The sequence below is a fragment of the Tachypleus tridentatus genome, chromosome 7, assembly GCF_004210375.1.
Source record: "Tachypleus tridentatus isolate NWPU-2018 chromosome 7, ASM421037v1, whole genome shotgun sequence".
NCBI classification, from domain to species: Eukaryota; Metazoa; Arthropoda; class Merostomata; order Xiphosura; family Limulidae; genus Tachypleus; species Tachypleus tridentatus.
The window spans coordinates 26,569,387-26,857,744 of NC_134831.1; the positions used below are offsets into that span (position 1 = coordinate 26,569,387).

Consider the following 288,358-nt stretch of genomic DNA (forward strand, 5'->3'; position numbering starts at 1 on the left):
TATCCATCCAGCAAGTTTACAGTAGACTGGCTAAATTTAATTTTTCTAGCATTATGCCCTTTCAAAAATCCTTCTTTGTTCAAAGAGACAATGACTACTTTTTTTTCCGTAGAGTTAATTAACTCGTAGTCTCATGTCGTGGGAACATCGAAAGTACGTATGTAGCAGATAAGCAGGATCTTTATTTATATGAAAAAAATATCTGATGCGGTATCCAGGCAGTTTATAAAGCTGTTTATGTAGTGATTAGATAGCCATCCATGAAAAAACATTTGCGCCTACGTTTATTACGATTTCAAAAGAGACAATGATTTTGAAGACAAATATGAAAAATTGGGTGATGCAATAAACACATCTTTCTACCACTATATTACGCAACACAATAAATACTACTACCTGGAAATGCGACACAAGTTACTTACACGATATATCTGTTTTAATTATTGTAACTGGGTGTTAACGTCATTTCAAACAAAAAGTTATGATGCAATTCACCTGTAGCGATCGGACTATTGAAAAGGTCGTTGTGAGAAAGTGTGTGTTTTCTTATAGCAAAGCCAGATCTGGCTATCTGCTGAGTCCACCGCGGGGAATCGAGCCCCTGATTTTAGCGGAGGACTGAGAGAGGGTCCTGTAAACATGACAGATTTAATACAGAGCCTTCTGCATTAAAACTACTTTGCAGGAGTATTAAGAAGATGCATTGTTGACAGACAGAACGTGATCAGACATAACTATTTGAACTTTAACAACACGAAGAGCTTCCAAATATTATTTGTATAAAGTGCACTCAACCTTTGTTTAAGCGTCATTCTAAAGCTTACTTTTCTGGATATTCAAATATATATCTATGCAAATATATCGATATCACACGTACGCAAGCATGCGGAGGTATACATTTATCAGACATTATAAATAAATTTGAAATAACCCCGATCCTTTATAAAGTGAATGAGCTTTCTTGGTGACCTTGAAGAGCGCAATTATTAGTCGCATCTTTAACGTGATAAAGATCACATTAATTAATAAGTTATTAACTTGCTGATGTCTAAAAGTTGCATATTTCAGAAACTTAAGTTTTATTGTATTTCATTGTAGTAGCAAAAACTCAGTAAGAATCACTTTAAATGTACCATCCTGTACCAGATTTGGAACTCAGCAATTTATTAATAATAATAATTTGTTGTGGGACTTATAACAACTTATTTCATTGCCTTGTTATACAAGTTAACCACTATTTTTCTATGATTTGTTCTCAAAATCTCTAAGCTATACGTATTTCGTAGTTTATTATAGTATTATATATGCCACATGTATGTATACATAATATTGAAATGTATAATGCATAAAATAATTCCTACTTGAAACGTCCGCAGTATACGAATTCTCCATCCATTTCATTTTGATAACAAGTAGCCTCTGCCTTTAAAAATATTTAATCTATGAACGAGAAACAACATACAAGAAAAATAGGGTAACAGTCAACTACTATGTTTTTTTTTTTATCGTAAAGTGAAGTTGGCATGTTGTTTCTTTCTGTGCTGCTGTGAGCAAGTTATGTATTTTGATTTTCTCATTCGACAGGGTTAAACACGTAAGAAGCAATGTGAAAAAACAAACAAAATATGCGTAAACTTATGAACTGAATAAAATGTCTACTATAGTTTCCTTGACAAAAATAGTAGTGAAACTCACATACGAACATGACAGCGCTACTTAGGCTTTACTTGATTTTAACATTAATTTAATGTATAGTGCGGAATTCATAAAAATATCACGCATTTGTTTTTATTTTTTGACTAGTCACATGCATTAAATTAATGAAAAGTTTTGAACAATAAATTACAGACATTCATTATTAAACAACAAAATGAAATTATTTCAATAACCAGAAATTTACACAAAATAAAACAATTTTGTTTCATCCACTAGGTTTATAAAGCGAATGATTTTTTAAAATATTGGGTTGAGGAATAATTCGTGAGCGTTTTTTCAAGTTAAAAAAATATATTCATAAATGAAACGCTTTCGCAAAATATTTCATGTCATTTGGTAGATAATTTTTTGCTCTAATAGATGGTGTGTTTGATTTTCATATGTCTTTAATGTTTGCTTTCATTTTCAGCTCATTAAATGGAATGTCAAGTGGACAAAATCGAGCGTTTTCGACACCATCTGCTTTTCGCAGATTTAATTTAATTTCTTGCAATTTCGTTTACAACAATGCATACTATATACCTAGGTATTACATGAAATAAAGTATCATAATAAATGTTTTGGGTGTAATGTGTTCATGCATTGAAGTATTGTATAGTCTTGCATGTAATGCTTGAATGAAATTATTTAAAAACGCTCACGAATTATTCCTCAACCTAATAAAATACACGGAGTAAGAAACATTTTTAAAAACTGGTAATAATTCTACTCTTAATATTTATTGACACCTAGCATGGCCAGGTGGTTAAGACACTCGACTCGTTATTCGCGGGTTCGAATCCTCGTCACACTAAACATGCTCGCCCTTGCAACTGTGGGGTGTTATAATGTGACGCTCAATCTCACTTTTTGTTTTGTAAAAGAGTAGCACAATAGTTGACGGTAGGTGGTGAAGACTAGCTGCCTTTCCTCTAGTCTTACACTGCTAAATTGGGGACGGCTAGCGCAGATAGCCCTCGAGTAGCTTTGGGCGAAATTCAAAACACACGAAACTTAACGTTTCTTGTTGTGTTTTTTTTTAACTTTGTGGGTACTCCCAAAAACTCCAGTAGAAAAGTTAGAAATAAATTCATCAGATTTATTAGTAAATAAATTTTTATGTTGTGTAGATGGAAATTATTTTAATTTGTATATTTGCTAAAATTGCATTGGTTTAACATTTTGCGGCATATCCAAGTTAGAAACGAATTTATTTATAATATTATATTTAATGTATTATAATTATCGCTTGTGAGTTTGCACTTTCACATTCTTCACAAAACCAAGTTAAACAAAATTTATAGTCCAGACTTTTTAATAATCATCTTTATGAACAATATAAAGGAAAGGTTTATTACTCTCTCTTATTCATGTTTTGTTTTATACTAGAATCAGTCACAAAGTTTCAAACGGCGTTCACATTGTTTAAAACTGCTCTTTGGAATGAGGCCTTTTAAAGGCTAATAAAGAATGGCATGATGGAGTGTCTAAGACGCAGTTTCTTAGTATACTTTATAATAGCCTACATGTTGCTGTACTGTTAGTTTGTTTTTAATTTTACAAGATATATAAATTATTTTCTATTAAGATATTCAAATATCCTTTAACATATACGTTTATTTAAATTTGAGACCTGAAATGGTAACTTAACTCATGAATTTTAATATGGAAAATGCTAGACTGGAGTCTGTGTTTTTTTCTTGAAGATAAGCAGTCTACATAGATGTAACGAGAAATTTCATCTAATTACTAGGGAGGACTGATATTTAAACTGGCAGCATTACACTGATTTTGAAGGATGTGTCAGTAATGCATCGGGTTTACTGTTATACGTTTATTTTAATATCTACGCTTGTTTCAGTATAGTTTTCTCTTTTTTGCATGTGACGTATATTCTTGATTGGGTATTGTCTAAGTCCTGCCTTTTCTCGAAACTTGTAGAAGATTCTTGAGAGTAGGAATTAACAATATTTGTTTTATAAAAACACTGGCACGTTTTCGAACATTGTTTAAATTTTGAAAAATCGTGTGATTCATATAAAAGCAAGTTAGTAGCCAAGAGACAGTAGAAGAAGAATATTATTATTAATCAATTACAGTCAGTGTGTATCGGAAGCTATAATTGTGATTGACGCCAGGAACGTTTAAAGATTTCGAATATTACACATCGTTCAACTTCATTGAAGTAACTTTGAACGTTAGTAGTTCTACGAGGACATTAGATACTGTTGCCAGGGGATACTTACGGGTCTTTAAAGCTTGACCAGCCGTCAAAAGAAGTGTATAGATGTATCAATAAAGAATTAATTTGCGCTCAGTGAACGTCGATAAAAGATTCAGTTTCAGACCAGATACAAGGCTGAGTACTGTTTGTAAGTTTGTAAAACTCTTGCATATAAACCATAATATGAAATAGCCGTTATTATAAAATGTATTACCTTCTTTGTTTGTTTGCATATTTAACTATATTTGCGTTAAAAAAGTAAATTGTTTGTAACAAATATCATAAATTTGATAACATATTAACATTTAACTAAATTCCAAATTCAAATTTCATGTTATTTAGATAGTAATATATTAACATATGAGAAAGAGTAAATCGGAGACTCGTCCGAAATATATTACAATACCTAGCAAGAAAAAAAAATATTTCTTAAAAAAACGAATAAACTTCGCCTAAAGCATGCATTGTCTAAATATGTATTTTTCATTTTGAAATTAAACCTGATAAAATTCCATAAAATACTTTCTAATTAGCTGATGATGGATGTGTTTTCTTAAAGTAAAGCCACATCATCCGACTGTTCAGCCTACTAAGGGGAATCGAATCCCTGATTTTAGTGTTGCAAATCCGTAGACTTACCGCTGTACTAGTGGGTGGATTAATTGATGATAAAAAAAATACAACAATACTAGATACAAGCAAAGCAATTCTTTATTTTGTTCATCTTCAAACCTGTATTTGTCTTCTGATGTTTAATAAATACATTAAATAATACTTTTTGGATGTTGAGTAATTTGAAGTTTCAAACATCATTACAATTCGGCACATTTACAATAGAAATTATAATATTAAGTAACAATTGAAAACAAACATCTGTTGCTTTTTCGAACTAAATTTCCGTTTATCACCCGATTTCGTTTTTGCAAACAAATTCATACGAGGAATGTTTTGAAAGATCTGAAATAAAGCAAATGAAGCACAACAGTAAAGCATTAACTGAGAGATCACAGTTAAACAAGATGGTGCCATAACAAATTCTGAAAACTGAGGTAGAGCGTATAAGTCACATTTTTCAGATTCTTTGGGCACTTCTCTTGTTTTTAATAATAAATGATAGAAAATAAAACTCAGGAATACATTGAAATCATTTAACAACTCCATATAGAATATGATTTTGACATCAACCACTTTTTTGTGGAGGCATCTAAACATCAACATATCACTAACTGAAAAAGTTAATTCATTTCTTTCCTTTTAGTTTTAACAGACTTGTTAAAAAAAATCTTCTTTGATATATAACAATGATGTAGTCACACGTTACTATTTTCATGAACTGATTCTTCATGACGCCTCCCTGGTGGAGGAGTTGGTAATACCTTTACTCGTTTTTGACCACTTGTGTGAGAGAATTTCTGCAGAGGTTGAGGATAAGGTTCTTGTTGTGGATTGTTGTACTGCGGATTAGAAGCGGTTGAATTCGTCTCCTATGATTGTTAGAATAGAAATTAAAGACTATAGAACACAATATATATCATATGTTAAATTAAAAATGTTCGTTTACTTGGTCTTTCATATCATAAAATACATTTATTGAAGAGTACATGCAAGTTACAAATGATTATGACAATGATCCATTAGATAAAAGAGAAGTTTAGAAAATAATTTTAATATCAAACATACATTCATTTGTTGAATTTCGAACACAGCAACTTAAGTTTACTTGCGATAGTAGTCTCTAATTTCAGACTATAGGGAAGATAGCTAGTTAACCCTACCAACCGCCAACTCTTAGGCTACTCGTTACACATTATAACGATTTAATAATTAAAGACAAGAACTTGTTCGGTCATGAGATTCAAACCCCCACCCCAGGATTGCTAGTCGAATGCTCTGACGATCACGTAATGACAAGCCAACATCAAACGTTACTGACCCATATCGTATATATCTGAAACGAAGAATATATATTTTAAAACATAAAAGCGAGCTATTATTCTCAAAATATAATAAATATGGTTATTAAACTTAAAGTTATTGAAAATATTCCCAAATAACCACTCGAAAATTCATAACCCAACAATCTAGCATTTTGACAGAAAATAGGCTTTGTTAAAATAACTCTCACCCTCGTGATTCAACAATAAGTGTGGAGATTTATAATATAGCTTTGAAATTAATAACCGAAAAAAGTTAAAATATTTCTTAAGCAGTACAACAATACTCTTTGCAATACCGTAAATTAACTGGAAAAAATCTCTAGCTCAGCAGCTTATAACACTAAAAACTGGATTTCAATACTCGTGGTGGGCACACCTTAACAACAAAACAAACCTCGTGTAGCTTTGCGCGAAATTCAAAACAATCCAAAGCAAACCTATAGATCTAAGGTAAAAATATGCTGTAATTAGTCATCCTAGAAAATCCATTTATAAAACAAATTACACAGGAACAGTTACTTCTCTTGTCTATTTGTTATAAGTCTTCACATTCTAAATTAATTTATTAAAATCTGTAAACAGTTTTCTGTAGAACATTTAAAAACCACATGATCACCAAATTTTCGTTACCAAAATATATTCAAATGTTTGGTAAAAACGAATTATTGCTGAATGCACAAAATTTAAGTTTTTAGGAAGCGATTATAGTATTATGACACAAATAAATAAATTATAATAAAAAATACTAATATCTTTAAGTAACACTAAAGTTGAGTGAAAGAATTTAGGGGAGATTTGACTGTGGTAGATCGAGTAGAAGGAAGAATACAGTTATAGAACGTTATCGGATGCTTTAAGAAAATAATTATTTAAATACGTACTTGGAATTTCTAGGATACAGCAGTATTCTTGGTTTAAACGGGATTGTATAAAATCTATCCATTTTGGTTATATGAAAATACTCTTTTCAGTAAATGATATTATGTATCCTTTGATCTCAGTGTAACAATCAACAACATATACATGCCTGCGAATATTACGTTCCAACTTACGCTCATGTACAAATATCATATTCCAATAAATATTAGAAAACCAAGTTTCAGAAAGAACTATTTAAAGTTCTCTTTTGTTGTTGTTGTTCTCAGTCGACGTTTAAGTATCATATTTCAGTGAGTATTAAAGAGTAAGTAATTCTGGTAAAAAAAATAAATTTATCTTTTTTACACTTCCTACGTGAACGAATGCTGGAACAATTCGATTTTACAAATGCTCTTTCCCATAGTTGTACTTCAGGGAACCAAAGTAATAAAAATGTAATAATAGATCAGCGTACAAAGTGTCTGGCTGAATACCACTCTATAAACTAGCACGAAATAGCTCTGAATTTGGTGCATGTCGAACTAAAGTACATAGAAAGAAATATACTGTACTACAACGGAACTATTTTGCTACTAGTAGCAGGTTGGGGCAATCGATGTGTATTGATGTTTTCTCTCGTCTTAATTAGGTAACTATCTACACCTCGTTTCTTTGTTACTGCGAAAATAATGCCCCTTTTCTCCTAAAGACAATCTTCCGAGCGTTTTTTATTAATTACTCAATGGATATTCTATAGCAACTCAACGTGAGTTTCGAGTACATCTTGATATCGTTAGATTAACTATGATAGAATCGAATAAAATGACATCATTTCCTTTAATAATCTTTTCTTTCCACTTTTAAATGACTCTTACCCTCATGAGATACTAATACGCTCAATAATATACCATTGTTTGTTTTAAACTCTAAAGAAATAATCAGGATTCCTTTGATTTTGTTATCATTTGATGTTCTAATAACTAATAATTTAGTTATCCTTTTCCAACACAATAGTGAAAGCCTTCGTTAGGGCGTATGGATACTTTTTTGTAATTTGAGACAATCACAAAAAGTGATACTAACTGGGGAACTGCAACTCACACTGACCAACACAAAATGTTTAAATTCATTAGAATCAAAGTCTCAGTTCGGACGTTCTGAAGAAAATATATGACACTTAGTATTATTCTATTGGATGAGTTTAATAATAATAAAAACATGTTTAAGAAGTTATAACATTGCATTTTTTCTTTTTAGTTGTTATTGTAACGAGGAATTTACTTACATGTACGTAGCTTTGTATGTTATAGAAATATGAGAATCCGTTCCAAATATATAGTTAATACGGAGTATTAGAACGCACTAGATGAAAACTTGCAATTCAACAATTTTTATATTGCTATATTCTTTGGTCCTAGAATTTAAAACAATATTATACCTAATAAATACTTTCTCAAATTAGCACATAACACTGTTGTGAGAAGAATATATTAAGTCAAAAATTAACTTTAAAAATACCTTTTTATGTGAACTTATTGGTAATAAACTTGAATTGATCTCTATTTAACACACAAAAAAGCATATCTTTGTTTCAATTTCAATGCTCGCAAAGATATGGAATTATAACTAATTCGCGTTTCTTTAAGATTAAAATAATATTGGGAACTTTATAAAATAAGGCTGTCATTTTACGTCAGTTGCTTAAAGTTAAGCAGGTCTCTTTCCATCAAAATTATTTCTGTCAACGAAAATACATTTTCAAAGTACAATTCTGAAATAGCTTTGATGACAACTGCAGCAAAAGGCGGTCCTTACCAAGCTATTTCATTCCATTTCTAATTTCAGAAACTTAGAAAAATAACTCAATAGTAAATAGACAAGCAGAAGTTCATCTTCAGGAGGATAACTGATGTAAGATGACAGTGACAATGACTCAAGAGATAAACTGAGCTTACTTTTGTTTAAAATGCTCGAACTCCTCGGTGAAAAACAGTGCTCCATTTAGTTTAAACATCTGAGGATGTTATTACCATAAACGATGAATGGAATAGTATCCCACATAATGACGTCATAAATATATCCCGTAGAGATAAAGTGTTTTTCAATTATAGTATAAAGGAATATGCGTGTACACTCGTTACTCTGTATATCTTTTTATCTATCGCAACTCTTTTACAGAAGTTGATTCAGCCAATCTCTATTTTTAACTAATCTGAATTTGAAACAATGCATGTTCAACACTTTGTAATACAATAGGTAGCGTACGCTGTGTTAAAACAGTCTTCAATATACCACACGGCAAGTCATGTGACAACTATAGCCGTTTTGTCGCAAGGGAATAACATATAACTACATTCTGATATTATCGTTTCGTAGATGGTATTATGCTATAAAAATTTATTCATTTTTGGCCAGATATGTAACAATTCTTTCTGAATGAAAAAAAAAATACTAATAAAGTTAAGTGAAAAAAAAACAATTTCATGAATTTTATAGAATTAAAATGTGATTTAACGAATTCTATAGAATTAAAAACAATTTAATGAATTATATACCATTAAAACATTTCAGGATTCACCTCTGTTAAAAAACTATATTAGAAATTGTTAATGAAGACACAAATAGACTTCAACAAGAAAACTTCTATATTTTGGAACTAAGAACATTATATTGTTATGGATTAAACCAAGATTTTAATAATTCAATGATTTGTAGATTTGTAAAATTATTCATCAATTTATAAAAAATAATGTTTTTCCTTGTAAAAACTTATAGCCTATCGTCAGTTATAAATAAGAAGCTCAATTGGTCCATTACTATGTAATTACAAAAGTTTTTCAACTAATCTAAATGTAGATGAGGCTAATAACTTGTCTTGTGAGTGTAAAAATATTTTATTTTTTTATACTTTTCATAAACAGATTTTTACTGGTAACTTGAAAATTACAATAAATAAAATGTTACATGAAATACTCAAAAAAGATCTAAATACAGAATAGCCACAAAATGTAATAAGAATAATATTCTAAAATATATCGAAAACAATATTGATAAATATACACTGCATGACCAAAAGTATGTGGACACCCCTTTTAATTAGTGGGTTAGGCTATTTCAGCCACACCCATTGCTAACAGGTGCATAAAGTCAAGTATACAGCCATGCAATCTCAATAGACAAACATTGGTAGTAGAATGGGTCGTACCAAAAAACTCAGTAACTTTAAATATGGCATTGTCACAAGATATCACCTTTGCAACAAGTCAGTTTGTCAAATTTCAGTCCTGCTAGAGCTGCCTTAACTGTAAGTGTTATTGTTGTGAAGTGGAAACGTCTAGAAGCAACAACAGCTCAGTCACGAAGCGGTAGACCACACAAGCTCACACAAAAAGACTGCTGAGTGCTGAAGGGCTTAAAATGGTCTGCCCACAGTTGCAACACTCACTACCGAGTTACAAGCTGTCTATGGAAGCAACGTCAGCACAAGAACTGTTCGTTGGGAGCTTCAGGAAATGGGTTTATATGGCCGAGCAGCTGCACAAAAGCCTAAGATCACCATGCGTAATGCTAAGCATTGGCTGGAGTGGTGTAAAGTACGCTACCATTGGACTCTAGAGCAGTGTAAACGCGTTTTCTGAAGTGGTGAATCACGCTTCACTATCTGACAGTCTTGCGGACGAATCTGGGTTTGGCGGATGCCAAGAGAACGTTACCTGCCTGAATGCATAGTGCCAAATGTAAAGTTTTGTGGAGGAGGAATAATAGTCTGGGGCCGTTTTTCATGGTTTGGGCTCGGCTCTTTAGTTCCAGTGAAGGAAAATCTTAATACTACAGCATACAATGATATTCTAGAGAATTGTGTGCTTCCAACTTTGTGGCAACAGTTTGAAGAAGGCCTTTTTTGTTTCAGCATGACAACGTTCCCGTGCACAAAGCGAGGTCCATAAAGAGATGGTTTGCCGAGGGTGATGTGGAAGAACTTGACTGACCAGCACAGATCCCTGACTTCAACCTCATTGGACACTTTTGGGATGAATTGGAACGCCGACTGCGAGCCAGACCGTCTCGCTCGACATCAGTGCCCGACCTCAGTAATGTTCTTGTGACTGAATAGGACCAAATCCCACAGCTATGTTCCAAAATCCAGTGAAAAGCCTTCTCAGAAGAGTGTAGGCTGTTGTAATAGCAAAGCGGCGACCAATTTCATATCAGTGGCCATGGTTTTGGAATGAGATGTTCAACAAGCACGTATGGGTGTGATGGTCAGGTGTCCACATACTTTTAGCCATGTAGTATATTTTAATATTTGACTATATTACATCTTATCCACTTAGATGGCTTCTGGAATGGAAGTTGTATGCTTAAAAAATTAAATTATCCAGCATAAAATTAAAGAAATACCATATAGATTTATTGTTCCATCAATTAAAAAATAAGATTAAAGAATTGCAAGAAAAATATGTTATAGTTCCCATTGATAAGGTTAACTGTAATATTGGTATCATTTGTAAAACGTTTTATACATTAATTTAATTATGATAAAATAAAACAATGGTACACAAATATTTAAACTTATTAGCCGATCCAATCCCATGATACAGTAATTAATAATTTCATTAAAGCTTATAATAACTTTTATTCTAAGCAAAATCTTTATGTTGATTTACTTTTCTTTATGTTATTCCTAAACTCCATAAATCTCCAATTAGATTTAAATTTATTTCTAATTCTTTAAGAATAACTATTAAACAACTGGCTATATTATTAAACAAATTATTTACTAGTTTACTTGATAAAATTAGAAATGTATGTGTTAATAATAAAAAACATACGTGTTGTATAATAAAAAATAGTCAACCTATTTGAAAATATCCAAACAATTGTGAACAATTAAATAATATTCAAACATTTGATCCCACCAGATTGTACACCACAATTCAATTAAAAGATTTAAAATTTGTTTTAAATTCATTAATAAAACAGTTCTGTTATCCTTTTATAGAACTGGAAGAAAGAAAAGGTAGCTCCAGAGACTTAAAAGAATTATTAAGTTTCCGTATCTGCAACAATTAAATATTTTTTTAATAACCAGGTATTTGAACAAGTAATAGGAGTTCCAATGGAAGCTAACTCTTTTACTTGTATAGGAAATTTATGTCTTTACGACAATGAGAATACATTTATTGAAAACTAAACAAATCCTGATATTTTTACCTTAACTTACAGATATATAGATGATTTAATTAGTATGAATAACCCTGAAATTAAATAATGTTATTAACAATATTTGTTTAGCAGAATTAGAAATTGAAAGTACTTCAATATCTTATACAGAAGCACATTATTTAGATTTAGAAATGAAAATAATTGATAAGGATATCAATTAAAATATTTTGTCTTTCCAATTTATGCTTTACTATCTTTTAATAGTAATGTACCATACCCTTCTGCTTTAAGCATTAGAGCTTCGCAATTATTCAAATAGTGTAAACTTCGTAATAAATTATAATATTTTATCAGTAATGGTGAAATACTGATACAAACGTTAATAGTTACTGGATTTAAAAAAGAAACTTTAAATAAAATTATTAAACAGTTCTGTAACAAATATAACAACGTACTGAATTAATATAACGAAATGGAAATTAAAGAACTTTTAATAAAATTTCTAATAACTATATTTATTTATGAATAAGGTCATTTAACAACTTGGCACAACTTTATGTGGATGTACTCCTTGCCGCATATAAAGGCCCGTTTAGACTATCATGATAGCCACAGTCGACTTAATAAATGGGTGGTGGTTGGAAGCTATATTATTAATAGTTTATTTATATATCTGGATGGAACTCTTCATAATTCGTTTACTGGGCTACCAATTAGTGCTTTACTACCATAATTGAGGCTGGAGTGCTAACTTCAAGATTTAAGTTTTTTAACTTACTTATTCCCAAATATTAGTAGCTTATTTTTCTTATTTTGTCTGCAGGTAGTGAAGGGTGATATAGATGTGGGATACTGTGGGATTGAGCACCAACATCTCGCTCTCCTAATTTCTATTTTTATAACTATTGCTACTCCTTTATTTTATTTCTTTAAGTGAGACTGGTGAATGGAGGTTAAGACTGATAGATGGCGTATTCCCATCGCAATGTGGGTTCTCTTCAGCAGCCACTTTCAAAATTTAGGGTACATTTATATCCCATATTGTAGCTTATACCTTGGGAATATTTTAATGAGCGCGGCGTTTTTTGTGTATAACTTTTAAATTTATTTTTGTTTAGGCTTGTTTCAGGTTATAACAAACAATTATATATATATATAGATTAAGATAATAAAAATGTGTTCATATCAAGAACCTATGATTTCCAACATATGGATATCCCCTGTGCTTAATGTCATTAGAAAACAATGAAATATGTATAAACAACTGGTAAGCAAAGTAAGAAGTTTCATAACAGGTGAAAATCCACAAATACAGAAGTCAATGGCAAAAGCCTTCCATGTGCTCCAAGCAATAGTAGCAGTATAAGTAAGAAGAATCGCTATCATAAAAGCGACACAAGTCAGATTAAACAAGTTCTTTTCACAAAATATTTATTCAACGTTTACGTATTTTAAATGGTTAGAAAATAAGATTATCGCTCATAATATTCTATATGAAGATACAGCACTTATAATTTTTTGTGCTATTCAGCTGTTCAAATAAGCGCTTGAGAAACGTCGTCCTTGTACATTAAATGACTTATGGAAAGCTTTCACGTAGTAGTTGTGCGTGTTTGTCTTAAATGATAGTCTTATGACAGAGCCTTTTGAAATGGAAACTGCGCCGCAAACTATTATCCAAGTGTACGTTTATCAGAAAGAACATCCCTGAAAGTGATGACTTTGACTGTAACTACGTGTAAGTTTCCAAAATCGTTTAATTATAACTTATTAAACTATAGTGGTGTTTTCTCAATGAAACCAATTGAATTAATACATTCTGTTGAAAAACACTTTTCTTGTCTCGTTAACGTTGTAGTTAGGTATATTACCCTTTCAATAACTATATAAAATACATTTAGGAAGACATCTATATGCCCCCGCCCGTACAGCGGTAAGTCTACGTATTTACAACGCTAAATTCAGAGGTTTGGTTCCCTTCGGTGGGCTAAGCAGATAGCCCAAGTTGGCTTTGTTATGAGAAAACACATGCAGACACCTATAACTGAGTACACGTACTGGATGAGAAAGCAAATCCTCGAATTTTTTTTAGTATTTTCATCTACTAAAAGTTATTTAAAATTATTTTAGAATGCCGATGACAATTAATTGTAATATTTCAACTGTGATTCTGTAAGTGGGTTAAATAGAAACCAATTGACACTCTTTAAATAATTCTAGTATAATCACTTAGTAGAAGACAGTAAAAATATCTTAATTATGTACCCACTATAGCCCATCAAGGATCTCTTAAGATTTTATTGAATTATGATGTACGAATTGGCCAGATTAGAGTTGAAAAATTAAGCTGAAACAACACGTCGTATTCTGATGTTTTCATATTGTGAAAAGCAAATGATACCTAAAACATACGTCAGGTATAGTTTAGGACTGTGATCTTCATTCACTTGTAAACAGTATGACATGAATGTTTTGAAATAGTTAATTTTATTATTAGAATGATTTAATTAATGTTTCCATCTTGAGGTTAGTTCATGAAGATTGAGCATGTGTTTTCAAAAAGTATAAATCAAAGAAATAATAATTATTTAAAAAAGGCTTAGAATATAAGACAAATAAAAATTCTTATAATTAAAAAAAATAATCAAATAATTTTAAGATTTTAATGAACCAATTGATATCTAACAACTCAAATATCAATAAATGGCTTATGAATACAAATTTGTCCCAGTGAGGGGCGGCGTCAACGCTTTTTTGATGGTTTTTATGAGTTTTAAGTTAATGCTTCTGTTAAATAAATGTAACCTAGCACGATCATTTATCTAGCACAACTTTGCTTGAACGAATTAAAGTATTTACTTATTTTCTTACATTATCATAGCGCAGTTACATTTGTTTGTTATTCAATCACCTTACTCTATTTGTACATTTATTTTACTTACACTTTTGGCAGGCTTACACATCGATTGAGAACTTTCGGGTGTCTTTGTTTTACATTTCTCGATTTCGAAATCTTCATAAGCAGCTGAAATTGCTGTCTTCATTTTGACGTTATTTCCTGGAATTTGGCAACGTGTGAAAACAAATACTGAAGTTTAAATGGAAACTTTTTATTGCCAAAATATGTACTAGCGTTAACCTAATTTGCGAGAATAAGTAAAACCAATAATTATTTGTTTCACAGTTATTTGAAGGCAAAGACACGATTGCTCAAATATTGGAGCCCTTAGAATAAAATCCATAGACTATTTGAAAAAAAGATACACGAAACAGATTTCGCAGTTAACTAAATTATCTACGTAAATAAGCCTATCTATTTATTTGCCTATTTATCGAGTTAACAACGCGATATTTGTGTTGACCCGTTGAGAGATCCTTTTTATTTGTGTTGTTGTACAGAGCGGTTTGTTGTAATCTTTGTTTGCTGTATTATTCTTTGTTACAAGTTGAGCTCGGAGTCGTCAAGCTAGTCTTACTCTCTTCTCATTTCCTCTAAGATTTACAATCATCCCAGATAGTATATTAAACCTTTGATACAGAATTCAGAACTGTATTTTACAAAAAAGTTCTATGATTTATTTGTGAATCATTTCATACATGTTTGTAACCAAATTACATTCTATAATAAAAAATCAATAATGATTAAGTTACTAATACAATACAGATGAAAGCCAATAAAGTGACTCAACAATGAAGGAAGTACAACTTATTGTGAGTTAAGTGCGTTGGATTGAAGTAAAAATATACTTATATATAGGGATATAGTACCAACACGTGGAACCTATTTTTAATATAAAATCATCGTATGCTTCTCAGTAGCTTTTCAAAAACAACTTAGTAGCGTGTTACGCTAAAATTCGGGATTCGATCTCCATAGCGAACAAAGCGCATATAGATCATTGTGTAGTAAGTTCTCAACGATTTAAAAATAATAAAATTACGTATCCATATAATTAACCTTTTGTGGACTGGATTGTAGATTTTCTGTATCCTCAGGTAAATACACCGTACTGTAACTTTATTGTAACAAACGCTCAATTCAACTTTTGCATCATTAACCATTGAAGGTGTTTTGGTTATTGGTAGCTTGGAAATTTGAAACGTACATTACTATTGAGTGAAGAAAGCCAAGGTTCTCTTTTTGAGGTGTTATCTTCTTTGTATTCGTTGTGTGAGTTTAAATACATGCAGCCCATAAAGTTATATTTCGAATAGTTTTATACTTTAAACTATTAAAGCTAATAAAATAAAGTTATTAAACTATTTTATAATATCCAAAAATAGTGATGTAAAATTTTATACCAGGAATAACGTCAGGACATTTCTCTTCGGACACTGTTGTCTTCTGTACTAGTGGTGAATCGTACTTTTCTATTCTACAATACAAATATAAAAACAGTGCATTCATGCAATAGAACTATTAACCTTCGAAGGAACAACAAAAATAAAACATATCAAAAGATGCATTAACAAAATTTGCTTATTATTAAAAATCTGAGCCTCATTCCCAGGTTCTGCACAAAGTCAGTCAGAGATAAATAAAAATATCTTACATAGTTTTATGTGAATTAACAAAAATAATAATACAAGACCTCGATTATTTGCACCTTTCGCCTATATTTAAAATTATGCTGATATTGATTTTATATTTGTTCGATATCCAGTCTTTAATCTCTTAATACAAATCAAACAACTACTTAAAAGAGTATACAGATAGCTGCTATTATTTTATTGTAATAAATATTAAATTCAAAACAAGTATAAAATATGCCAGAAATGCTTATACAGCCATTTAGAACAACGTAATTTATTACTTCGTAAAGAGGATTATTGTATAAGATTCGAAGAAAAACTGTGTTAACAATAGCTTATCTAGATGTTGTGGTTGTAGAGTTCCTTCCTTTAAAGAAACATGATTTTTGTATATTTAAAGTACTATGCACATATATATCTAAAGTGTCACATGTTACAATACGCAATAATGTGAAAAACTGAAATTCTTTAATGAAACTTTTTTATTTGTAAACAAGTAACGAAAAATACACTTGTTGAAATATAAGTAACATGTTTATGAGGATGTTTAAATGTATTTTTGATTTTTTGATTAATTTTCTAGATAATGAGAAAGAGATGTTCCCCATTACGTAACAGACATTATTATGCAAGTATACTTATAAATGATCCACTTTAATACTAGTGTAGGTTTCAGTGTTAGGCTCTGTGATAAATTTCTTTCAAATTTTACATTTTGACAAGCGTACACCAAGTTATCCATTTTCTGATTACACATGCATAGAGAGATCTGTAAGACAATCTATTTATTTTTTTATTTAAAATCATGCGCAAGCCTACCGCTCATACCTTAGCTACAAAGAAAATAAATTATACTTTGTACATGGATTTCCATCATAACAAAGATTAGATAGAGAGAAGTTTATAAATACATATAGATATAAATTACAAAAGATAGATATATATATAATATACAATCACACACATACTAATAAAGTGTTTACTTGGGAATTTATACGACCCATCGTAATTAGGTTTGTCATTTAAAATATTGAGCTTTCTACTAGCATATAATGTATTACTTTTCGATCTCGTGTCCAGGCTTTTACTTCAGGAGTATTTCACACAAATCCTAGTCGATTTATCCGCTTATAGTAAACATGTTTCAGAGAAGCTATTAGGCTTTCACCATCGGAATCAGAAAACGATTTATGTATTTCAGTTCTTTTACTGTCAGAGTATTTTCAATGTGCAGAATAGTATCAGATCACTGTTCCACACTTTTTTCTATACATTTGAAAATTGTACTTAAAAATATTTCGATGGTATAAGGTATTTAGGCTTATGGTATAAACCACTTTTGCTTATGATATAAAGCACACGCATTTGTGAAAGCAAATGATTCAAAACATAACTTAGTAACTAATTTTATAAGTATTCAACGCCCTTCTGTAAATCAAAACATTTATAAATTTACTTACTTTTCTGTGAGTTCAGATTTCTGTGTTCGGCCTGAAAAACAATTGTCAAAATAAGATTCACAAAATTATCATTTATAACCTGATAGTATTTGGCATCGTGCTGATTTGTTTATAACCTAATAGTATTTAACATCATGCTAGTTATTTCTGCATAAACTACGAAATGTATTCAAATTCTTTAAAGAATATACAAACATGGCAAATTATATTGACATTTCAACCAAACAGATTCCACTCTAATCGTGATATTTAAGGTCTCATCTCCAGAATTTTAGATCACTCTTCCATTTCTACTTTCGACCACCTTCCAGTTACACTTGCTTAGCTATTATAGTAATCTCTATCTTCTTTTAGAGCACAAATATTTTCATATAATAAGCATTTCAAACAAAAGAATATTGCTGAATCATGCACCTGATTTTTTAAAAGCACTGAAACCAGTTTTGTACTTAATAATTGATATACTACTGTTCATTTCACTACTTTATTGTACCAAAAGACGGTTACGTGAGGTTTTTGTGATTTTAGAACTATATAATTTTAACATTTAAACTGAATATATTGTTCAAGGTATATATTTGTACTTCATAACAGAGCTGCAAATATTTCAAAGCAGGTTATTTTCTTTATTTTTTTTATTTCTTGATAGAATTTCAACTTTTTATAACAAAAAATAGAGAACGCACTACGATAACGATATTAATCCGTAGAAAAATATTTCCGGGCCATTATGTTCTATTTTCAATAAAGTCTGACTTATAACTAAACGAGATATACTTGTCTAGTAGAATTATTGTTGAAGGTTAAAGATACATTATAATGTGAAAAGAAGATAATAACTTAATTTAGCGAAACTGTTCAAGTTTGCGGTGCTACTGTATATCTTGTTAGTGTTAACAACCAAACGAAAATAATTACATTATTGAAGATCAGTTAAAATCGGCTGGCTAAATTTTAAGCGATATTTTTTAAACTGGCTTGAACTTACATTAACTGTCACTACAGCTTATTTTAATGATACGCATGAACAAAAAGAAACGCATGTGTTTATCATGGTCATGTTAAAAAGTGATACACTATGACACAATTGTTTACATAATTTTGTGTTTAATAATTAAGGTAGACTAATAGTTTTTAACACCTGTTAAAATATATTAAAGAGATGCTAGGCTTTTCAACCAGATAAGTTGGCCTTTCCTGATTTGTTTATTAATAAGTTCAGTACATGAAGAAGGTTTGAACATTAAAAGCGACGTAAAATCGAATCCCTTGTAAAAATAAAGAACTCTTGAATAGTACTTGAAGTATAGTTTTACAAGATACTGATAACTCTTTCAAAGATCTTTGTTCTACAAGTCCAAGAGAATCAATAATGGCCTGAAACTGTCTATCTAAAAAGAAAGGAAGAGAAACAGTGAGTATTATTTGAAAACGTTTTATTATCGAGACATTTTTCTTCATTCTGGTCAACTAGGTTCTGGAGTGGCACTTGTGTTTCACTTTAACTAATACAAAGTGGTGACATTCCGACGTCTCACAGCAACTCTACTGTATTCAGCATCAATACAATGACACCATCAGTCCGAGACGTGATATTCAATATTGATGGTCTAGTTGAAGCACTTACTGTCATTACGATGTCAACAGAACTGTCTCCGTTTTAGTTGTAATAACGAGTTTTTCGATAAAAGACCCGTTGACACACAAAACTACATCATACAGTTGTCACATTTGTAACAAGCTTATCTTACAATGCAGTTGCTATTAGAAAATCAGTCGAGAAACCGTTAAAAATCAAAATAGTGAAAACAAAAACTACGGATGCTCTTAAATGATAGTAAAAATCACTATCATGCGTACGTAGTCTCTGTACGAACTGCCAGAGCTACTATGGGATATGACTTTCACACTTAATTTTAGAATTTTATAGCTATAAGTATTTATATATATATAATAGAGTTTGTTTTGTCTGTTGTATGTGCATTTAACTACTTCGCAGGATGTGGATCAATCTTCACCAAAACTGATAAGGAGGTTCATTAAATATTTGCGGGAATACATAAAGTTTTCAGTTTTGCATTTTGCGGTTTTGTGGGCGTTTTTGCATCTTTACCACAATTTTACCCACTGGGTCTTCATCAGATTTGGCATGAAGATTTGTTGAACCCATAAGGAAATACATCTACATTTGTGGTTTCACATTTCATGCCTTACACTTTCAAGGGACACTTTTGTGTTTTTTACAATTGTTTATAAGTTAAGCAACTTACATAACTTCCATCCAGGTAACGGTTACTCCATCAATACATGGTCCTTATATTTATACACATTCTCAACTCATGAAAAGAATTATAACTAAAAATATAATGAATTCCTGTTAGCCGAAGACACAAATCAATAAACTTGTTAGTAAAATATGTTTTTTAAATGTCACCTCGATGTTTTATTTCAGAAACAATTAGGAAACAAACTTTGAATCTATATTTATGCATATTCTAATAAAGTAATAAACTGTATGTTCAAACATTATAATATTGTTACATATTATAATTAATGCCAGACGAGATTCTGATTTATTATGGTTCATATTACGATTTTAAATAGCCTGAAATTTTAATTTTAAAGTTTATTGAATGTATATATTTATCAAATTTATGATATTTGCCAACAAAATTGATACACACAATTTTCTTTCTTAATACAAATATAAGTTAATATACAAACAACAACACGATTTATAAAAACAGTTATTACAAATAATTCTTTATATAAACGTTTTACAAACTTACAAAAAACATTAAATCTTCTATCTAGTATGGACCTGAATATTTTATCGACGGCCCACGATGAACGAATTCTTTCGAGTTGATTAAGTACAGTTTTCTTAATTAAACGAGTTGTAATGTTCGAAATATATATAAACTGTCCTGGTTAAATATCTGCAGTTTTTGATTAATAAGCGTTAATCAGAGTTATAAATTTAATAATATACTAACTGTAGCAAACTAACAATATAAAACTGTCTCTCGGTGTGTCAGTTTATGAACGTTAAGACAAGGTTCTGAAAATTTCAGTTGTCAATAGCGTGGAACATATACTTTTGATTATTACACTCGAAAATCTACAAATTTAGAGTATAAACGGGAATTTTGCAATATATATTTCACATTATAAGTTACATGCGTTTCGAAATGTATATTTGGCTAAAACAAACATCAATATTAAAGTAAATACATAAGAGTAAATCGTTATAATATACATAAATACAGAATTCAAATTGGATTCACAATTTTTTCTACAATAACAAATCAAGGTGACATTGAAAAAATATTTTACTGTTATCTGTCTGAAAACAATAAGAACTTATATAAAATTTAAATCATCAGATAATGTTTTTTTTTTAAAAACACTCACTAATTTGTGTCCTTGTCTAACAGTGTTAGATATACATGTCTGTGAATTTTAAGTCTAATATTAAAATTGTATTTAGTGCAAACACCTGTGGTGTGTGTGTGTTTCCTTACAACAAAGCCACATCGGGCAATTTGCCGAGTCCACCGAGGGAAATCGAACCCCTGATTTTAGCACAAACATTAGAATAAGTTATTAAAAGCGAAAGCAAATTGGGTTACTAAGAAATATAGTCAAATAGATATAGAATAATTGTCAGTTTAGTAATAAAAAGCCTATATTGGCGATTTCTAAAGTGAAAATATCACGGAATATACTGCACTAACAGAGTAGAGAAGAATAATTCGTCTTGTGAATTGGGTTCTAAAATAACTTAATCACTCTGTGTAGACATTTACTGAATAGAGAACTATTTAAAGCTCTGAATATAACCGTTGTAAGCAACAGTCTAACATAAATGAGTTTATTACTGATTGTATTTAACCAACAGAGCAGAGGATAATAATTTTTCTTCTCAATTGTGTTCTAAACTTACTGAACCAGCCTGCAAGAACATTGACAAAAATAGAACATTATTTAAAGCTGTAGATTTTTTGTGTAATTATTGTTGACAGGTATCAAACACACCTATTAAAAGAATCCCAACTCGAGAAAAACCTGACAAACAAAAATTGACAATATTAGCAGTTATAACTTTTTATGAGCTAAGAATAAGTTTGTCTGTTGTTGTTTCTTAATTTCGCGCAAAATTATACAAGGACTACCAGCGCTATCCGTCCCTAATATATCAGTGTAAAACTAGAGGAAAGGCAGCTAGCTAATCATCAACACCCACAGCCAAATCTTGGGCTACTCTTTTACTAACGAATACAGAGTTTACCAGTTTCAAATTTCAGATAAGAAATGAAATATTAGAACATCCGTCTTATCATTTTAAATTGTGTATCTATAACTAAATCTGGCATTGGGAGAGTGTTTGCTTATAAATGTGGTTGTGAAAGAGTTAAAGAAGAAACGCATTTATAAGTCATACTTGCAAGCTTTGAAATAAGGACGTGTGGGATTCCACTCCACTTCTTGTGAAAAATCTGTACGGTACAGCCCTTAAAAACTAGTTGTTCAGGATAAAGAATGGTAAAAGATGAGCCTTGTATGCTTGATATTTTTCATAGTTTCCAATTAGCCTGGACACGGGAAAATGGTAATGCCGTAGGTTAACTTTGATTCGGTTTCATGATTCTCGAATTTTTAGAATACGTGAAGTGTAAAAATGATTTAGAATTAACTATGATTCAAGCATGTTATGGAATCTGTAGCGGCATTCCATTTTATGACACATGCAAATCGTTTATATAAAGTACAAGTAACTCTCTGTGTAAATAACGAGACCAACCACATTTGTGTGAGAGAATGTATAATGCTAAAAAGTGAATGAACAAGTTGCGTTGCAGGGTCGCATGCGATCTACTGCATAAGATCATTAAACTGGATAGAAGCTTGATAACTTTAAAATACATATATAGCAAACAGTATGATGTTGAGCTGAAACGTATACAGTATATATCATTTACTTAGCAAGTGTTTAATCTGTAAACTGATTAGTTTTTAGACATATTTTGTTTTAAATTCTTATAGTGCATGTTATGCAGTAATATGGCAGCGTTATGCAACATATAATTGTAGAATGTGTACAGATATTAATGGCATAATTTTACAAGAGTTATACTACCAATATGTTAAATAGTTTATATTACTTATCAGCGTCGAGAAAGTTTGAAGGTTTATAAATTTAACATTAATTTACTTTTGTTCTTATCTCAGAGTTATTTTTTTCTAAGTGAATCTCCAACTTCTTATCTTTGTTTTGAACGAATGAGAGATATCATTATAGTTTTCTCTGTGCTTTGTACTCTTTGTAGACTGCATTGATTTCAGACAGTGGTTAGAGAAAATATACTTTCCGCACATGTAAAACGTCTCAAAGGATCGTCAATTTCATCTTTTTTTTTTTTTACTCTAAAAGCTTGTTTTTGGCAAACTAAAATTGTAAGATGTTTTTCTGTTTATGGTATATCTTTCATATCAGATAAAAATAGGGTCTTGGATATTTGATGTTTATTAGTAGGTTAAGTCGTAGTAGTGTTTCATGTGCTTCACAACATTTCAGGAGGAAAAATAAACATTTTCTTTCTGTTATTAGTACTTGACTTTGGGAGACTGAACAAGGATCTTCATCTATAGTTCTTCCATTTTTATTAGTTTTGATGACGTTGTCGAAGTCATTAGTGAAAACTGTTTCTGTGTTGGTCGAAAAAATCTCTAGCTAACTTGGCAATATAAAGATCATAACCTAGTCTTCCTTAAACTCAATCATAGTCACATAAGTCTTTCAGTCATAGTCACATAAGTCTTTCAGTCATAATCATATAAGTCTTTCAGTCATAGTCACATACAACTTAGGTCTTGCAAAGATTAATTCAAAACAACAATAAATATGTTCAACACATTTAATGCTTTCTCAAGTTGATATTTCTTTTAAATTTATTATGACATAAATGACATGAGTTTTGTACCGTTTTACCTCTTATGAACCCAAGTTACAATTGATACTAACACTATGCATTCATTAACAAAATATCTATATCTATGCGTTTATGATCTATCTTTCAATCATATTTACTTATGGATGAAATTTGACGGTTCAATGATGTTTTTTTCCAGAACTTAAATCATTTTTTTATAAATTATGTTTATAGTTATGTTGATTTTTTTCCCTTGATACTGTTTTTCTTTTTTATGTACAAGTACAATATGCGGGAGTAAGTTCGTCGCAAGCTTTACGTTTTAGCCAGAATGCAAAATGATGTTGAATTGAATACAAGAAAATGCGGTCACTTTAGGCTGGCTAATTGTTGGAATATCATGAACTCACGATCAGTTAAAATGCTAAAAAAACGGAATAAACTATTCATACAGAATTTTAGCCACAGGAAAACTATTTAATTCATCTGGAATTTACTTGAATAAAGCTATTCCTTTAGCCATAATGATATTTATAACATAGTGGAATTAATTAGTGGGCGTGATAGTATTGGTGAAAGCAATCGGTAATAGTATTGGTAAAAATTATCGGTTGAGTTTATCATAAGAGCTCAACGTTATGTTGATTCAAGTCTTTTCAACTAAATCAAACTATTGAGGTGGATGCTTTAGATATATATTATTAAAAATTGCTGAGGTGGATATTTTATCTTTATATTATTAAAAAAAAACTATTTAGGCGAACGTTTTAGTTTGTTTCGGAATTTTGAGCAAAGCTACACGAAGGCCCACAGTCAACTCTTAAGCTACTCTGTTACCAACGAATAGTAGGATTCACTGTAACTTTATAACACCCACACAGCTAAAATGGCGAGCATGTTTGGTGTGATGAGGATTTGAGCCCGCGACCCTCATATTACAAGTGAAGCGTGTTAATCACCTGGCATAATATTTAAAAATTAATCGTGTTTAAGAAATTTAGGATAATTGTATGACTGAGAAAATATTAGTATCATAACATACTTATTGACCCATCATTTTAAGCAACAGCACCCACATAAGTTGTAATTAATAGAAATAGTATTCGACTCTCTTAGTGTAAAATATGTACGAAATTCTAAAAATAAAACAAAAGTGAATATTTCAAAAATATGATAATCATGTATGAAACTGGTAGCGATTTTTTATGTTTCTAACAAGTAATGTTCACAAAGGAGTACTAAGACTTTACAGATGTATTTATATTTGCATATTCTCACTATTTCCTCTGCAATTCGCATTTACAGTACTCAAATACCATATTGTGTTAAAATGTGACAGTTATTCCCGTTATTTGTTGATGGTGGGTGGTGTTGTCCAGTTGCTTTTTTTTTAAGTTATCATGTAAAAATCATGGAGAAATAGTGCTAATAGCTCTTTAGAAGCTTTACAGAAAATTCAATAAAAGAAAAAGCTTGTTTGTTTTTAAATTTCGCGCAAAGCTACATGAGAGCCATCTGCGCTAGCCGTCCCTAATTTAGCAGTGTAAGACTAAGGAGAAGGCAGTTAGTCATCATCACCCACCACCGACTCTTGGGCTACTCTTTACCAACGAATAATGGGATAGACCGTAACATTATAACGCCCCCACGGCTGAAAGGGCGAGCATGTTTGGCGGGACCGGGATGCGAACCTGCGACCCTCAGATTACGAGTCGCACGCCTTAACACGCTTGGCCATGCCGGGCCATTTTCCAGATTCACTGAAAGACTTCACAAAATTATATATCGAGGTACTTTGAAAATTGGTTTCGTTTGTTTTGAATTTCGCGCAAAGCTACATGAGGGCTATTTGCTCTACACGTCTCTAATTTAGCAGTGTAAAACTTGATGGAAGGCAGCTAGTCATCACTACCCATCGCCAACTCTTGGGGCTACTTTTTAACCGACGAATAGTGGGATTGATCGTTACATTGTATCGTCCTGCGGTTAAAAGGACTAGTATGTTTGGTGTGTCGGGGATTCGAATCCGCGATTCTCGGATTACGAGTCGAGTGCCTTAACCACTTGGTCATGCCGGACCCGTTGAAAACTGAAACGAGACCCACTGAGAACGATGTAATCTGTATTTTTCAATGAATAAAATATTAAAAAAATATGTAAAAAAGAGTGATTTTATTTTGGTCGTAATTATTAATTTAAAAAAAATGCTAAAACAACACATAAAGTTTTTCAACTTATATTTCGCTGAAAACTTGTTGAAATAATGTTTACCACATTATTTCGTTCATGTAAATTATTTTCTGTCGTACATCGAGATGTCCTATTTCGAGGTTAAGCACAATGCTTCACAATGGGCTATCTGTGATTTATATATCCCGGGTATCAAAACCCGGTTTATGGTGTTTTAAGCCTGCAGACATGCCGATTTGTCAATGTAGGTGTAGAAAGAAAAAACAAATCACAGTTTGAAATATTCTATTTCAAGCAAAAATTCTGAAAATACTGAGAGATGTTACAAGAATTTTTTTCTTTGTTTTGAATTTCACGCAAAACTACCAAGGGCTTCCTGGACTAGCCGTCCCTAATTTAGCAGTGTAAGACTAGAGGAAGTTAAATAGTCATCACCATCTACCGCCAACTCTTGTCTTTCTCCAACGAATAGTGGGCTCACCGCCAACTCTTGGGCTACTCTATTACCAACGAATAGTTGGATTAACCGTCACTTTATAACGCACCATAGGTTGACACGGTGAGCATGTTTGGCGTGACGGCGGTTCGATTCCACGATCCTCAGACTACGAGTCGAGCGCCCTGACCACTTGTTCATGCCGGGCCTCGTCACAAAAATTGGAGTTCAAAAATAAATCCAATTAGATAAACCTCTCGATAGCTCAATAACAGTTTTAACATGTGTTCTAACCAAATATGGCGTTCTACATACCACTGGAATTTAAGTTTAAAGAGAAAATTTCAAGGCTTTATGCTCCTACATAATTTAAAACTGTAAATATTGCAAGTGTTATAAACCAGATAACATTCACTCAAACGTTTTAGGAAGTATTTATTTTTCTTCTGTGTTATTTTAAAAATATGTATATTTACCCTTACTAAAAGCAAAATAAAAATGTATTAAAGGCAGGTAGTTCATTGCAGACGTAATAAGAGTGACAGTGAAATTTTACTATCCATTCTGACAATAGGAGCAGAAGAGTTGGCTATGGGTGGAGTCGATTTTGTTGTAGTCCGTCACCTTGTGTAATCCAATAATGAAACAATCAAGCTTCAGTAAGAGAAATAAACAATGAAAGGAAAAAGAAGTTTAATCTCTCACATCTCAGGTAAAAAGAGATTTATAAGGTGTGCCAAACTATAAATATTAAAACTGGGGTCTTATATAACTAAAATAATATCACAATAAGAGCTTACTTTTTCTTTGTCTGCATCGGATTACCAAAACAACTGTTATGACTATGATGATTAGCCCTACTGCCAGAGAAATCAACATCATCAACACAGGACTAAAGACAAGCTTCCCTTTGATGTTTTCTAAAAAAAAAAAAAAACTGTTTATCTAAAATTAAACTATATATTTAACATTCACAAGAAGATAACATTTTTGTAAATACTTTTGTTAGAATGGATAGTGAATATTTATTGTGCTTCTTTTTCCCTTTAGCTCCCTATTCTATTAATTCTCTAAAAATAACATATAAAAACACGAGTATTATATACCTTCTATAATAATGCTAACCTAGATTCAAGTACTAAAGATTTTTAAATTTGTCTTTCCTTGTCTGTTGTCAAGCACAAAGCTATACAATATGCTAACTGTGATGTGCAAACCACAGATACAGAAACCCAATTTTTAACGTTTTAGCCCTCAGACTTACAACTGAACCGCTAGCAAAAAATAAAGGTTTCTGAACACATGGATTATAGAAATAAAAAAAGGATTGCTTGAAAATAGATATTACGATTCAGAATATTTCCATAGGCTTAAAAATATTTGCTTGTGGTTAGAATATGGATCGAAAACAAAGTCATTTCTCAGTTGTAGAATTATTATAATAAAAAGTAAGCACTGAAACTACAGAAATCAGACTGATTAGCCACTTGGAATATATTACAAAATACTACCTTTAAACATATCTTATAACAACATTTCCGTATAGACATGCATTTGTTTGATACTGTTTGTAATACTCACAAAAGGGTAAACCTGCAGATACTTACTAAAAAATAGGAAGCTTTCATAGTGTTTAAAAAGTTCGCAAACTTATTACAATCGTTAAAATTCTAATTGGATTCTACCTGCTAATCATTACACGATTTTGACAGGTCATATCGGATTTTATCTTTTGTACCGGATTTCAAATAAATCCTTGCTGCGATAAATGTGTACGGCTAGTATAGTTATTTCGAATTTTTATCAAATGTATTTGTACATTAAAATAAAACATAAACACATAAATTTCAACTAAAAATAATTAACTTTGTTTTTGCAGTATTTTTGCTACAGATACTAAGATATTACATACAAGAAGTAATGAAATAAACTTAAATAGATTAACATTTATAAAAATTAAACCAAATGTTGTAAATATTAAACTCTTCTGTTATGAGTGACGTAAACGTTATCTTTAAAAATATTATTATCAGTTTTAACTAGCATTAAAAAGAAGTGTCATCTTGTGAGTGAATTGTGTTATAAATGAATGTACGTATGTATATATTAGAAAACTGCTCTGAATATCTCTTATTTTACACATAAATACTAACTTACATATATGTGTGTGTAGGATATAGGGATTGGTATTTCAATAACGTTGATAGTTTTACATTTATTTCCGGTCTTAGCTTTGGATAGTGATAGTTATTCAGCTCTGCACTCATCATCTTACCGTTATGGGCTTGAGTCTCTGGGTTAAGAATGGTTTTGGCTGTGAGCACCTTAGTCTGACTTCTTCCTTTGGAGTTCACAGAATACACAACTACCAGAAAGCTAGCCGAGGAAGGAAGATTACGAGCAAGGAAAACTGGTATTGGAGAAGTCATATTGGCTCGGAGCCGTTGATAAGCGGTATCATGCACTTCCATAACAAAGTGTTGTTGGAGGCCACCGTCATAACCTGGCTTACATTGAACTCGAAAAGTGTGATCCGTTTGATTAAAAACAGAACAGTTGGCCACAGGGTCTGGTACTCCTAAAGCAGATGAATAGCGTCAAAGGTAAACAAACACGTAGACTGAGCTGAGCTTTCTTCGGCGTGCAACATTTTTTAAATTTCAATAACTTTTTGAAAAGCCCCCTTCTTACCATAGTTTATCATCGCTTCAATCTGTAACAGGTACATAAGAAATTAAAATGTAGCATATGCTTTTGCATTTTTGTCGAGGTAGTTTCCTACGTATTTGTAGTTCTACTTATCATTTTGTATATATATAGAGGCTACTTTGAAGATAAAAACGACAACTGAGAAACTTCTACAAACAATGAATTATTTTGTTGTGTAATAATTGCACGGGAGCATTATTCTTGTACATTGGTAGCAGATAATCCCAACGTGTTGTTATTTATTTCAAAACAAATAAAAACTTAAACTGTCGAAATTACACATTCTGGGAAAATAACGATAATTAGTTCTGAAAGACCTCAGATCAGAATAAATTACTGAAATACTGGACTACGTTATATAGGCCTGATAATTATCAAAAGTGTAGATCATATACTTCTACGTGTACATACAGTCGTATGTTTAAATGAAAAATTGCTTCCAGTAAAAAGAACGCTATAATAGTTTATTGTGTATATTTGAAAAGTCTTCCTGAGTGTTTGTTTCAATCATGTTGGAAATAGGAATAACAGCTTACGTTATGGAACACCTATTTTTATAATATGTACAGAAATGGGAAGATGCGTTTACTTATATTCTTGCAGAATTCTATATATCAAAAGCCAAAAACTGGATACTATTAAACTAAACATTTGATAAACGTTCGACCTATAATGAAGTTCCTGAGAAACAAAACTGGTTATAATAGGTAAGTTTTCACAACTGTAAAAAGAAAGACCCGGATGAGAATAAGAACTAACTGGTGTTTTTCCTATGTAAACTGACCATAAAGTTCTATCAGAGCAATCTTTTAGCGGATGAAGAGAAGAAGTAAACATTTTTATCTAACGTAAATATTATAGTTTGTTCATATATTAAGCGTGTTACAACCAAAAAAGAATTATACAAGTAGCTAAAATGATCTATCTACATTCTCTACACAAAGATATTGACAAATTTCAGGATATCTATTTGAATAAAAAAAAATATCTGGACACATTCCAAGAAAGATATGTTTATTCTAGTTATGCAAAAGTAAAGCGTTGCTGTTTTCTCATAATTTGTAAGGTATATTTCGATGAAATTTCGTCATTTTTAAAATAATGTTTGATTTTTTTTATATGCTTTCGGTTTGTTGTGGTTATGGAGTTCCTACTATTGATCTAGCAAACAGAAACGGAATACTATGCACAATGGCGTGGTAAAGGAAAACTGATCGTGAAACAAATGTGAACATTCTTATTTCTTAATAGTCAAACACTGACAGAAATGAATAATGACCCTCAGGATCTCTTTGTACATTATGCGGATTTGTTTTAGCTGTCATTCTCCGAGTTACTTATAAATATAACAAGATGCTATCAGAAATAGCAGCATACAATCACAGTAACTTGGTATCGTTGATTCGATTCAGTGTAAGTCAATAGGAAGTTTTGTAAACTTTGTTTTTGTATCAGTTAATTTTTACATTATATGGGCTTCAAAACACGAACAATTCGAAGCTCATTTGAAGTACGTCTAGCATAATTTTTCTACACCTTAAGTAGTCAGTTCTATCTGTTATTCTCTTTTTTATATAGGATTTTAATTAGTTATACACAGTCTAAAGAAATTATTTAGGTATACAAAGAACAAGTGCCATGTAACGAAATAACACGGTTTTGGAGCATCTCCAAGTGGCATGTTTACAACAACGCTGCCAATCAAGAGAAACGCTTACATACTATAGACTTATTACAGAAATATACAGTTGAAGTTTTCCACGATTTAATAAAGTTCCTTAAATAAGCTAATCTGCGACAGTTGAATCCAAAAGAAACCGTTTGGTATTATATAAATACTACAGTTTTTTTCATCTATCAAGCTTGATGAAACCTCAAAAAATAATTATGCAAATAGCTAAATAGATAGAATTTGGAATTGTTAAGCTGTATTCCGTTAAGAAACTCGAAATTATAAGCTTAGATCCCCACATAAAATTTAAGCAGAAGCTAAAATTTTCAAGAACAATTCTATAAAGATTTTGACAATATGACCTCGAAATTACTGTTGATTACACCTATGTTGAAATGGTAAGCGTAATATTTGGGAGAAACAAATAACCTAATGTTATGTACGGAAAGCACGGGTAACATTTTGTGCAAAAATAGTTTTAACAACCATTATTAAAACCTTAAATTTTGTTTTGGAGCTTTATTTATTTGAATTAGGATACACAGCTTTAAACTGTTATGCTTAGGAAAAAACAGAGGGGCATAATAGCAGGAATAATAGAAGAAAATAGGTGCGCAATAAGCATAAAAGCTCACCTTGAAATACTTAAAAACAGGAAAATAAAGACACAAATAGCTATATTGGTGTATTTTCTCAATAGTCTTGATGTTACTGAAACCAAACTGAATGCCATATGAAATCTCTCATTGTTGATACAAACATAAAAACAATTTTCTACATTATATATAAAATAACTGCAGTACCTCATCCGTATGTAAAGTATGTATACTCTATTTAAATAATTAGAAACCTACTGTAAGGTACCATTGGTGTTATCGATTGAATCTTATTAAATCAAGCATCGTTAGATGATCGCAACAATAGAAACGAAAAGTTCCAAACTTCTGAAATGAATCTTACCAAATGAACTTGTCTCAAATGTTTTTTCCTTCTTCAGAACTACCTTTGTATGAAAAAAAAATGTATTTGATATTCGTGTGTGTGTGTGAAAAACACAACATATTTCAGTATTTGTAAAATAACATGACAATCTGTAACGCCCATAGTCCCAGCTATTTTGGAATTCAAGAATTTATACACCTAGGTAAGCGTCTCAAACAGAAATCGTATAGAACGAGCATGTTCGAGAACGAAAATTCGAACTCGCGACCCTCAGATTGCGAGTCAAACACCCTAGCCTTCAGGACTAACAGTGTGAAAAAAACTCTTAAAACAGAATTAAAGTAGACAGATATTAATGAAAGGAAGGAACTGTTGTAATAACATATTTATACTTTTTATATATCCACTGATGTTGCTAAATATGTATGCAAATTCTAATGGCAAACAACATGCACAATATTTATTGTCTCGTTTAACTCTTCCATATTATAACCTTACTGAATTCCAGATTTAAATCACAAGAACAATATCAAATCCGCAACAGTAATACTGGTATACGGATTTTTAATATCGGCCGCACATTTGGTTAGAAATGCACTAACAGATGTTCTGAAATACGTATGAAAGCTAATGATTTCAGTTTCATAATAAAACTCGATGTGATTAAATTACCCGTTCCTTTATCTGCTGTTTTCAAATTGTTGCACGAGTCCCCAGCTAATGAAAATGAAAGTTTTAGTTAACTACCATTTAGGGTGGAGCACTTTATACTTTCCTATGCCAATAATTTTAATTTACATGTCCAAAGAACACGTGTATACCTGTTTACACTTTCATTTAAATAATACATTGGAGACTGAATGGCTTTCTAGATAACGAACGCAATTTTCCAAGAAAATTGGCAACTCGTTTTGAACTTTTTTTCAAATATTGTTGTAAATGATCTGAAGTTGAAATGAAGAAAACGAATATTATCTACTTAATTTATATTTGAATTTTCTTAAAACTTTAAAGCCTTCATATTTAATAATGTTATAACGAAAGAGTGTTTCTTCTATAATTTGACGTAAAGTAGAACGAAAAGAAATAGTGTTACTTTTAAATGCAAACAGTATCCAATGAAATAAATTCGCATTAAATTGCATTATAAAAATACGCCCTGATATGAGTCGTCTGTTACAATAATTCTCATACGCGAATTAACAAAATAAATGCTGATTTGTAACTTATTTATATGGATGTTGAGTATGCATCAATAAATAATACATTTTATCAAAAACTTTTGGTCTGTGAATTACTATTTCGACTAAATAAAGGGAAAAAAGATTTTGAAAAAATAAAACATTTTTTTTTCTACTGTAACATATAAAATGGTATTTGTTATATATTCTTATCAATCTGTTTATGCCAGTTCTTCTTAATGCAGTACAGGAACATTACAATTAAATAAATGTTCTAAAAGATCAAATAACTGTATGACCAATATTATTATTAAATATTGAGCTATTAGCAAGATAAAATAAACGTGCGAGAACATTTTTGTTTACTTTTGTGACAACATAATTTATATATCATACATAAACACGAAGCAAGGTCTGTAGAATAGAAGACAACACTGAAAATACTATAATTACATTTAAGCTGATTCTTAAAAATGTTTAGATGTTTTCTTAGCTGTATTGAATGATGAAATTGCATTTCTGTATATATATTTTATATAGGTAAATGTGTCGATAAGTTTGTGACAATAACTACTCAAAATGTTTATATAAATAATTAAAACGATGTAGAATTTTTAAAAAAATTGAAGAAATGTTCATTCACTCTTTGTTGTCAAGTTATAGATAAAGATAATTAAATAACTTGTCTCCAGTTGAAATAGATGATATTATTTCATGTGTATTATTGTTTATATTTAATTATACATATTTGAAGTATCAGTATAAGCTGCTTGAAAGCATGGAAATACGATTTGTTTTTGTTTTGTTTTGCATAACTTCAGGTTATCTCACCTGCAGGGATTATTGCGTAGACACAAGGTTCTCTCTGCATCCCTACGTTATTGGCTGCCCAGCAAAGCAGCGAGCCGAAGTCCTGATTGTTTCTAGGAACAAATCTGGTCACGCTTTCGGTGCCGCTTGTTTCAAAGTTCACGATCTCCCGTCGTTCTAAGGAGTTATTGAAATTCCAGCGAAACTTCACTTCCGGTGGGTCGGCCTCTACCTGACAGCGAACCTCAACACCATCATACTGAGGAACCCCGTAAGTTAACTGCTGACCAGGTTTGCAGACTGGCGCATCTAGAGAAAAAGAACGTAACAAAGAAAGAAAAGAATGATCTATTTATCCATCTGATCTTCCTTTTTTGCTAATGAAGTGTTCAAGTTATAGTTTAAAATATAGTAAATACTAAGTCCAATATGGTGCACAAACACATATAATTCAACGTTTACAGGTTTCAAGTACTGTTATTTTACTTTTCACTACTAGTTTGGTTTCGGTTTGTTTTGAATTTTCGCTCCAAGCTATACGAGGATTATCTGTCCTAGCCGTCCCTAATTTAGCAGTTTAAGACTAGAGAAGAGGTAACTAGTCATCACCATCCACCGTCAATTCTTGGGCTATTTTTTTACCAACGAATAGTGGGATTGACAGTAACTTTATAACCCCCCCCCAAGGCTGAAAGGGTAAGCATGGTTAGTGCGAATGGGATTCGAACTTGCGACCCGTTGTACAACAGCTAAAAGAGAGTCAAAAATGGAGGTTACGTGAGCTGTCATCTTGAATTTTGGTTGTCCAATTGCATGGGATGGGTAAACACTTTTTCCTGAAATTCGTTTTTCATGTAACGTAGAACTTTGTTATGCAAGTTGACGCAAAAAGAAAATAAATTATTCTGGACGTGGATGGCGCTCTTCTTGTATTTTTACTGTAATAAAAATATCTTTTTATGTTGAGAGAACTATGCTCAACCAAAAAAGGTGATGTGTAAAAGTGTTTTCGTTTGGTAACCGCAGAGTCAGCGCTTGCAAAAGCTATTTAGTGTTTAGATTTACACTTTGTCTTCTAATTGAACAATCCCTTTGATTTTGTATTTTTAAGTTATTGTCACATCTAAACGTGATTTGTTGTAATTTTCAAACGGCTGACGCTTTATCATAGATCACCATTCTTAGATAATCATTCAGTTAACAAAGTGAAGGTATGTTACGTAAAAGATAATTTGTTTTATTCATTATTTATACTACTCTAACTAAAACGAAACCACCAAATTTTCGGTTGTGAGGAGCTAGTTTCGACTGATTTAAGCCCTTGGACCTCACCAATAAAATATAATAGAATGTAATGTAATAGATACATACTTACTATTGAATGTGAAAATTACACTGATGTAGGAATAAAGGAGAAAATATTCTTATAATTTTTTGCAGACTGCTTTTCTTTGTTTTTGAAATTTGCGCGAAGCTACACGAGGGCTATCTGCGCTAGGCATCCCTAGATGGAAGGCAGCAAATCATCACCACCCACCGCCAACTCTTGGGCTACTCTTTTACCAACGAATAATGGGATTGACTTAACATTATGACGCCCCTACGGCTGAAAGGGCGAGCATGTTTGGTGCTAGGTGCATTCGAACCCACGACTTTCAGATTACGAGTCGAACGCCATAACACACCTGGCTAATTATAATAAGCATGATATGTGAAAGTGTAATTTTAATATATTAGAATAATAGAAAAAAAATAAGACTAAAATGTGAAAGGTTATAATTTAGAAGTAGGATAATGATAGTCTGCGTTTTTATTATTATAAGAATAACTTTATCACTTTTTTATATTATAAAATTATTATCTCCAAATAGCATTTCACTTGCCTTTTGGTATAATTAGAAATTGAATTTTAAACATTGAAATGTTACACGTTTGGAAACATTGTTCTATAAAATGGTATTGTTATTCAGTATAGAAAGCATGAAAAAAGTTTATATTTATAAAAAGAACAAAATAATCCTTACATTGTATTCGCAGGAAAACAACATTACTTTCTCCGTAACCTTGAGGGTTTTTGGCAGAACAGAGATAACGCCCTCTGCTGGAACGTTTCACCTTCTGCAACACCAATGACTGATTACTGACTATGATTCCGATAGAAGTATTAGTTACTAAGTCACGTCCTTCCAATTTCCAGGTAACCTCTGTAACCCAGGGATTGGCCCGGATGTTACATTCTAGATATACATCATTTCCTTCTTGTAAATGAGTGTGACGTAACTTGCTGCCTAACCTTAGAATGAGTTGTGGTGGATCTGAAAAAACACCAATACATTCTGAGAGTGTCATTTTATCTCCCCAAAAATGAAAACATAAATATTTAATTCGAAAGACTAAATAAAGTTATACATTTTGAGCTTTACTGAAAAACAATTTTCTCAAGGAGCATAATTTTAATGTTCTTTGTCGACATTCTCAGCCCGGATTATATATATATGAAGATAAAACCTCTACATATGTTATCACTAAATAGTGAAAAATAGATAGATCAGAACGCTCCTGCTTCCAAAGTTCTTAATTACGGACAAAGCACTTGAGACGTTTGTATAAGAAGTTTTTTTTTTTCTATTAAGTACAATGAAGAAATCTATACTGCTCATTTCAGATAGGGCAGGTATTCCCTGAAGTTTCCCTCTCCCAGCAAAAATCAAACGATCTTACTAACAAGGAGCAGCCTATGTGTTAGACAGGAAATGTGAGGATTACGACGACTTAAAGTACTTAACGATCTAGCCAATCAGATAAAGGAATGAATTAATACTATGCAAGACTAAGTTTTGTATCCTGTTGTGTTATTTGAGTCACGTACACATTCATTATAAACACTTACGAATAGCTTTGCACAATTTAGTAATTATATCAAAATTTAAATGTCACAATATGTCATTAAAAAGTCTAAGTTTGTCTCAACTTATGTTTTTCAGAGTAACTTAGATCCGCTATAGTAGTCTTATAATCTTATTATTATTTGTCTTAAAACATCAATAATGTAATTACAAAATTGCGGCAAAAAATGAAAAATATGCGTAAAAAACATAATTTGATAACCAGAATTTTTTTCAAAGTACTTATTTTCATTTAAAGTGGAAAACAAATTTCGAAGAGGACAGCAAACAAAATATGCATAAAATAAAATAATTTTCAGAAATCATGCAATTTCTTGCAATATGTCATTACAAAACTTTAAAGACATGTGATCCTCTATGTAGCAGTTAGGTCCTAAAAGCAAGGAATCCCGTCTTAAAATTATGTAACCCAATCAACAGCGCGAGTGAAGGTATATATTTAACATATTACCCGTATGACACAGCCAATGTTACGTTGCCTTTCGTCTTACTAGAAATATTCTTAAATCGAATTCTAATACAATCATGTCAAAAATACAATTCTTTCCTTTCAGACTATTGTGAAAAATAACAGTTAATGCGTGAAAGTATGCATACAATCAAAAGCTTAATGTTGGTTGTTTTAATTTCTTAAAGATGCTCTTATTTATCTTGTGCTACTCCAAAACAAAGGTTATCGCTAGTCCTTGAAGGAAGATTTCTCTCTTTGATGATAAAACTATTTTTTCATGTATGTACTTTAAGAATCTACAGCCAATGAGTACACTTCACAATAACGAACTTTCTAAACGATAGTTTAAATTTAACATATTTTTTTCATAAATATGTTATTAAATTTTAATCCAGAAATCAAAAGTAAACAAATAGTTAATGCTAAGTTTTCTCGTCTTCTTGGCTAATAATTTCTGAAATATATAACTGAAAGTTTTCTCTTCCTTTATTTCTTTTACGAGACGTTTTTCTGCTTTGGGGACTTCATCAAAGAAATCATAATAACAGCCTACACGATCCACTGAGTTTCTGAGAGCCAGCTGACGGGAAAAAGTGATAAAGCTGAGTAGCCGCTAGTATCCTGGTGACAGTCCTAATATTATCCTTTTATTTAATCAAATAAACATAGTAGGCAGATATTCATCCCAATAAAATTTCAAGCCCTTCAGAATTTCATATTGAAGGGAAGAGTTGACCATTTGACCTTTTCTGAGTTTTAGGACGTGTTAATTTCATTTATTAAGTTCTTAAGTTTTCTGAGATACTATAAAATATAACAGCAAGTAATTGTATTTGTTCATTTCTATCAGAAACCGCGTTTTTAATTCTTAGATTATACTTAAAAAAGAATAATGTTTGATAACAGCTGCATAATACATAAGTAAATATATTAATAAATTTTAAATTACATGCATTTTACGTACTTACAAAACACTTCCAGTCTCAAGCTATATTCAACTATGCTGTCTAGCATCAAAGGATTCAGAGCCCTGCAGGTCAAGAATTTTCCATTATCATCGCTAGAGGGCTTGATGGTGAGCACACTGGAAGTGTAATTACCATTTCCAAAAGACTTGCTCTTCGTACTCCGTAGTTCGGTGTTTCCTTTCCACCATGTGATCTCTGCAGGAGGTCGCGAACCCATCGTCACGCATTGTAGTTCAACCGTGTCTCCAGAAGAGAGAGGTTTTCTATTGCCTAGTATCTTAGCAGTCAAGGGTCTGACTAGAAATGGCATAAATCTACGTTGTAGTTCGACAATTGTTAAGAAAGTTCGTTTGAATTTAGAAGGATGAAGCATTTTATATTTATTCATAAACAGAAATATTTTAATTCTTTTTTCTGCCTGAAAGATTGTAAACATTACATAGAATCAAAAACAGATTTTTTTTCTCTTAAGTAAAAGATGCTAGCATTATTGTATTAGGCAAATTAAGTACTTATATGAATCTTATTATCGCATGTATATATATAATATTCCATGGATTAAAAAACGTACTTTATGTATTGTATGAAAAATATAGTCACTATGTAGAGACATAGAAAGCACATACCAACTGATTAATTTTTTCGAGTTTTGATATCTTCTACAGCACATCCTTGTCACTATAAATTTAATTAGACCTTATTGTTAGATCCTTTTCAAGTTGAGGAGCGTAAACAGCATCTATACTACTGTAATTTATAAGGAAAAAATATATTTCCTTAATAAGAATCAAATCGTAGGAATAAAAGGTTTCTGAGCAAGAATCACAAACACAGCCTTCACATTTCCTCTACATACTAGTATTCTAAGTTGGAACTAAGTGTTAGGCTGGAGCTCAGCCAGATAAGAGTCATTACTTGTCGTAAGTTGGCTTTAGAGAGAAATAAAGCTGGAAAGGCTTAAATGTTTCATATCATTAGTGCCCAAGTATTTCATCTTTCTCTCTCCACATTAGCCTGATCAGATTTAAAATACTAAGCCAACACATTTTTTTCTAAGATCTTAACGTACATTAGATCCTAAAAATATTTATTGAACAGCGACTGTGTATTAGCTACATTATAATTGATTACAACAGAAACAATCAAATTCAGTTTACACAATAGCCTTTGGCCAGTTGCATTATATTCAGTTTTTTGCACTATGGCATATAGTATTATAGAAGTTTGTAGCCATAGACAATGAAGAAAATATCGATTTTTGTTTTATTAGCGCTTGTTTGTCTTCGATTTTAAACAAAGAAAAGGCACGTCACTTGTGATTATTGATTATTTATATAGAATACTATGTAGGATTCCGATAAGAAACATGTTAACCAGAATTATGTTTCAAACGATATGTGTAGCATCTAGTTGTTTTTATTTTATGACTTAACTGAATATCCTTCATAAAAGTTTATGATTGAAAGATTTAGGGCACATATTTAATATTGTATCGAATCTGAATTCCCGTCGCCAAATATTCTCGTCCTGTATGACCCAGATGCAAACTTTCTTGTCACATAAAAATACCAGTCGACCCCAAACTGGTTAGGATTAAGGTAGTAACAAAAAAACCAAAAAGAGAGGACAAATATGTATCATATAATATTAAAATTTCTGAATGTTGGTAATATCTCCAATTACGCCTTCGGTATGAAAGACTACGCAATTTAAGATAGTTATTATTGGAACGTATAAAACTCACATGTATAAAAATTTCTTTCATCGATCTAGCTGGGATGGTAAAAGCTGGTATAACCCGAAGTTTCAATACTCATCTGACCATAAATATCCGAGTAGGTATGTCTCACATATAATGGGTCGAATCCATTCCTTGAGGATGCATGTTAGTAAATCACATTTATTTTATTTGTTTTTGAATTTTGCGCAACGCTACACAAGGGCTATTTGCTCTATCCATCTCAAATTTAGATAAAGGGAAGGCAACTAGTTATCATCACCCACCACATGTTCTTGGGCTTCTCTTTTACCAATGAATGATGACATTGGTCGTCATATTATAAAGCGCTTAAGGTTGAAAGGGCAAGCATGTGGGACAGGGACTCGAGCCCATGACTCTCATATTAAAGTCGAGCGCCCTAATCACCTGGCCAAGTAAATTAATGTATTCTCTACTTCAATAGATTTCACAATACATTTCACGGTTATTTTAATTATTAACATTATTAATTGATGCTTTTGAATCTGATATTATGCAAATTCAGTGAAAGAAAGAACTCAGCTGTCTTCAAACCTATATTTCTCTTGAAATAATTTCCAACAAAAACGTATTAACAACCCATGTTTGCCAAACTAGTTTCTGAAATTAAGCGTCTGTATCAAGGCAACAGCGTTCTTGTAAACGTAAGTATTTTAGATTTAATGACTATAATTAACAAATTTTAGCCAAAGGTGATATTCAGATAGAATAAATTCATATCTTTTGAAGCTTATATCACATAAAATGCAGGTAATTTGTCTTTGTCTCAACATTCATGGATTCAAAAATGCATAAAATTAGATTCATATCAACACAGATTGAAAACACACCTACCTGATGATTGTTAACCATAACACCGTATGAATATTTTATATACTTAATGCATTATATCAAATAATGTGGTCTTATACACTAATGATGGATATGGTCATTATTTTAGTTTGGACAAAATACAGTGAAATAGTCATTTCATTTGTTCATAGAACACTAACAATTGCTAAACTGTTACTTTGTTTCTTGTTCACAGAAGAACATAAAGTGGATAATACTCTAAGTTGTTTGTTTATAAGAATTTTATGAGACACTTTGTCGCGGTTAATAACATGTTGGTAAAAGACAACTATTTATTTATATAAAACACGACGCTATACAACGTCGTTTCATTCTTATAATATGACTGGCAGTATGCTTTAAAAATGTGGTATGCATGATCGTATGTTTATTGAACCCATACACTTATTTTTCATAATATACATTTATTGTTTATTAGAGTGTGTATTTGTTTAAAGTTGTTGATGTTTTATTGTTTTGAATTAAGCACAAAGTTACACAATGAGCTATCTGTGCTCTGCCTACCACGGGTAGCGAAACCCGGTGTTTAGCGTTGTAAGTCCGCAGACATACCGCTGAGCTACTGGAAGGCTTGTTTAAAGTATAACCCATATACTGACGAGTTCACTCTCTCTGGATAATCTTAAGACTGAACTAATTACATCCATGTAATTTCAAGAAATCATTGCAAGACATTCCACTTACTATCTGAGTTGTTAGGTCACTAGGTCACGAAATGTTTCATCAACAGGAAAACACTATAAGATTTTTTAAGATCTTAGCTCGTCTCATTGGTTATTTACCAACTAAAATCCCAATATTTACATTCAAACAGCAGATTGTCAACTTTTACAAGTAAAGAGAGCAAATCTTTCAGAGATATACTGTGAACTATGAGGAATTATCAAAAAGCGACTAGGATAGAAAAAAACAGTCATGTTATTCGACGTTTCCTGAGAAACTCCTTTCCCTAATCAAGCATGTTGCATGATTCTGCAAGTTTAATGAAAAACCTGATGGAAAACTTATTTCAAATTGAAATTTTTGTTATATTTGGTCGATCCATTATTCGTTATTATATAAGTTATGTTATTTTAAAATTACAATCAATGTAAAAAAAAATAAGTGAATAATTAACGTATGCAAACAATGTATTTTAATGTCTAATTGTTTCAGATATAGTGGAACAATTCTCATTGAATATTGTAAAATATTATAATAAATGACATTGAATGAATATGTGTTTCATCTAAACTTACTTCTTGTTTAAGTTAATCCTATTATTCGTTGGTTAAAAGCGTAGCTCAAGAGTTGGCAGTAGATGGTAATAATTAGTTGTCTTTCCTCTACTCTTACGCTGCCAAATTAGGAACGGCTATCGCAGATAGCCCTCTTGTAGGTTTGTGCGAAATTCCATAAACAAACAAACGATTGTTTTATGTTTTGTTTTTTTTCATCCTTAGAAAACATAAAATTCTTGGAGGTATTTCTAGATTGGTTAAAAGAAAGAACCATTAAGGTTGGAACTCAAATTAAAATAAATGAGATATTCATCTGAATATATATATATATATACATTTTTTTATGTAAGTCTAAGATTAGATACAATAAGCCTCGTGTGAAGTTCTGTATAAATTGTTGTACTACCACAGTAAGTTTCGAACAGAAACAAGTATATGTGTTTTTGTTTTATGTTGTTGTTGAAGAAGTATTCTAGTGTTAGGAAAACATTTAGTTTTTCTGACTCTTTAGTTTTTTAAATGATGTGACTTCGAGGAAACAAATATCTAAATAAATCTTGGCACGTTTGTTTGGTGCTGAGCACAAAGCTACAAAATGGGCTATCTGTGCCTACCACGAGCATTGAATCCCGAATTTTAGCAATATAAACTCTTAGATGTACAACTTAGCCAGTACTGATACGTGAAATCTGAAACAATTCTTAAGCGGTTTTCCAAATATTAAAGTAAACTAATCAAAATTAATTTAACCATTAAATGTTCTATTTTATATACATTATGAAATACAAGTTTGGTTCTATGACTTAGGATTGGTTTGAATTTTGTGCAAAGCGACACGAGGGCTATCTGGTTAGCCGTCCCTAATTTAGCAGTGTAAGACTAGAGAGAAGGCAGCTAGTCATCACCAGCTACCGCCAAATCTTGGGTTACTCTTTTACCAACGAATATTAGGATTGACCGTACTTTATAACGCCCCCACAGCTGAAAGGGTGAGTATGTTTGGAGTGACGAGAATTCGAACCCGCGACTCTCGGATTACGAGTCGGGTGCTTTAACCACCTGGCCATGCCAGGCTATTACGATTTAGGAAAACATAGATTATGTTATTTTAAAAAAATAGTGAATGTGTAGTTTTCAAGCGAATCGTACTGTTGAGAAATATTTCTAACTAATATTCGTTTATTTTGTATAATTTATTTAGGTTAATATTAATTAAGTTATACTTATTTTCGTAAATGTGAACAGAGTTATGCAAAAATAAAATAATGTATGTTAACCATGTACTAAAAAATCCATTGCAAGTGAAAAAGATTCATATCAGTCAGTAACAATCCGCTTACCGAGACAAAGATAGAAATAACATGTATTCTTAGTACTAAACAATATGCATTGTTAGTGCTAACTAATATTTACCTTCAGTGTTAAACAACATATATCCTCAGTAATAATATGTATCGTTATTACTAAGTAATATGCATGTGTAGTGCTAAATAATATATACCCATAGTTCTGAATAATATGCATCATTAGTACTAAATAATACTATATAATAAGAACCCTTATTCCTAAATAATATGAATATTTAGTACTAAATGATATATGTCCTTAGTACGAAATAGCTCTTTGAATAAACTGAATTAAGAACGTTGAAAAAGATCCAACTAAGAAATACAAGAGTATGCAAGATAATTAAAATAGTACAGATGAAGAAATTAGTAAACAGAAGTGCTATGAAAACCATCACTCTATGTGTGAGGTTATAATTAGTAGATAAATAAAGGACATGAGTTAACTATGATTAATCACTGTATAATGTACGGTATTAAGGAACAAATACAAGCAAACATTCCACCAAATATATTCACCTTGAGTTCAAGATAGTTTACCGAAGAAAGAAAGTGCCACTTCATCTTGTTTAATTATTTTGAAAAACAAGAAATGCCACTACATTTAATTAAACAGTGTCCAAAGCTGGTAACCTGGTAATAAATTGACATAAAACTTGATTAACGTAAAAGTAAATATCGAAGAATAATAGAAATAAGTTGCGCTGTTTTTATATTGTGAGGTTACTGGGATGATTATATTTCTGCTACAGGAGCTGTAGAAATTAACAATTAATTCGTGTAACGATCTTACTGTCCTTAAAAATGAAAAATTAGGTTGTTGCTTTATTAAGCACTTGGGCCTGGCATGGCCAAGCGCGTAAGGCGTGCGACTCGTAATCCGAGGGTCGCGGGTTCGTGCCCGCGTCGCGCTAAACATGCTCGCCCTCCCAGCCGTGGGGGCGTTATAGTGTGACGGTCAATCCCACTTTTCGTTGGTAAAAGAGTAGCCCAAGAGTTGGCGGTGGGTGGTGATGACTAGCTGCCTCCCCTCTAGTCTTACACTGCTAAATTAGGGACGGCTCGGTGCAGTGGGCGAACAACCTACTCACTTAAATACTTGTTGAAGAATCCGCAAGCGATTGCGGCCCTATGTTCCTTGATGGAATCTAATGGTGATAACTAACTTTATTAATCACTTGGGTTATTCGTGATTTTCCCACCAGGGGTATCGAAACCTGTGTCGTAAAATTGCACGAAAAGTCGGTAAACTAAGAATAAAAGATTAATCCATCAAATGTAATTATTTGAAATGACATATCGATAGATACAAAATATAAGTACCACTTTAAAGAGTACCTTGTTTAAAATGTGCGAAAGTGTTGTAAGAAATCATACCAATTATCGTTAATTTTCGTGAAATATCCACTAAGAAAAAGGAAAAAATAGTTGTAATGTCAAAACGAGATCTGAAAGAGCAACATAAACAAATATACGCATTTACTAAAAGATCAAAAGTAAAAAATATAATTAAAATACTGTTAAGTTATATGACGGTATATTGTTTATGAATATGTTAAATAATATTATATACTTTATTTAGTGCAAAACTCGGTATTAGAGATTTTATAAAATTACCACAAATAGATTATTTAAAGTAATGTCAACAAATGTAGAAAGATTCTTATGAATGAAAAATGGAGTTATCCCGTTGCTGGCAAAGATATTAAACAAAAGCTAATGTTAAACAGTAAGTACCATTAATAACGGTGAGTTTATCAAAGAAAGAAGACTTTGATAATCTGTTTATTTAAAGACGGAATTAACAAATAGCTAAGCTTCTTTAAATGTACGTGCATGAAAAGGTTGCTATTTACCAGCTTATTTGAAGGAACAGAAGAAAGTATCATTTATTTATTAACAGACTGAGTATGCAGAAATGACTAGATTTAATTCAGTTTATTTTGAGTTTATGTGAAGTAAAAATAACACTGAAAGCAAAACATAACTTCATTTTTGTTTCTTCAAGGTAAGGAAATTACCGTAATTTTTTTAAAAAGCTGATTCCTTGAAAGCTTTAAGGTTTTAGCTGTGTAAGAGTTGTTATACTCACAGTTCATGTCAATTGTAACGGTGGACGTCATTGGTACAGAGAGATTAGTGTTTGATGCTTGACACAAAAACGTTGCCATTAGGTCATGCCTACGTAGCTGATCAATTTGAAGCTTGTTCCGAACATTACCAAAAACGGTGATGTCGAAGGTGTCATCCAGGAGTACTGACTCCCGCCACCAAGTGACAGATGGCGTGGGCTTACCTGGCAAAAAATACTATTTCCGAGTTAGTGAGAGCTTACCGAAAGACAAATCTTTTCTACTAAAAAAATTAATTAATGCTGTCTGAAACCTTGGGTGATATAAACAAAGATATATGAAAAACGAAGAATAGTACTGATTAATAGATAGGTCATCAAAATTATTACCTAAAACTACGATTATCTAAGTGTTAGAAATACAGAGTGTTGAGTCCGTTGTATCAAAATTATTTTGAACATGCAAACTAGTAAACCACGTGACAATCTAAATCAATATAAAATCGATGTGGAAAGGAATGTATCAGAACAACATTATAACATTATTTAATGCCATGTAGGTAGTGTGATGTAACCAAAAATCAGTTGTTTGGTGGAAAAAGCACAATTAACAGTTTTTTACCATGGTTCCTCGCTGAAATAGCGGTATATCTTCGGACTTACAACGTTAAAATCAGGGGTTCCATTCGCCTCGGTGGACTAAGCAGATAGTTCAATGTGGCTTTACTATAAGAAAAACAGTCTTTCCCATGCACAATACTTATACTCTCAAATTCTAAATATGCTATTAGATCGTGGTTTTTAGAATCTTTAGAACGAAGATATCAATTGTGCTTAATGACATTGGAAAGTAAAGAAGTATGGACAGAATTTGACAACAGAATGATGCAGAAAGAGGCCTGGAACCAGTCATTCCCCAGCTATGGTGAGTAAAGTGGGTGTTTTGTAAGACATGATAGTCCGCGAACATAAGGCCAATGGTAAAAGCTATGTAAGTGCTCCAACATAATCAAAAAGGGTCTTCGTCCATAAAACGACACAAGTCGTGTACATAAATTGCTTCCACGACACTTCCCTTCAACCTAAGACTCCTTCAAGCAGCTGGAGAAGAGAATAAAACGGGTATTCATGCTAATTCGTAGAAAGACAGATTTATCAGACAACCAGATGCAGCATAGTCAAATTTCTGTGCACGAGATATCCTTCGTCCCTCGGACATTAGATTAAATATGGAAAGCCGACAGGGAAGAGTGACGTGCTTCTAACAAAAAAAAAAAAATGCGACTAAGTCTCTTGCAATGGAAACTAGGCTTCAGGGATATTAACAAGATGCATAGTTTCCAGATATTGCACGACCTGACGTGGTAATACGTTCTGTAACGACGCGGTATGGCTCCAAATTTCTTTTACTGTAAAGTAGTCGATCTCCATTATTTAAGAATAACAACAACAGTGTTATGAAAGTCACGAATATAGAAGTTATCAGTTATATAAACGCATTATTTATGAAAACTACAAATGCATTTTAGTCGTACTTCGTTAACTCATTTAAAATGTTATGGTCATCATATGTCAAATGGAACAATATACGTGTTTAGTTGAAATATTCTAACTACTTAAAGAAGCAGTTTGATTTTTTTATTAATATTTTAATGATTCAATGCTTATAAAACTATCAATTTAAAATATATATTTGGTTTTATTGTTCAGGAAATGTCACTGATTTATAAAAGACCGAAAAACACCTGTGTACCGTTCGTACAAACGTGTAGAAAACAAACTGTTAAACTTCAGAAACCATTGTTAGAGAAAATTGGCTTTAAGTTAAATATAAACATTAGAATTTTGAATATACGTATATATGCAACAGGAAATAGATACATTACAAATATAAATAGTAAGAATAAAATTCAATTCTTGAAAGGTGTTTTTTTTCACCAGTTTATTATTGAATAACACTTCATATCTAGAATATTATTAATCATGTAATGTGTCTTGGCTAATATAACAGGTTATTAGGTCGAATCTAGTTGCCAAATTTTACTTCATCCACATCTTATGTACAAAAAAACCGAAATCAACACATTTTCAAGCTTTAAACACATTTGAAAGGTTTTTCTTTTTTTTTAGTCTAAGAGTTCTGAATTTTGTTGCAGGAAGAAAAAGCATTTTCGTTTGTTTATTTTCGAAGAAATTATCAACTTAAAGATCATGTTGATTTTTTGCTTGTATTATATAAAGATTAAAAATAAGGTAATATTATAAGAGAATAGAATGTTTATTCTATGATAAAAGTGTTGAGACCGTGGGAAGCATTTTTCTGCACATTTCGTAAAGTAAAATACACGCTATCACAAATAAAACGATTGACTGCGGTTTATTGTTGTTGTAATTGAAGTCTCTTCTTATCGTATAACCACAGCTGTAGCAAAGTAGAACAATAGAAAGTCGAAATAATACTAAAAATAAAAATATCATATCATTAGAAGGTTGTTTGTGTCTCTGTCATAAGGACCAATAAAACGAGTAAACAAAAATAAAAAGAGAAATGAAGAAAAAAAAACGTGTATCGGACTATAGGTTTACCAAGGAAAGCGTAACTCTTCATTTATATCTTCTATGAACATAGACATGTTATTCAAGTATATTAATGATTCAACATCATTCTACTAACGCATATGTCATTTATGTTGATTCAGCATTCAGCTTCATGAATGCATGAGAACTATATGAAAACAGACTAAATAAAAAGGTTTAATTTAACTAAGTCTCCATATATTTAACAGATACAACAAAAACTTATTTGCAGGAACAATAAATAGTATTTTACATCAGTTACTACATAAATATAATTTTCCATGTTTAAATTAATCGTGTGAGAATTCAATCTTATGTACTTTATCACTAATCCGTTTTTGTGTTTTTGCTAACTCGGTTCTTGCGGACATTTAAGAGTGGTCATTTGTCTACTGACGTTTGTCATTCGTGATTTACCTTTCTCTCAAGATCACCAAAATCTTTAGTGTTCTTATTCAGGGTTTGTAATTTTTCTTGCATATATTTGCGGTATTTCAGTAGCATGTTATTTACTTTAAGAAAAGTCAGCTATAAGTTGATTAAAGTACGGAACAAGTGATCTTTTTTTTTTATATTTCTTTGCTCTATTGTGAACTTGAATAATTAGCTCATGGGGTCCATTTGAACATGACCTGGTAGTTAGCGCACTTTACCTGCAATCTGTGAGTCGCAAAATCGTAAACTACCACCGAATTTTCTGTCCCTAAGGTGGCGGTCAGTAGCAATATTCATTGATACAAAGTAGCTCAAGATTTAGTGATGGGTGATGTTGACTTCAAAACCAGAGATGGCGAAAATCAAGAAAAATAAAATGAACTACGTAAGCAAAAAAATGATAAAACTGAATGTTAGTGACATACAAGTTACAGGTAATGCGTCAAAGAAGTCAATATTTAGACCTTAACATACGTACAACGTATATTTTCTGTTAGTGTTATAAACTTGTAATAAGTAATTTGATGGTTAGGTGGGTTTAATAAATTTAACATACTAGAATATGTATTTATCTAAAAATAGCTACAACTAGCTTAGGCTGATTATCTCTGTGGCATTTGGGAAAGGGAAGGATGATATTAGTGAATCAGTATGTGTAATGTTGGATGTTGTTGAAACACGAATTTCAATCCGAATGGTTCTACTTCCATGTTAGGGTCTCTTACGTTTCAGGTACAACCATTTAAAATGTTGAACAAGTGACCAGAGGAAAGGTTATCATCTATGAACACGCGCCGTCCCAAGGTCTTTGTATAGATCTTTAAACCGAAAAGAGGGAGTAATGAATCTTTATAAACCTTCCCAACACACTAGTCTTAGGCCATGCTCTGCCTTTTGGTGGTCCTACAGTGAAACTTTAGCAAAAGTAAGGTTTTGAGACCATGCTGGTTATGTTCGTGGAATACGTCTTCTAATTGCTCGATCACCGAAGTTATGTCCTAGCAATGTCTTGACAATCCGTTCAAAGTTATATAAAAAAACTGCCATTCTCTAAATATAACATGTTTTAATACTGATTTGCAGTGTTCACCGCAAACTATCACTTTGTGAACTCTGAACTTTTGTTGGCTCCTCAGTAAACTGAGGCCTAATGGCAAACTTCATTGTTAATCTAGCTCACGTTGTAATATTATCTTCGTGAAAGGGCCGCTGCACAAAGACGCGTGGTTGTTTTCCAACACGCTGACACTTACGATTAGCAAAATAATCTGCATAACGACAAAGTTGATATTTTGTAAGACATATATATCTATGGAATAAATAATTCAATAATTATCTTACTTGCTACTTGATTTCGCTTACGTTATTTTTTTTTGTAATTAAGCACAAAGCTGCACAAGGGCACATCTGTGTTACGCTTACCACAGGTATCAAAACCCGGTTTCTAGAGGTGCGAGTCCGTAGACATACTGTTGTTCCACAACAGGGCGGTAATCAAATAACAAAACTAGCAAATAACGTCATGTGATGAAAAATGTTAAATAAAACTTAAGGAATGATACAGATTAATATAATAATTACTGCGGAAATATCAATCAACATCATAGTCAAAACATGTTTCATATCGTTAAATAGTAGTACATAAAATACTACGTAATCATTCCATTATATTAGCCCTTCTTCTAGTGACATCACATGAAATTATCATCATACGTTCTTGTGGCATCAAAAGGAACAAACAACTTCTCTGTTGCATCTCTTTGTGAACTCAGAGAAAATTACTAATACATATTTCATTGTACAATATGGAACTATGAAACGGTATGAAAGCAGTTTCATACCTTTGGTATCACCAGACTCCTGATGTCACACATCTAATTAAAACTCTTCCTTTTTAAAGGCCGAAGTTATACTTCTGTTTTCAGTTTGATGAATACTAAGTATCTTTCAATAGGCTTTTGCTTTTGACTCCAAAACATAGTATCAAATGAACTCAGAAGCACTTTAAGTTTCTTTTTTTCTTGCTTGGGTTTATGTAAAATCGCATGCTATTGTGAGTGGAACATAGCATCGCTAGCACTTATTATATGTGACGTTAGTGATTTCCGGGAATTTCAAGTAAATATAAAATTTAGTTTTTATACATATGTTTTACTTTGAGACAACAGAATGGAAGGTAGAGAGACTTGTACAATTTAATCAACAACTTTTCTCCTAGATTGCCATATTATTGACAACAACTCAGATTGTATTGTATTTAAAAGTAATACTTAAAAATCAGTGCATGAGCACTGCACTGCCATACCAGTGAGATCAATTCCTTTCTCTAGAGAACCAGTGATCAAAAATCGGTATAATTCTTTGTTTAGGCTGATAGTTCATACTATTTTTCACGAATTTTTTTCCTTTATGATAACTTTTATGTTGTAGATGTGAAGTTGTGCAAGTAAATGAATATTTATATTTAGTGTTTTATGTTATAGTAAGCCGTTTAGTTCTGAAAGCTAAACAACCAGTATTCGTGTTTTGTAAGTAATAAAAGGCTTCACGCATAGTATTTATTTCAGTTCTGATCTATACATAGCTTTCTTCTGATGAGAAGCTACCATTAATAACTGTTGGATTTTGGTAGAATTTTGGTGCAGAGCTGGATTAAAATTCACACTTTAAGCTTTGGGTTCTTTATAAGTCACAGTGAATATATAAGTGAGAAAAGTAGGAGTTTGGGTACTGACAGGGTTGACTTTCCTCTGGCCATAGCTCAGGATCCGGGACATAGCCAATACCATTTATATCTTTACCATAAATACAGTAAAAGTACTGATGATAAAGTCCTAGAAAAATATCGAAGATTATAAATTTATCTGAATCTTTATTGTTATATTTTCTTTTAATAAAAATTACTGACTAGTAGCTGTAATCTGTTAATTTATTAGTTGTTTGTAATTAGAATTATTTATCTTCTTGAAAAATACAAAACATATTCGTTCCCAATAAATTCAAAGCTTACCAGTTTCGTCTTTAAAAAACTTAACACAGACTGTAAATACTTTGTAGCAACAAAACAAGCTAAAATGAAATATTATTCTAATATACATAAATGTAGATAAATCATAAAAATTCCCAGTTAAGATCTGTGCCATTATTTACTAGGCAACCGTTTACAACTTTTTTTAAAATATGTTCTAATGCAATTTAAATGTTAAGCATGCGATACTGGTCATTTAATTAAGTGTTTAAATATCAAGCCTGTTTGATGAGCTCTGTTCTAATTGAGCGAAACACGTCGTTGCCAATGAATATCGCGAAGTGGTATATTCAGTTGAACTAAATTAACGTAGGATGTTCTACTAAATGTGGTATTAAGGGACAGTGCTGAATGCATAATGGTTGAGCTTAAGTTTAAGAAAAATGGACTTCAAACAAAGTGTAAGACAATACGAACACAGTCTTGAATAAAACATAGACTAAAGACTTCCAACAGTTGTCCTTACTACAATGTGCCAAGACTATAAACACATATTTAGCTTTGTTTCGCTCAAGATTAATCTTTGCAGAGCCAGTCACGATGAAACTAACTAAATATTGATTTCAAGCTCACAGAAAATTTGGTTTATTTGTCAGTGGATGCCTTACCACTTGACAGATCACCCTTTCACAACATTCATCGACTAGAATTTAGACATTACCCAAGTAAACAGTGGACACTAAAGTGTAGTTCCTGATATAAAAGAGTAACAAAGTCACAAGATAACGTCGTTTCTGAGAAACCTTTTTTTCTCAGTCATTTTTCTGAGTCACGTGTTTTATGCAAAGAAACCGGTCGATATTAAGAATTAATAATAAATTGAGAAGAAATTTTAATTCCATTGGGAAACAAAAACACCAAAAATCCTCCGGTATATTTCTGTACCACAGTGGATACAATGTGGTTGAAATACAATTATTTGTTTTACGTATTCTTTAAATGTCACCGATACATTCATTTATGGGCTTGCAAAGCTAAAATTCTGAGTTTGATTTCCAGTGGTTGACAGAGCGCAACAAGTCCTTTGAAATGGTTTGCCTTAAAACCAACAACAATCTTACCGTAAAACCATAAGAAATAGGACAAAAAGTGCAGTGTTAGCAATATAATAGGACTATTATTAAAGTATTGCAAAAATTATGTTTAATAGTAAATATATTCATTATTTTTCAGTTGTCGTGATACTGTGTTATAAATCACATATCCAGTTGTATAGAGAAAACAGATATCTGAGTCTGAAAATAATGATTCATTCTATTAAGATATTCATGCTCTATGTCAGTTACAAAATTGAGTGTACCTAGAACTTAAATGATGTGGCCATAGTATCCTGTAGTATAATAATGATTTTAGCTTAACGACTCGAGAAACAATGCGTTTTCTGAGTATGAGAAGCGTATCACGCGTACATTTGTTAACCATGAGGCCTATAGAACTTTGGAATGAATATTTTATAGAATGAATAGCCGTATTCTCCTTCATATTAATGATTGGCTTTACCTTACCTCCCTCTACTTCGCATGTTAACAGAAGGCTGTCTCCCTCGTTGTAAGGTCCTATTAGGCTTTGGACAACTTCTCCTCGCTCATCTGTTATGAAAAGACTTCTCGGAGGCACTAAAAATATTTCGGTAGTAAGCAATAAACTTGTATTATATACTTTGTTCATATCTCATTGAGTTTAAAACAAATGATCAATCATTCTGCGAATAAAGACATTATTACTCTGTAAAATGCGAAACTGCCTGTTGTAGTTAGAGTGAATAAATTGTTAAATAAAGGTGTTTCATCTCGACACATATAACAAATGCTCAAAATTGACAAAAGTATTATATATGTTACAAATCCAGTTGGAAATTATATGGGTTTTCGTAAAAACGTATTTACGTTTGGTAAATACGTATATATATATGATGTTTAATTAATTAACAAGACCTATTCATATACAGTTTCAAAATGCATAAGATATTCCATATTTAAAAGAACTATCATAACTATTGTATTTTAAAACTGTCCTTAATTTATCAGGAACAAAATTATATTACCTAACCACCTCAGTATATAAGAATAATAGATTCAAATGAAGTTTTATTCACCATTTTGCTTTGTTTTTGTTAATTTTGCGTAAAGCTACACAAGGACTCTCAGCGATAGTCGACCCTAGGTTAGTAGTATAAGACTAGATGGAAGGCAGCTAGTTATCACCATCCACTATCAACTATTGGGCTATTCTTTTACAAATCAATAGTAGGATTAACTGTCAATTATAACGCCCCCACGGCTAAAAGGGCAAACATGTTAGGTGTGACGGGGATTCGAACCCGCAACTCCCAAATTACGAGTCAAGTGCCTTAACCACGTGGCCATGCCGGTAAATACAACTAACCCCATAAAAAAACCTAGAACGGTTATTATATAGGTCAGAATCAAATTAGCATAGGTAAATTAAAGTATCTGCTGATTACAGAAAGTTATTTTCCTCTCTTATTAAAAGACATCATTATTATTTAGTTTTCTAACTGCTTTAAACATTTCGCTACTAATTGAATATTTGGTATGATAATATATCAGTGTCGAGGAACGAACGAAACTGTCAGCGAGGAATTAAAATTAAAATATAGGCATTTGTGTTTCTAGTTAATTCACTAGAAATTATAACATGAGTTATATTCCTTAACCAGTTCCATTTGGGATAAATTACATAACATGTACATTACTCGTTCTTACGCATTTTACTTAAGGATCTTCTGTGTTAGTTAAACTAGAAATCAGAAAATGGCACAATTTCTCAAGGTTGTGAGAAACATAGAATGAGCAGGACATTTCACTGAGTTAAGCCACCGGTGGCTCAGTAGTAAGTCTGAAGGATTATAATGATAGAAATATGGTTTCAATATCTGCAGTGGGTAGAGAACAAATGACCCATTAAGTAGCTTTGTGGTTAATAACAAATAAATAAACCCTGACTTAAATAATTCCTCTTTACACTTAAAAAACGTTAGTTAATGACGTTATACTGAGTTAGCTCATCGTTTTCAAATCCTAAGGAGACTTTTCAACTCAGTGTATCATAGCGTTCCTTCAGTACTCATCAAATACTTAAAAATATGTTGCTATTTTCTAACTTCCGGTTTTTATCATTTCTTTCACGACAGACTTATAAAATTTACGTCTCACTTTCACCTTCTACTTTATTTCGAAACTAAAATTCCCCGGTGGGACAGCGATAAAATTGGGGATTCGATTCCTCCCTGGTAGATACAGCAGATAGCTAGAAGTGGCTTTGTTATGAGAAAACAAACATACATGCTTAAGACTAAAACTTGTAAAATAATCATTTTACTTATTTTACTAAAGCCGGACTATTAAGGCATATGATAACTGTTTTCATCTCTTGTAATATAGACTGAAGAGTCTTTAGAATGAAATTTTTCTGTCTATCCGACTGATTTTAAGTTATTAATTGTGCAATTTTACTGTCTCTAGTTATTGTATTGGAGCATGACCAACTCAAAAGTAATCTAAGTTTCTTTAGCTTTCTGTTAGTACATACAGTTAAGTTTATTTTTTCGCCCTTATTGATAAAAGATCTTTCTTCTCATATATACTATGCTTGTTCTTCTTAATGGTCGTAATTTGAGGTTTATAACATTTTATGTTTTTGATGACCTATCTGCCTGCAGTTTTGATTTCAATTAAACATTCCTTTTCACCTAACACAAACATTAAGTAGCTTCTTACATGTATTAAATGAGCCATTTGCATAAGATAAAAGAAAAGATTAGTCTAATTAAATACATATATAGTTAGCAGCAAAATAAATGCGTAACTTAACAGTCCTTAATAAGAAAGTATCGATTATATTCTATCAAATGCGAAAATAAACACACTTAATACACGAAGAACAAAACATACAAGAATAGACAATGAAACATAGTTTAAACTGAAAATGAACTGTCTCCTTTCACATCACTTCTTTTTACACGTTTAGTTAGTCTACCATGTTGAAGAATATTGTTAAAATACTATTCTAATTACAACTTTAAGTTGAATGAATAATAAGCTCGTTTATCCCAGTTGAGAACATGTATTTCCATACTTAAATAGCAAGTTAATCTAAGATGGTAAATATTTTGTAGTAACTAACCAACCACCATAAGGTAAGTTTCGTCGTGCCTTGTTCTTTCTCGTTCGAAGTCCACTCTACATCTGAAACGTCCCTCATCCTCTGGCAGTAAAGGGTCCAATACGAGAACCGCTGGTCTGTCGACCGTACTAAAATAGGCCCTTCCTGTAAATGGATCACTTGTAGCATGGCGTCCCTGAGCAATGCCTCCTTTTCTAGAATCTAAAGTGTAAACTGGCTTCGAAAAGTCATCTTTGTACCAAAGAACTAAAACTACTCTATCATCCTTCAATGACGGCGTTATATTGCAGGGTAAAGTAATCTTCCCACCAGCTATTGCAACATTTTCTGAAAAATAAATAATAGCAAATACATAGATACGGACACTGTAAGCCTCCTTCTGTAGAACACGTGTGCAGACAGAAAAATAGTAGGAGATAGTTAATGTCTGGAGCACAGAAGTTTCGGGTTGTGATTCTATTTTTCAAGCTTAAGCTAAATAAAAAATCAAGAAAAATCTTTATTTACATTTAGGCAAATCAAATAAGTAGTTATTTGGAATTCATAAGCTAGTGCATGAGGGAATTTTTTTCACGGCAAATTATATATGTATGTTGCTTTTATGTTTTAATTTCAAGAAAACACATTTTCAGAAATAACGTTGAGAAAATAAAATTAACAACACATTTTTGACTTACTAATATTTCAAGAAACATATCTGTTTTTTCTGTTCATTTAGTACCTTAAACTGCGATAAGTGTATGTAGCAGTTTCACTTTTTACTTTATGTAAGATCCATTGCTCAAGTTTTGAACACTGAAATCGATCGACTGGAAATTTGAATAATAGAAATAAGCATATTATTTTATACGTCCTTTTTGAGAAAATAATAATATTGGTCTGATATGTTGTGCTTTTTGTTTCAGAATGCAAGAAGTCAAACTTAAAGTGGGTTTATGTAAAAAAACAAACTGATATTTTTTAGCATGCATGTCTTACGCTATTATTTCTGTTTTTATCATTTTCTATAAATTTATTAATAAACACACACAAACATATTCAAGGAATTATACAGAGTGGCGCGAGATAAAAGTAAATGTTTACGAATTATAGGGACGATTTATTGTTCATATTTGTTCGTAGATTTTTGGAAATGGTCATTTATATTGGTAAATAAGGAATTCACACACACAAACAAGTCCCCCGCCGGTTCAGCGGTAAGTCTACGCATTTACAACATTGAAATCTGGGGTTTGATTTCCCTCGATAGACTCAGCAGATAGCCCGATGTGGCTTTGCTCTAAGAAATCACACACACAAAAGCAAATACATGGCCAAAAACTTTGTACCTTATAAATAATATATTCAAACTGTTCTACTAATACTTTTAAAGTATACTGCTTTTTTATAATTTTTTCTCATCAGAGAACAACACCTTCTTCCATTTTTCTACGTCACATGTTTAGTTCTTTTCAGCAAAGTTTAACCGAGCTGTTTCGTGGTGTTGAAGAAGGCGTGGCCTTTAAAGACGTTTACGGTTTTTAAAGTCGTTTTCTCGTAGATGCCGTCTTATTGTTCTTGAGCTGCATTCTGCGTCCGTAAGGTCTTTAATCTGGTTCGACGATCGGTTGGTGTCTTGACGGACAACCCATCGAATCGTCTTGCTCAACGCCGGCGAAATTTTCTTCGGCCGACCACTTGAAATTCTCGTTCCGTATCCGTCTTTTAACAAATTTGCAACAGCAGTTTTACTACGCCCAATCTCACCAGTAATGGCACGTTGAGAGAGACCTTGCTTTTGCAGCTTGACAATTTTGCTATGTTCAAATTCTGTCAACATTTTAGCTTTTGCCATGTTTTTACCCAATGTAACATAGGAGATGTCATTGGGAGATGTTGACAACGCTATTGTTTGAACACAAACGACTAAATTTCGTGACGTGTTTACCAATTATCGCTTCGTTTGAGTATGGTCTTAAACTTTTGACCAGCTAGTATTCAGGCTAATTTCTCAGCATTCACATTTTCCATATTAAACGCTAAATGTTTTTTTTTATTTTTATTTTCCCTTTTCTTATTTTCATCTTTAGAAGATCTACTCAAATAAGTGGTTGAGTCTAACAACGCAAAATGCTTATTTTTTCTTTATGTTCATTGGCCTTAAGATTTTGACCAGCAGTGTATATCCACAACCACATATTCATATTTTTAAGTCTTTATTACTTTACGCAAAATATATTTTTATCTTTTCAATTCAAATAATGAAATACATATCTGAAATCTGCAGTTTACCTATTTCTTTTACCACAAATGTCAGATTATGTTTATAACTCTTCCCTAGTGTTTGGTACTTAAACAGTAACTTTTAAAAAAAAGCATGGACTAACGAATTTAAGTATATCGTAATCTGTCTATTTTTTGTATCATCACAAAATTAGTAAACAATTTTTTTAGATATAAGCCTTTATTCGATGTTCAATGGTACAAACATATGAACAGCTAGAAAATAGTTGAACGGATGCTTCAAAATACTATATTCCTTTTTTGAAATTATATAATTAAAAATAGTTAAATATAGAAACACACCAGTATCAACAAAACTGCATCAGTGATGTTTTTACTGCTATTTTTCATTTTGTTTATTTGTAGTTTAAGTACAAAGCCAAAGAATGGGCTCTCTATGTTACGTCCATCACGGTTATCGAATCCCGGTTTCTAGCATTGTAAATCCGCAAACATACCGTTGTGCCACTGTTGGATATTCTTCATTTAACTAGATTATTTAATATGTTTGTCTTTGTTTCACACTTGAAGCTAAACTGTATGGAGAGTCGCGATTGTAATAAGACTAATTTGTTGATTCAGTATATCTTTTGAAGGACAATGAAGTATACTGAAATTAAATAACAATAATTAGTAAAAACAAATTTAATAATAAATAAATAATATTGTAAAATTAATCCTTAAGTTAAAAATCTTAAAAATCTGATTTGTAAACTGACTTCAATAAAGTGATAACGAGTGAAATTCATTTGATTTACTTTACCCCATAACAGTGATTGTTTATTTATAATAATGGATTTTATAAAAGACCGTTATTATGTCTTTCGTATTTTAGCCCTGTAACTGAACGAAAGGTCGAATCGGCGCTGGATATGACTGACGTAGTGTGGTTGACTTATTATAATACATTTGTTTTTGCTTTAACTCATAAGTTCTCATAATTAGGTTTAAACATGAATATCTATGGGTCTGTCCCTTTATTTCTGCTATCAACAAAACCACTCAATTATACGTGCATGTTCGAAGTTCGCTGAAGAACAAAATACAAATAGCTCTTCTAACATCATTAAATATGCTGAAAATTTCTTAACGTTTTTAAACCAAACTTATTACGTGTTATTCCTAGCTATATGATCAGTTTTAAACTAAAGTGACCAACGATTATACACTTTTATAATTAATTGAATGACTATACTTGCATATATCTGTTTACTAAAAATGAAGTAATAATTTGTAAAGTTTTTACAGCTTTAATAATCTCTAGAGAGTAGAAGTATTATTAGTTACGTATTTCTGCATCTCAAACTTTACAAGCAACACGACTGATAGATGTTTGTTTGTTTTTTAATTTCGCGCAAAGCTACTGGAGGGCTATCTGCGCTAGCCGTCCCTAATTTAGCAGTGTAAGACTAGAGGGAAGAGAGCTAGTCATCACCACCCACGCCAAATCTTGGGCTACTCTTTCACCAACGAATAGTGGAATTGACCGTCACATTATAACGCCCCTACGGCTGAAAAGGCGAGCATGTTTGGTGCGACGAGGATGCGAATCCGCGACCCTCGGATTACGAGTCGCACGCCTTAACCCACCTGGCTATGCCGGGCCGACTGATAGATACGGAAGAACTGGGTTTGTGGTATTGGTTCTGCTAGCAAATAAGTATAAGCATATCTGTTTTGTTTGTTTGGTTTGAATTTTGTGCATAGCTACGTGATGGCTGTCTGCGCTAGCCGTCCTTAATTTAGCAGCAAAAGTTAGAGAAAAAGCAGCTAGTCATCACCACATACCGCCAAATCTTGGTCCTTTTTATCAACTAATAGTGGGATTGACCATAACATTATAACGTCCCTATAGCTGAAAGGGGATGTATGTTTGGTATGACTGGGATTCGAACCAGAAACCCTCAGATTACGAGTCGAGTGCCCTAACAATCTGGTCATGTCGAAGTAGAAACACAGTCTATTAAAATTTGAGATAAACTGTCACGCTAATATACAATGGTGAAAATGTAGTTAGTACCTGAAACGCAAAGAAGGAGCAATAAATGGGGACAATATATACATATAACTAATACTGTGTTGAACACTTAAATAACTCTTTCGACAAATACTTGTCACAGAATTTTTTCTTTTCTTTTCCTATGAAGCCATGTGCTTCTAGGAAAGACATTTATGTTGCAGTTTTCGTGTTATGGGACATGAAAGAGAATAAGATTAATTAAGAAACAAAAAACATAAATAGATAAAACTACACGTGGCTTTAATTTTAAGCGATAGCTGTCTGTGTTTCAGAGACAGGAATTGTGAAAGCTAGTTAAACAAAATAAGACACTCTGTAAACAAAGTGTTTATTGCTCAACATATTTTACGTATTCAGTTATTATGTATAAGTGAGGTTGACTCTAAATATTGTTAATGTCTACTCGTACAATCTGTTACTCCACATGGAATATAAATAGAGATAGCACAAGTGCGTACACGCTACTTCTACAGTAATTCACTGAGCTGTGGCTTTTAAAGTCAGTAACTGAGAAAGCAGAACTAGTTGAGTCAGAGTTTTCGTGATAATGATACGATAATCGTGTAAGATGTTAGTAAAAATTTGGACAAACATTTAGTAAATTAAAACGAAACAATTATGACAGAACGAGTACCGTTTTAGTTCCTTCACTTCCATGTATCGTATGACTAGCTCCTGTTTGCTAGAAGTTCTTGACAATCCGCAAAAACTGTGATGTGACTTTGTTATCCAAACAGCGACGTTATCCTAGAACTTCCTTTCTTTCTTATTGGAGTTACTGATTTTTGCAGTAAGGCTTCTTGATCCTGTGGAATAGCTGAGTCATTTTAACTTCCACATTTTAACTGCAGGTAATAGATGTTCATGCTGTCCGATATTTCCTATTATTTACGTTCCAATAGATTCATTTGTCGTGTATTTAGTGTCGGGAATCGTTAATAATCACTAGAAACATATTATTTTAACTCAATCTTCCTTTTTGTCTCTGCTGTTAAAGTTCAGATTTTATGTTCGTATCCAGTTGTGGGGTTTTATCTCTCTTGTTACCTTTAGTTTACTTGTTTATTTCGTTCACAAAGAGTCTCTCTCAAAGATATAATCATTCAATGGTGTCACTCTAGTCTTCAGGTGGATTTTTAAATTGTAGGTACAATTCTAGACTGATTGTCTATAAAGTCTAATGAATTAAGTCTATCCAACTATTCACCCGATGTATAGGTAGATCATGACTAAAAGTTTTTGGAGTTCATGTTACGATGAGGGAAGCCTAATAAAATTCAGTACGCAGTCACGGAACACTTACGTACCTATCTTCCGGTTTCATCTTTATAGACTAGTCAGCTCTAGAAGTTTCAAAGCAGACAATTTAACAAAATGCAAGTACAGCTACACCACACAGTCATTTACACCGTAATTGTACTTATTATCCATACACGAAAGTCCTTGCAATGTGACTTCAACCCTTCGTAATCGTAATAAGATTATGTTTTCATGATTAAAGAAAAAACTTGTTACAGATGTCAGAGTTTTTATTAAGAAACGTTGTTGTATTTAGGAAACCTAATGAATGTGAACCTATACGTTTGAGATTCAATTATTTCAAGAATTTGGTGAATATTAGCTCAGTATACTTATATATATATATGTATATCTATCTATATATTTATAAAGTTATAAATTACGAAATTTATATCTTTTCAAGACCAGTAAGATAACAATAGTATATAACAGTATTAATGAGTTCCATGAAGGGTACTAACTTTATACGATCATTGTTGTCGAAATGAATAAACCAAAATCGCAACTTTGTATGAGTGGTGGAGGTAAAAGTAAAATATATTTTTTAAAATAAAATTAATATGTAGTCTAGTTTATATATATTTTAACTTTCAATTTTATCAACAAACATCCTTCTACCAGTAATATAGTATCATAATTACTTTTTGCATTTCAGATATTCGCTCCAGCTGTTTCTAAAACTTTTAAACTGATAACGAAAACAGCTAATCAACTGGACCCACCGCAGGCTACCATTATCTGTCTAAATAGTGGAGTTTGATCATTATTTTCACAACTTACCATGGCTTTAAAGTGAAGCAACAGTACGCAAACCTTGGACTCTCGAATTCACAATTCAGTATATTAATCAACAAACCACTTTTCTGCCATGTAATTCTAATTATTCAGAATTAGGATACTAACAATTATTGAAATAAGTTTATAAATATTAAAACCCGAAGATATGCAATAAGTAAAAGCAAACATGTTAATTCCACCATTAAATGACACATATATCTTATACCACAAGAAAACGATAACCAAAATTACGTATAAAGTGAATACGTACAAAGAAAACTAAGTAGACTGTAGGAAAAAGGGTCAGTGGAACAAGAGAAGCAAGCTGAACATTAACTAAAAATGGATTTCTTAGCTGAGAAAGATAAGAAGAATTAATAGTTAATGAAGTGAATGTATAAAGGTAGAAAATGATTTTGGTTTGGAAAATCTTTTTCATATTGGTTATCCTGGTCTGTAGAGAATGTAGGGCATTTGGAGTATTCTAACTTATTCTTTTAGGATGTGAAGGTGTCGTTAAATATACGTCTCTGACGTGCTTATTTCAGATATATCAGATCTATTCTTGTATTTACTATGTAAGTTTAACACAAAGCACTTAAATGTCATGATACAAAGCGTAGTTTGACGTGTATAGAAATTAGTATTTTGTATATCCGACAAAATTAATTCCTGTATGAATTTCTGGTAGCACTTATTATCCGCGATATCATATTTATTACAAACTTAATTACTACACGTGATGACCTACTAAATGAATCTACTTCTGTTTCATTCGAGCACGCTCAAGACGTGCATTTCGATTTATTTTACACTTACCTTTCACTAGTGATGATCTATCTATCAAATGTAAGTGTTGAAATGCCATCTGTATTGAACGTAATGTCTACCATAAATGTAATGTTATAAACATCGTAACAAAACTAATTGGTGGACAGAGTAGTAGATAAAGATAACACTGAAACCTGTGACTCTCATTCATATTAATCCTGTTCTATAATACAAGTGTTACTTCACGGTTAGATATACATCATGGTCTACAGCTGTGTGGATAATTATACTTAATATATATAGACGGATAAATATGTCTCCCGCTGGTGCAGCGGTAAGTTTATGGATTTACAACACTAAAGTCTGGGATGCGATTCCTCGCGGTGGAAAGTCAGCATATAACCCAATGTGGCTTTGCTGTTAGAAAACACCCGTATAAATATTTCCTGTATATGTTATATTTTAATTCTATTTCTGTTCATATATATAAATAGAGAGTATTATTTTCAACGTTTTATTCTCTTTTTGGTTTTAACAATTAATTTTGAATATATATATCTTGATTGTGTTTTAGAGAAAACAAAACCATGTACATTTCAATTGCCATGGAAATGCAGTAATAATTTTATATAAAATATCTATTGCGAATGATAAGAGAATATAATAATTTTTCAAACAATGCCAATTAAGATCGTTGGAAAAACTCCATATGTATAATTGTGAAGAAGGAAGATAGCACTATGTAACATAAATTTTGTTCCTAGATAGTATGTGTTATTTCTTAATTACTTATGTTGTAAAGGTACAGAACATGAACTTTATTCCCTTCAACTTTGCTCTTGTGACCGAGATAATGAAATTTAGAAAGTAACCTATTTCCTAAAAACGGGCAAATTTGCACATTTTCACTTACATAAGGTCTGAATAAAACAACATATGAATCACGAGTTACATGTATTTGTTTGTTTTGGAATTTCGCACAAAGCTACTCGAGGGCTATCTGTGCTAGCCGTCCCTAATTTAGCAGTGTAAGACTAGAGGGAAGGCAGCTAGTCATCACCACCAACCGCCAACTCTTGGGCTACTTTACCAGCTTTTACTTTTTCTTTACTTTTACCAACGAATAGTGGGATTGACCGTCACAGTATACGCCCCCACGGCTGGGAGGGCGAGCATGTTTAGTGCGACGCGGGCACGCACCCGCGACCCTCGGACTACGAGTCTTACGCCTTACGCGCTTGGCCATGCCAGGCCACATGTATTTGTACTAAAGTTATACAAAAATGAACAAAAATGTTTAGAAGTAAGTAGTTTTTCGAGATTTGCGACTGTAATGTAAATCACTTTTACGAATCAACCCCCAAATATAGTCTACCATCATGTTTCGTTATATGCTTTTTGGTGGCGGCGTTCAAAGTCCAGTATATCTTGGTAGAAACGCTCGCCTTGCTTCTCTGAGTATGCTCCCATGTTCTTCTTGAATTTATCAAAATGAGCATCAAGTGTTTGAACTTTCAGAGACATCCCGCAGCCCATTTTGCCATAGTTCTTTACCAGAGTCTCAACCATTTCCATATAATTTTCGGCCTTGTGAGTGCCAAAGAAGTCCAGAACCAATGCGACAAAGCTGCTTCAAACTTTTTCTCCTTCCTACTGAGCTTCTTGAGGAATTCTGTGCACTCCAGGACCTTATTTATTTGTGGTCTAACGAAGACACCAGCTTTGACCTTTGCCTCAGACAGCTTAGGGAAGAAGTCTCGAAGGTACTTGAAGGATGCAGACTCCTTACGAAGAGCTGTGACAAATTGTTGCGTAAGACTTAATTTTATTTGCAATGGTGGGAACAACACCTTGTGGAGGTTCACTAGTGGCTCACACTTGACATTGTGCCTCCCCACAGAGAACTCGGTCTTTTGAGGCCAGTGCTTCCTGTTGGAGTGCACTGCGATGTCCCTGCTGTCCGAAAGGCAAAGATAACATGGAAACTTGGTAAAGCCTCCTTGGAGACCCATCAGGAATGCCATCATTTTTAAGTTTCCGATACCCTCCCAGCCACACTTATCATACTCCAAGGCTTCTAGCAAGGTCTTGACGCTGTTGTATTTCTCTTTGAGGTACACCGAATGAATCAGATACTTATTCCCGTAATGGAGCAGCACAAAAATTCTAGAAAATTTTTGTAACTTCTACAATATTCTAGACATTTCTTGAAAATTCTTGTAAGTTCGAGAAAATTCTCTATCAGCAACTCAGCACTGAACCTACCTGGAATGTTTTGAAAAATGGGTAAATTTGAGAGGTAAAAGTAAAGTTTAAAGAGAAAAATAAGTCTTTTCCATCCACTTTAGGACAAAGCAATTGAGAAATAACACTTTCTGCCCAGAAACAAGAAAAAGTAAAAATTTTGTTACATAGTGTAATTGTACTTTTCAGAAATAAATCATTTGGTTTTACTAGTAATTGCATTATCAGGTTCAGATTGAAATGTTTTGGTTTATGTTTAAACAGAGAAAAAGAAGTGTAATTGACATTCATCAGGAGACAAGTGAAGTAGGAAGTGGGGAGGAGCTTAAGTTGATTTGGTTGTTTGGAACTTTCTTTGTTTTTATACTTCTATTTATTCCTAAAATTACAAGACTGTCTACTTTTTAATTCTTTTCGCATGTGTAAAATATTACAGTTTTTTATGGATCAAATTGATGTTTAGTTTCAGTAAAGTAGGATTCAACGGTTAAATCCATTTTCCTTAATTTTTAACATTTAGTTTGTTTTGTATGTTCAGAATTAAGTACAAAGCTACACAATGGGCTGCTCACGGGTATAGAAAACCGGTTTTTCGCGGTGTGAGTCCACTGGGGGTATTAAGCTTTAATATTCGTTTCCATGGAAAGTCTCCTTTGATCTATGTATATATATATATGCATACATACGAGTGTTGACACCTTAATTCGTAAACACCAATGTTGCTGTACTTTTCGATTCTGTCTTGGCTGTTGCACAACGCTTTTTTTCGGTTGTTTCATAAAAGAAGGTCGATCTGTAGATGTACTTTGTTCAGTGTCTTATATATTTTTTGAGAAGGTTTTCCAATGTATCTCATTTTAAACCATTTTTGTTGTTGTTATCGTTTTGTACTGTATTTGGAAATATTGATTTAAAATTTGTGGCTTTCAATCTTTTAAACAATAGTGTGTTAATTAACATTGTTTTATGACTATTACTAACAGCAGTTTGTTTTATAGTTTGTTTTTTAATTCAATTTCATAATCTTTAGATAACATTGGTACGGTTATAAGTCTGTGTAACAAACTGTGGAACATAAGTTTATGAAATATTGGATGTATTGAAGAAGTATATATGATTCTGTCACTGTTTTCTGAAAATATTAACGGAATGTAAACTATTACTTATGTCATTAATTAAGTCCAAAATTCCGTGTTTCCATTTTCACCAAATTCCATAGTAAATTTAATAAGTGTGTTCTGTGATTTAAGAAAGTTAAAAAAATTGTTGAGATAACGGTTGGATCCTTTCCAGAGACAAATAATCTCAATAATAAATCTATATTTAATACGTTCTGTATTATGCTTACTACTAAGCAATTGTTTACTCTAAATTATCTTTGAACAGGTCTGCAGGCAAAAAGAGTGGAGAAACCAGCAGCTAATCCCTTGTTATATATTGGTCATTAAATTTTAAGTATGTCTAATCTAGAAAAGTGTTTGTTACATTTTCTTCAATTACTTGGAATAAACAAGGTTTATTTTTTTCTTTATCCATTAAATCACTAATATTTACTAACAGGTATACTGCGAACAGACCACAAACATCGAAAGAGACTATTTTGGCGTTATTCGGTGTCTCTACATATTTTAATTTTTTCTACAAAGAGTTTTTTTTTATACCAAACTTAGGTTTAAATATTTTGGGCTTTCTGCACTAATTTTTCAACGGGAGCATAAATATAGGAGATAATAGGTCTGATAGAGATATTCGTTTTGTGTAGTTTAGGAAATCCATACCGACGTTGGGGGCGAGCATTCATAATATTTAACGACTTAATTTGGAGTTTGTAAGTTGGCTTTTGCTGCTGCTTAGTAAAGATTTAACATCATTGTTGAATGTAAAATTGTTAGCATCAAGAAACTCACTCGTTGATTCTTCCGTAATAAGCTTGTTTCTCGAGTAAACTGTTGTACTACCTTTGTCCGCTTTTATTACTTCTAAACTATAATTCTAAAGTTAATTGATTTAATCAGTTTGGATTCCTCATTTTTATTTTTAGCACAATTCACTAAAGAAATTTGAATAATTTTAGAGCAATAAACTTATATTAATAATATATTTCTTTAAATGGATGATAGATAATTAATAAATCCACCAAGACCTAAAGGTCATGGAAGAACGCTACCAAGGGCGCTGGGACAAAAGTATGATGGCTGACTACTGCTTTATTGTCCAGATTTTTAACAAGTTTTGACCTTTGTTATCGTTTTTACCACCGACTTAACACCTTTTCAATCTTAGTACCACCGACTTAACACCTTTTCAATCTTAGTACTTTTTTTTTCAACTCTAAACCTCGTATTCTTAATACACCTGGATGTCTTATGTCAAGTAAGAAGCAGAGATACAGAAACCCATTAAACTCTAAACATGTAATTACAGTAATACTTGAACATCATCGGAATAAACGTGCAAGATAATAACATATATCACGTCTTTTTATTTTACTTAACGATGTTTCCTTAATAGTAAGATGTTATTTATTTATTTTGTTTTGTTTTATATTTTACTCTCAAGAAAATATGGATGGTGAGAAGACAGAATTTAACGTCGAAAAACTGCAAGTATGAATACAGAATACATAAACGTTGTTAACATTTAAAGTGATCCTAACACTCAAAAATCATGGGAGCAGATGATTACAAGAGTATTGAAAAAAATGGAAACAGCGCCTAAAGCAATTATGTTGCATTTTTTACCTCTTATTACACATAAACATCTGTAAAACTTACATGACATGGTCTCTGGTAAGGTGCAGAATAAAAGTGTGTGTACAGAGAGATTCTAAATTTATGTTATACCGACTTAAGTACATTATATTGCAACGAATTTGAATATACAAATCAGCATATCAGCTAACAACTAAGACCAATTATAAGTCGCGGTGGTAGAATGTACATCAGAATAACCTTTTGAAAATTTCTGACGTTATGTAGTTGCGACACCACCAAAAATTGATCACTTTTTGGAACGGTATGTAACATCTTTTTCCAATGCAAAATATTTCTACACTCGAATCGTAAAGATGCGTTCGGGTTGGAAATTTGGAATTTTCGAGACAGGGCTATCACCCTATGCACTTAAAGAATTGGAAAACAAAGAAATATGGCACAATTTGAGGAAATCAGGAATATTCAATCGTATTCAAACGTGAACCGTTTAACTTTGTTCACACCGAGTAAAGGAGACGTGGTAAATAACACAGAAATAGCTATTATTCCTATTAAGAAACTGTATTAACCTCATCTATTATGTAGAAATGATTCTCAAATTAATAAGTGGATTAAAATTAGAAAATTCTGAAATGTTTGTCTGACATCTCAGCAATGTTGGTGTTTTTTTCAAATTTACATTATCATAGGCTTGGAAAAGTATGGCTACTTTACGACTTGTAGTGACATTAAATAAAGTTTAAAGTGACAAGGCTGGGTAGACATCAAGTATTGAAAAAAGTAGATGTAGAAAAACGTCTTGGGTGACGTCACATTAGTAAGTTTGATCATGCTACAAATCATTTCAGGTTATTTAAATACTAAAGTCAGAGTAAGTGTATCAATAGAGAAGTAGTAGTATGAAAGAAATCAGTGTCAAAACATACACAATTCATTCGAATTTTATATTTTTAACATATTACGAGAGTCAAGTAAGATTATCATAGATTGGAATGATAAACTGCAAAAAATGATCGATATGAAAAATAAAGTGCGAAAAAATGTCTTACAGAAATTAAAAATAAGTCTCAAGTAAAAGTATCAAAGGGTGAATGTCAAAAAAGTACCATTTCTTTTGTTATTTCAAATCAATTGTACATGCGAAGTTCTCAGATTATTTTAAAATGTACGTTTAAAACGATTTTGATTGTACAACCTACTTCCAGAAGTAAAATCACAGCAAAACTATGAAAAACAAAACAATTTCATAAAAAATAGTTTGTTTTTTTCAAATTAGTAGTGACTCAGTATACATAAAAGAAGATGACATAATATCACACATTCAGTTGTTCTGGAAGAAATGTTTGTATTGTAAATACATTTTGTCAAAGTAGTTGTTGAGAAGTATAAAATATGTATGTTTAACAAAAACTGTGCTGATAAATAAATCATACAACTAGATTTGATTTTAGTAAAACTGGTATGGGACTACATTTCTGAAATAAGACATTTGTTGATAAATAATCATCCGATCTAATCCTTGACATCTTCCTAAAACTAAAAAAAAATATAAAGCATGCTTGTCTAACCTTTAACTCCAACAAGAATTCGTTCCATGTATATCTATTTATTTGGACGAAGAAGAAACAACAAATAATGGTCACGCACTTGAGTAAAATTGAGAGCTTGTGTCAAGACTTAAGCCGTGGTGTGATGAGTTCTGTTTTGGGGTATTTGTTGTATCAAGAAAACATGAATTCCAGTAAACATACTGCTGCAGTCACAAAGAACTAGCAGTGTAGATGCCAAAAACTAGGTGAAATAACGTATAGTTCCAAGAATAATGTAAACACAAACTTTCGAGCTGACTTTCATATTAAAATTTAGTATTAAATGCTCCTGGTTATTAATTTAAATGAAGCGTACTCTTCTAATAGTATCCTTATTAAAGTATCACTATTCTAATAGTGTTGCTCATCGTGTACTAATATGTTAGAACTGTAAATGATGACTAGCATAAAATATTAAACCTGATAAAAGTAACCAACTCACAAAAGAATGTCGAAAACTTGACAAAAGTAACAAGCTCACATAAGAGTGTAGAAAACCTTATAAATTTGTTCGTTTTGTTTTAAATTAAGCGCAAAGCGACTCGAAGGCTATATGTGCTAGCCGTTCCTACTTTAGCAGTGTAAGACTAGAGGGAACTCAGCTAGTCATCATCACCTACTGCTAATTCTTGGACTACTCTTTTACCAACGAATAGTGGGTTTGAGCGTCATATTATAACGCCCTCACGGTTGAAAGAACGAGCATATTTGATGTGACAGGGATTCGAACCCGCGACTTTTGAATTATGAGTCGAGCGCCTTAACCAACTGGTTATGCTGGGCCAAACACCTGACAAAACTAACAAATTCAGGCCCGGCATGGCCAAGCTTGTTAAGGCGTGCGATTCGTAATCTGAGGGTCGCGGGTTCGCATCCCCGTCGCGCCAAACATGCTTGCCCTTTCAGCCGGGGGGGCGTTATAATGTGATGGTCAATCCCACTATTCGTTGGTAAAAGAGTAGCCCAAGAGTTGGCGGTGGGTGGTAATGACTAGCTTCCTTCCCTCTAGTTTTACACTACTAAATTAGGGACAGCTAGCACAGATAGCCCTCGAGTAGCTTTGTGCAAAATTTAAAAACAAACAAACTAACAAATTCACATAAGAATGCTGATGGTAATGTTGATCTTAATTAAATTTGGATAGGAAAAAAAAAGAGCTGTAGAAAAGCTATTTCCCTGATAACTTTAGTCAGCCATCTTTCGTTTGCAATAAGTGCAACCACCACGATTATGTTTTAACTTTCATTGTTTCAATATCATTGATTACAGATGCATCTATCGGAATAGATTTATGAAGTAAAACATATAATAACTGTATTTTCAAATAGTAAAATCATCCAAATTAACACACGCTATGTGCCATGTCATTACAGTTATGTTGTATTTTTTATTTACTATTGACTGTTATGTTTCTGGAAAACAAACCCATCGATTTTTTAAGCGCGAAATCTAAAACTTTTCAATATTTTTTATATTATTGTAACTCTTTCTCAGGGCTTCTTTCACAATTCTTAAAAACGCAAACTTAACATATAAGATACAGCAATAATATTCGTTTGTATTCTTATTTGTTACTACAGGAAAGATAACATAATTGGGTTCAATATAGTAAAACATCAAAATGCTAATTATAATGTCGTAATGTTGTCCGAAACTTCTGAAGCTTCACACTTTTCACGCCGTTCATACTATGAGCACGTGAGCACAAAAATTACTGACAACAAAGTTGGAAATCACGGGATGGTATGAGGGACTGATTGGCTTATGATATGAGTAATATCCACGTTTAGCGTTTGGTGAACAAAGCGGTTCTGGTATTCAGAAATAAAGGTATTGTTTCTACCAGCATGATATCACCGGTAGAACGCAACCTGAAACCATTTTTTGATATATGTTTGTAGTGCAAATATTTCACTAATATTACTATTTTGTAATGGGTATTTTGTATTAGCGTATTCCCTCCTTTAATAAAAAAGAGATATGAGGGAAACAATATTTGCAATCCAGAATAAGCAAAGTTTTCTATAGAATGCCTCAATACATTACTTTTTGAATTAATTACTTGTTGTATGGGTCCCTAGAAAAACAAGCATGGCGATGATGAATCTTTGTAGAATGAACGGGAAACGCCTGTTGTGGAGACACAAGTGTAGAGGACGACATATCGAAAGTCTTCCACCTGGAGACGAAAGTGCCATGTGCGTTACCCATCCCTAATATTGAGATGATAGACTAATGAGAAAACAGCTGATTGATGTAACCCACTGTCAACTTACGAGAAATACTTGTCAGAGCACGTTCTAGAATGTGACTGTCACTTTTATTTCACACGCATCCACATTTCCAAAATGAGAAGAAAGAGGGACGTGAGCCATGAATCCTTATCTCCACAGTTCATCACACTGACTACTGGTCCGCTCTCGACTCTTAATGCTAAAATAATTATTTTTGACCGCTTCGTATGTAATGTTTGTTTGTTAGTTTACGAAATTCTTTATGTTAATAATTTTCATAAATTGACAGAACTACATCTTTAAGTATATACAATATCTTGTGATGATGAACTTTATATACCATAAATCATTCCGTTATGCTGAGATTTAAGGCTAATATTTGGAAGGTGGTTGTACAATCTGTTTAAAGGAGTACTGCAGCTGTTTTATTTGTTACACTCTGCTCTTCCTATATTGACAATACAGTAAAATGTAATATATATGATAATGCTCTTATAATAACAATATTTAACGTATATTTCCGTTAACAACTCATGTGAATAGTCTTAACTATAGTCCTGAATGATAAAAGTAAGAAGAAATAATACTAATTCACAAAATGGCAATAGTGAATCATTATATAGAATTAAGGTTAGGTTTTATTATGTTGGAAAAGTACATACGATTAAGATAAAATGTTATAGTCAAACCAGGTGAATTGTTATCTTAAATATAAGTGAAAGGTAAAAATCAGTTTGTGGTGGTTATTACAAGTTTAACTTTCATAAGAAAAATACCATATTTTATCTACACAACCAAAGAGATTTGTCCTATTTCTTATAATTTTAATTGGAAAAAGTAATCATGTGGTTGATTGAAGCGTGTTTTTACTTGAAAGAAAAATACTAGGTAACACAAATTTTGTTCCTGGATAGTATGTGCTATTTCTTAATTGCATACGTTGTAAAAGTACAGAAAAAGGTCATTATTCCCTTCAAACTTTGCTTTTCTGACCTGGATAATGAAACTTAGAAATTAACCTACTTTCTATGTAAAATCGGGCGAATTTGCACATTTTCATTTTCACAAGGTCTGAATAGAACAACATATGAATCAAGATTTACATGTATTTATACTAACTTTATATAAAAATGAACAAAATGTTTAGAAGTGAGTAGTTTTTCGAGATTTGCGACTGTAATGTAAATCACTTTTAAGTATCAGCCCCCAAATATAGTCTCCCATCATGTTTTTGTTAACGCTCCTTGGAGCGGCGCTCAAAGTCCAGTGTATCTTAATGGAAGCGCTTGCCTTGCTCCTCTGAGTATGCTCCCACGTTTTATTTGAATTTATCAATATGAGCGTCAAGGATATGTACTTTCAGGGACATCCTGCAGACCATATGGTCGTAGTTATTCACCAGAGCCTCAACCAGTTCCACATAATTTTCGGCCTTGTGATTGCCCATGAAGCCCCGAACCACTGCGACAAAGCTGCCCCAAGCTCTTTTTCCTTCCCTCTGAGCATCTTCAAGAATTCTGTATAATTTGTATAATATAAAATCTTACTACTCAAGCAACCAAAAATTACCCGTTTTGCCTTCTAGAGTTTTTTGCAGAGCTTGCAGTTAAAATGAGGTGCCGAGGGTTTGTCTTGGTCCACGACAGGCATGCTGAAATATGTCTTGTAGGCTTCACACATTTTAACAGATGCTGTCACAGAGTATTTTTTTGCTCTTGTCTTGATAAATTGCCCACACATATAGCATAACACGTCTGGAAAATGCTTGCATCTTCTTGATGCCATCTCTGATAAAATCAGGTAGGTCTATGTGTTCACTTAGGCAGCTAGAACTAAACTGAAGTGGTGAGCCCCTGTATATATATATTACTATGCAAAGTTCTAGAAAATTCTAAAATGTTCTTGAAAATTTTCGTAAGTTCTACAACATTCTAGAAAATTTTTGAAAATTCTTGTAAGTTCGAGAAAATTCTTTATCAGCTACTCAGCGCTGAATCTACTTGGAATGTTCTGGAAAATGGGTAAATTCGAAAATTTCATTACCCAGGTCACAAAAGCAAAGTTTAAAGAGAAAAATAGGTATTTTCCATTTACTTTAGATATAAGCAATTGGGAAATAACACTTTCGGCCAAGGAACAAGAAAAAGTAAAACTTTTGTTACATAGTGTAATTTGCTCTTACAATATTTAATAATGTGGTTAATTCGACATGTTTTATTTTACTGTTTTATCATTTTCAGATTCATCTTTCTAGTATGATTTTACCAAGACATAAGCCAACGAAAATATTCTGTAAGAAATAACTTGTAGACATCGGTCTTTATACTTTATATAGACACAGACTTTAATCTTTCCACAGACACAGGCTTTCATGCTTTCCACAAACACACACCTTTATAGTTTTCGTAGACACAGGCTTTCAAACTTTATAATGCAGTTGCATATTGAATTATATTTTTTTAATTATCTTATAGATAGATCATAAGCGATTCGATTTATCATCATTAATACTGTCATCATTGTTATCACGACCAAGCCTACACCTGATACAAACCATAGAGAACACTCTAAGCGCTTCAGTCCTCAACTTCCAGTTTATTAGCAATGATGTTAAACCGTTGAACGAACATACAACAATGAAAATAGCATTAGCATCAATGCACATGAGAAAATTAGCTTACAAGGTCATATACATAGAGGTCTATGATATCTAAAAATAATAAAAAGTATTATAACCTAAAGTGAATCAAGCATGTCTTACATTAAGTCAGTTTATAAAGCTAAAGAAAACTCTTGTTATGAAGAATGTCCACTTTTGCTCCACTGACGCCTTTTATCACATGCGAGTTACATTTAAACAATTTAAAAGACAACGTGAATTCTTTCTTACCAACAGAGGAAGTGGAAATGTCTTGGTTTAAATATTTCCTTCCAATTACCAGAGACATGATGAAGTTTATTAGATGTTTAACGTATTATTCAAGTTCCATCAAGAAACGTGTTAAAAATTACAGCATTAACCTGAAGCACAAGGATATTCGTTTAATATGACTTAGCAAGGGAAAACAGATAAGTCTGTCAGGAAATTTTCTCGCAAATTTGTGTTTCAAATGCTACAAATGTACCATCGTTAGAAGGGCCTTTGTCAGAGGTGTTCAGATTGCATACTGGCTTTTTAATTCAGAATCACCTTATCTGATTTTTTTTCTTCAAACTTTTCAACGTAATGAGTACGGTACACAATTGTGCAATGTCATTGCATCATTAATTTGAGGACTAGCTTCGATTTCTACTTTACTTTTTTGTATTTGCAATGTATAATACACAAACAATAATTAACCCGTGTGTACTTTTCTAAAAGAAATTAACGTTACACTAAATACAATTTCTATGGGCTTTCTAGACTTACTTAGGTCTAAGCTGCGCATGAATAGTTCAATCAGAACGATATGCTTACCATTTGTGAACATGCATTAAGACGTTTCTTCATAACAGCTACGTTTGCCTTCATTACAACTTTATATCCCTCCCACTCCGTGGCACACCGTCATACCTACGGACTTACAACGTTAGAAACAAGGTTTTGATATCCATTATGGACAGAACACAGAGATCTTATTGTGAAGCTTTATGCGAAATTACAAACAAACAAACTTTATGTTTACTTTACTTTGCAATAGCTTAGCTTGGGTTCGTTTTCTAGACTGCTATAAACACCTAGTTACTTCTTCTTTAGTATAGGTTTTATTCTTCGTTTTTAGGAGTTTCTATGTTTCAACTCGTAAAATCATGTCATACACTGAACGTTCATAGCTGCTGTTTCATACTATGTACACTATTATTAATATTATTTCTATTGGAAATTGTGTATTTTATGTGTATTTTTATTAAATAAAGATACAAGTAGTGATCTTGTTTGTCTGACCGCTTACAATTTTTCAAAAGTAAATTAGGATTTATTGAACTAACACATAATGCTTTTCAAAAAGTATTGTTTAAATGGCGTGCACGAAAATGATGGTATTTCAAGTGAAGAACATGAAACCTGCAACAAATATTTTGCGGGTCGCAGCTTGTATTTGTTTACCAAACGTTATATGCAAACATTTTCTATGGCTATTTTCAATTAACTTTCACTACAAAAGAGACTAAAAACTAAATTGGCTTGTAGTAGTTTCCATTCAAAGAAAGTAAAAAGAAAACAATCAATATGCATAGAACTAAATCTCTCATGAATTTTTTAAGCAACTGGAAACAACATAAAATAACATCAAACTTTTCACAACTTGTGAAATCGACTACTTTGAAAACAATCTTGAAAACATCGTAAGACAAAAATGCAAAGCTTGCGCGTGTTTCCTTTTAGCAAAACCACATCGAACTATCTGCTGAGTCCACCAAATGCCTGATTTTAATTTTGTAGATCAATAGGCTTACCGCTGTATTAGCGGGGGACAAAATGCAAAAACTATTCAAACTGAGAAAAAACTACCTAGTCCTCAGACATATCCTAGTGACGCACGTAAAATTAAAAAGCTAACAACACTTGCGCCGAATTGAAAACAAAACAAGACATTTGAGTCACACAACCTCACTAAGACATTCCCAAGTAAGGCTTCCTGCCGCCGTCCTCGATTTTTAACTACTAACCAGAGGAAAAGTAGCCAGTAAGCAACATCTTACAACCACCACTGTCCAGGAAAAACATTTACTGTGGTATTGCATGGTATTGAACCCAGATCACTCGCTCTAAACTCAAGTTCTTTACCTTCTGAACAAACCACTAACAAAAAAAATAAGTTTCGTTTTTCAGAAAAAAATTAAAATAGATATTTTTTTCATGTTTTGCCTTTCTTGCATTGAACTGTGACAAAACCATCAATGGCTACTAATATCAGTTTTATCGTAATATATTGGATGATCTGTTTTTACCTGGAGGTGTTGTCCATTGATGATTCAACCTTACAATATTTACTTTATCAAAACCAATTTTTAAAATGTTATTAGTTTATTTTCTAGCTTAATAACTTTAGTAATGAACAGTTTTTGATATGAGCAGATTTTACAACTGTACTATTGTTTGTTTGTTTTGAATTTCGCGCAAAGCTACTCGAGGGCTATCTGCGCTAGCCGTCCCTAATTTAGCAGTGTAAGAGTAGATAGAGGAAAGTCATCACCACCCACCGCCAACTCTTGAGCTACTAGGCTACTCTTTTACCAGCGAATAGTGCTATTGACTGCCACATAATAACACCCTCACGGCTAAAAGGGCGAGCATATTTGGTGCAATGTGGATTCGAACCCGCGACCCTCGGATTACGAATCGAACGACTTAACACGCTTGGCCATGCCGGACTGCAATTGTACGAACTGAGTTATCATGAATTCTTAAATTGAAAAACTCCTTGATTTTATTACAAGTGTATGAACTGTATGAGCAGATAGCCAAACTACTTTATGCCATAAAACACCAATGAACTGAGTTATTGTGAATGGGTAAGTAGAGGAACTTCCTCGATTTTACTAATACTACTTTACAAATATTTTTTACATTTTTCTCATAATATTTCGCCTATTTAATTTCTTACTGTTAACATTAATACAGTGATGCATTTTGCAAAAGACACATATATGCTTTCCTCTAAATTTTCCTTTCTGTAACTGATATAAGTATATTAAAGTAGCGTATCTAATTTTATCATATTATTATAATTTGTTCGAGTAAAGATATAATCATCAATGCACACCTAAGGTGAATTTTGTTTACTGTGTAATATGGCTTAAAAAGTAATAACTTAAGGTATATATTTTTAACTTTCATTATTTTTAAACGTAGGTGTGACTCTAAAATTATTCATTATACTTTTAATGTGTTTAATAATCAATGTCTTCTCTCACCTTTTGATAGCAGAAGGTTAGCAGTCGTGCCTACGTCTTCGTCTCTATCTTTAGTATCACACATTCGGACACAGCTAATTCATCTATAAGCTGTGAGATGCTCTTTTGAGATATTTCTATTTTTAATAATTCAATCCATTCTTTACAGTATCAGAGGGTATCCGAGGAAGAGTGTCTTTGTAAAGTTATTACTCTCATAGACCATGAAGTGGATAATGTGCTGCTTTTACGTTTCAACGTGTAGCTTATTATCCACAAGTTTCAAGTATTTTACTATCGACTTTACCACGCTAGCATTATTATACCCTTTCAGGTGTGTTTTTTTTAAGTCTGAATTTGTTAATACATTAAATACTAGAATATATTTTAACAGTCTAATTTATCATACAAGATATGTTATTGATTTAAAGGCCGAAGTTTGAAGTTGTGTCCCTTTTTATTAGATCTTCTTTTTCCGGATTTCCCTGTGGTTAAAACATGAAACAAATGTGATTCAGATATGTAATGCTAAAAGTATGTAAAATTATATGAAACGCATTTTCTGATAAATTAAAGCAACATTGGATGGAAGTTTACTTCGTGCATATTATTAATATAAAGCATGCAGAAATGTTGTAAAAAATGGAATATATACAAATTTATTGTACTAATAATGCATTAAGTTGTGGGATAAAAGTGTAAGAGAAGTTGATATATCCATTTTTGCTTGCGTATGCTTCACAAACAAATTTAGATTTTAATTTTTGTACAGCGACTCATTTTGAGCTTTCTGATTTATTATGTGGATTCAACAACAGCTGCTTTAACTTTTTGTGTCGGTTGACGGTTTTTGGGCTACCAAATTAGATTCTACTTTTACTCTACAACGTATTTTTCCGTTTAATACATTCAATGAGAAAATCCCTGTAGTATACTAATCGATAACGCTTTCATTTTATTGTTCTTTTCAAATGCTAATTAAGCGTCGGCTTATATACATTCTCCTTTTAAAAAATGTCTTATATATTGCACACATTCACTTAAAGACTTTGTCTTGAATTCGTTAGTATTTCAGTCCCTAGACAACTACCTTTTCCCAACTCATCACATCATTCTCTTACTAACCCGACACAGTACTGTATATAGCTGTTTAAAATCAATTACCAAAAGGGTAATTCATTCACCAACGTAAAGCTCACTCACAAGTCTAATTCATTTACTAATTTTACAGTGACACTTTAGACCCAGTGTGGAAAATTATTTCAAGGCTTTAAATTGTAAATAAAATGGAAGTTATCAACAAATTTTATGAACCAAAAGTAACCCAATAATTAATATAGCTAATTTAATATACCGTTGTATTATCGTCGAGAGTTTTCAAAGCTCTAGGCCAAGCACAACTGAAAACGTAAATAGTTATTTGATTTCACCAGCTATAACACATTTAACTAAATTAGTCTTAGATATGAGACTAGAAATTTATTTGGATTCTTTTTCAAATTTGAAAGATCTCGACAATAAAAAACTTAACCGTTAAATGACTATAAATCAAATTAATCTGTACAAAATTAAAACACTATAAAGTGAAGTATCAGTAAAAAACTAAAACTCACACTTCTCTAGTACTGAAATCGTTTACACATAATACTGTTGACGTGCCTTTATTATAAGTTATATTGTTTGTGAATAAACATTTGTGTCTGGAATAAGTTTGACTTTACCTATTGAGTTGTTATGAAATATAACTTACCTCTTCACGTTAGCTTAAGTTTTATGAGTCATGTCACTAGAATAATAATAGCCCGACCACATACAGCTGCAAGAATCTTAGACACTATTCTGTATTTTTTTTATTCTGAAGAAACAAGTTTTATACAACCATCTCATTAATGTTCGAAATAAAATGACGAACTGGAAAGTACTAATCTGCTTCACCAAACATGGTTTTAAATAAAAAAAGTAATTTTAATGATTATTTTAAACAATACTGAGTTATATGTTGAATCTAAATTAAGAACTTTGCAGTTTTAAAATATACCGAAAGCTACTGATTGTCCGCCATCTCAGTGCACCTAGAACACAAAATATACCGAATGCTACCGCATAAATACTGTAGTAGGAATTAATATTTTATGGTTATAAGTGTCTAACAGTGCAGGTAAAGAAGCTTATTGTAGATGTTTATATGCAAAAACGGCTCGTTTGGGTTGAGAAAATATTTTACATAGAAGAGCGAACAACATTTCGACCTTCTTCGGTCATCGTCAGGTTCACAAAGAAAGAGGTAACTGACCGGAAGCTGACCACATGTTTGAAAGGGGTTGTGTAACTGAGTGTCGGTATGTAGAGGGCGGTATTAGATGTTTGAATATATAACTTATTTATTTTATTATATTAATATAGGTATAAAGGCGTTCCTTTATATTGGTTTATTTTGGGTTTAAGTTGTTGTATAAGTAAGGCTTCTTTAATTTTGCGTTTGTTTCTTTATTTAGTATTTGAGTGTTTTCTATGGTTATGTTGTGTTTATTTGACTTGCAGTGTTCGAAAACGTGTGAAGGTGACTTTTTATGTTCTTTGAATCTGGTTTTCATTTTTCTACTTGTTTCTCTAATATAGAAGTCGTGGCAGTTATCACATTGTATTTTGTAAATAATGTTGGTGTGGTGTTTGTCAGTGTAGTTTTTACATAGTATAGACCTCAGTTTTGTACCTGGTTTTTGAATAAATTTGGTATTAACTGGAATGTCATATTTTGTTACTAATTTTTGCCAAATGCTGGTTATTTGTTTGCTGATGTCAGGAATATATGGTATACAGCAGTATATGGTTTCGTGATTTTTTGATTCGTGAGATATATTTACTTTAGTTGGTTGATTTTGCTTTCTGTCTCGGCGTGTGCGTATAATGTTTTCTACGGTTTGTGGAGGAAACTTATTGATGTTGATGAAGTATTGTTTATTTTGTCTAATTCATCGTTAATTTTATCTGGTGAGCATATTTTTATGGCTGTGTTTATTTGGTTTCTTAGTATGTTGAGTTTTTGTTTTGTTTCATGTGCTGATTCCCAAGGAATGTATAGTCCAGTATGGGTGATTTTTCGGTGGATTTCTGTTTTGAATTGTGTGTCGGTTCTTGTAATTTTGAGGTTAAGAAATGATATTTGATTGCTTTCTTCCTGTTCACATGTGAAGTTAATGTTGGGATGTATAGAGTTAATGTGATTGAAAAAATTAAGTATGTGTTCTGTAGATTTGAATCCCGCAACCGTGTCATCAACATATCTGTACCAGTATAGTGGTGGTTGTAATGCTGTGTTAATTGCTTGTGTTTCAACTTGTGTCATAAAAATATTGGCTAGAACTGGTGATACTGGGTTGCCCATGCTTAGGCATTTGTTTGTATATAGTTTTGGTTGTTGAACATGAAGTTTGTCTTTATCGTGGTGAATTCTATGATGGTTGCTAACTGGTTACTGAGAATTTCTATAGTTGGGTTAGGGTCTCGGATATAGAGTTCTAAGGCTATCTTGCAGGCTTCAGTGGTTGGAACTTCTGAAAAGAGGGATATAACATCGAAACTGGCCATTAAGGCTTTATGATTAAGTTGATTTAGATTAGACTTGAAATTAAAAGAGTCTTTGATGAATGAGCTGGCTGATGTTACATATTTGGAGAATGCCCATGCTATGTATTTACCAAGATTGTAATTAAACGATTCATATGTGGACATTATTGGTCGTAATGGACAATCTGGTTTATGAGGTTTGGGGATGCCGTATATTTGCGGTGTGCGTGAGTCGGTTTTACGTAGGTAGGAATAAAGTGTTGGTGAAATTGTGTTGGCTTTTTTCATTTGTAGTAGTAATTTGCTCAGTTGCGTCTCGTGTGTCTTTGTTGGATTTGTGTGTATTGGTTTAAATTTGTTCGTGTCTGATAGGATGTTATTCATTTTTAGTATGTATTCATTCGTGTTCATTATAACTATAGCGTTACCTTTATCTGCTTTTAGAATTTTTATGTTTTTGTCTAGAAAGGAACAACTAACCCCTAATTTTGTAAAGGTAAAACTTTCAAAAAAATTTTAATACATACACAAACATTATCCAAAATTTACAGAAAAAACTACTTAAAGCCATGTTGAACACAAAATACAAAGGACTACATGACTTACAAAAACAAAAAATGAACCTAGACCATCAACTGGCATGCTGCATTAAATCAGAGATTTACGGACTTATACAACGAAACATAAACCAAATCAATACTAAGAACGACAGAGACAAAAAGATCTGCCACAACAAAAAACTAGAAAAAATAAGATGCAAACAACAGAAAAGACACCAAAACGACAAACCGTTGACTAACCTCATAATTTACAGATCCGACCGACAATTAAACACAGACGAGATACATCTACTTAACAAAGGACTCAACTTCGCAATAGCACCTAGGTACATTTCAACCATAGAAATCAAAACATGTTTAGAAGACCTAGCCAGGAGACTTGTGATACTTTTTACAGAGAACAAAAACAAGGAAACAACCAAAAACAACCAACAGAAAAAAGACAACTTAGATTTTATTGACATCCAACAGCCAAACTTCCCAGGTAAAATTACAAATTTATATTTTCCAGAAACACCTAAAAACAACATCTTAAACGATTTTTTTAAAGAATTTTCTCACAAAACCATTAACATTATTTCACAAAACAGAAAACTAAAAAACAACCTTACAAAAAGAGACATTAATTCCATTGAAAACCTAAAACAAGACAAAAACATAAAAATTCTAAAAGCAGATAAAGGTAACGCTATAGTCATAATGAACACGAATGAATACATCCTAAAAATGAATAACATCCTATCAGACACGAACAAGTTTAAACCAATACACACAAATCCAACAAAGACACACGAGACGCAACTGAACAAATTACTACTACAAATGAAAAAAGCTAACACTTTATTCCTACCTACGTAAAACCGACTCACGCACACCGCAAATATACGGCATCCCCAAACCTCATAAACCAGATTGTCCATTACGACCAATAATGTCCACATATGAATCGTTTAATTACAATCTTGGTAAATACATAGCATGGGCATTCTCCAAATATGCAACATCAGCCAGCTCATTCATCATAGACTCTTTTAATTTCAAGTCTAATCTAAATCAACTTAATCATAAAGCCTTAATGGCCAGTTTCGATGTTATATCCCTCTTTACAGAAGTTCCAACCACTGAAGCCTGCAAGATAGACTTAGAACTCTATATCCGAGACCCTAACCCAACTAAAGAAATTCTCAGTAACCAGTTAGCAACCCTTATAGAATTCACCACGATAAAGACAAACTTCATGTTCAACAACCAAAACTATATACAAACAAATGCCTAAGCATGGGCAACCCAGTATCACCAGTTCTAGCCAATATTTTTATGACACAAGTTGAAACACAAGCAATTAACACAGCATTACAACCACCACTATACTGGTACAGATATGTAGATGACACGGTTGCGGGATTCAAACCTACAGAACACATACTTAATTTTTTTCAATCACATTAACTCTATACATCTCAACATTAACTTCACATGTGAACAGGAAGAAAGCACTCAAATATCATTTCTTAACCTCAAAATTACAAGAACCGACACACAATTCAAAACAGAAATCCACCGAAAAATCACCCATACTGGACTATACATTCCTTGGGACTCAGCACATGAAACAAAACAAAAACTCAACATACTAAGAAACCAAATAAACACAGCCATAAAAATATGCTCACCAGATAAAATTAACGATGAATTAGACAAAATAAAACAATACTTCATCAACATCAATAAGTTTCCTCCACAAACCGTAGAAAACATTATACGCACACGCCTAGACAGAAAGCAAAATCAACCAACTAAAGTAAATATATCTCACGAATCAAAAAATCACGAAACCATATACTGTTGTATACCATATATTCCTTACATCACCAAACAAATAACCAGCATTTGGCAAAAATTAGTAACAAAATATGACATTCCAGTTAATACCAAATTTATTCAAAAACCAGGCACAAAACTGAGGTCTATACTATGTAAAAACTACACTGACAAACACCACACCAACATTATTTACAAAATACAATGTGATAACTGCCACGACTTCTATATTGGAGAAACAAGTAGAAAAATGGAAACCAGATTCAAAGAACACAAAAAGTTATTTTCACACGTTTTCAAACACTGCAAGTCAAATAAACACAACATAACCATAGAAAACACTCAAATACTAAATAAAGAAACAAACATAAACAAACGCAAAATTAAAGAAGCCTTACTTATACAACAACGTAAACCCAAAATAAACCAATATAAAGGAACGCCTTTATACCTATATTAACATTTATATGCAAAAACGGCTCGTTTAAGCTGAGAAAACACTTTTACATAGAAGAGCGAACAACGTTTCGACCTTCTTCGGTCATCGTCAGCCCAAACGAGCCGTTTTTGCATATAAATTTCTCAACAAGTGGGTTTCTCGTCATCACTGACCTATATTAACAAATAAAATAAATAAATTATATATTCAAACATCTAATACCGCCCTCTACATTCCGACACTCAGTTACACAACTCCTTTCAAACGTGGTCAGCTTCCGGTCAGTTACCTCTTTCTTTGTGAACCTGACGATGACCGAAGAAGGTCGAAACGTTGTTCGCTCTTCTATGTAAAATATTTTCTCAACCCAAACGAGCCGTTTTTGCATATAAATTTCTCAACAAGTGGGTTTCTCGACATCACTGATTATTGTAGATGCATATAGAACAAGACTTGAAAAAACGTAGTATACAAATTCTATATCTATTGGCATTCCTTTAAACCTTAATACATAAATCATTTAAATATATCCTTGTCAGGTTCCCTTAAAATGGCATACATAGTAAAGAAAATATTTTGAGGTTGATTTTAATTAAATTATTCAGATGATGCATTACTTGTTTGTCAGAGCAGGTTACTGCTTATTAGATTCAACATATGGCTCCTAGAGTTTGGGAATATTAATACACATTCGTAATAGCAAGACAGCTGCTAAATAATTAGCAGGCAATGTAGTTTCATTTTACCGAATGTTTACCACTTGTTCTCTCTGGTAGCTATTATATCGTATATTTAAAAGGTTACTATCATGTGAAGTATTGACTGAACTGAATATAAATATAATTACAAGAAAAACTGAAGTCACGCGCTCTATCAGGTATTTTATAGTAGTCATGTTATAACAATTATTTCGGAGTTTAGTTAATGCTTTTTACGCAGGGGTCATTAATAACTTATTAAGCATTATAAGAAATGAAAGGTTTATTTTTCTGTTTACTCCATACCTAGAGCCTAATTGACATAAGTCTGGTTTGAATAACGCGCAAAGCTACATGAGGAGTATCTGTGCTAGCCGTCTCTAATTTAGCAGTGTAAAACTAAAGGGGAGGCAACTAGTCACCTTCAGTTATGCCTAAGTTGATAAATTTGTTACAAGTTGTGTATTGCTAGTAAAGTTTTTTCAGCATTTAAATGTGGTCTGCAGCTTCACTAACTCAAGACCGAAAGTGAGTTTAGCCTTTACGTATGATGAGGCGGGATGAGATGATTCGGATAGTTGTATTAAGAATTCATCATCCAATAATCATGTCTCGTTTGCTTGCAGAAACTTTAATTCATGTGGCTGTTTATAGTACATAATGACTTTTGAAGACTCAAGCAAAGTGTACCACGTAATTTGCATGTAAATCCAGTAAAGATGGGGTGTACTTCACTTATAGTTTAGGTGCTATGGTGCACGTACAGGCTACAATTGAAAACTAAACTATTGTTTTCGAAACAAATTTTTTTTTTTATGAACGGTAATTTTTCATTAACAAAATCCGTTTGAAAACAGTTTGCTAAATGATTTAATACTCATTTTAACAAACAGCCAAATGTCTTGTAGATCGAGAATGCATTGCGTGTGAAGTTCTGTTATGACAATGACGTCTGTTCAAGGAATCTTGCGATGTGAATTTCAAAAAATTCTGTTTCATTGTTTACCATGAAAATAGGTAACATGCATGATTTTGTTTCATAATTGGGAACCATTGCCTTGCGATTTAATGTCACAACTCTTTTACATTACGATTGATCAAGCGCTTTTCTTGCTTCATTGTAATAAATTATTTTTAGAGATATGTTTTGCTAAATAGAATAAAATATTAACATAAATTGCATACTTTCTGATACCTTGAATATATAATTCACAAATAATATGCGATGTCTTTTGTTTCCATAAAATGGGTTTAAATGGTTAATAGTATGAAGCCTGGCATGGCCTAGCGCGTTAAGGTATGCGCTTCGTAATCTGAGGGTCGCGGGTTCGCACCCGATTCGCGCCAAACATGCTCACCCTTCCAGCCGTGGGGGCGTTATAATGTGACGGTCAATCCCACTATTCGTTGGTAAAAGAGTAGCCCAAGAGTTGGCGGTGGGTGGTGATGACTAGCTGCCTTCCCTCTAGTCTTACACTACTAAATTAGGGACGGCTAGCACAGATAGCCCTCGAGTAGCTTTGTGCGAAATTTCAAAACAAACAAACAGACAGTATGAAAAGTTACATTCACTGAAACGAAGCTTGCCTTAGTTTTATACAACCCAACCGGTTTGTGTATATTCTGGATTCAATTTATTCTGTACCTTAAACACAAATGTACTAGCAAAATCGTTCAAAATAATTAATGGCTATTATACTCTGTGTAAAGAACTAATAAATAAAAATAAGTTACTCATGTTTCAAGTATTGAGGTCCTCAATTTTTAAGTGATTTATAAATTAATGGGAACACCTGATCAAAACAAACTGCTTATTTAAAAACTAAAATCATTTTAACATAAGATTTAACATTTTAACATAAGGACTCACATCATTAAAGCTTTGCCCCAGACTTAAAACAAATTACATTGGATATATTATTTTCAGTACCTAGTCATCAGTATAAAAGGCTAGGAATACAAATTTCTGATCTTAACCAGTTTCACAGTAAGGTTCTTTATTAAACTGGTATCGTAGCAGCACAAACAACTCTTTAGTATAAGAAATGTTGCAAAATTAATGAAATTTAAGTTTAATATTTGTAGTTTAAATGAAAATAAAGTATAAAATATAAATATTGTTATTTTTAAAAGGTTTGTTGTTAAGAGCAAAACTACACAATGGGCCAGTTGTGCTACGTCTACCCCGGGTACTGAAACTTTGGTTTTAATGTTACAACACCTTCGGACTTGCCGCTGAACCACGGAGGATTTTGAAAAGAAACACGGTATTAAATAAATTATTTTGTTGCTATCATTATACAATTTAAACGTAATTAAAAGAAATATCTGAATTAGAATAGATATTAAAACATTTTTAACTTAAAGGATCAACACAAAATAAAGATTTTGTCATAAAATTAGTTGCATGCTTTGACCTGGATAATCTTACGTTATTTGAAAGCTCAAAGTTACGTATAATATGCTTCAGGTGAATTTGAAACCTAGACTGAATTCCCGTTTACTAAAGATTCGTCTCCTTATATCTTTGAATTAAAATTTAGTGAAACGTCAAGCAGTCAATAAAATATAATAGGAAACGTTTTTTTTTATTTTCATTATAATAACAAAAACAAAAAACTTTGAAAACATATTCATTATTGTGTTAAAATAATTAAGATTCGAAGAAAAAAATTTTTCTTCCAGCTTTCTAAATTATTTAGTCATATTCTTAAAATTACCGGTTTCTCCAACATGAGATTCTCCATAAATATAACATTTACAGTATTAATTACATTTTAATAATTACAAGAATTGTAGTAATAAGAGGTTTAATAAACAGGTTATTTAAAGTGTCTAGATTTATTTCTCTATCATTGACATTTTTTGTTTGCATTTGAAGAGAAAACGTTTAATCTCGAAATATTGGTATGGATACTAACGTTTTACCAACTTGTTGCACCAACACCAAAGTTGGATGTTCTGGAAAATAAAATGTTAATCTTTTTTTCAAGATGTTTTGCAATTGCTTGTATCACTAAGAAGGGTAAATTTCAAGATCACGGATCGTGATGAAACAAAAATGGCTGCCAAAAAATCACTCGTCGATAAACAACTTTAAATGTTTTGAATATTAACAATGAATATTTCACAATACTAGCTGAACAAAACTGAAGCTTACTACAGTTATAAAGCCACCTTAATTGATTTATACGTGTTTATGGAGTATATGACAATTTTACTGTTTCAACGAATTTTCATCTAAGTCACTGATTAACTGATTTTTTCCAGACAAGAGTGCAGAAACATTGACGAATCCTCTCGCTCTAATTCTTTCACAGACTTCTATCATCTGGAGTCCTAATGATTCACTTCTTTTATCAAAATAATAGTACTACGTATATACAAAACAGACAATGCGCTACTTTGAGTATATAATTAGATTTGAGAGTAGGTTGGTAGAGAATGTAATGAGTATTTCTTTTTGTTTGTTTCTTTCTTTCTTTATAATTAAGCATAAGACTACCAAATGGGCTATCTGTGCTCTGCTCGACAGATATCCGGTTTCTAGCATTCCCATTGGAGAAGCTCCTGGTGAGGTATAAAATTCAATTATTATACTTGTGCCTAAAATTTGATGTTGGTGGCTCAAAAATATAGCTAATAAAATGGAAAGAAGGAAGTAGCATTAAAGATTAAATTTTGTAAAGACAAGTAGAGATCGATATATACGTAACCACACTACTGTAGTAGTACAAACATTTCAACCACAAAAATGTTTTGAAACAAGGAAGTCAAAACTGCAAGACCTAAGTTACATAAAGTTAAAAAAATGTCCTTACTTTGTCTCAGATTAATATAATTACAATGATAATTCTAATTTTTTACAAGTATGTTAAAAATAATTAACTTTTATATAAAAAATAGGAATTGAGCAGTATTACATGGTTTATAATTTATGTTTTCATTTTACAAAAGCTGGTAAATTGAATAATGCTCGATATCGTTCATGTGTGACCTTTACTTTATTACGTATCAATAGTCGTAAACAACGACTGTATCTCTCTTCAAATAAACTAGTATCCTACTGACTTAAAATAAATACTTGGAGCTCAGAGTGCTTGTTAAAGGTCAAGTTTTTGATAATAAGGCCAGATATTTTCATAGTTTTCAAAATAGAGACAGCATAAAGCAAACGATTGACAAACAACTGGAAAAGACCAGGAAAAGTAATGCAAAGATTACACTATTTTTAACAATTTGGATTTTATCGGTCCCTTTAATGTTTTCTTATAGAAAAGCTACATCGAGTTATCTGTTGAGTCCACCAAGGAGAATCAAACCCATAATTTTAGCGTTGTAAGTCCGTAGAATTACCGCTGTACTAGTGTGGGGTTTTATTGGTCCTACTAGCATTACTGATAGTTTTAGTGATTATTTATCAAGATTAGGTGTTAATGTCAATAATATTATTGTCATGATATAAAGTGCTGTTTAGTGTAGATACTATTAAACAGTCTATTTTGCGAATGAATATTCTATGATTATTTAGTTTTAATTATTATAAGACTGTTAAAAGTAGACGATTGTTGAAAGTTGTGCTTGTAACTCACTGTTGTCGAGAATATAGCGAACAGATGCTTAAGTAATAAACATATAAATAGTGTAAGATGAGCGAGAAAAACAGAAGTGAGGAAAGGTACGAAGAAAGAAAAAGAGAACCTGATCCTCCAGGGTATAAACATATACCCAAACACCGAGAGAGAGAGAGAGAAAGAAAGAGAGGTTGGCGCAAAGTTAACTGTCGTAAAAGAGATAGACCTAAAGATTAACATTGGCATAGTTTTTAATGCGTTACATGAAAAATAGCAATTTTGAAAGAGACAAGGATTATAGTTCATTCCGCCAAAGCGAATTGTAAAGTAATAGAACTGGCGTGTGTACACTTTTACAAAAGGAACAGACGAGATATGAAGTACGAGGACCAGAGGATTACTGGAAGAGTAGTATGCGACTGTAGTAACTTAATGACAGCGTAAGTGAATTATACACGGAATACTAGTGTGATAAGAATAGAAGAAGGTAATTCGGTTTGCCAGTTGAACTTCTAAATAATTTAATAGACCTAAGTACACTTTTAAGAAGAAGAATATAATTATATATCGTGTTTATGATATAAGTATGATCTCTATAGTCTAAATAATGTTCGAAAATATATGCATATATATATATTATTTTGAAAACAAATGCCGTTCGTTTGTTTTTTAATTTTTTCCTAACAAGTCACAGGCATCTTACTCTAGAACATTGATTCCCAACCAAGGGTACGAGATAACATTTGTTTTGGCCACCTTCACCTTTATTCTTAAATAAATAATTGCTGTGAGGGGTGCAAGAACATATTAATTTTTTTTAGGAGTGCGAGGCATAAAAAAAGGTTTAAAACCACTGCTCTAGAACAATCCTAAGCCAACAGTAACAATACAACCTATACAGATATATACTTACTTTACTACAACCCAAAAAGTTCCTGAAAATTGGCGAACCACAGCTAGGATTACAAAGTGGTAAAAGGCGTAGAAGAAAATGTGAACGATAACAGAAACCAGTAGGCCTCTATGCAAACAACTCTAGTAGTAGCGAAAATATTATAGAGATTACAATTACCCTATATCACCATGTCAGATTATTTTGATAAATGGGTTGAAAGAGAATAACGTCTTGTGTTAATAGACGGTGAACTACAAGAGTCTGTTAAACAACAACAAGAAATAGAAAGGGAAAGCTATAGACGGTAAAAAAGGAGAGAAAGAAGAAAATGAGAGAAAGGAAAGCTTGGAAATATATGTGTATATATATATATATACAGAGAGAGATAGAATAAGAGCGCAAATTGAGATTACAAATATCACCCAAACAAAGGAATAACGACCGATGAATGAAAATGGAGTCAGGGCCAAGCTACTCAAATTTGAACAACGTGAAGATAATGTGCAAGATTCGCCCAAAGTCTAAACTGGGACAACGGCGACTTAGCAATTTGTCTCAGCACGCCCCTCAGAGGAAAAGGACTACAAGTATATGCAGGCATGACGTCAGAAGATGCGATGGGTTATGACAAGCTAAAAGTGACTTTACAGGAACGATATGAACTAATTGAATAAGGTTTTTGTTTGAAGTTCAGAGGAGTCAAACTCGACATTGTAGAAAAGTTTGTGGCACGTCTGCGGCGATATTTCACGAGATGGACTGACATAGCCATGTGTGAAAATAGTTTCGAGTGACTGGCAGATTTAATAGTGGGGGAATATTTCAGGATCACGTGTTTAACCGACGTGTCAATATTCTTAAAGGAGAGAACAACAAAAGACGTAAATAAGAAGATCAAACCGGCAAAACATTAAATGAAAACTCATGGTGGTAATATTACTAGTAAGTCTAAGAATATCCAGTTAAATTCGAAAGCAGCGATGGCTGAACAGAAGCAGTAGTTTACCAAAAGTGACAGGAGGTTAATAGACAGAAGGGAGAAATAGATGCTATGTTTATTATAAAAGAAAAAAAAATTGCAAAGAAGTGTAAGTCTAAGACAAATAAGCAACAGCAGAAATTTGAACATAAAGCAGCTGGTGCTATTTACAAAGATGATGCTAGTAATAAATAAGAAAAGAGTGATTGGAACTACGGATGTTGCTGCTAGAAGAAAGAGAATCAATACAGCTCGTCAGGTTCAATATATGAAAAAAAACAATTGATCAGTGCATGATTAATATCACCTCAAGATAGCAAATGGATCATCAGCGCCACTAGTGATGGAAGCATGTGACAAGCATCAAAAAGTGCCAACTAATATTAATATGCCGATTTGTGAAGGGTATATTTGAGATAACAAAGAGAAAGCTGTATGAGACGCTGGGTGCAACAGTAAAAACCAGTTTAGTATCTTATGATCATATGACAAATAAGATACGCCTGTGTGTGCTGATCGAAAATACAATGAGAAATTTTCCCATGGCAAAAATAAAGGTGGATATTCCATATTATGTGCATCAAACAACCACTATACGATTTGGTGATAGAAAACATATCAGGTAGTAAGAATTCAGAGTAACTAGACAAAAAGAAGACTACCGAAGCACCTGCAGTCATCAGAAGAGCTCAAAGGAGAGGGAACAAGCAAGGTATCAAACTTCTTAAAGACTCAATGAGTGTTAACTCAAATGTAGTTTTACGGGAGCTGAAGGATGTGCAAAAGAAAGACACCTCACTACAGAAACTTCATGACAGTGCTCGAGAAATAGTCAAGCAAGATAAAAATATGGAAAGAAAATTGCAAAACAAAAAAATTGGAAAAGTTTATGAAACCGAACCTATAAAAGCAGTTTTACTGAGGTAGCCAATTAGAAAAGTCAATCAGAAAAACATCTCTAATAACAAGATCAAGAGTCAATATTTCAAGGTCGAACGGAAATTTTTAGTACTACTACTTACAGACAACAAGAAACTTATCTAGCAGTGGAAAGGGCTTTTATATTCGAGAAAGTGTTAAAGAGAATACACTATGAACTGAAGTAAACGTGAATAGGATGACTAAAGTCTATCATGCCAATCTGTTGAAGAAAGAAAGACTTTGCGGGTGCAGTTATTGATGTTCAAATAGACATGGCAGGGGTGGCTGTCATAGAAGCAAAATCTGAAGACAATGACTTCATTACAGAAGATCATGACTTATTATCAAGTTATAAAATAACGTTTAGTGTATATATTATTATTCTATTTTATGAATGAATATTTCATGATTGTTTAGTTTTTATTATAAGAGTGTTAAAAATTGACGATTACTGAAAGTCATGTTTGTAACTAACTGATGTCGAGAATATAGTAAACAGACGATGAAATAATAAAGGTACAAATCGTGTGAGGTGTGTGGGGAAAAACAAACAAAAGCAAAAGAGAGCAAAGTCACGGCCAAATAAAAGTTCGGCTTGAAGTTAACTGCTACGTATTAAATACGTAGTGATTCTCTTGCCGGATGGAATGATGTATTACTGACCAATTAAATAAACTTTTAAATAGTATATATAGTGCTAGCACATTTCCAACTGTTCTTAGCATTGCAAATATAATATCCATTTATATAAGTAATGATCCGGACACCATCGAAAATTATCGACGTATTTTTATTCTGCATACATTCGCTCGTATTATCAAGCACATTTTTTTAATCGTATCACGTTTTTGAAACCAAAATAGTTCTAAGCAATTTGCAATTTGTTTTTGAAAACCTCAAGTCTACTGAAAAGTGTCTATTGGCAAACACTACAAAGTTTGAAGCTTATGAAGCCAAGAGATCTGTTATGGTTTACGGTCTAAATATTGTAAGAGCGTTTACCAAAATAGATAACTCAATGTCCCTGTATAAAAGTGCTTATTATGGCTTATATGATGGCATATAAATACAATATATTATATAATTATTTAAATAACAGCGAATGTTACATTAGAATTAACGGAACTAAGTCTCTTTGCAGTAGTTTTCACTTTGGAGTTCCCCAAGACTCAATCTTTTGTATCTCCTCGTGGCATTTGCTTCCTGTGAGCTGATGATACGACTCTTATTATTGAGTTGTATAATCCTTCTGATTGTTTTTGAAGTGCGAACAAAGTGTTGATGTCTATGGAAGCTTTTCGATAACTACATTGCTTTAAATATTAGCAACTCGAAATATATCACTACACCTACAGAACTGATAACTTAGGATATGACTTTTAGTGGTATGCCTCTGCCCTAGTTAATTTCTTAAAGATTCTCGGTGTGATTATTCGAAGAAATCTTACATGGGATTCACAGAATTCAATGATTTTTGATGCAATTGCGAGAGTAACTTGTATCATGACGAGGTGTAGGAAGATTTTTTTATATGAGCGCTCTATCAGATTTGTTATTCCATTCTTTATTGCAAAATGACTTATTGTTTACGTCTGAGAAACACTTTAGTGCTTTAAGACCCAGCTGGCTATTAAAAAACTGGTTTTGAGGCTCATGCTGGGATTTCTTTAGTGTACAAGTGTTACTGAAAAATTCAAGGAATGTGGTCTTTTTACCATTTACTAGGCCTGTGTCTACTGATTTATCTGTGTTCCAGATATCAGCATTTTAATCTTGATCTTAAACTATTAATTACGTCTAGAGAAAGCTCTTACCCCCTTCGTCACAGCAGTCTGTTTTACTCTCCAATAAGTGTTTCAGCCCTAACATATATCTACTTTTACTATTTCAGTCCTGTTATTTTAAATTCATTAAAGCTAAATGTTTGGATTATCCGTAGTTCCAGATCATACAAATTACAGGTTTCTAATTGAGGTTTTCAATATTTTTCTACCTTTGGAATAACGGTTGTTTGTTTATTTGTTTGTAATTAAGCACGAAACTACACAATGGGCTATCTGTTCTTTGCCCGTCACTGGCATCGAAACTTAAGTTTCTAGCGTTGTGAGTACGTAGATATACAGCTACGTCATTGGTAGGCTAACGATTATGAAAAACAAATTTCATGCTTGGTTACTTATTCTATATAAACTTTATATATAGAAAAAGAAAATGAATAATAGTTATTTTTTTATGTTACTAGTCACAATTTGTTAATATCAACTTTATTAAAAATCAGATTGATGAAGTGGTTGACAAGTAGTGGAGGAATGTCTTCGAAAATTAAAAAAAATTGAGTTAAACAGCAATCTCAAAATTTATATCTGTTCTTAACGTATAAGAATTTTAAAGTATAGAACGAAAAAAGTATTGTGCCAGGTAATAGAAAAACATGTTTGTGTACATATATAATATATATGTGTTTGTGTGAGTATCTAGAATTAAGAAATTTAATTGTTGAACCGAAAGCTTTGTTTTAACAGAATACTACACAATTGTTTACTTCGCGGGAATCGAACTCAAGATTGTAATGTTATATGTCCGCAATATAACTTCTGATATTCTTAGAGAAGATCGAAAGCAGACGATTTACTTAACAACGAAAGGTTGTTTTGACGTTAATACTAGAAATATAATTTATGCTCAAGTAATATTCTGTTTGCATGTAATTGCACGTTAAAGAACTAATAATCTCACACTAGGATTATTTCACAGAGGTATCATATTGGAGATCCGAAAAATTGCTTCCTGACACAAAAAATGAACATTTTTATTTTTGTAATTTTAACTGTTTCTTGGGATTAAATGAACCCATTTCATTGTTTTCCCTTTCAAAAATGTAATAAAAAGAAGTAAAATTAATTAGTGAAAATACTTTTGTGAACGTTTTTTTGGGGGGTTTGTTTATAAGCACAAAGCTATACAATGGGCTATCAGTGCTGTGTCCACTATGTGTATTGAAAAATGGTGTTTAGCGTTATAAATGCACATGCTTATCACTGATCCACAGGAGGGGACGACAATTTTAACGCTTCTATACATCTTTATCGAAAGCTATTACGAGGCCAAGTGTTGAATAATAAGAGGCCAGAGGTTTTGCTGCTTTTATTTGATGTACCTTTAGTATTTTGCAGGTAATTCTGAATAAACATGAAATTTATTCAACATAAACCAAGTAATTATACTTTTTGAAACAGCATTTTTTTTGTGGTATTTGTGAACTGTATTGTAGTTATTTTTTCTTAAGAATAAAACTTATTATTGTTTATTTGAACTAAATATTTTTTTGATTTAGTTTTCAAACTCTTAGTAATGTGATATTCGTATATATCGTTATTCTGTATATCATGTACTTTTTTAGCATAGATGGGTAAGACTCTATTAATGACGTTAACTACAAGGCGATTGTTCCAATTTAAAACTTAGTCTATATAACAAAACATGCAGGATGTTTCAGACTTATCAGTCATGTAGTTCCGTAAGAAATATAAGGAATTTTTAAACATTGTTGTGAAATGTGTATTTAAAAAACACCAGTTATCTTTAGATTTGTTCAATATCACTATGTAACACAAATTTTGTTCCTGGATAGTATGTGTTATTTCTCAATTGCTTATGTTGTAAAAGTACAGAAAATGACCATCATTCCCTTCAAACCTTTCTTTTATGATTTGGATAATGAAATTTGGAAATTAACCTATTTTCTATGTAAAAACAGGAACATTTGCACATTTTCATTCATGTAAGGTCTAAATAAGAAACATGTGAATCAAAAAATATTTAGAAGTGAGTATTTTTTCGAGATTTGAGACTGTAATGTAAATCACTTTCACATGTAAGCTCCAAAATATAGTCTCCCATCATGTTTTCGTTATATCCTACTTGGTAGCGGCGTTCAAAATCCGGTACATCTTGGTAAAAACGCTCGCCTTGCTTCTCTGAATATGCTTCCATGTTCTCCTTGAATTTATCAAGATGAGCGTCAAGGATATGGACGTTCAGGGACATCCTGCAGCCCATTTTGCAAAAGTTCTTCACCAGAGCCTCAACCAGTTCCACATTATTTTCGGCCTTGTGATTGCCAAATAAGTCCAGAACCATTGCGGAAAAGCTGCCCAAAGCTTTTTTTCCCTACCTACTGAGCTTCTTGAGGAATTTTGTGCACTTCAGGGTCTTCTTTATTTGTGATCCAACGAAGACACCAGGTTTGACCTTTGCCTCAGACAGCTTAGGGAAGAAGTCTCGAAGGTACTTGAAGGCTGCAAACTCTTTATCAAAAGCTGTGAAAAATTGTTTCATAAAACCTAATTTTATGTGCAATGGTGTGAACAACACCTTCTGGAGATCCACTAGTGGCTCACACTTGACATTGTGCCTCACCACAGAGAACTCGGTTCGTTGTGGCCAGTGCTTGCTGTTGTATTGCGCTGCGGTGTCCCTGCTGTCTCAAAGACAAAGATAATAGGGAAACTTGGTAAAGCCTCCTTGGATAGGTCTATGTGTTCACTTAGACAGCTAGAACTAAACTGAAGTGGTGAGTGGTGAGCCCCTGTACATATATTACTATCGAAAGTTCTAGAAAATTCTAAAAGGTTCTTTAAAATTCTCGTATGTTCTACAACATTCTAGAAACTTCTTGAAAATTCTTGTAAGTCCGAGAAAATTCTTTACAAGCTAATCAGAACTGAATTTACCTGGAATGTTCTGAAAAATGGATAAATCTGAAAATTTCATTATCCAGGTCACAAAAGCAATGTTTGAAGAAAAAAATAGGTCTTTTCCATTTACTTTAGGCATAAGCAATTGGGAAATAACGCTTTCTGCCCAGGAACAAGAACATGTAAAAATTTTGTCACATAGTGTATTTAGACTATCTCAACCCTAACAAAATTGTTGATAACCCAGATGTTTGCAAACATCACTTCAAGATTCTGTTACAGAAGCTGATTGAAAAACAGTATCTGAATGAAAGGACAAACAAAATTGCCAAGGATGAAGATTATGGCTTTATAGACAGTGTAAAAACCTTACATAAATCTGACCATCATTATTTTAGAGATTATGATCCACTAAAAAATGATTCAGTGGATTCGTTTCTGTATAATTATATCAGAAAGAGAAGCTTATGTTAGAGTTCTACAGTTTTTAAACTTTTACTAATTCTATCTCATTGACAAGCTAGTGTGGAGCGGGGAGTTCTCTATAAATAAAGAAATTTTAGTTTAGGATATGAAAAAGGTTTCTCTAGTTGCTCAGAGGAGAGTGATAGAGTATATTGATTCGATTGTTGGTGTGTCTAATTTAAAAGTAACTCCAGCTCTCCTAGAGAATGCACCAGTAGCCAGACAGAAATACAGACAGCATCTAGAAGATAAGAAGAAGAAAATTCAAGTACTACCTTTGCCCTCAGAACGTAAAGCATTGATAATCAACTGAATGAAACTGAAGCTAAAAAGCAGAGACTACAAGAACACATAACTGCCTAAATAGACAATTCTGACTAAAACTATAATTGCAGAATCCAGTCGAAAAATGAAATAATTAATTGTAGAATCTAATGCACTAAGACAGGCAGCTTCTGAAAAGAAAGATGAAATATATAATCTGGATGTTTCAATCCAAAAATTAGAGGAAGAACTGAAAAAAAAATGTGTTTGATATGTTAAATCCAATCTATCACAATGATGTTATAGCAATGACCTTAGAGTGTCTTTGGGTGCAACATAAGGATTGTTACGTCACTGTTGAGTTTTGTTTTAAGTTTTTAAATATAAATGCAATCAGCTAATTGGAGGAGCAGCTGAAAACTGAATAAAAATCAAATAATACTGAATCTAGTCATTTGAGATGAACATTTTGATTGTTATTGTTGTCATGTTTTGATGTTTTGAATAACAATTACTACGATAATGCCAGAAAGACATCATGTTATGAGTTGATGTGCTGTAAGTTAAAAAACTTAGATGATAACACTGAGTAGAGTCAATTAAGGTAAACATTTTGATTAATAGTTTTCATGTTTTGATGTTTCGAATGATAATTTCTATGAGAATGTGAGAAAGGCATCATATTATGAGTTTATGTGCTGTAACTTAATAGGTATTGATTTATTTTTATGTTCTAATTTATTGATATTGGCGTGAACTTGTCTTGGAGAATTTTGACTTGAATAAATGTATATGTCACAGAGTCTATTTTAGGTATTTTTACTATATATGTGTGTTTGAGGTATATAAAAATCCTTCAAAGTCATTAATAAATGAATAGATAAATCACGAAAAATAATTGAATATAGAAAAAAAAAAGCGTGGAATATAATACACTTTCGTGCGCAGGAATCCTGTTATAATTTTTATACTAAAAAGTAGTATCTGTACAGATATGCAATCCACAATTACACAACAAGCAGGAAACATTGACACATGGCATGTTTAATGTTGTTAGAAAAACAAATATGTCTTGTAACCCTTGCATCAACTGTATGTACCCATACGTTTTGCTATAAATGCCCTATTTATAACAACTCATTTTATGCTTTTGGCATTGTTTCTTATCTGTTGTTGAGACATGTCACTGGGTCTTGTGAAAATATAAAGTTAAAATTACTTTCCAATGTTTAAAGTCAAAACAAGTTTTAAAGTTAAAACAAATAAATATTTTTTTCTTATTTTGTAGCCTGTAATGAAATGATCAAGCTATTTTACTTCCTAAAGTTAAAGCAAACACGAATCTTTCGTTTCTGATGAGTGTTTATTGAAGAGCATCTGGACCAGATTACAGAGGTTAGAAACCATATATTAGATACTAGCATAACACGCCAGTACATTTTTGTTTTCTCTTGCTGAACACTTCGTTTTATAAATCACGTTGACTACCATACAATGACTGCTTAAATGACCCCGGCTGTGTTCAAAGTGAGGAGAGAGACGCTAGCGTATTTTGTTCCTGGCCAAGATAAATTGTGTATCAACAATTCCAAAAAGTCCTAAGGACTTTTGAAGCTCACGCATACAGGGGCTGTTCATCAAATTCTGTATTTTAGCAGAAAACAGGCATGGGAATTTTCTGCATTCTTAAAGTGGAACAGTGTAAAATTATTTGCAAAAAATACAAAAAGAAGTGATCAATAATATTTACAAGTTTCTTTTTCTCATGCACGCATGAGATAATTTCTGTCTTCCCCGAATAATAATGTTCAAGTGGAAAGCGTGTCTAAAACACATTTAAAAAGAGCTCCATCTGTGTTGCTGGAATCAGTACTGACTATGCTTAAATTACATTTTGGAAACTTAGGAGTATTTTTTTATTTTTCAGTAAAGAAAATGTGAAAATATTTTTATTAAAAAACACAAAATATGTTCAGCATTACTGACAGCATATCCTCCCATTTTCATTCCATTATAATTCCATAATGAAGCACAAAGAAATGCGCATTTTCGTTTGGAGTCTGGTAGTTACAAGTGAAGAAAATAAGCAATTAAAAGAAGAAATGCCCTCGTGAATCTGATTATGAACTGCAAATACTACGTTTTATGAGAGATTCGTAAAGGATAGATGTGTGGAGAAGTGTTTTTTACATATTTCACAGAAAACAAGATAATTTTCCAACGTTACTTATTCCACTGTTCAAATAAAATCCTCTTACTAGCAATACATTGAAACTAGGTACAGAAAGAAATGTAAAAACACAAAAACCATTGGAATTATTTTTCATTTTGTTTGGTCTTTCACGCTTTTCACTGGTTATTTATTACAGCTACAATACCTTATTTGTGAAGACATTTTTTTCACATTGCAACATTTCTATTAATATTCATATTTTATTTTTCAAATAATGTTAATGACAATGAAACCTTTTTTCTTGAAATATTTAGGTGTTTTTTTTCTTTTGTTACTGGATCTTCTTGGTGTTTACCGGGGAGAGGGAAGGAGTGTTCACGATCTGTGGTAACGACACAAGGTTAGTGTATAGACTTTTTAATTCATTCTCCAATCACTAGTACAGTTGTTCTGGATATATATATATATATAGACTAGTATTTCGAAGTTCAGTGTTTTCTGCAGCGGGTTTTGTCAAGCTTACATTCTTTCTAAAGTACATCAACAGGTACAATAAGAAGTCAAGGAGATAAGCCAGGAAATGATAAAGCATGAATTCTCGTTTGCATTTGTGACAAATATGGCTTACTGATTTATATCTATGTCGTGGTGGAGCCATATATAATTGGATTGTAGCTTGTATATGGTCTGGCATTATGAGAGCTCACGTTTTGGACTCTTTACACGTTTAACGTACCACTGTGTGTGTAACTTGCATGCATCTTAAATTTTTGAAAATATTTCGGGACATACTCAGTGCCATATCCGAATTGTTGTGCTGTTAGCGTGATGATAATATGTTGCACATACTTATCCAGTATGACATCATTCCTATTTGCCATATGCCACTAACTGCTCGTACGGTTTTCAACAGTTGTCCTTCCTTTCAGCTGTACGCTTTAGAAGAAGCTCGTGAACATAGATAGCTCTTGTTTACATAAATCAGTCTGAATTATGTTGTTTACAGTACGAAAGGAAGTTCCTACTTTAGCTGCAGTGAACCGCAGTGTTCTTGAGTTACGTTTTGTGACAAGCTAAATAACGTTATTCACTGACTTTAGTGTACGAATATATCTAGTCGTAGAGTTTTTCTCCGCTAGGACAACACCTCTTACTTTCCGATACTTCCTTAAAAAACGGTAAATTTCCTACCTCACACACTTTTTAATGTCAGAAAAGTCGTGTGGTGAAATATTTCAATTATGAGTCATTAAGCCAATCCTGATTTACAGCAAGGGTTTGTTTGTTTTGAACATCGCGCAAAGCTACATGAGGGTTATCTGCGCTAACCATTTCTAATTTAGCAGTGTAAGACTAGAGGGAAGGCAGCTAGTCATTACCATCCACCGCCAACTCTTGAGCTACTCTTTTACCAACGAATAGTTGGACTGACCGTCACTTTATAAAGACCCTACAGCTGAAAGGGCGAACATGTTTGGTGTGGCGGGGGATTCGAACCCGCGATTCTCGGAATATGAGTCGAGTGCCTTAATCACCTGGCCATGTTGGGCAGAGAGTCTGGGTTTATTATAATATTGACAGTCAAATTCCACTGCTCGACCATGGTAGCCAAAGAGCTGACGATGGATATTGTTAATTAGCGTATTTCATTCTAGACTTACAGTTCAAAATGAGGGACAGACAGGCCTTCGTTGTTTGTATAGCTTTGCGTGAAAACTTTAATGCAAATAAAATTATAATGTAACGTTGTAAAATTTTTAAAAAATGACTTAAAAACAGTTTTGAGATTGTAAATCACTATATTATGAGCTCTTATTTACTATTTTATATCCACTTTAATTTATTCTATGAGTCTCGAGTACTTAATTGTTGGTCAAGTTCATTAATTCATTTAAAGAACTGTACAGTTGTAGTCAGAAGTCATTATTTAACCACTTTCTCACCACGTTTATTTTCTTCCATCGGAAGTCTTTAAAAATTGGCCCCAAAACGGATATACTTTTGAAGTTTTGACATTCTTTCAAATTCTAATAATAAATCTTTATATCATGTTTGTGTTTTTTTTTCATATAACAAACCCACATCAGGTTATTCCGATGGGAAATCGAACCGTTGATTTTAATGTTGTAAATTTGAAGACTTACCGCTGTCCCAGCGATGGACAAATCTTCATAGCAAATAGTATTACTGATTCAAATTCATTCACCAAATTTAAGAAAGGTTTGGTTTGATGTATAGATATGGCACGAAATAAGTTGGGGTATAAACGTATAGAAGGTGTGACAACTTACAGATTTATTTGAAATGGTAAAAAAAATTATGTGAATACGTATATGAAAAGTAAAAAAAAATTATGTGAATACGTATATGAAAAGTAAAAAAAATATCAAAAGTATCGCAACAAGCCATTATAGATTAAAGCTAATCTCAGTGTATCGGTAACTGTAAAGAAGTTCTTTTTGAAACTCACATATAGATACATAAACACTCACATCTATATACAATTATTGAATTCATGTCTACTCATTCTTAAAAACGTAACCGATTTTTCTAGAACTAATTTTTTTTTCAAATGTTTAGTTTAACTACATCAAGTCACTGTTTTATTAATACAAACAACGATAAAGTAAATATCACTTTGTGACGACATTTGGCCCGGCATGGCCAAGTGTGTTAAGGCGTTCGACTCGTAATCCGAGGGTCGCGAGTTCGAATCCCGGTCGCACCAAACATGCTCACCCTCCCAGTCGTGGGGCGTTATAAAGTGACGGTCAATCCCAGTATTCGTTAGTAAAAGAGTAGCCCAAGAGTTGGCGGTGGATGGTGATGACTAGCTGCCTTCCTTCTAGTCTCACACTGCTAAATTAGGGACGGCTAGCGCAGATAGCCCTCGAGTAGCTTTGCGCGAAATTGAAAAACAAACAAACTTGTGAGGAGATTTTGGCTTGCAACCTACTTTTAACAACACCTCATCGTCTAAGAGATGCATGTTATGCAACATATTTTCTAAACTTAGCTCAATTTCAGTAAAATCCCAGAAAGAAACAAAACAAAAACACTTGTTTTCGAAAGATATATGCCAGAATTTTTTCTTAGATTCCAAACCCTTAATCTTCGGACTAGAAAATATATCAACGTTTCAAGAATGGCATCCAACCTTGCAGTTTTTCGACGTATATGTTATAATGATATATAAACAAGTGCGAACCATTCTCTAAAGTAAAACCTGGAAACCAAATATTATCAATGATATATTTGTTTTTGCTTTCTGTGTAATTTTTTAATCTCTATACACATTTTACGTAAGTATGTAACGTTTCTGCTTACTTATTTGCTTCTCTACATGAATAAATATGGACACAGACTTCAGTTGCAAACAAAGATCAAAATTATATTATTAATTTTAGATAAGATATTGATCATGAATTACAACTGTATATAAACATAAGAATAGTTTTAAACGGCAGAAGTAAACAGCGGGTTTGAACTCTTCTTTTGAATTTTATAATGTTGGTTTCATCAAGATATTGATTTCTAGTACTTCATGAAACTAGATATGTATATACATAGCTCGCCACAAGCAAAATGTCATTTGTTTGATTAAGCAAAAGGTTCTGTTTTATTCTTTTTTCTGCTTTCTGCTTCACTACCCTTTGAAAATGTTTTAGGCTGTGATAATAAATTAGTGTGTATGATCGCAATTATCGTTATCGTAATATGTTTTATGATCTTCCGATCCTCTTACAGTGGTCTTGTGACCTTCTTTAGGGTCAAAACCCTCAGTATGAGCAACACTGGGGTAAGCTATTCTCTCACGTGTGTGTGGAGATGGGGGTGCACGGTTGGGAATAATTAGCTTGGTCTTCCAAACAAATAAACTAACCTCACTTTTACATGAAATATTTAACAAGCATTTGTTCTTTAGGTATATACTGGCTCATTCTTTATAAGGGTTATGTCAATTAAGTGTGGTTAAATGATATTTGTAATTCGAGTGTATCTACTGTTTATTTACTGATAAATATGTGGTATAACCATGAAGTAATATAAAGACAATGACCTTGTCATTGGTTAGTTGTAAATATATAACGTAAGAATACGTTTCTCAGAAGATAATTTAATGTACTCAATTATTTTTTAACTTTACGAAAAACTGTTCGACAATGGCATAATTCATAATTGTCTTTGTGTTTACCTAACGGTTTAGATATTTCTATTACAATATTTAGTTCTCCATTGAAATAGAATTGTTATCGTCGCATTTAATACTTTAGCAAGCCGTTACTTTCCTTAAAATATTTATTCACTGAAGTGCACAAAACGCTGTTTTGTGTGTGTGATTAACTATGGGACGTTCGCGTGACCTATCCAGTGGGAGATGCCAGTTCAAAGCATGAGTGATAGTATTCCCACCAACTGAAAAACGAAGTATTTTCATTCAAAAATTAAAAGTGGAAAGTTTCATTGGTTCTATTTGTTAGACGAATAAGTTTCCCTACATGCAACTGAAAAAGAATGTACTGTAAAAGTATATGATAAAAATATGCAATTTATTTTTGTCTTTTAGCTCTGGTTAGTTTTTTTTTCTGTGATATCAAATGCTTAAGCTGAAGAATCACTGAAATCTGTAGAAGACGTATAAGCACCATACTGAAGATTTCGTTAAAACCTTTCTTAGTCTGCTATGAATTGCAATTAAGTTATATCTTTTTTTTTCATTCTGTTTCAAATCACACCTGCTCTGCATCCACTACCAGAATTATTCAGGCTAATATTTATGTAAAAACGGCTCATTTGGGTTGAGAAAATTTTTACGTAGAGGAGCAAACAACGTTTCGACCTTCTACGGTCATCGTCAGGTTCAGACTAATATTTCATAATCAACACCCAGTGGCACAGGTTTCGATACTCATGGTGCGCAGGGCACGACAGCTCATTGTGTTGCTTTGTGCTTAATTCCAAACAAAGATTTCATGACAAGTCCAGCTAATGACTTCTACTTCCAAATAAAACACCTCCTGGGAAAAGACCTTTGGAAGACATGGCATAGATATAAAATACTACAGTTATATCCCTTGCTTGAAGTCAATACTCGATAAAAATTTATCTGCTGTGTAATCCAATGTTTGACCACAAGATTTAGACTTTACTATATTTACTATAAATTATCATATACAGGTGAAATTTCCGTTTTGGAATGAAAATAATACAACTTGAGTTAAATTGATTTGATCAGTATCCATAATTTTTTACTTTTTTATTTAATCTTTGTACCAGTTTGAATGAAAATTCATACAAAACAAGGTTATCATTTGGAATACAAAAAAAAAAAAGAAAGTGAATTATTCCAGGCCTACTTTTTAGACCACAGAAATGCATAAATGTCAACATTTTGATATTATAACGAAATAGAACGATTTTAAGCAGCAGTTTCAAACTAAATTACTTAATATAACTTTCTGCTTTTTGGATAATTTAGATTTCGTTTTCAGAACAATTTACACGATATTCACACAGTGTAAAATATAATTGCTCAGTATTCATTTAAGCAATTTGTACATTTAATATCCTTGCTCCTGTTCGTTACTACGGCTTGTGACCAAATATGTTAAAAGCTCTATCTCCCTTACTGTAGGCACGGCATGGGCAGGTGGTTAGGGCGTTCGACTCGTTATATGAGTGTTTCTGTCTTACAAATGTTTGGCATACAATGATCCGTTTAGTATCTCATGCTGTTTACAAAACAATGTGATTGTTTAGCATCTAACAAACTTATTATTTGTAAACCCAGCCATAATACACTTTATCTGTATACACGGATATAGTACACCTTCACTGTAAACTCAACCACAGTACACCTCTATTGTAAATGCAATCATTGTACACATCCCCTGTATGCACAGTCATAAAACATTTCTACTGCAAACACAATTACAGTGCATCTCTAGCATCGAATTTGGTCCTCTTTTGAAATCAGTAACATTAAATAAATGTTCAATGAATATTTATTGTTTTGAAACATCCTCAGTTGTACAACCGTATTTTTAAATTTATAACACTCTAATGTAAATGAAAACAACGTAATGAAAATTTACAACATTTTTCAACAATATCTATATTTGGTTAACAGAATATACTTGTAAGAACATAACAGTGGTGTTGTATTGTTGGGAAACAACTTAAAATAAATAATAAATTCTGTATTTTAACTGTATGATTTATAAACCTGATAAAGACCTAGCTAAATAGAATAAATCGTTGTCCACCTCTTAAAGTTCAATCATAAGTAGTCCACAGAGGATGTATTTAATGTGAAAATTAATTATACCTAAATTATCGCTAAAACAAGACTTTTATACAGATTTATAAATGAAATTGAGCTTGTATTTTATGAATACTGAAAAAAAAACGTCTTCAAAATTACATATTGTAACGGGTTTTCTATTGTATATATAGTTTAATATTGATGTTTGTTTTAGTTCACGGCCCTGGCATGGCCTAGCGCGTTAAGGCGTGCGCTTCGTAATCTGAGGGTCGCGGGTTCGCGCCCGAGTCGTGCCAAAACATGCTCGTCCTCCCAGCCGTGGAGGCGTTATAATGTGACGATCAATTCCACTATTCGTTGGTAAAATAGTAGCCCAAGAGTTGGCGGTGGGTCGTGATGACTAGCTGCCTGCCCTCTAGTCTTACACTACTAAATTAGGGACGGCTAGCACAGATAGCCCTCGAGTTGCTTTGTGCGAAATTCCAAAACAAACAAACAATGTTTTAGTTCACTATATATTAAGAAATGCATGGGAAACTTATATTAACAAATAGGTACCTATTCTCTAAATTTGTAGATTTCCGTGTGTAAGAATGTTTTACAAAAGTACAAGGGAATATTTGAATATTTTTGCTAACTGAACTTTCGAGAACCTCACCTTAAATGTTTATAAATCAATGCACCAAGAGATGGTATAGTATACAGTTAGTATACTATAAACCTCAAAATCTATAACTCCAATTAATGTTTATCATCCTGGAAACTACAGATAATGGACCAGGTTTGTTTAGATTTTGAACATTACAAACCGTTTAACTTCAGCGACTTCATTTCGGACGTTAATATTTCTACGAGGACATTAGATATTTTCGTCGGGAAAACTCACATGTGAGTTAACTAGCTAGCTTTCTATCAAGATAAGTGTCTGTGTATCAACACAGAATTAATTTGCTCATTATGAACCGTCGATAAAATATTCAGTTCCAGACTAGATAAAAGAACTTGTATTGTTTGTAAGCTTATAACACTTTATTATATAAATTATTATTGGTAATAATCGCTATTATAAATGGTATTGTTGTTTGTATATTAAAATATATTTGTCTTAAAAAATAAAATTGTGTGTATCAATCTTTTTGATATTTTGTAAATTTGATATTCAATTAGGCTCTAGATTAAAATTAAAAAATTTTTGGTACTTGTTTGTTTTGGTTTTTGGAATTTCGCACAAAGTGACTGAAGGGTTATCTGTGCTAGCCGTCCCTAATTTAGCAGTGTAAGACTAGAGGGAAGGCAGCTCGTCATCACCACCCACCGCCAACTCTTGGGCTACTCTTTTACTAACGAATAGTGGGATTAAACGTAACATTATAACGCCCCCACGGCTAGGAGGGCGAGCATGTTTGGCGCGGCTCGGGCGCGAACCCGCGACCCTCAGATTACGAGTCGCACGCTTTAACACACTTGGCCATGCCGGGCCCTTTTGGTATTTAAAATCTTAATAGATAACATGATGATCGGAGACTCGTCTGAGATAAATTATAATACGTAACAATATATTTATCAAATGCAACAAATACATATTACATGAAGGGAAGAAGGAGCGAAGTGCTGTCAAATTTTAATGTAGATACTTTATATGTGGAGAGGCCCGGTATGGCCAGATGGTTAAAGCGCTTTACTCGTAATGCACGGGTTCGAATCCCTGTCACACTAAATATGCTCTCGCTTTCAGCTTAGGAGGCGTAATAATGTGACGGTCAGTCCTACTTTTCGTTGATAAAAGAGTAGCAAAAGTTGCAGTGGTGGCACCAAGAGGGACTCAAGCCCTCCAAATGAGCCAAGCCCCCCTCAGCCCCCAATAATGTTACCTACATATATTCATAAAATATGGAAAACACAATCGTCGTTGTTGCTTAATAATTAACATCAAAGAGACAAATCTGTAGAACTCAACGTCTTCATTAAGACGGAAGTATATGTCATGCGTCCCATAGCAACGTACTGAATGCACTAAAACACATGCGCTGTATTGCTGCTCCCTGTGTAATGCCATTCTATCTTGAGCTTTGACAAAGATTAGACAACCACGTTGATTTCAAGTTACAACAGGTCATCAGGGATTTTAATTGATAAACCAAAGGTTTCACAGGTATTTACCCATTAATTTTATTTATCTTTTATTGAAAAGTAAAACATAGCATGCATGTACAAGTGTATTGTGTATAGGTCAAAACTATGAAGCATTTAGTCGGTGTTGTGTCCTCTGTGAGATCATTTTGCATTGTGTATCAGCCATCCAAAATTATACTGATGATTGTGGCATACACTTAAAATTGTGACTTACAATACAATTAATGTTATACTTATGATTAGATAATAACTTTTCATGTTAACTCACCAAATAATATTTGTAAACAATTTTAGAATTAATTTTGAAATTGTCATTGGGCTATTTAGAAGTGCCTAATTTAATGTAATGCAGTAGTTACATTATTGTAACAGGTGCTTGTCACTCTTATGATAATAAGAACAATATCACAATCACAGTTTGGCCTGTATGAATAATGTATACATATACGCATATTTTCATAAACAGATTATTTCTAATTTGTAATAATGAATTATTAATCAGAGTATGACTTTCCAATGAAAACTGCATTGAAGATGCAGTTCAAAATAGCAAACCTTTCTGAAATGTACCGTGGTATTTACATTATTATAATTTACCATCGATACTTCATATTGATGGCATTTTGGGAAGCCCCTCCACAGTTTACCCCAGCCCTCCCCCAACGAAAATATTCTGGTGCCACCACTGAAAAGTTGGCAGTCAATGGTGATGACTAGCTGCATTCCCTCCAAATTATGGATGACTAGTGCACATAGCTCTGATGTAGTTTTGCACAAAATTAAAAAGGCAAACTTTATTTCCTTCAGTCAAATTTGAGTTTCCTTAGACTGAAAAATTTCCTGCAGTGCTATCAAGACCATACGTTTTTCCTTAGTGCATATTTTATACTGAACAGTAACACTCTTAACGTGGCCTGGTATGGCCAGGTGGGTAATAGCGTGCGACTCGTAATCTGAGGGTCGCAGGTCCGCATCCCCGTCGCACCAGATATGTTCGCCCTTTCAGCTATGGGGGCCTAATAATGTTACGGTCAATCCCACTGTTCGTTGGTAAAAGAGTAGCCCAAGAATTGGCGGTGGGTGGTGATGATTAGCTGTCTTCCCTCTAGACTTACATTGCTAAATTAGGGAAGACTAGCGCAGATAGCCCTCGTGTACCTTTGCGCGAAATTAAAAAAAACAAACAAACACTCTTAACTCGGGTCCTCAATAGTTCCATAAAATGGTTATTAAATACTTCTGATTACCACAAAATAACAATAAGTTTTAGCTTGTCTATCGTATACAGTGGTACCAGTAGTACTAACACAAAAAGATATGACAGATAATAAGTATGTAACGTTCCAATTCTGTCAAATAATATATTGTTTTCATTTATACTAATATGTATATCATACTAATAGCCTCTAAGAATGTAGGTATTTCGTGTTAATGTTCTGGAACATTAATACATGCTTACACAATCTGGTAGTAAGGTTTTACATCATTTAGCCCGATTATAAACAACGGTTTGTTAAAATGCAGAATTACAAACATACATTTCCATGGTCACCTAGTCATTTTCCTTCCTTTTTGTAAGCAATTCAGTATTAGAGTTAATTATGTCTGAACCTTGGATCCTCTGCTCTGGTCGTTTAAATTATGTTTAGTGACCAGATTTTCAAATAAAAGAAACTTGGAAAACTCATATTTTTTTTTTAAATCTTACAAACTGAAACCTCTGTTTTTTAAATTGTGAATAATCATTTTTTACAGTATTAAACAAGATAAAGTATATTTTCACTTTCATTTCTGCTCTGCAGAAACCTATCTGACTATGGAATTTTTCGAGCTAATTCCTCTTGGCCAGAAGTATGTAGTAAAATACTGAGCAATTTATTCATGTTTTTCTTTGTATTGGCGAGTGTAAAATCGTGTCTTCACTGATGTATACACTAGTGATGTTATTTTGTCTGCTGCAAACTCTCTTATAGTCAATTCCGGAGAAAACGTCAAAGGTTATGCTGAATCTTTCCAAGCTAAGAGATAAGTTGTGTATTTACTAAAATAAAATCGTTTCTGACATTCTCAGTTGTGAGTGCTCAAGCTACCAAATGTAAGTACTAAAAGTTATAGAACACACACAAAAATTACAACTAGTATAGTTAGTCGTCCAGAAAGGACATTTCGTAGCACTAAAACAACATTATAAAAACCACAAATGCAAAATAAAGATTTGTTTATATAATTGATCAACATTTGGTGCAACATGTCAATCAATTTAAAAGTGAAAAAAAAATTAACGGTAAGTTTGTTTTTGTTATTTAGCGCAGATACATCTAGCATGCTACCTGCCCTTTTCATTTCAGCTTCTAACATTGCAAATTCTCAACCACTGACCCATAGACTGAACAAATAACAAAATAATACGAAAATAGGCTAATTAAACACCAACCGTTCTAATGGTCGCAAAATGATTGGTTAATTTCCGTACTAGAGCTTTTTATGCCTTCTATGAAGTTTTAGATTCAGCTATGTTGTAGTTTGTTGTTTAAGAAACACATCATGTCATTGCACTAGTATGTTAAAAAAAAGGTTCAACATTCATCACAATTTCTTACTTTAAATTTCCAGTTCCTGAGCTGTTTATCATGAAATATTAAACACGGAAGTTTCATGACGTTCTTCATTGAAAACGTTCGCTAAAAATTCTAAAGGGCACACAGATAAAACTATTTGCTGCGAATATTTCTGGATTTTTCTTGTAATGTATACTTCGCACGTCATAGAGTGATAGCTGGCAGATATCTTGAAAAGCTAGCTGACACGTTTCTTTATTCGTTAAGGTTTACATTCAGCTTATAATTGAGTGTTTGTGTCAAATCAAAAACATTATTTCTTCCTTTTCCGTTCTACTCGATATATGAAGAACAAACTTTGGGCCCTTATGAATATTAGGCATTTCATAATATTTTCGGTAAACGTTGAATAATAACGTATACAAGAATTAAAAATATTACTATTGTAGATCATGAGTGGCTCATAGTATTCTTTATTTATTTTTTTGCCGTGCTTATGTTTTAATAGCCTATGCGATTGCGTAGCTTTAATTATTAGTAACTACACAGAAAAGAAATCTGACCATCTCTTCGAAATAATGTAAATAACTTGGATTAAAAAGACTCAAACAAGTAAAAGTATACTTTTAACTAGCGCATAGAGCTATGACCCTTCCAGAATTACAGCAAAGTCACAGTTACTGCAAATTTCACGATACAACCCTATTGCTAAAAATAGTATAGATACATTAATAAATGAATATATTGTCACATTTTAAGAAGTCAGACCACTTTGTAGACATCATAAAAGGGACCAGATTATCTCACAAAACACAATTACCAGTTTCAAAGTATCCTATCGTTTTACTAACGTCTGTCTTTGGCAAACTTCAAACATTCAAATAATGAATAGAAAAATGATAGAATTCTTAAGGAATACATCCAGTTGGAAATATATCCACAATAATGCAACTTACTACTTACCAACGAAAAGCCCTAGCCATGGATTCGTGAATAATAATATCTAGAAGGAACATTTTGAGATTAACACCCCAAAATCTGCTTTTACGTTAACGATTTATTTCAAATATTTTGATGATAAGTTTTTAATATGGCTGTCAACTGTACACAAAATATACGAACTTACGAACCACTTGAGTTGTTTGTAGTTAAACACAGAGCTACACAATGTGTTATCTGGGCTCTTTCCACCATGGCTATGGAAACTAGATTTCTAGCATTATAAGTCTGTAGACATAAACCACCTGAGATGTAAAATACTGTGAGGACACTCACAGGTACTGGTAAGCATATCCACTTTGTTTGTTGTTAAGAAGAAAGCAGTATAATGGAGTATTTATGCTGTGCTTACCTCGGGTAGCAAAATTTAATATTTTGCGTTATAAGCCCTCTGACATACCGCCGAGCCACAGGGAACAAGTATAGAACAAACCTTTCCAACAACATATAGACAAGTTCATAACATTGCTTAATTTCTAGAATGTTTGTTTGTTGTTGAATTTCGCGCAAAGCTACACAAGGGCTATATGCTTTAGCAGTGTAAGGCTAGAGGGAAGGCAGCTAGTCATCACCACCCACCACCAACTCTTGGGCTACTCTTTTACCAACGAATAGTGGGATTGACCGTAACATTATAACGCCCCCACAGATGAAAGGGCGAGCATGTTTGGTGTGACGGAATTTCGAACCCGCGACCCTGAGTTTACGAGTCGAGCGTTCTAACCATCTGGTCATGGCTAGCCAATGTCTAGAGTGAAAACGATTTTTAGTACAGGAGAAATAAAAAATAATGGAAAAATCACTTCAGCTCACATAAATAATGTATTTCATGTACTTTTGATAAACAATAAAGTAACAATTATAAACATTAAGAATAAAATTGTAGACATATAACCATGTTACTCTACGTCTGAAGTATGTCATTTGAAAATATACAGAGTATATGTAAGCAACATAAACCACAAAATCACATTTAGTATATATAGAACTAACTACAGAGCACATAGAGAAGAAAACATTCTTTACAACATTGCCTGTGAATTTGGATTGCAATATATTGAATAAGCATCTTTCTATTATTGCCAAACGTGCCAGATAAAAAGACCATATCATAAAATTGAACAATACTAAACAAATAAGATATGAACCCACACACACAGGAAAACGAAAGATTAAAGAAGCGTTCCACATCGAACTAACTGAAGAAAGACTTGGTAAACCTAGAATAGAAGTTAGTAAAACCTAGATAACTTCTTTGAAAATATTCATATAATCAATTAATTCTAGTTCCAATATGGTAGATCAGAAGTTATAAACAAAGCTCGACTCTGAATTTCGTCTACTACCAATACATAAATATCCGTTCAAGGACTTCCTTAAGATAATGGCAGATTAACAGACGGAACGTAGGAATGAAGTAGAAATTAAATTATGACAACAAAGAGTTATGACAAGGAGATATATTTCTAAACAACGATAACGACAAAATTTGATATCCGAAAAGAATTTAATAACAGACTTTCTTTTGTTTATAGTTATTTCAAACACATGCGTTTCATTTTGAACATTTCATGCTTTAAAAAAGAAATGGCAAGATCGTATACCCTGTCAACTAATCAAGTTGATAACTTTAAGTTCCTTAAATATAAAATATTGGTCACAAAATGGCGTTTTTGCTTGGACCTCATAATAGTCGGGCCCGACATGGCCAAGCGCATTAAGGCGTGCGACTCGTAATCCGAGGGTCGCGGGTTCGCATCCACGTCACACCGAACATGCTAGCCTTTTCAGCCGTGGGGGCGTTACAATGTGACGATCAATCCCACTATTCTTTGGTAAAAGAGTAGCCCAAGAGTTGGCGGTGAGTGGTGATAACTAGCTGCCTTCCCTCTAATCTTACACTGCAAAATTAGGGACGGCTAGCACAGATAGCCCTTGAGTAGCTTTGTGCGAAATTCAAAAACAAACAAACATAATAGTCGACTATATAGGTCATTACTAATTATATACTTGCATCTGGGAGTGTGTGTGTATGAAAGTTCCGAAATCAAGTAGATTTGAACATATTTTTTTATTTTGTTTGTTCGAAATAAGTAAATAAAAAAGAAATTTCTCTGAGGAAAAGAAGGGTTTGGACATTTTTTTACTTATTTAACTTTTGACAAATGAGCTATCACGATGCAGAGAAACCCACTTGGATTAAAAATGTACTCTCAAGACGGATGGGTATTAAAAATTTAATTAGAATAACGTACAGAACAACATTTCGACCTTCTTAAGTCATCTTCAGATTAACAAAGAGAGTTTACAACTTTGTTTTCCTGAAGATGACCTAAGAAGGTCGAAACGTTGTTCTGTACTTTATTTTCCTTAAAGTGTTAATATCCATACCTACCGTATCTTGATTGCTTTAAACCTTAGTTTTCAGTTGATTAATCTTTTTATAATTTTTTAGGAACTTCGAAAGCTACATTGACAATAAACTTATTTTGAACCACAACTCGAACTGCATAGCTCAAAAATACTGACAACGTATGTAATACAACTAATGAAACGATAATAAATCTTTCTATGGTGTTACAGTTGCGTGTTCCCGCCTTACTCATTTTCATTTTTTGAGTAAAGATAAAAATTCAAATTAAAAGTATCGTTATTAAGATATTTACAGAGTAGAAACACTACAAACAAAGATGATTAAGTAATAACACTATGTAACACAAATTTTATTCCTGGATAGTATGTGTTATTTCTTAATTGCTAATATTGTGAAAGTACAGAAAAAGATCATTATTTTCTTCAAACTTTGCTTTTTTGACCTGGGTAATCAAATTAGAAATTATCCTATTTTTTATTTAAAACAGACAAATTTGCACATTTTCATTTACATAAGGTCTGAATAAAACAACATATGAATCAAGAATTACATGTATTTATTCCAAAGTTATACAAAAATGAACAAAAATGTTTGGAAATGAGTAGTTTTTCAAGATTTGCTACTGTAAATGTAAATCAGTTTCACGTATCAGCCTCCACATATAGTTTCGGCATTCGACTTGTTAGATCAAGATCTCTGATCACGTCATTGAGATCTCTTTGGTTGGGGTAGTATGGGTTTCTGTCACCAACTGCGCCTCTGAAATTGTAATCTGGATCTTCAACGTCTACTTCCTCTTTTGAGTTGCTCCTCTCTTATGAGGATGGCTACTTTCACTCTGGTGGAGTTGGTACAGGGAGCTTAGGGCGATGGAAGGTCCGGATACATGAGAGCAGATGCATTATTGCCAGCCCGACGTTTGGGAAGTTTGACGTTATTTCAGAGTACTTTTTCGCTCTTGTGCTGATAAATTAGCCACATACATAGCAAAATGCGTCTGAAGAATGCTTGCCGCTTCTAGATGCCATCTCTGATAAGGTCAGATAAGTCTGTGTGTTCACTTTGGCAGCTAGAACTAAACTGAAGATGTGAGTGGTGAGCCCCTGCATATATATGTTACTATGGAAAGTTCTGGAAAATTCTAAAAAGTTCTAGAAAATTCTCTTAAATTATAGAACATTATAGAAAATTCTTGTAAGTTCCACAACATTCTAGAAAGTTTTTGAAGATTCTTATAAGTTCGAGAAAATTGTCTGTCAGGTACTCAGCACTGTATCTACCTGGAATGTTCTGGAAAATTAATAAATTTGAAAATTTCATTACCGAAGTCACAAAAGCAAAGTTTGGAGAGAAAAATAGGTCTTTTTGCATTTACTTTAGGTTTAAACAATTGGAAAATAACACGTTCTGCCCAGAAAAAGTAAAAATTCTTGTGATGTCATAAAAGCAGTGAAAAATCATTTGAAATCACTAGGAACAGAGGCGCCATCATTTTGTGTTTGCATCACCAAAACAAGAGCAATAGAAAAATTATATTTATTTCATAGTTTATTTACTACATATATATATATATTTTACAGTTTTTTCACGTATTTAAAACCTAAGAGTAAGATATATAATGCTATTGCTTAAGATTAGAACTGCTCTTTGAAGTTAATATGTTTGACTCCAAAGTTTTGTTTTGATGAAGCTTTTCTGAGGAGTTGAATGGACGAATATTCTAATAGTGAAGCAGCAGGAGATATTGACTAATTAATTATAAAACTTTATGTGTGTAAACTTTAATCTTTTCATAGAGTGATTCGTCTTTGAAAGAGTAAAGTACTGTAACTGTATATACTCCTGAAAGTAAGAACATATGCTCTGTTTCAGAGAGAACTTATCTTGATGTGTTCTGAGAGTCTGAAGAACCATTTTATTACAATCAATAATGTGTTTAAAAGTAATAAGTTTGATTTTATGATAAGAATGTTGCTACCAGTAATTAGCGAGTATTTATAATATATTATGTTTATAATGCTTCAACGTAACTTCTTCACAAGTATTAAAATAATAAGTTCTATATCATTTCGAATTCTTCATGAAATGATAATAGTTAACAGGAAGTATTTTGGTATTCTATTACAAGATAAACAGTGTACACGATTTTACAATGTTTTTATTAGTGAAGATATGGTTAAGTAAAACAAAGCAAAGTGCAGAACTGTGCAGGAATTAGGGACCATCCAATCATCACCATTTATTTGAAATTCAAAACACTCCATGTTCCGTTTAGCACAGGCATCATTTCAAAAGCTCATTATGTCTAGTTATATAGGACAAACGTAGATTTTATAGATTTGTTTTAAAAGGTACGGTTTTTACAGTTAGGTAGATCATTGTTAAAAGCTATAACATGTAAAAAATGCTTATAATCTTTAAGTAAGTAAGTAAACTAAAATGAAACTTGAAATCACTCCCTAAAGCTGGCGAGTTTATCAAGCGTTTTTAGACATGCTCATTAGGAACTTAATTTCGTGCGTCTTAAAGTAATGCCCAAACCTTTATCATTGATTTTGATCGCCTCTACTGTTTTTTTGCGATCAACATAGCCTTTCCCTACCCTCACACGCACACTCAACAGCATTGAATTCTGTGCTGTATGAAGGTCACAGTACGCATACAGTAGCTTTCTCTGCTCCCTTATATTCAGATGCCATTTTACTACGTTTGTTACATGTCTCAGGTCATTATAATGCTAGAAAATAAAACTTTTCACAGCAAGCCACGTCCAAAAGAAATATTTTGCTGATTAAGTATTTGCTTCTAACAGCATCCAGGGCTTCGTGGATATGGTAGAGATCACTGTTTCCAGTGGATGGTTAAACAACCCCTTAATTGGATGCTATCTCAATTATGCTTATCTGAGGGTTGCAAGCAATTCCACATTAATATCACACGAATTTTACGACAAACGCACTGGCATCTTTTGGTTCAAGAGCTCTTTAACTTTTGATCAACCGACCACAGCTTCTGTCTTCACATATAAGTTCTCACTCTTAAGATTTTTGCAAACTTTCAAGTTTCTTCTCTGTTTTTTTTGTAGTATACTGTTTTGTCCCTTCTTGACGCACTTGTGTTCTATTGTGCAAGGATAAATTTGAACACCACTGAAGTGAGTTGAAGGCACTTTGCATCTGATCTCGAAAGCTTCGATGTTCTTAATATCGGTGGCATCACATTAAATGTATATTTTGATTAATTTTGAAAGTTAAACAAATATGTTAGAATTAAATGTCATATAAAAAGATTATCTACTTTTTACTGAAACAAATGATAGCTCTAACGATCAAGCAGAAATATTTTAAAGGCGTCAAAATAGCAATCTAATAAATGTGTGAATATATTTTAAGCTTGAGGTAAAAATAATAGTCACAATTAACACCTAAGAGTTACATGCCCCAGCTGTCAGAAACATAACTATTGTCCGACATTCTTACATATCACGTTTTATAATTCATTTAATCAAACACATAATTTGAGAGTTACTTAAATAAACAGGAATTTCAGATTAACATTATTACTGTATTTTGCTATGGAAATTTCATCCACAAAGATACTTAAGTAAATAGGGGTTTAAAGTCAATATTATTACTATATTCTATACTGAACATCTTATCCACAGAAGTACTTAAATATATGAGTTTTAGATTAATATTGTTACTATATATAAAACATGGTTTTAAATTATACATAATATGTGTCAAATATTCAAATATATTGTAAATAACAATATATTTACAGCTTCAGGTAATATTACAGCCTTTCAGCGGCACAACGGAAATTCTGCAGACTTACAGTGCAAGAAACCGGGTTTCTATACCTATGGTGGACAGAGCAGAAATATCGCATTGTGTAACTTCGTGCTTAATTATAAACAAGCAAGTAATATTGCAATAATTTCAAACAACTGAGCTAATTTATCTTCTAACTGTCTGTATTTGTTTCTGTTATTAAGATTTTATAAAATTATGTATCAGCTGAAAAATAATATTGGGGTTATTCAAAGTTAGCTAAACAGTTTTTAATGGTTTGTTTTGAATTTCGCGCAAAGCTACACGAGAGCTACCTGCGCTAGCCGTCCCTAATTTAGCATTGTAAGGCTACAGGGAAGACAGCTAGTCATCACCACACACCGCCAACTCTTGGGCTACTCTTTTACTAACAAATAGTGGAATTGACAGTCGCATTATAAAGCCTCCAAAGCTGAAAGGGCGAGCAGGTTTGGTGTGTCAGGGATTGGAACCCTCGATCCTCGGATTACGAGTAAAGCGCCATAACCACCTGGCTATACGGGCCGTGTTTTTAATGATATACACACTGCTGGCCAAAATATTAAGGCCAATGAACATAAAAAAAATATGTATTTTGCGTTGTTAGACTCAACCACTTATTTGAGTAGAGCTTCGAAAGATGAAAATGAGAAAAATAAAATAAAAATAAAAAACTTTTTGAGAATTTAATAGGAAAAATGTGAACATTATGAAATTATCCTACGTACTGGTCAAAAGTTCAAGACCATTCCAAAAAGAAGTCCTAAACAGGGTAGGAAATGCCCAACAAGAGGTCTCAGTAGTGACTTGCACGACCGTCATTGTGAATAACTGCAAACATTCGCTTTGGCATGGTCGATATAAGCGTTTGCATAAGGCTGGCTGGAATGTTATTCCAAGTGGTGAAGATGGCTTCACTAAGATCATGCACTGTTTGGAATTGACGTCCATTTCTATAGACTTCCCTTGCCATCCACCCCCAAACATTTTCCATGGGGTTCACTTCGGGCGAACACGCTAGATGGTCGAAAAGAATCACGTTATTCGCCATGAAAAAATCCTTTGTTCTGCGAGCATTTTGGATTGCAGCGTTGTTCTGCTGAAAGATCCAGTCATTTCCACTCAAGCGAGGGGCTCCAGTCAACAAGGATGCTCTCTCCAACATGCCAATGTAGCCAGCTGCTGTTTGACGCCCATGTATAACTTGAAGCGCTATTGTTCCATGGAAGGAGAAAGCACCAAAGATCATAATGGAACCTCCTCCACTGTGTCGTGTAGAAAATGTGTCCGGTGGGATATCCTTATCGTGCCAGTAACGTTGGAAGCCATCTGGACTATCCAGGTTAAATTTTTTCTCATCAGAGAACAAAACTTTCTTTTACTTTTCTACATCCCATGTTTGGTGCTTCATAGCAGAGTTTAACCGAGCTGTTTCGTGGTGTTGAAGGAGGCGTGGCCTTTGAAGACATTTACTGTTTTTAAAGTCTTTCTCTCGTAGTTGCCGTCTTGTTGTTTTTGAGCTGCATTCTGCGTCCGTAAGGGCCTTAAGCTGTTTCGACAATCGGCTGGTGTCTTGCCAGACAACCCGTCGAATGCTCCTGCTCAACGCCGGCAAAATTTTCTTGGGCCGACTACTTAACATTTTTGTTCCGTATCCCTCAGGGTCTTTTAAAAAATTTGCAACAGCAGTTTTACTACGCTCAATCTGACCAGCGATGGCACGTTGAGAGAGACCTTGCCTTTGCAGCTCGACAATTCTGCCACGTTCAAACTCTGTCAACTTTTTAGCCTTTGCCATGTTTTTACCCAACTTAACACAGGAGATGTGTGTGGGAGACGTTGACAATGCTAATGCTTGAACACAAATAACTAAATTTCGTTAGGTTGTTTTCCGATTAACGCTTCGTTTCAGTATGTTCTTAAACTTTTGACCAGCTAGTATTTAGGCTAATTTCACAGTGTTCACATTTTCCCTATTAAATGCTCAAAAAGTTTTTTATTTTTATTTTCCCTTTTGTTATTTTCATCTTTCGTAGCTCTACTCAAATAAGTGGTTGAGTCTAACAACGCAAAATGCATATTTTTTCTTTATGTTCATTGGTCTTAAGATTTTGGCCAGCAGTGTATGTGTAAAGCCACCATTGATTTGAAGATAGACTAATAATAAATAATATGTGGATTGGTGTTTAATATACGCTTAACCTTGATTTTCTAATTGCTTAACTATCTTAAAATGCAAATAATAAAAAGAAGTGAATAAACTCATGACGTGATTAAAAGAGATTATTTAGTGATAATACAAACTGACATTTAGATGTGTAGTATTTCCTATTCTTTTGTTACTTTAATAATAAATATTATCAATAGCGATGCCACATAAAACTAGAAGACAGGGAAGATATTGTTTTTAAACTCCACGAGAATGTGGAAAATGACGTACAAGAGAAAATACTTAAAGTAGAATGAATGTGGTGATTCATCTTAATTGCAACGTGAATAGGAACATAAGGAATGTAATAAACTATAATATTTCTGTTTTTAACAATACAAAGTTTTGAAAATCTGTTTCTAGTTCAAGACATTTTCGCAAACATATGGCAATTCAGTATTTCGAATCACGTAACAATGTTTACTTTGTAAAGAATTTACATATCACTAAAAAAAGAGTAAATACGCTACCATATTTCTCATTTTTGCGTGTTATAATTCAAGCTTCAAAGGTTCCATTCAAGTAGATTTATACCGTTTTACGCCACAAACTTCTCTCTGACTGTGGGTATACTCATTATTCTTGGAAAATATGCATTCTCTAAGTTGTATACCATCAAATTTATGCAAAAAAAAATTGCTGTAATGAAACAAGAAACAACCAGCATTGGATCCTTTCTGAAAACATTTTAGTACCATTTGTTTGTTTATTTAGATTTTTTTTTACTTCAGTATTCTAATTTTTTTTTATATATTGCTGTTGAAGTTGATATAGAATCTAGATCTTTTACATTTACATTTATTTACCAGTCTGGCGATCCGAAATTTTATGTACTTCGTTGCAAGATTTATGATTATTAAATATCCACTGGCCGTTTTTTTTCTGGACATTTCATACATAGACAGTTACATAAAGAGTTATCTGCGCATAATTGTATATAATTTTGAATTAAAATATCAATGCAGCTAGCCAAGAGTACATACACACCAACAACTTATTGGATGCTCTTGACTAACCGTGTAGTAAATTTAACTGTCACTCTTACAGCGTGCTTACGCTTCCAATGCGCAGAATGAGTTTTTGAGTCCACAGGACGCAAACCATGAACTGATAGATTCACAACCTGGGCAAATTAATTACTTGTCTACATCTAGCTATGTAGTGACATGAAATGAGCAGTTACAAAACAGATAAGTAAGAGAAAAAAATAAATTGGAATATTAAAACCTTGTTTTAATTTGATGTTTTAAGTGAAACACAACCTCTTTCGTTACCAAAATCTATTATTTAGTTCAATTATCGTAAACTTTTTAACTATATTTATTTAATTCAATTAATTTATTTATTTGTAACATCACATGTACCATCGCTTACTTTAATGACTTTTAGCTGAGCTTCTATCACAATGATTATTTGGTCAAGCATAAATGAATTACATGTAGGTAAATACAGTTTTCTGTTTATGAGTTAAGGTTTAATTGAATAGTCTTATCTAAGTTACGCCTATCAATGTGTTCATTTTTCAAACCTAACATTTCTTCAATAAGAATAATCAGAGTTAATGTGGTGATTCTACCTGTAGAATACATAAGAAATCGTAGAGCATTTGCATTACATACCATTCGTATTTTCCTATTTGCTACATACAGAATTACCACTCTCAAGTACAATTACTATCAGTAGGTTCGCCTTTCTATTTCATTGAGACTGTAAACTTGAGAGTCGCGGGCTCGAATCCCTGGCACATCAAACATGCTCGCCCTTTCAGCCTTGGTGGCGTTATAATGTATGGTCAATCCCACTATTCGTTAGTAAAAGAGTCCCCAAGAGTTAACAGCGGGTGGTGATGATTAGCTCCCTTCCATCTAGTTTTACACTGCTAAATTGATAAAGATAGCTCTCGCGTAACTTTGCGCGAAATTAAAAAAAACAACAACAAAAACGAAACAAAACAAAACAAAAAAGTCATCGTGTAGATTTGCGCGAAATTCGAAAACAAACATAAATTAAACATATAATGTTTGGAATAAAACCTGTTTCAACAGCTATAACTATTGATCTATATTTTATAATATAATGACAACAATAAATTAAACAACAATTTAATGCTTAATGAGAAACCTAATGAACTGCCTAATTAATTCAAAATTGTAATAACTTTTACAATTTTACAAAGAGGCCTTTTTGAATGTGACTCTTTTTTGATTATAACTCAGTTTTATGGGTCAAAACGTTGTAATTATTAAAATCAGAACTTACCTACTATAAAAGTTGCTGTTACAGTAATTTTGAATTAATTAATAAAAGTTGTTTTGCTCTTATTTCTAAGTAAAGTGTGTTATGTAAAACAGCTTATTAATAGTCTGATAGTTTCATGAGATAATAATAATCTAAGTAAGGTTGGGTTAAGTACACGTGCTTGTTTCAACTTATCAGCTTTTTCAATCAATTAATCACAACCAATAGCACTGTTTGTTTCATGACTAATTTCATTTGTAGCAAGAATACCGACTCGAATTTTAATTGTAGTGAGTTGTTATAAACATATTTAACACTTAACTGATTAAACAGTTAAAGCTATTTTTTGTAAATGAGTCAAATAACCTCTGATCTTGCACTTTGAAAATAATACCTAATCTTGCACATATTTTAGAGATTTAATTGAGAAACTGTACATGCACAATTAAATGTGATTTATTTTAGTCATAGATTTTTAAGTTATTATTTCGTAATTCTTCCTATGGCTACTACTTACTTTAATGCTTCAGTGTTAACTAAGCTGATAAAATCATTTTAAAACAAAACGTGCAATTTACAACTCATGCTCTTCGTAGTGTGTCTTAAATTCACAAGTAAGTATATCGTTTATTCTTGGCGAGTAAGAGTTAGAAAAGCGGAAAAGTAGCTATTTTAGGGACCGATGAATTCTGATTTACTTCTTGACGTTTCCATTCGAAGACGGATGCAATGATGTTCTTTCTCTAAATGACCATACATATAAAGTCACGTGTCAGATTCTTAACCAGCTCTGAAGAAGAATCTACATTCAAAACATTAATTTTCAACATGAAATTCTAGTAAAGCGTTACGTGAAAATAAACGTACGGTAGATTTATCCTGACATAAAGCGTAGATTTTTTTTAAGCATGATACTATAACAAAGACATTAAGAGACGTTTAAGATCACTCAAGATACACGAACTTCTTAAAGCATATATTGTATTATTTAAACGCAAGACTATAAAAGAAATTTTAAAGGACGTTTCCAATTAATGAGGTCATACGTACTACATTTCTAAACATAAATAGCATTTGATACTAATACGTGCTGATTTACTGAAATACCACAATAGAAATAGTATATATAGTTTTGAATATTTATCAATAAGTTATATTGTTTAGGTGAATTTGTATTTTACGAAATATTTAGTGAATTAGTACTAGTTACAAGTGTAGCACTTCTTGCGATTTTTTTACGTTACAATTACAATTATTGTGCGCGACTTGTAGCGGATATTTGATATTATTGTTGTAAAGAATCATAACACCGTTTGGCAAATGTTAAAGACTGCGTACAATGCGATGTTAAAATTCAATCACAGCAGCAGTGGAAATTGTTATCATTCTACTCACTTGAGTATGAAAAAGATCGTCCTATATATTCCTTCCAAATAAATACAGTATCGTTTTTTCTCTGTATTATTTACTGTATTTTTCGTACGAAGATGACAAAATTTTATTTGTTATCAGAAAAGTAACATAAAAGAGGTTAGTTTAGTTATTTTTGTTAAAATGTAGTAACGGATTCAATTCATACAATCGAGAATTATGGTATATAATGTTAAAACATTTCTCCATACACTAACATGAGAGTTAGAATTACGAATTTGATTTATAAAATATTTGGTTAAATTGCACAGTTAAATTTTAAGTGTAAAAAATTTCCAGACTTTTTATAGTTAGATCTGTTACACATAAATAAGATCATATTAATAATTAAAAGCATTTGGATCGAATAACAGAACAGCCCTATATCCCCATTACAGAGAACGCTATATAATTACTAAGCTATGTTTCTTTAAACATATTACAAGTAATCTGCTTTGGTACAGCCTTTAAAAAAAAAAGTAGAAAAAGCATTAAATATCATATGTTTCAATCTTCAGTTATCATTAGCAGTACTTAATTATAATTTTCTGTAACTTGTTATTCCCATCATAAATGCTCACAAAACTTCTTTACGGAAATAGGTCATGCATTTTTACTGTGACCTTAACGTCGTTATATCCATAAAATGTGAGTTATAATATTTAAATATCTCCTCTAATAACTTCCTTATGCATTCTTGCAAGGTGAATTTGTGTTATTATTTCGTCAAATTATTGTATTTTTCTTCCTGTTACTGCGCTATCGTATCACAGTCAACATACAACAGCCTGGGTAGCGTTTTCTATAAAAAACTATACACACATTTGGAGTAGATCTTGATTTTAAACTACGTACTCGTTTTTTGTCGCAATAATATATTATCAAAAACGCTTCTTTGAATTTTATACGTTTAGAACAATTAGATAAATCTTAACAACGTTATCGAATGTAGCACATGTCTTCTCAAGCTGACGCAATAAAAATGTCCGTTTTTTTATCGTTCTAAGGTATCAGCTGTCGAGAATGCGCACTGATTCATGACAAATCGATATTGCATCATACATCTTCAACATTGACGAGTGAGCACGTGATTAGCTTACACGAACTACTTCGGAACACTTGAATTATATTATATAATGATATTGTAGCTTCATAAATCAGTTTCATATATTCAAACACAAACATAAACGAGAAAATGACAGGAGTAAATTGAAAGATCTTGTCATATTTCTTAAATTATGATGTTTTGGGGAGGGTAAATTTGTTTTTAATCTTCTGAGGAGTCAATCGAAATATAGAAAGATTACGCACCCTATGACACTTGTTGAAGAACAAATGATATATCATATTATAAGTTGCGATATAAATAGCCTGAATTCATAACTTCCGTTAAATTATAGAAACTATACGATTACATTGTCTTTAAGAAGAAGAACGGGTTTTACTACTATGGCCGGAAGATATATTAAACAATTATAATTTCTTAATAGACATACGTTTTTCAATTGCAATTGATTATGTTAATTATTTCATAGCGAAGTTTCTAACAGATAAATTGTTTTAATCAACCATAAGTGTTGGTCCTGATACATAGCTAACGATATCATTGAATATTCCCCCACTTTAAGATGTGGATGCCTTAAATGATTAAAAGTCAATCCTTCAGCATGGTTGGTGAGTGCCGCTGACTGGTTACCTTCCCTCTGGTCAGTAGTTCAAAATTTGGAGTAGTGGCATATAGCTTTAGCAATCATTAATGAAAAACAACATTTCAAGACGAGACATTTGTTTAAATCACGTGGCCAAGTCACTGAATTTTGATTTTTACCTGGTGACAAGGTTAAGTTTAATTGTCAAGCTGAATTACTAGAATAGTTTCATATAAGGATAATTCCAGTTATTTGTAGTTTTCGTATGGTTGGTAGAGCTGATATATTTGAATGCATTGTATAGTATATAACCTCTTGTTTGTTGAAACGCATGATCAAAATAAATTTTGTAAACGATCCTTAAGATCCTTAAAATTGAAAATAATGGCATGGATACTATCTATAATTTACTTTTCAGGTCTTTTTAAATTAAAAAATAAAAAAGCAGGTATGTGATATGATACATTACCCTAGATTTTCGAATGACAAATATGCTGTATGTCTTTACTGTTTATTGTAGAATAGGCGCGAGGTAATCGCCCAAGAGTGATGTATTATTATTCATTGTACAGAAAGACAGTACTGTGAATTCTAAACAGTAGCCCAATACGCTATATAGAATCACAAATAATAAGATATACGTAGAGACCGAAAGCTTTGCTTCTGTTTTTAAAGTGGTTCTTTATATATATGTATATATATATAGTTTTAACTCAACACTAAGAAATGTAAAAGCTCTATCTCCTTTTTTTCACCTCTGATAATGCTTCGGTATTTCTCTGCTGCAACCACCAGGACATGTAACATACACGAGCATAAAGTGTAAGAAACAGGTGTGGACTGTTTTACGTTAAAGTTTCTTTATATCTCCAATAACAATCATTCCGTGTTGTTAATTTTTAGGGCTTGGAAACTTGCTGTTAGGCTTTTCACAGTTGCTGTTGTTATGTAAGATCCTATAAAGTCTAATGATAAGTAACAGCAGAGAGAAACTTTAAAAGAAAAGTATAGTGTTGATGTTATTCATTAAAACAGTGAATCTGAGACCCAGTGCCGCTTTTACATATAATCATTAGGTAAATGCATTGATTCAACAGTTGAGTACTTCACCGTTAGCGATATTTTCGGCTTTAAGGCCAAAACTATTCACGAGATTAAATCAACTTAGGTGTTTTATGTTAATTTAGAAAACTTTTATAACAAAATTTTTATTCTGGAAACGTGTTCAATTTTATTTATCCAGGCTTAGAAATACGATTTCTCGCTTTATACGTTGCTGGACCTTTGTGTCATTCGCCGGGAGTTAGGGCAAGATTTTGAGTGACCTGGGAGGATAAGGTTCATAGAAAGACTTTTTTCTTCCTTCATATGGTTAGATGAATGCTCATTTATATTATACTACAATACAGCTAAAAGTTGGAAACAGAATGATCTCGTCCATCGATAAATACACTTAAAACATACATTATTTTATTCTCTGATGTATAAAAATCCATATCTCTCAGAAATAGTTTGATTGTAATTCTTATATATATATATATATATATATACTAGAGCTTTTGCTACTCATGTTAGGTGATGCCTAAAAAAGATTTGAGTTGATGCTTAATGTGAGATTCGTAAATATTTCTATCATGTAAGTTTAGTTGCATAGTTCCATACAGACAGTGTTTTCATTAGGTTCTTCAAATAACTTAGTTGCATAGTATAAAATTTCATGTGTGTCGTTCACGATTATTTGTAGGTTGTGCAAAATAGTAAAGTTTGAATGGTTTGTAACTTTGAGAGAGCTCTTTCGTAAGTTTAATCTAGAGTGGACTGGAGTATTAATTACAAGTGTTTTGTGTATTTAACGTACATTATCTCAAATGTGCCTTTTTATTGCCAACTATACTTCTAACGGTATTTAATTTTCTCCCAAACTTGTTTTTAATTTTTTCCATGATTAGTCCAGGTGAGTATCGTATTGTAAGTGTCACCAAAAAATTTAGTTGAGGCGACGACTTGAAGAAGGTTGCATAGGACCTAAAGATAAAATTTTGTAGATATTTGACTTTTATTTCTTTCGCTCTCTCTATTTGAAGAGTAAAACCTGAGCTTTTAGTTTTTGTTTAAATAAAGATTATTTAGTTGGAATTTCAACTTTCCTATTTTCATTCTTATATTATGTTGACATTTCTTTTGTAATAAAGAAAAGCGAGATTTTAATAGTGTATAAGACAACGTTTTAACGACTGTGCTGCCTAACATATATTAAGAGTCCAACAATAAATAAATAGACACTCTTCCATGCCCCAGGTAATACTACTCGACTGTCTTCATGACGACATATAACTCCGATGCGTATGTACGGAAATAGCTTGTTAAAAACCAGATGTTGCAAACATTCATGTTAGAACGAAGGATTCCGGGAATTAATCACGTTTTCACAAAATCTCTGATAATTGGATGACGGAAGGCAAACAAAGTCAGAAAAACATTGCCAGATCAGTTGCAGTGTCGCTATCGACAGTGAATAGTATAAAAATGTAATTCTGGCCGTGAAAGTGTAGAAAATGACCCATGTTGGACAGCCACTACTTTTTCAGGTTCAGCGGTGTCCCAGTAACATCAGAAGAATCTTCTGTTTGTTTATTTTTGTTTTTTTGAAATTTCACGCAAAGCTACACGAGGGTTATCTGCGCTAGCCGTCCCTAATTTAGCAGTGTATAATGTTACGGTCAATCCCACTATACGTTGGTAAAAGAGTAGCCCAAGAAGTGGCGGTGGGTGGTGATGACTAGCTTCCTTTCCTCTAACCTTACACTGCTAAATTAGGGAAGGCTAGCGCAGATAGCCCTCGAATAGCTTTGCGCGAATTTCAAAACAAACGAACAACGTTTAATTATATATATAATGGTTATCCGAAATTAAAGCATGTTATACTTGTTAACTTTCTGCAGTTGATAAAGTCCTCATTACAGATTCGACAAAGTGGTGAAAATTCCAATGTAATATAGCTTAATAGCAAACATAATTTCCTTTCAACATATTAATATATTGTTACTCCTCTCGAAGTAGCATATTTTGTTAACGTTCGTAGACACAAGTTCAACCTTAATCAATTGTAATCAATTACATATAGATTTAACTTTTTCTCTTTCAATTACACTTGGTTAGAGCACACTCTAAATTGCGGTAAAAACTGAATTTGATATATTTGTTTATTTAATAACATTGCACATAATTCTTAGATTTATACTGAATTATATATATAAATATCAATGCAGTATATTCATCTGTAGTTACTTAGTACAAGTATTCTTAATTCATAAACTATATTAAAAGTTCATTTAAAGTTACTAGACAGTAGAAATGTTTTCATAAAAATGAGATGAGATTAAAAGTTAACCTTAAATCTTATTTTTAAATTAACATTTTTTTTCATCTACTATACATATTGGAGTAATATTGTTCGTTGATGCTGCGCACAAAGTTGCGCTATGGGCTATTTGTGTTCCACCAGAGAACACCAGAACACGATTCTTAGTATCGTAGTCCTAAGAGGTGTTAGTGGGCCACCGAGGATTTCCAATTAGTTAATATAATGCAAGCTGTTTTTTTTTAACACCCATCATTCTCGATTTCCCTCATCTTTTGAGCGAAAGTTATACATAATTAATCAAATCTGAATAAACAGAAATATGTTATAAATTTCAATTAATTTCTCCCAGGTTGTGAGTGAATAGAAATAAAAACATTCTCAGTTTCAATGAACGTTCTGACCTCTTCATGTAACGTGCATTCACTGACCAAAAGGCTAGAGTGAAATGTCATTAAAATTTCTAGTACCTTTAGTTACATTACACTTGAAACTCTTTCTTTCGTACTGGCCATAAAACAGGAATAAGAGGGTTGCTCAAGAAAAATGAAATGCATGTTTAATATTGCACTATAGTTGAAGAGTGTTAAATTGAACGTGAACAAGCTTTATTTAAAGTGTAAAAGTAAAGAGTAAAATATAGTTAAAATTCAGTTCTTTTACTATGATTTTCACTATTTTCTACAGATACGTATAATAGTTTGGACGAGAATAAAGCACACGTTTATCTGAGTAAAACAAACGAAATTTATTTTATATTTGTGTACCAAGTGCGTTAGTAAGTGTATTTTGTTCTCGTTATACCTATCTAATAATTATCAGCAAATGGATGCACATAATGTGTGATCACATAAAGGGAGATTATTTATTAGTTAAAATACTTATATCTTGAAAAGGTGATAGCAAGAATAAAATCAATAATAACAAGTAAAACCTGGTTGAAAGACCTGTTTACTACTATGTGGAAAACAACTTCCTTTGCTTTTAACCACATACAAAGAGTAATTTCTTTATACACCCCTTATCAGAAATGTTTCTTATAAGAAATAGACAATGATTATAGTAAAATTTTATTGGCCAAGCTGAAAATTAATTTGAAACTACCTCAAGTTTTAGAAATAAACGGAAATTAGGTTTTGGCTTCCTTCCTCCAATATGTTTTTAATCCACAATATTGTTTTCACGTTTTTTACGACATTCCTGCCTAAACTTTCTCATTAAACCGTGCGATTACTATAGGGTTGTTCGTTATTGCTATGTTAAACAATTATAACTATGGGCGCTCTTTGCATTGCAACTTCCTTTTTTATGTATCTGAAGTTCTATTCGAGCTGAATATTAATTGGACTTTTAAAATAAATTTCTCTCACGTTTCAAAATTAATGTAATCTATTGAATACCATGAGGATGGATACATTTATAAAATTGATACAACTTGTTCTGTAAAAAGTAAATAACCGTTAAATGCGTTCTCTTGTTCACTTGTAGTTCACATCTCGTTTGATATGTACAAATCTTGGTACCGGTCTTTCTCTGTGGTGTCAAGCGTTCTAAGCTAGTAAGGGACAAAATATTTGATACTAATCCTAATCTGTAGTATCAAGAATTCGAAATCTTTAAGAGTTACTCTACATTATTGGGCAGGGCATGCTCAGTAGCTAGTACGAGGTTTCTCTTTGAAGAGTCAAAGGTTCGAGTCATGATGCTGCTGAACACATTTCGTACTTTCAGTTGTGCGTATGTGTTTATTATAAAAGTGACAGTTTCTTCTGTTATTTGGAGGGAAAGAAGTTTGATAATGTTCCTCTGGTGGCAAATGTTTCTGACCGGCTGCTCCATCTTTGTTCAGTAGTTGAAAATTAGGAACGATAAATTTAATCCAATAAGTTTTAACACGGCTATTTAGCACATGTTTCGTGAAAATATACAAAAACATCGCAATTTATAATTTATTCCCTAAAATTATACAATCCGGAGTCGGCCTTAATTGGTGGTGAAAAAAGCTTTATGACAAATGCATAACGTTTTGAGAAGCTTATCAGAATGTTGTATATTAGTAATAATGTTTTCTTCACTACCAATTCAACTCGTCTCCAGACTTTATTTTCTAAAAATTGGGTTGCTACTCATCAGCTTTGAAGACAGATATACAGTTCCCACAGCTGATAGAATTCTGACACAGCTGTTTAAGAAAATAGTAAATTATTACGTTTTTACTTTTCTGAAAATTGAAGATGAATTATACGTTTATTGTATAAAATATGCATGTGTTCTAATTTATATCTCCCCATTAGTACTGAGTAAAAAGTAAATATAATCGATTAGTCTGATAAATCTTTTATGTAACCATTCAACGATCAGAATATTTAACTGATTTTTAAACTAATATTATTTACAAATACAATGCTGCTTTACGAAAAAGTAATACTTTTTATATCTATTTTCCAATAAAATGTTTAGAAACATGTCGTAATTATTATCATGAAACGATAATTTAATGAATGACTACTTATTCGTATAAAAAAGATGTGACAGTTTGTAAAAGGAAGTAATAGAATACATTTCATGTGTTTATGAAAACTATTTCATTTTTATTCAGAATAGTGGTTCTAATACAAATTATTTTATGGTAATTATAAGTATAGCTAAGACTGCAGCTAGTTGTACTTTAAAATAAACTGATGAAGTCTACTTTTTCTGTTGTAAGGGAATAACAATGTCTATTACTGTTTTGCGTCTTGAACTAATATTAGTTCTTATATAGGTAAGAATATGTAAAAACAAAAACAAAAATAGCAGGGATTTTAAAGCACTATTGTAATTTGTGTAGGTTAAAGTGTTCTACAATTAATGTATAACATATAAAAAGTTATTCATCTGTACACAAATATTCACAAAGGCAGTGTCGGTGTTAACTATACACTTTACTACTCTGAACAAGAGGATTCATATATATTCGTTATAGCTCAAGATTCTCGTTGTTTTTATACCGATGAAAATATATTATACATAACTTATCGAAACTGTTATAAGTATTGATTTGTGTGCATACATAAATAGTTTTATTTTATTGAGGTTTCCTTGTTTTCATTTACATTACCTGGAGAAGAAAACATAATTCACAATTATTTTCCAATTAATGAAAACTCATAAATAGGTTCTTAATTTTTTTAGAATTGTTATACACTACCTTTTTAAGCGTTGTTCATATTCTATTGATTATATTTTCTCCCTGTTCACGGGTAAATAACTTGCTCCCTACCGCCTTATGTATTTGAGTGTTTTCTTGACAGTGAGAGACATAAAAATCTTGAAATTCTCTTTTACACCATCAAAAAATATACATAAGCGTAAAATTATAGAAGCTGTTCTAGTGGAACAATTAAAACCGTCAAAGGATAAAAAAGAAGTTAATTTGTATTTATTTTAATTATCTTTAATTTCATAACTCCACAAACTTTATTTATTATGTTTCACTGCCGATGTTTTACTCTTCACCTGACAATGCAACGTCGACGTGGTGAAACGATTGATATATATTTTTAAACACTACTTGTTATTTAGCGTTAACATGGTGAAACGTTGTTATATATAATTTTAAATAAATCATTTTAATTATTATGCCTTTTAAAACAGAGATTGTCTAAAGAACACAAACATACATCATGAAATACATAATAACAATTACAGAGAATTATTAATCATGAGAAATCCACTTGAAGTAAAAACTGTATATTCAAAACGGCTTGTATGGGTTGTTAACTTGAAGATGACTTTAGAAGGTCGAAACGTTCTTCTGTACTTTATTTTAATTAAAGTTTTAATACCAGCCGTATTAAAATACAGCAACTCGTATTCCTATTATTAAGTGGGACTAAGAAACGAAATTAGTACATTGACATAAAAATATATTTTGTGCATTTTTAGAGCAAAAACAGTAAGTAGAAAACTGTTTTCACAATTTTTATACCACTTGAAGTTTTTAAAAATGCAACTTATTTTACAGTTGGAGAAGTTAAACCTTTAGCTTAATACTTGACATGTCAGGTTATGAATATGACTTTCTCGTGGAAGATGAAAAACAATTTAAATTAACACAAAGATGAGTTAAGAAAATTATTTTTGAAAAAATTCACTTTAATATTATTTGTCGTATATCTGTGTTTAATTACAAACAAACTAATTTAATATTATTTGTCGTATATCTGTGTTTAATTACAAACAAACTAATTTAATATTATTTGTCGTATATCTGTGTTTAATTACAAACAAACTAATTTAATATTATTTGTCTTATATCTGTGTTTAATTACAAACAAACTAATTTTGTTTTTGATGTTTTCTTTCAACCCGACCTTACTCCACAGTCATTAATATCATTTGTGTACCCATCGTGTACACTTATCCTTGAATATATAAATATATAAAAACTTATAAGGCTTGATAATATGAATTCCGCACCTATAATACAAGCAGTATTTCAGGAATGTAGAAAACTTGTTTCTAGAAGTTACAGCGTTTATACACACAGCTTAATCCCAACAGAATTAGCAAGAACCAAAAACACCTCTTCAAAAGTCCTTTCAAAATTTCACGAGTGAACCAGGGACCCATTAAACACCTAATGGTTATAGATGCACATTATCAAGTGTTCATGTATGACATGTTACTTTTCAATGTATTTATTTTTCTTAAAAAGTGAATTTAAAACTTTTATTTATTTAAAACATTGAAACAGAGGATACCTAAAAGTTGACTATAAAAAATATAGTAAAGAGTTTAGTAAAATAAATATTATGAATATGAGATAATAAACCTAAAATTATCGAAAGAAATATTCAATGACGAGGTCTTACAAGTTATTATACTTTGTTAAATATTTCAAAATCCTTTAGTTCTTAATTATGATACACAACAGGATGGTATTGCATTTTAATTAAACTCAAGATACAATAATCACATTATCACAAAAACTAAGAACTGCAGGAAATCCTATACTATCCAGTTTGAAAATTATAGCCTCACCCTCAATAATTTAAAGAATTTATGGACTTTATGTAATCAAAAATAAGTATTGCTCACTGGTAATTTGCAATGGAAGTTATGGCGTGCGTGACGCAATATTGGTCGTCTTAGTAATGAGAGTTAATGCTCGAAATATCTGGGTCTTTTCTTGGTTGAGGCAATCAATATACATGGAAAACAGGAAAAAATATTTTTCATTATGAAAATTAATACTTTTCTGAATTTTTGTGATGCAGGTAAAGCTCGTGGAATTTAGACATGGTAAGTCATCACTATGAAGAGAAAATTAATTTTATCTGGCAAAATGAAATGTGATTTGTGCTTATCTTGAATTCATTATAGGTAATTCTTATTTAAATTTATCAGTGCTATTATGGAAATGCTCATATATATATGTTTAAATAAGATAAAGTAAAACATGATGAGTTTGTTACAGCGTTGGTCTACAAAAACGTGTCCATGTTGTAGTGCCTTAGTGAAACTTCCGAATGTAATATGTGATCGAAGATTTTCCTGTGTTCGTTATATATTTTTATCAGTATAGTGAAGGTTTAAGTCGATGTGTTGCGAATAAATTTAGGTATTTTTTGTTGTTGTTTCAGGATTAAAGGTGCTTAACATGTTTTTTTCGTAATTTGATTAAAACATCTCATTCAAGTTTTTGATTAGTTAAAAATGTAAAAAATCAATAATCACAAATAATTTTATAAGTGAACGCATATTTTTTCAGAAATGTAAATTTGTTTCTTAACTTGTAATTTACACTAATGTATTATACTTATTTTATGTGTTTGTACTTCTAAATTTATACACATAGTAATATTTTGTTATCTTCATAATAAAAGAAAAACTGCAGTAAATATGTACATTTCGATCACGAAATAATAAAACTAACCAAACATAAATCTGTCCACATTAAGTTTCTCTATTTTGAGAGTATGGTATGTTATCTAAAAGATTTTTTTTTTAACAATGATAAATGGTATTATCATCTGACGTTGTTCTGTGTCATAATTTGTTTTCAGTATATCCTGTATTTTTACGGTTAATTAATGACTTATGTTTCAAAGTTTCTGTGTTTTCCGAAACTACGAGCTACATTTTCAAAATAAAGCAATAACAAATGCGTATAGGATGATATGTCAAAAATCTTTAGCCCCCCAGTGGCTCAGCGGTATGCCTGCGGACTTACAACGTTAAAAACCGGGTTTCGATATCCGTAGTAGGCAGAGCACAGATAGCCTAAAGTGTAGCTTTGTGCTTAATTCAAAACAACAACAAAAATATTTAAGTTTCTAAACGAAACTGTAAAATTAACTTTGATATTTTTACCATTTATATTTTTACTGTGGAAACATAACAGTCGTGATAGAGTACAATATTTATTCTCGGGCATACGTTTTACAAAGAAATAGAAAGTTATTAGACAATCGAAAATATTACTCAATTGATTTTTACTCAACAGTTTCTCGATATATGATTAAAAAAAAAACTCTTGATTGAATAAACACGTACATACGAAATGTAGATCAGATTTAACTAGGTTATGGTTTACATTTTGTCTCTCTAAAATCAGTTCTATTTTGTTCTCGGAAAATAAAATTTTTGTGTTTGCTCTTACATCGTTTTTCCGTACCAACCCTGTAATGACCTGTTATTACGGATTGCTCTTTATAAATACTTAAATATAATGTGTGTATGAGGAAACTAGTTGTTTTAAACAACCAGTTAGAGATCAATTGTATTATGTTTACGCTGACACATTCTTTCGTTGAACTATTTGCAAGAATTAATGACTTATATACAAAGCGGATATATTTAACGTGTAAAATTTTTGATGAAGCTATTTTTCAGTATATATCTAATCAAAATAAATATTCAGGCAAAAGGATTACAAAAAAGAGAGGTTTGGGAGGTTGCTTAGATTTTGTTTAACTGAATGTTTGAGTGAAAATAATTGTCACTTCTAACCTCAGAAATCAATACATCAACATTTCTGTAAGACTGTGCACGTGATCAGTGAAGGGCGTTACAAATAATGATACAAATTCTTCTGTGGTTTGCGACCAGACAACAGGGAAATCATGTCAGTTTGGTGGTTCTCTTTTACCCTTTGTAAACAAAATCCAAAAGCGAACATCTTTTAAACAAGCATCAAAGGAAACATTCATTGTCTAAGGATACATTTAATCTAAAGGGCGTATTTAAAACATTTAAAGGACTCATTTAAACTTCTATAAAACAGTAAGTAGGAAAATGAAGTCTCTTTGATTTAACTATTTATGAACTAATCGTTTGTGAATTTGAACCTTTTATATGGAAAATAGCAAAACAAAAATTAACATACTGATCATTGATATTAACAATGCTTTTTGTTCTTAACATTACTGCAAAAGAGATAGGTACTTCCATTTCCTTTTTAAGTGATTTTAGTTTAGCTACTGCTAATTCGTTAGTCAGTAGTTATTCTAAACTACGCTGCTACTACATACTGATTACGTCAAGCTATGACAAATATATATCACCCCAAGAGGACATTTGTATTAAAAAGTTTTACATGTAAACTGTTCATATGCATCCAAAAGACTCTTAATATAAAGTAAGCACTTTACTTTTTTCACAAAAACGTTTATGGAAACATATACAAAAATAAAGTCATTAAATAAGCAATAAACTATTCAAACACGAAATTATTACGTAACTTAATTATCTTTTTATTTTGATAAATTTGAATAATTTCTGTGCAGATCAAAAATCTGGGCTCGGCATGGCCAAGCATGTTAAGGCGTGCGACTCGTAATCTGAGGGTCGCGGGTTCGCATCCTCGTCGCACCAAACATGCTCGCCCTTTCAGCCGTGGGGGCGTTATAATGTTACGGTCAATCCCACTATTCGTTGGTAAAAGAGTAGCCCAAGAGTTGGCGGTGGGTGGTGATGACTAGCTGCCTTCCCTGTAATCTTACACTGTTAAATTAGGGACGGTTAGCACAGATAGCCATCGAGTAGCATTGTGCGAAATTCAAAAACAAACAAACAAACAATCAAAAATCTGTATTGTTGTATGGAGTTTTATAAGGGATTCGTATATTACAACGTTACATTGTTGTTAGTGTGCTCGTATCCCTGCAACAGTGGCTGGAAGAGGTGGAAGTTGAGACGTATAAGTGTTAATATGATAGGATTTTTCTCGCTTCAGAAAATCATAAATTGATTTATAATTATACAAAATATCTCATCAACTTGTTTTCATAACCTATTTTATAAATGTGAAAAAACCTACAATAAAAAGTCATTTTTCTATAAAAATGTGTTATGCTTGTTTTAGAGTCACTCCAATTACAAATTATGATAACACTGGTTTTATGCTTGTTTTCGTGTCACTCTGATTAAAGATTATTACAACACAGGGTTTGTGCTTGTTTTTGTGTCACTTTGATTATATCAGGTCATCCTTTAAGTAATGTCCGATTTTGAGTTCAGAAAAAGAGGATTTCAAACGCTAAAATGTTATTTAATTAATAATATATATTCCATTATTATTAGTTACTTCCTGCCAATGATTCACAAGCTTCTTAATGCTACTTCTATAAAATTATTGGGGTTTGGAGGAAAAGGATGTAGAGAGGGTAGTTTTGACATCTTCATGTGTTCCAAACTCTTTTCCATCAAGATAGTTCTGCAAACTTTGAAATGGATAGTAATCATATGGGGCAAGGTCTGGCGAATAAGGAGGATATGGAAGTTTACGCCCAGTCTAACTTCAGATGTGATCCTTGCTGTATGGGGCCATGCATTATCGTGGTGTAACAATAGCTTTACCATTGATCAAAGCAGGCCTCTTTTCTTTAAGTGCAACGCTCAAGCACTGTAATTGTTAAAAATAGAGGCCTGATGTAATCAATACACTGAGTAGCAGCAACTCAAAGTGGATCACACCAACAGTATCCCACCAAAGGCTTAACAAGACTTTCCTAGGGTGAAGGTCCATTTTGGGCTGTGCTTTAGCCAGTTTACCTGCACTGAGCCATTGTCTGTGGCGCTTAACATTTTATAAAATATTCATTTTTCATTTCCAGTTACTAACCTGTCCAAAAAGAGTGAGTTACGTTCACGAGAGCACATAGAAGTACCACTGTCCACTCTTGCTCTCAGGTTGGCTGCTCTGTCAAATCATGGTGGACTCATTTTCCAAGTTTTGACATCTTTCCAAGCTGTTGTAGATAAAAATTAACTGTTGAATGGGTTGAATTAAGCTTCTGTGTGAGTTCTTCAACTGTTACAGCACAATCTTCACCAGGTGCAGCCAGCAGCAAGTCATCGACATTTTTTTTTCATTGAGAGACTCCGCACCATAAATACTTTGAATGTTTCGTGTAGTTTCTGCTGCACTATTGCTTTTGTTAAACTCATAAAGTATTATATACATAATTTGCTCCTCAGACACATCCATCTTTATAAGGGTTTATTTGATTAATGATCTGAAAAGTGGAGTGGGGTTGGTTTCTTTTATTTGTCTGAATATTTTTATACACGTCCTACTACATATTTTAGTCACTTAAGCTTTCTACAAAGACAGAAATGATGATGCACTTTCTGTATTAAATTTTCGGACATTACTTATGGGATGACCTGAAAAATTATGATAAAACGGGTTTTGTTCTTGTTTTCGTACCACTCTGATTAAAGATTATTACAACACAGATTTTATGCTTGTTTTCGTATTACTCTAATTACAGCTTATTACAACACAGATTTTATGCTTGTTTTCGTATTACTCTAATTACAGCTTATTACAATACAGGTTTTATGCTTGTTTTCGTGTGACTCTGATTTAAGATAATGACAACACAGGTTTTATGCTTGTGTTCGTGCTACTCTGATTATAGACGGTGACAAGACAGATTTTACTGGAAGTTTAAAATCTTTGTTTTATGCAGATATTTATTTTTCAGCAGTTGTCTTGATTTATACGACTTACAACTTATTTTATTTAGAAATCTTCTCTGCAGTGGAATCGCTAGTTATAATATAAATGGGAATAGATAAACTTTTAATGAGATATTTCTACTGACTCGTATTAGAAAATTGCCCATGATGGATCAGCGACAATACTATTAGCTTATAGCACCAACATTCAGGTTTTAGTACTCGCGGTGGGTAGAACACTAATATGTTATTATAAAGTGTGTTTTTTTCCTTAATGCTTATTTTTGATCTGAATCTAAGTCAAAAAGAAAGTTATATAGATTAATTATCAAATGCTATCGATTACACTATTTTGGTTTAGAGTAAATTGCAAATTATAGTTGAATGTTTATTAACCACATTTGAAAATATTTAACGCATTAAACTATCCTTAATTTATGATACTTTATACATATATATAAATTAGAAACTGATTAGGCTAATATTTTTACAATGAAATTTTAAGAATTCACAGAAGGAGTATTTAGTTAATAAAACTGAAACTTCAGTATTTTGTTTTGTAATTATTTCCTTAATTTCAAAACTTTTTGTATTGTTATGAATGTATCATCTTATACGCACACGCACAAAAACACATAAATACATGGTTTGTTATTGGTAAGTAATATATTGCTTTAGTACAAATAGATTGTATTCTGTATTCGTTTAGTTTAATCGTAATCAGCCCTGCGATTAGTAAAGATATTTGATATGATATTTTACATTTGCTTTATGTATTAGAGATTTATACAAATTACATATTTTTTAGAAAATTATTGATTATAGACCACTGAAAAATAACGCTAAACTAAAAGTATTTAAGAACAATAAACATCTAAATAATGCAACTGGAGATCGTGTCATTTCATTAAGTGTATATTGTATACCCGAAGAATTCTGGGAAAGGTTAAAACTAGCTACATTCCACAATATTAGATAACTTCACAGCAAAGCATGTGCTGCTATTTGCTAATGTACTTCTCATACGATATTTTCATTCTGTTCACTTTTGACTTTTTTTTAATAACAATAATATTCAACAGTGCGGGCGTAAAATGAAATTGATATCACAAAATTACTCGAAAAACGCAAAAAGTAAAAAAAAAAATAACTGCAGAAAGTTACCTGATCCTTCCCCACTCCAGCTACCGCTAACACATCCAAAAATACATCCGAAGCACAAATATATTGTTTTTAGTTTTGTCATGACTGCCTTTTCTAGTTCTCACTTTTCTCTCAGAGCTGCACCTTTAAAATTCATACGTAATAGAATAGATCACCGTAAAAATGTACAGAGATGTTGTTTTCAGGCTTAATGATACAGCAAACTTTAAATACTGAATTTTACACTCCTAAAGGCATATCCATATAATTAATCGACGAATAATATTTGGAAAGCCCCTTTCGTGCACACGTTCTTAGTAGATGCCTGTGAACCTAAGCAAGCACAATGTGGTGTATGTACGATTCAGTGCTGCTATTTGTGGCTCATGATATACATTGTAAACACGTAAGCGCCCTCTGTCAACGTTTTAGCTTTATTTCGCTTTGTCTAGAATTTAAAATTGTAACTTTTAGCGGCTGAACGAGCATTTTATACTAACTTTTGTATGATCAAGCAACAAATATGTAAAGTTTCTATGCATCAAAACGAATATAACCATAAAAAGCTATTTACTCAAATTCTAACTAATTCTTTAAAGTATTTGAACTTTATTACCTGTTCAAAACGCTTTGGCCATTCAAAAGAGGTAGGCTCGTTTGCGTAACACTTAAATCAACTTTTCAGAAGTTGCAATAAAAATTTTAGTTAAGGCATGTAAATAATTAAGATATTCATTTAACCATTTGACTCTTCATAACTTAATAAATCTATAAAGAAGGGCAAACACCTGAATCAAACATGAAAATCTTGTTTCTACCCTGAGTTCAATATAAAAATGAGGAATTATTCCTAAAAAAACCTCATTATTTCGTCATGCGCATTTTATGTAGATACAAGTAATAAGAGTAAGTTTCGATAAACACACTTGGAACCTTTCGTAAACATATAATGTGAACCATAACATCCAGAACTGCTTTGAAGATTTAATAGATGATATCTTTTTTCATCGTTATGAATAGCCTATATATCTGTCTAACAATTCATATTTCGAAAATTAAAAAAAATAATATGAGAATGTTTGTTTTAATTTAGTATAGATTAAATTGTACCTTTCTTAATTCGTTGAACATGCTTTAAACCTACATAAGTTGCAATGAGACTGTTCAAATTATTTGTAAGTGTATGATTATACAGAACCAAAAATATTCATTAGATCATTTCTTGCAATAAATAGAAAAAAAAATGTGGAAAATGTGTAACTAAAGCGTCATTTATAGTAGTAAAACTCTGGCTATCACTGCACTTTTACTGAAAAGTGTTGAATCAAATACCATGAATTCTAAGAATTAAGTTATAGGGAACATTTTAGGCGAGCTCTTTTTTATTAAAAAATATAAAACATACTGAAAACATTTATATAAACACATAAAAGATAGGGAAAAAGTATTTCGTAACACAATTTAGATTTCACTTATGTTAATTATGCTTGCCTTTGTGGAAATAAAATTTTAAATTAATTTTAATTAATTCTGCAAATATTTTATATGCCGTGAAACGATGTTTAACGTTTTTTGTTGAATTATAAAAAACTCAATTCAAGTATAACTGACATTTATTTTTGCTGTTCCCTTTCTAAAAAGTACTTTTTCTTGGACAGTTAATTTTTTTATAAATTTAAAACAAATCTACAGATGTAAATAATAATAACTAAAAGTTCTGGAAAGCAAGTCATTTTCTCTTGATAGTAATTTATATACAAATCAATAATAATGGGGGCTTAACAGTTAGTTAGTCGTAAACGATAACTTCTGCTGCTCGATCTGAAAGCCTGAAACTATCTCCAGTTAACGTGAAAAAAAACCATTCGCTTTGTGAATAAATATATATCTGAAATGCTTTGTTTTAAGTTTACTGAAAAAACAACAACACTGAATTAGATATTGGCATTAAAAGTACTTATAAGGGATTATTTTATTCACCTGTTCATTAAACAAAAAGGATCGGCATGGCCAGTTGGGTTAAGGCGTTCAACACCTGATCTGAGGGTCGCGAGTTCGAATCCTCGTCGCACCAAACATGCTCGCCCTTTCAGCCGTGGGAGCGTTAAAATGTTACACGGTCAATCTCACTATTCTTTAGTAAAAGAGTATCTCAAGATTTGGTGGTGGGTGGTGATGACTAGCTGTCTTCCCTCTAGTTTTACACTGCTAAATTAGGAACGGTTAACGCAGATAGCCCTCATGTAGCTTTGCCCGAAATTCAAAACCAAAAAGATCAAACAGTGTGGAACTGGAAAAAACCCTCATTGTGGTGAACGATGCCTTCCTTTTGGTCAGTAGTTCAAGATTAGATATGGCTATACCTGAATTCTAAATAGGGCATGGCCAGATGGCTCAAATGCTTTACCCGCAATCTGAGCCTCGCGGGTTGAATACCTATCAGATTAAACATGCTCGCTGTGTAGTTGTGGTGTCGTTCTTATAAGACAAACGATGCTTGGGATAAGAAATATATCTCTATTTTAAAAGGTTATTGTATGTAAAAGTAGGATTATGTGTGTATATTTTAGAGTGAACATTGTATGTAAAAGTAGGATTATGTGTGTATATTTCATAGTGGACACGATTAATAGTATGATCATATATAAGTGAAAATATATGAGTTTTGTGCACGTAAAATCTATGTTAATTAAAACCGCTTATAACAGACAATGTGTAACATACTGTGAATAAGGTAACAACAACGTGGGTTACAACGTGGGATTCAGTAATAGTACAAACAAAATAAAAATACCTTATAGAGACAAACCTGATTTGATTAATATGAACTTACCGAACATGGACCAAATGAACATTCCATTCCAATTTTGTATAGCGTTAATAAAATTACTTAATGTCATCGCTACAATAACTCGGTACATAAAAACTGACTAGTTTGAGTGTTATTCCTCTGTGAAAGTTGTGTGCTTAATATATAAAAGTTATTTTTTTAGTATTATATGACTACAAGAAAGTTACACTTTGTTCTATATAATCAATGGCTGTAATCATATTATAACAAATTCCAAATCATTCACTGATCAAGTAACATACACACGTACATATCTTACAACTTACGTATTATAAGTGGTTCCATTATGTAAAGCATCTGGAAATATCATTAGTGACACTCGTCTTTTACACATGATATAAACAATTATTAATTTCCAGCACACGGAACGTATCTAAAATTGGCATGGCCAAGTGGGTAAAGGCGTTCAACGCGTAATCTGAGGGTCGCGGGTTCGAATCCCCGTTGCACCAAATATGCTCGCCCTTTCAGCCGTGGGAGCGTTTTAATGTTATAGTGAATCCCACTATTAATTGGTAAAACAGTATTCCCAGAGTTGGCGGTGGGTGGTGATGACTGGCTTCCTTCCCTCTAGTTTTACACTCCTAAATCAGGGACGGCTAGCGCAGATAACCCTCGAGTAGGTTTGCGCAAAATTCAAAACAAACCAAAACAAACCAAAATATCCTGCTGTTATATGGAAGTTTGCAAACACTGGTTTGGAGAAACTAATGTAATATATATACTTGAATGGTGTATTGACTAGATTTTCTAACCACATCAGTTTTATATATTTATGGACGTTCAAAGCATGTTGGCTTGTATGAAGATTTTATAGTGTTTTTTTTGTAAACCCATACTAGTATCTCAGACTGTATACATGCATGCATATATATTAATTCCAAAGGTAATACAATGTATCATAATTTAATGCATATCTGTATAAATAAGCATTTTTAATACTTCTTACAGTTGTTATATTCCCTCTTCCTCCTTTCTGATGACCACAGTAAGACTGGTGACAGTTTTGTTTCAGCTGGCCAGATTTACTCTTAGGGCGATATTCTACACACTCTACGAGGTCTAAAAACATGTTAATTAACAATTATGAATTTTTATGTTAATATATCTTTCCCCCTCCATTTCTAATGGAGTTTGGGTAATAACACTTCTACGCCCTCCTCCGCTGTGACCATCCTAAACTTTAGTAAGCCTTCACTTGTGCATGTTTAATATGAAACTAAATTTTTTCTAAACAAAACATATAACTACAAAATGTCTGTTTCACTTTCCCCTTAAATTGCCGCCATTTCAACCACCTCCTACTTCTACGATTCTTCTTCCTCCTTATAGTGAGCTACATGGATGGCTATTCTACCAACAGTATTTGTAAAATTCGCAGTTGTGCAGTATTAGCTATAAGTTGACATTTAAGATCAACCATCACCGTGGTTGTCAACCAAATGTTTGGAACTGAGCCTGGCGCTATTTCTTAAACTACAGTTTAAAGATTTCTTTTGTGGGAGACAACCTAGACGTTTGTGTAGCATGGCCGAAATTAATCATGTAGTGTTAAAAAATTGTCATGGAAAAATAAGAGCAGGAACCTTATATATATAAACAAATGATACACATTAATACAACGGCAACAATAGCTTAGTAATCGCTATGGTACATGTGTCATACGTGCCATATAAACATTAAATTAATCCATGGCCTCTACACAGCTATATACGTATGGGTGTAGTAGATTATTAGTCTCCTTATAAACCGTAGACTACAGTAAAATGATTAAATTTCAATGCTATTATTTGCTACATAATTAAATAAAGTTGAAAATCACCCTACACAATGCGCAGTTATGCCTTTACTATTATTGTCCAGGTTTTATTACAATACTACAGTCATTTCTTTGTAACCTAGCTGAACAATATTAAACAATAAAAAAAAATGAACATATTGGCGATCAATATTATAATAATTTTAATTTATGTCTGCCCTGAAAATGCGCACGCATCTTAATATGTAAATACACATGCGCACACATGTCATTTCAACATACGTAAACAGCATGCGAATGTAAATATAGAAGTTACGCAGTCACGTGACTAAAATAAATAGAGGAACAATTTGTGGCCAAATTAGACGTAAAACATTATTCGTGTAAATATGGCCTTTGCTACATAATCACGCAGTTCTCCGTTAATTTTACACGAATTTACTAGAAAATTAGACAATATAAATGAGGATGTTAAGATATGAAGAAAAGTGCAAAAAAAGTCGATCTCGACACAACATATCCTTATTATATCCTGTCAGTAATGACAACTGGGCTAGATGCTAGTAAATTAGTCGATATTACAAACAAAGAACCTACTATTAGTACTAACAAACAGTAAACGTCCCAGTAGTTGAGAATATAGTTATCATAAATTAGTTGATCCTGACAACATATTTTTACATCGGAAAGAGGTCAAGCCCTATAAATGTCTTGACGCTTACAAGTATTTTGTAAAAAGCTGGGTGCATGATGCCTGACTGTGGAAACGGTGAAACTACACAACTCGCTCGAGGGTATGTCTAAGTTGTATTTAGCGACTAGACCTATTGTTTATGTTCTATCAATGGTAAATTTATAATTTAGATATACTACACCCTATTGCACTTTACGTCCTTCTGTCTTGTAAGCCCATTTTCTTCATTACACATTACCAAATATTTTAAACAAATAAGCGCTGGATTTTAAGATCACTTGTTTTGTAAAGCCGCATTTTTGATAAAACTTTATTATTGCACCCTGAGCCCTTTCTCCTTCGGTTTTGTATAATGGTATTTTGATTACGTGAAGCACCAAAAAGTTACAATCAACAGATTTTATCAAGATCTGTGCAATATAATTGTGTCAAAGTACAATGCATAAAGAAGTAGTACGCGGATATAGAATATGAACTGCGTAGTCTATAGTACGACGATGGTTTCCAAGCTTTACTAAGGCCGTTCGAATCTGCTTGTTTTACTGCCGTAGATCATTTAGTTCTGCATACTGAATGTTTTGGAAGCCTATGAAACATAATTCCGAATTTATTGTATTGTTGTTTGTTCAACTAATTGCCACACTGCTGTTTGTCATTTCCCCTCGGTGTGGATTCCTGTACGAGGTGAGAGGACCTCTTAGAGAAGGTTCTGGATATTCAGTTTATTCTTTGAGATCTAAACAGTTAACCACGTTTTTGCCGTGCGTGGCGACCCGTGAAGGGAATAAGAGGATCCTGGTGGTTGAGGGGTCCAACCCTAACACACACCACTTTGCCCTTGAATTCCTGTAGACGGGCGACCTTGGGTTGGCCCACATGGTCAATCGGCTGGTCCATTTGCTCAACCAAGTACTAGTGTTGGAAGTTCTCAACGGATGTTCTGGCCATTGTGTCTAATGTTGGTGTTTGTATATACTGCTCATGAAACCATGGAGTTGCTGCAGTGTTCGTTTTTGGCATTGTAGTTCGTCCCGTCGTAGGGATCCATGATGGATGGGGTCAGTGGGCACCAAAACGTTCTTTCTTTATTATGAATCCCCCTCATCAAAATCTAAATAAAACAGTGAAAAACATATCACTGGTAAACGACCATATTGTGAAGATTCTGAACAAAAATCTTTAACTTTTTTAACGCCTGTACCTATTTTCTGATATTGCATTCTTCAGCAGATAAATTTTTAGGGCAAATATCTCCCTTTCTTTATTCAGAAGGGACTATAGGGGCTTGTTGGCTCTCCTAAGTCAGTTAAAAAGCTACGTTCTGGAGACATCTTGATGAAAGCACCCACTCCTAAACTCCTTTTGCATTCGAAGGTCATTGGGGAAAAAACCCACTGAGGTTACTCCTCATGTTACTTTGAATTTGTCACAAAGAATTATTGTTGAGAGGTGTTTAAAGAACATCCTCTAATCAAGATTCTCGCTGGTTTCTCCACCCAAGGAGTTTCTGCAGTGAGGTGAATATCCACTCACAAAGATGGAAATAGGATGCCGACTAGCATCCTGATTTTGACGTTTACATCACCACGTCCACTTGCCACCATCAAAGCAGGTTATCTAAATTGCAAAGTACAACCATATATTCCGAACCATCTCAGGTGCTTCCAGTGTCAGTGGTTTGGTCACTCAAAGACATCTTGTTGTGGATTCTTGACATGTGCTCTTGCAGTGGCACGGACCATGATACCTACGAGTGTGAAATAGACCCTCATCATGTTAACTGTAGTGGTTCTCACCCACTTTTCTTTCGTTCATGCCCTAGGTTGTTGGAAGAAAAGAAGGTACAACATTTAAAAATGGTTGACTACATTTCTTACCTCAAGGTTTAAAAGTTACTGTCCACCACTCCATCTCGGACGTATGCTGCTGCATTACATTCTATTGATACAGTGCGAGTGCAAACAGATCTCTGTTTGCCTTCAAAAGAATCATTTTCAAACCACGTGAAAAGTCTTTTGTCCTCCATGGTTAAGAAAGTTGATGAGTCAACGTCAACACCTCTGTCCCTGCTATTCCTTTCAGCAGATCCCTGTATCCACTTTCTTTGGGTCTTGGTTCAAGCATTTCCTCAGGTCCATCTTCGTCTCTGGCTCCAGGATGCAAACGGTTATTCGTTCACGTTCTCAGTCGCTGGAATCTTCTAATTATGGAGTCCTGTCCACTCGACCCAGGGCAGGATCCATGGAGTTCAATAGATCTCCGTGTAACAAAGAAAATAAAGAGAAGAGACGTGGTCGAAAACAGAAAGGCTCTCTGCACAGTTCTTCTCCACATAAATAAAAATGGCTACATTGACACTGAGGAACTGTTCAGGTTTCCATTATAATGTAGATGACATCAAGGCGATGATTGGTTCCTATCATCCTGTGTGCCTTTCGTACAGGAAACATTTCTGGAACCTATTGATACAGCCACTCTTTGGCAGTTTTCTTTGTACAAAAATGACAGGTTGTGTGATGGACGAGTGCATGAAGGAGTGGAACTCCCTCCCTCTCTTTATCACTCAACATATCCTTGGAGGCCGTCACCACCCGTGTTTTCTTGTGTTGTACTATCACTCTTTTTCCTTTCTACCTGTCTCCTGGAGAGATCTATGATTAATTAGACCTTGATGCACTCGTTGAAAAGTTGCCATCTCCCTTTTTAATCCTGGAGGACTTTAATGGACATAATCTCTCTCAGGAGATGCTGATATTGATGGGAGGAGTCGCTCTATAGAGCATATGTTCTTGGATTATAACCTTTCTCTCTCTAAGACTGGTGTTTATACAAATTTTAAGGCACCTAGCCACTCTTTTACTGCTCCTGGTCTCTTAGTCTGCTCTCCTTCACTTTTCTGTCACTTTTCATGGGGGTTGATAGTAACCTACAGGACAGTGATTATTTTCCTATCATTTTGTGAGAGACTGGCTGTGGTTGATGCCATCCGACCCGCGTGCCTCTGTGGAAGCTAGACAAAGCCAACTGGACTTCTTTTACTGCTCTCTCGATAATCCTGCCAACCATCGAGAGACGACTGTGTGACTGACTGCATTATCCAGTGCTCAATGTACTCCTAAACTTTCTACACGTTTTCCATGGCATCCTCGTACATGGTGGAATTCTGTCTACCATATTGCACGGAAGGCTCAAAGGCACGTGCTCAGCAAGTAAAACGTCAAAGGCAGATGGAATTTTGAATTACATTCAAAACCAATTCCAAAGTCATATGGGGCAAGATTCGGAAAGTTAGTGGGTAGTGTACTTCTGTCCCGATTTCAATCTTGTTTTCGGGTGACCAGGAAGTTACTGATGCCTAGAACATTGCCGATACTCTCAGCAAAAGCTTTTGTCAGGTATCTAGCACATCTGTTCCATCCCTCACCTTTTTCTCCATCATGACTCGGGAAGAATGATTGCCTTCTTCCTTTATGGCTGATCGTCTCTGTGACTATAATCGTCACTTTACACTGGTGGAACTCAAGCTTGCTCTTCATCAGTTTGACAGTAAATCAGTCGTACCTGATGATATACACTACGAGAGGCTGTGCCATCTTTTTTCTGCTTCTCTTGCTAGTCTTTTTCTCTTTAAAACCTTTTGCATGCACTTTTGTTGCCATCGGGGTATTCACCCCAATCCCAATCCAGTTGGTGAAGTTTTGCTTCCTGTGGTCCATAGGGCTTATCTTGGCCATAAGCTGACCTTTATAACACACATCAAGCAGCTACGGGTCAAGTGTACAAGGGCACTAAACATCGTCTGTCTCCCGTCTTCTACCATTTAGGAGTATATCGATGTTCAATGCTAAAGATCTATTGTGCTCTCATTCTATCAAACCTGGACCATGGGTCTCTGGTACCTCGGCCTTGAAGATACTAAACTTCGTTTATTATCGAAGGTTTCGGCTTTGCTCAGTGTCTTTCCGAAATTCCCCAGTCCAGAGTTTGTACACAGAATGTCATGAACCTCCTCTGCACTTCTACCTTTTGCAACTGTCTTTGCTGTGTGCTTCAAATCTTTCATCCTTACCACAGTATCTTACCAGGGGTTGTGTTTTCCTTACTCTATGTGCCATGTTTTTTCAAAACATACATTCTTCATTTGTTTCTTTTGGACTTCGTATCCAGACGCAGTTGGATGAATTGGGCCTGTCCTTAGATGACATTGCTGTATCCACTGTTCAGCACATCCAACTATGGCTTATTACTATCCACGAATGTGATATATCTTTGAGTCATCTGTGAAAGGCGGATAAACTCGATTGAAAGTATTGTTTTCTTTTTGCTGAACATCTGTCGAATCATCCTTCTATTCTCATTTATAAAGATGGTTTGAAATCAGGTGACGCTGTGGACTCTGCCATTGAGTTCGGTACTTGCACACAGAATCCTCTCTGCATTTTCTGTGTTTACTGCTGAATTGTACGTCGTCAATCCTGCCTTTAATCACATAGTAGCTAAGCAGTACTCGAAATGACTTACTTATACTGACTCACTTAGCTTTCTACTGGCCCTGGAATCGCTTCACGTTGGTTCTCACCCTTTTTTTGCCGATATTCAAAACAGACTGGCCCATTTCTCTTTAATATCTGCTTCCAGTTCTTCTGCATAACATGCCACGTTGGTCTTCGCAAGAATAAGCTCGCTGACACCGCAGCTAAGTCTGTCTGCTCTGTCGCTATCACTGAAACGCCTGTTCCATACATGGACTATGGTCCTGTATTCAAGGCTCGACTCCGCGCCACTTGGAGTGAGCAACGTGATAACAAGCTTTTCCAAGTAAAACCATCTATTGGAATTTTCCGTAAGGATCGGAAGGAGGAAGTTGTCTTAACTAGACTATGCATTGGTCACAATTTGTTTTTAATCATCATTATCTTTTATCTGGGACTAATGCGCCATTGTGTCGTCTGTGTGACACTCAAGTCACAGTATTCCACATTGTACTGTCGTGACGTCGTTACGACTCTGAACAACGGTACCATTTTATACATGTTTTGTCCACAGGATTACCACTGACGCTGGACAGTATAATTAGCGATGATGACACTATCCGCCTTGCAAATGTTTTTATTTTAATTTCGGGTCATTGGCCTTTTTCACGCTATTTAAGTTTTTAATTCAAAAATTGGACTTTCTTTTCAACAAGATTTCTTTTTACGAATTTTAATAATTTTACTTTATTTTTTTTCCAATTGTTTGGCGCATGTAGCCTGGTGCTTTGCGCTATAAAACGCCAACCAACCTGATTGTCATTTTAAATACTTTATCTCAAATTACAATACCAGCAACTACATTGTGATTACTGGATTGCCTCTCAAAATGGCGATATAAAATAAAAGTACAAGCTTTTTTTGTTTGTATTAAATATAACCCTAAATAAAATAAAGCAAAAAATATACATAAGCTACAGTGTTAATTCATCTCTCTATCGTGTATAGGCAGTACTTAATAAAGGTTTAACTAATTATAGGCCTAAGACAAGTGAGTTTATAAATTTCGGCGTCTGCGAATTATTTTATATTATCTTAAAAATCCTGTATTTTGAGAAATACTGTTACAATAAAGATACAGGGTTTCGATACTCGTAGTAGGCAGAGCATAGATAGCCCATTGTGTAGCTTCGTGCTTAATTACAAACAACCAATAAAGATACTAATTTGACCGCTAAAGTTTAGTAGTATTATATAATAAGTAGATCCTCACAAAAATATGTGATAGTGGACTGAAATATTTTCAAACTACCATTTCCATAGGCTGGCTGTCAACATTAACAAACATTCTGCAACTTGTTGCTTGCATTGTTCTTGTACAATTGTACACTTTCACTACAAATGCCTTCATACTTTTGTTATTCATTTAGCACAGTAAATCTTTAAAGTTTTCATATTTTTAAAATTATTTTTCAGGTAAATTTATATAACCATTTAATACTCACTGCAGTAACACTAAAGGCTAAAGAGATCCACTGTTGGTGATTACATTAATGGTTAACATTCCTAATGTGGACCCAACATAGCCAAATGATAAGGGTGCTTAACTCATAATTTGTTAGTCGCGGATTCAAATTCCGTCCAAACAAACACGCTTGTCCTTTCAGCCGTATGGGCATTATATGTAACCTTCGATCCCACTATTCGTTGATAAAAGAGTAGCCCAAGAGTTGGAGGTGAATGGTGATAACTAGCTGTCTTTTCTCTAGGTTTTCTTCTTATTTGTTTGAAATTTCACATAAAGCTACATAAGGGCTATCTGCGCTAGCCGTCTCTAATTTTATGGTATAAGACCAGACGGAAGGCATCTAGTCATCACTACCCACTGATAACTCTTGGGCTACTCTTTTACTAACAAAAAGTAGAAATGACTCACAGCTCACAGAACGATCATATTATGGTGTGACAGGGATTTGACCCTGCGACCCTCGGATTACGAGTCGGGTGCTTTAACCATCTGGCCATGGCAGGCACCTTTTCTCTAATCTCTCACTTCTAAATTAGGGAAGCTAGTTTGCGCGAAGTTCAAAACAAACAAACCGTTTTTAATGCTTAATGTCTACATATAATTTCACTAAATATATTTCGAGAAAACTTCCTGCTTTACACACATTGTGTTTTTTACATTATGTGGTGTCAAAAGATAAACTTGCATGATAAGTTTCATGCTACCCTGTGCCCATTTTACATTGGCCTATACTCAGTATTATATTCTAATTATTATTATGTTTGTTAAATGAAGTACATGACATATATATCATGTAAGAGGTGCGTAAGAAAAATTTATAGTATTTCTTTTTTGTATGACACATTACCTTGCTTTTAACATTAATAATAAAATGATTTTCAAACGTTTGTTATAGGAACTGTTAAAACATTGCACTTTAATTTGTCGTATTTCCTCTTCCATACAAATGAGAAGTGTTTCAGCTTTCGTTTACCTTTCTTTGATGATAGTTACTATTTATAATTGTCAGTACTAAAGTAAAATAGAAAACGGAGTTCGTGAGGACAAGAACTAGAATACTTTTTTTTTAACTCGGGCTATTCGCTTGACGGCATACAAAGGCCTATCTATATGCATGTAATTGTTCCCATTAATACTTTTCAGATAATAGAGAAACAAGGCTGGTAGTTAACATAAGTTCTTATGCTACTCGTGTGTAACTGAAACTTTGGACTTCACTTTCACACTTTTACCTTAGTTAAGCCCTCCAAAGTACGGAGCACAATTTTGAGACAACTTGCCGTGAACAATTAACTCTTCAAATCACACCCCAAACATTCAAGCCTCTAGACCATACGTATACATCCAAAACACCCTAGCCACTACACCATATACAACCAAAACACCTTAGCCACTAGACCATACGCATCCAAAACAAACACCCTAGCAACTATACCATATACAACCCAAGCACCCTATTCTCCCTTTCAAATTGTTATCCTAACATATTTTATTGTAACTGCTTGTTTTCTAATGTCTAAAGAAAGCGGAAATATTTATGTCTGACCACCAGCTTACAACACATACTATTGTAGCACAGCATCTTTGTGAAACTGGCAGGGTTTATTACTGTATAAGGGTACCATAATACTATAATATGAACTATAATATCCTACGCTGTTTACGACACCGTGAAAAATAAAAGACACTTACAGTTAACTTAATATTAATTTTAAACAAGTGTTTCATCATGTTGTATTCCTAATTTAAAAATGTATCTCTCTAATCGTGTCTGGGTAAATAAAAAAAACAAACAAGCAATGAACATCAGTTTTAATTTAATGTTTTATATTTACCTATAGAAAATCCACAGTTAAATCAGTTTGTGCTTAAAACCTTAAAAATAAATTAAAATAAATTTACGTGTTTGATTTTTACTTTCTTATGTGTTTATCGAAAGGATAGTGTTTTTATTCTATTGTCGAGCCTTCTGTCATAAGAGTATTAAAGTGAGGTGAAATGAACATTTATATTATAAAAAATATGTATATTAAATAGAATGTAAAGTATTTCAGTTGACCTAAAAGTCGTTATAAATACTGAAAAAATATCGTATTTTTATAGTGCCTTGTGTTTTCAATGAAATGTAATATTTTAACACTATATACAAAAATAAATAACTATAAGAAAAAAGAAAGATTGTTCGTCTCAGAACTGAGTCAATATTACTGTCTAAGAAAGACTCGACTGTCGAACTCAGTGTGTGTTTTCACTGTTGTTTGTATAGTGTTTAAAAGGTTTAGTAGACAACGAAGTGAATACTTTATTTTATTCCAAATTGAGAGAGGTAATTAGGCATTTTATATGCCGCATAAACCTGTAATCTTATATAAGTCTAAATCCAAAGATAATAAAACTATAAGCCCCCCAGTTGCACAGCGGCATATCTGCGGATTCACACCGCAAAAGTCGGGTCTTCATACCTGTGGTGGACAAAACACAGACAGCTCTTTGTGTGTCTTAATGATCAATTCCAAATATCCCAGTATTGTGCAACATTCTTAGTGCTATGTTGTAGTGTAAAAGGTCAGTGATGCCCCCATTATTGAGCACTACACAGACTAATAAACCGTAGGCACCATATACGTTAATTTTCTCCGTTAAATTGAGATAGCACATCGTTCAACCAGTATTAAAAGCGTACATACAGTTACGAGAGAAAGTGTTCGTACCACTTATAACTTAAAAAGTATCACAACTAGGACAATGAAATTATAGTGTATTATAAATATTATACTAACACAAACCTACATAAATTAAACGATAAATAAACTGTTTATAAACAAATAACCAAACATAGGAGGGGCAGAAAGTGTTAGTGCGTCTACTTTAATGGTCAGTTGTGTAACCTTTCAGGTGAATTACTTGGCGCAATCTCTCTTCATAGCCCTCCATGATCGTTTGACAGTACTCCACTGGTAGTTTCTTCAATTCTTCTTTACAGGTCTCCAACTCTTGCAAAGTTTTTCGGATGACGCTGATGAACCCTGGTCTTCAACTCATGCCAAACGTTTTCAATTGGGTTGAGATCGGGTGACTACGATGGCCACTCCAGAACGCTTATATTGTTCCTCTGCAACGAGGATTGCACACATTTCGATGTGAGGTTAGGGTCATTCTGGTGCTGGAAGATCCAACGACGCCCAAACCGCAAGTTCCGAGCATCATTCTTGATATGAGTGCCTAATATATCAACGTACTCTTCTTTTGTCACGATTCTGTTGACGCAGTGAAGACTGCCTACACCAGAAGAGTTGAAGGAACCTCATGGCATGATCTAGCCACCTCCGTGTTTAACTGTAGGGACGATGTTCTTTGGAAAATTTCGTTTCCCTTCTTACGGAAAATATAGCAAACATCATTATGGCCGAAAAGCTCGATTTTAGTCTCGTCTGACTAAAGAATACTCTTCCAATAGGTAAAGGGTTTATCTACATGCTTTCTTGCATACCTCAATCGTGCTTCTAAATGAACAGGCTTTAAATATGGAGTTTTACGGGGACAGCATGCTTTGAACCCAGAAGAGCGTAACATGTTCATAACTGTAGAGGTGCTTACTTCAATCCTAGTTTCCCTTACCAGTTTCTGTATGTCATTACATGTTAAACGAAGGTTCCTACTAACTTCTCTGAAAACCTTCCTCTTGGATCTCTCTGAAATTTTGGTGGGGCGTCCGGAACGAGTGAGGTTAGCAGTTGATCCTGTAAGCTTAAACTTGACAATTATGCTTTAAACAGTAGATTTCGGCACATTAACTTGTGTAGCAATACCGGAAAGAGACACACGAGACTTGTATTTTACAATAATTCAGTTTTTTAAATCACTGGACAGTTGTTTCCTGTTCGCCATGATGACCAAGCAGATAACGACGGAGACGGCGCTAAATTGCCGGAAGTACATTTTTTTGCTGGATAAATTCCAATAATTATGAACCCAGTGTTTAGTTCTGGAATGGTATGATGTAGTTTATTCGCCAAACTAAACAAAATTTTTACGGGAATATCAGCTTTTTCACATGTTCTGAACTGTACGAACACTTTCTGATTCTCCTATTTTTGGTTATTTGTTTATAAACAGTTTATGTTTCGTTTAATTTATATAAAAATTATGTAGATGTGTGTTAGTATAATATTTATAATATATCACAATTTTATTAGCCTACTCGTAATACCTTTTAAGTTATGAGCAAGAAACCACTCGGGACGCAGGTGTACGAACACTTTCTGTCGTAACTGTATCTCATTTCTGGCTATAGTTTAAAGACTGATTTGTCTCTGAACATTCTCAAATAAGTTCCATGTTTCTATAAAACCTGCAGTTTATGGCGATGTGCTTAGTTAAGTACACATCATTTGTTTTCTAGCATAATAGTCAACTTTTTTAGACTGTTTATAACTATTTTCATGCTCATTTGCATTTTTCAGGTTCCAAATAAAAAAAAAATTATATCCATCAGGCCAACTTTAGATTCTGCTAATTCTACTTTGCGAAACGTGATCCAATCTGCAATAACCTTTTGTGACTGATCAGCTTTTAATTGACTCATTGTTCTCCTATTATGAAAATGTAAGAAATATTGCATGTTTCATCATCAATATTGACGTGTTTTTAACCTGTTCAGTAATAACACTCTGTTTATTCCATAATTTTATATAAAACAGAAATTTGTACATATCTGGTTAATAGACTGATCGTTTAATCTCACCGGGAATATGCCATTGCCATAACTTAATAACATAAATTATAGTTTATCATGTCTAGATTACAGAAAACTCTGATTATCTCTTGTTTTGAACATTTCTTTCCCAGGTAACTAATATTTTTTTCTGGGCATTTATCTTTTAAAGTATAGCATCAAAATTTAAGTTGATCTAATGACGACCTCCCACTCCAGGAATATATTTTATATTAAAAATATTTCAGAAACGTATTTTCACGCGATCTGTATAAAGTACTATGCTCACTATGGTCGCCGCAAGGATCGAACACGATTTTTAAAGTTATAGTCCTTCATCCTAAGCGCTGAGCTACCGTAAAGCTTTAAAGGAAAACCGTTAATCTGATGAAATCATAAAATACCTCACTCATTCAATTTTACTTGAATTGAAACGAAATAATGTTTTTGGCAAATAATCGCAACACAGGTGAATTAGGGCCCGGCATGGCCAGGTGGTTAAGGCGCTCTACTCGCACTCTGTGGGTCGCAAGTTCGAATCACCGTCACACCAAACATACTAGCCCTTTCAGTCGTAGGTGTGTTATAGTGTGACAGTCAATTCCACTATTCGTTGGCAAAAGAATAGCCCAAGAGTTAGCGGTAGGTGATGATGACTAGCTGCTTTCCCCCTAGTTTTACACTAGTAAAATAGGACGGCTAGCGTAGATAGCCCTCGTGTAACTTTGTGCGAAATTCATACACAAACAAAAAAAAAACAAGCGAATTATTAAAAGTATAATATCGAAAAATCATACCGACTTTTACTGCAAATGTGACCATTTCATTTTCTTGCTGAAAGTTTACCATAACCAAATACAATATTACTGTCAGGCGAAATACAAGTAAAATTCAATTAGGATGTAGGTGACCGTGATATACTTGATTTATTTAATTCTTTCAAACATGAGTACAATTGAACATCAGTACATAGTTACGAAATTATCCACAAAATTTACAGAACTTTACCACATAGAACTAAAACAAAAATCGTCAATTCCTCAGTTGGGATATTTAAATACAATCTATCAAAAATCACATTATATACTTTAAATGTTCATTTTAATAAACAAATTTACTCTAGGATTTCTTTCTTCTAATAATTATCTTTCAGGCTATGGCGTAAACCAGTCAACCTTTACATAAATACTATACGTTTCAGTATTCTATATATCCTTTGTGAAAATTACAGTTCAATAGATTAAACTTCAAATAAATGTTTATGATTTAATTCTAATACTTAGTATGTTTAATTACCAGTAACAGACGAAAAGAAATTCAATTCCTAGCTACACGCTATTCCCTCTGGTGAGTTACATATGTATATACGAGGGCTGTTAAAAAAAACGCGGAATGACGTCATAAAACAAAATGTACTTTATTTAGAAGTTACAGGTCTGGGACCCCTTCACAGTACTCTCCTCCCCAACGCACACACTTATCCCAACGGTGTTTCCACTTGTTGAAACAGTCCTGGTACGCTTCTTTTGTAATGTCCTCCAGCTCCTTCGTCGCATTTGCCTTAATCTTGGGAATCGTCTCAAATCTTGCGAAAAAATCGCAAGGAGCAAGGTCAGGTAAGTAGGGGGGGGGGAAGAACAGTGATCGAGTGTTTGGCCAAAAACTCGCGAGATATGAGGGCTGAATTTCGCAGCAACGCGGTGCATCTTCAATTTTTCGGTCAAAATCTCGTAACAAGATCCAACTGATATCCCACACTCTTCAGCAAGCTCCCTGGCAGTCAGACGTCGATTTGCCCGCACCAAGGTGTTGATTTTGTCGACGTGTGGGTCGTCAGTTGACGTGGTAGGACGTCCAGGACGCTCATCATCTTCAATGGACTGTCGACCATCCTTAAAACGTTCATGCCACTTGAAACATGCCGTACGCTTTATAGCAACATCACCGTAAGCCGTGTTAAGCATAGCAAAAGTTTCAGTCGCAGATTTTCCAAGTTTAACACAAAATTTCACAGCAAATCGTTGCTCCTTCAGGTCATTCATTCTGAAATCCGCCAAACGAAAAAATCGCACTTCACTTAAAACCGCGTAGCTAATACACAAATGGAGATATCTGCAATCGGGAAATGGCGTCGTAATTAGCTGATCTGTGCGAACCTAGCGACACCAAGCGGATTCCTCTGGAACCAACTGGAGCCGCGCAATTCAAACAGTCCGCGTATTTTTTGAACAGCCCTCGTATATAAATTTTGATTGCCTTAGCTTTTACATTACTGGGCTTTTTGTTTTTCCTCAGGTAAATTGGTTTCATTTGTAGCAAGAAGATTTTCAAGCGCATGTGTAATCAGAATTTTACATATCGTTTTTACGAGTAGTGTATTTGAATACACCACATAATATTGAGCTATACATGTTATTTCTTTGAATTTTCAATTGGACATTATCAGCGAATTTATTGGTTTAATTATATATTAAAATGTTAATTATTTATTTTACTAAATCTAAACTTTAGATGAAAAGCAGATTCTAGTGATTATTAAACTGTGTAAGCATGCTTTTATGTAAAGCAAAGTTAAGGTTAAGAGAGATTTGATAACTTGTGAGATAATTAGTATCTAACAAAATTTCTCAATTACTGAGTAGCTATTTTCAGTTTCCAGAAATTATTACTGTTTATGTTTAATTTTACGCCCCACACATTTGTGCTTTTACAAATACGCATCTAGAAAGAGAAATGGTACATTGGTAAAATCCACTTTGTCTCAACTAACTTTGGCTTGAAGATCTCAGAAATAAATATTTATAATATAATAGTTTAGGAATTTCTGGATTACGATAACAGTGTCTTTTATGGTAGGCAAGGTTTTATTAATTACAAAGTCTCAACTCATAGTATCACGTTTTCATCAGATCCTCCACAAATTACTGCTGGTGTATTTTTAATTAATAATTCACTTCAGCAAGCCTCTCACTGAATATTCATTTTTTTTTGGTGTGTTTTTCTATGTATAAGTAGTTTCACATTTATGTGTATTATAGTTTAAATTTACGATGTGATGCGTCAGTATAATGGCAAGGAGTATTTTAAAAAAACAGTAAAATTTATAATGTGAGAAATTATACATTGTTTATTATGTTTTAGAAAGATATTTGTACATTTGTCTTTTAGTGCATAATTTATTATAATTCTGTGCCTTTTTTTCATGATTGGAAAATTTCAAAGAAGAACAAGTTAATCAAAATACAGTTGCTCATTATTGCTAGTTTAAAAGAAGGCAAATAAATTAATTGAATCTTATTTTAATAAAGATTGTTTCTTTGGAATTTTGCGCAAAGCTACTCGAGGGCTATCTGCGCTAGCCATCCCTAATTTATCAGTGTAAGACTAGAGAGAAGGCAGCTAGTCATCACCACCCATCGCCAACTCTTGAGCTATTCTTTTACCAACGAATAGTGGGATTGACCGTCACATTATAACGCCCCCATGGCTGAAAGGGAGAGCATGTTAGGTGCGACGAGGATTCAAACCCGCAATCTTCGGATTACGATTCGAACGCCTTAACCCACCTGGCCATGCCGGGCCTTTGAAAAAGATGTCTACTTTCATTAGTTTTTTTAAAAACAAAGAAACAAAGCTGAGTCGTATTTCTACGTTACTCTCACTTAATAAGAACAAGATCATGTCCTTCCCTAAACTTATTTCAATTGAAAAGTTTCATTAGATTTATCCAGATAGATAAGTTGAATGAACTAGTATGTAGTTTAATATAACAAGAAACAGCATTTAGTTGTTCTGCTTCACGGTCATTTTCTTTCTGTCAGTTATTTTTGAGAGCATGTATACCTGTGGAAAATATTAAACTGTCATCTCGTATTGCTGATTAAAACAGACACAGGCATCAGAGGTACTTCAGTAAATGTGCACTTTCTCTGACTAATTGTCTGTGAAGATCTGGAAATACTCAGCTGGAGAGTTTTAGAAAGAAAAGTAGCTTTTTTTCATCGCGACTGAAGCTAAATGTATGGCCAACACTAAGGACGTCAGACCTTATCACAGAGATATTTTTCAACTGCTTGTAAAGCTGAAACTGTAACAAAGTGAGCCATATAAAAATAGCGATGGTGATATGACTTCAGCGTTAAACAATATAGTTTTTACTTGAGGTTAATTTAATAGAGAATGATATTTGAAACATGTTGATTTAAAAGCTCAAAACGTTTAACCAAGGTAGTACACCTTCTTTGTGTTTTTTCGTTAATTCCAGGATTGTTTTTTTTTAATTTCATAATGATATTTTGTTATTTAAAAATTGCATGTTATGAAGTATCAAAAATATGCAGAATTACTGAACCACTTACAATTATTCACAGTTATAAATATAATTTTGTTATACCTCAGCCTTTCTCTGTCATATATGACGTCAATTTTATATTACTAATTCAGAGTTATAAATACGTGATATATTTGTTGTTAATCGCAAAGCTACACAATAAACTTTTTTACTCTGTCCGTTTCGTGTATATACATCATTTTTAAAGTAAAACGAACTCAGACTTGCCGCTGAGCCACCAGTGTCGGAGTGGGTTTTGTTTGTTTGGTTGGTTAGAATTAAGTACAAAGCTACAAAATAGACTATTTGTGTTTTCCCACAACGGGTATCAAAACCTGATTTATAGCGTTGTAAATCCACAGACATATCGTTATGCCATTGGGTAGCGCTGGATAGGGAGTTATTCTTATGATATTCCAGTTTTAATATGATTTGTTTTGTTTTGAATTTCGCGCAAAACTACTCTAGGGCTATCTGCGTTCTTTAATATGAAATATCAGTATTGTTTTAATTTTTATATGAACTAATTCACATTTGTGAATATGCTTTTATGATATTATAGTTTATCCTTGCATAGAAGTGTCGAATTAAAGTTTGTAAGTATTATCTATCTTCAAGTACTCATATCATGTATTTCAGTCGTTTCATGGGTATTTTTGTCATTATTTATTAATTGTTAAACGGTCGTGTATGAATTATATATCTTTCTTTTTAACAATTTCAATTTTTTTGTTACTACTTTTGTTATTATATAATAGTTCTTAATTAGTATTGACAATAAACATGATATGACTAAACAACAGTCTTACCCTCTCTCTGGAGAGCTTGATTGGAATCCCAGCGATACCACAAAATATACTCCGCATTTTTAAGGTGTGGGTGCATTATAAGGGTGACAGCTGATTCCTTAACGTGTATGATGGGGGCAGGGTTCCCTACTTTCTAATCAATAGCAAGATTAGGAACGGCAGCAGATTGCGTTAGTAGACTTACCATATATAGAAAATACACAGTAGTTCACTTACGATGTTTTACACATTGTTCCGCTGATATTGTGTTTTTTGCATTAATGTCATGACCCGAGTTACCTGAAATGACTAATATAAAATTACCGCTTATTAATTACATTGTTTTTAATTACAAAATATGCTTGCTGATCGATTTTCTAATTCCTTTATATAATTGATAAATGGCTCATTTGCAAAATGTTGTAGAAAGTAATTATTTTCTTACGTCAAATTGCAGTTGTAAGCATATAAAAAAAATAATATTTACTTCCCTTTATTTTGTGAGTATGTGTGTTTTTTATAGCAAAGCCACATCGGGATATCTGGTGAGTCTACTGAGGGGAATCGAACGCCGGATATTAACGTTGGAAATTTGTTGACTTACCGTTGTACCAGCGGGGGACTATTTTGTGAGTGTCGTATAAAATAAGCAGTTTTAAAACATATTTTTTTTAGAGTTAGAATTGTGCTTTGGATCTCACAAAAGACCCTTATAAAAATATTTTTTTTAGCAATAGGAAGCTAGCTCAAAAAGTAATATATTATTTTCTCTAAAGTAAGTCAAACATTCTGAATAATTTTATTAAAACAAATCTAGAAAATGTAAAATTACCCCTGCTTCCTTGAAGCTTACATTAATTATGTTTCTATTATGCATGAAAGATTTCCATCAGTATTAATTTGTAATTTTTACATATGCATTATTAGGAAGAGTTGGAATCGGTGAAACATTCTTTGTTTACCCTAGATTACACCAGCTATTTAAATTAAAATGTTAAATTCATTATAATATCTTTAAAACGTGTTTAAAATTTTTCGTATGAATCTATCTAAAATTCTGTCTCAAAAGCAGGCTAGAAGGAGTTTTACATAGTGTTGTCAGTATTGTATTCTTTTAATTAATTTTACAAAAATTAAATAACGTCATTAATTCTCTTTACCAAAATTCGTATAACGTAATAGAAATCTATGCTCTTGTGTCATAACAATTTGATAGAGTTCGTAACACATTTTCCGTTATCAAAATGGCATGGCGATAAAAGTAAAGTCTCTTAATTTACCTGGCAAAATAAAAGACTAATTGCGACCTTGCGTTTGACTCCAGAGAGCTGTAGAAGTAGCATATGACATACGATTAATTAAAACGAACTCTAGAGAAGGATAATTATTTATAATTATTGATTACAGGAAGGCGTCGTATGAGAACTCCTGTAAGGTATATAGCTATCTGACATTCCTGATTATGCTGTTAAATGAACCGAATCTATCTGAGGGGACAAACTACCTGTCAAAATAATAAATGCTACCTTCCAGTGCACAGAAAATAACATATACAACTAATAATGCAAAGCGGAGAAGAAAAAATGAAATCCAACTTAACTTTGAATTAACTTACAGATACGTTGTATTTCTTTAAAAGCTATCATTCTGGCATTTATAGAAACGTCAGCTACAGGGGAACGACTTTATTATGCATCACACGACTCGGAAATAATCTCATATTCTAAGCTTTGTTTATCAGACTCTTCTTGTTAATACTTTTCTGTTCGTTCTATTAAATAATAAAGTTACATAAAGTACCTTCTGGTAAAGGCGAACCTTTCAAACCGACTAACCAACATACTACAGCGCATCAAAAATAAAAACGCATACGTGGGCTGGGTAACATTTTTCGTGAGATAAATGTGCATAAGAATACTCCTTATGTGTGTGTTTTTATTTATAGCAAAGCCACATCGGGCTATACTGCTCAGCCCACCGCGGGGAATCGAACCCCTGATTTTAGCGTTGTAAATCCGGAGACATACCACTGTACTAGCGAGGGGCAAGAATACTCCTTAATACTTAAGATCATAATTTTTTATACACGCGAAAGCGACAGTTTGATAACTAGGAGATTCCACCTTCTATTGTCGCTTGTTTTGCATCGCTGATGGAATTAGATTAGCTTGAAGTTTGAATTTACATATAGTGTACAAATACTTGGATCATGCGTATGTGGCGTGAGTAGTAAGGCATAAATATGAGTGTGTGAAATGGTGTAAATTAATAGGCAGATACGTATTATGCCTATGCGTTATTCAGGACTTTTCACTGTTATTTCTTCGTGCAAGACCGTATTTGAAGTTTCATCAAGCTTCACATTTATTCAGCCGACATAATTTATCATTTTTTAAACATACCAAAAGCTTTACCACAAAGTAATTACACAGAAACTTTTATGAAAATAATGAATTCACTTAGATGTTTTCATTTACATAATGTAAAAAACACAACAACAACAGAGACCTAAATCAAAGAAGTAAAACTCAGTTCTAGCTATATTCAAAATTGTCGGCCAGGCATTGTCAGGTGGTTAATGCGTTTGACTCGTAATTCTAAGGTTAAGGGTTCAAATCCTCGTCACACCAAACATGCTATCCATTTCAGACTTACACTGCTAAATTAGGGAGAGCTTGTCATCACCACCCACCGCCAACTCTTAGGCTACTCTTTTACCAATGAATAGTGGGATTGACCGTAACACTATAATGCCTCCAAGGCTGAAAGAGCGAGTATGTTTGGAGTGACGGGGATTCGAACCTGCGACCCTCAGGTTACGAGTCGAGTGCCTTATTCACATTTAAAATGCTTTATTGACAGTATAAAATCCTTCAGTGTATAAGACTTGTAAATCGTCACTCTCATTGGTCATAAAATAGTGAGATTGTTATGCGGAATTTCTAAACTCGTGTTACCTGGATTGTGTAATAAGTAAATTTAAATGCTTGTTTGATAAACAGAAAATTGTCTATGAAGAATGAAAGTTAGCAATTACAACGAAAATTCAATGGCGTATGTCAGTTAAACTCAAACTGTTAGTATCTCATAGTTTTCTCAAGGCTTATATTTGTGTAAGTTTCATGAGGTACCAGCATAACTTTTAACAAGTATCACTGTACAATCAACAAATTCGTCAATTGACACAATAGAAGTCTTTATTGACTTGAACTTCATAAATTATTAATAGCATCTCTCATAATAATTAAGTTTATCTTGTCGCTTGTGAAAATCGAGATTTTAAACAATAAAGTCGTTTTCATTCTGAAAAAGTTTAGAGCAGCACAGATCTTGATCTAAGCAAAACATTATGCTAAAATTAAAACAGTATTCTATTTTCGCCACATCGCATGTTTGATGTTAAATTTTGTCACCTTTTCTGAAAGGCCAGCACGTTATTGATATTGATCACAAAAACTAAGAACATAAGATTTTGTAAAGGTTCATTAATAGAAATCATGGTAGTGAATCAATAACAATTTTACATGCAATATTTCTGTAATATTACTAACATGACAGGTTGTAAAACTTAATACGAAAACTAGTTATAAAAAAAAGCCGATAGAGTTTTGGTTTAAATTATGCTTAAATCATAATTTAAAGTAAGAATATTGATGAAAATATATTAAACGTTGTACAAAACACTCTGTTATATTGAGTTATAAAGTGTATGAATGTCTTATGAAAACAATAAAATGGCAATATTTTTTTGAAATGGGCCCGGTATGGCAAGGTGGGTTTGTTTGTTTGTTTGTTTGTTTTGGAATTTCGCACAAAGCTACTGAGGGCTATCTGTGCTAGCCGTTCCTAATTTAGCAGTGTAAGACTAGAGGGAAGGCAGCTAGTCATCACCCACCGCCAACTCTTGGGCTACTCTTTTACCAACGAATAGTGGGATTGACCGTCACATTATACACCCCACGGCTGGGAGGGCGAGCATGTTTAGCGCGACGCGGGCGCGAACCCGCGACCCTCGGATTACGAGTCGCACGCCTTACGCGCTCGGCCATGCCGGGCCATGGCAAGGTGGGTTAAGGCGTTCCACTCTCCGTCGCACCAAACATGCTCTCAATTTCAGACGTGGGGGCGTTATAAGTGTGACGGTCAATCCCACTATTCGTTGGTAAAAGAGTAGCCCAAGAGTTGGCGGTGGGTGGTGATGACTAGTTGCCCTCCCTCTGGTCTTACACTGCTAAAGTAGGGACGGCTAGCACGAAATAAAAAAGAAACTTTTTCAAATACGGAACTACTTGAATGTTATTTAAAGAATCCTTTCCCATGTTAATAGTTATGTAGTTTATCTGATTGATATTTATGCTCATAAACGTGATTTTATTATGGAAATTAGTAGGAAACCTTATATTGTACATTTGTTTCAAAATTTCATCTGCAAAATATGTATAATATTGTAATAACTAAATTTACAATCGTGAAAATGCAATATTTTACATAGAACTAACCAGACTGAGTAACTTTTAAAACACATTCTGATTACCTTACTCTAAAAAAAAATTTGATGAATTACATTTATTTTAACGATTCATATTGTGAAAGAATTTTATAACGTTCCACTTCTTTATCAACAGCCACCTACCTCCACAAATATCTAAGAGTGGAACGACAATTTGTTTGTTGTTGTTTAGAAGTTCGAGCAAAGCTACACGAGGGTAAGCTTCGCTAGCCCTCCCTCATTTAACAGTGTTAGACTCAAGAATCGCCCACTCTAGTGCTAGCCCTTTTACTAACGAATAGTTGGATTGACCACAATGTAATAACGTCCACATGGGTGAAAGGGCAAGCATGTTTGGGAGTGACGGGATTCGAACCCACAACCCTCAGATTACGAATCGAGAGCTTTAACATCTGGCCACGAGAAGCTGAGTAGTCATAATTTTCTCAGTGCTTAACCCGTGCTTCAAAATTTGTACCAAACATTATTTTAATCAAAATACTTTGTAATTCGAGTAAAAATTACGCCAGAAGAAGAAATAACTTATTGAAGAAATTTATTACAGTATATTGTTTTATAATTATGAACATATAAAATACTATATAATAGGAATGAATAAATGTATTGTTCATTATTGATTAAACAAGGACACAAAACATTGACAATGAAACGAAAGAATTAAAAACGCATCACAAATATGCGCTTTAAGTCTGAAAATCTACGTCAAAAATTAGAAAAACAATCATACTGTAAGAACAATAATAAATTGTAAATAACTATATTTTACATACTTTAAAGAAAAGCAAAACAATCAGAATTGTACGTAAATGTTGCGATATGAGAAAAAATTATTGTAGAACATTTGCTTCCCTAAAAAGGCCTACTTAATGAATAATACGTGTCTGTCGACAACCAGTTTACCTACTACTAGAAAAGTTTGGTCAAGGAAGGAATATCGAATATTTTATTACCATAGTATTACTTAGCCCAGGGTACGCTTAATGCTTATCTTGAGGGTAACTAAAATTTACATGATAGATATTGCATTTAATAAATATCTAAAACATTATACATTGTATAAGAAAGAATATTAATGTAATGTGTATACTCTTTTTTTATATCATCTTATGAAAATGAACTTTAATATTTGAGATGTTTATTACGATTTTGAAAACTGGTCGTTTCTTGTGGTTTGTTTTTTTGTTATAGTGCAAATAGACATTGGATCATCTGCTGTGTTCACCTCGTGAAATCGAATCACAGATTTTAGCATTGTAAGTTCGTAAATTTATTGCTGTCCCACCGGGGGACAATTTTTTTTATAAATTTTACAATAATATCTTAAACAGTTAGACATTATTATGTTTATAATAATAAGCCTTCATTTAGTTCCAGGTTTTGATGTTTTAAGAAGTTTTTCTAATGTTCTTGAACTTCTTCACAGCAGAAATGTTAATTTAACTTGAAATACAGTATAATAATTTATTTACACAGCACTATTTTAGTCTAAGTAATTTTAGAATATTTTGTTGAGATAATAAATTATTTAAAGTAAAAACCTACTTCTTTAAAGAAATATGACAAGGATAAATAAACATGATAAATAGACGGAATGGTCCATTGTATGGCTTTATGCTTGGAAAATAACATGAAAAACAATATTTAAGCTAGTGTTTATAAAACATCTTTTGAAATATTCCGAAATTCTATTATCATAAGTAATATGTTATTAGATTCAGCAATAGAGTTAGTATTGAGCCTATTATGAAACAATACCTAGAGGCTAAAATTTTATGTTAAACTAAATAGAAAAAGAAGTTCATTAAGATTATATTTACCTTAAAAAGGACATACATAATACCTCATTAGTTGAGTATTACATGAAACTAGAATAGTAAAACACTTCATATTTTTTAAAGATTATGATTGAAACAAAAACTAGCTCATATTTTGAGAATATTAGTAAACAAACTGAAAGTTATGAAAATAAAATTAATAATGTACAGTATATTATAAATCAATTGGCGAAATTAATTTGTGAAATACACAGTTTTTATTATATTGTTTTTAATATTTAAGAAAATATCGTATATAAGTATTATACATATGTATATACTAATTATGTTACGTATAGTGTACTTTAACGTGACTGTTTGAGTTTGAAAATATTGTATTTATTATTATTTGTCTGGCCAAATTTTGTTTTCTCTTCATAATTGAATTGTCCAATAGTTGATTAGAAAATTAAATCAAGAAAACTCTTCAATTCAGGTAGAGCCTTTCAGTAGCTCAGCGGTGATCCTAAAGGTTATAACTCAAAAACCAGGTTTAGATGTCATTACGTAACTTTATGGTTAATAATAAAAACAAAACAAACGATTCTGTTTGAGGTCTTTTACAGAATAGCCCTAAACTTGAGTTCTTATAAACGCTATCAATCCATCGCGCTTACAAGATCAAAATTACTGTTTTTTTCAAAGAAACATATTTATTCTGTAACTTTGTTAAACGATATAAAGATGAAGAACATAAGCTTTCCAAGAGAGAAAAAGCCAGTGTTATTGAAGAAAGAAAACTTACAAAAGTGAACATGAAGGACAACAAAAGGCTGGGAAACCACACTTGAAGACAACCATTCTCATCCGCAAAGGCAATGTTTTGATTACAAAAGAGAACTTTCCGACCTGCAAAGATATTAATTAAAGTGACGATAGGCACATCTCTTAGTAACTTTAAAGTGATAATAAACAATAACTTGAAGGATACCAGCCAAATGGCCATAAGTTATCAAGCACACCTCCAAGGTGGCCAAATGGGTTAAGACGTTCGACTCGTAATCTGAGGGTCGTAGGTTCGAATCTGCGCTGCACCAAACATGCTCGCCCTTTCAGCCGTGGGGGCGTTACAATGTAACGGTCAATCCCACTATTCGTTGGTAAAAGAGTAGCCTAAGAGTTGGCGGTGGGTGATGATGACTAGCTGTCGTCCCTCTAGTCTTACGCTGCTAAATTAGGGACGGGTAGCGCAGGTAGCCCTCGTGTAACTTTGCGCGAAATTCCAAAGCAGAAAACAAACAACTCTAAATCAGTGTTTGTTAGCAAGACGTAAGAAAGGTGATAAAATCACGGCAAATTTGTTCATCAGAAAATAGGAAAGAATATACTGTTATTTTAAGAAATTAATTTTAGTTATTTACCTTATAAAGAGAAAAACTATTTAAATAGCGCCTAATTTAATTTAAATTCAGATATTAGTTCATTGTAAAATGTTTTACCGTATTCATTATATGGAAAATGTTTGCACCATTAAGCTAATTATTTGATATCTCAAACAAAAGACTCAATTCAGGTCAACGCTTTGATAATTAAGATGAATGCTTGAACCGAGTCCATAGTGGTATAAAAAGAACATCAAAATTATATGATAATTTATGAAAACAATGTATCAGGAAACCATGATACGAAATAGAAAGATAAACATCATTATCTAAAGCAAGTTATAATTATATAAATATTTAGAATGTTTTTTTTTTAAGATTTCATTTATTATGTGATATATTTGTATAAAAGTTACAAGAAATATTAAATATGGATAATTTGATATATTATTAAACAAAATATACATAAGCAGAAATTCTGAGTTTATATGATTGCAGAGAGGTTATGAGAAATATTCCTACAAACTTTTAATATATATCGAATTTGTTGTTTGTGTTTATTCCGGTGGGAATTTTTATACAAAAATTAATCCAAAGGGGAAAAACTGGCACGAAACAAAATCTTCACATAAATCTCTCTCATGAATACCTCTCGGAATAATGATATTGATTTTACCGTAGAAGACAGTTAATCAACATTTATATTAATATCAACCCAAATCTATGTCAATATATGTTATTTCAATATTTATATGCTTAAATTGATATATGATAAATAAATAAACAACATCAGACACATTGATATTCTGAAGTAATATTATTTAGAAACACGTCTTTCTTTGTTTAATTATACCTCACAATAATAGGTTAATTAATACCTAGGATAATCTCGTCAGTTTTATAGTTTGAAGATAGAACTAGATAATTATATAAAACGTTATATTATTAGCATTTCTTGGTTTGGTTTGTTTTGAATGTCGCGCAAAGCTACACGAGGACTATCTGCGATAGCCGTCCCAAATTTTGCAGTGTAAGACTAGAGGGAAGGCAGCTAGTCATCACCACCTACTTCCAACTCTTGGGCTATTCTTTTACCAACAAATGGTGGAATTGACCGTAACATTATAACGTCCCCACGGCTGAAAGGACGAGCATGTTTGGTGTAACGGGGATTTGAACCCACGATCCTTAGGTTACGAGTCGAGTGCCTTAACCAGTAGTTGTGGTATACAGCTTAATTCTCTACTTAAATGATGCCTAAAATATTTTCAAGCAGAAACCTTTCATCAAAGACATGCGATAAGAGGTAAAGTTTGCTGTATGTAGTATGCATATGTATTAGGACAAAGTCAAAAATTAGATTTCAGGCTGCTTTCAAAGAATAATAAAAGATGAATAAAAGGTGAAACATCAAAATTGTGTTTATTCATATTTAGTACAACAAAAACTAGATGGAAGTGCTTTATTTCATGAAATAGTTAATATTTTGTGTGTTCCGTTTTGCTTTATTAACTGCTGGCAGTCTTTCAGGCATTGTTGCAACATATTTAATCAAATTGTCCTTTGGAATTCCAAATATTTCTAATACACTCCTATAAAGTTTAGTCGGAAGTAACTTTTGATTTGTTAATTTTTGATCTATCAAATTCCAAATGTTACATTCTCGTTGAGTCGTTTTGATATTGTAGATCTAGACATTTTTTTTTCAATTTGGAACATAGTCATTTATGTCATCATTGGGATAAGTGACAGCCTTCTTTCTGTCCCAGAGATTGCATAAACGAAGATACCTAACACCAGCATCACTGAGTATAGGTGTTCTGGCTTTTCCATTCCTGTTTTCAAATTTATCTGTCTTTTCTTTGGGCCGTGTCATGACAACAAAATTTAATATATAATGTTTAACTCTGGTTTTAACAAAAGTTTTTCTAGCATATACTGTAACATATGCTATCTTTAATTCCTCCATCCTATACACCATTCTAGTAACCTTTCTCTGAACCCTTTCGAAGAATCCGATGTATTTCTTAGGGTAAGGAGCCCAAGAATGAACACAGTATTCCAGATGTTGCCTAACAAGTGATTTGTATTTAATATTTATGTAGATATAACCTGATATCCTATTTTCCCGAACACGAGCAAACATACATTAATTGGGTGGTTTTAGAGTCTGATCGAATATTATACCGAGATCCCTTTCATAACATTGTTAGGGTTATTCCCATTCACATTATATTTATAATTCAGATTATGATAACTTACATGAATTATCTTGCATTTATTATAATTAAACACATCTTCCACTTATTTTACCAAATCACAATGTGTTGTAAATGAGAAGCATTCTTTTCACAAATAGTAATACCAATACCATTAATATCATCTCAAAGTTAAGTAATTTATTGAATATTCTTTCATATATGTTATTGACGTAAATTATAAAGAGCAAAGATTCTGAGACTGAGCCTTCACATACACGTTTTGTGACATTAATCTAGTTTGACTGAATTCCATTTGTAAAAACCTTTTTCCTTTCATTCGTCTAGCTACTCTTCTATCTAATTTTCTAACTTATCCCCTAAACAAATTTTTACAAGCCTTCTATGTGGAACTTTGTCAAATGCTGAAAATCCACATACACCATATCTACACCCTTTACCCCCATCTACATAAGCAGTAACCTTTTTAAAGGATGTCACAAGAGTTGCATGATTTCCCTCAGTAAAACTATGTTGACTATCCAATAAAATTCAAAACTTTGTGAAATGACTTTGAAAAATGATCTTTTTAACAGACTTTCCAGAACTTTTCTCACAACTGATACAAGTGTAATGGGTCTATAGTTATTGGGGCAATTTCTATCACCTCTCTTAAAACGAAGAGTTACATTAGTTAACTTCCAATCCTCTAGCATTATTCAAGGACTAACAAAAATAGTGGTAATTAACTCACATAATCAAATTTTTTAACTTCGTTCCAAATTCTTGGAGAAATATAATCTCACCTTAGTACCTTATCGTTTTTTTTAAACGTCCCAATTTTTTCAAGATTTTTCAAATATTCAAGATACGGAATACTGCTTAAACCTTTGCTGTAAAAGCCAAACAAAAAGCAAAATTTTACAATCCAGCTATTTTATAATCATCGGATACTAGCCTTCCTTTACTATCACTCAAAGGCCCTACCTCTATTCTAACATATTGTTTACCCTTAATGTATTTTTGAAAATCTTTACTGTTTATTTTTATACATTTTCAGCCAACCTTTTCTCATAAATCCATTTTAATGTCCTCATTTCCTGTTTAACGGACTATTTTGATATTCTATAATCTTCTAAGTGTTCTGTAGAACCAGCCAGTTTATACTTCTTAATTTTCTGATGCTTTTCTTTAACTTTATTTCTTAAATTATTTTTAAGCTAACCTGGTATTTTTACTTGATGTTACCATTTCATTTCTATAAGGAATATGTTTACCTTAAATATATAAAGTTTATGTTTAATAATTTTCAAACACTGGTCTGTGTCTCCAAATAACTCAGTTGTCAAGTTCACAACAGATAATTCTTGTCGCATCTCTTCAAAATTTATTTTCTGGAATTTGTAACTAAAATATCATTATTCTTTATCTCCATACGCAGCAAAATATCTAATCATATGAAATAATGATAACTTGCACACAGATATTTCCCAGTTTCTATCCTGTCGATCATTTCTGTATTTGAAGTTAACAATACATCTAAAATATCACTGTTTCTAATAGATTCCTTGACTAATTGGAGAAGAAAATCATCCTGAAAAGTTTTTAAAATCATTTTTCCCTTGTAATTTGACTCTAGTATTTCCCAGTCTGTATGCTTGAAATTATAATCACCCTTAATAACTTCATTTACAGCTGAAATCTGAATCTCATTGTAAGGTTTCTCACAATTTTCCTAAATATCATTTTGCGATCTATAAGAAATTTTCAGTTAAAACATTTATATTCACTAATATGAACCCAAATGGGCTCAGTCTGCTTGCTATTATCTTTAATATCCTCTACTTCAAGAAGATGTAACACATTTTACCGATAAAAGGTGCTCCTTTCCCCTTTTTAACACTCCATCACTATTAAATAGTATGATACTCTGTATTTTAATGAAACTTCTGTCATCAGACCCTTATGTGTTTAACCGTGTTTCAGTTATTTCCATTATACCAAAAACCTCTATTACTAACTATAACTCTAAACTCATCTATTTTATTTCTTATACTTCTAGTATTACAATAATAACAATTAAGCATATCCCTATAACTGCTTCTATATTCATTTCCTATGCTTAAATTTTCTCTACCTCTTATTCATTTTGCATTTAGTTCCACTGACCCTCACCACTGTCTGCTTGTAGTTTAAAACTTCCCTTATAGGTGAGTTAATAGTCTTAGAAAACAAGCCATTCCCTGCCCTATTTAAGTGTAAACAATCCAATCCATAAAGTTACTTTTTTCCACTAAACTAATTCCACAAATCCAAGCAGGCTATATTTGCATCCTTACATATTAACCCAAGCCTAGCATCCCTAGTGACCCACTTATAACGTCATTCCAAAGTTAATTCTAGGCACTATTGCTGACTAAAAGTAAAGTTAGGACCCATTTTGTTAAAAGTTTTTATCAACCATTTGCGCTTATTAATTAGCTTCTGTGAGTTACGTTTCCTTACATCATTAACACTTATGTGCACGACAAAAACTGCATCTCAGCTAGCCTTCTTTATTGTATATTTCCTGCTGTGTCAGTTATATTTTTCATCTGTGCCCCTGAGTAGCATAACCCGATTATTTTTTTCCATATTTACCCTACAGGCCTTTCACTTATCATCCACATTCTTCTTTTACCGTTTTATGTGTTCCCTCTAATAGCTGAGTAGCTGTTGAACCTACGGAATGAAATTTCTTGCTCAACAGAATAGGCTCTTTATAACTAAATTAACTACTTTTTACGCTAGTAGTACTCTTTTTAATTCCCTCAAAGTCTGTGCTGATATTTACATTCTGAGACCCTTAAGTTTTGATAGAGCCCCCCGCTAGTACAGCGGTATGTCTTCGGATTTACAACGCAAAATCAGAGGTTCGATTCCCCTCGGTGGGCTCAGCAGATAGCTTGATGTAGCTTTGCTATAGGAAAAACACAAATACTCTCAAAGTCATTGTTAGTAGATGTATCTATTGCATGTAAAAGCTCAAGCTCCTTGTAAAATCCCACTGCCATTTTCCACAATCTACACTTCTCTTTACCTGTTGCTGCTAATTTGATTAGTATAGCCTCCAACTTATTCTCCAACATTTAAACTATAAATAAAAAACGATATTTTCATTATTAGCTTCCTTAAAAGTACATGCCAGTACTGAGTCCTCAAATAAAATCCACTCACTCACTGCAAACATTACATCTAATAAACTGTGAACGCTGCACTCCTACACTAATTTTAACTATTCTTTATATACTTATAGTGTGAAAGTTGTTGTTGTTTTAAATTAAGCACAAAGCGTCACAATGGGCTATCTATGCTCTGCCCACCATGGGTATCGAAACCCAGTTTTTAGCGTTGTAAGTCCACAAACATACCGCTGAGCCACTGTATGAAAGTAAATGCTTAATGCCAAATACCAGTAACCTTCAACACCACTACTGTTAAGCTTTATGGTTAAAAAGCAATAACATTATATTCAATCGTTACTTTGTCTTCACACTAAAGGAATAAAATTTATTTTTAATTATATAGAACTTAGAAACAGCACCTAATAATTTATTAGAACTAAGAATTTACGTAACGTTAATTATAAAATGAAAAGTGTATGTAACCTCATTTATTACCTACCTATATATATATATATATATTAGAGTATAAACTAAATTTAAAGTAAAGGCTGGAAGTTCAAGAAAACAAGTTAACTCTTAAAACACTAAGAGGCTATTAAGTGGTTTTTAGATTATATTTATTTAATAAAATAATGTTCCTATCCTGTAAGTTGAAATATACTTAAGCCTAAAGTACTGTTACACGTACTAAACGTATTTTAACGTTGAAGTAACATTTACAGTGTTAAACTTTAAGTTAAAACTTTCACCGTTTCACTTTTTGTAATCAATACTAACATACCTACTTATAATTGTATTGGTTGACCCAAACTACTACAAATTATAAACATTAAATAATTTTTAAGAATATGTAAATGTTTAAATTTTTCAACTTCTTCCCTCTTCAGCCGCGCTCACTACCTTTGTTACAAATGTTCTCATAAAACTTTACACAAAAGGAGCAGAAAAAATTCAGGTGAAACATATATTCAGCTTCATTAATATCAACAGTGTGATGTGCATAATTTCATTAATAATTGAGGTAACACTTGAACTTTTGAAGTACGATAAATTACTGTGATAGAATCTTATTATTATTATAAAGTGGAATTATATGTTTTAATACATTTTGTTTACCTATGGAAATATTTTTCCATATTTAATATAATTAACGAACGCCTGGAAAATACTCCTACTTTGCACTACACTTAAACGGAATATAATAAATTCTTTATAGAATTAACAATGAAGGACTGCGATATAGTGTCATTATTTCAAAAAATGAGTTTTGTATTATTTATGTAATGAAAATATTCATCTTATTCAAATAGAGCTTAGCAAGACCTGTTGGTTATAATGCTTGTCTCACAATCTTAGAGTTGTAGGCTCGAATCTCTTCTTTGAACGTGTCCACTCTTTCAGGTGTGGGGACTTTATAAAGTAATGCATTTAACTATTCGTTGGTAAAAGAGTACCCCAAGAGGTGGCGGTTGGTGGTAATGACTATCTGCCTTTCTTCTAGTCTATCATTTCTATATTTATGGGCAACTAGGGCAGATAGCTCTGGAGTGGCTTATCTTAAACGTATTGAAATGAGTTATTCATTCTACTTGCACTCTATATTTTTTCGTCTTTATATTTAATAGGTTTAACGTATCTTTTCGAAAATCTGTACTATAACTTAGTAATTTCGTTATATCTAACGTTTGAATATTATTTTTACTTTATTGGATGATTAGAGACTGGATTATGGATGAGAATTTCGATTTTTAGACATTTAATTACAAAGAAAAGCAGGTCCAGTTTCATAAGTAATGGTAATACGTTTTCAGTTCGATATGCTAACATTTTATATAAGTTTTACTTAATTACACAGGTTTTCTCTTATTCACTGACTTTAAAAACTCCGGATTCCCTGTTGCTTTCATGAAGCATCTTCTTAGTTACAAAGATTTAAACGTCCAGGTTCTCTTACAAGATTGATTATTTTTCTTTAAGTATGCACTGATACAGTATTCAAATGAGATACAAAACTAACGAATTTACTCATCTGAAAATTATATAAAAAAAGGGAAACATCGATGCAAATTTAATTTTCCCCGTTTAATTGAGTTCTAGCCTCACCACATTTTAAACAAATATTTTATAGTATTTTCAAATGAAATAATTTACACAAAGATGAATGGAGGGAAAGGCAGATATATTAATTTTAAAAGTTATGCTTAGTTTTTACCTTTCGATAATGTTCATCTGAGATGGTACAAACTAAAAAAGTCAATTAGTTTGAAAACTAACGCACATCGTTTGAAATTCACATATAAGCATCAACAAGCAGTTTTCTCACTGATAAAATGAATGCAAGTTAGTGAACAGCCAATATATGGCTTTATTAGCGAACAAAATATCTTTACTTTTTCAGAGTCTGTTTGTTTGTTTGTTTGGGAATTTCGCACAAAGCTACTCGAGGGCTATCTGTGCTAGCCGTCCCTAATTTAGCAGTGTAAGACTAGAGGGAAGGCAGCTAGTCATCACCACCCACCGCCAACTCTTGGGCTACTCTTTTACCAACGAATAGTGGGATTGACCGTCACATTATACACCCCCACGGGTGGGAGGGCGAGCATGTTTAGCGCGACGCGGGCACGAACCCGCGAATTACGAGTCGCAGGCCTTACGCGCTAGGCCATTCCGGGCCTTTTCATAGTCAGGGTATGAAGTCGTTAACGGAAGTGATTTTGATTGTAAACATTTCAAGATAATGTAAGAAGTATAAAATATATGTTTTTGTAAGATTAAATGATTTTAGATACACCTCTATAAATCATATCTGTATTCAATAGCCCAACAAATGTTCAGAGAATATTTTAATTTAATAGATAAAAGTTTTTATTTATTTATGTTATTCTCTTATACTAATGAAAAAATGAAAAATTCGAACATGTTTTTTGCTTGAAAAACGTTGTTTGTGTAAAACACTTTTAATTACACAGAAATATTTTATGTAACACCAATATAAAGCGAGAAAACAGAATTACCCTACTTTCTAAATAATTTAAATTATTAAGTAAAGAGAAAAATGGAAAATATTACAGGTTATGATGAAATATTTGAAAATTCAAGTTTATCACCTTTATTTTGGTTGTATGTTTTAAATCTTGATATAGAAATGTATTTTACGTAATTTAACTATGAATTTTTAATAAAATATGTTTCCTAAGAATGAATGATTCAGTAAAGTAGGGTGAGTATTGAGTACTACATGTTGTCTTCATTTCCTTTATCAAATACATTATGTGCAATATAACATAAATTAACAATAGCGAAATATATGGAGAGATATAATTATTTTTTATTTCACTTCTCTTGTCGGCTGCTATTTAGTTCATAAAACCTGAGAATTTGAAAAACCAGCGTAAAGTGTGAACATAAACAAGACAATATTAGTAATATAGATAAGAAATCACAGACAAGAATCTCAAACTTTGTAACAAAAGTTGGTAAAATTTCTGTATCTAGATACGTATCGTATCAACTACTATGATGAAATACGCACAAGTAGGTTTTATTCATTAACTTAAATTTTCTCCAGAAAAAAACTAAAGTTATTGTTAATAAAATAGGAATCTCAGACTTATATGTTGGTTTAACTTTCTGTCATTCCTTTTACAACTATCATAAAATGGCTAATACGTAAAAGTTTGATAAATATTTTTATTAGTGATAAGAAAATATAAAAACTTTTTTCTGTCCTCATAACATTTCGTTTCCCCTTGATGAACTCAGCAGATTGCCCGATGTGTCATTGCTGTAAGAAAAGACGCACACCTCATAACATTTATTCAAAATGTTTTTGACAGCTGAAAAAAGCAGAACTATATGTTGGTTCTTAAATATAATAGTGCATAACTAGTTATTACTAGAGTATGTAGTTTTAACATTTGGTGGTCAGTTTCTTAATTTACTTCTAGCGTTATTAAGGTTTGTCTTCCAATATGAACGTTTAAAGAAACAAAAAATACATAAATAAATTTAAGCCTGCATCAGTTTTAATGTTATGTATACTACAAAGTTTTTAATTATACTGGAATTGCTACTCGGTAATTATATACAGGTGAAATACACATATGTATAAAGTGCTTCTTGAAACTAATTCCCTTTTCTTGACTAATGTTGATAGCCGAAATTCTTGAACAAAAACTAGTTTCACATTTTTTTTCACGCAGTATTTTTGGGCGCGATGTATAATTGGCATTTTAAATACCTATATTTAATTTCAGTTTCACAGATTATAATAGCAGCTAGTTTTTATTTATGGACAAGAAATATAGCCAAACTCGGTCCTGTTATAGACTAATTATGTACTAAATAGTTCAACCCATTTCTAGTAATTTGCAAATTAGAAAAGAATGTTATTGTTATTCTTTTTTCCTCCTTAACCTATGGCTACTAAAACTACAAATACATAGCTTTCGGCACCAGGAACATCATGATAAAACACAACTTATGCTGTCAATTAAGCATTCACTATTTGGTGTTCTCAATCTATATGCGCTTTATACAACACCTAAGCTAAACGGCATTACCAGAATTGCGTATGTTTAAGCATAGCTGCCTACAGTTTTGTAATTTCTGACCTGACAAAATTTACAATATCCACCACAGAATATTAGGATTTACTGCCACAGTTATAATACCCTCACAATTAAAGTTGTTAAGCACGTTCAGCGGCATACTGGGGTTTGGACCTTCGATCCTTCGATGCCCAGCTCGGCAAACTAACCGACAGTCTATTCTCATTTCCAATCGAAAAGTAATCGGACCATCTACACATATCTACATAGGTAAACAGAAAGTATACATCAGCGGAAAAGATGTGATCGAGAGAGGTATTAATCTTTCACCTTTAAAAAATATTGTAATTTCTCTGTTTTGCGCATGTGTGGAGAAGATTATTTGATTGTTCATAAGTGTCAAATATGAAAAAAATATTAAAATTTGGCCAAAGATCTATCTTATATTTCAAAATGAATTCATTACACATGCTACAGAAATCTTTAAGAATAAAATCGTCATATTCTATGAATTTCGTATTCTTCGAAAAATCGACATTTTATATCAAATTAAATTTTAATCGACGGTTTTAAATATCAGCAAAATTTTGTTTTTTTGTTTTTTTCAAACTAAGTTACCACATCTAAAACACCATAAATTTCAGTTCTTATTTCTTTGGTCAATAAGTTTTGATTTTGATTGTTTGAAATTAAGTACAAAGGTATACAGTAGACAATCCGTGCTCTGCTCACCACGATTATCGAAACCCGGTTTCTAGCGGTGTGAGTCTGCAGACATATGGTCAATAGGAAAAATATTGTCATTTTCTATAAGAAACATCTGACATGACTCATTTTAGAAACTGTGAGAAACATCTGACTTAACTCTCTTTTCAAACTATGACATTCAACTTCTAAAACTCAAAATTCTTTCATTTGATTTTTGTTATAATTTTTTAAAGTACATTTAAAATATTTGAAAATTTCTAGAAGGAAAAAACGTCATATTCAACAAGGATTTTTCATAAATTAGTATTGCTTACGATGCAAACGCTTCGTCAGTTATTAAATCCGGATTTTAGCACAATTATTGAACTGTGTTAATCGGCAGGCAAAGTTCAACGTTTACTTATTAGCAACATAAGTGATTACACGTCTGATAATAAAAATCATTCGTAATCTCATCGTTACTACGTTTTGGTGAATTCCGACACATTATTTGTATTATAACCAATTCTTAAAAGCGAAATTGATTTTTATTCCAAAATATCTATAACTACAATAAAAATATTCACCTATTGTGGTTTTAGCAGTTGTAGTTTACAGTTTTATTTCCAAACGGTTATCAGCCCCGTATGAATCTGTGAAATGATGGAGAAATTATTCAATTCGCTTTCACATGTCATATGGTAGGTTTGGAAACATAAAGTTTATTGAGGTACTTGTTTCACAGGTATATTTACTCGCATTTGGTCTTATTCTAGTCATACTGCACTGTTACATCTCAAAACTGTAATCCAAATCATTATTGGCAACATCATGTACTCCATGAAAGTGTTTGAATAGGTAATAGAAGTTTAATATACGTCTCAGACTGTCACTGACATTTGTTTGAATAAGTAACTTACAGAATTTCTATAAAGGGGAAAGAAGGTCTTGGATATTTCTTAAATTTGATTATTTTATTTTTGACTGTTACTCACACAATATTTTAATGACTTGCTTTTTAACAGTTAAAAATTATGGACGACTTTCTTTGAATGTATTCTTTTCCACAGTGTTTTGTTAACAATCGGAAACTAATTTAATAAAATTGAGTATTAAAATTTCATAAAGTGATAATTATTTAATAATAATAATAATTCTGGATCCTTAGCTTTTTACGTCAAATCATATAATTTAAAAAGCTTTGTATTAAAAAACTCGCTAAAATGAAAATAATGGAAAAGCTCTGTTAAAACGCATTATAAAATTCAATTAAAAGCAGCGAAAAAATGCTTAAAAAACAGTTAAAACTAGGCAATATTTCGAAAATATGATAAATAAGCACAATGAATTATAATGTTTCGTCAGCTTAGAAACGGCGTTTGAACATTGTTCTAATTGCGAAAAGTTGTGTTTCACAAATGTATAAGAACGATAAATTTAATTAACTGATAACGATTTATCATCATGTGAAGAATTTTTTAAAATCCTGCTCAAAATTAACACATATAATATTACAATGTTTAAATCTTTTCTCCGTATCAATAAACACTGTATTAGCTCTTTGTGATACTTATCAGCACAAAATGAAATAAAGCCCAAATATTTGTCATTGAATACTGTACTTTTAAGGTATCAGTTATCAACAGCCTGTTTAGGTTGATGGTTTAGAATGTTTCTGATTAAAGCTTTGTTTGCCTCTAGACTGGAAGTGTATGTGGTGTAATCTTTTTTAATATTTTGTTTTTCCCATGTTCTTAGAGGGTTTTAACAATTTTTTTTGTGTTAGCTCGTATATGAATGAAATATGTTGTCTGGAATATTGATAATATTGCACTATATCGATTAGATTATATATGAGTGTGAAACGTGTCACCTTTCAGGATGACAATGTGTGAAAAACATCCGGAAATAACAGTGACGCAAGATAATAATCTGGTTCTCAGGTGAGATATTTGATATGAGCTCTAGGAATGAGAGTGACAGGATGAAGACGTAAGTGTTATTTTTATCGTTTGTAATGTTGTTCTTTCTTCATTTTTTATGTGGTATGTTTTCAAGTATGAATATTAACTTTCAAATAAAAAGAAGAAAGTAACATCCTCAGATTATGAAATGCAGATTCAAATCACTGTTGCATGCCACTAGTGCTACTATAAGTATATACACAGCAGGCCAAAAGCTTAAGGCCGATGAACACAAAGAGAAAATATGCATTTTGCGTTATTAGACTCAACCATTTATTTGAGTAGAGCTTCGAAAGATGACAATAAGAAAAGGGAAAATAAAAAAAAAATTTTTTAGCATTTAACAGGGAAAATGTGAACACTATGAAATTAGCCTAAATACTAACTAGTCAAAAGTTTAAGACCATACTGCAACGAAGCGTTCATCGGTAAACACGAAACGAAATTTAGTCATTTGTGTTCAGGCATTAGCGTTGTCAACATTTCCCACTGACATCTTCTGTATTATATTGAGTAAAAACATGGCAAAGACTAAAAAATTGACAGAGTTTGAACGTGGCAAAATTGTCGAGCTGCAAAAGCAAGGTCTCTCTCAACGTGCCATCGTTGGTAAGATTAAGCAAAGTAAAACTGCTGTTTCAAATTTCTTAAAAGACCCTGAGGGATACGGAACAAAAATTTTAAGTAGTCGGCTCAAGAAAATTTCGACGGCGTTGAGCAGAAGGATTCGACAGGTTCTCCGGCAAGACAGCAGCCGATCGTTGAAGCAGATTAAGGCCCTTACGGACGCAGAATGCAGCTCAAAAACAATAAGACGGCATCTACGAAAGAAAGTCTTTAAAACCGTAAACGTCTTCAAAGACCACGCCTCCTTCCACACCACGAAACAGCTCGGTTAAACTTTGATGAGAAGCACAAAACATGGGACGTAGAAAAGTGGAAGAAGGTTTTGATCTCTGATGAGAAACAAATTAACCTGAATGGTCCAGATGGCTTCCAACGTTACTGGTAGGATAAGGATAACCCACCGGAGACATTTTCTACACGACACAGTGGAGGAGGTTCCATCATGATATGGGGTGCTTTCTCCTTTCATGGAACAATGGCGCTTCAGGTTATACGGGGGCGTCAAACAGCAGCTGGTTACATTGGTATGGGCACGGCATGGCCAAGCGTGTTAAGACATGCGACTCGTAATCTGAGGGTCGCGAGTTCGCATCCCTGTCGCGCCCCACATGCTCGCCCTTTCAGCCGTGGGGGCGTTATAATGTGACGGTCAATCCCACTATTCGTTGGTAAAAGAGTAGCCCAAGAGTTTGCGGTGGGTGGTGATGACTAGCTGCCTTCCCTCTTGTCTTACACTGCTAAATTAGGGACGGCTAGCACTGATAGCCCTCGAGTAGCTTTGTGCGAAATTCAAAAACAAACAATACATTGGTATGTTGGAGAGAGCATCCTTATTGACTGAAGGCCCTCGCTATTGTGGAAATGACTGAATCTTTCAGCAGGACAACACTGCAATCCACAATGCCTGCAGGACAAAGGACTTTTTCATGGCGATTAACGTGATTCTTTTGGACCATCCAGCATGTTCGCCCGAACTTACTCCCATTGAAGATGATTGCGGGTGGATGGCAAGGGAAGTATATAGAAATGGACGTCAATTCCAAACAGTGCATGATCTTTGTGAAGCCATCTTCATCACTTGGAATAACATTCCAGCCAGTCTTCTGCAAACGCTTAAATAGACTATGACAAAGCAAATGTTTGAAGTTATGCAACTCACTAGTGAGACCTTTTGTTGGGCATTTCCTACCCAATTTATGACTTGTTTTCGGAATGGTTTTAAACTTTTGACTAGCTGGTATCTAGGCTAATTTCATAGTTTTCACATTTTCTTTACTAACTGCTAAAAAAGTTTTATATTTTTATTTTCCCTTTTCTTATTTTCGTCTTTCGAAGCTTTGCTAAAATAAGTAGTTGAGTCTAACAACGCAAATGCATATTTTTTCTTTATCTTCATTGGCCTTAAGATTTTGGCCAGCAGTGTATTTCAAAAATTGCGAGAAATAATATCAGGATACCTTCGCCGTGGTAAAAAGAAGAAGACATTATTAATACTTAGTCCAAAGTTAGTTATAAAATTGGTATTAATTATTTTCTGGAGTTGTTATTTTTCAACGACGAATAATGATAAAATACAGGTTATTTTGAAAGTTATCATAACGTAGAATATACATGTTACAGAATCAAATCTTGCTAAAGTATATATACTAAAATTTACTCTCCATTATGAAAAATAACACTAATGCCATTTTTGTTTTATTGCTGGATTAGGATTATAGGTGTAATATTTTGAACTTTTCTGCACAAAATTCTGGAAGTAGGTAAAGCTGTTGAATTAAATATTGCAATCCTCTTCTAGAGTTGGATAATGTTCAGGTAAAGCAAAACATGTTTAATTCTGGAGAAGAGTATATATATCATGTATAATTTATGTACCATGAGCAAACCAAATAAACAGATAAAGACAACAGAAGTCCTGTTTCTTATTTTATTCTTTATTTTGGTTACAAAATAATCATTTTGTTTGATATTAACAGAACTGCACAAATGTATATTTATATCTTTTTTTCTTTTCTAAGGGTCCCAAAGCCTACTTATAAACTACTTTCTAATATAAATGTATTTCATTATCTAAACCGTTGTGTTAATGTGTGTTTGCTTCCGATTGGCGAATAGTTGAACCGGCTATCACTAAATACAGTATGTCTTATTTGGGGGATCTCAAGGGAGTGGCAAACTGAGTAATTATTTTTAACTGACCACCTATACGTCACTCCCAGATGCCTTTATTTATTCTCAGTGTGTTGTGTCCTTCTACAACTGGCAAACCACCAGTCTGATTATCACTTCCATGTCTTCTCATGTGTTGATCGTATAGGCCAAATGCTTTATAGAATAAAATACGGAAAAGACAAATTCAGAATGATTTTCTTGGAAATTCCTATATTCTGTATTGTTGCGGATAGGAACAAAAATACATTTTTTTTTTTAAATCGAGAAACCACATATTAAATGTTTGAGAAAACTGAGTAACGATTTGAAATAGCAAACATAAAGAAAATAATTTATGCATAAATAAGTTTCTTACGTCATAAAAAACAACTGAAGAATGTGTACCTAAATGCATGCTTTATGAAGTTTCAGTTTTACGTAGTTAAGAACAAATGAATATAAGCTTTCGAAAGAAATTGGCTTGGCAATCTAATAGGTATGACAAAAATACTGAGTTAGTCGGGAGTTAAAAATTACAATAGTAAAACAGTTCAATGACCATATGCTGCTTTCGTCAATATTTTCAGACTGAGATTCAAATAATTCACAATCTTTTTAAACAACTCTTACATGGCTGATATGATATCTACAACCTCCGAGAAATTATAAAACATTTTATGTATTTGTACCAGTCAATGACTGTCATTTGTCGTACGTAGAGACAGCCTGGTGAGTAAACACTACGAAATGTTGAACACGAGAAGCTGAAAGGTAACAGTATGAAAAGGAATACAATCCAACAGACATGAGGATATAAATATTATTGTAAAAATGACACTGAACGTTAGGCATTAAAGATTTTGGCACCTTTTGGGACGCTCGTCTTTGATGTCATTAAACTTAAGTTGAGTATGATAGGCGATAACGCCTGGGTCCACTATATGTCGTCACTATCTATGTTGAACAAGAAAATATTGTGAGAAACGAGGATTTCATCCCCATAGAACTCACGAGGAACAAGCTTCAGGATGGACTTCACGTTTACCTCAGCACCGAATAAGCTGAATCAGCTGGAAAACACCTCAGTGAAGGAACAAAGAACATTTCTTAGAATTTGATGCTGAAACTCGTTCTCTGTATGCAACGACATAGTAAGCGATGTTGAGCGTTTGTGTGATGGGCTTTTTTGCTGGTAAGATGGATTATAAATATTCTGAGAATTCTGCCCTGAGGCGTGACATCGTTGTAAACAATCGCAGGCAGGGAAACGTAACGTGTTATGATTACACCTTTAGAAATTTAATGTGATATTAATTCACTTGAAGAAAATGTTACATTTCACTTGCTATAACAGGTTTCAAGTTATTAAATATCTATTTGTAAAATATGTGTCGATTATTTATTGATTTCTAATTTTTATCCAGTATAAATGACGCTACTCTGTTAAAGTATAACGCAGTGTAACTCATCTAAAGAGTGTGCTGTCTAAGAGAAAAGCATCTTCGGGTTACTTGCTAAGTCCACCGAAGTGAATCGAACCACTGATTTTAGCGTTGTAAGTCCGTAGACTTACTCCCCTGTATCAACGGGGGGAGCTCATCTAGAGAGAAAAACAAGTTAAGCTTTGCTTGTTAAAAAACAACAACTGGAATTTAGATCAGCCTAGACAGAACTTTTAAGACCCTTGTTATCAGGTTACGTTGCAAGACTTGTATGTGAGTACTCGTCAACTTATCTATAGTTGTGAATTGTTAGTTATCGTAGAATTTTAAAGGACCTTCTCATACAAAATAGAAAATATCCCTCAGTAAATGCTAAGTGTTAATACAGAAAAATTGCAGTTAAAGTGGTGTCAAACTATCCTTGCTTGATCACAGCCATGTTTTAGTTCAATAACAATACCATTGCCGAAATGTTTTAAGGTATTTGTATTTTTTCTTACTTAATTCATTTGATTAAATAATCCTAATTACAAACAGTAGTTTCGGTAATGTTATGTATTTTTATGTACGTCTGTATACTCTTTTATTACAATGCAGTAACTGAAAGAGATTTCGCTTTCTACTGTATCTAACAAGCACGTTTTATTCAATATTCGATGAATACTAGTCGCAGCTGGAATGTTATACAGACTTTCTTGCTCAAAGACTATAAAAGGGAGTGAATTAAAAAAGATTACACCCCATACACTTCCAGTCTAGAGGCAAACAAAGCTTTAATCAGAAACATTCTAAACCATCAACCTAAACAGGCTGTTGATAACTGATACCTTAAAAGTACAGTATTCAATGACAAATATTTGGGCTTTGTTTCATTTTGTGCTGATAAGTATCACAAAGAGCTGATACAGTGTTTCTTGATACGGAGAAAGGAATTAAACATTGTAATATTATATGTGTTAATTTTGAGCAGAATTTGAAAAAATTCTTCACATGATGATAAATCGTTATCAGTTAATTAAATTTATCGTTCTTATACATTTGTGAAACACAACTTTTCGCAATTAGAACAATGTTCAAACGCCGTTTCTAAGCTGACGAAACATTATAATTCATTGTGCTTATTTATGATATTTTCGAAATATTGCCTAGTTTCAACTGTTTTTTAAATAATTTAATAAAATTGAGTTTTCGATTGTTAACAAAACACTGTAGAAAAGAATACATTAACTTTAAGAATATATTAAACATTCCTCACTTTGATGTTACAAGCCTCACGGCTATTCAGTGGTAAGCTAAAATTTGGGCTCGATTGTTATGGGGAACACGGAATACATAAGCCATAGTAGTTTTTCACTTAATCAGTTTTATTACCAGAATTCTTAAACTTAAAAGTATATTTCTGGTCCCTTTACTTAAAATTCTCTCAAGTGTAACCTTGTCGTTTTAGTCATCCATAATTTTAACTGTTAAAAAACAGGTAATTAAAATATTGTGTGAGTACAGTCAAAAATAAAATAATCAAATTTAAGAAATATCCAAGACTTTCTTTCCCTTTTATAGAAATTCTGTAAGTTACATATTCAAACAAATGTCAGTGACAGTCTGAAACGTATATTAAACTTCTATTACCTATTCAAACACTTTCATGGAGTACATGATGTTGCCAATAATGATTTGGATTACAGTTTTGAGATGTAACAGTGCAGTATGACTAGAATATGACCAAATGCGAGTAAATATACCTGTGAAACAAGTACCTCAATAAACTTTATGTTTCCAAACCTACCATATGACATGTGAAAGCGAATTGAATAATTTCTCCATCATTTCACAGATTCATACGGGGCTGATAACCGTTTGGAAATAAAACTGTAAACTACAACTGCTAAAACCACAATATGTGAATATTTTTATTGTAGTTATAGATATTTTGGAATGAAAATCAAATTCGCTTTTAAGAATTGGTTATAATACAAATAATGTGTCGGAATTCACCAAAACGTAGTAACGATGAGATTACGAATGATTTTTATTATCAGACGTGTAATCACTTATGTTGCTAATAAGTAAACGGCGAGGTGGTTAGGGCGCCAGACTCGAAATCTGAGGGTCGCTTCACCCTCAACATGCTCAGGAGGAAGAGGTCAAATGTATCTGACCCTCCTGGGTATTTAACAACATCAATACCCAAATACCCACACAGTCAACATGCTCGCTCTTTCAGCTGCGAAGGAAGGGGGGGTTAAAATGTAACAAGGTCAGGCTCTCTGTTCGTTGGTAAAAGAGTAGCCCTAGAGTTGGCGGTGGGTGGTGATGACGAGTTGCCGTCCCTCTAGTCTTACACTGCTAAATTATGGACGGCTAGCGCGGATGGCCTTCGTGTAGCTTTGCGCGAAATTCAAACAAACAAACAAACAAACAAACACCCTCTTTATTGTCACTCTTGTAAAACTTTTCGACTGTTTACTGACTTTCCTCACTTTTTCACTGTATCGTAAATACGTGAACAAACTACGTGAAAGCTAACTGTTAAATATGTTTTCATTATGTAATAGTAAGACCGCATATGAGAAATTTTAACAGCTTGATTTTTGAAATTTGTTTTGCAGGTTAACATTATCAAAATTACTTTTATATATTAGCTTTATAGCTTAAGAATAATTAAATACTTCAAGTAGCCTTATCTCACTAAAATAGGCCTGGCATAACCAAGTGGTTTGTTTGTCGAAATATGAAATTAAGGGTCTATGATTATTCTTCCACTGGCGTAAAAATGTACTACGAAATTTGGAGCTGTGTGTGCTATAAAAGTAAAGCTTTCTCTTAGCGTGATTCAACGGTAAAAAACTTGAAACGTATTTTCAAAACAACACCGATTTATTGATTGGATTGTATAGATCCATAATACCGATTACTGAAAACGCAGAATACAGAAAAACGGCGAAACATGTCCTCTAATCATTCTCATACTGAAAATAATCACGTAGTAGATAAATTAATTTAACATTTTATGTCACAGACTTAAGCATTGCATTGAATATTACACCAATAAATTTTGTTCTGCTCTCTTTTATAACAAAATTATCTATCTAAACCCTTTAAATAAAATATTTAGCGTTTCTGAACAATAGATAACATTAGATGTTTTCACTGAAAATATTTACTAAGAACAGATTTACTATAGATGTATGACTTCACTGAAATTTTATCCAACGTTACTCGATGGCTATCTGCTCTTTCGTCGCTAATTTTGCATTGGAAGACTAGAGGGAAAGCAAATACCACTCACCGCCAACTGTTGGACTATTCTTTTACCAACAAGTAGTTGAATTAACCGTCACATTATAACGCCTACAAAGCTAAAAGAGCGAGCATGTTCCGTAATAGGGATTCAAACCTGCGATTTTCAAACTACGGCGAGTCGAGCACCCTAACAGCCAAGCCATGCCTTGATAATTCAGCATGGTTAATAGTTTTCATGATATAATACAGTACTTTGTTTTCTTATAAACAACAACTGTTACCCAGGCAACCATACATAGATATATGTGTGTGCGTGCGTGGTATCGAACTATATCTATTGTGAAGCTTGCATTCTTCTTAATAAACGATAATTATTAAATAATTATGGACATATAAATACACTTAAAAACACTTACATCAATGTATAGCTTGTATGTTTAAGCGTATTTATATGTAACTGGAGCTGTCATGATGCAAAATTTCATATACAAGGAGTTAACTACTGCGATACATTCAAGTATTTTGAAATTTAGTTTTACCTTTACTTTCTATCGACTTGAAAAGAAAAGTGAGAACAAGTTTTCGATTCCGAACGTTACCATTGTACACTGTATATCAAATAAATAAAACTTCCATCACGCATATATAGCAATTGATATTTAACTTGAATGAAATACAAAACAGGCAAACCTAAGTCAAATTTCTACTCCATCTATCAAAGAATTACAAAACAAAGAGTCTATGTTATATTATAGATTATATGCAACATACATCTTAAAAGGCTATATATCAGTCTGTTAGAGTAAAATGCTCTAAAAGAAAATAATTTATGGTAACAGATATTTCTCAAGACACAACTGAACTCTTATCTATATGAGTATATACCAGCTGATATTCGTTTCAATTTTGCTATCGGAAATTGATAGCAAGGCGTTGAAACACAGGCAAGTAAAGCAACTTGTACAATGCTTTTTCATAAAAGAGAGTTTTATTAATGAGAAATATAAATATTGGTAGAGAATTCAATATCCTTTGTAACTAAATATAATAATTTTACAATTAAACATTTTATTAATTTGACAACAGAAATTTGAAACTTTTCTATGCATGAAAAGTTTATAGATTGTGCGTTTTTCTTATAACAAAGCCACATCGGACTATCTGCTGTGTCGAACTCCTGATATTAGCGTTGTAAGTCCGGAAACTTATTGTTGTCTCAACAGGGGACAATATTTTGGATACAAACGTATAATTAACATAGAAATATATAATAAAACTATTATGTTTTCTAAAACTCTGCCCAATTAACATTTTGGAAATGTGTATTTTGATTGAATATCTAGAGTGATATATTTTTAATTTAGTATTTGATGAAAAATTAACTCGTATAGAATGTATTAATAATTGAACTAAATTCAAACAATGAAACAAAGACACTTATTTTAGAGCTAGAAGTAAGCACATAAATAAATATCCTTCACAGAAATATATCATTTTCCCTTCTAATCTTAAAGTCATTGCGAATGAGACAACGATTCCTTTCCACTTCAACTACGATCCCAGTCTAACAAGAAAGTTCGGAATAATTTATTCATATTTAGGTAAATACTGAGAATAAATATCCAAGTTAGTTATTATGTATTGTTCTTTCTCCAATGTCTCGGTCAATAAAAATGGTGCCTTTCTGAAGCAGATACTCCTGACATTGATGAGGAAGTTGACTCACAAATGTATTAATAGCCTAACATGTTTTCCTATTACAAGACAAGCTATACAACTGAGGAAGGTATTTACATTGGTAAATCAAATTAGGATCTCGAAAATTAAATGTATTTGTTTTTTCGAACAAACACTTACTTTTACGTCTACTTGTCTAAAGTGTTTCAAAGTGTAGTAGTTTTCAAATATCAAGAAGCTCAAATATTACTTTTACTATCATTGCAGCATGATGAAGAAAAAACATTTACTCTCCATTTGGACCCAAAATTGAGTTTCCTTCAAAAATATGGTGCCTTGAACATTTTTATGTCCGTTGTAGATTTTACCAGACATTTATTGTTGACAACGAAATGCAAAACAAAAATGTATGGTGTGATTGTTTTAGTTCATCATGTTTGGTGCGTTATTACATTAATGTAACATAATAGTCATTAAAATGTTTACATAACCTAAAAAAATAAAGTTATCTTTTCCGAGAAATTAACATATTTTATGTGCAAGTTCAGTTATCAGACAACATATACACCTTCGGCAGGTGTGAAGACTTTCTAGTAAAAAAAAAAAAGAGACAATCTCTGGGCAGCCGATACATTCATAAAACAGCCTCATCATCAATGTCCGTTATATCTTTTTAAAGAGGAGACAGTTATCCTTTCAGAGATGAAAATATCTTTGTGATCCAGCAATTAAACTGGAGAAATAAGAACAATATCGCATTCATCCACAATAACTATACGTCTTTTGATCTTTCCAAACTTTTGACCTACGGTATACATACAGATCAATCAATAGATGTCTCTCTAGTAAATGAGCCACTAAATACACTTAGATCTAAACATTTAACATGTTTGTGTTTGGAAATGACGATTTAATGATTTTTTTCAATGACAAAGTTTCTGTCCAGTGGTATTTTTTTTTGTTTTAAAACTCAGTTGAAAAGATCCAGATTTTGCTCTAGGAGAACCTCAAGTTATTCTATCATGCTTTTCGAAGGTAAGTCAGTGAACCTGAGAATACCGCACTATTATATCTTGTTTACATATATGAATTTTTTCGAAAAAGATATTATTTTCATTACAATACGTTATTGGATATCCTTAAGATTAAAAACAGATAGTTAAAAAAATGGAAACGTGATAAAGAGATAAAAAACGATGAGAATAAAGATTAAAATTGTAATACAAAGTATTTAAGATATAAACACTTATAAAACAGTCAGAAATAATTACATGTAATCCGAGCAATGGTTGTGATTTTAGCAATCCCTTCTGAACAATATTACTTAGACGTCTTTCATATAAGTCAAATATAAAACCCACAACAAAAACAACTTAAACATCTTCAGTTTTGACTACTAATCGATACTGTGTTTAAACTGACCTCGTTATCGTCAGTCATGCCAATTTATCATACACCAGAATTCACAGAATTACTTTCTGATTTTTATTTGATTCCCTGGTGGGATAGCGATAAAGTTACAGGCTTATAATGTTAAAATGCATGGCTCGATTTTATGTGGTAGACACCGCAAATAGCCCCATGTCGGTTTGCTCTGAAACCCGCAATTATATCTGAAATATATTAATAGATGTTTTAAACTTTCAGTACTCTTCTAAGTACACAAGATAAGTTATTCTTTTATTTAAGAGACAAGACTTGAATGCTTCGTTGTAGCGAACATAGAATCTTAATCCGCAAGTCATTTTATGAAATATACGTAATGAAAAGATTGCAGAAGAGAATACAAGAACCTTGAACTGTGAACAAAACACCTGTGTAATAAAGCTAACATCTCCCCTAATTATTACAAGTGAGACAATAATTCATAACTTCATTTCCCTGTTGAACATGACAAGCTCTTTTCTATCCAACATCAGTAAATATGGTCCACCATCATATCCGTATTATACCTTCATTAAAACGTTAGCTGAAAGAAGAAATTTTATAAGTTTTTAAAAAATGCTTACTTTATCATCAACACTTTCTGTTGGCCCGGCATGGTCAAGCGCGTTAAGGCGTGCGACTCGTAATCGGTCGCGTGTTTGCATCTCCGTCGCGCCAAACATGCTCGCCCTTTCAACCGTGGGGGCGTTATAATGTGACGGTCAATCCCACTATTCGTTGATAAAAGAGTAGCCCAAGAGTTTGCGGTGGGTGGTGATGACTAGCTGCCTTCCCTCTAGTCTTACACTGCTAAATTAGGGACGGCTAGCACAGATAGCCCTCGAGTAGCTTTGTGCGAAATTCAAAAACAAACAAAACAAACACTTTCTGTTGAAATAAAGATTACTACCTAGGTTATAGCTGAAATCCAATAATCAACACAGCAAAATACAAATGTTGTTCTTACTCTTGAAGAAGTAAGTGTGGTTAAGTGGTTAGTATGGAGAACTGTAAGTCTACTGATTCCATGTTCGCATCCCCTTAACCCAAAAAATGTGGCTTCGCACACTGGGACCATGAGTTTTTTTTTTATGAGAATGTCGTTTTTATTCCACTATTCGTTTGGAAAGCAGTAACTTAAAAACTGAAAGTACATGGTTTTAACTAGCTGTCTTCCCTCTAGTCGTACATTGCTAAATTAGGGACGGCTAGCGCAGATAGCTCTAGTGTAGCTTTGCACGAAATACAAAACCAAACCAAACCATCTTGTCCATCAATCCACAATGAAGACAGCTTTGCTCAAATATCCGAAAAACTAACAAATAAACGTACTTCTAATTAGAATGCATTGACTCATATTGATAAACTTGCTGTTACGTACGTGACATTCAGCCAGATTAACAGATTTGTGTTAGTCATAACTCCATATATTAACTATGAAAATAATTATCATAATCAGAATAGATAAAAATAATTAAACATAACAGAATAAATATATCCTGTATATTACACAATGTAATCAATATTCTTAATGAAAATGATATTACAGATTGAATAGATTATAACTTATTTGGTATACTTTTTTCATTAAAAACATTACTGTGTTAAGTATCTAAAAAACAAGCAATAGTTACATGAAATGTTTATTCGAGTGACCAAACAATAGAACACCTAAACCAAAATAATAGGAAGAGTGTTCTTATCCTATTCTTATAAAATCGTATTTTGATATAAATATTTATCACCTAAACCAATATATTATCACTAAATCAAAAATTTAACACTAAAACATAAAGTATTTTATATAATAGTTGAATAAATGGGATTGTTTTGTTTTAAAATATTACATTTGAATTTCGAACCTTCTATGACCTAGCAGTTAAAGAACTTGAACTGAAAGCTTTAGTTAGGGGTTCGAATCCAGTCAAATAATATGTTTACCATTTTAAGTGGGGAGGTGTTTTTTATGTGATGATAAATTCTTCTATTTAGTAGTAAAAGAGTAGCCCAAAAGTCGGGAATGGGCAATGTGGAATATCAATCTACCTTCCTTCTTGTCAATTACTTCAAATTAGAGACGGCTAGTGCAAGTTGCTTTGCACGAAATTCAAACACAATATTTATTGCTTGTGCATCTTAGAACAAACAAAAAGTTAAACTAAATTATGTTTCAAATTGTAGTTTAAAAATCTCGAAGGATGTTAACAGAAAAATTGTAAACCAAAAAGAATACTTAGTTATTTTAATAAGATTCTTCTGTTAATATCTGTTTCGACTACCTTTCAAATCATGGCATAAAATCCACGATATATCGCAAGATGACTTGTTTTATTGCAGCTCAGCATTCAAGGGATATTGTTTATAATTTGCTTTCAGTATCGATAGAATCAGAGTTATAAGAATGTTTAAGCTCGTCCTAAGGACGCTTCATTGAACGGAGCTTCGAAGGCACGGCATGACCAGGTGGTTAAAGCATTCCACTCGTAATCTGGTGTCGCGGGTTCGAATCCACATTACCCCAACCATGCTCACCCCTTTCAGCAGTGGGAGTTATAATTTACGGTCAATCTCACAATTTATTTTTTTTTTTTTTGCAAAAGAGTAGCCCAAAAGTTGACGGTGGGTAGTGATGATTACCTGCTTTCTGTCTAGTCTTACACTGCTACATTAGGGACGGCTAGCGTAGACAGCCCTCGCGTAGCTTTGCGCAAAATTAAAAACGAACAAAAACTAAGCTTCGATGGTTGGGTTAACGAGGAAAATAGTTGAAATCACTGTCATGCTCTTTCAGCCAATTGAAAATAAAAACCAAAAGGACTGATTCATTATCTTCATGGAAGTGACCTGGTCTAATATTACTTAAAAAAATATTTTTGCAGTTAACATCAGTAACAAACTAATGACGTGATAATGATGTATATGAATAATATTCATCCTTGGAAAATGCTGGTATCCTGTTATGAAAACCTTTCGTATAGCATTTAATATGCTCCAGTGGATTGTAGTGTCGGATCAACACAAGCGGAGTCAACAACTTGCGATTTAAAATTAGATTTGTCCCCCCCTTTTTTTTTTTTTTTGTCAGCAGAGAAAATGGTTAAACTATCACAGGCTTTCAGTCACCCATTTTTCTCAGTTTACTCTCAAAGTTCCCAGCAGACTCGCTGAAACAAATTAAGACTATTGGAAGGGTTTTCAGCTTCTTGTTGACAGTGTTTGTAACGTTATTACTTTGGCACATTGCATATACTTGAGCACTAATCACCAAGTAGAATGTAGCCATACTCTGATGCATGTTACACTTTAACTTGTGTGATTAATTATTTTGTTGGTTTGCCATAATTTTACCTGACAGCAGACGCATTTTCTTTCAATCGGTACTTCTCGTAACGTTTGTAATAATAAATATAATAATAATAATATTATAGCGTTGTGTTGATGTGAGACCATTACAACTGTCTGAATTCTATAAAAGAAACGATTCTACTGACTTTCAAAGTGGCATAAAAGGGATTCGCAACCATGAACACAATTTATTTTAACAACAACAACAGCACTTACAGATAAACTCAACACATTTAATAAATAAATTCCTCGCTAGGATTTCACATCAATATTAATAATCAGTTTATCTTGCATATTAATAAAATGGAATCAGGAAAACACCTAATTAAAATAAAAACGTTATTCCAACAAAACCTTTTAATATTGATATCGAGCCGCTCTAGTTTTCACTAACTATCTCATGAGACTCCCTCGTAATGAACTTTCTGGTAGGGTATTTATTCACATTGTAGGTCACGAGAGTACAACCTCATTTGACCATAAATTTGCATACTTTTCTGGTATATTAATAGTGTCTGTCACCGCTAGGAGAGCTGATGTCAGTTTCATGATATTTACTCAAAATATAAATGATTATGTAGAAAGTAAATTAATGTTTTAATACAACAAAAACATATATAGAAAAATTAAACGATAGAAGAAAATATTAAATGAACAATAAAACAACCATGACAATAACAAACATAATTTCCTATCTCACACAGTTACTTGACATATCACAGAATTAGTGTTTTTTGCACAAAAACGAATAATTGGTTTTTCTGAAAATAACTGTATGAGTTCATAATAAAACATAATAATTTAAATCAAGAGGTTCTTTTGATATATTTTTCTGTTTATTTTCTATACGATAACCAATATTTTACGAACGAAACAATCAATATTGCTTTTCCATTAACTGCGTAGTGAAAAAATAATAGATAAAACAACCTCGTTTTTCTCATTTTTTTCCTTAAAAATATGGTTGATTCAGAAGTTTTTGATAGTATTGCTGTTTAGTAATATTACGTAAAACAAAATTTAATTTACAATAACTCTTAAAAGCAACTTTGTTGGATTAAAAAAATGTAAAAACTAAAATAGGAGTTATAAACATCGCACATACAGTGCTGTTCTTCACTTCCGGTTTCAGCAGTTTATAATTTTTAATTGTTTAACTACATGAGATATTTTTATTGTTTAGATATGTGTAATATCTCCTTGACTCAGGTTTATTATAGTGTTATTGAGAAAAGCAGTAATCATACGCATAACTTTTTAGGATAGGTAGAAAAATGCAGAAAACTAATTTTATAACTGATTCGCTCTTTTGCTTTCTTAAACTTTAACCTGAACCCAGTTGTGTGTCTAATAACATTTTATTAAAAAGGAAATAGCATGTTAGTTTAACAGTATTTCTTAAACCCATTTACATTATTATTTTTAATAAGCCTTATAAAATCTTATTTCAAAATCGTACAGTTAGTACTAGATAAAAAGATTTTAATAACTGCTCTTATAAAACATTTGTAGGACAATTATGCTCCACGCCACTTAACTGCCTGTCAAAATCAAATGTGCGAAGGTAAGGTGTGAAGTGATTAGTTGTGATAATAAAAGCTCTGGAGCTAATTAGACAATTCTTTTTCTTCAGAACCAAACTGTTCATCTTCACGATAGAGGAGAGATTTATTAGAGAAAGAGCAGGTGTTACGGACAACACACGTCTATTCACACAAAAGAAAGAGAAACGAGCCTTCGTGAAAAACGAAGAATTCGTTTAAATATTGCCTTTTTGGGACTGTTTAAGAATTATTTTGTGTAGAATGTTTTAGTCTGAATAAATGTAAGGTGATGGTATTTCAAATTTTACTGAATTCAGTTAGTTGTGTAGAAGCATGATTCGTTATGAATAATATGTAACATAACTTAAAATATAAACGTTTTCATATTCAAACTTTTATTTTCTAAACAAGTGGGTTGGGTTCTTCGTTATCTATGTATCTCTGGCTGGATATCGTCCTAAAAATCTTCCCATTGTATGTTTTACATCTTTTCAAAGAAGCGTTGCAGCAAAAATAAAGTGAACTTGTGCTTCTATTACTGTAAATGCTAAACAAATAAAATAAAATTACTATAGCATCTCGTGTAACATCGAATATGAATTTGTGTTGGCTAAGCGACGGTGTCAGAGACCCCTGGGATTAGGTAAAAGCCTCACCCATTTTAAATTGTTGACCAAATCGAGACAGTCAGCAAGCAGCACGTACTGCCACATGTCTGATTTTCGACAGAAAAACGGAAATGACTATCATTGATACAACGCGTGCACAAATTTCCCAATGAGTTTCTGACCCTCCGAGCTACATATTAACGTAGTACATAAAATATGTGTAAGTATGTTCTGTATTTACAATAGTGAATACAAGCTTCTTGGTCTGGATATTTTCTAGTGTAATGTTGGTAATATCTTAGGTAGAGTTACTGTTAAAGTTTCGTCCTGGAAACGCTTTTTATGAAATGTTTAGTCTTCATTAGTAATAGTCTTTGGGATCGTTGGTCAAATTATGACGTTTAGATAAAGCCTTGTGATCCTCGTTATACAGAAATTAATTTAGTATTTACGTTAATATTACCACATTCACAATAAGCGGTAAGTCAAGGTCTAACTTTAATTTAACACTAGTAAAACAACTGTCAATCTGCAGCAGTTATGTAGAATAAAAACTAAATCAAACAAATATAAGATAATTCTGATAGAACGGTATTTAAGGCTAGAAAAGTAAAATCAAAAATGAAATAGTCAAACACACACATACTATATATTTAGTTTCCTATATACATATATATATATATATATACTTAAGCTACTGAACCAAGGGAATTTTTTCTTTAAAGATACTAGAAATAGTTGTGGTATCCAATAACTTCACACTTTAATTACCTGAAATGTTATCAATTTTGTGATGGACTTAGTATCATATATCGATTTTAATATCGATAATAAGTTCAATTTATATATAGAAATGTATGCAACTCATAATGTTAAGTCGATGTAGCGACATTTCTGTCTAATCACTAAAATTGTATAAGATTCTCGTGTGTAGGAATCAACAACGTATGTGCGTATGTGAACACTGGTCTATCGTGTATACTGTTGCCCAAGTTGAGATTTTGAGAAATTTCCTCACGCCTATAAATATAACCAACTCGACGCGGTATAGTTGCGATGCTATAAATGTTTGTAGATTTCGAACATTACAAACCATTTAACTTCAATGGATTTATATCGAACAGTAGTAAATTTGTATATAAACCATTATTTGTAATAACCGTTGTTATAAATTGTATCGTTGTGTGTATATTAAAATATATTTGTGTTAGGAAGGAAAATTATGTTTATCAGTCTTGTTGAAAATGACATAAATTTAATACATATTGACATTCAGTTAACTTCTAAGTTAAAATTAGTAATTCCGGCTATGTGAAATAGTAATACGTTAACATAATAAATTAGAGACTCGTCCGAGATAAATTATAATACATAACACATATAACAGACTCACGCCGATTAAAGTAATATTGGTTTACGTTACGGTGAATCTCGTTTGTCGCGAAAAGTCCCAAAATGAAAATTCCACAAGTATATTCAGACAACTACCATTCATCTTGTCTTATAGATAGGAAGGTATAGTCGAAACTCACTTTTGTAGTAAAATACAAGAAAATACAAACAATGAAATGTTACTGTTACTCATACAAAATCGGCTTTTACAGAAAGGACCACATCCATCGTTACAGTGTCCTAAACATATTTTTAGAAGTCTTTTCACCAGAAACATAAAAACTAACAAAAATTTAGATTTTAACGAACTTATATGGTATATTAAATACTTACATTACTTCAGTTTACATCAACAGTTAGGTAAACTCAGTCCATGTTAGTGGTCGATAAAGGAATGCAGAAACAGTGTTTGAAAGTAATTTTACTTGTGTTGCTCAAAATTACATCATATATTTACTACACAACTCGTCAGATGATGTATTGTACAATCATTTAAAACAAGATATTCTATCACTGTCGGGCAGAATTGGATTTATTTTTTGCAATATAACATTAGTCCATGTTTATTTAAAGTATGAAAACATGAATATTATTGCGCTAATGTAAAGTCAGTTTCCTTCACATTGTGAAAAAAATTACAGTAGAGTTTGCCTCAAATTATGGTTAAATTTGTTGAAAATTAATTTACTAACTATTTACAATGTATCAGGGAAATAGAATATATGTAAAACGTGATCATGTCGCAATGTACGATAGTAGAAAAATACGGGTAAAGTATCGTAGTGCAAGATAATTGTGTGTCACTGCCTAAAAAAATGCGTGTAAAACTTTATCATAGTTTAAGCTCATCAGGTGTCAAACCATGAAAATACATGGTAAACTGGAGACAGTAGAAGTTTATTATATAACTTTCTGTAAATATATGTAAACCTTGATCGACAGCAAGTTATTTACATATCACGGTCTGAAAGCTATGTATGCTTGGTCTCATTATAGGCTATTCAAGTTTCAGTCTAAAAGTACATTCGCAATAATAATATTGTTGATTCTTTCAATATCGAATTACAAAGTACTAAATTATAACAATTATGATCAGGAAGACAACCTAATTTTAATAAAATATACGTTAACTATTAGAGTATGAGAACCATGTATCGTACATTTAAGTTGATTTCATTAAGCCAAGTGTGTTTAAGGGTTTTGTAATATGTAAGTTTTGTAGTTTGGCTAGTCGACATGAATATATTACGAAAACTATTTTATAGGTAATGTATTGTCTACTGCTTTTTAAAGTCCCACTCATAACAACAACAATTTTTTTTCTAATAACATTTATTTCCAACCCCACTAAAACAGTTAAAGGATTTTGTTTGGACTTTCGAGCAAAAGGGCTACTTGCGCTAGCCAATTTAGCGGTAGATGAACGAGAGGGAAGGTAGCTAGTTATCACCACTTATAGCCAACTCTTGGGTTTTTCTGTCACCAATGAATTGTGGGATTGACTTTCACTTATAACGCCCCATAATTGAATGGACAAGCATGAAAACAAGAAAAAAATCTTTATTCATATTCAACCATTCGTTATAGTTTTAGATTAATGGACTTATGCATAAGTAAAACTACTCACTACCTTGTGAAAAGGGAGGTAGAAGTGGTATTATTATTAAAATTATCTACGGCAAAATTTAGCTATTTTTCAGGATTGTTGGATAAACTGCACTTATATACATCTTTTTTTTAAAAAAAAACTTTCATAGTTTTCAGTCTAATTTCAAACGATAACTCTAAAGTCCGTTTATCGAGACCGTGTTCACCCTTCTTGAATTATTCTTCACACCACTGTATCAGCTTATTTTTATGCTTGGTTGCATAAGCTCAGAATCAGTCGTTTTGAAGGTCATGCATGTCAGGGCTAGTTTACTTGTCAGGCAGCAGGCGTGCTAGATATATAGACTTATCGCACAAAGTCCCTCTAATGGAAACTTCTAAACATGTGAGCCCTTTCTCTTACATGTATTGGATCAATAACGTTCTCTCTGACTGAACACTAAATGTTGCGTATAGATAATTAGTCGTCGTACTATATACCCCATGATCGTAACACGTAAGATGTATTATATGCAGATTTATGTTTCACAGCAACGTTTATAGTGGATGATCTAGAAGTAACATCATTAAATCAGGTCTTAAAGATGATGAAAAGGAACGGAATAACAGTGCCTTATAATTTCCGGCAAAAATGTCATGCAATTTCCGAAAAATACACTGCCCTGACAGATTTTCTTTTCATTTTTTTATTCTTTAGCATTATGCAGCCACCGCATTATTAGTTTAATAGCCTAATAAAAATCAAATTGAAAGTAAATGAAGCGTCTTTCGAAACAGCCTGTAATAAGATACAGAGATTTTTTTTTACAAAATAGTTTGGGCTTCGTTGAGACAACTTTTGCTACTAAATGCACCTTTAGTACACGTTGAAAATAGCAAATATAATATACATACGAGGTCTGTTCAAAAAATACGCGGACTGTTTGAATTGCGCGGCTCCAGTTGGTTCCAGGGGAATCCGCTTGGTGTCGCTCGGTTTGCACAGATCAGCTGATTTTACGACGCCATTTCCCGATTGCAGATATTTTCATTTGTGTATTAGCTACGCGGTTTTAAGTGAAGTGCGATTTTTTCGTTTGGCGGATTTCAGAATGAATGACCTGAAGGAGCAACGATTTGCTGTGAAATTTTGTGTTAAACTTGGAAAATCTGCGACTGAAACTTTTGCTATGCTTAACACGGCTTACGGTAATGTTGCTATGAAGCGTACGTCATGTTTCAAGTGGCATGAACGTTTTAAGGATGGCCGACAGTCCATTGAAGATGATGAGCGTCCTGGACGTCCTTCCACGTCAACTGACGACCCACACGTCGACAAAATCAACACCCTGGTGCGGGCAAATCGACGTCTGACTGTCAGGGAGCTTGTTGAAGAGTGTGGGATATCAGTTGGATCTTGTTACGAGATTTTGACCGAAAAATTGAAGATGCACCGCGTTGCTGCGAAATTTGTGCCTCAGAACTCGTGAGTTTTTGGCCAAACACTCGATCACTGTTCTTCCCCACCCCCCTACTCACCTGACCTTGCTCCTTGCGATTTTTTATTGTTCCCCAAACTCAAAAGACCCTTAAAAGGAAGAAGATTTGATACGATTCCCGAGATTAAGGCAAATGCGACGAAGGAGCTGGAGGACATTACAAAAGAAGCGTACCAGGATTGTTTCAACAAATGGAAACACCGTTGGGATAAGTGTATGCGTTGGGGAGAAGAGTACTTTGAAGGGGTCCCATACCTGTAACTTCTAAATAAAGTACATTTTGTTTTATGACGTCAGTCCGCGTATTTTTTGAACAGACCTCGTATTATACAAAAAGAACTAGTGAGAGAATAGTGAGAAGTTGAAACTTCACTGCGGTTAGGCGTCTTTGACATTAGGTGACATAACGTTATTGTATGCTTTATTACCATTGTATTAATCATTAAGGGCATAAATGATCGATTTGTTAAATGTCTATTTACAATCATGTACTGCTCTCAAGAAAGGAAAAAATAAAGAATACGTCGATCTTATTTGCACGCAAGTTGAAGTTGGCGCGTTGTTGTATACGTTATTTACCTTTAATTATTAATGTTTCACACACCTTTGCTAAGATTGTAAAGTTCACGATCCAATTCCACACATTGTAAAGCATCCTATTTTCATTTATATACTTGAATACTCTGGAAAAAATATTTTAAGCTGCCTATTATCAGTATCTTGTTTTAAAAAACTGATATCAATGCGCATATTTAACTCATTCTATACACAAAGTATATTAGCATTTTATCCTCTGTTTATGAACTGATGGCTTCATATTATTATTAATCTTCATTAACAGGTTCCAAAGTCAGTGGGAGATAATCATAATGATATGCAAATATCTTAGTGTCTTCCTTCAGTATTTATCAGTTATTTTTTCATGTCTACAGTGTATTTCACGTCAAGTATCTAAAACGAGCAATGTATTAAATAAATCATACTTTTGAACTACTGAATTATCGATTAATAATTTACAAGCGTATTTGGAGTTGTTGAAATAACACAATATATCAATTAAAATGATATTAATTGTTTTCAATAAAACCACTGAAAGGAAGATATATGGTATTTGGTACATAGCGCATAATAGGTAATTATAGTTAATAATGTAAATACTTATAATAATTATATGGTAATAATTATAGCCAATCCTTTTACGTTGCAAAATATTAGTCACAGATGTTTTTCCGTTTTTCTAAACCAGTAATAAAAGATAGTCCTTTAAATTTGTAGATGTTCTAGAAACAAAATAATGGACACTGAATTAATACAGCATGTCCAGAAAATCACAGAAAAACAGTGTATTTCACGCCAAGTATCTAAAACGAGCAATGTATTAAATAAATCATACGTTTAAACTACTGAATTATCGATTAATAATTTACAAGCGCATTTGGATTTGTTGAAATAACACAATATATCAATTAAAATGATATTAATTGTTTTCAATAAAACCACTGAAAGAAAAATATGTGGTAGGTATGTACAAACAACGAACATTACTGAATAATATTCAGGCTCATTGTAAATTAACAGAATCAAACATCAAAAAACAAAAAAATAAAGCTTAGAACTCGTATCTAACATTTATTATATGCGTGTTAAAAAGAAAAAAAAAGACGTGTTTAGTTTCCACTTCAGATCACACAGAAAGAGCTAGTTTATTTTAGGTTAAAACCGCTTAAAATATTCGCTGTATCAACCAAGGACACTCGAACCTCAGATTGTTTCATTGGAGAACCTCAGAAAGAGGAACCAGTATGGAATTTAGTGCTTTAAAGAAACCAGTCTGCGAGATTTTGTAAAATCCAGAAGAAATGGTCATTTGTTTACCGACAGAAATATTTATTGCATTCAAATTTATTTTCTGGAACTATAAACCCATTATAGGATTTCTTTTCAAAAGTTGAAATATTAATATCTATTATTCTTTATTGTAAGCTTAGTTCGAGATTTTTTTAGTGTTTGTATTACTCTCGAGTACCAAAACCAATGTTTATTTATGTACGGATTTAATATTTAATAATTTTAGTACTAAAGCGTCCCTTCTAGTTTAGGAAATATTTTTAAAACTAAAATAGGAAAGTCTGCGATATTTTGTTAGGAAAAGACAATTTTCATTAATTATTATTTACGAACTAGTTTTCGAGAATTTCATATGCTTTCATCTCGTGCATACTGCAAACCGTGGTGTCATGTCTCCTTATTGAAAAATTGCGGACGCAGTCAAAACTCGACATTTACTTTTGAAATGGAGTTTATTTATAGGTGCTCATTAGATTTAATTTTAATTGTAAATAATGTTTATCTCAGTAAGCTAATTGCTAAATACAAAAGTTATATTTTTCCTTGTCCATTTGTTAAAGCTATTGATAATGTTTCATAACGTATTATAATATTGTGACAGCTGAACATCAATTAATTCTCAGTTTTCATTATCCCACTCTTTCTACTCAAACCTTGTCCACGAACCGTTTAGTTCCTAGGTGGCTCAGTGGTAAGCTTCAGTGCTTATATCTCTAAAATTAGGGTTTACAGGAACACGGTACATATAGCTTTGTTCTTAATAGGAAATACATCTTCTCCATTTTCCCTAATTTCGAAGTCAAACTCACAAATCACTGTAAAATTGAACAGCAACAATAAAAAGCGAGAAACTTAATGTGGAATAGCACCAAAGGCACATAAAATATACAAAAACAAAGGCTATTTTGGAATGTGCTGAATATTTAAAAATTTTATCCATTGTGTTTTTAAGTTTTTCAACTTATGTAATTTCTTATATTGATAACTTAAATAAATTTGTAGAATCAAAACTTTTTGTTCCACATTTTATGATTTATCAATTTTATTAAAAACAAATCAGTACATTGTAATGAGTTTAAGACCTATATTTTGAATCTGATTATATAATCTGTTTCTTCAACTGTAATTATACGAGTGCTATCGCATATTAATGTGTACCATTTATGTTGTTAGAAAAACACATAAGTCCGAAAAAATTAATTTAATACGAAAATACAAAACCCTATATCCTAACCGATTTCGAGAGGTGGACCTTAACTATATATTTTTTTTAATTTCGCGCAAAGTATGTGATAGCCATTGGATAACAGTAAATTTTAAAGTTTCGTCCAGGTTTCCAGCCTACTGCTCATGATATTGTAGGTTTCTGTTTTTTTTAACCTTTCCATTAATTTCACCTACAATGACACCCCTCCTGGTAACTGGTAGATGGTCTGAGTTGTAATGTAGAAAAATGGGTTAACACATGGTTAGCAATACACGGCAGTAACAAATTTGTTCTTTTCAGTAGTGACCACGAGAGTAACAAAAGGGTATAGACTTTTGGCTATCATCAGCATGAATAAGTGCAAGCTTTATGTCTAGGTTTTGATTATTAAGAAATTCAACAAATTCTGAAAGAGAAGAGAGTCCACATATATTAAAGGTGTTGTGAATGTATCTCTTTCACCTATCTCATTCAAAATTAGTTTTAAAATTCCGCTAATTGAGAGATGATAATCTAAACAAATGCATAAAAACAGAACTCAAAACGACAGCAATATTATTACTCATAGCGATCCCCGAGGTTTGTTTATAGAGAACTAAAATGAATTTAAAGTAAATGTTTTTTAGAGCAAATCTTAGAGAATCTTTGATGAGCTTTATAGAGGTATCATTGGTAGTTGAAGGGGCAGTCGATCTAATAAGATACATAACAGAATGCTATTGTAATGAAAGGGTACATAGAAATAACATCGGGAGAAAATAAGATACCATTGGAAATAATCTGAAAACCATCTTTGCAGAACCTATTGAGAAAGTCATCAATGTTATTTATATGTGAAGGAATTTTGTTGAAGACAAGTTAAAGTAGCTTTTCGAATAACCAAGGTTGCATCTGGAGACAATGGGTCTTAGAGTTTTGCGAGATTTTTATTTTTCTGTAATCTATGCAGCTCAGGGAGGTTTGAATAAGATGATCTAAGAATGTTTAGAAGTCACAAGGGTATAATACATTTACTATAAAATTTCTTAAAATAGCTTTAGTGTTTTTACCCAGTTATTTTGTGATTTTGTGTTAAATTTTTCCTAACTAGATGTATCCTCGAGATGTACATTAATATCTTCTATTAAGTAAATGTATTCATTAAGAAAAGCTCTTTGCATTTCCGTTCACATTCACAATTATGTGATCATTCGTTTCTAACTCATTTATAGCCAATCGCTTATTTTTTGAAATATTGTATTTTACATGGCAATTCTTAAGGTTATTTAAAATCCTGCCAATATTATCTTTTTAATCAGTTATGATGAAAAACCCCACTTGTGGAGAAAAATATATATGTAAAAACGGCTGGTTTGGGTTGAGAAAACATATATATTTTAAGTTTCTCAGCAATATTTTTCGTAGTAGGAAATTCTCTGGGTTGATTTGTTTTGAATTTCGCGCAAAGCTATTCCAGGGCTATCTGCACTAGCCGTCCCTAATTTAGTAGTGAAAAACTCGAGGGAAGGCAGCTAGTCATCACCACCCACCGCCAACTTTTGGGCTACTCTTTTACCAACGAATAGTGGGATTGACCATCACATTATGACGCCCCATGACTGAAATGGCATTCATGTTTGGCGTGACGGGAATTCGAACCCGCGAACCTCGTATTACAAGTCTAGCGCCTCAACCATCTGGCCATGCCGGGACGATTCTCTAGGAGGTATGGGTTTAAAAATTCAAATTATACTTGAGAAAACTTGTGATTGCTCCACATTGTTATGAGTTAGATATGTGTATATCTGAGGGAAAATGTTTTTCGTGCAACCTAAATTTGAAGAGGATGGAAATGCAGTTCTTGGAAAGTTTTATATTATCATAACATAATTAACAGATTACCTTATTCAACTTCCATTGAACTTTATATTGAACTTGTAAGATTATAAACCTTACAAACCTCTAAAAACCATTATCTTCATACACAACTCTCCTTTAGTGTCTGTACAATCTTGTCCAAAATATTTTCATATTTTGTAAGAAATAACATCATTATTATCAGGGTTTAATACAAATATGTTTGGCGTTGCGAAACTGAGAAATGCGTGTTATATTAAACATCTACATATGTAGTTTCTTTACTGAGAGAAGTTCTTTAAGTATGATGAACTGTCTGTTAAAACAGCAAACAATTTTAACAGACACCTATAAAAGGAGTGTAATTTAGTATTTCATCTAATCAAAACATGTTTAATGACAAAATATAACATCAAATTACAAATTATTATAAATATCTTCTGTAATCTTATATCTATTCATACTAACCCCTCAGTACTTAGTTGGTTCTCCTCGTACTTTAAAAATCTACGCAAATCAATGTGAGGTGGCATGCTTGTCGAGGAGGTTATTGATCTCATATACTGTGATTTCATCCTAACTTTTCACTAATAAAGATCACTGTAACTCAGCTATAGTAGCTGGTTTATGGCCGAGTTTAATGGTTTTACAGTTTGGTTACACCTAACCGTTTTTAGTGGATTTACAGTCTGAATACTTTTTTGTCTATGGCAATTTTGTAACGTTCGTCTGGTCGAAATAATCCTGTTCAATACACGCACTGTGGACAATGGCATTGCCATCCTAAAACACAAAGTTATATATTGTCAAATCTTGTACTAGCATATTTGTCGTTTACCTAGAAAATATAAATAATTTTTCCTCTATGATGAATAGTTATTTAAATATGTACTGCACCTCCTCCTTTGTGTTCCCAGGGAGAAAGACAGTTTCCTCTGATCTGATTTTTAGGCACGTTACAAACGTGAATTTTACCATCAGCTTTAACAAGCCTGATAACAGGACTCATTTGAAAAGATGACATGTCACGTCGCCTGTGTCCTAACCGTAAAGGCCTGGCATGGCTGGTTAAGGCACTCGACTCGTAATCCGAGGGTCGCGGGTTCGCATCCTCGTCGCACCAAACATGCTCGTCCTTTCAGCCGTGTGGGCGTTATAATGTGCGGTCAATCACACTATTCGTTGGTAAAGGAATAGCCCAAGAGCTGGCGATAGGTGGTGATGACTAGCTGTCTTCCCTCTAGTCTGACACTGCTAAATTATGAATGGCTATCGCAGATAACCCTCGTGTACCTTTGCGCGAATTCAAAACAAACCAAACCTAACTGTAAGTTGGCATGCTGTCTTGCATAAGCAACATGGTGACGAATTCTGGTAGATATTTATTTGCATATAATCTTTTTTGTCAGTCTCCTATTCACATTTTTTCTAGATATCTTGGCATGAATGTGATTATTCACGACATGTTGAACGGATTAAAACACGATAATTTCAGGTTTTACCTTGTTTTCGTTTACTCGTAGACTTTCCTGGAACAATGTTTCCTGTAGTTCGGTGACGTTTCAGGGTTATGGATACAGTAGACTGATGGTTCCTGCTATTCTAGCAATGTCCGTTTGCCTGATACCATTTCTGAGGAGTCAAACAGTTTTACGCTCTATAGTTTCTGGCGAGACATTATTTAACATCAAGTACAGAGAATAAAGTGCTAACTTGTTTCGAAAAAGATTAACCCAAAAGCACACTATTTCATACAAAACAGATGTGTGGTGTATGTGTGTGTGTTTTGACGAAAAATAAATACTTAAAACAACTTATATGGACCGGAATAAGAAATCGTACATATTTGTCCGATAATGCACTACGTTCTATGTTACTACTCGGGTAGTTACTCAATAACTAATCCATAAGTACTGTATCTACAGTAACATCAGTATAGAAAATAACGCAAAAATGTTGACCAAGACTATACGTTAGCTATTTCACGTTATCCTTAATAAAATTTCTTCACACCTAAATCCCAAAGATGACATTTTCAACGGGTTACAGGAATATGTTTTAAAGATGCGTTCAAATACTATCCTATTTCCTCTTGATGTCCTTTCTATGATTCCTTCTATTCTAGTAGCAGAAAGTACAAGCTTGGTTATGAATCTTATTAAATCGATTATTCCTTTTACTACCAATAATACCCCTTCAAAAATGAATCGAAAATTCTCTCAGATTTGTTCACAACAACAGTTGCTTTAAATTTAATTACGCTCTTTATAAATAAACCAAAGGTTTTGCAACGGGTAAGAATATAGTTGTTGTGGTTTTGTTGTTTTTTATTACGCATTTCTTCGAATAATCAGCTCTTACGTAGTGGAGTTTTGAAAGTAAACTTGAATCAGCTACGTTACAGATATATTTACATCTTTGCTATATGGAATTATGGACCCATTCTCTTTTGAAACTCGATGAAGTTCTTAATAATCAAAACCTTATTCGTTTAAACAGTGTTCGAAATTTTGTACTATTTTTCTAAGTTATGATCGCTATATGTATGGTGCAAATCATCTGTTAAACTCGTTATTCTACACTACAACTCACACCATCTATCAGTTAACAAAGGAGGTGTGAAATTAATATTCAATTTAATGCAATTGAAAAAAAATTGCAGTATACACGATAAGACGCAAGATGAAACTTTAAAATCTGCTCTTGTCTAATGGCCATCACGATAGTCACATTACTAAGATATTCTGCAAATTTGACTTACAAGCTTTTAACAAATGACAGAAAAAATACATCAAACCACTGTTTCATGGATTATGATCTTTATGGAACCACTCGTCTTCGTCACGCGATTAGAATTTGCACATCATAGAAAAACCCAGCAAAAATTGAATGATACGATTACTTATTCAGTCTTCAATAAAAATAATACATGCAAATCCAAAGGTGCTTTGTTAACACCAATGAGACTCCTAGAGAAATGCTATACGCTTAGGAACAGCGTCTGTTAAATGACATGTGCACAGTGTTGAATTACGTGCTAGGTAAATCCATCTTCCAGTACATGATTGTTTTAAAAAAATACATTCGCACCAGTGCAAATCGTGACAACACTGAGCGACCGATTGACGTAAAATCAAAGCACATGGCGTTGAACCAACATTTTAAAAGTTTGTGACACCTTTCTTGACAGGAAGTTTAGGGAATTTCTTTAATATAATCCAAACGCCCTTCCATTAAAAACACAGTGCCTGGTTCCTATAAACCTTCCATCATTTTATGTGAGATTTATTTTATTTTTATTTTTTAACATTTACTTTTATAATCCGTGTCTAGCCTGCTCAACAATACTTTTAGCACGCTTCATCGGGCATCCTTTCGTATATTATATTGTTTTTGATTGTTATAATTCAAAATCAGTTATATGATCAGTGACGTGCATATACCTTTAAAAGAGGAAGACGTCAAATCATCAGGTAGAATAAGACAAATTATGTGGAGTTTTTGTCGTCTTCATTGCCATTTGCTTCTATCCTTCAAAAAGCATTAAAACTAATTGTTTGTTTGTTTTGGAATTTCGCACAAAGCTACTCGAGGGCTATCTGTGCTAGCCGTCCCTAATTTAGCAGCGTAAGACTAGAGGGAAGGCAGCTAATCATCACCACCCACTGCCAACTCTTGGGCTACTCTTTTACCAACGAATAGTGGGATTGACCGTCACCTTATACGCCCCCACGGCTGGGAGGGCGAGCATGTTTAGTGCGAAGCGGGCGCGAACCCGCGAATTACGAGTCGCACGCCTTACGCGTTTGGCCATGCCAGGCCTCCTAAAAGTAATCAAATAATACATTTTATTATAAAAGCAGACTAGATATGCTACTTCTTGCATTCCAATGTTTCGATTCTGAATTTATCGTTTCAGTTAACCCTAAACTCAATTATTACATCTAATAATCAATAGACTTATAAATATTCTTGAAAATATATAAGAGTATAATGAACAATTTTGTGTTCACAGTTAATAATTGTTAGGGTGGTGAAATATCCATCAAAATTATATCCCAACAAATGTAATTAATTAATATCTTACTTCAGTTGCACCATGTTGTTTTGACTTCTTTAAAAACTACAAATATTTTTGTAGATGTCTAGTTTCCAGTTTTGTTTTAAACCTTTAATACAAGTAAGTTAACACTGTAACTGTCTAATTTCAATGCATGTTAATTGCAGTGAAGAGAGCTTTTAAACCTCAATGTTAATAACAGAAAAAAAAAGTAAGTTTGACAATGTTACTTAACCATCGCGAAATTGCGAAATGATGGATGATTGTTTCAATGAAGCCAAAATTTTGAATTTTCAACAGTTATATTCCAAATTCGTGGATACCTTTGTGTTTAACTTTGAAATTATTTTTCATAATGGAATGAACTTAACTTTTACAGGAAATACTCATTTCAGATTGTTTCTACGCTGGTGGTTGAACGTTGACTTTCAAGGCTTATTACACAAAAATTCGGATTTCGATACATGTGGTAGGAAGAATGCAGACAGCCCATTGTATACCTTTGTGTTTAACAATAAATAGACTATTATAAACTACAGAACGATCCACAAAGCTAAACGGATATAATAAATAGCAAGTAGGTATTCAGAAAGAAGAAATAGTGTAATTTTAAGGTAATGCCACAAACTTGAAACAAGCTGACGTTGGTTACTAAGAAATCACACTATAATTTGTAATAAATTATTTGAAAGACCATTATTTTGTTTACCTGATTTTTTTATTTCTGTATGTACTAGTAATTTTACCATTAATAACTTATCAGTTTTAATTATCCGTATATAATTAATATTTTCATTCTTATGGAATTCTGCTTATTGTTTTGAAGATTGAAGTTACATGAAACTATCAATTAAAATAAGAAAAATAAATCTCATTTGAAAACAACTAAAATAATGAGACTTGTTTCATATGTCACAAGATAAAATATACATATTATCTGTGTATTTGTTTCAACAACTTTTATTCCAGGTATCAACTTACGAATATGTATCCCAGAACGGCTGGTATAAGTATTAACATATTTACTAATAACAAAAAAAAACAAACCAAAACAGTTAACCTGAAGATGACCAAGGAAGGTCGAAACGTTGTTCTTTGCCTTATTAGTAAAGGTGTTAAAACTCATACCAGCCGTTGTGAGATACACTTTTATTTCAAGTGGGTTTCTCGTCATCAAGAAAGTGCACTCTGGAACCCTGTACATAGCAAGTCTACACACTGAGATACCATCCCGGAATCTTGAATAGAAGTAATCGTTTTTGTGCAACTTGGAGACACGAAGTAAACTGAACTTTTAATGCGTAGATCGGCGTAACTGGTGTCATAACGCGGGCATTTACTTGCACTTAACCTTTTGACACCAGTTACATAAATTCCAGTCTTATAATAATTAACAGAAAATTACAAAGTTAATTAAGAATATTAATAATACACCTAATAAAAATTAAACAATAGATTTTTCACCTTGTACACTGATCTTAAATTTCCGAACAACCGTAAGAACTGTTTAACCAAACAAGGAAATTAGGTATAAATCATTAAGTGAAGAAAATTAGATTACTTCTATTTGTTATCAAAAATATAACTCAATATAAAAAAGGAGAAAGTGGAATACCTACCTATAAATTAAATATCATTTAAATTTTAGATGGAAGATATAAGACTACGGAGACCCGGCATGGCCAAATGGGTTAAGGCGTTCGATTCGTAATCTGAGGGTCGCGGGTTCGAATCCGCATCACACCAAACATGCTCGCCTTTTCAGTCGAGGGGGCGTTAAAATGTTACAATCAATCCTATTATTCGTTAGTAAAAGAGTAGCCCACGAGTTGGCGATGGGTGGTGATGATTAGGTGCTTTCCCTCTAGTCTTACACTCCTATACTGGGTACAAGCTCCCCCGCTAGTACAGCGGTACGTTTACGGATTTACAATGGTAAAATCAGCGGTTCGATTCCTCTGGGTGGGCTTAGCATATAGTCCGATGTTTTCTTTGCTAAAAGAAAACACACATTTGGGACAGCTAGCGCAGATAGCCCTCGATTTTGCTTTGCGCGAACTAAAAAAAAACCCAACAAGACTATGGAAACACTAACTGATATTTTGGGCATAATTAGAAACTTTGTGAATAATTATCGAAGCAAATATAATCTAATCACAATTTAATAACAATGGATGTAATATTATTGTATCATATTATCAATCATGAATATAGGTTTTAAAGAATAGAATATTTTTGAACAGTTATCAAGGTTTTCTTGTATCTAGATTTAATAAGACGAGTGTCCCTCAAGGCTTACATTTAATTATAAGGAATTGTTACTTTTTTATGATAAAAATATTTATCATCAACACAATTCATCGGGATTAACGTCACCCAACTTACACAACATTAATAATGAAATATTTTGGAAAGTGAATTTTTATTGGTTTGTCAAATTACTTTATCTTAGGGTACGTTAATTATTTAAATAAAACATCTTGGAAGAAAAATTTAAATTTTAGAGTAGAAAAAGTTAATAAAGTTTTAACTAACGTTAAATATATATATATATATATAATTCACGTTTGTGATGAGTGATACAAATTTCCCACTTCTGTAGATTTAGTTATGTCTGTAAAATATATAATTATTTGCAGATATTTATTATAACTTTACCAATTGACATCGATAGTCAGATTTTATTAATCATTACCCTAAACATTGCATGTTAAATATACCAATACGTTTATTTCTAAGTATTTGTATTTTAGTTTTAGAAGACAGAGATAGTAAATTGAAACGTTTTTCAAAAGTGTGTCATTATTCACATAGAAAACTGTATGAGAATTCAACTTAACAAAATTTAATTCTAATGCAAAAGAAAATAAAAGGGAGGAAAAACTTAACATTCTTGTGTATATAAAAACTGGTAGTTTCACGCATTGGAAAACAACTGGGGGAACTGGTGAATGAAACTTAAGAAAAGCATTCAAGAACTTCAAAGTAATTCTATCAAGAAAAGAACATATATTCTGTATAGATCATTAACTATGAAAAAACAATTTGAATAACAAAGGAGTATTTTCATGTAATCAATGGAAGTGTAAATTATGTCACAATATATATATATATATAGAAAATAAAACTCATACCTAAAACTCTACGAGGAATATGTTATTTCATATAAATTTCAGTTTTAACTATGGTTCAAAATTTATAATGTAAGCCTTTCCTTATATAATATGAGGGAGAGACAGAAAATTTAATAATTAAAATCAATCCACATAAATATCATGTGAGAAAATTACATTTAAACCTAATACCAGTTAGTGCACATTTTAACAGTTGCCTTATAAACTATTAATTTTTTTTCAATATTTTCATTAATCACTTATTCATGTAACAATGAAATAAGAGGATCGGAATATGAAGTGTATTTTATCGGAGAATGTGCTGGTGGTCCCTCTGTGTAGGGATGGCAAAGCTCGCCCGTATTAAAGCAATACAAAACTAATCTGGATTTTCTTTTCTACAGATCATCAGAGAAAAATATGAAGGGCTACCTGGCACCGTCTCTCTTCTACCTGCGTCATACATGCAACTTTTCAGCTATCCAGAGCATCGCAAACCGAAAACAAAGAAATAACTCAAATCGAAATTTCTTATTTTCATTCATCATCATCGTCTTTCTTCAACAGGCCTAATTCTAATAGTAACTATAATTTGATCATCCTTTGATAGAAAAAAAACGAACTTAATGATCTTTCACTAACTAGTTGATCATTATTCTACCCAAAATCTGAAAAAGAAAAAATATCATAATTCTGATATAAATAATATTATTTCCCTTAAAGTTAGTTTTTTCTTTGTTAATTTTTTAATTGAAAGATCTAAGCGCACGGTGAAACAGTAATTACAAGCCTATAATACAGAAAGGTAAAAAGAAACAAAATGATGTCAAAGTGCATGTATAAACAAATACTATCCAAAAATAACTCGTCATGCAGCATGTTAACTACTTATAAACCAGTGGCGTGTTTCTGGGTTCTAGAACAATCCGTAAGACTCTCACATTGCGACTGGTCTAAAGAAATCTATAGCTAGTGGTTGTCAAGATTTTAAACATAACAAAATGTGACCCGATTTTAATGAAAATTATTCGCTCATGTAAGAGTGCATATGACGTTTTGTGAAAAATTTGCACATGTTGAAGGAAAATGGATATCATTCTCGCATTTAGTGTACAGAAATTACTATAGAACGTGTAAAAAGTTAAGACAATAAAATAATTGCAGGCTTGTGTTATAGATGAACAATAGATGACTATAACATGTATAATACTCAGTAGTTTGCACATTATACAATCGGTGCCTTTAGGGAACCAATCCTTATTTTACGTATGAAGTAAATGTGTAAAAAAAAAACATATACAGGTCATCAGAAGCTAGATATGAAGAGTTATCTGACATAGTTGTTTTATCTTCAATGTATACGTCGCATTTTATTTATACATAACGTTCCAAGGCCGAAACTGGCAAACAACGAAAACCTAAATTTGTTATATTTGTTCGTAATCATTTTTCTCCAACTGGCCTTGCGCCAATAAAGTTGTAGCATTAACTATTATTATCATTATAATTATCAGTAATAATAGTTATCATTTCATATAGCAAAACAGTCTTCACGATCTATTTTATTATTATTATTATTATTAGAATGTGCAATACTTATAAGCTTTTAGAACACAATCTATAACCTGGTAGTCAACGTACTCCAATTTACAAAAAAAGTAAAGAAACAAGTTGAGTTTGAAAATAGGAACTAAAGAAAATAAGGGTAGAAATAGCATATACCACTTAATCTTTCTAATGATGTTTTAGTAACATCATGACAGTACAAACTGCATTGTTAAGTGTCCTTTAAGCGACGTCATTCTATTGTCTACTGACCGACTGACTGACAGATAACACACTACCGTAAAGTGGTAATTCTTTATTATTTCAATCGAAAGCTTCATGACTTGTTGTTATTTTAAATTGCGTTTTTGCATCTTTTAAAGGAAAATTATTTTTTAAAAGCAAGGTTTTTGTTCAAATTGTATTGATTTTTAGGTGAAAATAAGAAGAATTGAAGACATTTAAACCAGAAAACCGTTTTTGTGAAGAGCAAGTAAATTTAAATACTTGTGAAGATTGAAAGAAAAGGTAAAACAATAATTAAAAAAATACCTGATGAAACTAAAATAGAGAGAAATCATTCTTGATCTCTGTAATTATTATTATAATTGGTTATCTATGCCAATGGTAGCTGAAGTTATGTGTATTGGTAATTTTCGGTTTAAATACGTTACTGAATGTCTTATACCATCGTTCAGCAATATTTCTATATCTGTAACTGGCGTATCACCTTGAATGATTGTGGCTAAAGTCTTCTCAGAGCCGTGTATAAATATTGTTGTTGTCGAGTTTTACACGATGCGCCTTTTAAATTCCGGAAAACCTTCTCAGTGGCCTTATCTTACAAAGCACGTTTTGGTCCTGATTTACAAGTTACTGTTATGAATGGAGAGCTACTATTTCCGTAAACCCAGCAATAAATTTCCTGTAAGAAGAAGATATATAATCCTTTTCCTTGTCGTAGACTTTCCGATCTCTAATATGTTTATAACATTGAAAAGTTTTGCCCCAGTAACAAGAGCATTATTGCGAAAATAAGGATAAGGCTAGAAGCAGTAATACTGAATATGCAAAACGAGTATTAGCTATTAATCCAATCAAAGGAAATGTTGCCATCTTGACTAGATGGAAGAAAATCTATAGTAACGATATCGGCAAAAGCCAGGAAATGTCGATAGATAGCTCTAAAAAAACTGTGAGAAGGATGTGCCTAGATCCCAGTCAGTCTCAAGACTAAACACCAAGAAATACTATGAGTGGCTTAGTGGCTTAAATACTATTCTATAGGCTTAGAATCCAATCACTTTTGAAAGTTAGCCTCCCAAAAGAAGAAGGTTATGTGACAAGTGTGAAAAAAAATTAAATAGAAAATTAGAAACTAGATATATAAGTAGCAAAAAGTAAGGAAACATGTTAGGAATTGGCAGAATAACATTAAAACACTTGATGGTTTTTGACATTGTGCAGTCTTAAAGTTGGAAAACATTCTTCCCATTCCTACTTCGTGTTTACTTGGAACTCATTATAATTATAGACTTGAATTAAATTTTATCAATGGATAATCTTTTCTAAATACTCAAGAAATTAAAAAAAAACTTTAAAAATCAGTGATTTTGATATTATTATTTTGCTTACCCTTTACCAGTGAGACAGTTATAATGTCTTCAAGAAGTAGAGCATAATTAATAGAGCTTTCGCTCTCACTTATGGAGACAAACACCTTCCTTACGATGTCATGTATGTATTGGTTAGGTTACGCAATTTGATTACATACACGGTATATATTTGATTGTGAAAACAAAGTTTACAACAGAGAAATTTAATATGAACGATTATCAAGTTACAAAGAATAAGTGAAGACGAAATGGACAAAACGACGGTTCCACCCACTTTGAAGTTAGTTGCACAGTGTCAAAGACCGCCTAATGTTGTAATGTTACCCACCAATTTCTACCTTGTTTCGCCACTTGAAGATGCTTCTAATCCTATTTTCTAATTTTTATTTGAAAATATTTTCAAATCAAAAATAATTTTAATCAAAGTTTGTAACTTGTTTCCTTATTTACAAAATCCCTTTGATGGAAGGGTTCGTTTTACAGTTCTTGGGGAACACTGGCCTGGTTCTATTCATTTATAATAAATAATTCTACTAGCTTTATTTTACCTATTTTCAACCCACTGTTTTCTTAACAACGTCAGTGTATAATGTGCATTTACTGGCTTATTTTCTTTTAACCTTATTACTAACTACGTTGTTAATTTAATTAAAATTTGTTCTTCCAATATCAAACATACGATACTTTCAGAGTCTCCAGCACAGTTAGATCCTTTAATCCATTTAATTAGCAACTCAAGCAGCCTCTCTCAATATTATTTAAATGACTGACATGCCATTTTTTCCAATTCTCTAATGTTCCTGCGATAAGTCGTCAGACTTAAAGGTCATATGTCTCTAAACTACCTATTTAACTGCATCATGCTTTAATTCTTAATCTCATTGTATGCTGCTGACGCCTTTCCACACAATGCAGAAAGTAATTTCCTCACCATATCCTGTGGCTGTCAATTTTCTGCTCTTCATATTTTTTTCAAAAGCACAGAAAATTACATTTATGTTGCTTCTGCAAAACTAAGGCAACTGCACATTGGTACATTTTTCATGCATGTAAGCCCTATCATCAGATTTACCTCTACCTCTCATTCATTCTAAACTCAAGCTTTCTCTGCTTCTGCATATTTTCTATCCCTAGCTCCAAACATTTTTTCCCAGCTTCCAAGCATTTCACTACTGCACCTTATCAAGTTGTAAATCATTACCATAATAACATTATCAAACAGCACTCTCAGTAGTCGTATTTTAACTAAGCTCAAGGCTATAAACATCATCTATTGTAATTCCAGCACGTTTTAAAGCGTCACATGTCCCATTCACGCTAGTGTCAATTCTGTATTCTTAAACAATAAACCACTCAATATATTGCCAACAAGAATGAGCTAAACTACCATCAGAACCAAAACAAGTAATATAAAAACCAAAAGAAAACTTACTCCATTTCCTGATTTCTCTGGTTCATTCAGTCGACTTTTCTTCTACACTTTTAATGACAAAGTGTCAAATTCAAATTATTCTTTCGTTGTTTGGTTTCAATTCCTGGCAAACTGATAAATTTAATTTCTGACACCACTTTGTTACACTTGTATTTCATTTTCTCTTCTTCTTACATTACTTCTATTTAGGTTGTACGTACTCCCATCAGAAATTGACTCATATCAAGGTCAACATAACAAGTTATTTATAACTCTAATCAAGATGTGTATTTATAAATATTTCTTGTTTCTTACTCGTACCATATTGCTTTTTTCCTTATACTCTCTCACTTATTCGTTCTCTCTAACATCTCCCGGTCTTCTTTTTCTCTTCCCTCCCCCATTACTTTGTTGAACTCCTGTCTTTTAGTTCTTTTTTTCTCAAATCATTGACGAACTAATTTGTTTGTTCGATTATAACGTTTCATAACTATACGGAGTATTGTTGTCTCCATGCCGGCTGAACTTATAAAAGATACCACTATACCTGTTCACTCCAATAATATAATTTTTCTAATAACTTACAGCACTGTAATCTTCTAATTATTTACCGACTGGCCAAAAACTGGTCTCTCTTTTAACTTCAACCAATTTTCCTTACACCGTCGTACTAGATCCAAAATAATTCTAATAAGAGGTATTCGAACTTTGTGTTAACACTGTGGAATAGTTTGTATCTTTATTCAACATCTCTTTATGCACGCACGCACCTTATAACCTGCACAAATATGGCAAATAACTGCGATATCTATCTATAGACTAGAGTAAAATTACATGCATAGCTATTATTTCGGCCCCCCAGTGGCTCAGCGGAATGTCTGCGGACTTACACGCTAAAATCCGCGTTTCGATACCTGTGGTGGGCAGAGCACAGATAGCCCATTGTGTAATTCAAAACAACAACAACAACAGTTATTATTTTAAATACTGAATAAATAGAAAGTCGGTATCTATACACTTCTTATCAGTTTCTTTAAACAAGTCACTCTAGTTTGTTTACACTGCTCGTTAGTTATTTTGTTCTTATTAAGATCAATGTATTCGAATATATTCTAGTTTGTTTGTTTGAATAATTAAAATATTTTAAAATTTAGGATTAGTTACAAGAGGATATCCATTAAATATTTCATGCACGCATGAAAGAAGAAAGCGGAAGAATGAAAAAAAAAAAAGGAAGGACGAGCAAACAGGGGGTAGAATAGTCTCCGACCTCTAGACATATCCATAAAGTCATGTTGATGTAATGATGCGTGAAACTGCAGTCTATCGAATTTCTTTGTGATTTTACCCCTCATTTCAAAGATGAAACCATGTGACACGTATAAACTGAGCCAAACTTGTCGCTCCATATCATAAATAGTAATATGAGCGTTGTAATCGTAAATATATACAAACAGGGATATTTGAAATAAAAACCTTTCTGTTTTGTATGATCAAATTATCAGTTATTAAATATTAAATGGTAATTTCAATACCTTATTTATAAATACACGAAGTCAGAAACTGTATCATGAGCAAACCGACAGTCACTGATTCTGGTACAGAAAATAAACTCATTCATATTTTGTTATGAAAGTGAACATTTTATTTCTTCCTAACTTTTCTTCGTTAAATTATGTTGAAGATAAATAAAATCCAAAAATGCATATTTTAGGTTATTGGCTTCTTGTTTTATTATACAAATATAGTATGTACAAAGTGTTAGTTATCATTTTTTGACATCTTTTAAATTGCCTCTCCTCAGAGTAAAATAAATTTTGGAAGCAGCAGCATTTCTATCATCTTATCAATAGCATTGCAACGCTGGAACTGTACAGCACGCTAAGGATACAACAGAAAGATTGCTTTGGTAAAATAATTTTTATCGCCTTTTTCTTATCCTTATCAGTTAAATATTAATAATGTTTATTTTTATACTTTTAGAAAAAATTCCAGCTTCGTTTAAAAAGCGTGTAGTGTTTTAAAAAATATTTTACTTATTTAAATACATTTGCCAATTCATTGATGATATTTATCAATATGCTTATCACTATTTTACCTCAGCATTATGAATTATTATTCCTTTGTTATATTGAATATGTGATGCACCTTGCACACAGAACCAAAGGATTCTACATATATTAATTCACTTTATCAACGTAAAAACGATAAAATCAAGTCATACCACTACTCAAAGCAGCTTTTGACAGTAACACTGCTGATATAAAGCTGGGATCAATATATTTGCTTATGTGTATATTTGATTTTAAGTGCAAATCTATATAATTGGTTAACTGAGTTTTGTCCACCGCTAATATCGAACTCCAAATTTTGGCGTTAGGAGACTTCCAACTTACCGCTTAAGTACAAGTGAATGAGAGCGGAACGTATAGGAGTTAAACAATCAATATCTATGCGGTACATTATAATACGCTGTCATGTACTTAACACATAAGAGTTATGAAATTACTTACATGCTACTACTACAAACATTGAAACATATTAACAAAAACTTCGTCCTATGGGCGGGTGTTTGTGTTTGTAAAATCGTAGTATTCATATCTCATTGAAAAAAGTGAAAAAGGCGAATAAATTCTAAAACATATTTTCTGGGAAGTACTTCACTTGAAACGTGTTCAATTTGTGTTCTTTAGTGATATTGCTTCAAAATAATTCAATGTACAAATGTTATTGATAATTTAAATATTTTCAAATATTAAGAGTGGTAACATTTAATGAATAAATAATATTTTTAAAACACTCGTTTTTTAGTACTACATTTAAAAATTCCACCAATAAAGATGTACTCAAACCTTGATGTACAATTCTAATGAAAGTAGTGCTCTTATAGTAAGGAGAGTACTTTTATTTAAGGCCCGGCATGACAAGGTGGTTACGGCCCTCGTAATCTGAGGGTCGTGGGTTCGAATCCTAGTCGCACCAAACATTCTTGCCCTTTCAGCCGTGGTAATGTTATAATGTGACGGTCAATCCCACTGTTCATTGGTAAAAGAGTAGTTCACAAGTTGGCAGTGGGTGGTGATGACTAGCTGCCTTCCCTCTAGTCTTACACTACTAAATTAGGGACGGCTAGCGCAGATAGCCCTCTTGTATCTTGCCGCGAAATTCAAACCAAACTTTTATTTAAACTTGTGTTCTGTGATAAGAAAATAGTTGTTGCTTATAGTACAGTTGTTTTTATAACTGTCTAAATTTTGAATACCTAAATTATGAACTTTTGCTTAGAATGCCACTTAAAAGAAGACGCAGGATTTTTGGCTATATACATAGGTAATGACTTACAAACTACGTCCATTATAATAGGATGATATGCTGGGATATAATGAAATAATGTAACATATTGAGTCAAGAATTGACTAAAATTATGTTGCTATATCTATTGAAAACCTCATTTATAGGTCTTTTAATATTTGGATTCCATTTAATGCTAATTTCATGTGGAAGTATATTACAATATTGTATCACAGATGTTGCTGTTGCTGTATTTTCCAAATAACAGTAAAACATGTTTAACGCACGCATATAATTTTAGCACTACATTTCTGTTTATTCTGTAGCCGTCCACTAAAACTTAATACTTCAGTGCAATGAGGATACGCCTCATATTAACCTTCTTTAGTATGATTTTTACAAGGTTGAGTTTTCACTAGAAAATAAATGGATAACAAATAACTTTAGTTAATATGTGTTAAACCTATTTTGATATTTTTTCGACGAACTTATTATACATCATCCAACACATATTTCAATTTATTTTTCAAATGAATTAATTTGTAGAATAATTTGGGCTATGCACAATAATTTTGCTTTCTTTAAAAATTAATTTTCCATTATTGTCTTTATATGTATGGATATTGTCAAATACATCATCATCAAAAATAGTTATTAAGATAAGTAAGCTTACTTATATACCTTATCCTCCATCTTCTGGAATGACCCAGTTAATAAAATAATATATAATACTAAGAAATTAAAAATAATAAAATATAGTTTCCATATACAATGAAACGAAACCTGAAATGTATGTGTATTAAAACAACATCTCCATTAAATGTTGTCATTTTAATAACTGAAGCCACTTTTCACGTTATTTTTCTTTTGTTTTAAAACCTCAGTCGTTTTGAAAATACACATAATTTTCAAATACTTTACACGATGTGAAAGTTATTTTAACCTGCCAGTCTATATCATGATTTATATTATTTACCTATTCTATAATTGCAGAAGAAATGCGACGATTATGTTTCACTTTTTATTTATATATCTTTGATTCTTAATTTCAAAGTATTTTTATACTGTACGATACAGAAGTTATTGCATTCACAGACATTTTTCCAAATTTCAGATTTTTTTAAGCGTGTATTTATTTTTATACCAGCTTTTTCTAAGGCTGTACTGGGCCTTTAATTTTAATTTTTCTAATATGTGCATTGAGTATTTACTGATGATTTTTTAAAGGAATGTATTAGGTGTTTAAGGCTAATTTTTCATATGCTTTCGTTAGGGTTTTAAGGTTTTTGAACGTAAATTTCATTATTTGATTCTAAAAATGAGCACTATTATCATATGCTATAAAACTGATTACATTCAACAGACAAATACAAATGAACTTATGTTGTCTGTTTTTTATTATAATTTAGTAAAGCAGTACATTTGTTACGTTACGAGAAGTAACAATAGTTTTGTAAAGTCTGTCAATAATAAGTTATATTTTCTTATTCAATTTTTGTAGTGCGAACTGATGTATAGAAGACATATTAATGCTTGTTTTGTTTTTTTAAATTTCGCACAAAGCTATTCGAGAGCTATCTGTGCTAGCCGTCCCTAATTTAGCAGTGTAAGACTAGAGGGAAGGCAGCTAGTCATCACCACCCACCGCCAACTCTTGGGCTACTCTTTTACCAACGAATAGTGGGATTGACCGTAACATTATAACGCCCTCACGGCTGGGAGGGCGAGCATGTTTGGCCCGACGCTGGCGCGAACCCGCGGCCCTCGGATTACGAGTCGCACGCCTTACGCACTAGGCCATGCCAGGCCCATATTAATGCTATAAATTGGGTTGGTTTATTTGAATTTCGTGCAAAACAATACAAGGGCTGTCTGTAATATTCGTCGTTAATTTAGCAGCTAAAGATTAGAGAAAGACAGCTAGTCATTTTCATCCACCGCCAACTATTGGGATACTCGAATGGCGGAATTGACCGTCTCATTATAACTATTTGGAGTTTTGTAGTGAGAGTTTCGATTTTTGTTTTTGTGAATCTCGTGTAGAAGCTGTAAAGTGATATGTTGATTATCTAATTATATAAAAAAACATTTTGGTGTTATCAGGTTTTTATTTCTAGTACTAATGGGCTATACTTATTAATGAAGAAGTATTAAAACCAAAAGTATTTAAAAAAATAGAACATTCAATATGGTCATTAACTATCTTGATAGAAATATCGAAGAAGGAAATTGTTTTATCGATTTCAAATTTTGTGGTGATTTAATATGTAGACACATAATCTAAGTGTTCTAAAACATCGGATTTTCGATGATGCCAGATGAAATAAGAACCGTCAACATATCTAATCTAACAATTTGGTTTCCTAAGCATGTTAATAAAAGCCATTGTTTCCAAGCTATCTACAAATAACTTAAGATATAGCATAGATCTTATAACAGAACCATTGTCGCGAAACTGAAACGAATCATTATATTTAAGTAGTTGCAAACTGAGAAAGGATTAAGAATAGCACACTAATTTAGTAGGAAGAGGTAAGTTCAATATATTAGAATTGAAAACAGTAATTAATCATTCGTAGTATGCTATATAACGACTACTGAACACATCTCAGTTGTTTATTGCAAAGACCAAAGATGATTGGAAATAATGGGTAAACGGTCATTCAATTCTCTGTTCAGGCTTTTCCAAATCTCTCTATTAGCAATTATTATATCAAATGCTTACAGTCTAATAGTACAAAATTAGATATAACTGAAATAATAATAATGACATTATTGTCTCTTTTAATTTGGTTAAAGTTAACTCGTTAAATTTGTATATGATAAAGGATTTAAAAGTCAGTAGTTCATGGGATATGTCTATTGAAGTTTTACAGAGTAATGTTTTTCATTAGTTTGATTTTATTTGTTTGTAGCTAATTCAGAAAATTCCTTAATGAAAAGGATCATAAATACTTAACCAACAAGCTTTCTATAGTAATGATAATAATCCTCATTCTTTCGTTCCTTGCTGGGACAGTGGTAAGTCTGCGGATTTCCAACGATAAAATCAGTGGTTCACTTTCCCTCGGTGGACATACTAAATAGCTCAATGTGACTTTGCTATAAACAGATACACGTAATTTCTGATAAATTAGAAAAGTTCCGCTAAAGAGTTTGGAGTCATCATTACAGTAATAGAAGAAGAAAGATAGTCAGTACAGATCTGATAGAAGTACTAAGTATCCGCTGATTTTGTTTGTGAAAATTTAAAAAATATTTATGACGGGGTTAGTGAACATTAATGTGGGAAAAATTATTACTTTTAAGCATGAATTATATTACGCTTCTAAACATAAATCTACCCTCAACCTGATTATGAACCAAGAAAAGGATAAAAAAATATAAACGCACATAATACTTTATGTTTCGAAACCATACTTTTTCTTTCCCTAAGTAATCAGTAAAAAATTATAAATTTGGATAAGTATTCGGTTTAATTAAAGAACTGTGACAAACTAAGATTAAGATAACATATCGTGTTTTAGTAACGTCATCATATCAACTGTAAGTGCCTGATAACATTCTAAATTTTTAATTTGAATGATACTACTCGTTAAAAAAACTCACTCCGTAATACCTTAAAAGGCTTTAGTACTTTCTCAATAACTTTCTTGTCTATAATACATTATATATATATATTTTTTTTTCCTAAAATCTGGAGTTTTAGTAAAATCAAATCCGCTCTTATGTTCTGTGTACTATATTACGTATTATAATTTATCTTGGTCGAGTCTCCGATATATTATATTACCTACATTATGTATCAAAATTTCAAATAACCGAAAATTTTAATTTTAATTTAGAAGTTAACTAAACATCGTTATGAATTACATTTATGATATTTGCCAACAAGATTTATTCACGTAATTTTTTTTTATTAACTCAAATACATTATAATATAAAACTACAAATAATACAATTTATAATAACTGTTATAACATATAGTAATTATAAAGAATAGCGTATATCCACAGTTTTATATAAACGTGCAAACAATACTGAGTCTTCTATCTGGTTTGGAACTGAATCTTTTATCGACGCTTTGCGGAGAACAAATTTATCATATGTTGCATTCTCAAGACGGCTGGTATGGGTATTAAAACTTTAATTAAAATATAGTTGTTCTGTACTTTATCTTAATTAAAGTTTTAATACCCATACCAGCCGTCTTGCAAATACTTTTTACTTAAAGTGAGTTTCTGGTCATCACGAACCCTATGTTGATACATATTTACCAATTGTTCTAAAATAATTGATGGCGAAGCGATATAGCTGCTTCACAGGCACACGTAAGTTTTTCACCGACGAAAATATCTAATGTCCTCGTAGAAATATCAACATTCGAAGTTAATTTACTGAAGTTTGTAATGTCTAAAATCTATAAACGTTCCTGGTCAAATATTTGTAGTTTTCTGATTAGTTATCATAATTATGGATTCCATGGTTTATAGTATATTGATTGTAGCGACCAAACAATATTATTCCATTTCTTGGCGCTTCAGTAAATAATTTTTGGCGAAATTCTTGAAAGTTCAGTAGGTAACAATGTAAAACATATATTGTTAATTCTTACATTCGAGAATCTTCTACAAATTTAGAGAATAATATAACATTTAACAATATATGTTACACATATTTCTAAATTTATATTAAATTGAAGCAAACATAAATACTAAAATAATATTAAATCCGCTACAATTACTATTACTTTACCGTAATTCTCTGTATTTTAGAGCACTCATCCTGCAATCGGCACATCATAGGTTTGAATCTCGTCCCTGAAAATGCTAGTCCTTTTAAACATGGTAAACATTATAATGTGGCGGTTAATCGAACTATTCGTTGATAAAACATTACCCAAGAACTGGTGGTAGGTGATGTTAACTAGCTGCTTTCCTTCTAGTTTGTCTCTTTAAATTCATGACAGATAGAGCAGATAGCCCACGAAATTCCACAAACAAACAATACTTCAGGGTGTGTATAGAACTTCAAAGAATATTTTGCTATTTATATCTTTTCACGAGGAATATCTGTATTTTTGTAATTCATGTATATAAATATTTATGTAATATATTTTGTATTTCTCCCGCAATGTATAAATTTATTTAAAAAACACTATACGTTTTTGAATAATAAAATATGAATAAAGTTTGGTAATAAATAAAGACAATTTATCTTCAGCAGATGTTATAAAATTGTTTCAGCTTTTCTTGTATATATCTGCTTTGGTTGTAAATTTTAGCGAAAGCATTAAAGAAAAACATTATTCTTCTGAAGGGTCTTCATATAATGACTAAGTCCATGTGTTAGTACACGCGGATGCCAGTTTCATCCGGTGGAAGTAGAAATCGCTGAAGTATGGCTTTTTGCATCCATCACTCGTTCCGGTAGGCAAATAGAAATCAAACTGTGAAAGAAAATGGAAGTTTTGTTATTTTACAGAGAGCATTTTTAAAGCATCATTATTTCCCAAACGCAAAAACAAATGCAATATAATGTAATTCGTTACATAGTCAGTCGAACGAACTAAAATGGATTTGCTATCTATATATTTAACATTTCCATAATCTACAATATTGATTTATTATCATTTTAAAGATATAACTTGCATGCCAAGAACTGCCTAAGTTACAAACATTTTTAAACAACTGTGTAACTTGTGCTATTTTTAATCCATTTATGAATATAAATTATTAGTTTGTTTTGAATTTTGAGCTAGCTGTCCTTAATTTAGTAGTCATCACCACCCACGTCCAATTCTTGGGCTACTCTTTTACCAACGAATTGTGGAATTGGCTCTCACATTATAACGTTATAACGCCATCACAGCTGAAAACGTGATTATGTTTGGTGTGACTAGGATTCGAAACTGCGATCCGCAGATTACTAGTTGACCGCTCTAACCACCTGGCAATATCGGGCCTATTAACATTAATAGAAAAGATTTTCTTTATCATTGGCAGTGGGTGGGTGTTTTTTTTTTATAGCAGAGTCACAGCTGGTCAGCTTTTGTATCCACCGAGAGGAATTAAACTCCTAATTTTACCAGTGTAAATTTGAAGATTTACTGCTGTTTCGCCGTGGAGCATCATCGTTAGTCAAAATTACATTTAATTAAAAATGAGTTTAACTAACATAAATAAAATGATAAAAACAAGGGCTAAGTGAAAATTGTGGTATAATCAAGTGGCGATATATATAAAGTAAGTCATGCAGGTCATCTGGTTTTCAAGGAAATGTTTAGTATATTTTCTCATGTACTGTTGTATGTTTCTTGATCAAAGTGGCTGGTGACGAGAGCGTTGTGTAAAAATGTGTTAAGGATATTTTGCTTCATAAATTCTTAAACAAAGTAAATAAAACTATTCAAGTGTTCAAGTAAAATAAAAGTAACACCTGAAGACTCATTGATAAAGAAATGTTTAGCTAATTAATTTATACCAACAAATATGGAAATTATCTTAAATAAATAGTAAGTTTTATAAAAATAATATTAATGTCAGATGTCAGTCCGTAGAAGTTAAATAGTTTGTGATGTTTGAAATTTATAAATGTTTCTGGTCAAATATCTGAAGTTCACGATTAATAAGTGTTAATTTCAGTTATAGTTTCCAAGGTTTATAATATATCAATTACGAAAAAGCAACAACATTTACTGTTTTTTGGCGCGTCGCTTTGGTCACATTAATAGGCGTGAGGAGTTTTGTTTGTTTGTTTTGAATTTTGCGCAAAGCTACTCGAGGGCTATATGCGCTAGCCGTCCCTAATTTAGCAGTGTAAGACTAGAAAGAAGACAGCTAGTCATCACCACCCACCGCCAACTCTTAGGCTACTCTTTTATCAACGAATAATGGGATTGATCGTCACATTATAACGCTTCCACGGTTGAAAGGGCGAGCATGTTTGATGCTACCGGAATTCGACCCACGACCCTCGAATTACGAGTCGAACGCCTTGACACACTTGGCCATGCCGAGCAGGCGTGAGGAGAGTTTGTAGAAATTTCAACCTGCACAACTATATAGATGAAATATTAGTGTTTACGTGTATACATATATTGTTGATTCTTATATTTTAGAATCTTCTACAATTTTAGTGAATAGGAGAAAATTTCGCAATAAAGATTTAATATTACAAGTTATATACATTTGGAATATAATTATTTAACTTTAAGAAACATCGATATTAAAATAGATATTTGAAAGTAAATCAATCACAAATGACCCACGACCCTCGAATTACGAGTCGAACGCCTTGACACACTTGGCCATGCCGGGCAGGCGTGAGGAGAGTTTGTAGAAATTTCAACCTGCACAACTATATAGATGAAATATTAGTGTTTACGTGCATACATATATTGTTGATTCTTATATTTTAGAATCTTCTACAATTTTAGTGAATAGGAGAAAATTTCGCAATAAAGATTTAATATTACAAGTTATATACATTTGGAATATAATTATTTAACTTTAAGAAACATCGATATTAAAATAGATATTTGAAAGTAAATCAATCACAAATGTCATTGAATTTGTTTGTTAACTTGCTTCTTGATTAATAACATAATCTCGTGAATAAGTATTTTTGCGCCAAACAAGTTTTACTCGAATCAAACACTTGTACAATATATTAGCTCTACGTTTTTTTGCAGATATCAAAGATTTATTCTCGTGTGTTTTGAGAATATTAAAAATTCACTTATGATGTATATCTCCTAGTAATGCACAGGGGCAGAAAGAATTAGACTTGTAGAGTTTATAATTTATCATCAGTTAGTGTTCTTCATTCTTAAGATATTACTCAGAAATACACTGTAATATTAAACGTAAAAAATGTCTACCCTAAGGAGTAGTTTATGTTTTATACTCTAGAGTTAAGATATGAATGATGACCCAAATATACCAACACGTAGAGGCAGATATAATTGAACATAAGCCCTAAAAGCACCAAAGGAAAAATTAATTGTGTCCTAAAGATATTAAGATAAAGTACAATACAGTCTAAATTATAATAGAAATATTTATTTTAAATAATAACACACATATATATATATATGTCTTGTAATTTCTAAATTAAAGTATTTGCAATTTTTAATGATATATATTTATAAATGTGAATAATAGCGATTAACCCTCCTCTGACTGCATACCTATCATTTTCACTTAATATTTCATTTTGTTTGATTTTCGATCCTTACTTATGGATCGTATAGTAGCAGCTATATACCATAAACTTTACTCTTCTATTAACTTAGATCCGTAAATTTACCTTTATTTTCACTTTTCGGTACAATAGCTGTACTTTTTGTAAAGTCACCTCTTGAATTGTCATATCCAGTGTTGAACTTTGACTAACTTGTCATCTCTACTTTTTCAGGTTGGTGGTTCCTTAAGGTGATCTTAGTGGATTGCTTGCTACCTTGAGATCACGAGGGTAAATAAAAGTGCTTCATACTTTTTATTTACTTAAATTTGTTGATAGCTGGAATTGGCTTGATTTATTTTTTCTCGTGATGGCAGTAGAGTTTGGTTTTCTAAGAATAAATTGTGGCATATAAGCTACATGTATTGATAGTTAACTTTGCAAAATTGTTCTTATACTGTGTCAACTGTAATAAAATACACTATACCTTTATTTCGACACTGTTATATAAAAGTATATTGTGATATGTCCGTGTATTTACATTCAATCAGTGCAAATTAATTCATATGTATTTGTGCTACACACCTACACACACATACATTAAAAGACAAAATGGTCAGAATACTGAGATGTCCATAAAAAAACTTTATACAATAATTTATTCCATAATGGAGGAAGAGTTGGTGAGAACAGTGAGTTCTTTGATATTAGTTTTAAATATTTCATCTTTCAGAAACGAAATATGTATAAGCTTGCGGTTTTAATATTCTCGTTACAATTTATCTTCAAGCTATATATGTATATATACACACACATATACTCAGTTATTACATACTACTGTGCTGTAGTGCTTAATGTTACCTTCCCGTCTTTCATGTTACTTTACATTCCCATAGGACATAATGTACTTGATGCGTATTTTTGAATGTGTATAAATTTTATACACTGATCGTGAGCTGTCACTGTTTAAAAATTAACATTAGAATACTTTCTGGCAAGAAACAAATTCACATTAAATTGAGATTACACTCCATAATATGTTTGAAGCACACTTACTGATGAATACGTGAACATTTATGAGTATGTGGTAATACACAGCAAGCGGACGAGATTTCTAAATTTTTAATGTAATCCATTTTCTAGAGATTATAAAGTTTGTATAATCTCTTACCTTAGGAAGTTTGTATCTTTGATTGTATTAAGAATAAATCTACACAGGCGGCTATCTATGTTGTGTTTACTGCAGATATTGAAACTAGATTTCTAATGTTATAAGCCAACAGACGTTTTACTGAGCTACTGCAGACGTTCATTTTGTGATATCAGTTGAATATTTTAGCACACTTCTCCCAGATGGAAAACTATCTGCGAAAATTTATTTTTTCAGATGTATAGGAAATATATATGTAGTACTTTTCCTAATATTGAACTGACAGACTAATGAGAAAACAGCTAGTTAACAGCATTCACCTCCAACTATTAGGCTACTCTAATTGCATAGTGTATGATTTAACTTTTCAGTAACATTCACAGTTCATTTACAAATTACAATCCTTTTTTTTGTAGCTCTTTAATTTTAGTTTAAAATGACGTTAAAGTTTTAAATATTCAAATTCTAAAAAGCAGTTGGCAGATAAATCTGATCAAAATTTGAAATTAAGTTCATTACAACGTGGTATTTGAAATATTTGGAATTCAAGAACTTTTGAAGATATAAAATGTTTGTTTAATGATGGGAAAATAAACTTGTGTTGAGAAATCTGTTCATATACAGAAGTTACTTAAATATTTCTAAATAAATGTTTTGGTTTTTAAAGTGAAAATACTTTGTTGAATTGTATAAAATTACAATGTATAAAAATTTAAATTGTGAATTGCATTAGTTTTGAATTTCGAGCAAATCTACACAAGGGCTATCTGTGCTAGCCGTCCCTAATTTAGCAGTGTAAGACTAGAAGAAAAGCAGCTACTCATCACCACCCATCGCCAACTCTTGGGTTACTCTTTTACCAACAAAGGCTGAAATGGTCAGCATGTTTGGTGCGGCGGAAATTCGAACCCGCGACCCTCGGATTACGAGTCGAATGCCTGACCATGCCGGGCCGTAATGTGCCAGAGTATAAGTAACCAACACTACTTACAAGTTAAAAGTGCAAAGTAAACTAATATTATGTAAATATAAACAGACGGTGTTATTCGTAACAACTAAATGGAAGACCCAGCATGGGTAGGTGGTTAAGGCGCTCGACTTGTAATCCGAGGGTCACGGGTTTTAATCCCCGTCACACCGAACATGCTAGCCTTTTCAGCCGTGGGGCGTTATCATGTGACGATCAATCCCACCATTCGTTGGTAAAAGAGTAGCCAAGAGCTGGTGGTGGGTGGTGATGACTAGCTGCCTTCCATCTAGTTTTAGAATGCTAAATTAGGGACGGCTAGTGCAGATATCCCTCGAGTAGCTTTGCGCGAAATTCAAAACAGATCAACCAAACCAAACTAAATAGAGTTTTTCTCGAACTTTTTGCTTTCCTTAATACTTTAGACGTTAAATCGAAATCATACAAAAATACGTGTTGGTTCTTTATACAAATATATTACTATCGAAAAGGTTTTATGTGCATACAAATACAATGTTAGAATCATTTGTTTGTTGTTAAGCACGAAGCTACTCAATTGAGTTTTGTGTGCTGTGTTCAATATGTGTATCGAAATTAGAGTTTTAATGTTCTAAGTTCTCAGATATTCTACTTAGCTACCATGGGACATTTTCAACCTAAACTATGAAGATTCGAAATGCATTCTCTATAATAAAATTTTGTTTGTTTGTAGTTAAGAACATAGATACAAAATGTGATATCTGTGCCTTGACCACCAAACCGGTTTCTAGCTTTGTGATTCCGCAGACTTTAAAGTAATACATATCTGTTTTCCCTGATTACATTGAAATGAGCAGAACAAAAACAACTCGTCATGTCAAGTACATACTTTTGTGATAGGCTTGCTGTTGTTATTGAAATTTACCATTGAACAGTAGTTCTTCTTTGTTTAAATACGGTACAGATTAGCTGGTTCTGAAGTGAAATTAAATTGTTATCTTGAATAACGTGTATCATAATTATACTTGTGTTAATAAATTTTACTTTATATACTAGATAATTGAATATTTAATACTCATTATACTAAGAGATAATTTTACACTGTATTAAAATCAATACGACATAATAATGGCTAAGATCGAAATACATACATTATTTACGTGTTTGTTCCTTTGTATTAACAAACAAGAAAGATAACAAGTTTTCTATTAATCATGTGAGTGGAAAAATTATAAAACACGTGTTTTGTAAAAATCCAAGACCGCAAACTCCGTCACGAAAATTTGTTTTTAATTTGAAGTTGCATAGAGAAACGTGTATCTATTATAACATATACCTAACCTGAGAAAAATGACCACGATCAGTTCACTGTTTTTCACAATAAGATGATATTATCTGACACGAGTAAATGACTATCATTCTTATTTTTAAATATATCATTTGAGAACTTAGTACTCCATCTCTGAATCCATAAAGATCCAAATCCTCTATTACTTCGCGATACTTAAGCTGCATGTCCAGCATGCTTGGTTATATTAACCCCACAATTACAAATACAGTTGAGAAGAAAGGTGGGCATGATTATATATCTTAATTGATATAATTTCCATATAATTAGAAAATATTTATACCAACTAACTTAGTTTTAGAAATATATATGAGTCGAGGTTGAATAGCTTGATGAAAAGCAAAAGGTAAAACAACAGCCATATAGACAAAAACTTTTAATTATGTTGTTAACGGTTTCTTAAAGCCAATACTAAAATATAATTCATTGTGTCTTTGTATATAGGAGCTTAAAGAAAAGTGTTCTGAGCTTTTGATATTTCAGATTCATCTTTGTCTATTGTTATATCTGATTAGTTAATAAATACAAATATATTTTAAAAGTTGCGAATTTAAAAAAAACAAAAGACAACCAAAGTTAAACTGCTCTGATCAAGAGTTAACAACTTGCATAAACCAGGATAAAAAGCATCAAAATAGAAACAAATACGTCGATTTTATGATAAAACCCAACTGTGGAATCAATAAATGAACAACGTATGACAAGGTTATGTGTGTCAGCATTCCTAATTGTGTTAATTCATGCAGTTAAATCGCCAGCAGTAGATTTAACACTTTACTTTAATTAACATTGATTCTATATAAACACACAGTAACAAGTATTCTTCAAAGTTTGTTATTTCGTTCAATTAAAGTCACTATATTTAATCAATCTTTTTAAAAATAACTTGGTCACAATTGGTTTTGATTTACTTAAGCCTCGTCGACTATTAGCCTTTTAGAGAGCTTCATAAACTTAGTTATCACTTAGGTATACTTTAGTAGAGCAATATGTTACTGCTGTCTATCTTCAATCGTCCATTTCAACTTCTCAGTGGTCCATATCTCAGATAATGTAACTAATAGTGTGAAACTGTATTTATATCTTAAATATTACATAGAGCATATCGATCAATGATAATCGTTCACCACTTTTGGTATTTTTTTACTTTATAAGACGGCACTTTTTCAGCATAAGGTGTCGATTAATTTAATAATAGGCAGTGTAATTGAAAGTACTAATATGAACTATGCTTCATAAATAAATGTCCTAAGCCTAACTTTCATTCTCTTTCTTCTATTCTTAATCGTTTTCATTCTGATATTCATTATAACTCACTCTTGCCCAACACCACAATTGTTATTGGAACAAACTACAGTTGATGATGAAGATGTCAGTTTCAGACCATACACGTCGACAAACTTACCAACAGTCTTCCACGGCAGGTGGATTTCGACGTTCAAGAACTTCTTCAAAGGGATCGAAATTACAAATGTTCACTGAAGCTCCATTGGTGGGATTGACAGAAATGAGGTTTAATATGATTTTATTGTTTTCGTTACATTTGGATATAAGCTGTTAATTCTGAAGTATGAACGGTAGATTATGAAAGTTTGATGTTTGAGCTTTTGTGAATGTCTTGTTTAGTAACTTGCTAATAATATATGTCTATTTTCATTACAATAGTTTTTGGTGTCTGTTCTCGCTTTTTTACTTTTTTTTGTCCGACATAGCCAGGTAGTTAAGGTACTTGACTCATAATTTGAGGGTCACGGGTTCGTATTCCCGTCACACTAAACATGCTCACCTTTATAATGTGATAATCAGTCCCACTATTCGTTAGTTTATAGAGTAGCTCAAGAGTTTGCGGCGGGCGGTGATGACTATTTGACCTTCCTCTAGTATTCACTGCTAAATTAGGGACAGCTAGGGCAAATAGCCTTCATATAGCTGTGCGAGAAAAAACAAACAAACAGACAATCTCGCTTTTTAACATAGTGTGCTCTTACAATGGTTTTAAACTTTTATTACGCACACAAGTAAGAAGATAATAGCTAGTCTGAGAAAATCAGAGAAATTCACTGTTACAGCAATCTTATATTTACAGTTGTAAATTTATATGAAAGTTTATAAAAAATATGCACACGTCTAAAAGCCATTTGAGTATTTACAAAAATAACTATGAATAGCTTATGGATTATTTTGCTATTGTTGCTTGATAAATATCGATATAATAGAATTTAAGATACCAGCAAATAGAGAATTAATAATTATATTTTGTTTTTTATATGCAAAAACGGCTCGTTTGGGTTGAGAAAATATTTTACATAGAAGAGCGAACAACGTTTCGACCTTCTTCGGTCATCGTCAGGTTCATCGTGAACCTGTATGTAAGCTCTTCTATGTAAAATATTTTCTCAACCCAAACGAGCCGTTTTTGCATATAAATTTCTCAACAAGTGGGTTTCTCGACATCACTGATTATATTTTGTTTTGTTTTTCCTCCTCTAGTCCTGTACTCTGATGATATATTAAACTAATATAGAACAGTGACGTAAATAACATCATTATGCTCTTCAATGAAATTATTATTAAGTTATCTAAAATATAATTTGCTGTTTCATTCCCCGGTGAAACAGCTTTACGTCTACAGATTTGCGGTACTAAATTTCGGGTCTTGATTTGTCGCGTTTAACACAGCATATAGATGTAGTCCAACGTAATTTTCTCTAAAAGACACAAGCAATCTAAATGTACTTATTATACATGATATCAACGACGTGTTATATCTCTAGCTACTCTGTAATTTAATAATGAATAGTTTCCTAGAATATTTTTAACTCTCGAATATTTTAAAATAGGTATATATGCTAAATAATCCTTTTTTTACAAATATTTTTCCGGTTGTATTGATAAATATTTGATTGTAAACACATAATTAAGTAAATTCGGTTGTCTAATTGCTGCCATATTGTAAATAAAATAGTATTTTATTGTTCCAGGTTGATGAGTTTCCTCTAATACTTTTCCTCTAAGTAGTTGTTATCTATTATATGGACCCGGCATGGCCAAACGTGTTGAGGCATGCGACTCGTAACCTGAGGATCGCGGGTTCGCATCCCCGTTGCGCCAAACATGCTCGTCCTTTCAGCCGTAGGGCGTTATAATGTGACGGTCAATCCAACTATTCGTTGATAAAAGAGTAGCACCAGAGTTGGCGGTGGGTGGTGATGACTAGCTGCTTTCCCTCTAATCTTATAAAATTAAAAAAAACAAACAAACAATCTATTATATGTAACCTATTTTTTTAGTTACAAAGGAATGGTGCAGTTTGTTAAGGCTTAGGTATTTTCAGTCACCGGAGACAGCTAAAAAAGATTAACAATATACTTACCACTGCTGTTATCTCTACATTCACATGTTTGTATTGTAATTTCTGTCAGTTAAAAAGTAAGCTTTGCTCTATAAAGAAAACAGAGATTAATATTTTTTAAGCTAGCACAATCAAACATCGTACCAACTAGTATAACTTTTAATAATGTTTTAGTAAGTACTCGGCTACTGACGAAATTAAAACGAAACTATAATTTATGAGTTACATATTACTTATAACATCAAAGGATGATTAAATTTAACATTCAACTATCGATCATTTTATGAAGTAGTATTTAACTTGTATATGTAATAAGAAGAAAACAATACCCAAACTTGCTCTTGCTGGTTTACTGCACTGAACAATTGAACCATGTTTAATAAAATATATTAAATAATATAATTTATTTAAGAAATCAGTAGTTGTTTCATAATTATATTTGGGCGTTTATTACACATAGATTATTGAGGTCGTGTTTCATAAATTTAATAAATGTGGACTGTTTAATATTCTGTTAAACATTTATCAAAGCAAAAAGATCAAGAGATGAGTAGCAATTTTATTGCTATAATATCAGGTTATAATTCTAAATCAACATTTAAATTTTACATAGCATATGACGTTATAGGTAACGGTATTTAATAAACAAACACGTTGCTGACATAGCTTAAGTAACATAAGGAAAGTTCTTATTTCAAGCAATTTTAGAATACAGAACCAAAGAGATGTTTTGACAGAAGCCAGACAGCGACACCTATTCAAATGTTGTTGAGTGCCAAAATACTTTATTCTGTTTGTGAACATCGTAGAAATTTGATTTATTGTTGGCTATTGAAGCGCTACAGACATTTTCTTTGTAATGATCCGTGTAAATCGTTTGTTTTGTGGTTGGCATCTAAAGTACGTTTTCCCCTAATGGTTTCATTGATAAAGGATAACTAAACTTTATCATCTCATAATATTAATGTGTTTTAAAGTTAACTTATTGATCATAATTTTGCATATAAGTAGTCTGATTTTCCCATAAGTTTTAGTCTAAATCACATTTTAATTTGTGAGTGTTATCGATTTTTGAAATGGTAAACACGATGGAATCACAATACATTCACTATTTATGACTATCTGTACAACATAAGTTGTGTTAATTGTTTATATGCTGTTGAAAGGCAATAAAAGAATGTAAGAGAGTTTTTAAGATAACCACCCACATACCTAGTGTCTAAATATTAAAAGATCATAATTGATTTTAAATGAAACTCTGCTATTCTATTGAAAATTGTTTCACATTGAGAGAATGCATGTATTATAAAGTTTGTGTGTAAGTACAAAATCGAAATGTATGTCAATAACATCAATAACTTGGTTAAATAAAACCTACAGCTATCTTAGAAACCCGAAAGAATATATTGGAATTCCTTCACAAAATAAGTAACAAGTTTTCTACAAGAACGTACTTGAACTGTCTCTTCCTTGCGGTTTATTCAAATACATATGGCTTCTGTTTAACGACATATAAAAATGTTTGTATAAGTACTCTCGTAGGATAAGTGTAATTATCGCTAGAGCAGGAACAGGAAACTCGTGAATAATTTTTATATAGTGTGTTAACTTTAACCAAAATTTTATAGAGAGATGAAATATTTATAACTAATTTATTTACATTAAATTATTAAGAATTGTAAATTCATTTAAACTTATAACTAAGAGTCTTATTGGTACCTAACTCGTACTATAAGCTTAGTACAATACAGAGGTAATCGAACTTCAAATCTTTATTTGAATTAAAATATTACACGCCATTAAATTGTTGTGAGGAAGTAAAGTAATTAAAACGTATTGCCAAATTCACATACATTCATTTAACGAGTGTCATTAAATGGTGTTGCTATATTATAATTACAAATTAACAAAAGCAATCTACTTTAATTGTGTATCTAGTTTCCAGTATTTATGGTTCAGTATCATTCTTAATGCAATAATGGCATGTTATCATAAAGATTTTCCCAAGTTTCACAGAAGAAGACGATGTATACATAATAAGAAAATTACATACCACTACTATCTAGGACAACCTTACAAGTCAAGACATACCGGAACTCTGATATCTAGGTTTCATTCATTAGCAGAGTTAAACTACAAACAGCTGACTAAGCTGAACTTGAAGAGCCTTTGCAAATGCAAATTTACCTATAGCTGTAAAACACGAGTGTTGTCAAGTAAAAAAAGAAAACAGAGTGAAACATTACAAGAACGTATTCAACTATAAACTAATATACGTGTATGTAGAGAGAAAGATTGTAAGGATCCTATATGCACAATAATTGCATATTAATAAATAGACGTTTAATTTTAAAGAATCAGATGTTTTATTGATAATGAATAATTTAAAAGCAAACAGAGGATTTGAAGTAACTTCACTTTGGATAATCCATGTTGCTGAGTAGGACATAGCTTTCTAACAGGCCAGATTATTGCTGCTACCAATCACCTCAAAGTCAAGTAGTCTATCTAATATTTAATCTTTTAAGCCTCAACTTCATAAAAGTATATTATTGGTATCCACAGGGTTAAAAGTAAAAACGTTTACGAAATATTAGAAAAAATGGCTTTGTTTTTCTTTGCTTTCTTTGCTGCTAAATTAATATTTTTTTTTCATTTAAATAAGAAATGGTCATAATATGGTTCAATCAACTTTGAATAAACACATTTAGTTGGCATCCCAATGGTATATCTGCTACAAACTTGGTTTTGATAATCGTGATTGGCAGAGCACAGATGGCACATTGTATAACTTTGTGTTTAATTATAACCAGACACATTTACTAAAATTCTAAATATTTGATTTTGGCTGATATAAGTCTCAGCTCTCTGTTGAAAATTATTTGATCATCTTAGATTTTCATTAAAACAATTCGCATTATAGCATCGAATGAAAATGCATCACGTAAAATAATTTGAAAGAGTTATATACACTGCTAGCCAAAATATTAAGACCAATAAACATAAAGAAAAAATATGCATTTTGAGTTGTTAGACTCAACCATTTATATGAGTAGAGCTTCGAAAAATGAAAATAAGAAAAGGGAAAATAAAAAAAAAACCTTTTTAGCATTTAATAGGGAAAATGTGTACACTGTGAAATTACCCTAAATACTAGCTGGTCGAAAGTTTAAGACCATACTGAAACGAAGCGTTAATAGGTAAACACATAACGAAATTTAGTCATTTGTGTTCAAGAATTAGCATTGTCAAGAGAATTGTCGAGCTGCAAAAGCAAGGTCTCTCTCAACGTGCCATTGCTGGTGAGATTGGGCGTAGTAAAACTGCTATTTCAATTTTTTTAAAAGACCCTGAGGGGTACGGAACGAAAATTTCAAGTGATCGGTCCAAGAAAATTTCGCCTGCGTTCAGCAAGAGTATTTTACGGGTTGTCCAACAAGACATCAGCCGATCATCGAAGCAGAATAAGGCCCTTACGGACACAGAATGCAGCTCAAGGACAATGAGACGGCATCTGCAAGAGAAAGGCTTTAAAAACTGTAAACGTCTTCAAAATCCACGCCTCCTTCCACATCATGAAATTGCTCTGTTAAACTTTGTTGAGAAGCACCAAACATGGAACGTAGAAAAGTGGACGAAGATTTTGTTTCTTGATGAGAAAAAGTTTAACCTGGATGGTCCAGATGGCTTCCAACGTTACTCGCACGATAAGGATAACACACCGGAGACATTTTCTACACGACACAGTGGAAAAGGTTCCATCATGATCTGGGGTGCTTTCTCCTTCCATGGAACAAATGCGCTTCAGAATATACAAGGGCGTCAAACAGCAGCTGGCTACATTGGCATGTTGGAGAGAACATCCTTATTGACTGGAGCCCCTCGCTTGAGTGGAAATGACTGGATCTTTCAGCAGAACAACGCTGCAATCCAAAATGCTCGCAGAACAAAGGATTTTTTCATGGCGAATAACATGATTCTTTTGGACTATCCAGCGTGTTCGCCCGAACTGAACCTCATTTAAAATATTTCGGGGTAGATGGCAAGGGGAGTGTAGAGAAATAGACGTCAATTCCAAACATTGTATGATCTTCGTGAAGCCATCTTTACCACTTGTAATACCATTCCAGCCAGCCTTCTACAAACGCTTATATCGACCATATCAAAGCGAACGTTAGCAGTTATTTGCAATGATGGCCCTGCAATTCACTACTGAGACTTCTTGTTGGGCATTTCCTACCCTGTTTAGGACTTCATTTTGGTATGGTCTTAATCTTTTGTTCAGCTAGTATTTAGGCTAATTTCATAGTATTCACATTTTCCCTATTAAATGCTAAAACAAGTTTTTATTTTTATTTTCTTATTTCTTATTTTCATCTTTCGAAGTTCTACTTAAATAAGTGGTTGGGTCTAACAAAGCAATATGCATATTTTTCTATATGTTCATTGGCCTTAAGATTTAGGCCAGCAGTGTATGTAAAAAACGGCTGGTATAGGTAGAGAAAGCATTCTGTAAAGGAGCGAACAACGTTTCCACCTTCTTCAGTCATTGACGATGACTGAAGAAGCTCAAAACGTCGTTCGCTCCTCTACATAGTGTTTTTCTATCCATACCAGCTGTTTTTTAGATATATACTTTTCTCTACAAGTGAGCTTTCTCGTCATCACGAATGTTAAATAGTGTAACTGTGACAGCTAAACCTCATCTTAATCGCTTTTGCTCTATCTTTATATTCGTGTTAGTCGTGTCTTTGTTTCGTAAGATAAAATACTTTGATTTCATTTTATGTGAAATGTCAGATTGGTGGATTTTCAAATCTCTCCACTTAAGTTTAATCAGACCTTTATATCAACGGCACTTGCTCTGTTTCGTCGTCACGGTCTCTTTCTTCCAAAATTTATATATTTTTCTCTTTATTTAACATCTCTCTTTTATATTTTTCATGGTTCATAAATATATTCGGGTTGGGCGGGATTCAAAAAAGTTTGTCCAACGTTTCGAATGTTAGCGTTTAATTTATGTTATAAAAGATCACATATTTTACATTATTTAACTTATGTTAAATCACACATTTAACACCATTTAACTTTATTTCGAGTTCTTTTATAATTTACTCTTACCGCAGGGACTTAATTAAAATTCAGAAAAATCAGACAAGATTAAATCTAAAATTAAGCTACGTACTATTGTTATTATTATCATCCACTTCCTTGTTTTTCAGTTAAGTTGTTTGTTTGTTTTTTGAAATTTACGCAACGCTACACGAGGATTATCTGCATTTGACGTCTCTAATTTAGAAATATAAGACTAGAGGGAGAGAAACTAGTCATCGCTATCCACTGTCAACTCTTTTATCAACGAATAGTATGATTTACCGCCACGTTCTAAAGACCTCACGACTGAAAGGGCGAGCACGTTTAGTGTGATGGGAATTAGAATCCGCGACCTACAGATTACGAGTCGAGCGTCCCTAACAACCTGGTCATGCTGGGCCTGTTAGTTATAAATTTGGTGAATTTATTATTTCCTAAAAATTAAAACAAAGACCCTCAAGTACAAACAAATGTTCAACAGTTAGTAGAATGTACGACAAGATCCTCTGGTGGTACAGCAGTAAGTCTTCGGATTTAAAACGCTAAAATCAGGAGTTCGATTTTCTTCGATGAAGATAACAGATAACCCGGTGTGGCTTTGGTAAAGGAAAACACATACAAATGAGAAAATGCACTTTCTAACTTATAAAAAAAACACAAATACCTTATATATTATTTCTATCTTGTGTTTCTAAACATTTTTTCCTTCTATCCCATTTTATTGGCTAGATTGAAGAAGCTGAAGTTATCTACGTCGTCACTGCGAAATACATCGCCGTCTTTAAACATATCACAATTTTAACTTATGTTTGTATTACACAGATAATACACTAATACTGAGCATTTTTGTAGAAAGAAGAAAATCAGAAATGAATGACTCATCAATTCCCAATTAAATAGCATTCGAACAAACACCTCATCTTTTTCCATCTTGTGATTATTTTGCACCCGTCTATATTGGTTTATTCTCAACTAAAAAAACAGATCTAATTTGATAAGCCACAATATTTATTATTTATTGATATAAACACTTCAAGATACTTCAGATAATTAGGTTTTCGCTGTAGTTTAATTTAGTAAAAATATATAAGAGACTTTCTGTCCTTCAGTTGTAAAAGCTAATTAACTTTAGTTAAAGTAATTGTTCTTTCCACAAAAAAAAAACGTGTAGATTATAGTTTACTAAACGTATCATACATTTAGGCACTACACTTTGTGGCCTATTACATTGCTGTCAGTTCTTTGTGAAGTTTGCACTTAATTAAGATGAGTATTAGCGATGGTTGTTCTATCTAAAAACATTTTCAAAGCGATAGTGTTTCAAGCAAAACTTTATTATAATTCTAAATTGGAAGGAATACTATTCTGTTAGAAAACAAAATATATTTTTGTCGAAAAAAGTGTAGTATAAGTGAATATTTTTCTTAAACACAAAGTGAAATGGACAGCAGAAAAGTGTCTGAGACGCATCATACATATCTCTCTTTCTAATTTGTTGTTTATGATGTTGCAGACCAATGAAAAAGGCAAAGAAATTCGTTCGGTTATGTATATTTTAGCTTGTCTTTTATGGAAAGTAATACTTACAAATATTTTATAAATAACCTGCAAAAGTGTATACTAATATTTTCATTAATTTATGTGTTAGATATTGCAGTATATTTCACGCGAAATATCTTATGATACAAAAGTAGGTAGTTGTTCAAAAGGGAAATATAGGTTCTAAACTTGTTTACGCATGATGGTATGAAAGACACATCAACTGGTTATTTTTCTCAAGAGACAAAAAGTAACTAAAATATAAAAAAATGTTTATCTCTTTTTTCAGTTTCCCTCTTCCCAGCGGCTCAGGTTTCGACACAGGCAGAGCACAGGTTGCCCATTTAGGAGCTTTGTGTTTAACAAGCAAACATATTGTCCAATAAAATAATTTAATTATTTCAAATTCTCTTATAATAAAGATGCCTTACGACCTACATTTAGTAAATAAGAAGTTTAAGAATTCATTTAGTTTTTAAAGAAGTATAATACAGGTGTGTAAGCAGTATGTGTTATATTTTATTCCTGTTTATCAATCATTGTCGTTAAGGTGATTACCTTCAATCTTTCACAAAAAGAACGAGATTGAAGTTTGTCAGAAAGATGTCTGTATATTTGTCTTTACGTATATCTGCTTAGTACAGGCGATTTTGAAACATCGCAGTATTATACTACAATCTATTACTGTTATTTATACATAAGCGCTTGTAAGCGTTGAAGAAGAATATATTCCAGGAAAAACTTCCTATCTTTAAATATGCTACAATATTCCTGAATGCTATTTAATTGCCAAGAGGTTCTACGTTAGCAGATTTGCTTTTAGTAGACCAATGAAGATTTACTTACAGGTCTTTTGATAAAACAAGACCTTTTTCTTCAGATATTGTGGCCAGAAAGCTAATCAATCTTTAGAGGATTAACAACAATTTATGAAACGCGTATAATAACAAATACAATAAAAATGCCAAAGTTTACCTTTAGCATTCTTCTTGATATTTACTTTTACTATAACAACCATTAAAAAAATAGGAAACTCAGTATCATAAAGAGAATTAATGGACAGAAAAACTACGGTTGATCTATTTCCACTTGAAACGTAAAATGCCTTGAACAGGTAAGAAACTATTCATCTGAGGAGTTGAAGACATCAAGAGATTTTCTGTAAAATAGTTAACATTTGGTTATTCCATATCAGGTGCTTATTGAAAGTGACACCCAAATATCTGATCTTAAGAGATAGTTAGGTGGAAACGTTAAACAAGAACGGATTATGATAAAAATGTCCTTATGACATTTGTGAACGTTATCTTTTGGCAGCAGCATTAAGAGAAATACACCGGTGATGACACCAAACAAAGGATTTGTTGACAACAGTCTAAAATAGTTATTAAGAAAAATCATGATTGTACAAGTAGCCATCAAACATTATTGTCAGAATATTGAGAAAAGAGAAGAAGGAAATGAGGTTGGATCACATCTGTTATGTAAAGAATATAGAGACGAAAATCTGTGAGAACCGAGTGTTGTTATGTAGAGTAAAGTATGAGGAAAGAGTGCAATTTGATAATGTAGCTGAAAGGCAGCCATTGATTTATCCAATATGCAAAGGAAATAGAGGATAGAGTATTGAACTATGAAGGACTTTGATGCGTAGAGTAAAGTATCGGGAAAAGTACCACTGATGGATATAGCGGCATAATGACTACTTAAATAATAATACTTGTTGCTAAATGTAGCCAAAAGTTCTTTTGAAGTCAAACAGAAAGATCTGTTGGTATTTCCGCTGTTATAAGAGGTGTCAGCCAATGAGAGAAATTTGTCCAGTAAAGAGAGATGCTAGCGGAAACTAGATTGGTTATCCGGCAGAAGATGATGGTCGGATATGAAAACGTAAATGCCTTTTACAAATTTTCAAGGAAGAAAGGTAAATTTCGCTTTAGAGGAAAAAGACGAAAAACGTCAATAGAAAAAAAGAAGAAAGTTATAGCTTCCTGTTAAATATGACTGTACGTAACATCACCAAGTATTGGGGTTGTACTATAGTAGCCCTTTAAGGCAAGTTGTATATCCACACAGGTGACGGAGTCATTCAAAGCATATTTGTTAAAAGAAAGTGCTGTTAAGGAAAGGAGTTCTGGAAAACAGTGAGATCAAAGTGAGAGAATATCATCAGAGTTTGCACAACAGAGAAAAAAGATTAGATGTTTGAAACAAATTCCCGAATAAAAGACAAAAGATCAATTTCTTCTAAAGAAAAAAAACAGGTATTTAATGGTCCATGTTAACTTCTCTGGCCCTCATTTGTTTGAACTTACGTCAAAACTAAGTGAAAGAGGAGTACTGTCGAAGTTAAGTAAACACCTAAAACTATCGTGAACTTCTGACCGCTCTAACGAATCAAAGTTTCTTTAAAACGACATATATGTATGTATAATATATATTTGAAAAGTTATTGTTCAAACCCTGAAAACTGGAAAAGCATTAGAAACTAATGAACCTAAAATTTCTGATAAAAGTCATGAAAAGTGCAGATTTTCTCCCCACATTCTTCTTAATTTGTTAATTTCGGAGATTAAAGGTGTGTAAAAACTTCAGTTTACTTGATTTTTATTCACATATTATATGTGAATTGGTTTCTGATATTTTCCAACTTTCAGCGTTTGAGCTGCAGCTCTTGCACTACGTGTGTAAATAGCGTTTCAGAAAGAATCTCGTCTGTCTTCGTCCAACCCAGTTGAAGAGCTTTGCTATTGAATGAAATGCTTCTTAGATAGTGACTTGTCGGATAGAAAATAAAGTCCCTTAAATAACGTTATTTTATACTCATCTCTGATGTCGAATCCTAAATGGATAAAATAAGATGAGTGTGAACAAAATACGTATATCTTAAGTGATTTCTGTCATAAATGTCAGGTGTCTTGGCTTTCACTGTTTCTCTAGCTTTCAAAATTTAAAATAAACTTTTTTTAGATTTATCTGATTTCTGGTGTGGAAGATAAAAAGTTCACTGCCATAAACATTATAAAAAAGTGTTGAATGAAAAGTTCATTTTTAATTCTAGAGTGTAAATACAAGTAATTACCAAACACATTAAACTCAAATACATCTAACAGCGATAGCAACCAACTGATGAAAAATACATTTTTATTTTCACAAGTAAGAACGTATGAACGCTATATTTTATTTTAGTTAGATATAGTCTGGTTACAGGAATGATTTTTAATTTAGACTTAGGAAGAAGCTTGTTTTGAATGGAAATTATTATTAATGAACTGATAAATATATTTGATTTCATATTTGGTTATCAACTTATGACTGAACATGATTTTTTAAATTAACAAAAATTATGTTAGGCTACGCAAGTTTAAAGTAAGATATGCATTATCTTGATGTTCACATACAATGCGTTATGGTTATCACGTTTTTGATAATAGTTAAGTCTTTGTTAAAATCAATTAACTACGTATCAGTCAGATTAAAAAACTGCGTGGTTATTCTTACCCAACTTACTGATGTTGCTTCATGTATTTTTAACACACTAAACCAAACATCTACGCCCTATTTACATCAGATAATGCATTAGCTCAATTCACTCTCAAATGTTTTGGATTCTCTGTACCAGTTCACCCTAACATACAAACATCAGTTGGTAGTACGCTACATCTTCCTCCATAAAGAAGACGAATGAGCACCATCGGGTATTACTTCACCATTCGGAAGTTCATCAGCTAATGGAAAATACTGGGATAAGACAAATAGCAAAAGGAGAGAGGAAGAAAGAAATTATTTTTTATACAATTATTATAAGGGCCGGGTCAAAGAAAATTATAATATATAATTATAATTATAATTCCTTCAAAATGCAAAACATTATATTCCTTTAGGAATGCATGATCTATACGATATTTTAAATTAAGCACTCCACTTTTGTGTTATTTAAAATCCATAGACTGAAATCCTTCTAACGCTAGTCTTCTCTTGATCATTAGCTGTATAACCTTACGAAATGATATCCATTCACACACACTGTTTTTCCAATATCCATAGTTGTGTTTCTCATACTCAACAGTTTATGTACTAAGAGTATGTTTATTCTGGCCACGACGTTTAATATATTGTCACAAATGATCATCGTAAATTTTGCTATGTTTCTAGTTCTCAAATATTATGCTTTCAATTATATATTTTTATCTTAATTTTCAGAATACTATTTACATTTAATGAATAGCAATTAATGTAATTTGAATACTAGGTATTCAACTCTGACTCACTTATTATAAAGATAAATATTTAAGTCAGTGCTTATCAAACATGTTTATATTAGAATGGTTATCTGTACTGTACTTATCCTATAATAATGATTTGCAATTTAACGAACACTTACCTAAAAAAAAACAACCACATTATTCTTACATTCTGTCTTTCGTTGAAACAGCGGTACGTTTACGGACTTACAACGCTAAAATCCGGTGTTAGATTCCCCAATATGGACACATCAGATAGCCGAATGTGGCTTTACTCGAAAGCAAACGAGCTTGCATTCTATTGTGTAAAAAAATGTATATATGTACCAACAGGTGTATTATTTCGCCAACATTTTCAAGTTAGAGATGCCTGCATTTCATATGTTTTATCTATGTTACATTTAATGACTTACACTAAAGATTATCTTTATAATATGGACATAAGACTTTTTGTCCCTGTGATTTAAACTTCTTCTCTGAATAATTTGACGCTATTTATTTTAGAATGAGTTTTTATGCATGGTAATAGTTTTTCCTTACTTAGAAAATACATACCTTTCACTTGCCTTCAAATGAACATACTAAAAGTTTTTTAGCCATTATAAATTGTACTGGTAATTTTTATGATCATAATTAAAAATGTATTTCGTATTTAAAATAAATGTTTTTTGGAATTTGTTTTGAAAATTTTATAAATGGCTATCTCTGAATATTTTAAAACCCCAATTGGGCTTGAGCGACATGCCACAGTACACATTCCTCGAGGTAATGAAATTCTAGTAGTTATAGTATCAGAAATTCCAGGTTCTTGTCTTTGAAATACAAGTAAACAAATTTGTTGAGATAATTTCCTAATCTCTATATCTTGTCATCTTATCCTGAATGAAGAGATTGAATATTTTATTGTGTTGATATCTCATACATACAACATTCAAACATTTATTTTCCGTGTGCACCCACATTTTATTGCGAAATTTTAACAAATTAATTTCTTTTTAAACGTAAAATATTTTAGGTTGAAATATCAAATGTGAAATTTCATAAGTTAAAAGTCATTAGCAATTATTTCACATCTATTCAAACATTCGTTTTTTAGCTGTGACAAAAAAAAAACTGTAAGTTCATCAAAATATAAAAACCACTCAAACTATCATTTACGTTCTTTTTCTCTATAGGGAACAAAGTCTCTTCAGGATTCAGTTATCAAATGTAAACTCTTGCAGCTTTTATAGGTCTACAATAATATGGTTTTTGTCAAAATGATAATATTCGAGATTCCAGAGTAAATGTCTTCCTGTTTAATATAATATGTCAATATTGTGTTTTTAAATAAAAGTTAATTGACTTAATTAAATATCATTATAGTTCTGAAGACCAATGCAGTGTATACTTCTGATAACAGAAACTGAAGTGTCTGTTTGTTTTGGAACAAAGTCACGTTGGGCTATCTGTTGTGTTCAACGAGGAAAATTCATCTCTGAATATTAGTGTTGTACGTTCAAAAACTTACCGCTATCCCACTGGGATGAGGCACCGAAATGTCACTTGTTTAGAATGTTTCTTTACATTTCGATCAGATTTAGTTTTCAAGGGGAAAAGAGAATAAAGATTATTGGAGCTGTGTGTAATTTTTGAAAATTCGAAATTGTACATAAATAATTATTAAACTAAAGGGTTAAAATACATAATTATAGCTTATCATTACATGAATTTAACAAGGTAAATCTTGACTCCACTCGAAAAGTCTTTATGTTTTTTCTTGTGTAATATTACAGGTATTGAGAGTTTTCTTATATACGAATTAGCTCTCTTAACTAGTTCAGATTATACTAATTTATGAACTCGTGTTTGAATAATAATGAGACAAGAGCTGATAAACCCTAGCATTCTAGCGCTTTTTTTATAAATCTTAATCTATGTAGCTTATTTTAAAAAATGATGTCAAGTGCATGTTGAAACATAGTTAACATTTTTATATTTATGACTTCATTCTATAAAACTTACGTTTTGAAATGATGTCTTTTAAAAAACTGCATTTGTTAAAATATTTTGAAATATTTCTTTATAAATAACACTTTATATAATAATACGTTTCAACGTTATCCATCAATTATGAAACGTGTACGCGATTTTTCGTTTTTTAATCTTATGTTAGAATGAAACTTAGAATTAAGAAATTTACATTCGATACGAAGTTGTTATCGAATAATTGTGCTTTTTTTTACGAAAAACACTCATTTACATATTACAACCAACCTCTTTATTGTGTCTACGATAAACATTTAATGGTGAAATATAGGCATTTTTACATGTTATTTCTGAGTCATATGTAATGTCCCGAAGTCACTCACTATCGATGAAGTGACAACTAACTGTATGATCTAACAAGACAGTTTATATGGAGTATATCATTTTAATTCTTGAATAAAATATTGGGAAATTAATGATAGAAAATCATTCTTGAGATTTTTTATTTTTAATTCTGTGAAATATAAGGAATGTAGTAACATTTAAAATATATCTATCGAATTATTACTTTATTATTTAACTGTAATAAAACAACTTATCTTATTATTTTTATTAAAATATATCGTGTTTGCGACATAAAGCATAATACATATAAATATAACATTACTGTCTGTTGTCTATTTTATGTCCATGAAATTATTTCGTAGGGTGTAAATGGATCTTCATTAAAATTGTTATGGAGGTTCATTAGGAGGCACGTACAGTTTTTCATTTTGCGTTTTGCGGTTTCTATGGGTGCTTTATACAAATACTTAGCCCCCTGTTGATAGAGCCTCACCACATATGTTGAAAATGTTTGATGGGTTCATGCGATGATACACACAAACTTGCGATTTCAGATTTTCTGTTTTGCAGATTTTTTGAATATTTTGCGCATTATACCACTGTTTTATCTACTGTGGATGACCCTTCACCAGATTTGTTATGGAGGTTCATTGCAGATACGTACAAATCTGCGGTTTCATATTGTATGTTTAGCAGTTTTTGTTGTCATCCTTGCATCTTTTTCAATTAAGTACAAGGGAAGCAACTTTTCATTTCCTAAGATAATCTTTTGTTAATCATGAATTTAGCTAAGTTCTGTCCAGATAATCCATCTGATGTTATAATAAAAATAAGTTCTACCCTTCTATAAGTAATTAAAACATAAAATCACTTTCTGATATCAAAATACGGCTTTAAATATTTTCTTTCCTTGGTCTAGATCATCACAGAACTAAATTAGAAATAGAAAGAGGCCAAGAAAGTTTTCGATAAATGTTACATAATTTTTATCTCAACAAGCAAATTTTTGTAGACTTAAATTCATCCGTATAAATTGTCTAAAAGCAGCAATGACGGCTGACTTCAGTTTTTTTTACTATGTATTACTTCTGAAGTAAACAGTATACCAAATATATTTTATTGGTTCACTACACTTTCCGAATACATGTTTAAACCTATCTAAAACAGTATATGCACTATAAAAATCCACATGAATTCTACGTATTTCAATTTTATGGTCATTTTCACAGCTTTTAATAAAACTCTTTGTTATTGATTGATTGTAATTAAGCACAAAGCTCTACAACTGGCTATCTCTGCTTTGCCCACCACTGGTATCGAAATCCGATTTTTAGCGTTCTGAGTCCGCACACACTTCACTATTTCACTGGGGGTAAACCTTTGTTATGTTATCTTCATCACACTAGTAGATTTCTTGAGAGGCCTAACATGGTTAATGGTTAATGTTCGACTACGAATCCGAAGGGTTACGATTCGTGGTCTATTACTTTAAAATCATACTCCGCACTTTGGTGCCGTGGGTGCATTATAAGAGTGACAGTCAAGATCCACCGTTAGGCTAGTCAATAAAAGCTCAAAATTTGTCTTTGCGTCCAGTTTAGTAGTTGCCTTTCAAAACTTTTATCAATTCCTATTTAGTGATATCTATGTGCAAGTAGTCCTATGTTTAGGTTTAAACGAAATTTTGAAATAAACAAATAATTGTCCTCAACAATCTTTAAAGTGACGTAGAAAATAGCCTGAACAATTCATAGATGTTTCGTATCACCTTCTTCTCCAATACCTGAAGTTTACTTATGTCGCCATTATCGACCTCAAAAATGGATAGAAATTACAAAGCTCATGTCCCATAATGTTTGAAAGGAAGACAACTTTTCGAGTCTTGTGTTAATTCTTTTAAGTCAATGTTTATGGAAATAGCAAATACCTATTTCATTCTTAATATGCATTCTATGCAATGCAAACTATGTAGAGCTACCAGCCAACGAAAATAAGGTTTTGTTAATTAGAAGAGAATGGCATTCTTCTAATGTGTCAGTATCATTAAACCAGAGGAGTTTCTAAGACACTATATGTTAATAACTTGTGGGAACATTTATCCTCTAAAGGAATTTGCATAGTACTTTTTAATCTTATGGAAAGGAAATAGTCTCAAGCCGTTTAGTAGCTTATTAAAGCATGTTAAAATGCATACTGTAGAAAAATAATTACTTTAAAAGTATAAGAATATTAACAAAGCCTATTTCGATGAAACATGCTTTCATCTAAATGGTGATTATGCCTGTAAAATAAAAGATTTTGTTGGTCTGAGAACAGAAGATAGCAGCTGTACTTAAATTCATAATGACTCATGATACGAGAAAAGATACGAAGCAAATACTCAAAAGAAACATTTTTGTAGTTTTTGTGTAAAGTGTGTTGGAATTTTTTGGTTGACGTACCACTAAGCTAAAGTTGTTTAGCTTGGAGTTTACTCTATTATATCGGTATTGATAACTTTCTTTATGTATATATATTTTTTTTAATACAAATTAAAAATTCATGATGTAACTCGAGCTTACGGAAGTAATACACAGAGAGAGATACAGCCGAAGCATATTTTTAGAACTATGTCAGGCCCATAGCTTTTATTGCGTAGAAATCAGCCGTGAAAATGTATTATTTCTATAAAACACACTCAGCTCTCTAGTAGCTTTGAGCAAAATTCAACAAAAAACAAACAAATAAAGTTTATGAAACATCAATATTTCCTGTATCGAATATTTTCTGAACTCATGCATTTTGCAAGCGATTATAAGAGTTAGCTATGAAGAAAGTAAAGTTGTTTAACTAAACTAAATGTACACCAAAATAAATTCATACAAATTGCACAATCAGAAATTAATATCTTAACCTCTAAATTTTAAGTGATTCTATCAGGTATCGTCATAAATTATAAGAGTAACATTTGAAAACAGCTTAATGAATATATAAGAGATATATAGACCTCAGAATATAAAGCGTATGTGGACTCAGCAGATAATCCGATGTGGCTTTGCTATAAGAAAATACGCAGGTAAAGCGTATACGAGGAATAGAAGTATATTTTCCTCACGGCATTAATTTATAGCCTACACCTTTCAATTAAAGTTTTAATCATTATAGTAGCCCCAACTTTTGTTTTAAATAAGCCATTTAATGAACTATTCATGATCTGCCCTATCGAAACGTCCCCGCTAGATTTTTAAAAAAACCTCAGATGGCCTTCAGTGGTTCAGCGATAAGTCTGCAGGCTTAAGGCCCTAAAGTTTGGGTTTTGATGGGTAGAGCAGAGGCAGCCCATTGGAAAAAGTTCAGCGCATACTTTTATACGGAATAAATATAAACATTTCTCTGGAAGTAAAATTCTTTTAACTATACACCGTCTTGATACCTCATCCTGTTGATGAAGGTTAACACTGTGGAAAGAAAGAAGTAGAGAGAGTGAAGATTACCAATACAAGTTATTACAGTAGAATATAGTCCAAAATGTGATCTAACATCTAACTGTAAATAAACAGGTAAAATACTGATGTTAAAACCAGTTATTGAGTGGATAAAGTACATTATAGTATAAAATCTTGTGACAAACAGTCTCTCCATAAGATAAAGATATACTAAGAACTGTAGGATTCATTACGCCTATAAGAATACTGTTTATTTAAGGAATGGAATATACCACGAAACAGAAAGAATAACTACAATTGGCACTTCCACAGTCTTTACATTATAAAGCATTCTGTCATTTCTACAGCCTATAACTGGACACTTAAATGTTAAGAATATAGTGAAGAGTAGGAAAACCATTTTATTGATTTAGGTACAGGCTATCTATTGAGAAATGATGTAAATTGTGTGAACTAAGCTGTGAGTGAAATGGTTCCATGAAACAAAGAATATGAGCAGCTACAACAGTATTATGTCAGAGCACGACTGGAGAAAATTGGTGTTGGTGTATTTGATCTTTTGTCACTGAATAACAGCGAAAATAAATATATCATGCTGATTAAAAATTATTTAATTATATTCAGAAAGCATTCTCACAAGAAATTCGGCTATGAATTTGCTTCAAGATTTGGAGAACCCATGGTACTTCACTTAGATAAGAAAAATACTTGGAATCAATCTCATTTATGTCATATTTATAATATAAAAAAAGATAAGAACAACAACCATTCATCCATCTTATAATACCATGGTTGGGAGATACAACTGTATACATTTGAACCAATTAGCAACTTAGTTAAAATATCATCAGAAAATGTCGGGTCATGATATTTCACTGCTACTTATGAGTTCTCACATAGAATAGTTTCTCCGCAACGTATTATACGAAATATGTAGAAAAGATTAGGAACACAATTAATGTCAGATAAGATTTTACTTTGGGAAACCCTTAATCGGCTATTGATAAACTGAAAAGTCGTTATGACATTAACGCCGTTAAAACTGGATATCATTGAGATGACATGGAATAACTGTACAATCAAATCCCCACCACAAGATATAGAAATATAATATATAATGTAATGTAATACATAGAAATAAGAGCACATTGTAATTAAAGGCCTAACTTTTCAAAACTATGCTGTGTCTTTCATATTCAAGGTCTTTAAACGTCAAAACATTAACTTAAGTTTTATTTTGTAGGCTACGAAAGTTTGGACCAGTAAATTTTCCTTACTTTAAATGACATCATACTATTTAATTACATAAAGTAATTTTATCTTTGATGTTTAGGGCTTAGGTTATTACACAACATTCAAACAACATTAATACATCTTTCATCCATTTTTCCTAAGTTGCTGTTTCTGACCTGTAGGAGGAGGAAAATATATTTGAAAGGCAATTTTCACTCGTCTCTGATCTTACATATGAAATGGACAAATTAAGAGGAAAGAAAACAAAAACAAAAGCAAACGAGAAAGATAACTATAAAGCTATGGAAGACTTTGTACCTGAGTTAAACATTAACAAATATCCTAAAATATTTATTAATAAGTGTGTGTGAGCTTTTCTTATAGTAAAGCCACAGGAGCCTATCAGTTATGTCTACCGAGGGTTATTGAACCCCTGATTCTAGCGTTGTAAATCCGAAGACTTACCGCTGTCCCAGCAGGGTACTCGTTAGTAAAATTCTAAGAACTATGAAAACAAAACCCAAAGTGTTAATGCAGAAACACTACCACATATTAGACCTAAGATATCATTAGCTCGTATTGTACAGGCGTGAAGTTAATCAAATATCGACGTTAGAGTTACAGAGAAACAAGATAGAACCTAGAAAATATGTTAATAAAGTCAACCCTTAAGTTGAAAACATGAACCAAACCCATAGAAAGATGTGAAGGTTGTAAATCAGGGTTAAAAAGAAACTGTCATTACAAGAATATAGTATCCAGTTTGACATGTAAACCTTGTGGTTCCGTATATATTAGTGAAACAGGCAGGATGAACGCCGTCGAGCTCTACATACATTAGATAGTAAAGATTTTTGTTTGTTTGTTTTTGAATTTCGCACAAAGCTACTCGAGGGCTATCTGTGCTAGCCGTCCCTAATTTAGCAGTGAAAGACGAGAGGGAAGGCAGCTAGTCATCACCACCCATCGCCAACTCTTGGGCTACTCTTTTACCAACGAATAGTGGGATTGACCGTCACATAATAACGCCCCCACGGCTGAAAGGGCGAACATATTTGGCGCGACGGGGATGCGAACCCGCGACTCTCAGATTACGAGTCGCACGCCTTAACGCGCTTGGCCATGTCGGGCTGATAGTAAAGTCAGTACCGTGGCTGAACATTTTGTTGACAAACACGGTATAACTGGTACTGATTGTCCCGTAAAAGTAAACACAGTTACTTACTGCCTTACATTTTTAGATAGATAAAAACAAGCTGTACTAATTTCAGAGTACAAGTCACAAATAAACAAAAAAATCACACTGGAATTTTTCGTTCTTAATTCTTATACATAATTACTGTGTCATAATATATGTATGTTTCAGATAGTATAATGTTAGTTTAAATGTACTTTCACTTTGTGTGTATATTATCGGGCGAAGTTCATCTTACTGCTTAGAGTCGTATTATTTTGATATCTTTTTATATAAACCGACAACAGCTTGCAAACTTTCCGTTTGCTCCGATAAAGCCGTAATAACGAACCGTTGGCTTAAATAAAATCAATTTTGCTTTATCTGATGATAGGTCGTGTTATATTTCTCCTTTAAAGAGAAACAATATAGCGAAGAACTTGGATAAACATAATGTGTTTGTATTTATGAAGACCATTTTGATACAACGCTGAATTTGGCCATCTATCCGTTCAAAAACACTTCAACAGTAACAGGAACGATTTGAAAGATTCACACGCATTTTTAAATCTTATATTAAAAGAACGGTATTTAATATCATAAGTGAACATTAATTGTGACTGTTTATGCTCTGTAACTCAGTATTATACAATTATGCTTTAAAAACTAAAATTTATAAAGTTTTTCTTCTTTTATCACTTTTAACAAACTGATATTATAATTTTATAGATTACACAAGAAAGTTCCCTTTCCTGTATATTCTTAAAAGAAGTGTTTCGGAATCTCAACGGAAACTTTTCAAATGAAGTAATATGAAACGTGGCATACTTACTATAAAGTTTTAATAATTTAATACTACAAGCTATTACATAAGATATCTTTTCACAAAATTAATATTAACTAAAATTAACAAAGAAATCCAAGAATTCTTTGCCGCTCAATGAAGATAATTTGTAAATGAATCATTAACATTCTTAAGCTTCTTTACACATCTCTTGTTTTATTCCTATATAATCTTGAAAAGCTAAGCCTTTACGTTCTAGTTGCTGAGGAACTTGTAGTATTTTTACTTGTATAGTGGGTAACTTTTAACACTTATATCTTTTAAAGAGATTTGGTCTAAGTGCTACATTCTAATTTTAATTATACTATATATTATATCCTTGTAAATTACATCTCTTACGTTGAAATCACGTTTATAAAACCTGGACTAGACTTTCCGTAATTCCAATTAAATATGTAAATGTATCTACATTACATTTTACTTTTTATATCAAAACAGATTTTTTTTTTTGTTTTTTAATTTCGCTTAAAGCAACACGAGGGATATCTGTGCTACCCGTCTCTATTTTAGCAGTATAAAACTAGAGGGGAGGTGGCTAGTTTTCACCACCTAACGCCAACTCTTGGAATTCTCTTTTACCAACGAACAGTGAGTTTGACCGTCACATTATCTAGCAGATAGCCCATTGAGTACCTTAGTGCTCAAGAATAGTTTTATTGAAACTTTTAAACTTGAATGTTTTGTTCAAGATACAAATATATAAATCCATGCAGTGTTCTATGTTTTAGTGAAAGGTATTTTCTCATGCAGGCTATGTTCGACCTTTTTTTTTTTTGAATTTCGCACAAAGCTACTCGAGGGCTATCTGTGCTAGCCGTCCCTAATTTAGCAGTTTAAGAGGGAAGGCAGCTAGTCATCACCACCCACCACCAACTCTCGGGCTACTCTTTTACCAACGAATAGTGGGATTGACCGTCACATTATAACGACCCCACGGCTGAAAGGGCGAGCATGTTTGGCGCGATGGGGATGCGAACCCGCGACCCTCAGATTACGAGTCGCACGCCTTAACACACTTGGCCATGTCGGGCCGATGTTCGACCGTATCAAGGAAACTTTAACATTGAAAAGGATCAACATTCGCGGGCGAGTGCAACATGTGTTTGTCACAGAGTACAACATGTGTTTGTCACACAATCCCAAAATGGTCACATAACACCAGAAAAATTGTGAAAACACAAAAAATTGAAAACTGTCTATATTACTACTTTGAGCCTGCAAGAATACTGCCTTTTCTAAGTACCATGTAAGTTGATTAATATACATAAATAGTTTAAAAATATATATATCTTGCAAAAAAATAAACAAAAACCAGAAATTCCAAGTTGATTACCAGAACTTTACGAAATTATTGAATCATTTAATTTTTTGACCTTTTAAATTACCACAAATTGACATATTCTAAATTATTCCATGTAAATTGGCCCAAATACGGCGGAATAATTGCGAAAAAATTATAAAATAACTCTTTTTTTTTTTGACAATTTAACCTCCCTATAAAACGAAAAATTGGCAAGTCTACCAATGTGTAAAACTTGCGGAAAAATATTCTTTGTAATAAATTATATGCAAATTGGTCAAAATATGGCCGAGTAATTTACCCAAAATTATGTTTTTGATAAGTTCTAGTTCCCTTAAAAAGCCTCAAAATGAGTAAATAGAACTTTCTTTGTACGTCCTTTTGTTGAACGCGTGAAATTTATATTTTTGTCAATTTGAATTTTGATCGCATAAAAATGTTTGTTTTGTTTTTGGAATTTCGCACAAAGCTACTCGAGGGCTGTCTGTGCTAGCCGTCCCTAATTTAACAGTGTAAGACTAGAGGGAAGGCAGCTAGTCATCACCACCCACCGCCAACTCTTGGGCTACTCTTTTACCAACGAATAGTGGGATTGACCGTAACATTATACACCTCCACGGCTGGGAGGGCAAGCATGTTTAGCTCGACGCGGGCGCGAATCCGCGACCCTCGGATTACGAGTCGCACGCCTTACGCGCTTGGCCATGCCAGGCCCCGCATAAAAATGATTACACAGTAGCCCAAAACATACATATCTAGATTATTTGAGTTTTGATCACATAAAGTCCTTTAAAACATTTAAATCAAAATAATTAGAAGGTGTACTGAGCCAAGGTGGCACCTTACAATATTTTGAATTAATCTGCCAAGAAGTGAAGGAATTTTGATCGATTAAAAATTGTCTGGAAGAAAACGAAGAAACAATAACAAAACTATTAAGTATATCATTAATATATCTTTAAAACACGTCTGATGTGTATAGCTCTATTATGCTCTTTCTCACTAAGATTTATTATGTATGAAAGTTCTAATTCGGATAAATATGTCTGCAACTTGCTGTCTGGAGCTACTTCCCATTAGAAATCCTCTTGTTGGTTAGTTGACATGGTGACCAAATTATACAAATGTATTGTTAGTTAAAAATACATGCTCTGCAAAAATTTGTTTAAGGTAAAACAATGTTTATGTGTGCTTTTCTTTTAGCGAAACTAGATCAGGCTATATACTTTGTCTACTGAGGGGAATCGAACCTTTGATTTTAGCGTTGTAAATCCGAAGATTTACCGCTGCTCCAGCGAAGGCTAAAGTTTATTAGTAGAACCATCAAAGACACATTTTTATTTACTGCCACTGAGTGCTAGTTTACTAGAATTGTTAAAATACCTCAAAATTGTTAACGAAGAAACTACTTAATATTGTCAATGCGAAGAATAGTTTAAAGATTACCGAAACCAAAACTATTTACTGTTTTATCCTTAAATTCTTTAATATTGCTTTTATATTCAAGGATATTACTGATTGTTATCTGTCTTTGAAAGTGTTTTATTAATTCTTTAAATATATTTTAATGTAATTTATGCCATTACCTATTACATAGAATTAGCAACTCCATAGTTGTAATTATTTTTATACGTGACAATAAACTTATGTCTGTGGTTTGTAAATCCGAAATAGTAGATACTGTAAGGTTTACAACTGTACAAACTATTACTTGTTATAGATGAAAATGTAGTTGGGTTGTACTTCTAGTTATAAATCGTTTGATAATTTATTGATTATGCAGTAAAACTAATTTTCACAATCAAAGTCATGGCATTAATACAGTTTCATTTCCCTGCTGGTGTATTCCTCTTTCAATCGTTCTGTGACCAAAATTGCGTTTGTTTATGATTATTTCGTTTAGTTATTGAAGACATCCTTGGAAAGAAAGCTTAAGCATTTTCTTCAAATTTCCCACGGGTAACTTGAAACTAGATTTTGTAAGTGGTCTCCACAGACTTTGGCATGAAAACGGAAAGAGGACTTCACTTTACTAAAGTGCCACAGTTCTATAAAACACTAACAAGGTCTGCAGAACTGCGGTTCTGTACTTCTAGCAATTATTTGTTAAAGGGTCGCTTTTGCATTAGCGGCAAGAAAGAAATGAGAACAGTTCATAAAACACTAATGTACTCCACGTGTTTCCTCTTGCTGCGTTGTATTGTAATAGTTAAGAATTCACAGATGAAACTGCTTTCAATAAGACAGAATAGAATAATTTATCGTAACCGTTAAGTTTTACTTATGTAACAAAGGTAAGATGGTTTTGAATTTTTACTATTTTCACAACACTTGAAATTTCTATATATATATATATTACTTAAAACTTGTCTTCTGCTATTGAGTATTTCTCTTATACATCACATATTTTGGGTATCAATTTTATTTCATTTTAATCTAGGTTCTTTAGTTTACTCATAATTTACAGGTCATGGGTTCGAATTTCATCGCGGAATATACTTTTCACTTCAACCGTGGAAGCGTTATAACGTGGTTCGATCCCCTCCCTGTTCGACATGGCTGTTGCAGTTGTTGGACAGCTGTCTTCCCTCTAGTCTATCACTTTTAAATTAGAGACGGCTATTGCAACGAGTACTCTTTTACCTTGGGGTGAAATTCAACAAAATAAACTAATTTATTTAATTTTTTTAAAGTCATAAATATATTTTCTCATATAAATTTTAAATCACATGTGTAACACTATGCTTTCGTTAAAGTAAGTATTTGCGATTTTCCATAGAATATTAACGATTTTATTTTTATTGGCTTTAATGTAACTTAAAAATTGATAAGTTCAAGCAGACTTGATATGGATTACTGAAACAGAAATAAATGCATGCAAATAGTTATGGTATAATTTCCGAGATTTGTTCATAATATTCTCATACGTCTAGCAAAAAATACTTTTATTATGTTGTATTTAATAAAAGTATTATTGAATACCATAAGGGTGACACTTTATACCAGTTGTTGTTTTATGTTTTTTTGTTTATAGGCATCAACAAGGAAACATATACTATGAGTAATGTGCAGGAACATATTTTCATATATTTTGTTTCGAACAATAAAGGAGTTTATACGTAGTTTTCCAGATGTGTCCATATTATATTGATCTGATTTTGTTTCTATCCGTTTAACATATAAAGTTTAACGTAAATCATGAATATGTGAGAAAATGCACATTAAAAATTCTCCTTACTTAAATGGTGGTTCGATTACACGTAGAGAAAAATGACTTTTGTCAATGAGCTTCAAAATATTGTCAAAAACTTGTTAGTAATGCCTTAGATTATCATAAGAAACTTACTTCCCTAGTGGACACAGAAGATCACTGAGCTTGACATTCTTGTTGTGTTCAAATCTAGCGTTGCGAAACGGAAGAAAACAATAATTTAGATTTTTTTAGACGTCCACGTAAAAGGAATAAACAATCTATTTAGCATAATAAAACATTTAGTGGCTTATATACTCGTTTAGACAGTATGATACCAGACTCCTTCAAACATAACCTAGTTCTAAACCTTATAGACAGAGAATATGCTATCTGTCTGGCTACTTCTGTCTTCACTCAGAAATTTCAAAACTTCATAACAAGTTACTGAGTAATGGGTATCCCCTTAGTATCTTATACTAATGAAACAATTTTGTTTTAAAAAATAAATAAAATATAACCTACAAAAAATCACACACTGTCCCAAAATGTCAGTTCACTGACAAACGAAACTTTAACTTCAAATATCAAATTTAAAAAAATAAAAAATATTACTCACGAGCTAAGCTACGTTTAGCATTTACTTCAACATTAGAAATAAAAATATGTTTAAATCTAAAGACTCTCTACCTATTCCTATGCGCCAGTAGGTCGCATATAAATACACGTGTGGTAACTGTAAAGTTACCTATATTTCTAAAACTACACATCACCTACAAGTACGTGTACATGGGAATATCAGCAGAGTATGAATGCAACCTAATTAATCCATCAGAGTTTTGTATCCGAGTGAGAATAACAACTATCACATACTTCTAGATAATCTTTAACATGTTTTGATTCAAGAAATATAGGTTGCGAACTCATTATTAAAGAAAGGCTCTCTCTCTTCAATAATCATTGAACACAAAATAATAACATCATCTCCTTCCTGTTGTTATTAATGTAACAAGTTTTGGAAACTAGACCTTTTTATTTAATGTTTATTATTATTTTAAATACACTGTGTTTACACTTAAGCATTTATATTGTTACCCTTGAAAACGGTTCCTTCTAAACTTTCTATTGAATAGAAAACTCGTTCAATGCTAATAATGTTGTTTTGCAGTTCAAATATTATGAACTAACTTCTTTTTTGGAAATATTAACTCTTATGATGGAATGTAAGGAAATTCCTAAGCGTTCGTATTAAAGATGATTGTCTGTTTGATTTTGAAGTTAGTGCAAAGCTACACTAACGCTATCTGCGCTAGCCGTCCCTAATTTAGCAGGATAAGACGAGAGGGAAGGCAGCTAGTCATCATCACTCACCGCCAACTCTTTTACCAACATATGGTGGGATTTACAGTCACATTTTAATGCCCACACGGCTGAAAGAGCGAGTATGTTTGGTGTGACGGGGATTCGAACCCACGACCCTCAGATTACCAGCGAGTGCCTTAATCACCTGGCCAGGCCGGGCCACAAAAGATGATTTTTGGCATTACCGTGTTTTTAATATTTATCATAAAATTTATTTTTCTTCCTGATGAATCACTTGCAGTGTTTTTCATATAGAAAAGCTACATCGGGCTCTCTGTTTTGTCTATCAAGGGGAATCGAACCGCTGATTTTAGCGTTGTAAATCCGAAGACTTATCGCTGTCCCAACGGGTGGACGAATCAGCTGCAATACCTAGTTTTAATACATATCCTTCTAGCACGACTACGTATAGGCTATAGTAATTATATGACTTATTGATTTGTATACTGAAAGTTATATAATAGTCACATTACTTGTACAATCCACTCTACCACCCTTAATTTTTGTAAATGTCGTGAAATATCTCGTAGATGCTGGTAAGAACCTTATTTTTATTAATATTCTTTTTGGCATTGAGTGAGGAAAAAAACGGAAAGCATTATGTTTAACAATTTGTTTCATAAAAGAGCAAACAACAGAAACAAATATAGATTTTCACGTGTGATATGTGATTTCTATGAGTACACTTATCAGTAGATTTGTCAATAGCATTTTAAAAAAGAATATGTATTATTCTAAGCATAATATTAATTTAATTTAAATACATTTTTTTAGGTACGTGTAATTTCTCTAAATTTGATTCTTGTAATGATTTATGAAAAATTGTGGTTTTAATTCAAAGGTGTTTAATAGCTGGTGAACATTCCTACGCTATATTTTAATTACGGATACAAAATAAATTCAAAAATAAAGTAAGCCCATTGGTAATACAGGATGTCCATAAATTACTCACATCATTATAGGCCTTTATAAATTCTTTATTACAGAAGCTATCTTAAAACGGTTTGCGGCAATTAATAACACAACTCAAGAAAAGTTTTCTTTATTTTGTGACAGTCCCAAGATAAATGTTTGGTATGCTCTCTCCCATGAGAACATTGTGAAGGCTAAAATTTACCTAGATATGCTTGAAGTAAATACTACAACTTAGCTTAAGGATATGCAGCCACATGTGTTCTTTCAGCAATATGGGGCACCGTCACACTGGGGATTAGATGTGAGCAAGTTTCTCAATGAAAAGTTCCCTTCTCGTTGGATCGGGTGAGATTTACCTATTCCATGGCCGCTTCGTTCTCCGGATATCACGCCTCTGGATTTTTTTTTATGAAACTACATAAAGAACTGATCGTATGCAATGAAGGTTAATAATATCACAGAATTAAGACACCGCATTGAAGAGACATTGGCTTCCATCACGTAAAACACGCTTCTTAATGTTTGGAACGAAATCATCTACCGCTTTGACGTTCTTCGTGCTATCAACGGGGTACACGTGGAAGTCTGCTAAAGTTCGGTTTCCTGTATTATTGATTGAAATTTCTTGAGTTGTGTTGTTTTAAGAAACCGTTTTAAGGTAGCTCACATAATAAAGAATTTATAAAGGTTTATAATGGGGTGAATAATTTATGGACACCCTGTATTTCATATGCTTCTTTTCTGGGGAACGTGTTCAAAATGTTTTTCTTTCTCTCCGTTCCAGTAAAGGAAGCCACTCGGTACTATTAATAACAAAACATTAATTACACATAACAGCTTTGAAACTACAAACTGTTATACACGTCTGCAAAAATAGTATACATTTACCTTTAAAAAAGCCTTGTATGTTTTGAATTTTCTTTAAAAGAGAACTCGAGTTGCAGTCTTTAAAAAAAATGATTGTGAATAATGTGCTCTGATAACTAGGTCATGCCGAGCCTAAGAATATAAAGAAATTTAAAATATAATTAAAATAAATTCAAAACTTATGATCTGAATGCATTCATCCCCAATGTAACATGTCATATGAAAAGCGAGAGACTATTTAGCTCTTAAAGGTGAATTTTCAACAAATTTAATAATTGCCTTAGAAACTGTACTTTGGTTAGGTATAATTCCTGTGTGGTTGCCATATTTTTAAACAATTTAGTTTTAGAGTAAAAAATGAAACAAAATATGCGGGTCCTCGAACTCAAGTTCTTCTCGGTCGTTCGGCTGTTTCCGTAACGTTTTATAACTATGACGTAATAGTTGCTAAACTCGCTTCGTTGCGCGCCGACCATTTTGTTCCTTTCAGTGCTGGTGTTTTATGTGAATCTATCGGTGCTTTTTTTCGGATTACATACTTTGTGAGACTATTTTTCTCTTGATATTGCTACTTTATGTTTGTTTTATGATAACATGGTTTACTGCGTTGCTTATGGTTGTAAAAACAGTTTGACATCGGGCAAAAGCTTCTTTTCGTTTCCGTGCAAGGAGAAGGAACCGGCAAGGTGGCGACAGTGGGTTCGGATGATGAATAGGAAGAACTGGACTTCTTCACACCATGCAAAGCTTTGTCAAGATCTCTTTGAACGCTCATGTTTTGTGTCGGATCCCACTGTTTTGGATTCCGTGGGTTTCAAGCCAGGCAGGTTGAGACTGAAAAAACCATCGGCAGTAGACAGGATCGTCCCCACCATCTTTTCTCGTGTAGAGCTGAGGACTGATCTCAGTCTGCTGCGTACGCGTTCCACCTCTATGAAGCCATCCCTTGCCATCACGAAAAGAACAAACTTAAAGGTATGTGTGCAGTATAAAGCGATAAACAATAACTAGTATAATATAATAATTTAAAAAGTACAAGTTTTTGAAGAATGTAACTAGACATACACATTTCATATTCATGAGCGTGATTTGCATTTGTGGCACCTGAAAATCAGTAAAACCTTGATTGCCTAGTCTAGACAGTGGACAAATCTATCCCAAATATTCCAAGTTTAAAAGCTGGTATCTCATTCTGTAGATGTTTATGTATCAGTTTTACATATGGAAAAATTTGAAGAATACTATTTTTCAAATTTAACATTTCAAGATAAATTGAAATAAGACTATATCTTGAACATATTGAAGTAATCAAGTACATGTTATGTATTTTTAAAAGAAAAACATTGTAGACTTGCAAACAATCAAATATAAACTCCATAACATATTTCAATAACTCATCATAATAAAATTAATCTTAACACAGTAGTTTGACAATGTCAGAGTAAATGTAAATCTCATAAACCTCATAAAGCATGTTGTTTTAATATATAATCTTATTTCTTCAGTATCACTATCAGTTCCGCTACTCTCGCTCGTGGAACTGCCCTCATCACTAGAACTTGTCAGATCTGTGTCAAAAGTAACTGTTCTAGGTTCGTTCAGAGTAAGTGCGAATTGATATGGCGCTACTCGACACTGTTCAGAACACAAAGTCAAAACAGACTCCGCCTCTGTTTCTCTGTATGCGCTGGCCAATGTTATTTACATTCAACGCGCTGGCGTTGGCGGTTTGTTTGGCAACTATTACGTCACAGTACTTTTACTAGCGGCAAACGTAAAAACTAAAACGTTCGGTTTGCTGCTCGGAAAGGGCTCTTTCTGCACCAAGTTCTATGTTTGATTTATTAACACATATGTTTTATAAAAAATGTGAACCTGCAAAATTAATCAATATGAGTAGTTCTTTTGACTGCAAAGTTTTCTTTTTTTTTGTAAAATTCACTTTTAAAGGCTGTCCTTGCACATGCACTCTCAAGAGAAACTGAACATATAAGAGCATCCCTTACTTTTAAGGAACTCATTAATTACCTTCTTACACGGTCCGGCATGGCCAAGCGTGTTAAGGCGTTTGACTCCTAATCCGAGGGTCGCGGATTCGAATCCCGATCGCACCAAACATGCTCTCCTTTTTATCTCTGGGGGCGTTATAATGTGACAGTCAATCCAACTATTCGTTGGAATAGGAGTAGCCCAAGAGTTGGCGGTGGGTAGTGATGACTAGCTGCCTTTTCTCTAGTCTTACACTGCTAACTTAGGGACGGCTAGCGCAGATAGCCCTCGAGTCGCATTGCGCGAAATTCAAAACAAACCTTCCTTACACTTCTGTAAGGTACTGTAATCCACTACTATCGACAATTACCCTGTTAGGAACCTACAAGTGGATTAATTGAAACATAAGCTACCTTTATATCTATGTACTTGTGTTCTCCCGTCCCAACATCTTCAGAGGATAGCACAATTAAATCAGAGGTATTTATTTAACTTCTAAAATACTTCTTATTATATATATTCTGCAAATCTAATCAACTTCCTGTAATTTCCATCGTATTATAGTTTTGTATTATAACAAGATTCTAAACTTATATATACCCTGAACGTTTTACTTCTGTGCACTTTATGTCTGAAAAATTATCTTGAAATTACTACTTAAAGTTTCTTCTCTTTTTCTTTATTTTTACAAACTTTTTGTTGATACAGCTATTCTGTAAACTTGTTTATTCCAGTTTCTCAATCTTTCTCGTCACTAAAAAGATTAATTTCAACTATTTTATATTTATATCTTTCTCAAGAAGCATTCTAAGTGTCATCCATCTCTATATTTTAATTCACTCTTGTCCTGTAAACTCTTTCACGAGTCCGATCCGACCTCCGTGTCGCTCAAAGCATATCTCAGCTATTCTTCATTTACGTGGATCCTGGTAAATACTTTATTCCAGTATATACAGAAGGGTAGTATTCCTCAAACTGACATTTGTGTATTTACAGGCCTAAGTATTTACACTTATTAAGCAGTTCTTGCAACATCATTTGTTCCTATATTCACTACTAAAAAAAATGAAGAGAAATCTCGTTTATAACAGCAACTAAACTAACAACACGTTCAACTCTAGCCTGTACTTTAGCTGTGAGAAGCAAATTCTAATTGTGGTCTTTCTCTTCTTCCCATTTCAAATAACTTTGTTGGCGTACCTAATGAGAACCTTTCCCCACTAGGTAAAGGGCTTAATAAAATCATTCCACACTACAATCAATCAACGTTTCAATTCTACTGTAAGCTTGTACCATTAACTTTAAGTTGTATGTTTAACTGTTGTACCAACATTTACATTATAATCCTCTTTCGAATCAATCATTCCCTCTAACTTTATGCAATTACTTTATTTCTTAATTTATTATCCTAGCATAATATTTCCTCCTTCTAAAAGCGCAATATCCATCTTATGCTCAAAAACAAGCTATACAAATGTAAAGTTTCTGTCTGAACATCCTAGAAGTGACAATCAAAACAATATTTTTCAAACATAGCGTACTTTTGGCTCAGTATAAATTCCGTCCCACATATACCTGAAATATCTCTAACCATATTGAAGGAGTCTAGTTGTTGTTGTTTTTATTTCTACATTTCAGAAGATTATACTTGATTTTCTGAATAAAAATTAATGTTAGAATTGTAAACTTCTTTCATGGGAATAATAGCTGGAAGAATATAAAATATTTTAATTTCTATAATTTGACGAATAATATTCTGCAACAAAGTTCACGAAACCAGTGACAGGTAGAAGGTTAAGCCACTAATTTTTAATTGCGTAATGTTTTATTTAAAACTGAAAATTAAAATCACATTCCGTTACTGGTATAGTATGAAGCAACGGTTTCCATACTGCTTTGTCGTAAGGAAACAATGATTAAAATTATGTCTCTTTTTGTTTCAGATTAAATAGCTTTGAAGTTCATCCAGTGAATGCATTGGTCGTTATATTATTCGGAGTACTATTTGAAGTTACTTAAATATTTATGTCTCAAAGCAAGATCACACAGGGAAGAATGTTTTGGAGACTTAGTAGGGTGTGTTATCGTCTTAGTTTAAGATCAAACTCATTACAAAGTATATATTTCCATTTGATTTGTATATATGTATAAACGTCTTAGTATTTGTTTTTGCAATTAGATAAATGTCCTGTGTACATTCGTTATAAATATTTAATAATATTTAAAACATACGATATATCTTGTATATAAAATATATAAGATGTGAAAAAATTGTTTTCTAAATAAATTATGTTTTTTTAGCGTTCTGTATATCTCTTAGAATTTACAATAATGTCTGAAACTTCCTCTTACAAATTAATGACATGAGAAACATTCACGTGATCAAATGTCAAAATTCAAGAACGTTTGACAAACATATAAAGGTGCTGAAACATATAGAAAAGCAAAATTAAAAAGCATAAATTAAATCCAGTTTACTAGCTGTAAAAGGTAATTACTCCATTATGTTAATACATGTCTTAACATTTCATTACTTATCTAAAACTTGAAACTGATAAACTTTGGGAAGTTTAATAGTGTGTTTAATATTACCTTTTTTAAAATGTAAAACAAAAACTTACAAGTGTGTTCCATATATAATTCCATAGCAGTGCTCTAGATTGTGACGTGCATGTGTGTCCAGAGCAGTAAAAGAACTAAACAACCTGATTTTGAACAAAAGACCAAGTATTTTATCAAATATGTAAATCACTCATATCTGCAGATTGATTTTTAATTAAACAAATCGTTTTTCTTGTAATTGTGTCTGGTGTTGATAATTAAAGTAAATTGTTTGACGCATTTTACTGTTCTAACACTCTTCAATCACTGAGTGATAACAATGAGTATTTGTATATATCCTTTAAGGTTTCCGTTTTGTTATATTTAATTTCTGTTATAGTAGCATGAAATATAAGCTTAAACAAAGAATTTAACGTTCCGTTGTTGTTTGAAAGCTTTAGTAACTTTAGTAAATGTAAAGAAGAGTAACATTGGGATACGAAATCTTACAGTTATTATTTAGTCATTTGCATATTTATATAGACTATTTGGAATACTGACAAAAACGTATGATTAAAAAAAAGTTAATACAAACACTAAATATTTATACTTTAGTTCTAAGAAATACAATGTGTTGGCGCGTGTTTATATCTCGTCCTTTTTTTAATTGTTTAGGAAATGGATTTGAGTTATTTTTCAATATACAGAATACGTTTTCTCTGCATCATCTAAAGTACCCAATTGCATGTATCTTTATTCAAGTACTCATGTAGAAAAAAATCTTTATTATTTTATTAGTATTAATAACCATGTGAATAACCTGTTTTATGTTTATTTAATATATCCGTATATTCCAAGTTACAAAAATAATTATCTGTCCTATATAGTTTATTTATAGTATTAGTTGAAACACTCAAACACGAGAAAAAAAGACAGCTGTTTCTTGAATTTTTATTGACGATAAAGAAGTAATGGGAGTGTTCTTGTCGACTTATTTTTCCAAATAATTAGTACGAAACAGGCATACCGATACATGGATATGAATACTCGTAATCCGAAATTAAATACGATCAGCAAGCAAGCGTAACAATAAAGACAGGGAGAACCTGCTGCTGGTATTAACTATGTAAATAATCTAACAAACAACCGTCTAATAAAATATTTCACAAACACTGTATTCGTACAATCACTATCAGTGTTAGAAAAGTGTTGAAAACAAATGCACATTTTGTCAATCTAATTTAAAATCTATTCACGTTGATGTGGTGGAGCTTGTATAGCCTGAATACTTCTTGCTAATATAAGCTTGTTATTTTAATGGGAATTTAAGTTTTAAAGAATCACAAATAATAAGATTGGTGAACTCAGTGTAACTGAAATAGGGTAGATTGTTTCTAAATTCACGTTTTTAAGTATTACGAAGGAAACGAAGTTATACAGGAGAATAACCATGAAAGATATCTATAAGCAAGACAGCTATATCGACAAAAAACTAATAAGCTAGCGCTCGGGGACCAACATCAATAAATAAAATTTCATCGGAATATTTTAGATGGAAATTTAAAATAAAAACAAGATTTGTGTAGAAAACAGTAAAGTGAGCCACCATCAGCTATTTATTTTTAAGCCTGTAAAGGAAAAAAAATACTTTATCTGGAATACAACAAACAAAAAGAATAATTTGTTTACTAATGTGTAAACGTAAACGTGTTACCTGTGAGAAGTAAACTTACTTATATTGAATCCTAATAACACTATGTCGTTTTGTGAGCTCACAGTAGTATAGTACACGCATTTATATTTTACAAAATAATAAATAAAAAGTTCAAATAAAGCAGAAGCAATCTCTAACAATACTTGAAGGCAAACAAATGCTATCTTTAATTTACATACTGTGAATTATTTGTATTATAAATAAATTTCCAAAAAAGATTTCTCCTAGAGACTCAGTTGTAAGCTTCAGTGTCTATGAAGCTACAAATTGGCGTTCGATACACGTGGGATGTGTAATGCAGATATTACATTCTGTAGCTTTATTCTTAAACATAAATGAGTCCAAAATATATTTGGTAAATTTGGTAAATAACTGTAAATTTAAAGATGTTTTATAAAACAAATAAAGGGTGTTACGCATTAGAATTTGAAATAATCTGAAATTGAGTTAAATTATAATTTTTATTTGGAAGTTAATTAAATGTCGCTATGTATATAAATTTGTGATATTTGCCAACAAGATTGATACACGCAGTTTTTCCCCCAGTATAAATATATTTTAATACACAAATAACAATGCAGTCTATAATAACGGTTATTACAAACAATGATTTATATACAAACGTTTTAGAAACTTACAAACTATATTGAGTCTTCTATCTGGTCTGGAACTGAATATCTTGTCGAGAGTTTACGATGAGTGAATTACGTTTAAAAGAGAGCAAACTACATCTGCGTTCTTCTATTTTTTATCGGTCACACGTCAAGTTTTTCACCGATGAATTTATATAATGTTTTCATAAGAATATTAATGTCCAATGTGAATCCACTGAAGTGAAACGGTTTGTAATGTTCGAGGTCTGAAATTCCCAATTAATACGTGTTAATCACAATTATAGCTTTCAAGGTTTACAGTGTACCAAGTGTAAACTGATATTTTGTCTCTTGGCACGTCACGTTGGTTATGTTTACAGGCGTGAGAAGAGTTTCTAGAAAATTCAGCCTAAACAACAATACTGATGATACACTAGTGTTTACGTATACACATATATATTGTTGATTCTTACGATCACAAATCTTCTACAAGTTTAGTGAATAGGTGGAAGTTTCACAATACAGATTTAATAGTATAGGTCATGTACATATATATAATTAAATATAGATTCAACTCAAACAAAGATCCATATAAATATAGATATATAACAATGAATATCTCACAAGCGTAAGAATATATCTTGCTTAAACTGATATAAATATTTAAATACATTATTTGAAGTGAAACTTCTCTCTGATATCTCAAGCATCGACATCATACTCGAATTATTTAAAAAATAATAATATTTTGATGTTTTAGATAAATCAATATCAAAAGTAGGAGCTCAAACGTGTATAAATAGTTTATCAAGAAATACCGCTATAGACTGTGAAAATTCTTATAAGTATGAGAGGTCAAAAATAATACAGATCTGCTCAAAATTTCATGAAGAACGGACAAATGTGTTTTTGTTTTGTTTTTCAATTTCGCGTAAAACTATAGGAGAGCTATATGTGCTGGCCCTCCCAAATTTAGCAGTGTAAGACCAGAGAGAAGGTAGCATGTCATCACCGCCTACCGTCAACTCTTGGGCTACTCTTTTACCAACGAATAGTGGAATTGACAGTCACATTATAACGCCCAAACTGCTGAAAAAGAAAGCATGTTTGCTGTGATAGGGATTCAAACGCGCAATCGTCGGATTACGAGTCGAGTGCCTTAACCACCTGGCCATGCCGGGCCTATGGACTAGATATTGGAACATTTCTTTATTTTAGTACAAATATCCACGACAGGTTTTCTAGGCAACGTTCGCTGTCCTCACCAAACTTCTAGCGCTTCTAAACTTAATCACTAAAAGGACAAAATGTAGAAAAGCTTTAAGCATCGTTCAACATAATTTTGATCTGAAATATATTATGAATAAATCTTTATCAGATAGAAAATCTAAGATATATTCTACATATGTTGACTTCACTCAGGTATTTGTCTCTATATCACACAGAATACTATGGTAATGAGTTGGTAATAATGGTATAAATTTGAATCTTCTATAAATTACGTATAGAAGTATAGAATCGTTTGCTTGACTGACATCTTTTTGGGACTGTAGAATAAAGTCCAGACAAGGTTACATGTTAAAACGCTTCTCTTTGTGTACAGAATGGTATTAAGTAACTTTAAATCAACTTTATTTCATACAAATATCATAGCTTTATGTATTGATGCCTCAACTAAATTATAAAAACAAAGGCTGAACATTTAGGATTGACCTTGTAAGTTATCTGTTTTAAATATCAACGTTAATTAATCTAAAATTATGAGAAGGATAAAAGAAAACTAAAGATAAAAAAACGGATGGACGATAAAACAAGTGGTTTCAACAAATATTGTCAAGTACGATAAAAATATTTGTAAGATGTCTAGACTATAAAGTAAAAGAGATATCTTACAAAATAACTAGTGAAGCAGTTGGTAAGCCACGTTTTACTATCGTTAGTTCTGAAATGCTATTTTTAGGTTGTATTAATTATGGCCTATAACATACACTCCAAACTCAATTATATGAGTTGGCTATCCATGTTAGAGACCTAGAATAATATGACACACTGTCATTAACAGTTGTTTATAAAATAAAATATAGTATATTCTGATTAAAACTATTAAAAGAACACTCGATTTAAAAAAGCATTTTATTTGACGATAAATGCAAAAGAAATACCTGAACATTGGATATTTGAAATTTGTTTTCTCCTTTGGATATAGATTTTTTATCTCAGAAAGTAGATAACAGGAATTAAATAAACGTCAAAATTGTGTGCAAGGCTGAGCAGATATTTCAGATAAAACTTAGAAGCTGTTAAAATCATGTTAAGAGTCCATTGTAATTATTGAATTTTCACAAGCAATCATAAGTCTTCATTCGTAAAAGTACACAGTTTAAAACATTATTTAAAAGATGGAAGTGAATTCAATGAAATAAATATTTCTGAAATATTTTACATAGTGGTTAATTAACTATCAATCAGTTTCGGTCAGGAGATGAATTATATGTCTTATTACATATATATATTTATATCTTACAGTGTTGTCTATAGTTTAAAGAAATGCGAGCACAATTTCAACTTTTCTATTTGGCCAAGTATGTACAACTGTAATAACATAACAAAGATATTAAAAATTAAATTAATTATTCATATTTATAATCAACATATTAATTTGGAAATAATAGAGTGGTTATATAAAATATCCAAAATAAGATTCCATTGTGTATAATATATGTTATGTATATTTTAGATGTGATGAATTTAATTGAGCTCTATGCATAAGTAACGAAATAAAACTACAAATAAACAGTTAGAGAATGGTACTAATAGCTTTTAACCTCTATGAGTTCTCTGGATGATTTTCTTTTCTATATTCCACGATTTAAACGTTTTGCATGACTAGCTGGAGTACCCATTCCTTGGACAAAAGCAATGTAGCTTCATCATTGATAAAAAGTCATCTTAGGACAGGAAAAGTTTCTTCTCTCATGTGTAATTGTAAAAAACCTAAAACACCCATAGAAAATTCAAAATGTGAAACCTTCAGGCTAAATTTGGTGAAGATCTAACAACAGGGCCGAAGTAGTAATAAAGGAAAACCCATAAAAAACACAAAATGCCAAACCGAAAATGTGTTTGTACCCAGTATGAACCCCCACATCACCTTTAGTGAAGATCCTTACGCAGTCTGTGAAATAGTTACACGGACATACAACAGACAAGATATAGTATTATGATATTTATATAAATGTTGACATCTCATGCAATTAATATGAAACAGGCAATGAATATTTTTTTTCTTTTCTAGTACTCATTTCCAAATTTTACTTACCGATTTGAACTAGTGAAATTCTTATTGTATGATTCTTTTTTAAACATGTTGACGATTTGGTTTAACACTTTAAAAGGTGAAATACGAAGTATGTTATACAGTGCAACAAAAGTATTATTTGAGTTCGATCAGAATTATTCAAACAAATAGTTTTAGGCTTCTTTACTTTTTTAATTTTATTTAATGTACACTAAAACATTGTAGCAACTTATTTGATAGGAGGTAGATAATTAATCCCATTTTTGTAAAAATTATGAACAAGGTTTTAAAGATAATGCACATTGGTTTTCATTTTTCTCATGTTTTAACTGCAAAAAGGTGTTTTATTATATACTTGATGTCTTAATTTGATCCAGTGGGATGATTTTTGTAAATTTTATTTAGCTTTAATTAAAATTATAAAAACAACTTGAAACAGTATACTTTCTTTCTTTAATGAAGATAACTGGTAATACAACACGAACATTTATGAGTAAAGTGATTTTAGAAAAACATTGTTTTTGAATTGCTTACTTGTTACGTTTAAAACTTTGTCTCTCACATAATAATTGTCTCAAAAAAAATCTAGATTTGCAACGAAACCTAATAGGTTAACACCAATTGCTGTGTATAAAAGTAAAAATGGGAGTTTCTTTGCGTTTGTTTGTTGTTTTTTCTCATTAAATTATAAAAGTTTTGACTCACGTTAACCATTTTGATGAATCTAAAGAATATAAAACTAAAGGAACGATTTTAATTAAAATTGGTTCAAATGTGTTTAAAGCATTTGGAACTGGTAATTAAAAATATAAATTTTATTGTTTTATTATAACCATAAATTGCTATAACCTCTGACCGTGAAAAATGTTTTTTATTATGCATCAATTACTCTTAAGACAATATGCAGTTATCTAAAACTACGATACAGACAAACAAATTGACCTTTCTTTCTATTTACTTGCTGATTACACATCGAATTTTCCAGAGAACAAGCTAGTGTGAATCATAGAACTGTCAACTGTGTTCTATGACATATGGAGGAAACACTAACGAATTTATTCTTTTTATTATTGCGGTTATATAGAAATAGGACATGTAGTACCTAAATCCATTGATTTTCTTAGCGTACACGTTTCCCTCACGTTAATTAAGAAGCTTCAAGTTATTTTTCTTTGTGATTTTCTAATGGACACTATTCTGAGTTTTTTAATTTAAACTCTTCCAAAATTAGTTGAGTTAACAAACGAAATTACGTTGTTAATGAATAGTTTCTAAAAAAATATTATACGACCGCTGTGATTAAATCTCATGCGAAACAAAATTTTGCATTGGATTCTTGTAAAGTAACGTATGTTAAATATTCTTGGTTCTGAGCATTTCAGTCATTCCCACAGTTTCAAGCAATACGCTAATATTATAATTTTTCTCTCATCACATAAATCGTAAATAACAGTAGATAGAAACATGAAGCCCAGTTTATTATTTATGTCGCCACTTGACACTCAGACCAGCGTTGGTGAATTTCATTCTCATAGGTTATCCTGGACAAAGATAACTCAAAAATTAGAATAGATATCTTGTAGAATAAAACAGAAGAATAAATTGATACAATTAATGATGTATATTATACAAATACAAATACTTCATAAATATAGTTACACTGTGATGAGCAACTGAAAGCTCACTCAAAGAGTAGTAACTGAAAAGATAGATCTTTATACAACATAAAATTGGGTAAGTTTAGAGTAAAGTTTCAATAAAAAGGTTTTAAAAACTGTTCCAAATGTTGGACTTAAATAACATTATACACCATCAACTCTGTAGATACTCTTATTTGAATAAATAGAGGATTTTACAGTCATTTTTGTAGTTCACTCAGGACTCTAGATCTTTGAACATGTCTTCGTGAACACAGTAAAATGTTGTGTTGCCAGTGCTTCATGTTGCCAGAATATCGGACATTTGCCGCCCTAAATGCATTTGCTTTGGTGAACAACAGACCAGAGCATGCTCCCCTGGTGGTCAAAAGAAACGTTTAAAGGACCCGGTCAAGATTGTGCTAAAAGGCTGCGACATCGATCCTAATATCTGCGAAACTCTTGCCCAAAACTGCCAAGCGTGGAGGGGTGCTGTCACAATGGGAGCAGCCACATATGAACAGCATTGCATCATGATAGCCCAGAATAAAGCAATAGGAAGCAACCATCAGAAGCCATCAGCCAATCTGCTGTCATGCACTCATTACGCCAGACATTTCTAGCCAGAATCGAGCTAATCAATCACCTCCAGACACAATATCAATGAATGATGATGAAGATTGTCCTTTCCAATGATGAAGGACGAAAGAACAAAAAGTAAAATAATAACACTTTTTTTCAGAAAAAAATCATTTCGTGATTTGAAATTGTTCTGCACAATTTTACAAATCCACATTTCTATAGATAGCTTAAGTGAATTATGTTAGCAATTACAATTTAAGACCTTGTTTAAAATAACCTAACATGTTTCAGTACGTACTATACAATTAATTTTATCAGTTTTGGTGTCTATTTAAAGTAACGGTAAAAACATTAATTTATATAAGAATAAATTTACGTTGTAGCAGCATCTTACTTGCCAAGTGGTTTTACACGCACGTAAAAAAATCAGCTGTCCATCACGGGGTATCGAAGGCTGTATTTTAGCACTTACTACTGTCTTACCAGGGAACAGGAGTTAACAAATCCAGGAATTTCGTTAATACAAAAGGACAAATGCTGTGAACATGTATAACGTCTTGAAACTAATTAAACTATTTTGTGCAATCAAGAACAACAAAAGAACAACAATGAAGGAAAAGAAATCCAATAACTGTAGATTGAATTCTGTAGAACTACGGCTTGTACTATCTATGACGAAGTTTTGTGCAACTCCAAAATATAAGTTTCCTAAATGAAATAAGGAAAATATGCATAACAGTTAATCTTTATTGTAGAAATACAAAATAATGAAAAAAACTAATTTCCATCATTGAGGAAACCCAAGTAACACAAATTGTAATTATATAATAAAAAAAAATCTATTGCATGAGTATAGGCCCGGCATGGTCAGGTGGATAGGGTGCGCATCTCGTAATCCGAAAGTTACGTGATCGAATTCCCGTCGCACCAAACATGCTCGTCCTTTCATTGGTAAAATAGTAGTCCAAAAGTTGTCAGTGGGTGGTGATCATTAACTGCCTTCCCTATAGTCTTATACTGATAAATTAGGAAAGGCTAGTGTAGATAACCCTCGTGCAGCTTTGCGCGAAATTCAAAACCAAAGAAACAATTGGCTAATTAATAACCTGCCCTAACAAGGGCCGGAGTAATGTGAGATACTCTGGTCCAAAAGCACTACAACAATAACAAATTCTTAATAGTAGCCGACATGAAAGCTAGGGATGGAGAAAGAGGTCTTGTGCACCTGACCCTACTGGGTATTGAAAAATTAAACATACTCAAATACCCACAAAGAAAAAGCGAAGCGAATTATTAACCTCAGATTGTAAATGCATAGAAGAGGTTAAAAGATGACTACAGTTTGAAAATATTAAAACTATACTAACAAGTATATCAACAGAATTCATAAAAATAATTTAGAACATTACACCAAGTCGACACTTTTGTACAGATGCAAAACATGTACAATAACAAATGAAATAAGAGAAAAGTAGAAGTAGTTGAAAAAAATTTGCGAATAGTATTGAACAAGTTCTGGTACAAGCCAACACAACACGCAACACTATCGGGAAAATAAAGACGAGAGAAACCAAGTTCATAACTGAGGATAGAAAAGATGGTATACATTGTAACAAGCGACAAAATAGTTCATCAAAGTTCGCATGTACTTTTGGATACTACTGACAAAACTTTGGTTTATAAATCAAAATTCTTTCTTTCAACATTTTTAGATGCAAAATCTTCAATACTTTTTAAATAACACAGATCTGTTGCTTTCTCATTTGCTATTGTAGTGTACCTAGAATAGTTATTGATTAATTTCGATTTTGAAAAGCCTCTTTGAGTAATGGAAACAGTCACGAGCGTGGTGAGAAGTATACTTAAATATATGTGTTCTTTTTGTCACAACTTTGGAATTTTAATTTATATTTTTAAAGAAAGAATCAAGAAATTCAATATCAGTTTACGAAACTTTAGATCAATATTTGAAAAATATGAAGATTCTCAATAATTCTATATAATCTATATCACAAGAATAAAATAACAATCTTCAAAAGTATATTATTCAAATTCCAATATAATTTAGATTTAGAAGTTTTCACTGTGAGATTGGTAAAGTTGAAACTGTTTTCAAGCACATGGCTTCATAAATAATAAAAAGAAGTATTTACTTCGTTCCTTCCTCTAGAACTTTGGTTATTTTTATATAAACAGTAAGTTTGAAAGAAAAGTTCTATATCTAATTGTTATGCAAAGTAATAAGGTTGGTCTTCCGTAGCTCTCGCAATTATGTCTGTTTATATTTTAGAGCTTTCATCTATACTGCTTACGTTCGTTAGTAGGTAGGCCCGGCATGGCCAAATGTGTTAAGGCGTTCGACTTATAATCCGAGGATAGCGGGTTCGAATCACGGTCGTACCAAACATGCCCGACCTTTCAGCTGTGGGGGTGTTATGATGTGAAGGTCAATCCCATTATTCGTTGGTGAAAGAGTAGCCCAAGAGTTGGGGGTGGATGGTGATGATTAGCTGCCTTCCCTCTAGTCTTAAACTGCTAAATTAGGGACGGCTAGTGCAGATAGCTCTCGAGTAGCTTTGCGCGAAATTCAAAGAAACAACAAACAAACTTTTGTTAGTTTCCCGCTGATACATCTGTACGTCTTTGAATTTATTACCCTAAAATCAGTGGTTCGACTCCACTCCGTTGACGCAGCAGATAGCTCAGTGTGACTTTGTTATAAGAAAACATATTTTTATTGAGAGATTTGGCTGATTGTTGCCCCGTTTATAGAAATTCAAACTCTTGACCTAAAGATCGGTAATTTGCATCCCGTTATTTTCTAAAAATGCACTCCTCCCTATGGGACCATGAATGCGTTCTAATGGTAGTGGTCAAATCCCACTAATCAACCAGAAAAGAATAGTCAAAGAGTTAATGGTAGCCTTAACTAGATGCCTTCCATCTATTCCATCATTTTAGAATTAGGGACGGCTGGTGCAGTCAACTCTTGTGTAATGTTGCACAAAATCCAACAAATCAAAGAATATCAAGTTGTAATACCAAAAAGTATAATCAGTTTTTCAAAACTCTGTCCACCCCATGATGTAAAGATAAACTTGAGGGAATATGACGAAAAAAATCAAGTTTTGATATGTATACCAGATGAAACACAGACAGCTCATCGTATAACTTTGTACTTAAATACAAACAAAGACATTATTTTAAAAAAAAGATTATGTTCATGAAGTAGTTAAAACTTGGTAAACTTTTTCCTCGTCACTGTTTCTCTGTTAATATTAAGGTCTGATTTTTTATTTGTTGTGGTATATGCTTGTAAAAGGTTTCATACGTTGTGCCATTTATGGAGATTTTCTGACGAAAATCTGAAATTTCAGAATTGTTCAATCAGTAACCCTAACGCTGCCGCTCAGAATATTGAACAACTCTTCTTTATAAACGTTGAAAACTCTTAATAATTTTGCTGTTTCTATAGTTTTATAGCAATTAATTTTTTTTTTTTGGTGTGGAAATTTAAAATTTTGAATGTGAACAATTCCTATTCTTGGTGTAACTCCATATATTATATCATATTTTTCTGGCCATAAACCTGAATTATCGTCTGGTATGTCATCCTCGTTTTTGAAACTGTTTTCTGTATTCTGTTCTGTTTTGCTAATCTGCGTTTTCAGTAAACTTAGTCCTTTCTCCTATAACTACTAACGAATAATTCGTCTCATCTTCTTTTAACAACAAGCACTTGCGATTTTTGAACATGGTTCTTTGCCTTCTGCAACTTATCATTTTTTTAACATGATTCTTTCCCTTTTGCAACTTGTTCTTTTTAATAGCATCATTTTTCCTTATAAACCTAAATTTTGAGGTTCAGTTCTTGCAGTAGACAAAGCATAGACAGCCAAATATACAATTATTTGCATAAGAGCAAATAAACAATTATTGCAACCTAATTTTAAAGACAAACCTACAAAAGACAGTACACACAAGTGAACCTTACTTTATAGATTTCAATTAGTTGTATGCAAATAATTTCAAAACAAAATGGCAGCAGTGTTTCACATGACTGATAATTTGCTAAAATATTACAACTTGAAATCACTCTTGTAATTTGCCTTCCTTTTTTATAAATTTAGAAACGTCAATATCTTTACACTTAAATAATTGATATTTTTGATACCGCAGTCACAGAGTTATAGAGAAAAAAGTTTCTGTGTTACATGATTCGAGACCATGCAAAATCTCAAAGCAGAGTTGCAGATTATGGTACACTGAATCATTTCGACTGACTGCAAAAAAATAAAGTGTATAAAGAAAAAATATATATACAAGACATTGTAGTGTTTAGTTTCCCTGACTCTACAGCAGCAGATTAAACAAGTTTATTTTTGTTACGTACTTCTGGTACTATTATTGCATAATTCGTACAATAGACTGTGAAATGAGTTTTTATTTTGTGAGAATGTTTTTATTTTTTTAATGTTCGAGACTGTGTGAATATAAAGATATCACTGCCTTGCACGGGTCTGCTAAGAACGTTAATTCCAAGAAAGGCTTAAATATAATACCTCAAACAGTTTTTCTACAGGATAAAATAAACAAGAAATGAACGCATTACTGGTATGTAGTTTACAGGTAGTTCAATCGTAATTCGCTGAATACTAATTAAGGTTCAAGATTTTGTTTATAAGGTGAAGCTCTATCTCGTTCTAATGATGAGTACGGAGACGAAGCTCTAACACGATAAATACGGGACCAAGTAACATAATCCCTCACGTGTCAACAGTTCCGAGTGTGATTGTTTATAATGAGCCTCGTCTGGTAGGAGCTGTCATCGATAAGAATAATTTGCATAATGCAAGAGAAATTCGTACAAATTTAGCGTCACTTGATTTAAACACTTGTCCAAAAATTGTTTGATTTCTGTCAAATGCCCGGCATGGTCAGGTTGTTAGGAAGCTCGATTCGTAATCTGAGGGTTGCCTATTCGAATCCCTGTAATACCAAACATGCCCGCCTTTTCAGCCGTTGGAGAATCGTAATGTTACGATCAAACCCACTGTTCGTTCGTAAAAAAGCAGCCAAGAGTTAGTGATCGGGGGTGATTATGACTAACTGTCTTCCCTCTAGTCTTACACTGCTAAATTAGGGACAGCTAGCATAGATAGCCCTCGTGTAGCTTTGCGTGAAATTTAAATTCAAAACATTATTTAACGTGTTCCAAGCAATGTTAATTCCCTCATATTTACATGATCTCATGTGTGCACTTCATTTGTATTTCTGACGCCAATTAAAATAAAACGAGAAATTGTTGTTTGAAACTATGATAGTAAGATTGAAAAAAGAGATGTATTTATTAGTTAAAAGTTTTTGTAACTGTTAGATAATATATTATTTTAATAATAACAAAATAACCTAGATAAAAGATTGTAAATAACTGACTCTGTTGTTTTCTTTCCAGTTATTTACTATGAACATATTTTCCTATTATACTTGGTTATCTATATAAGGCAGAAGTTTATGAGTAATTAAGCAAGACCTAATTAATTAATACCTGTATTTTTTTTCCATTTATCTAAATTAAGACATTGAGAAAATAGCGACTGCGACCACAAGTAGAACGAAGTATTGGTTAAAAGTAAATAATTTTGTTGCAACTGGAGGGGTGCTTTTGTGGATTAAACTCCAAAATACCTCCGTAGTATTAATTAACTATTGTATAGTATAATACTGAGATCGTTCTAAAATAATCATGCTAATGCTAAATAGCGAAATCTTTGCTTGCATTCTCTTCAGAAACTAATTCTCATTACCACACAGGCAATCTTTCATAAAGACGTTTTACTTACTGAAATGAAACTCCTGGTCTAGACCATAATTATTCAATCATAATGAAAAAAATAAAAATAAAGTGTATAAAGAAAAAAATATATAAGACATTGTTATTGATATTTCATCTAAATCTATTCAGTAAAGCATGTTACGCATTTTGATATGAGGATTTATTTGTGTGTTGCTAAGCGCAAAGCTTTACAATTTGTGCTGTAACCATCACGATATTTCCTCATGGTCACCGCTGAGCCACTGGAGGTATCGATAGTATGAAAAGTATACTTTCTTGCCACACTAGATATTTTAAACTGAAAAGTGCCTTATGTACACACATACACACACTCATATGTGTATATGTCTTAAACGGCAAAGTCAGAGATTCCAGGGACTTATGTAAAATTGTCCACAACTTTGAACTGCTGATCAGATGGAAGGCAAGCAGTCACAAAGCAGAACCTTCATTTTTGTAGCGCGCCCACAGCTAAACCCGGGAAGCATGCTCAGCGACATAAACCTTGAACCTTTCCATTCGTAAACTACTTGCTAATCATAAATCCCTGCCAGGCCATCACAGCTGGTCACACTGCTAGTATAACAGGTTTAGTAGGAATCTTGGAATGGATATTCACATATTTGTTTCTCTCTAATTCTATCACTTTACAGTAGTTCAACGGTAAGTTTTCTGACTCGTAACGCTAGAAACTGAGTTTTGATGCTTGGGAATAGGCAGAGTACAGATTGTTCTTTGTCAAGCCTTGTAGTTACGTATCAAGAAGAAGACCCGTTTATATGTCTTCAACTTATCTACTTTTCAAATTTTACAAGGTTTAAGCTAATTTGAAATAGAAAAAAATATCCAGTGCTACAGCGGTATGTCTGTGAACTTATAACTCGAGAAATGGGGTTTCGATACCCATGGTGGACGGGGTACAGATAGCCCATTGTGTAGTTTTGTGCTTAACTTCAAAACAAAAAAAACAGTTGTACATACAAAAATCATCATTTTAAATTAACTACTTTTAGAAACACTTGGCTGTGTAATATAAACTATAGAAAATGGTTTAGTAAAGTTCCAGTTAGCAGTGTGTATTATACTAAGTATTCTTAGACTAAATTTCAGTTTTTTGAAGAAGGTAAATTTATTAGGAAATTGCGATAAAAGTTCTATACTATATTGTAAGCGGTATTTTTGTATGTAAGAAGTTCCTTTGGGGGAACATTTCAGATAACGTTAAGAATATTTTAGCATCAAAACTCTCAAAACACCATTGTTATGGAAAAAACACTAAGATAAAAGTTTATTCATTTGTCTGTGATTAGCTTAAACACATAAAAAAACCGAAACCAATAATTAAATACAGAAAATACTTTGGTATGTTCAGCTACGGTAAAAAGGTTTTATTTTGATATTGGATATAACATTCTTATCTTTCTTTTTTCTTAAAAAGTTGAATATTCCAAGAAAATATTATAAAATATATATAAGTGTAAAACGTATTATTAGTGCTTTACTGAGGCATTAATCTGCATTTAGTTTTAAAAAAATTATATTAATTCAAAATAACGCAAGTATGGAGAATCAACTGTATTTTGTTTGTTTGTATCTCAGAACGGCTTGTAATTAACACTTTTATTGATAAGGAGAGAGCAACGTTCCTAGGTCATCTTCGAGTTTGTTTGTTATTTAAGTTTTGGATGTGTATATCTTTTCAGTTTGTGAAATTGTTTTTTTTTGGTAAAATGAAATTTTCAAACGACCGTGAAAATTCTGACCACACTTTAGAAATTTTCTCTGTTATACAGGGTGTTCGGAAAGTCACTGTGCAATTATATAGTTATTAACAGACATGTTCTCTTGTTCCTGGGCAGAAAGTATTATTTCCCAATTGCTTATGCCTAAAGTAAATGGAAAAGACCTATTTTTCTCTTTAAACTTTCCTTTTGTGACTTGGGTAATGAAATTTTCAAATTTATCCATTTTCCAGAACATTCTAGGTAGATTCGGTGCTGAGTAGCTAGCTGAGAACGAATTTTCTCGAACTTACAAGAATGTTGTGAAACTTACAAGAATTTTCTAGAATGTTGTAGAATTTACGAGAATTTTCAAGAACCTTCTAGAATTTTCTAGAAATTTCCATAGTAATTTATATACAGGTGCTCACCACTCACCACTTCAATTTAGTTCTAGCTGCATAGGTGAACACATAGAGCTATCTGATTTTATCAGAGATAACATCATGAAGCTGCAAGCATTCTCCAGATGCATTCTGCTATGTATTTGGCCAATTTATCAAGAAAAAAGCGAAAAAGTACTCTGTAACAGCACCTGCTAAACTGTGTGAAGCCTACAAGGCATATTTCGGCATGCTTGTCGGGGATAAAAATAAACCCTGGGCACCTCATTTTACTTGTGAGCACTGCAAAAAACTCCAGAATGTAAGACGGATAATTTGTGCTTGCTTAAATAGCAAGATTTTATATTATACAAATTTTAAACCTTTAAAATTTAAATTTTGTTTGTTTGTTTGTAATTAAGCACAAAGCTACACAATGGGCTATCTGTTCTCTTCCCAAAACGGGTATCGAAACCCGGTTTTTAGAGGTGTGAGTCCGCAGACATACCTCTGAGCCAGTTGGAGGCTAAAATTTAACTATATATATTTTTTAAATTTCCAATAGCAAAGAAAAAATATCACATGTAAAATATTTTGCATGAACCTTTTACACATTAGTTTTGAATGAAATAAATTTACTCTTTATAATAACAATTTTATTTTACTCTTTTGCAGGATGGTATAATGGGGAAAAGAGAGTCATGAAGTTTGCAATTCCAAGAATTTGGCGTGAACCCACTGACCACGCAAGCAATTGCTACTTCTGCATAGTGGACCCTTCCAAACGTCGGGTTGCAAGAATACTTCTGTTATCATGTACCCGGACCTTCCATCATCCATCGCCCCAGTGACACACTGCTCTGAGCTCTCTGTACCCACTCCGCCAGAGTAAAAGCAGTCATCCTGAGAAGAGAGCAGCAAATCAGGAAAGGAGGGAGACATTGAAGATCAAGCTTATAATTTCAGAGGTGCAGCTAGTGAGAAAACCCACACTACCCCAACTGAAGAGTCCTCAATGACTTGATCAGAGATCTGGGCCTAACAAAGTAGAATGCCGAGCTTTTGACATCTGTGCTCAGGGAGTGGGATTTGTTAGATGAAAGTGTGCAAGTCACAAGTCAGAGGAAGCGTCACCAACATTTTTCAAGCTTCTTCACCCGTCAAGATGGGCTCTACTTCTGGCACAATGTACCCGGTCTGTGCGAGGCAATTGGAATTGCCTGTAACCCGAACGAGTGGCACCTCACTCATCCATAAGCCACAAAGCTGTGCTGCTCCATAACTGGAATAAGTATCCGCCTTTTCCGTTAGATCATTCGGTGCATCTCAAAAAAGAATACAGTAGCGTCAAGACTTAGCTAGAAGCCTGGAAGTATAATGAGTACGGCTGGGAAGTTATCGAAGATTTCAAAATGGTTGTATTTCTGACGGGTCTCCAAAGATGCTTCACCAAATTTCTCTGTTATCTTTGCCTTTGGGACAGCAGGGTCATTGCAGCGCACAACAACACGAAGCACTGGCCACAACGGACCGAATTCTCTGTGGGGAGGAACAATGTCAAGTATGAGCCACTAATGGATCTCCAGAAGATGTTGTTCCCACCATTGCACATAAAATTGGGTCTTATGAAACAATTTATCACAGCTATTGATAAGGAGTCTGTAGCCTTAAAGTACCTTCGAAACTTCGTCCCTAAGCTGTCTGAGGCAAAGGTTAAAGCTGGTGTCTTCGTTGGACCACCAATAAAGAAGATCATGGAGTGTACAAAATTCCCCAAGAAGCTCAATAGGAAGGAAGAAAAAACTTGGGGTAGCTTTGTTGCAGTGGTTCTGGGCTTCTTGGACAATTAGAAGGCCGAAAATTTTGTGAAACTAGTTAAGGCTCTGGTGAAAAACTACAACGAAATGGGCTGTAGGATGTCCCTGAAAGTCCACATCCTTGACGCTCATTTTGATAAATGCAAGGAGAACATGGGAGCATATTCAGAGCAGCAAGGCGAGCGCTTCCACTAATGTACACTGGTCTTTGAACGCCGCTACCAAGGAGCGTATAACAAAAACATGATGGGAAACTGTATTTGGGGGCTGACATGTGAAAGTGATTTACATTACAGTCGCAAATCTCGAGAAACTACTAACTTTTAAACATTTTTATTCATTTTTGTATAACTTTAGTTTAAATACATTTAAATTTTGATTCATATGTTGTTTCATTCAGACGTTATGTAAATGAAAATGTGCAAATTTGCCAGTTTTTACTTAGAAAATTGGTTAATTTCTAAATTTTATTATCCAGGTCACAAAAGCAAAGTTTGAAGGGAATAATGGCCATTTTCTGTAAGTTTACAACATAAGCAATTAAGAAATAACACATGCTATATCAGGAACAAAATTTGTGTTACATAGTGATATTTGCTCTATTTTTCTTTTTAAACTATTTAAAATTAATAACTTATTATTGAAATATTTTTCGGCAACTGAATAAACTTGAATTGGTGATTAATTTTCTTGTACCGAAAAAAAAATGATAAATGAAATAGTATATTCATATAAATACTTCATATGAAATATACCATATGTTTGAAAGTAAACAATGTAACTCAACTTTTGATATGGTCGAAGTGTTCATCAAATTTCTACAAACTTGTAGATAACCAGTTGCAGCAAAGCCCACAATTTGATACTTAATATACATTGCAAAACTAGTGTCAACAGTACATTTAAAAGACAAATTGACTAAACTCAATAACTTAAGTAATATTTTCCGTGATCACGAAATGATTCACAGCTTCACAGTCCATACTAAGAGATCATTTACAGCTGTCCTGATTAGTAAGCCTATACGATCACAAGTCTACTTTAGTTACTATTAATATTATTAAACTGATCAATGAATACTTATATTTTTTCTGCTTTTAAACTACTGCCATCTTCAGAGAAGTTCTGAAAGAACTGTACATTGTAGCAAGAGAATAGATTCAAGTATGGGCCTTCTTGACAGTTTCATTTATTTTGAATTTCGTGCAAAGCTACACGACGGTTATCTACGCCAGCCGCCTATACTTTTGAAGTGATAGATGAGAGGGAAAGCAGCTAGTCGTCACTACTCACCGCCTACTTTTGGGTAACTCTTTTATTATCGAATAGGGGGATTAACAGTAACATAACGTGCCAACGGCTGAAAGGGCGATCATGTTTGATGGGAAGGTTCAAAACTGCGCCCCTCAGATTGCGAGTCGAGTGCCTTAACCACCTGACCATGCCGGGCCGAAGAATAATGTATACTGTGCAGAAAATGTTGTTTTTCTGCTTACGTATCATAAGCAGCTGCGCTATCACTACAAAAGCATATTTTTTCTACATACGTGCTTCGTATAAATTTATGGTCCCAAAATGACCTGCGTATATATTTTTTGAAACGTATATTACAGTTGTTTACTGAAAAAACTATCTTCTTTGTATATGTGCTTTTTTTCAAAATGTTTCAAAATATCCCTCCAAGTGGCACAGCGGAATATCTGCGGACTGACAATATTAAAAACCGGGTTTCAATACCTTTAGGGGTCAGAGCACAGGTAGACCTTTGTATAGCTTTGTGTTTAACTACAAACAAACAAAATAATTCAACAACCATATAAATATAAATCAATTTTAGTACCTAATTCACATAAAGCGTAAGTTTGGTTGTCGTCTAACCCTAGAATGCTCAGAACTTTATCAAATTTCCAATGATTCGAGTTTTCCATTTGATAAATCGATCAGAAGAAATATACAGCTTATTTTAACGGCAAATCAAATAAGCATAATGTAATCTTTTAGTTTGTCAGTTTGTAGAAAGTATGAAAATGAAATAATGGGTGGTAAAGTATTGTTGATTGGCTGAGTTCTCTCCAGTCAGTAGTTCGAAATTTAGTACGATCACGTGTAGTCTTACCAGAAAATACACGTGGTAAGCAGAGCACGTTGTATAGCTTTTTGCTTAATTCCAAATAATCAATCAACATTATTTCACGTAATTTACATTGTTTGGTTTGAATTTCGCACAACACCCCCCAATGAATAGTGGGATTGACCGTCACATTATTACGTCTCCATAGCTGAAGGAGCGAGCATGTTTGGTGTGATAGGGATTAGAACCGGGGACTCTCGGATTATGAGTCGAGTGCCTCAACCATCTGGCCGTACCAAGCCAATTTACATCGGATTTAGTATAAAGATAAAGTTTTCCGGGTTTCTTTTGATCCCCTTAAAATATTAAATAAATAAACTAGTAATTTTAGGAGTTTTGAACAATTACGAGCCATACATCGACAAATTTGGTGTAAT

General features: G+C 32.5%; 1 protein-coding gene and 1 long non-coding RNA gene across 8 annotated transcripts; one reads left to right on the forward strand and one right to left on the reverse strand.

The window, feature by feature from the left end:
* Positions 1 to 4,612: 4,612 nt before the first annotated feature.
* On the reverse strand, positions 4,613 to 139,819 carry LOC143255340 (synaptogenesis protein syg-2-like). Of its 7 annotated transcripts, none has more exons than XM_076510834.1 (14): positions 139,469 to 139,816; positions 60,422 to 60,593; positions 55,506 to 55,832; positions 52,860 to 52,975; positions 45,341 to 45,539; positions 38,072 to 38,368; positions 35,771 to 36,061; positions 33,768 to 34,055; positions 28,708 to 29,010; positions 27,233 to 27,352; positions 17,874 to 17,904; positions 16,183 to 16,256; positions 14,823 to 14,938; positions 4,613 to 5,403 (listed from the first exon to the last, which is right to left on the reverse strand). In XM_076510834.1, exons 3-14 carry the CDS (start codon positions 55,513 to 55,515, stop codon positions 5,230 to 5,232), a joined length of 2,019 nt encoding a protein of 672 aa, XP_076366949.1. In that variant the 5' UTR covers positions 55,516 to 55,832; positions 60,422 to 60,593; positions 139,469 to 139,816; the 3' UTR covers positions 4,613 to 5,229. The 7 variants fall into 7 exon arrangements, with proteins under 7 accessions (XP_076366949.1, XP_076366945.1, XP_076366944.1 ...); XM_076510830.1 differs by lacking the exon at positions 60,422 to 60,593 and adding an exon at positions 77,314 to 77,777 and having other exon boundaries at positions 139,469 to 139,797; XM_076510829.1 differs by lacking the exon at positions 60,422 to 60,593 and having other exon boundaries at positions 139,469 to 139,819.
* LOC143255341 (uncharacterized) lies at positions 42,573 to 66,409 on the forward strand. The gene is made up of 3 exons (XR_013030563.1): positions 42,573 to 42,891; positions 61,742 to 62,266; positions 66,265 to 66,409. It is a non-coding gene; the product is annotated as an uncharacterized LOC143255341 (long non-coding RNA).
* Positions 139,820 to 288,358: the final 148,539 nt, after the last annotated feature.

Excerpts from the sequence above, each read along its gene's own strand:
- LOC143255340 (XM_076510829.1), bottom strand. The coding sequence starts at position 139,550 with ATGACAAAACTAAAAACAATATATTTGTGCTTCGGATGTATTTTTGGA. Across the intron at positions 36,062-38,071 it reads CTTGAGACTGGAAGTGTTTT|ATCCACCACAACTCATTCTA; the intron begins GTAAGTACGTAA and ends GTGTTTTTTCAG. Across the intron at positions 17,905-27,232 it reads CCGATGCAGACAAAGAAAAA|GCCGAACACAGAAATCTGAA; the intron begins GTAAGCTCTTAT and ends ATTGTTTTTCAG.